This window comes from Loxodonta africana, chromosome 10 (genome assembly GCF_030014295.1).
Source record: "Loxodonta africana isolate mLoxAfr1 chromosome 10, mLoxAfr1.hap2, whole genome shotgun sequence".
Taxonomy (NCBI): Eukaryota; Metazoa; Chordata; class Mammalia; order Proboscidea; family Elephantidae; genus Loxodonta; species Loxodonta africana.
The window spans coordinates 30,972,513-31,215,090 of record NC_087351.1 but is presented as its reverse complement, the minus strand read 5'-3'; the positions used below and the strand labels follow the sequence as shown (position 1 = coordinate 31,215,090).

Here is a 242,578-nt window from a genome sequence, read left to right as displayed (position 1 = left end):
ACCTTCCTTACCCCCCATTCAACATAGATAATGCCATTTAACTAATTAAACTAGACTTGTCCTCTCTTTAGGTGCCAGCTCCCATTATGGTAAGAGCTGTCAGTGAGGCTTTTATTGATGGACATTTCCTTGGCCAGGTCAGCACTAAGCCTGACTCCCCTTTCCCTTCTTTTCATAGCTCTACTTTATTTTCTCTGCTGCTTTCCTTTCATTCTTTTTCCTCGCTTGTCCTCCTGCTTTTTCTTCTTTTCATTGCTTTTATTACTATTTCTTTTCTCTCTTTGCCCTTGATTTATTCTTCTTAGAGCTTTTCATTTCTTCTGTCTTGCAACCTACCCTAGCCCCACCATTTCTCAGTCAATTACTCTTTATTAGGTCATCTTTTTAGAAGGTATATTAATCTACTGGAATGAGTATGTAAATGCAGCTTGCAAAACGCTTACTTTATGTGAAATAAACACAGTCCACTTCAACCTGGATTAATAAAAGCATCACTATTATAAGAAGCAAGAGACAGCTTCTTCACTCATTCAGTCAATTTTTGAGGATTTGCTTTGCTTCAGAGACCAGGTGTTCATTGGGTATAAAGGTAAATAAGACACACTTCTGTCCCTTGGGGAACTCAGTGTAGAAGGAGAGAAAATATATTTTTTAAATGATGATAGGATCTCAAAACACACTAAACTAGTTTTACTTTCAGTTAGACTCAACTTTGACTTGGTTTTACATTTTTTTGTCTTTTCTAACCTTTAGCTTAATAATAGTAGATTGACTAATCCTAGTGAAATTTTGCTGCCAATCAAATAGTAAACAGTATGGACAAGAAGAAGGAAAAAAAAGGTACAGCAAAAGAAGTGTAGTATTTGGTCAGTAGTATTCGGAAACCCTGATGGTGTGGTGGTTAAGTGCTACAGCTGCTAACCAAGAAGTCAACAGTTCAAATCTGCCAGGTGCTCCCTGGAAACTCTATGGGGCAGTTCTACTCTGACTGAGTTGGAATCGACTTGACGGCAGCGGGTTTGGGTGGGCATTTCTGTAATCCAGTGCTTTGTAGCATACCATCCCGAAATTTAGTATCTTAAACAATAATTATGTATTTGCTTATGATTCCATGAGCTGTCTGGACAGGGCTCAGCTAGGTTGCCTTGTCTCCATTCCATGTGAGGGCTGGGCTCACTCAGGCAGCTGCAATTTGGGTTAGAAGATTAAAGATGGCCTCACTCACTTCTGGACCCTCAGCTGGGATGCTGGAACCTCTCTCTTTTGCTGTGTCAACCTCCAGCATCCCTTAAGCGGTCTATCTATCAGGACTAATTAGGTCTATCTAACTGGACTCCCGGGAAGAGTTAGGGCTACAAGAGGGAAAAGCGGAAGCTGAAATGCCTCTTCAGGCCCAGGCTCTGGAGCTCAGGGAATATCACTTCTGCCAGTTTGTTGGCCAAGGCTAGTCACAATGCCATTTCAGATTCAAAAGGAGAGGAACTAAGCTTTAACTCCTGATGGGAAGCATGGCAAAGTCTCACTGCATAAGGAATGGGAGGCATCATGTGGCTAGCTTTGGAAACAATCTACCGCAACATATATGAGAAAAAGGTAAGAAGAGCAATGCATGTAGTACTTATATGGTCACAACCAAGCTTCCACTCTGACTAGAAGAGGTCTGGGTGAGGTTCCCTCCTTTCTCTCAACATTGCACGGGATTGTAAGTGGGTGGGCTACCGGTGAGCACACAAACACCTGGCTTTCTTTAGAGTGGAAAACTGATCATAAGGAGTCTATAAAGAGTCCCTCTGTAAGCAGATAATGCTAAGTGACCCTCCTAGGCTCCTAAAATTTGCCTAATTTACTGTGGTAATACCCACTGCTGTGAGTAGATTCTGACTCATAGTGACCCTATAGGACAGAGTAGAACTGCCCCATAGGGTTTCCAAGACTATAAGTGTTTACGGAAGCAAACTGCTACATCTTTCTCCAAGGAGCAGCTGGTGGGTTTGTACCCTGACCTTTCGGTTAGCAGTGTGCCACTGGGGTAATAATTTACTCAATGAGTGTGTAAACAAAGACTTCTGGTAGCTGCCCTTGATTTGGTTGACCTCAATTTGGAGTACCTGTCCTACTTCTTTGGCTTCTTTTGCAGGTAAGAGGAGACAATTTAGGCCTTAGGTATCCCAAATTCTACAAGAAATTGAGTCTCTCCCAGGAAAAATCCTCCCTTTCCTAGACAAAAAGTGCTTATAATGTTTGGGAGTTAACTTCTGGAATCCTGTTTTTAAAGTGAATCAACCCCCTTCATCTTCTGTGAGGCCATATCCAGTTCTCTTTCCCCCAAGACTAAACCTAACCGCTATATATTTTCTATATATTTCATTTCACATGTGTTAACAGCCTTGAAAGAAAGTGATCTAACAAGTAAGGAATTCAGTTTTGTGAACAATTAACAGTTAGGATTACCTCACTTTAGTAATAATACGTGTCTAACATAGGAGGCACAAAAAATATGCAAGGATACACCCAATGAAAGAACAAAAGCAAAAAGAGGTCTTTGTCAACTTTCCTGTAGACAATTACCAGCCCCAAGTCATTAAAGGAAGCAAAACCCCTGGGTAGAGCGGTCGGCTTGAGTAATCTTGCATGATCTCACAACAGCCAACTCTCACAAGAGTATTTCGCTTTCAGGATTAACTAAACCTGAGGATTAAATGTCCAGAGATGTTTATAGGAGCCCATATTTACTTCTGTGACCTCTACCTCACTGCTCAGACACAAAGTTATGCACCTCAAAAGACAGTTCCCTACTAAGTAAATTCAGAAAAGGAGATGGAAATATTTTGATCACTACTTAATCTGTACATTACCTAGCACATAGCAGTCATTCAATAAATACTTGCCATATAAATGGATAGGACTTCACATTCCAGTACACACACATCTTCTCAATAGCCCTCCTTCATATTCACCTCTTCCTTTCCATTGCTACCCATAGCCAGCCTTTGAGTAAGTTGAAGGTCTTATAATCAAGCAATTAGTCCTAAAGGCTACTAACCATTTTCCCTGTGTCTTAGTTACCTAGTGCTACCATAACAGAAATACCACAAGTGGGTAGCTTTAAAGAACAGACATTTATTTTTTCATAGTTCTGGAGGCCTAAAGTGCAAATCAGCTCTTGGCCATGTTGATTTTTTTTGTGAGCCTCTCTCCTAGTTTCTAGCGTCTGCGAGCATTCCTTGACATTCCTTGATGTTCCTTGGCATCTATCTTCCCCGTGTGTGTTTCTTTGTCTACTCTGCTCTTTTTATAATTCAGAAATGATTAGATTTAGGACCTACCCTACTCTGGTATGATCTCATTAACGTAATAAAAGAAAACCTTATTTCCAAGCAGGATCACATCCATAGGTACAGCCAAGCAGGGCTTCAATATATATTTTAGGGGACACAATTCAGTCCATAACACTCTATCTCCAAACTCTCTGTCCTCCCTGCCTCAATCCATCAAGAACACAAGATTATTTTAAAGCACTCCTTATTGACAAACTCTAAATATTCCCTATTGTATTCTGAATAAACTGCAGGGTTTTCTGCAATCTGGCCTCCAATTTGGAAACCTGCATTTCCTCTTAATATTCCTATATATAAATCTCAATGTTCTACTGAACTAATCTGAATTAGCAGAACACACATCATGTTTTCTAACACTAGTCTAGACTTCTGTTTTTATCATGTCTTTGGCTTGGAATTCTCTCCTATTGTCAGTTCAAATCTGAACCTTGATGCCACCTTCTTTCTAATGATTTCCCCAGTAATCTGAGCTTTGAGTCCTCCCTTTTCTTTGCGATCACTTTTCTCTTGTAGAGCCTTTGCTCATGCTGCCTATGCTGAGTCTTAACTCCCTTACTAAACCAGAAAGTCTTTGAAAACAGGAGCGATGCTTTTCAAACTATTTTTCAGACACAATGTTTGGCATCATGTAGGCATTTTACAAATATTTCAATTCAGAAGACGCCCCCCTTTTTTTTTAATTGCATTTAAGTTTACTAGCAAACGGAGGAAACCCTGGTGGCATAGTGGTTAAGAGCTAAGGCTGCTAACCAAAGGGCCGGCAGTTCGAATCTGCCAAGTGCTCCTTGGAAACTCTATGGGGCAGTTCTACTCTGTCCTATAGGGTCGCTATAAGTCGGAAACGACTCGACGGCACTGGGTTTGGTTTTTGGTTTTTTGGATGCAAACAGAAAAGCACATACCAAAATGTCCAATTCAATTAATTTTCACAAACTGAACACACTCATGCAACCACCAGGTCCCAGAATAAGAAACAAGTAATCAGAAACTCAGAATCTCCCCTAAACCCAGAACCCAGTTGCCATCTAGTCAATTCAGACTCACGGTGACCCCATGTGTGTCAGAGTAGAACTGAGCTCCATAGGGTTTTCAGTGGCTGATTTTTCGAAGTAGATGGCCAAGCCTTTCTTCCAGGATGCCTCTGGGTGTATGTGAACCTCAAACCTTTCAGTTAGCCACCAATCCTATTACACATGATACAGATATGGTATAAATGAGAAGAGTGAGAATATGTATTTGTAGTCCCCTCATAACATCTCTGCTCCGCAAGCCCTTCCCCTCCAATCCCAAAAAGCGCGAATACAGGGATAGCGAGAGAGATGGAGGACAAGAGGGAGAGGTATTACTTTATAAATGAATGTATGCAGACAAAAACCTACACTTTGAGTGGAAAAGGCATGTTAGTACTAAACTGTTAAAAGGCTAGTGATTCTTCATTTTAAAACTCTGTATTGCACGTGCAATTCTAATAGTGCTGTCATCAACATAGGTCAACTCGCAGAACTTATCTAAAATTCAACATGGATGCATGCACGTCTATAAGCAACATGGTCGCTCTGCCAGCCACCAAGATGGCAGCCGCGGCTTCACCTTACCCGGAAGCCTGAGAAAGCGCCCACAAAGAATATATATACACTGTATCTGCCACTCTGCCAACACCTAAGGTGGCTTTAATTTCAACTTCAAAGCGAGCGCGAAACCGGAAGTGGCTTTTTCTTCTTGCACAGCTCCGGGAATCCCTTTCCGGTTAGCCTTAGGGTGTCCGCGTTGGAATAGAATATTTCCTGAAAAGAGGGCTGGGAGGTGCTTGTCCACCGCGCCTGATTCGAGACGCGTCCGCGCTGGGAGACTAGGATGTCGGACACGTGGAGCTCTATCCAGGCCCACAAAAAGCAGCTGGACTCGCTGAGGGAGAGGTTGCAGCGGAGGCGGAAGCAGGACTCGGGGCACTTGGGTGAGGCGCGGGGCTGTCGGGGCCGATGCCCCGCCGGGGAGGGCGGGAGGGACCCCTAAAGAAGAAGACAGCTCCCAGATCGGCGCCCTTCCCCAAGCCGCCATTTCTTTCGCGCCTAGTCCATTGACAAGTCCCTCCCCTCAGGCTCACAGACTCTTCGCCCTCCTGCAAGTAGTTCACGGTCGCTCCCTATCCCGAGTCTTGGTTCCTTCAGCTCCCTTCTCCCGGACGCCCGAGCCCCACCCTCTGCCATCCGGTCGACTTCTCATCTGCGATAACTTCGCCTTTGGGATACCTCTCAGGCCCCTACCCCGCGAATCGTGACCAGCAAGCCCCGTTTCCTGGTGTTTCCTTGGCATTTTGTTCTTCCCGCTGTAGTCGTCACTTCTTTGCGACTCGACACTGCTAGCAAGGAACTTTATATCTACAGTGCCCAGTTCATGGCCCGCGCCAAGTTGGCACTCGGTGTTGCTAAATAAGCCGGAGCCCTGGAGGCACGGTGGTTAAGCGCTGGGCTGCTAACCGAAAGATAAGCTGTTCGAACCCACCGCAGGAAAAAGATGTGGCAGTTTGCTTTCTGTGAAGATTACTGAGAAAACCAAACCCTTTGCCAGTGAGTCAATTTGGAGTCATAGCGACCCTTTATGGCAGAGTAGAACTGCCCCATCGGGTTTCCAAGGCTGTAATCCTTACAAAAGCAGACTGCTTGATCTTAGTTCCGCAGAGAGGCTGGTGGATTTGAACCTCCAGCCTTTTGGTTGGCGGATGAGTGCTTTGACCACTGCGCAGCCAGTGCTCTTTTCTGTAAAGATTACAGCCTATGAAACCCTCTGGGGCAGTTCTACTCTGTCCTACAGGGTAGCTATGAGTCGAAACCAGCTCCATGGCAGCGGGTTGTTTTTTGGTTGCTGAATGAGTGGGAGATCTGGCACTGTCTTAGTCATTTCCGTAGTCGATTGTGACTCTTAGCGACCCTATAGGACAGAGTAGGACTCCTCCATGGCGTTTCCAAGAAGCCGCTGGTGGATTCAAACTACCGACCTTTTGGTTAGCATCTTTAGCTCTTAAACACTAGGCCACCAGGGCTTCAGTTATTTACATCCCAGACAAGAACCTGAAAGCATTTGTTTTTGGTTTTTAAACTTTCTACCCTCTAGTTGTCCCCTGTGTCACAGTCATAAACCTGGAAGGGACATCAAAAGATTATCAAGTTTCACCCTATCTCCCACCCCTGCACAAGCACTGAACTATTTAAGGTAAATCATTTATGAAGATGTACTAACATAGTGAATCCATTCTATCTCTGGTGTTTTGTTCCAGTGTTTATTAGTATGCGGGAATCTGTCTAAATCTCGCCTAGAGGCATGTTAGGTCCATGTGCTCATATTCTGGCGCCTGGAACTGAAAGATCCTCTGGCAGGATTCTCATAAGTAATAACATCAAGAAAGTACAGTGTGCACCAGTCTAGTTAGACAAAAACAAGACGTTTTTCCTGCATTCAAGGAGTTTAAATTTTAGTTGCGGATAAAGGATGGATGCTTATAAAAAGTCAGAAATATAATATATGTAAAGCACCAAGTGAATGAATGAGTACAGCCAAGGGAGAAGTAACAAGACCTGGTTTAGTCAGTGAAGGACATGGTGGGGGAGTTGGCACTTGAATTTCCAGCTTTGAAGGCTATATAGGACTTAGGTAATTAAAGAGAAGGTAAGAGGGAGGGGCGAGGAGAGGCAGGAGTGCAAGTCCTATGATCAGAGGATAAATAGTAGGTAGGCATTGGAGTAGGTACTGATTTACCCAAGAGCAAGAATTTTTTTCTTGATCTGTAAACTTCAACTCCTTTGACTTGTTGTAGGCCCAGTTTTCTATTTTTTTCTTATTCTTTCATTCCCGTCTTTGTTTTGTTTGTTTGTTTGTTTGGTGTGGTAAATATATAGGTAACAACGCATTTGCCATTTCAACAGTCTTCACATGTATAGTTGACTGACGTTAAATATGTTCATCATGTTGTTTGACCATTACCATTCCCGAGTTTTTCCATTACCCTTAATAGAAGCTCAGTGCTGTCTTAGAACTTTTTATTTTACGCACTTCAATTTTATATGGAAAATATGACTCTTACATCTCTTTTACAGGCAGCCCCCAGGTTACGAACGAGCTCTGCTCCTAAATCTGTATTGAAGTCGAGTTTGTACGAAAGTCAGAACAGTTAGGTATGGTTGGTATCTAATGTCAGTTAGTCAAATGTTTGTCTTAGCATATAGTATATAGTGTACCTTTCAACGCATAAAAACATTAAAGAAACACTTCCATATACATGGAAACCCTGGTGGCGTGGTGGTTAAGAGTTCATCTCCTAACCAAAAGGTCAGCAGTTCAAATCCACGAGGTGCTCCTTGGAAACCTTGTGGGGCAGTTCTGCTCTGTCCGGTAGGGTCGCTATGGTCGGAATCGACTCCGTGACAATGGATTTGTTTTTTTGGTTTTCCATTTACATTAAAACATCTTTAACATGATAATGCAGTAGTAATGATAATGTTTTGATGCATATCGAAAAGTAGCGCCCATTTGTTATTACGAACCATTGTATGTAACTCAAATTTTTAATATAATAGTCTTTACAGGTGTTGGTTTATAACTACAGATTGTACTTAAGTAGGACATTTGTCACCTGGGGACTGCCTGAATAGACAAATGACTCAGTTACTGCTTTTTTTTTTAAAGTATGGCAATTCTTTTACGGTTCTGGGGGCTGGAGGTCTGAAATGAAGGTGTCAGCAGAGTTGCTCTCCCTCTGGAGGCATCAGGAGAGGATCCTTCCCTGCCTCTTCCAGCTTCTGGTGGCTATTGGCATTCCTTGGCTTCCTTGGCTTGTGGCTGCTGAACTCCAGTCTTCATATCACCTTCTCCTTTGTTTCTGTTTCTCTTTTTATAATTTATTTTGTTGTTGTTGAACATACACCAATTCAACACTTCCCACATATACAATTGAGTGACATTGATTACATTCTTCAAGTTCTGCAACCATTCTTACTCCTTTTCTGAGCTGTTCCTCCTCCATTAAACTCACTGCCTTCTAAGGTTCCTGTCTAACCTTTTGAGTTGCTGTTGTCAGTTTGATCCCATGTGGATAGATCTTAAACAAGCACAATGCTCAAGGCAGATATTCTTTTCTAGTTAAACTATTGTTTGGTTTTAAGAGGATTTTAGGGGATAGTTTTGATTTAAGGTTTAAAGATTATCTCAGGGCAATAGTTTCAGGAGCTTATCCAACCTCCATGGCTCCAGAAAATCAGGATTCCATGAGAAGTTGGAATTCTGTTCTACATTTTCCACTTTTCATCAGGATCTTCTATGACTTTTTTTTTTTAATTTGTATTGTGCTTTAAGTGAAAGTTTACAAATCAAGTCAGTCTCTTATACAAAAATTTATATACACCTTCCTATATAATCCTAGTTGCTCTCGCCTTAATAATGAGACAGCCCACTCCTTCCCTCCACATTCTCTTTTTGTATCCATTTAGCCAGCTTCTGACCCCCTCTGCTGTCTCATCTCCCCTCTAGACAGGAGCAGCCCACACAGTCTCATGTGTCTACTTGATTCAAGAAGCTCACTCTTCACCAGTATCATTTTCTATCCCATAGTCCAGTCCAATCCCTGTCTTAAGAGTTGGCTTTGGGAATGGTTCCTGACTTGGGCTAACAGAAGGTCTGGGGTCCTCCCAGTCTCGGACCATTAAGTCTAGTCTTTTTGTGAGAACTTGAGGTCTGCATCCCACTGCTCTCATGCTCCCTCAGGGGTTCTCTGTCTTCTATAGACTATTTGACCGAAATGTTAAGTAGTGATAGTTGGGCACCATCCAGTTCTTCTGGTCTCATGGCAAAGGAGGGCAATTGCATCTTTATTTACCATAGACTCCTCTGTTACTGAACTTAAGTATCCCATCAACTCTTTAAAAATTAGCATTCATTAAGGATATGATTAATGCTACATATATATGTGTTCCTGAAAAAACTTGCTTTCTTCAAAAGTATGCATTAAAAATAACAGGGCTTATGGAAATAAATACTTTTAGAGGAAGCCTTCTCCAAAACCTATGTAATTTTGTTACTAGAGCCCTTACAATAACAATTCTAATAAAAATACTAGCATAGTTAAATCTCCACTGTTGTTTCTACCTGTTATGGATTGAGTTGTGTTCCCCAAAAATATGCATTGTAAATCCCCCCGTTCTGTGGTTATAATCCCATTTGGAAATGGGGTTTTCTTTGTTATGTTAATGGGACAGTATTAGTGTAGAGTGTGTTTTGAGTCAATCTCTTGAGATATAAATCAAGAGGAGGAGATTAAGCAAAGAAGCAAACAAGCAGAGATGGGGGAAGACCAATGCCATGCCACCAAGGAGCCAAGGAATAGAAACTGAAGAGACAAGGACTTTCCTCCAGAGCCAATAGAGAAAGGCTTCCCCTAGAGCCAGTGCCCTGATTTTAGACTTGTAGTCTCCTAAACTATGAGAAATTAAATTTCTGTTCATTAAAGCCACCCACTGATGGTATTTCTGTTGTATGGCAGCACGAGATAACTAAGACACTACCTGTAATGGAAGTCATTCCATCCTTACAGCCTGTACCCTGGGCTCCTACTTCATGTTTCCATCAGTCAGTTTTGTGTGTGTGTATTTGTTTGCTTGTTTGTTTAACTAAGGAAAATGTCTTTGCAGTTTCTTCAGCCGGACTTGTAACTTCCCAGATAGCTCAATCAGCGGAAAAGAAGAAAGGCTAACTTTTCCATTCTTTGATAACTAGAAACTCACCAATTACTACATTTGGACTCTGTAGATTATTGAGTTTTTAATGTATTTATTTCAGTTAGAGGTAATATAGTCTTGTTCTGTTACCTCCCCATAGTCTCCACATGGAGAGCCCATCATTCTTCTAGTCCCCTGAGTCTCTTTTGGAGCCCTGGTGGTACAGTGGTTAAGATCTCAGCTGCTAACCAAAAGGGCGGCAGTTGGAATCCACCAGCTGCTCTTTGGAAACCCTATGGGGCAGTTCTACTGTGTCCTACAGGGTTGCTATGAGTTGGAATCAAATCTCTTTTGCATTGTATTAGAATGTGATGGCCTTGAGTAAGTGCATATCTTCTAGGAATATTTCTTTAATTTTAGTATGGAATAATTTGTTTTTCCCTTTTGCAATGGCAATTGGAAAAATGGACCTAAAGATCCCAAGTTGTCATTTGCTTCAACAAAGTAATCTCAATTCTTTAAAAAAAAAAAAAACCATGATATCAATGCATCATTGACTACTTTTTGTACAGCTTTGTCTTTCTGTTACTTTTGTGACAAGCCATCCTGTCCATAGTTTCCGGTTATAATTATTCCTCCTGCATTTATTTGTATTTGTCCATTTCTAAATTCATACTGTTTAGAGAGATGATTCTAATTGCTCTTGATCATTTAAGTTCCATTTCACTTTTCCATGGTATTAATCACACTTTGGAATTAGCCAGTCTTTGTGCCATATGCAAACCTGACCACTGTAGTCTCAGTACTCTCATCCAGATTAGATTGGATTAGAAACAGAGTGATTAGAACCATTGGATTAGAAGGAGAGTGTCCACATAGTTACCAGCATTGTAGAGACATTCAGTAAATGTGTTGAATTAATAAATGAATAAATACTTTCTGAAGGAGTTGGAGCTTAATCATTTTCTGGACAGTAACCCATTTTAAGAATGATAAAATGTTAAGAGCTTTTTCTTCCCAGATGTATAAGTGTGTTTAGTAATGTTGATGAGACTGTATTCTCCCTTGAATGTAAATATTCTTCTTCAAATGTAAATATCTGTTGCCAGGCACATTCACCTAATAATATGGTTAAGACTCCTATAAAATTATTTTTGAGGTTGTCACATAGATTGTCTTCTGATCTAGAGCTTTGATACCATAATTTAGTATTGTGGGAACTGGTATAGATGAAACATACAAATTAAACTAGCCTATGATGGTTTTCTTCAGTTATTTTGATTATTGCAAATAATTCTTTGAGCTTTGGGATTCTTAGGAAAACATTGTGAAACACTATTAGTTTATCAATCAAGATGTTGTGTAAGATGTAACTAAAGTCTTGATTTAAAAAAGAAGTTTATTCAGTTCTTTGCTCACAGGAAATAAAAAATTTCCTGCCACATCTTAGTCTTTGCAACATTACTGAGATCTGATACTTAATTATTTACTGCAGAACTCAATGTTAAAAGACAAGAGTATAAAATGAACTGAAATGTATCCATATCAAAGTATTATGGGCAAAGAATGTTTGGGAAACCTTTGTTAGCTTGGCATTTCATCAGCTGCTAAATGAAAGGTTGGTGGTTCGAACCCACCCAGCAGCTCTGCAGAAGGATCTGGTGATCTGCTCTTGTAAAGATTACAGCCTAGAAAACCTTATTGCGCAGTTCTACCCTGTCACATGGGGTTGCTGTGAGTCAGAATCAACGCAACTGCATCTAACAATAACATCTTTTTTTAAGTTCAACTTTTTGAAATGAGGATTATTATTTCAATAAAACTTGATTTCATTTTGATTGAAACAAAGTAGATTTGACCAGGGTTAAAAAAAATAGCACATGGTAAAATGGAGCCATGGTGGCGCAGTCGTTAAGCCCTCTGCTGCTAACTAAAAGGTCATTGGTTTGAGCCTTCTGGCCGCTCCATGGGAGAAAGATGCAGTGGTCTGCTTCTGTAAAGATTTAAAGCCTTGGAAACTCTATGGGGCAGTTCTTACTCTATCCTGTAGAGTCTTTGTGAGTAAGAATTGATTCAGTGGCAACAGGTTTAGCACATGGTAAATATGTTGACTGCTCCAATATATTTCCTCAGTGAGATTTAAAATATACATATAATCGTTGACATATTTTAGAAGTCAGCAGATTAGTTTACCTTCCATGGAGAATTTAACCAACGAATAAACTCAAGTGTTATTTTATTACCTTGCTAAACCCAACACGTACAATTTTTCATTAGATTAGAAGCAGAGTGTTGACATAGTTGCCAGCCTAGTAGAGACACTCAGTAAATGTTTTGAATTAATAAATTAATACTTTCTGAAGGAGTTGGAGCCCAGTGATTCTTAATCATTTTCTAGACAGTAACCCATTTTAAGAATGAAAAAATGTTAGTCTTTTTTCCAAATGTGTATGTACAGGCAAAAATTTGCATGTGACTTCAGGAAATTTGCCGAGCAGCTGAAAGCCCATCCAGGGAAAAACAGTTGCATTAACCGGCTGTTAAATTTTGTCCACAATGTTAAACATGAGCTTCCTCCCCCCTCTCCCAGTAACCTTAAAAGAGGTATTTTCAGCTCCAGTATCCTGAATGTCATGAAAAGAAAACGCCCAGAAGGTGTTACCAACAGAAGGATTCATAATTAGAATTATATCACCAGGTATTTTTTAAAAGAGCAGTACTAAAACAAGCAATTAGTCAAATTACCAAAGAGAAAAAAAATGTCAGCAGCCAGCTTTAGGGACCGAAAGTGAATGTTAAGGTGTTTTTTTTGTTGCTGTCGTTTTGTGTTTTGGAGCCCTGGTGGCGTAGTGGTTGAGAATTTGGTCACAGTTGGAAGCCACCAGCCACTCCTTGGAAACCCTGTGGGGCAGTTCTACTCTGTCGCTTAGGATCGCTTAGGAGTTGGAATCAACTCAACAGCAGTGGGTTTGGTTTTTTAATAGACTTCTTGTTTATGTTAAGAAAGGATACATTACTCAAAGACTATCTAAATTTAGTTATTAACTGGAAAAAGTGAAAACTATTTAAGAATTGTTTATATAATTACATTCTTGGTAGTATCAGTAGGTTAAAGCTTAAGAAGTGCATTTTCAGTGTTTTGCACTATGATGGGAGCAAAATCAATACTTTTTCTCAGATAATGTGTGATAAAGTCTGGATAAAAAATGTGTAAGTCTATTTTAGATAACAAATAACATTTTTGTGAAAAGTTGGGTAATCTGTTCACTTCATAGGAAAGAAAATGAAAGCATTAACATCTAATTTATAATTGTTTTTATTTTAAATCTGAAAATAGCAGATGTAACAGTGGCAGGGTAGATTGCTTTTTTTCTTTGAACTTTTAGATTCTGGGACTCATTTAAAATAAACCTAATAACGGACAATGTTTGTCAGAGAAATAATGTGGTACCACTGCATTTTTTAAGCACAGTCGGAATTGACTCGACGGCACCTGGTTTTTGGTTTGTGTTTAAGAACCATTATTTGTGGCAGTAATGGAACACAACGTGGCAGTGATTAGCTGTCTTCCCACACAAAATTTGGTTAGGTTACATTAACGAGAACATTCCTGAAGCATTGATTGGAAATTTGAAATCATGGAAAATGTTCAGTCATTTGACATTTATTTTGATCAGTGACGCTTTTCAGATTATTTTCATCTAAGTCACATCGACAAGAAAGAAGTAAAATATTTTATGCAAAATCAAGATGTAACAGGGATTGGCTCTATGGGGCTTAGGCCTTTGTTAACAAAATAAAACTCATGCTAACGGGAAACTTTGCCCAATGCAAAGTTTGAACATAAATTACAGGGGGAACTGGATAATTTATGACTTAAAATATTATTAAAAATTTCAAAATTTGTCTAAAAAGGGAAAGGACCCATCTGCTGAGTGTTGATTTAAAACATATCCATATCTTCCTTTAGCCCCCGTTTCTATTATCAGAATCTTTAGTTCCGTAGCTTGTATGATCTGTTACTACCTTTGGCATATTTTATGAGTTAAAAGGGTCAATTTATAATGTATAACACTTAAATTTGTGGGTATAATGTCTGAAATGCACATTTTAAGCACATCATGTTTTTTCCTACCTTAATAATGAAATTTAACATTGATTGTGCTCAGGTTGCCTAATGAAAGGAGTTTTCGAATACTTCAAAAAATTTTAAAACTTGACTGATAAAGTTCAGTATATAAATTGTAATATTTTACTTATACAAGGGTATTTTTAGATCAAACTTATTAAACTTGTAGAATCTCTGAATTGCAAAAGATTTCAGTAGTGACCAATTCCAATCAATGAAGGCATTTTGTCTATAGTCTTCCAAGTTAGCTAAATAGTAATTGTCACTTATATTTCTTACATCTTTTTAGCTTAGGTCATTTATTCTCAAAGTCTTTGTAATCCAGTCCTTCAAAATGCTTCCATGTATACATCACTTCTAAGCAAGATGAAGAAATTGAGGAATCATTTTCCTAATGTTGTGTGCCTTCAAGCCGATTCTGACTCAGCGACCCTATAGGACGGAGTAGAACTGCCCCATAGGGTTTCCTAGGCTGTAATCTTTTCGGGAGCAGATTGCCAGGTCTTTTCTCCCATGGAATCTCTTATTTTCATAAAATAAAGCTATTTCAGCAAGGTGTTTGGGGTATTTTTGCTCCATTTTCCTTAGAACTTCTGAGTCAAATTTTACTAAATACTGTAGAGTAGAAATTTCTTAGTAATCAAAATATTTTTAAATGTAAAGTAATGGCCCACTATATATTGTTTAGTTTAACAGAATTCCAAGTTCTGGCAGTTTATCTTAATATTTCATCTATATTTTAACTAAGTACTCACAGATACTAGGCTTTCCCAAAGGCAATATCCTAATTTGAGTTTCTTGAAATCCTTTTAAGGCTATGATGGCTATCCAGCTTGTGAAGTAATAGATAAGAAAAATAAACAGCCAGGAAACATAATTCAGTGATGGGAGCTTCAGCAAAGTATTACAGGATTTTTATGACTGTTAAAGATCACATTGTTCGGCCTCCCCCAGCACTATCATTTTGTGTACCCCCTGAAGTCCAGTGGTCTTGAATCATTAGAATTTGTAAACTTCATACCTGAAAAAGGTAATCTGATCTCATCTTAGGTTGTTGCAAATATTTCCGGTTTTTATTAAAATGCAGTTTGATTATTATATCAGTTGTCATTTAGAGTAACTGAAGGGATGTAGGAGCATTTAAATCTACCATGTTACTAATTTGTTTCCTTTGGAGCACAGCAAAGACAAGAAATTAGGAAAGTATCTCTTACCCAGTAGACAAAGGATGGGCAGTTCCCAGAATATCCAGGATTATCTTGGCAAAGCAGTGAATGCTTGAGTGTGATTGAGGAAAGGTGATCTAGTGCTAAAGTTGGTCAGAGAATTTCTTGCATGAAACTATGTGCTGAGAATGCTGGAAAATTTGACTCCTGAGGAATGTATAGACTGGCATTTGTTGCCTTTTTTCATTTTCCGTTGTCCCCTTCACTCCTAGATCTACGGAATCCAGAGGCAGCACTGTCCCCAACCTTCCGTAGTGATAGTCCAGTGCCTACTGTACCCACCTCTGGTGGCCCTAAGCCCAGCACAGCTTCAGCAGCTCCTGAACTAGCTACAGACCCTGAGTTAGAGAAGAAGTTGCTACATCACCTCTCTGATCTGGCCCTCACATTACCTACTGATGCTGTGTCCATCCGTCTCGCCATCTCCACGGTAATGACCTTATACACAGGGTTGGGGTCTACCACTTCAGTTCATGGTGTCTTACTGCCATCCCTTTCTTCCCCAGCCAGATGCCCCTGCCACTCAGGATGGGGTGGAAAGCCTTCTACAGAAGTTTGCAGCTCAAGAGTTGATTGAGGTAAAGCGAGGCCTCCTGCAAGATGATGCACATCCCACTCTTGTGACCTATGCTGACCATTCCAAGCTCTCTGCCATGATGGGTGCTGTGGCAGAAAAGAAGGGCCCTGGGGAGGTAGCAGGGACCATTTCAGGACAGAAGCGTCGTGCAGAACAGGACTCAACCACAGTAGCTGCCTTTGCCAGTTGTTTGGCCTCTGGTCTAGCCTCTTCAGCATCAGAACCAACCAAGGAACCAGCCAAGAAATCAAGGAAACATGCTGCCTCAGATGTTGACCTAGAGATAGAAAGCCTTCTGAACCAACAGTCCACTAAGGAACAACAGAGCAAGAAGGTAGGTGTCAGAATGGAAATATTTTCTTGCATATGCTCTGAATTATAGCTTCAAGAGGGATTTACCCCTAGGGAAAGAGCAGTTCTTAGACTTGAGGGTTTAAAGCAATGGGTGGAATGATTTGCCCCATACCCCTACCCACCCCCCCTCCCCACCAACCCTGGAACATTTGGCAATGTCTAGAGACATTTTTGGTTATCACAACTCGGGATGGCTAGTGGCATTTAGTAGATAGAGGCCAGGGATGCTGCTAAACACCCTACGGTGCACAAGACAGCCCCCCGCAAAATAATTTTCCAGCCCGAAATGTCAGTAATGCTAAAATTGAGAAGTCCAGGTATAGAGAATCTTTGCCATTGAATCTGTTCAGAAGAATCCTTAGATCAAGACAAGAGGAACTCAAATATAGAAATACAGGAAGATGAATACTAGAAGATAGTCATGGACTGGTAATTTATGGAAACTGATGATTCAACAATGTGATTTGACAGTATAGTTATTCTGAGTATAGACATTGGACCAGCATGTGTTCTTATCCATCTGCTACTTCTAGCTGTGACTTTGAGTAATCTCTCTTGAGCTTTAGTCTTCTCATTTGTAAAATGAGGATAAACAGAATACCCTTCTTTATAGAACTGTTGCAGGCTCAGTTAAACAGTAAAATGTTTAGCACCTATGCTCAGCACCCAATAAGTGATTTTTATGGGAAGGAATGCTTTCCTGGAAAGGGGAGGTTAATGCTTAGCAGTAGAAACCAGGCCCCTTGTAGTATTTTAATTGTGTCCCAGATGTGGAGGGGCTGAACCCCTGACAAAATCTTTTCTCATAGGGCACCAGTTTTCCCATGAGTTCATTCACCCCTCATAGGACATTAATGTCAAGTGTAATGTGCAGAGGTGGTTTTAAGAACTAGTTGATCTACAAACACTTTTAAGTCCAAGGCTGCTTTTGTTACAGGTCAGTCAGGAGATCCTAGAGCTATTAAATACTACGACAGCCAAGGAACAGTCCATTGTTGAAAAGTTTCGCTCTCGAGGTCGGGCTCAAGTGCAAGAATTCTGTGACTATGGAACCAAGGAAGAGTGCATGAAAGCCAGCGATGCTGACCGGCCCTGTCGCAAGCTGCACTTCAGGTCTCTTGGGAGGGAAAGAGGTGGAATCGGTCTCCTAGAAGCAGTTGTTCCTCTTCAGCACACTCCTTCCAGAGTCTTTTGGAGTTCTTTCTCTGTGATTAGTTTTTGGTTTGTCTAAGCACTCCAGACTTGGAGGTATACTCCAGAAGTGGTGTTATGTGGGAGGGAACAGAGGCTGCCTCCCCAGTAAATGTAGGATTTTTCAATGTCCCACCAGAATGTCCCTTCCTCTTGCCGTAGCAAAGCATCACTGTCTGAGCCCCAGTGAAATTTAAAGTTCTCTGGAAGGAGTATAATCTTAGGAGAAATAGATCCAGGCTCTTGGATCACAGTATTTTACTCCGCTTTAACTAGCAAGTTCTTCCTGTTAACTGCTTTCTTTGCTGTCTCAAGATAAGGAAGCTAAGTCTTTGCTTAGGAATTACGGTCTTCTTTAATGTGAATTATGAATTTCTATGTCACCTGCCTCCCTTATCTTAAAATTCTTGGAGGAAGCTCTAACAGAACATTAGGAGGGAGAGGGGAGAAGACAACAGGAAATTTTGAAACAATTTGGAATTTGAACTGTATGGCATAATTCTGGAACGCTATTTTGCTTCTGATTCTTTTTATTTCCCCAGACGAATCATCAATAAACACACTGATGAGTCTTTAGGTGACTGCTCTTTCCTTAACACGTGTTTCCACATGGATACTTGCAAGTATGTTCACTATGAAATTGACGCCTGCATGGATTCCGAGGCTCCCGGCAGCAAAGACCATACACCGAGCCAGGAACTTGCACTTACACAGAGTGTTGGAGGTGACTCCAGTGCAGATCGGCTCTTCCCACCTCAGGTACCTGTCTGCTCAGAAAACTCACCTCAGTTTATGGACTTATGTCCGAGTAGTACAGCCGTATGTGTAGGAAAGCAGGACGTAATTCAACAATCTGTCTTGCTGATGGGAATGGAGTGGGATAGGTATGAGGGAGTAGGAAGACCAGTGGAAAAAAGGGTCTGGGGCCGTGAATCTGAGAGTGAAGAAAGGGAAGATGACCAAATACCACCTCATGCAGTGGATCTGTTGTGATATCCGCTACCTGGACGTCAGTATCTTGGGCAAGTTTGCAGTTGTGATGGCTGACCCACCCTGGGATATTCACATGGAGCTGCCCTATGGGACCCTGACAGATGATGAGATGCGCAGGCTCAACATACCAGTACTGCAGGATGATGGCTTTCTCTTCCTCTGGGTCACAGGCAGGTAATACAGTTCAAAGATACTTAGTTATGGGGAGACATAGTACAGAGTAAGTACTGGGTGGGCAATAAATCCTGGGTTTTCCTAGCCTTGCTATTAGATGACTGATTCAGCCTTTTTTTCTACTGAGACCTAACGTATTTATAGCACAAATAATGCCTTGAACTATATTTAGCTCTATATTTATTCCTCAAGAAAGGTAAGGTCATTGAGAATAGGCACACTTTTATTTTTCCATTGTTAGATCTACCCTGTTTCCCTAATGGTATCTTGCATGTAAAAATTCATTTACCATCTACTGAAAAAATGTTTCTAATATTTACATTTATCAGATATTTTGGAGGGGAGAAAAAATGAGTATGAAAGTAGCTATTAACCCTTATTTCTTTCTAGGGCTATGGAGTTGGGCAGAGAATGTCTGAACCTCTGGGGGTAAGCAGTAATCATTTTGATGCTTTCTTTTAGAGAAATACATGCTGCTGTAGTTAATGTATGTGTTCCCTTCTCCCAGAGCATTGTTCCCTGTGATTCCTCGTAGATGATACTGCCCCTGAACTGTCAAGCCAAGTTAAAGCTCTAGTTCTCTTTCTTATGCCCCACAGTTATGAACGGGTAGATGAAATTATCTGGGTGAAGACAAATCAACTGCAACGCATCATTCGGACAGGCCGTACAGGTCACTGGTTGAACCATGGGAAAGAACACTGCTTGGTGAGCAGCAGTGGGGCCCAATTCAATAGGTGGAGCATAAAAAGGAACTGCTTGCTTTCTTATTGAGAAAAAGTTCAGAAGCTGGGGTTTCATACAGTAATCTGTTCTCTGTGGTGAGCAGGTTGGTGTCAAAGGAAATCCTCAAGGCTTCAACCAGGGTCTGGACTGTGATGTGATCGTGGCTGAGGTATGTTTCCCCAGGCACCGAAACCTTCTACATTTTATTGTATCAGTTACCCAAGTCAGGTGTATTCTTTATACTGAGTTCTCTCATTGATCATAAATGGGAAGGGCTAGAATTGCAATGTTGGGTAACTTAAAAGTAGCTAGAGCCTTTATTTCTTAGGTTCGTTCCACCAGTCATAAACCAGATGAAATCTATGGCATGATCGAGAGACTGTCCCCTGGCACTCGCAAGATTGAGTTATTTGGACGACCACACAATGTGCAGCCCAACTGGTAAGGTGATTAGAGAACAGGTTAGCCTCAATTAGTAGAGCTACACCTCCCGTGGCACTAGTCCACAGATGGGCTTTGGAGGATTTATAAACTATCTAAACTTGTGTTTAAGCTGTTTTACAGTTTGCTAGCATTCAGTGGAAACTCAAAAGATTGTAGTACTCTCTAAGGTCATCAATCTCCTAGAACCTAAGTCCTCAGTCATTTCTGTGGGATGTACTGCATGACTCACTAATCTGCCCCCTGGTGGTTACTAAGAATCTGTTTGGTCTGTCAACAACTGCAACACCTTTAATAGAGCTTAAAAGACATGCTGCTAGCATTTTACTTGTCCAAAAATAGTCAGTGGCAGGAGCACCTTTGTGAAGTAGTCCTGGCTAATCATCAGTTCTTAACCCCTAGGTAATACAGATCGAGCCTGTTGTAACACGAGACTCTGCCCAATTCCTAACCAATCATGCTATCACATACTATTCTAATGTTAAGGTCTTTTTAAAAGAGTAGCATGAATATTTGATGAGATAATGGGCAGTCTTAACAAAAGATATACATCTAACAATATTAAGCCCTTTATTTCTAGAATTTCTGGTTTCCCCTTTTCTCCCCCTTGTTTCAGGATCACCCTTGGGAACCAACTAGATGGGATCCACCTCCTAGACCCAGATGTAGTTGCCCGATTCAAGCAAAGGTATCCAGATGGTATCATCTCTAAACCTAAGAATTTATAGAAGCACTTTCTTTCAGAGATGAGCATCCACAGCCATGGCCCTGCAGGCTACACCTGAAGAGTAATATCAGTGTACAATAGCTGTTTTCCTTATTTAAATAAAAGTTTGTATTGTAGTTGGGATTTCAGGGTTAAATCCTGACTCTGTCACTTCATAGTGTGTGATCTTGTACAATTCATCTCTCAGTATGACTCCTTAGACGTAAAATGGGAATATTACCAGCCTCAACCTTGGGTTGTTTTGAGGGTCCAAATTAAATGAATTAAATTAATGCATGTAAAGCATTAACATGTTAATTATTATAAAATAGGACTGTATGGAACCAAAGTGAGTAGCAGTTACTACTGTGTGAACATGGTCGTTAAGAAGGAGCTTTTCCAGGATAGCATTTCTCACGGTAAAGTTTCAGCTTCACTTAGGTTATCACTCTTAGGACTATAATGCTCAAAGTGTTTCCTTATTTTGTTACAACTATGTGACTTTGTTAGTCTATTAATTTTTAGCTGATTTTCCAGAAAAATTAAATAAGCACATCTTCTCAGATTAAATAAGTACTTAGGGTATGTAGAGAATTAGCCTATATATTATGTAAGTGAAAACACCTCTGGCCTGTCTTTAAAAGATATTTCATCAAATACAAGTGAACACAACTTCTTTAGACTTTGGTGAAACCTCTTATATTAATTTAAGGATGTAGGTTCTGCCTGTTACACACATAAGTTGTGAAAACTCCAATAAGGAAGACTACAGAAACAATATTATTTGTAAAAGGAAATAAATAAGAAAACTTCTAGGTAATATTATTTCCCCTACTGCCCAGTGTGCCTGTTACATTGAAAACCTTTGTTTTCAAAGTAATGTGTAGATGTGATAGTAACAGTTCCTGTTTTAACACTGGAATACAACTTTTCATTCCCTTTAAAATGGATGCGCATAGTGTTGTTTTTTCCTAGGCTCAAAGCTGGGTACTCTCCCATCATTCTAATAATCTTTTAGGCAAGTCCTATGACAATTATACCAACAAATTTCCTCAAACAACACCCACCACCCTATCACCCATATTTTCTGCTTGTCCCTACTCTTTTCACCCTTTCCTCTGCTATTACCACTGGTATTTCTGCTTATACTTGAAAATAAAAAGTAATTCCAGATTTTACAGCAAACTCAAGGACCCTGCTCCGTAGTCTGGCTCCTGTTGAAGGGAGAGAAAGGGGGAGAAGCAGGAAGGACCATCATGGGTTGAGATCAGGCACCACCAGAAGCCCAGCATGTATTTTAAAAACAGGCTCTTGGACACATTCCCAGAAGAGAAGTCTTCACTGGCTTGGAGAACAAGAAGGACTATTTCACAAATACCACTGTGTTTGAATTTCTAGAGGCTACCCAGGCCAAGAATACATCCCTAGGAGAGAAAAAGATACACAAACTTAGACTTCCAACCTAGATACATTCTTTTTAACTGTCTTAAACAATTAGGTTCCTAGATAATCTCTGGCAGCATCAAGTGAAATGGTATTATCCAATAGGAATACAGGAGAATGGGCCTAAAAGTCAGAAGTAGAGGCAATAAACAGAGTCCTGTGCTAATCTACTGGAAAGGATTTGCGATAGGAAATAGCAATGCCCTCTTTCATGGATACAGGTAAATCCCAGGAAAAAGTTAAGAGCAAAATCTTCAGAACTAAACACCCTCCCCACATCCACCATATTTAACACCCTATTGAGCTACCTGGTTTGTTGTCTGTAGGCAACCTCCCATATGTTACAAAATATTACCAATATACCATTTACCCACTTCTCTCCAAACTCTTAATTCCCTCAGTGGTCTGATAGGTACTAAGGAGATAAGCTAGCACTCAGAAACGCAAACAGCTTAATGTGTCATTCTCTGTATTTTTAAAAAACATAGAGGTAATGTGATAACTGAAAGGAGTGAACTGTTAATTACATCATCTCTGGCTATATGGCAACTATAAGGTCTTTTTAAGCAGGATGAACTTTTCCAGTAGCCCCTCCAATCAGAATATATAGACAGCAACCTACTCTATTTAATATAAGGGAACACTGATTATATGCTCAAGGTTACCATGCTTCTCAACAGTTAATTTAGCAATACCTAGCTTATAAGAAAGAAAACTGTAAACTCACCTGCAGTGTTTCACCACACACTCATTGCTGCAGTACTCATTGTCCCAGTCCTTACTCACAACAGGAGGGTTCTCACACCCTGACCTCACACATCGAGGCTGGGGGGAGAGCGGCACAGGAGACGCACTCACCAATTCAACATCCATCTGAGAAGGAGACTCGACCTATGGGAGAAAGAGAATATCAAATATAGACTAGGCTGCTACTTGTCTGACTAGCCGGCTAGTCAAATTTGCCCTCAGAATCAATGCAGTAACAAGTGTTAAAATCCCTCACATACCTCAGTGAAATTCTTGGTCTCTCCCTCTAGAACCTAACTTTAGAACTTTGCCAAGTATACTGACGTGAAAAGTCTTCCTATTGGGGAGGCTAGACACAAGCTAGGTCTCTTTTTAATCTTACCCATCACTGACTATTCCACACTTGAATTATACTCCTTTGAAATACCAAATCAAAAGTAGAATGTGGGCAGAAGTTGAATCACCTCAACTAAGCAAGATGGGAAAGGCCAAGAAGAAAAAATGCGATACTGTTAGAAAAAGGGACAGAACTCACAGATTCATAAAGTTTCCTCCTGGTTGGGTTTTTTTTTCTTTTAAATGATTGCTTCATTAATCAGAGCCAGACTCTCAAAAAGTCCCGTATTTTAAGATGACTACTGGTCATGTACCAGTTAAACTAGGGTAGCTGCCGTCTGTTTATATCTCTTTTGAAAGATTTAATGATATGTGCCAACTGTATTTTCTGGGCCATTTCCCCCTCACTGAAAACATCAAGCAAAGCACTCAAGACCTAGAAGAATGGAAGGATTCATACTGCCAAAACTTTGGGGTGGAGAGACACCTCTGAAAAGAAACTGTGTAGGCTGTATCCTCTAGTCAAACTACTGTTGCCTCTGCTTAGTGAAGGAGTGGTCTGTGAAAGCAGGCCCCCTTGTTTCTCATTAGGGCATTTTGGGTGGGACAAGTCATTACTTTGGGAAACTGTCCTCTATACTGCAGGATGTTTCATATTCCCAATGCGCCAGGGATTAAATGCTAGTAGCAATCCTCACTTTTACTGGGTCAGCCAAAATTGCTCTTAAACACTTCTACCGGTCTAAAGGAAAGATCTGAGAACAGAAGCTCACCTCAGGGACTACATCTGTGATCATCTCACAGATTGTCTCAGGAGAGGTTGCCTCCACTGTATGGGCCTCAGGGCTACTGTTCATAGGCCGCTCAGGACTACTTTCAACAGCTGGTGGAACTAAGGTAGTTTGCACTTTCAGAGTGGGCCGAGGCACAATCTTGATCTGCAGAGGAGGTGGCTGTTGCTGTAAATTGAATCGTACTTTCTGAGGTGGAGGCTGTTGCATGGCCTGGAGTGGGGGAGGCTGCTGCAGAATGGTCACTTGCTGCTGAGTAGGGGGCTGAGGCATCTGTTGTAATGGAGGGGGCTGTAGTCGGGGTGGAGGCAGTTGCATAGAAGCAGCAGCTGCTGCTGCTGCCTGCAACACTGACCGAGTGACAATCTGGGCTTGCTGACTGGGCTGGATAGTAGCCGTACTGGTTTGGCCAAGCTGGAGCCCCCGGGAGGTCACCACTGTAGCTGGGATAACAGTAACCATCCCTCCTTGAGACATGGTAATAGAAGAGGGCAACATCTGTTTGGTTATAATCAACTTGGTGATATTGGGCTGGCCCCCGGCCCCTGAAGATGCCTGGTTTGCAACATACGATGAAAGGGTGGAGTTGACAACAATGGAAGGGGACAGCGCAGGTGGCTCTGTTGGAGCTGGTGCTGGAGATGCTGGGTCAACGGTAGCCATAGGAGGTGGAGAAGGAGTCTGTGCTGGTGGCACCGGATCCAATTCTACTGTTTCCACAGTGGCCTGAAAGAGAAAAAAAAAGTCATTAGGAGATTTACCAACTGTCTACTCCAGGACATACTCTAGTCACCTCCTAAGAAAAGATATAATACAGGTTTAAAAAAGAAAATAAAGAACACCCATAGGTGCTTCCCTGGTGAAAGTAAACACTGGAAACTAAAACTCAGACTGGCAAGGTTTTACACACTGGAAATTACAGAAAAGCTATTAAGACATTTTTAAGCTTTCAGTACTATATTGTATGAATAAGCTTCACAGAGTTTGGGTGGTATTTATTTCTTAAAAAAAAAAAAACCAGCTCAAAGAATTTCTTTCTGGTTTAAGTATCCGCCTACAGTAGTATCCACTACAGTTACCTCCTTACCTGACACTCCTGGTTGTCTTTATAAGCGGCCAGAGCCTTCAGATACTCTTTCTTGGCAGCTTCAGTTTTCCGCTTATAAACCTGCAGGGAGTACAGACAGTTTAAAGAAGATCTCCACACTCCTAGAAAAGACTGATAATTCTGTATTATTCATCAATAAATGACGATTCACCTCAGGCTAATCACTGACAACTCCTAGTGAATACACTTCTGAAAGATAACAATTACGACAGCCTCCATGGCAGACTCACTCAAATGAGCATTCCTCTGAAAGCCAACCAATCAGCGAGAGTCTTGCCAGAATAACTATGCTACTAAACTTCTAACCACTTCTAACATCAACCCATGTCCACCTCTGTAAACAAAACCCTGACCCAAAAACTACATATAAGATCAGCAGTTTGCTTAGCCTAAGGACCATGCCTCACCAGTATAGTCTCCTTTAAAGAATGTGATAAATTGTTTGCAAAGATGGTCAGAACAATCCCTCCCATCCCGCATGCCCCTCCCTCCCATCGAGAACCAAAGTCTTATTTCCCCTTCCTTTGAGTCTGGGCTAGCTCTGTCACTTGTGACCATTAGAATGTGGCTGAGGTGACACTGAGACTTAAGAGGCCTTGAGGCATCTGTTTTGCTTTCTTAGAATGCTGCTCTAAGTCTGCCATATTGTAAAGAAGCTAGTCTATCCAATTTGGAGGATGAGAGGCCATGAGAAGAACCAAGGCATCCCAGCCAACAGGCAGCACCAACCGACAAACATGGGAATAAGGTCATCTTGGCCAGCCATACCGTCATTTGACTACAACCAAAGGAATGAACCCAGGCAAGATGAGCAGAAAAATGACCCAACCAACTCATAGAATCATAAGAAATAACAAATTGCCATTAGTTTTAAGCCATTACATTGGGGTGGTTTGTTGAGCTGCAATACACAACTTACACAATAATACATTCAGCTTTTTGTTTCAGATATTAAGTAGTGGATTCTGACACAAGAAACTCAGAGTCTAGGGTAATGACAATGATAGCCATCTTCTACTTCAACTGTATATTTATATAGTATCACAATTTCATTTATTTTCTTAACCCAGATTAAACTTTTTTAAATAATTTTATTTTGTTATTGTTGAGAAAATATACCCAGCAAAACCAATTCAACAGTTTCTACATGTACCACTTAGTGACATTACATTCTTTGAATTATGTAACCATTCTCACTCTCCTTTTCTGAGTTGTTCCTCCCTCATTAACATAAATTTACTGCCCCCCTAGGTTTCTATCTAATCTTTCAAGCTGCTGTTGTCAATTTGATTCCATATAGATAGTTCTTCAAAGAGCATAATTCTCAAGGCAGACATTTTTTACAAGTTAAGGAAAACTACTGTTTGGTTTTTAAGAAGACTTGAGAAGATATTTTTGGTTTAAGGTTTAAAGATTATCTCAGGGCAACAGTTTAAGGGGTTCATCTAACCTTCATGGCTCCAGGAAGTCTGGAGTCCATGAGAATCTGAAATTCTGTTCTGCATTTCCCCCTTTTGATCAAGATTCTTCTATGGAATCTTTGAACAAAATGTTCAGTAATGGTAGCCAGGTACCATCCAGTTCTTCTGGTCTCCTGGCAAAGGAGGCAGTTGTTCGTGGAGGCAATTAGCCACACATTTCATATCCTTCTATTCCTGTCTTCTTCCTCTGCTGTTCAGGTGAATACAGACCAATTGTTGTGCTTTGGATGGCCACTTACAAGCTTTTAAGATCCCAGGCACTATACATCAAACGAGGAGGTAGAACAGAGGTACTAAACATGTTATTAGGCCAATTAACTGGGATGTCCCATGAAACCACGGCCCTACCTGATTAAACTTTCTTAAGGGAGATTAACCATGGTTTTCAAGTTTACATTAGGCCAGTGAGGAAATCCTAAATTAACTTCTAAATCCAAACTAAGTAATGGACTTTAGGGTTAGCCACCTTAGCATGCAACTTACCAAGGAACAGCCTAATTTTAAAGATGTGAAAAATGAGGCTTAGAAAAGTTAAAGAACTAAAAACTAAGCAGTTGAAAATAGATCAGGAATTATAAGACACAATTAGTAGAAAGCACATGGGGCTTGGAATTAAAAAACCTGAGCTTGTCTCAGCCCTACCATTTAAGTTATATGGCCTTAACTATCAGTATACTGACAAAGCCCATTTCCACCTTCAGTAAAAATGGTAGTTATTTTATAAGATTTTTGAAAGGATTCAGTGTTTTTATAATTATTAGTACTTTTTAAGTGGGTTTTTTGGTTTCACTGTATGGCTGCAACTTGTAAGATATACAGCTGACATTATAAGGGCATGTAAGACAACTATAGGAAAACCTCTTGAGTTCTTATCTCCTTAATCAAAAACTTCTAGAATATTTACTATCCACTAGTTCCTCATTATTTGCTCACCTGTTTCTGCTCTTCTCCAAGACTGTCCCACATAGAGGCCACAATTTTTGAAACCTCTCCAAAAGTGGCATTGGGATTCTGTCCCTTGATGGCAGCCTGTGTATCACGAAAAAATAAAGCATATGCTGAAACTGGTTTTTGAGGTTCATTAGGATCTTTCTTCCTTCTCTTCTTTGGGGCCTTCTGCTTTTTCCCTGCTTCCACCACAACTGTCTTCTGGCTCGGAAGTTGCTGTGGGGGAAAACAAAAGAGAATTATAAGAAGGAAGAAGGGAAGTACTATGTCCAGAGAACTGTAAGAAAAGGACTTTTATCTGAGGGGGAAGTTATCTAGCCCCATGAATGAAATTTTCAGAAATGCTAAAAATAGAGCCAACAGGATTAAAAGACATTAGTAAAGTATGTGAGAACCCGTAAGAACAGGATTAGGAAGAGCATTATGAACTGGAAGTGAAAAGGCAGGACCCCATACCCAGAAACAGCAGAGGAAAAGGCAGGGCAGGAATAAGGAACAGTGATTAGGTTCTGTATGCCAAGAGTTTTAACCCAGAGTATCATGGCAGAATTGATTTTGGCAGGGAATGCCTCACCCTCCGGAAATCCTCAACACCATCCTCATGAAGTGAACTAGTAGGTGAAGGGGTGGTTGAAAGACGATCCTCAGGTGACTGGGCAGGTGGCAGGATGGTGCCACCCCCTAAGCTCAAACCAAGTTGAGAACTCAGTTCTGACTGATCAATGGTGGTCAACTGGCTATGGCCCATCAAGCCAGATGTCATGTCCGTCATTGGTACATCAATTGTAACAGGTGGGTTGGCACTATACTGAGTTCCTATAGAATGGTCCAAGTCCTGAGAGAAGCAGAAGGACTAATTAAACACTAAATATAAAAATCACCACACTTTCCCCCTGAATTCAGGACAGTTTATAAATCCCCTGCTTACCCAGATTATATCATTGTTTAAACCCTACAAAACATAACTTGTCTACACATAAAACAGATTAAGCTTTTTAGGAAAATACAGAAATTAGTAAATTCACTTCTTTGCACTCAGAGGCCTACTCCAGAGTAACTGAAAAATCAGAGGAGTCTTAATATTGGACAAGTTACCTTAAAGAACAAATTACTCAGTAATCTAGAGGCAGTGACCACACCCAGGGTAAAGAAAAACTTCCCCTCAGAGCCCTCCCAAAATAATGGCTTTTAAAGTTGCAATACACAGGCAACCAGAGTAAATAAGGCCAATGTTAGAAGTGTTTGGCATCAAATAGAGCAGAGATATGCTACTAAGATGTGCTGGAAGCCTGACACACTGACTTAAACACATACTGATTCACAATTAATACTACATTTGGCTGATAATTTTTTAATAAATCTCTCAAAATGTCAGCTATCACACTCATATCTGCATACTAGAATGTTAAGGCCATAAAAAAAGGGAAAGAAAAACAAAACTAACTAGGCAGTGTACTGACTGAGCCCCAGTTTCCACCTTCAGTAAAGAGGGGAAAGTGGTAGCTTTTTTCCCTCTACAAAAAACATAATCATTTTCACTTCAGGGTTAAATTTGAACATTTTACCATTTTAAATATTTTTCAAGTAAGATTGACCCATGTGGTAAATCTCATTTATTCAGAGGAAATTAAGTCTCTGTTGGTTAGCCTTTAGTCCCAATAATGGAAACAAGTAAGATCCAAGTATAGCAGGGAATACAGAATTACTTTTTTCTCTCCTAACATCGTGCCTATGAGCTTGGGTAAGCCTATAATGCTTTGCCCCTTACCATGCTCAAGCCCCCACTCAGGAGCCCCCCGCCCTGCTCCATCAAGCCATGGGTCATGCCAACAGGCATGTCCAATGTCTGGACCCCATATTGGGCTGAAAAGCTGCCATCCTGTGAGGAGGAAGGGTCTGCCAGGTCATCAAAGTGGCCAACCACATCTGAGACAGCCAGTGAGGGATCAGAATCCAAGGAGATAGGTGGAATTTCAAATTCCTCATCACCCAAGCTTGGTGTATGGAATGTCTGTAGGGGGAAAAAAGGAGAAAAGAATTAGACAGTGGGAAAAGGAACTGCATACTGCTAAGTGAAGAACACAGCTGGGTACTAGAGATTCTCAGTGTACCTCTTTTCAGCTGGGATCCTACTTTGGTTATCAATTTCTTAGGACTTACTTAATTTTACAAAGAAACCTTTTCTTCCTCGTACCCTTCATCATATGCCACATACAAGGCTGCCAACATCAATCACAAATTTCAATTATTTTATCTCTTTTCTACCTTCTCATCTTTGTTGTCCTAAACTATTATGCCTATTGTTCTCATGAATAATTCTTTCAGCACTATTAGTAAGGACCCAACCTATATAACCTCTAGCTATCATGCTTGAAATCTCTCTGAAGATTCTAATAAACAGCAGTTATTTCACAATTATTACACCTGCAGTGTTACACCATGAAAATTACTGTCAACCAGCCAATTATACTTTAAAGACTATTGTTTTAGGTTTCTTTGAAGATCTGTCACTGGAACCTTACACCCCTCTAAAATATTTGCACGTAGTGCCAAGTTTCCTACCTCTCCTCCATTTTAGAAATCATAATGTTACCCACAAATAAAAGATTCTCATTTGTACAAGATTTTCAAAAAACTCCAGTAATGCCAAAGATAAGAATAATAGTGAGAGAAAAGCCTTCATAAAAGCTACAGCGAAGAGAGAAACTGGTTCTTCAACAGTTCCAGAACACATTCCTTGTCTTGCTCTGACCAAGCCTTTCTGCAAGGGAGGAGGAAAAAGATTACTCCAGCTGGCTAAAGACCCAAATCTCTCCTCTGAGTCCAACCAGACCAATAATATATTCTTTCTATTCTGAATGGAATCATCATTTACGCAGCTAACAGATTCAATGCCTGATCTAAAATATACTAACTGCTACAGTTCCCTTTTTGACCCTACAATGCAGGCATCTGCAACAATAGAGCATTATTTTAAAAAAAAAAAAATCAAGATACTTAGGTGTCAGAGAGATCTGAGTTCAAGTCCCAGCTCTGCCACATATCATGTGACCTTGGTTTTCCTCATCTATAAAATGGGAACTGTAATTGTAATACCCTCATGATTATGAGGATAAAAGAGATTTAGTGCACCAAAGCTATCACAGTGCCTGATACACATAGCTGCTTAATAAACCATTATTAACCACTGTGGTTAATGATAATACTAATACCCTAATTATTATTATTAACCTGCCACCTGCCCCAACCAATTATCACAGATAATTGGAATCAACCTATCATAAAAAAAAAAAAAAATTTTTTTTTTTTTTTACAACACAGTAAATATTAACTGATTCAGATCAAATTCAATACGCATCCCCATTTTTTTTCCTGAGTAACCAATTCATTCTTTAAGGGTTCCTCAAGGTATCTCTTGACCCAGAAAAGGTCCCACTAACATCATGGCTTTTGTTTTAATGAAGATATTATTAAACAAAGTTATTTCCAGCCAGTAGAAACTAGGGAGAAAAATACATGCCTGTGAAATGCCCAATCTCTCTAAATCACATTGGCAAACAGAAAAAAAGCTTCCTAGAAGATTTAAAAAAAAAAAAAAAAGGCATACACCTTAACTTCTACATTTTCCTCCCAAGGTCCTTACTATCTTACACGGTACTATGAAAATTCGATACCTGTCTGGGATATAAGTTGAGAATACATACAGAGCATAGGAATGGGCAGTTCTTGATGGCAAAGACTAAAACTGTCCCCCAAAACAGGTAACTTCAGGCTTATGACTGAAAGCTGAGTTCAGGTTCACGTGAGCATTTTTCAGGGAAGAGGGTACAAAGACTTTTGCCAAATCCTCAAGCAAACAAACAAGAATTACAGGAACAGACAAACAAATCAAGGGACACATTTATTATACTAGATTGATAACTGTATAATAGGGGCTTTCTATTTTTTAAAAAATGGATTGCTTTAGCAAAGCAAAAGATGCCTATCCTTCTTTGCTTACCACAACAAATAAAAAAGCAATTCTGCTGAGATATGAAAAATGGTACTGTTTGTTAATGAGAGCTAAAAAAAAAAAAATAGAAATTCATATCTAAAACAAGAGATCACTGTTCTAGAGAGGATGACCACCCCTCATAAACCATCTGGAGTGCTCACGTGGAATACAGGAAAAACCAGACATGCAGAGATTCTACTCTATCAGTTCAATAAGGTATTCCTTCTATGCACCTTCTCTACCATCTCCTGGGATGTGGCAACAGCTTTGTTATTCAGTATCTGTGATTTTTTGGATTTTGTTTGTTTTTTCTTCTAAGTATGAATAGAAAAGAACAGCAATTAAGAATACAGAAAACTAAACTATATGCTATAATAAACACAGTCACTCTAAATTTCTTTTACCACTAAATTATCTGTAAGATTATGGGTAAAATCCAATAATGAATACCTTTATCCTAGTGGATCTATTATGTGACTAGATCATAGTCTAAACTGTTAAATATAAAGCAAAGCTAAAACTATAGCAAATAGTAAAGTGGTTTTGGCACAGAGGAAACCCTGGTGGCGTAGTGGTTAAGTGCTATGGCTGCTAACCAAAAGGTTGGCAGTTCAAATCCACCAGGTTTTCCTTAGAAACTCTATGGGGCAGTTCTATCCTGTCCTATACACACAGTCGCTATGAGTTGGAATCAACAGCAACAGGTTTGGCTTTTTTTTTTTTGTGACACAGAGGACGTAAACAGGAATATGATGCAGAGACCTTCTCACTCAGGTTCCCTTTCCTTCTCTATTAAATTCCTGGGCCTTTTTGTCTTTGGCGGGGGGGGGGGGGCAGTTTGGGACTTACAGTTTATAAGCAAAAATGCTTAGATATTGAGAGAATCAAAAAGTAAAAAATACCACTTCCCTCCATTTCCCCATTCCCCAATACTCAAATACACAGTACAGTATCTCTTTAAACAGTTTCTTATGTAGACTACTCACTGTAGAAAAATTCATTTCAATCTAACACGTATTTATTGAACGGTACACTGGTACTATGGGTCATTAAAAAAAAGATGTCCTTAAAAAATGCAATATGGTAGTGAAAATTTTACCTATAAAGCCTGAAATCATTAAGTGATTCTAATATGATAAGTATGGCCCTGGGTGCTGCAAACAGTTAACATGCTCAGCTGCTAGCTGAAAGGTTGGAGGTTCAAGTCCACCTAGATAGAGGTGCTGTGGAAAAAAGGCCTGGCAATCTAATTTCAAAACATCAGCCACACTGAAAACCCTAGGGAACACAGTTCTACTCTGACATACAAGGGGTTGCCGTAAGAATCTACTCAACAGCAACTGGTTTTGTTGGAATTTTTTAGTGTTATAAGTACTTGTCCTAATCAAAGACAGGCGTCTTCATGTCTTATTTTCCCAAAGTGCTCAAAGCACAATATCATTATACAAAAGCCAATCTGAATGAGAGACACAGAAAGATTAAATTCCCTCCAGATCACAGAGATTTCTATGCCAAGAAATGCTATAACAAATGCTAAGCCTTCCTCTCTGGACACCTACTATTTTAAAATTATTATTATTATTCCTTATTTTGTTGGGATATAACTTACATTAAGTACACACATTTTAAGTGTATAGCTCAATGAATTTCTATATTTGTAAACACCTGAGTAACCACCACCCAGATCAAAGATAGAAAACCTTTCCATCACCCTTGTTGGTGGAATAGGTGCCCTCATGTCCCTTCCTGGTCAATACGTATTCCTCCTCACAGCACGTACCACTATTCTGATTTTTACCTCCCTAGTTTAGTTTTGCCCATAGAATTCTTCAATGTTGCAACTCCAGGCTTGAATTTTTTTCTTCAGTCCTTTCAGCTTGAGAAATACCAAGTGTGTTCTTTCCATTTTGGTTTTCTAACTCCAGGTCTCTGCACATTTCGTTATATTACTTTACCACGTCTTCTTCAGCCACCCTTTGAAATCTTCTGCTCAGCTCTTTGACTTCATCATTTCTTACATTTGCTTTAGCTACTCCACATTCAAGAGCACTGACGGAATACCAAGTGTGAGATGTTTAAACAAATGGATGCAATGCTGGAAGCACTCACTCGTCTACATCAAGGAATTTGGAAGACAGCTATCTGGCCAACCAACCAGAAGAGATTCATGTTCCATTCCAAAGAAAGGTGATTCAACAGAATGCAGAAATTTTCAAATATCATTAATATCACATGCAAGTAAAATTTTGATGAAGGTAATTCAAAAATGGCTGCAGCCGTACAACAGGGAACTGCCAGAAATTCAAGCCAGATTCAGAAGAGGAATGAGGGATATCATTGTTGATATCAGATGGATCTTGGCTGAAAGCAGAGAATATCAGATGTTTACCTGTGTTTTACTGATTACGCAAAGGCATTTGACTGTGTAGATCTTAACAAATTACAGATAACATTACAGAGGATGGGAATTCCAAAACACTTAATTGTGCTCATGCAGAACCTGTACATAGACCAAGAAACAGTCTTGTTCAAACAGAATGAGTGGATACTGCATTGTTTAAAATCAGGGAAGGTGTGTGTCAGGGCTATATCCTTTCACTATACTTACTCAATCGATATGCTGAGCAAATAATCCGAGAAGCTGGACTATATGAAGAACATGGCAAGAGGATCAGACAAAGGCTCATTAACAACCCCTGTTATGCAGATGACACAACCTTGTTTGCTGAAAGCAAAGAGAACTTGAAGAACTTACTGATGAAGATCAAAGACTACAGCCTTCAGTATAGATTACACCTCAACATAAAGAAAACAAAAACACTCACAACTGGACCATTAAATAACTTCATAATAGATGGAGAAAATATTGAAGTTATCGACTTCATTCTACTTAGATCCACCATCAAAGCCCATGAGAACAGCAATCAAGAAATCAAACGACATATTGCATTGGGTAAATCCGCTGCAAAAGACCTCTTTAAAGTTAAAAAGCAAAGATGTCACTTTGAGGACTAAGGTGTGCCCAACCCAAGCCATGATATTTTCAATTGTCTTATATGCAAAAGCTGGACAATGAATAAGGAAGACTGAAGTAGAATTGATGCTTTTGAATTATGGTGCTGGCAAAAAATATTAAATATACCATGGACCGCCAGAACAAACAAATTTATCTTGGAAGAAGTACAGCCAGAATGCTCATTAGACGCGAGGATGGTGAGGCTTCGTTTCACGTACTTTGGACATGTTAGCAGGAGGGACTAGTCCCTGGAGAAGGACATCATGCTTTGTAGAGGATCAGCAAAAAAGAGGAAGACCCTCAACGAACGGGAGTGACACAGTGGCGGCAACAATTGGTTCAAACATAGCAACCACTGTGAGGGCAGTGCAGGACCAGGTAGTGTTTCATTCTGTTGTACACAGGGTCGATGTATCAGAACTGACTCAATAGCACCTAATGAAAACAGTTTAATTTTTGCCTATCCTTACCTTCACAAAAAAAATGAACTCATACAGTATATACTCTTGTATCTGCCTTCTTTCAGTCAAAAATATATTTTTGAGATCATCCAAGTTATTGTAGTATTTATTAGTAGTTCATTCTTTCTTTATTGTTATGTAGTATTCCTTTCACAAATGTGCCACAGTTTACTTATCCGTTCTTCAGTTGATATCTGGGTTGGTTCCAATGTTTAGCTATTATGAGTAAAGTTGCTGTGAACATTCTTACATATGTTTAGTGAACATATGCACTCATTTCTCTTGAGTATGTATCAACGAGTGGAACTGATGGGTCACAGTGTAGGCATAAGCTTATCTTTAGTATATGCTGCCAGTCTTCCTAAGTGGTTGAATCAATTTATACTCTCAGCAGCAACGAATGAGGTTATCTACATCCTTGCAAACTCTTGGGAATTGTCAGTCTTTTTAATTTTAACCGTCTAGCAGGTTTTTTTTAGCAGGTAGGCAATAGTTTCTAATTAGGATTTTAATTTGCATTTCCCTGATGAGTGATGCTGACACTTTTTTATATGCCTAATAGCAACATGGATATCATCTTTTGTGAAGTACCTGCTCAAATTTTTTGCCTATTTCTAAATTCAGTTCTTTTACTCTGCAGAATTACTTGATGTACTCTGAATATTAATCAGATATATATGTATTGTAAATATCTTCTCCCAGTCTATGGAGTTCCTATTTACTTTCTTAATGATGTCTTTTAACAAAAAAAATTCCTTATTTCAATGAAGTCCAATTTCTCTGTGTTTTCTTTTATGGTTAATGCCCTTTGTAGATGTCTATCCTTTTCTTATCAGAAAACTCTAAAAAAAATTTTTTAAAAATTACCTTTGCTTATCTCTAAACTATATTTGGGGTGGCTCACAGTAAGATCAGATACAACAAAAGCCACAAACCCATTAAAAGTTAGCAATGACAGAAGTCCTAGGCTACAGGAAGCTACTGAACTTGAGTCTAAAATTTAGTTATGAGTTTCTTGACAAAAATGTTCTGTTTTTTTCTTAAAGTCATCAAAAAAGATCAGCCTTAAACCTGAAGAGTTTCTTGAAGTTATAAAAAGGCGCCACTTCTTATGTAGTTACAAGTTCATAAAAGGGGCAAAGGATTAAGAATCATGGGTAAATTTGAAAGCTACTTATATTTAGTTTTGAAATGTACTTTCACGTGGATGAGGCTAATGTGAAATTTATAACATTCCAAAAACTGAAATTCAATGGTGGAGTAATAAATGATAATACCAATAAAGAAGTTAAAAAAAAAAAAAAAGACTAGCAACTGCTCCTTGTCAACCTTATTCTCATCCATGAGAATTTCAGGATTTATTATAGGATAAGCCCGTTCAACAGCAATTGAGAATCCTTGGTACAAAAACAGATGCAAACTGTTCACCCTACTCATGGAAAAAATAATAAATACTCAAAAGACAGTAGGAAGATCAAGACTTCACACTTTCTCAAAGACTGAAAAATGTATTTTGTATGTTCCACCTTTCTGTTTTGCCTTGTCTAAACAAGTGATACAAATCTGTATTCTGACAATATTCCACAAATACTAAAGGACCTTACCATAACAATTACTTCTACTTCACAACATCATAAACTATTATTATAGCCACGTGATAGCTAGGGAAACTGTGACATACAAAGAGGAAGCAACCTGCCGAAACTCTGAGTCACTGGCAAGCAAGAAGACATGTTCTACTCAACTCTCTTCATGTTCTCTGGCAACTATTTCTTTTCCTCTTGTCATTAGCAAAACATGCTGGCACCATGTATGTAAACATACCTACTAATTTTTTAACTTTTTACATTTCCTGAGTAGGAAATGTAAATGAAAAAAGATCCCTTAAACAGTGTTCCTTTCAAGAATGAGCACATATCCACACTTAACCCCTGCTAGGTAAGCTCCTCCCCTCATCCCAATTTCTTTAGCTAAAAATTTTCAAGCCCAACAAAATGAGACAGTTCCTCGCAGTCTTCCAATCCAGAATCAATCTTCTCCTTAAACAGATAATCTCTTTCCAACGTCCTGCTTTTCTAATGACAGCAGTTGCCCGGACCCACCCCACACAGTCCTCACAGGCTCCAGAAGCAGCTGCCACTTTTCTCTAAACACCAATCGCGGCCCCGGTTCCCAGCCCCCGGCCCCCGGCTTCCGCGCTCCCCGCCCCACCAACCTACCCCCACCCCCGCCCGCTGCCTCAGGCCCTCCCCCCGCAGCGTCGGCAGCTCTTGCTCACCTCGGCCCCTGACAGGAAGGGGTGCGAGGGCCCTGTGATCGTCAGGTAATTGTCATTTCCTCCGGGAAACTGGAAACCAAAAGAAAGCCGCGGGGATAAGTTAGCGGGAGCAGGGAGGAGCTTGGAGCGACGGATTCTGACCCCGACCTTCTGACAACACTCCCCAAACCCGGCTGTCTCTCTCCTCCCCCGTTAGCCGCCTCTCCGCCCGGCTTCTCGCCTCTGCTTCAACCCCGTCGGCCGCGTTCTCTCGCCAGCCTTCTTAGCGCTCGGGTTCCTACCTCCATCTTCACACAACAGCTACCACCGCCTTACTCCCCTCATTGCTCCCACCGCCCCTACTGGACTCGGAACTTACGTCACTTCCGTAAGGATGTGCGTCACTCTTTGCGGCAGCCAGTCAGGCCTAGCAAGGCCGAGCGGACGGAGAGGCTAACGCTCGCCCCCTGGAGCTAGGTGGAGTAATGGCATGTGGAGGTCCTAGAGGCGTCTTTGGAGGCGGCGTTGGAGTGTTTCCGCCGCTCCGGATCGAGAGAGGTTTTCTGAAGAGAACAGGAATCAGGCCACTTTTGGAAAACTGAAAGTGATTTAATATGGCTGGAGCATGGAGTTCGAAGCGTGGCAAGAAGTAAAGCTAGAGAAAAAATTAGGTACCAAGTTTTAAAACACCGGAAGGCCCGTTGCTGTCGAGTCGATTCCGACTCAGCGACCCTATAGGACAGAGTAGGACTGCCCATAGCGTTTCAAGGAGCGGGATCGTGGATTCGAACTGCCGACCTTTATGCTTAGCGCTTAACCACTCTGCCAGCAAGGCTCACCTGAAGGAAATGTTGAGCAAATGACAAGTTTTAAAACCGAGAAGTGTAGTGATCAATCAAGTTTTCCCCAGAGTCCGACAGAGGACATGTTTCTTTCAGAATTCTGTTCTCTGTACCAAGAGAATACGACAGCTGGATAGAAAATATGACAGTTGGATAGAAAATCTATACAAATTGTAGAGTCTTTGAGTGCATAACTAGAGGAAACTGCATAAAGGGAGACAAAAGCTTTATTTTCAATTCTAACCTGTTGAAATTCTATTCCTACTCTAGGGGGAAAAAAGATTTAGTAACTTTTTTTCAGTAGCTACCACTCGATACTTCATAAAGCAATCTAGAATAGTACGAAGTGATTCTTGTATCTTCCTTAACTGCAGCACCTTAGAGTTGAGATATTTTGGATATCTCTGCGTACCTATGTGAGACACTGAACAAGTGTATATCAACCCTTTAGCATAAGCCGTATTAGTGCACTTTCTTGCAAATCAGAATTCCTCATGCTATGTGCAAAGTACTGTATGAAGATAGAAAGTAGGACAAGTTGTCTGACTGTGGCCAAGAATTTTTCATGTAACTGACCTTCAGTTTTTAATTCTTGAGACAAGGTGAATGCCAGGTAAACCAAAAGACTTATTCAGACACACAATTTCCATACTCCTATTTTTTATTCAAGAGACTACTTTCCAATGAACTATGGGAGTTATTAAACATCCGAACTATATCACTCTTGACAACCTAATTCTCAGATAGGCTTCTTTCTCAAACAAAAAGTTCTAGAGGTGCAAAATATATAGTTTCATGTAGGAGGACTAGAGAGTAACTCTAAAAACACATCAAGAAATATTTTCAAAATTTTTAGGTATTTTTTTGAAAAAGTTACAAAATTAACCAATGGAACAGAATTGAGAACCCAGATGTAAATCCATCCATCCATGGACAGCTGATCTTTAACAAAAGGCCAAAGTTCAGGAAATGGAGAAAAGATAGTCTCTTTAACAAATGGTATTGGCAAAACTGGATGTCCATTTGTAAAAAAAAAAAAAAACATGAAGCAGGACCCATACCTCACACCATACAAAAACTCACTCAAAATGGATCAAAGAGTCAATTGGCAAAATAATTCTATTATGAAAACATTCTGCATCCCACTTTGAAATGTGGCTTCTGGGATCTTAAAAGCTAACAAGCGGCCATCTAAGATGCATCAATTGGTCTCAACCCACCTGGAGTAAAGGAGAATGAAGAACACCAAGGTCACACGACAACTAAGAGCCCGAGAGACAGAAAGGGCCACATGAACCAGAGACCTACATTATGCTGAGACCGGAAGAACCAGTTGGTGCCCGGCCACAATCGATGACTGCCCTGACAGGGAGCACAATAAAGAACCCCTGAGGGAGCAGGAGATCAGTGGGATGCAGACCCCAAATTCTCATAAAAAGACCATACTTAATGGTCTGGATGTGACTAGAGGAATCCCGGCGGTCATGGTCCCCAAACCTTCTGTTGGCACAGGACGGGAACCATCCCCGAAGACAATTCATCAGACATGAAAGGGACTGGACAGTGGGTGGGAGAGAGATGCTGATGAAGAGTGAGCTAATTATATCAGGTGGACAGTTGGGACTGTGTTGGCATCTCCTGTCTGGAGGGGGGATGGGAGGATAGAGAGAGTTGGAGGCTGCCAAAGTTTTCACGAAAGGAGAGACTGGAAGGGCTGACTCATTAGGGGAAGAGCAAGTGGGAGTAAGGAGTAAGATGTATATTAACTTATATGTGACAGACTGACTTGATTTGTAAATGTTCACTTGAAGCTCAATAAAAGTTAATTAAAAAAAAAATGGATCAAAGATCTAAATATAAAACCTAAAACTATAAAGATCACGGAAGAAAAAATAGGGACACTAGGGGCCCTAATGTATGGCATTAATAGAATACCAAACATAACTAAAAATGCACAAGCAACAGAAGATGTGCTAGATAAATGGGACCTCCTAAAAATGAAACACTTATGCTTATCAAAAGACTTCTCCAAAAGAGTAAAAAGAGAACCTACAGATCAGGGAAGAAATTTTGGCTATGACATATCCAACAAGAGTCTAATCTCTAAAATTTATTTTAAAAAACTTCAACACCTTAACATCAAAAGACAAACCAATTAAAAAATGGGCAAAGGATATGAACAGATACTTCACCGAAGAACACATTCAGATGGCTAACAAACACATGAAAAAATGCTCTCCATCATTAGCCATTAGAGAGATGCAAATCAAAACTACAGCGAGATACCATCCCACCTCAACATTACCAGCACTAATCAAAAAAACAAAATAACAAATGTTGGAGAGGTTGTAGGAAGATTGGAAGTCTTATACACTGCTGGTGGGAATGTAAAATGGTACAACCACCATGCAAAATGATATGGCACTTCCTTAAAAAGCTAGAAATAAATTAAAAGTTCCAGAGGTGCAAAAATATATATTGTTTCATGTAGGAGGACTACAGAGTGACTCCAAGAAGACATCAAAATTTTTAGATATTTTATGAAAAACTTAACAAAATTAACCAATGGAACAGAATTGACAACCCAGATGTAAATCCATCCACCTATGGACAGCTGATCTTTAACAAAAGGCCAAAGTTCATTAAACGGAGAAAAGATAGCCTCTTTAACAAATGGTGCTGGCAAAACTGGATGTCCATTTGTAAAAAAAAAAAAATTAAACAGGACCCATACATCACACCACAGAAAAACTGACCGGCAATCCCACGCTTAGGTATACACCCTAAAGAAATAACAGTCGTGACACAAATAGACATATGCACGCTTATATTCATTACAATATTATTCATAGTAGCAAAAAGATGGAAACAACCTAAGTGCCCATCAACAGATGAATGAATTAACAAACTGAGGTACATCCATGCAGTAGAATACTATGCAACAATAAAGAATAATGACAAATCTGTGAAACATCTCACAACATAAATTAATTTGGAGGACATTATGCTGAGTGAGGCAACCCTGCTGGTGTAGTGGTTAAGAGCTACGGCTATTGGGCAAGGGGTCGGCAGTTCGAATCCACCAGGCAGCCTTGGAAACCCTGTGGGGCGGTCCTACTCTGTCCTATAGGGTTGCTGTCAGTCAGAATCCACCCAATGGCAAAAGGTTTGTTTTTTGGTTTTTATGCTCAGTGAAATAAGTCAATCACAAAAGGACAAATGTTGTATGAGATCACTATTATAAAGAAACAAGAAAGGTTTACACATGGGAAAAAAAATTCTCTGGTGGTTACCAGGAATGGGTGGGAAAGGGAGGGAAAATTACCAAAGAGATGGAAGACATGTCTTAATATTTGTGAAGGGAAAGGCAATACACAATATGGGGGAAGTCAGCAAAACATGACCAAGGCGTGGGAGGACACTGAGAGGAACAAAGGCAACAACAGTGATTACTGTAGCATAGAAAATCCTGTTACAATAGCTTTAACAAACACTAATTTACAAATGGATACATAGGTAGATAGGTATGACAAGAGGTGTGGGAGGGCATAAGGGAACACATCCACCTGCAGAGATAGGTTTGGTGGTGGATATTTCTACATACATAACTGTAGATGCTGCTTATGTAGACAGTAGAGCACACAAGGGCCACAGTCAGGGCAACTTCTTAGACATAACCAAACACCTCATGGGATGAAGCTCCTGGGTTCGAAGGCAAAGGATCTTAGACTTAGGGGACATCTACATCAACTGGCACAACATAGTTAATAAAGACAAAGTTCTACATCCTACTTTGGTGCATAGCATCTGGGGTCTTAAAAGCTTGTGAGTGGCCATTTGACATACAGCTATTGGTCTCTTAATATCTGGAGCAAAGGAGAGTGACTAACCGAAGACTCAAGGGAGTAATTAAGCCAAAGGACTAATAGACCACATTAACCACAGACTACACGACCCTGAGATCAGAAGAACTAGATGGTGCCCAGCTACCATTTACCTACCACTCTACTGGTATCACAACAGAGGGTTCCACACAGAGCAGGAGAAAAATTGTAGAACAAAAAATCAAACTCACAAAATAAGACTAGACTTACTGGTCTGTCAGACACTGGAAGAATCCCTGAGACTATGGCCCTAAGTTACCCTTCTGAACCAGAACTGAAGACAATCATGGAGACCACCTTTCAGCCAAACCACAGACAGGCCCAAAGAATAAACAATAACACTTGAGAGGAATGTGTTCCCTAGAACAATCTATTATATTAGATTAAAAAGGCAACGTTTGCCCAAAAGCAAAGATGAGGAGGCATGAAGCAACAGCAATTCAAGAAGAAAGGAAACAAGAACCTAGGAGGGAAATGGGGAGAGTGCTGACACATTATGGAGAATTAAATCAATGTCATGCAACACTTGACATTGCACAATAAAAAATTGAAAAAAAAAGTTACAAAATTAAATACTGCCTAATAAAATTTCGTTCTGTTGTACATAGGGGCCCTATGAACCGACTCAACAGCACCTAACAACAATAACATTGATAGAAACTTATTCACCTTTACTTGACGTTTTAATTTATCTTATTCCCATGTCTGCTTTTTAGTTGCAATCCCGAGGTCATTATCACTTAGAAGCCCCCCCCCCCATTTTTTTTAAAGAAAAATGAAGAAACTTCAGGGAACACAAATTATTTGGAGCAAACAGGCAACACTGCCGAGCTTATTAGCACTGAGTGCACATTAAGGAAAAGCACCTCACTCAACGCGGCTGTTGTTAACGAGAACCACATTCTTTCTCTTGGTCTTCACTGACAGGTGTAGAGTTTGGGGTCCTACGGACAGCACTGATGAAAAACAAACCAAACTGCAAATCTGGGAAACGGTGAGAGAGGACAAAGTAATTGAGGCCCTCACTAAGAACTGAACAGAACAGTGAAGGGTGAGGCAGGGGAAAGGGCCGGGCTATGAGGGCGGGGCTAATTGTGGAGCTGAGAGCGGCAAAGTGCAAAATCAAGGAGATAGAGAACCTTTCGTTTTCATCTCTTACAGTTAAAATTAAGAATGCTGTATCTTCTGACTTTTATTTTAAAATACGGAATTAATATATGAGTTTCTTCCCGTACAAATAAAATTTAAAAAATAGAAGTTTATGGAGTAAAAAGTGAATGTCTCCTTCCCACGCATAAACCCCTTTCTGTCTCCCAGTCTTGGCTACTTGCTCTACCGGAGGAAATCGTTTTTAAGGATTCAGTGCACATGTGTTCAGACTTTTTCTCTGCATTTAAATGTACAGAAATGTATGGTAGTGGTTTTGTTTTAGTTTTTACATGTATAGAAACATGGCAAAATAGACCCCTAGCGGTGTGACTTAGATTTTTTTTTTTTTTTTAATTAACAATCTCTGTGTTTTGGAGATCTTTCCGTATCAATACATAGAGATCTACCTCATTCCTTTGACCACCGCCTAGTGTTATGGACCGTCTACACCATAATTTATTTAACCATCCTCCCATTGATGGACATTTGGGTTGTTTCCAATTTTTCAGCATTACAAAACTTTATTGACTGTTCTCGTCTTTATGAAAACGTTTGAGAATTTCTGTGGAATTGTCTGCCCTCAGATGAAAATCTTGGGTCAAATGTTATGCATACTATAAAACCTGATAAGCATCCAAATCTGTTACCCTCAAGTCGATTCCGACTCACAGCGACCTATAGAACAGAGTAGAACTGCCCCACAGGGTTTCCAAAGAGTGGCTGGCGGATTTGAACTGCTGGCTTTTTGGTTAGCAGCTGAGCGCTGAACTGCACCACCACGGCTCCTTGACAAGCATTAAAAAAAAAAAAAAAAAAGCATAGTACTGCTAAAATTTAGCCTGGCTCAGTGTAGTTTTGCTTCATCCAGATAAATTGATTTCATGTGCACTATCTCATTGGATTTTGTACTTTTTTTTTTTTTTACCCCTAAGGAAAATAATACTCTAGTCTCACTCTCTTTTATTTTACTTTATTTTTTTTTCCGTTCAGAAGGGTGTTTAGGACCATAGTCTTGGGAGTTATTCCTGTCTCTGTCAGACCAGTAAGTCTGGTCTTTTTTGTCAACTTAATTTTTTTTTTTTTTTTAACAATTTTTCTGCCTCTCAGTCCAAGCCCCTCTGTTGTGATTCCAGTCAGAGTGGTCATTCATGGTAGCCAGGCACTTCACCCTTTTAGCTAAGAGGAACTAGGGAATAGTTCCTGATAGCCAAAATCTCTTCCTGTTTTTGTTTACTTCTTATGATTTGATTTAATTTCTTCTCGGAACAGAAGACATTGTGCTTACAAACAATGCTCAAGGGATAGCTCCTCTTTCTCTTTTCTCCCTTTCCCCTTCTTCTCCCACCTTACCACCAACACATATTTCTCAAAAGCAGTCATTTGTTGCTCTAGGGCCAGAAGTCTTTTTTGCAGAGTCCTTTCCTGGTGGTTTTTCAAGGTTGTTACCACTTTTGCACTCACTGATTAATCACTCACTCTTAACTGGGCTAATAGTCTCCTAGATTTGTTGATTGTATTTCCAATCATTTTAATAAACTTTTGCCCTTCCATTTAGATTTTTCTTCTCACCATATTGAGGTGTCCTAGTTATAGCAACACAAATCACTTCATGTCTCTAATAGTGCTACCAATAGCTGGATACCTCTAAAACTTCCAAATTTGCCCCATTTAGCCTTTTTTTATGTCCGTTGCTAGAGTTAAGTTCATATATTTTTTAGACAGCTGCCAATTTTTCCCTTCTCCTCCCATAATTTGGGCACAGGGGCTCTTTGTCACTACTAACCTTTTTGCTCAACCCAAGGAGATATTCAACCCTCCTTTTATTATTCCCTCATTTTTATATTTCCCACTTAAGGAGATTTGCCCCCTAAAGAGGCCACAGGACAAATTCTGAGTTGGTGAGAAAGAGTGAAGCCTGTAGGTGTCAAAACTGGTGTAAGCTAAATTTTTCCTCTTTACCGTAAACCTCTGCTATTTCCAAAAATGGATTTTCTTTTCAATTGCACTTTAGAAGAAAGTTTACAGAATAAATTAATTTCTAATTAAACAATTAATACACACATTGTTTTGTGACATTGGCTGCCAACCCTGCAACGTATCAATAATCTCCCCTTCTTGGCCTTGGGTCGTTCATTTCCATTTGTCCAGTTTCCTGTCCCCTCCTGCCTTCTTGTCCTTGCCCCTGGGCTGGTGTGCCCATTTAGTTTGGTATACATGGTTGAGCTATGTGTATTATTTTTTTTTTTATGAGCCTGTATAATCTTTGGCTGAAGGGTGAACATCAGGAGTGACTTCAGTACTGAGTTAAAAGGGAGTCTGAGGGCCATACTCTCAGGGCAAAAATGAATGTTTTGATTCCAGAAGAAAAACCCAGTGGGTGCCAGTGAGTGGTATGGTCAGTCGTGAGAGTGTTTAAGTGCTGGATTGCTGGATTTTTCTTTTTTTCCTTGAGTTGTAATATGAGACATGGTTGGATCATGAAGTACGAAAATTGAGAGCCACTGCTCTGCTGACAGGATCCTTGAGAACCACATGACAGTCACTTGTGGTCCAACTGGCCTTCTTGGCTTTTGCTTTCTGACTGCTTCCCATAAAAAGATTTGTGTTCAAACTTTTCTTTTCCCCTTTAATATTTGTTTGTTTTGATCTTTTTGAATCATAAAAAAGATCAGGTTTCAGAATAGTGTGGTTTTCTATTTATTTTGAAATCGTTAAGAGATTCATACCTATAATTTGCCTGCCACTCTCTGGGTAAAGCTGATCATTTCTCCCTTGTTGTCAGCCATGATGTCTTGCCCGTTCTTTACCCACCTTGGCTCCCCACTTTGTCGATCCATTTCTTCACTTAGTCCCAAAGCCATTCTATATGAAAATGTTTAGGGATTTCCATGATGGGTATTTTTAAAGAGGTCAAATTATCAAAAGTTGTTTCTTATTGTCATTGCTGTCCTAATTATTGGTAAGGATTTAGAGAGTCATATTACTTTTCATCTTTCTTCATTCAATATATATGGTTGCTTAAACAACTGTGCCAGTGAAGAGGCATTATACTGTCACTAAGATAAAATATTGATCAAATAATCCCAAATTCATTTGTGTTTTACTTTGGAAAGCATTTTGATTCTCAGGAAATGGGTGTATCTGACTTTGTAGGAATTCATTCTTCAGACTGTAACTTGAAACTGTAATATCATGCTTCCACTTGGGAGAAATAGGAAAGCTATCAATTTTCTTTATCAAACCTCCCTGGGGTTGGACGAGGATACCTCAAACTGATACAGACCAGTCCAAGTTGAACCACCTACTCTTTCTAGCTCACTGGCTCATAAACTTTCATTCATGAACTGGACTCAGCTAAACAGTGGAGAGATTTGATTTTAAAAGGCATTTTCTAGTTTCCCACTGGAGGCATTTTCAGCTGATAAAGTTAATTGCTGCCATGTGATTCAACTATTACTTGGACATCCCAGCATCCTTCAAACTTACCCTTTCAGTTCCTGATAAGCCCCAGAGATAGAAGAGTGGGGAGGCCAGGGGTAGGGATTGGAAAGAGCTTGCAAAGATAGCAGAAGAGGAGAAAAAGTCAGAAAGAGATAAAAGCATAGCATAGCAGGACTCAAATCATGTAAGATATAAAACCATTAGGGAATAAATATAAAATTTTAAGAGAACTCTTGAAGGAAAAAGGAATTCTTTTTTTTAAATCTTCAAGGACTGTGGTTATTATTGACAAAGGACTTTAGAATTATTTTTATTTTGGGATTCTGATGTTCTAACAGGTATGTAATCCACAAGACCGTTTGTTTGATTGTTGCAGAAAGAGACCCATGTGCTGTTAGAAAAATAACCTTGGAGCTAGTGCATTGGAACTCTCTTCCCACCCACAAACCCTGATTTAAATTGTATGACATGATGGCTAAGAAAACAAACTTTTGTGCTAGGACTTCCTAAAATCCTAAATTTAAATTATGGCTCTGATGTTTGTAGGCTTTGTTATGGATTCAATTGTGTCCCCCCCCCCCAAAAAAATGTGTGTCAATTTGGCTAGTCCATGATTTCCAGTGTTGTGTGATTGTCCACCATTCTGTCATCTGATGTGATTTTCCTACTTGTTGTAAATCCTACCTCTATGATGTTAATGAGGTGGGATTAGTGGCAGTTATGTTAACGAGGCAGGACTCAATCTACAAGATTAGGTTTTGTCTTAAGTCAATCTCTTTTGAGATATAAAAGAGAGAAGCAAGCAGAGAGACATGGGACCTCATACCACCAAGAAACAAGAGCCAGGAGAATAACGTGTCCTTTGGACCCAGGGTCCCTGCACTGAGAAGCTCCTCGACCAGAGAAGACTGATGACAAGGACCTTCTAGAGCCAACAGAGTGAGAAAGCCTTCCCCTGGAGCTAGCACCCTGAATTCAGACTTCTAGCCTACCAGACTGTGAGAAAATAAATTTCTCTTTGTTAAAGCCATCCACTTGTGGTATTTCTGTTATAACAATGCTAGATGACTAAAACAGGCTTTATGATTTTTGGCCAGTTACTGAACTTGCCTCTTTGAGCTTCATTTTCCCCATTGTGTAGGAATAATAGTACCTGCCCCATGGCTGCTAAGAAAATTAAATAATATATGTAATTGTCTCTTATAGTTCCTGACACATCATGTATGCCAAAAAATAATATTATCGAAGCATTGTTATTATCATCACTATTATTATTACACTATGAGAAAGTTATTTATCTTCCCATGTTCACATCTTAGTCTTCCATCTATAAAATATAAACAATAGTCTTCCTTCCCAACCTTTATGTAGGGACATGAGGATAAATGGTTTCAAGAATGTGAAAACTTTCCTAACAGGATAGAGTAGATGCACAGATTATTGATACTGTTATTTAAAAGACACTGTTGCTTTCCCTGAAGAAAAAAACTATCCCATCAAGAATACAAAAGGATTGCTCTGCTATAAATAAAATTTAATACCTTGGCCCCTGTTAGAGGTGAGATTAGAGTGTGAAAAGTTATATTTTTTAAGAAAACTCCATCCTGCCCCTGGGCTTCTTTCCTTGTTTCTTATTCCTATTTGTTATGATAGGATCCCAGCAAGGGACATCCAGATTTTATTAGTGGAACACTAATGGTGAATTACTAGCATATGCCCAGTTTAAATGCTTTATATCTGACTAATTTTCTGTATCAGCCTGTTGGCATGAAACTTCTAAGGTAATTTTCCTTTTTATAGATAAGGGAACATGAACAGAAAGATTAATATGATGTGTTTAACATCATGTTTGGGATTGAAAAGTTCAACATACCCAAGTTTCTAGTTCTATTTCCAGTTGTTGTCTCCTAGGGGATACTGGGAAATATATGAGAATGCCATTGATTGTCACACTGACTGTGGGGTGCTACTGGCATTGAGTGACTAGAAACCAGAGATGCTAAACTTCACACTTTGATGGACAATCTCACAGGAAGAAGTGGCCCACCAAAAATATCAATAATGCTTCTGTTGAAAAACATTGATTTCCCATCTGGGCCTTTCCCTGGGCAACCATGTTTCCTTTCCCTACTTTAAGTTCTTTTTTAAGTTGTTAGTGTTAGGATGGCATGTGATCAAGTCAATTCTCTGGGAATAACCTCATTATGTTGGGAATGTTTGTTACCACGTTGGTGGGAAAGGCTAGACAAGAGTCCTCCTGTCCTATCACCCATTCCTACTATAGAGGAACAGCTGGAGCACTGCTGGTGTACCACTTTACAAGGTGAGTCAGATCTGTGGGTGGGAGGGAGACTCTTCCCTATGTTCTCTAATTCTTTCTTATTCTACCTACTGATTCTGTTGAGAATGTTAACTAGGAATGGCATCTCTGCTATTTTTCTTTATACACTTAAATTTCCCTCCTTTTCTCATACATTTGAAGCTGTGTTGGCCTTTTGAAATGGGCCTCTGATCCACTCTTTTGCTGTAGGCGTGAAACCTTCAACCTCCCTACCTCATGGTTAGAGGATGCCTAGCAGTACTCCAGCTCCAACAAGGTTATCATGCTGTTTGGGAATAAGAGGTAAAATTTTATTTGTATGAATATAGGTGCCAGGGGTCATTTAGGTACTCTATGGATACCAAATCTCTTGGTCCCCAAACTTTCTTAGTTTATAGTGTGCTCTTAGTATCTCAATAATTTTTTCTTGGCACCCATTGGCTAAAAGAAATACCTAACAATTTTGTTATTAAGTAGTTAGGTCTCAGTAACAAGAAGAGTTTTTGTCCTATCAATTTTGCAACTGTTTGAAAAATGAAAAACATGAAAGAAAAATTAATATTTTTATTTCATTGTTGAATAATCACAATTACTTACTAGTGAGCTGTGTGTGTCTATGGGGCACTGTGATCATTAAGGTTGTATGTCAACTTGGCTGGGTCATGATTCTCAGGGTTTGGCATTTATGGTGTAGTTTGGTAGCTGTAGAGTGGTATTACCTCTATGATGAGATCTGATACAATGTGATCATTGTAAGGGAGTTTCTTTGAGGGTGTATCCTGCATTCAATATAGGTGGACTTCCTGGCAAGGCTCGTGGGCTTTTGCTTGCTGTGGATCCTGCAGCTGGCTCCTGTTTATCTGACACCCAGTTCCTGGGATTTGAGCTAGCAGCTTACTTGCTGATCTTGGGATTTGTCAGTCTCCACAGACTGTGAGCCATAGGCCTGTTGTCTGACCTGCCAATCTTGGGTCTGCCAGCCCCTGTGGCTGTGTGAGTCAGGGGAATCCTCCAGCCTGACCCATAGACTTGGGACTTTCCAGCCTCTACAACCTCTTGAGCCATTTCCTTGACACAAATCGCTCTCTCTGTGTGTGTATATGTACTTATACAGATAGATAGATGCTTCACTGGTTTGCTTCTCTAGAGAACCCAGCCTAAGACAGGCACTGCCCAGCTCCTCAAACCAATCAAGATTTGGTATTCTGATAGCTGGGGCCTGCCTAACCTCTTATAAGCCTTTCTCTCTGTAATAGTAGTAAGATATTATTCTCAACCATGCAGCAGCTGTCCTGAATCTGAAGAATATTTTCAGGAGGCTACAGGAATCAGTAAACCTGTACAAGAGAATGTCTATGTTTGTTTCTATCACATTCATAACTGGTTAACTGGCGATTGAAACCATTATGGGATTCACTTAGAACTAGAGTTTCCTCTTTCATTTGAATCTGTTTTTTAGTTTTCTCCCCAATTAATCTTACAATGACCTAAAGTCCTACAGAGATGTGAAGTGAGAAGAAGGAGAGGCCTTTGTTCAACAGCAAGGACGTTGGACAAAACAGCTGGCAATGTTGAAGAGATACTCTTTGGAAAGAAGTGAGGAAAGGTCTTCAGAGATTACAGCATTATCTTTGCCCTTTTATTCAGAATTCCCTTCTAATACATGAGTAAGGAAAGGATCTTCTGGGGTCCTAGTGACCAGATATCTGCTGTTAAGGGACTAGCTCCATTTCCTTTAACCCTGATTCCTAAGTTTTACTTTTGCTTTGAGTACCATTAATTGGCAAGTGAGGATTTGACACCTCTGTTAATTGTTAAGCAGCTTAGTTGGAGGGTCTAATGGGTTCTTCTGTAGCGTTCCTAGGCCTGGTGTTGACTATATCTTCATCAGTAACTAATGATCAAGACAGCATGTTTGTTTCATCTGCAGGGAATGTCAATCTAGGAACCCTAGGGTCAGCACCAGAATACCATATGATTCCTTTTTTAAAAATACTATCAAGGGCTTTTATAGGGACATTTGAGGGGCTTTCTGTCTTTTTACCCCCTTCTCTTCCTTATTCACTTCAGACATTCAAATATGAATAGTGTTTGTATTCTCTTTTCCTCGTTTCTCTACAGAAACTTGAGCCTGAAAATATGACCTATGCTTCCTTTAGGCCTTCATTAACACAGCCAAAGAAGTATATAGGGAGATCCAGCAAGGTTTATTTGATGTCCACAGTGAGGTAAGAAATAAAAATGAGGCAGTTAATTTCTGTGTTCTCAACAAAGCTGAAAGTTCCCTAGAGTGTAAATATTCCCTATCTAACATCATATTATTTGAAGCTATGGCAATTCAAACTTTTTTTTTTTTTTAATGTAGGTACACAGAAGCTTGTAGACGCTTTCTGGTTTTTCTCAAGTCTGAGACTCAGAATGCTTAAAGAGATATTAATTGGTAATCTAAAAGTCTTATACAATATTGGGGGGGTTCTTCTTTAGTTTCTTGCTTTTCTAGAGCATGGGCATGGTGTAATTCTTAATTGCTCAGCAGGGCCATTTCTATAAAGCAAATTCTGGGTCAAAACTAAAAAGAACCACATGTGACTATGCTGCTTCTACTCTTTTGCCTCCTCCTGCTCTTACCTAAAAACAAAAAAACCGTTGCCGTGGAGTCAGTTCCAACTCAGAGTGACCTTATAGGACAGAGGAGAACTGCCCCGTAGCGCTTCCAAGGAGTGCCTGGTGGATTCGAACTGCCAACCTTTTGGTTAGGAGCCATGGCACTTAACCACTACGCCACCAGGATTTCCAATTCTTACCTAATCACTCCCTAATTCTGCACATAGCTATGGAACTTAATTATAACAGTGTATCTTAAAAAGCCACTTCTAACATGGACGAACCCTGAAAACATTATGCTAAGTTAAATAAGTCAATCATAAAAGGACAAATATGGCATAATCCCACTTATACGAAATATCTAGAATAGGCAAGTATATAGAGATGAAAGTGTATTAGTAGTTTCCAGGGGCAGTTGACAGAGAGGGGGAAAGGAAGACACGATGCTTAGGAGACACTGAGCTTCTGCTAAATGTCATGGACAAATTCGAGAATGGTGATGGATGAACAACGTGATGAACCTATTTTTTTAAAATAATTTTTATTGTACTTTAAGTGAAAGTTTACACATCAAGTCAGTCTCTCACACAAAAACCCATATACACCTTGCTACACACTCCCAGTTACTCTCCCCCTAATGAGACAGCCCACTTTCTCCCTCCACTCTCTCTTTCTGTGTCCTTTTAGCCAGCTTCTAACTGCCTCTACCCTCTCATCTCCCCTCCAGGCAGGAGATGCCAACACAGTCTCAAGTGTCCATCTGATCCAAGAAGCTCACTCCTTACCAGCATCCCTCTCCAACCCATTGTCCAGTCCAATCTATGTCTGAAGAGTTGGCTTCAGGAATGGTTCCTGTCCTGGGCCAACAGAAGGTCTGGGGGCCTTGACCACTGGGGTCCTTCCAGTCTCAGTCAGACCATTAAGTCTGGTCTTATGAGAATTTGGGGTCTGCACCCCACTGCTCTCCTGCTCCCTCAGGGGTTCTCTGTTGTGTTCTCTGCCAGGGCAGTCATCAGTTGTAGTTGGCCACAATCTAGTTCTTCTGATCTCAGGATGATGTAGTCTCTGGTTCATGTGGCACTTTCTGTCTCTTGGGCTCGTAATCGCCTTGTGTCCTTGGTGTTCTTCATTCTCCTTTGATCCAGGTGGGTTGAGACCCATTGATGCATCTTAGATAGCTGCTTGCTGGCGTTTAAAACCCCAGATGCCACTCTTCAAAGGGGGATGCAGAATGTTTTCTTAATAGATTTTATTATGCCAGTTGACTTAGATGTCCCCTGAAACCATGGTCCCCAGACCCCTGCCCCTGCTACGCTGGCCTTCGAAGCATTCAGTTTATTCAGAAAATTTCTCGTGCTGAACATATTTAATGTCACTGAAATGCATATATGAAGATTGCTGAAATTGCAAATGTTTAGTTACATACATATTTACTACAATTAAAAAAGTAAACAAACAAGAAAGCCACTCCTAGTCAACCATGAAACTTATATGATAGCCAATCATTTTGTCCTTAGGATCACAGAGTATTGTTCCACACCCTTCTGATTAGGGTACACGGTTACCTGCTAAGTTCATGTCTGCTTTTAGAAAATGTAATTAATTATTACTCCTTTTATCCTCATCTTTTCTCCCATTCACTTTAGCGCTGAGGTGGAACTATTGCCTCTTTTCTCTCATTGGTAAAGGGTGTCAAGATTGGACCCCAGCAGCCTCATTCGGCATCAGTGGGACCCTGCGCCTCTCAGCAGAACGCTCTAGCATGAGAATACAACTCTGACTATTTCTAAACATCTGGCCTAAACTCTTTTTTTCTTCCTGCAACAGCTTCAGATCAACAGGCTTAAAGGAAGAGGTCTTGCTTGCTTTGGCTGAGAGAATACTCTCTGTAAGGTGTGATGTTTTGCCTTTTCCCTTAAGGACCAGAGAAGGATTTGGGCCCTTAAAACTGACCTATAATTCTTCAGGGATGTAAGCATTCCCTATAGCTTAGGGCTTTTCTCGTCCCCCTATTTTAATTTCTAAAACGTTAAGATCAAAGCTGATAGTCACTGTAGTCCACAAATAAATTATTTTATAAGCATACCCATTCTGCTCCCCAACAAGAATTAGTAACAAGGGTCAAGGATATTCTGCTTCATCGCTTGAGAATACTGGGATCTAGTGAGCTGTGGGTGTTAGATCCCCTGCCTAGAAATTTCATTGATTTTTTAACTTACTTGCCTTTGGGGGTCCAATTGCCACTTCCTGAGGGATCTTCCAGAAGGCAGTTCCTTCTACCTGAACTGCTGAAAGATGCTCAGTACTTTTCTAGACCATCCCATTTCTAGTTTCTGTCCCTTAGAGTGACTAAAAAACTTTTGAGAGCAGTGAGATGGTCCTGGACCTATGACCACTTATCATTAACTAAAAAAAAATATTCTTTCACTGCTTGTTTTGTTTCAGGGACCAGACCTAACATCGTAGCGTCTTTCACCAAACAGACTGCTACTATTGCATCATACTCACTTCTTACTAGACAATTTAAACCTCCTAATCCAACCGAACTAATCTGCTTACTGGACATGATATATTTACTCCCACTTCCATGCCCTGGCTCGCACCCTACTTTCTGCTAAAATTATACCCAAAGTCTAAAACTTTTTCCTTCAGGAAGACTTCTGTGACTGACTTAGGGACTTCTAAGCAATTATTGAGATGGTATCCCTTTTAGGCTCCACCTTTCTTATACTGTTTATATTTATTTGTATTAATGTTGTTTTACAAATATGTTTTACAGTTGTTTTATGTATAGGATCTGTCTCCCCATGTAGTTCGTAAGCTCCTGTCATTCCTTCAATTTTGTAAAATCTCCACGCCCACCACCATTCCTTCACAGAGCCCACTGCTACATTCATTACATGATCATTGAATTTGACTGACTGACTTAAAGAGTTAGAACAGGTTTATTTTAGACTTCAGAGGAAACAAAAGGCCTTAGAGTCATCCCTTTGATAACTTTGTTTCAATCTCTTCTATCTGCTTACCCTCGGTCCCATATTGCTCTTTTCCTTCTCTCTTCCACTCTTCCTAGGACCTCTGCCTCCATTCCATGCAGCATACAGTAAGGCTGCCTGTTTTCAAGCTGTCAGCATAAGTGGATACTTACCAACCATTCTCCTTTTCAAAAGCATATAATACTATCCTAGCAAAATTTGCTTTTGCTTCATTCCGCACAAGGCCTTCTAGGTCACTTGCTATATCTTCTTGCCTTGATTTCCCACTCTGTTCCACAACACTGAGGTCTCATGAATTTTTCTAACATTTTTGTTGTTGATGAATTGTATCATTACTAAGTGTGTGTATGCATGTATCCAAGCTGCTCATATGTACATGTCATTTCTTATTGTATCCCAAACATAAGTAAATAATCTCCTCCTAGGGAATTTTATCAAAGTTATTGATAAAGCTTCCTTCTAACTCCCATATTCAGTTTTATTATCCAAGCCAACTTATAACCTCTGTACTTGGGTATTTCACCAATTGTAAGGGAAACACGAGAAACAGAAGCAATTTCACGGCCTGTGCTGATCATTGCTGATGTTAAGTGAAGTGACCTTGAAGAAATATCGTAGAAGGTGGATCTCCCACCCCATGTGAAGAATGGTAATTATGAGATAATCTGAGTATTGATTTTTGAAGGCCAGCACCATTGGAAATCAAACTAACCCCCCCAAAACCAAACCCACTGCCATTGAGTCCTTTCTGACTCATAGCGACCCCATAGGGTTTCCAAGGCTGTAAATCTCTATGGAAGCAGACTGCCACATCTTGATCCCGCAAGCGACTGGTGATTTCAAATTGTTGACCTTTCAGTTAGCAGTCAATCACTTTAACCATTGAGCCACCAGGAGATCATACCAGTTATAGGAAAAGATCATTGCAAGTAGCTGAAATTATTGGACCAGGCACATTCCCTATCTATAATACCTGTAACTAGTTCTCTGATGATGGGTCCATTTTGTACCAAATAACATTAGAAGGATAATAGACTCTCATTCTAGAGACTACTAATAAATAAGATCATATCTATATATTCATTGCAAACACATTGCTATGGTAAATCCTAACACCAAACTCAAATTTGGTATAACGACAGCAGTAGCCAGGGGAGAATTTGGCCAACAAACTTTGTTCAATATACAGGAGAACTTATTTGGTCAACTCTTATCACCTCTCTGATAAAAGATTGAGTCATATGACTCTAAGGTTTCTAAGCTCCTACCACGTATGACCATGAGACTGTGTTATTCTTTGAGAGAATTCTTTTAGTGACCTGGAGGGACTCCTTTTGCTCACCAAAAAAAAAAAAAATCAAACCCATTGCCATGGAGTGATTTCGACTCATAGCGACCCTATAGGATAGAGTAGTAGAACTGCCCCATAGAACTTCCAAGGACCGCCTGGTGGATTTGAGCTGCCGGCCTCTCGATAGCAGCCATAGCACTTAACTGCCGTACCACCAGGGTTTCCCCTTCACTTACAGGCTTAAAATAAATAAATAAATAAAGACTTTTTGTAGTGAGTTGTAATAAGATTTAGACTGAGAAATACTGGAAAACCAGTGTCACTCAGTGCAAGAAAATTTCACTAACAATGAAATCATTTCCTCTCCGATTTAAAAGCAGCCAGTAGAAAATTACCTCCTCCAGCCAGTGCTTCTATGGCCGGGCTGCCCCCTATGGTTACTCCATACTTTGGACTCAGAATGGAGGTTAGGGCTTTAGTTCCCCCTCCCCCCTTCTCCTTACATATAAGTTTCTCCTTTAAGGCTTCTAGTGCAAGAAAATTTCACTAACAATGAAATCATTTCCTCTCTGATTTAAAAGCGGCCAGTAAAAAATTACCTCCTCCAGCCAATGCTTCTGTGGCCGGGCTGCCCCCTATGGTTACTCCATACTTTGGACTCAGAATGGAGGTTAGGGCTTTAGGTCCCCCCCACTTCTCCTTACACATAGTTTCCCGTTTAAGGCTTCTAGTGCAAGAAAATTTCACTAACAATGAAATCATTTCCTCTCCGATTTAAGAGCTAAAAAAAACTACCGCCGTCGAGTCGATAGCAGCCAGTAGAAAATTACTTCCTCCAACCAATGTTTCTACGGCTGAGCTGCCCCCTAAAGGACCGTCTTGTCCCTACACAGAGTTTTTCGTGTAAGGCTTCTGTCTTTTCCATTGTATGCATGCACAAGTAGTTGTGGTTCATTGATGAATTTGAGGCCATTTTTCTTTTTTTTTTTAATTGAAAATTTTTCCAGCTCTTTATTTCCAACTGATTCACAACCCTCTGTGCTGTCAAAGTCCGAACACTGGAACTGTCAAGTCAGAACACTGGAAATTTTGCAAGAGCAGCATAAGATTTAGAAGCATCTAGAATAGATTTTTTTTTTTTTTTTTTTTTTAGAATAGATACATAACCTATGTTGGTTATGTGCTGATGCTCTGAGGAGTGAGGTGTCTATAAAGGATTATTCCAGGAACTGGGAGCACCCAGTCTCATCCGAAGAATTGGTTTTTGCTTTCAATGGTAAAATTGCTTCACTTGTGCAGTTAAGTGGGAGGGTGATACGGTTGCTTCTAACCATACTCGGCATTACAGAGTCTCTCCCCTATAATGATTGAGGTTACATCCTGATTATATAAAGGTGAGAATGTTGGGGCTGGTCCCGAGTAGTCGGGTAAAACGTGGAAAATGACTTCATATTGCTCAAACACTCCTTCCCTCTCCCCGCCCCCAAGGCACCAGCCTGAGCCAAGATGGCTTCCTAGACACAGGTAACTAAATGTTTTAGTTTAGAGCGCCCCCAACGGCCGGGGTCTAAAAAAAAAAAAAAAAAAGATGCCGAAAGGCCTGAGCGCCTGTGAACTGAGCCATCAGAGACGAGCTGCCGCCAGATTTTTATTTTCAATCAGGCATATCTGTGGTTGCCTACGTACCCTTCCCAGCCTTTTAGGACCTCCCACTCACAGGAGACTTCCTGGATGGCGCTCACACTACCATGCTGGAAGAGGCCGGGCTTCAGCCTTGCCATTGGTGGGTGGGAGGGCAGGTGGGCGGAGCCGAGGGAGAATGGACTACTAGCAAGCTCGGTTGAGACGAGAGCTGGCCATGCTCCGCCGGAAAGCGCCTTGTTCTCCGAAAGGGTGAGTTGAAACGGGGCTGGAAAAGAAGCACCAGGACTTGTTCAGGTAGGCTTCCCGCTCACATGGACTTCTCAGTGCTGCTCCACGAGTCCTAGCAAAAGCTAAAGCTCTTAGAATTAATTTCATTAACTCATTATCCTCCTTCCGCTCCCGCCCCCCGCCTGTCCCCCACTTGTGAGGAATCAGGTGCTGGGTGATGCTCTGGACTGAACCATTCTTCTTTGTGAGAGGCCAGGGGAAGAGGGTGCCTGCGGGCCCGCGGGGCCCGAGTCCGGCCAACCCGTGAGGGGCCTGCCCGGGCCGCTGTTGCTTTTTTAAGGCTTGTCATTGCATTACTGGGCGTGGTATAGATTTGAGGCAGCTCCTTGTTCTCCTTTCTTCTTCAGGGGAGGGTAAACTCCCCGACTCTGTTTGGTTACTCCATACTTTGGACTCAGAAGTGGGAGGTTAGGTTTCTTTTTCTCCCCCACCCGCCCCTTTTTTTTAAATAATAGAGGTGGGTAAGAAAGCATAGGGTGAGCGTGCGCAGGTTGCTGTACATTCTTAGGTACAATTTCTGTGGGTCTTCTGGGAGAAAAGGGCAAGCTGTTGGAGTGTGTTTAGACATGGTGGGAGGAGAGGAGCGCAAGCCTTGCATCTCCTTTGACATATACGCAGAGTTCAGTGGGTTTATGTTGCATTATGTAAACTCTCCCCAGGCAGAAGACCCCTCTTCTTGCCTCGGGGCAAATGCAGTTTATTTACCTGTCTGTAGTGTCGCAGGGAATTTCTCCGCCCAGTGCAGCGGCTGTGCAAATGCAGCAGCCTCTGCCTTTTTTGGAGCAGGCCTGAAGTGATTAAGGTCTTCGAAGAAGACGTACACACACACGTATATTTAGTGATCCAGTCTCATTTCAGTGATTGGGCACGGTGAGCCAGCCAGTAGTCAAAGACTTGGAATTCAATGTCTTTTTTTAAAGAGCAGATATAGGGGAGCACACCAAGTACACAGACAGAGGAGTTGCATGATCAGTGTCTGCTGCAGGCCTCCATCACACCAGCATGGGCGGATCGTTTAATCTCCTTGTTGCTCTGAGCCTGTGAACTCAGTCAGAGACTCACTGACTGTTTGGGTTATCCTTAGCAGCAACTGAGGTCCTATCTGGTGCAAGGCACTTTAGATACTAGAAGGTGAGTTTGTGTTTTGGGTAATGTCCTCTGCTAGTTGTTTAAATGATGACTTCTACTTATGCATTTCTTCTGCCTTGGTCACCAGCTAGATTTCAGAATAAATTGCAGTCAGCCTCGAAGGGCCTGAGTATGGGAAGCTCCCCATTCCTAATATTTTGGAATGATCCCACCCCTTGAGAGGGGAAAAAGTTATGATAAGAAAAACGATAGTTGCCATTTAAGAAGATCTATGTTGCAAGAGTGGCATGTCATGATGAAGAACAGTGGCCAAAAAGAGATAGGCACAGGCTTGGAGGAAGGTTTAAAACTGAAATAGCAAAGGAGTAATGGATTGGGATAAGGCATTTGATGGAGCAATATATGGGTACTTGTACAGTTCACACCTTCTCCATGCTTTAATCTAACCTGTGCATATGGTCTTTTGATTTTATCACTTCTCAAATTAACAAAATCCATTTAAATACTAGATAGAAAATGAATCTGCAGAGCTGATCGTGAATTACCAGGAAACACAGATCTTGTGTTTCCCAGGACAGCCTTCTCTGCAGCATTGCTGGGTGATGGGGTGGAGAAATCTTGGCATTATCGTAACCACCACTGCAGAGCTTTAGTTGAAATAGGAAAAAATTGACATTTTATGTGAAGGGTTGAATTTCTGAGAGGTAATGTAGGATGGTGAGGGGGAGCATTCTTTAAAATAAGCCACTGTACACATCTCCCACCATTTAATATTAATTTGAGAGTCCCAAGAACTGTGCTTGTTTGAAAGAATGAGGTTTGATATTCTCATCTGCAAGAGGATTGTAACATTTTCAGAGGTGAACGCTAAGTGCTTTGGAGATACTGTTTGTCCACAGGCCTGGAAGAGTTACGCTATCTTCTAAGCTTACATTGAGCCTAATTAATACTTAGGGGATTAACAGAAGACACATTTTTCTGGACCCTCAACCTCCACCTCTAGAAGTCATTTCACTTGTGGACTTGCATTTGAGTAAGATTTGAGTAAGTCCTTAATCTGCAGGTCACTGCTGTAACTGACCTAGTATTTACTATTTTACCTTTAACATTTGATTCATTGACAGACTATCATGTTTCATATCTTACTCAGTTTAATTTCTTATATTTCCTCTTTAATTTTTTATTCTTTTTCCCAACAAAGTTGGTGGTCCTCCTTTCACTCTACTGTTAAATGTTCCTGTTCACTTTGCTTTTTGCTTTAATTCACTGACATTGCACTTCTTTGCCTCTGTTTTGCTGAGGCCTTTCAGAGAATGTAAAGAGACCCTAATTTCCAAGATGTTTTTCTTTGATACCGAGTATTTGCATTTCTATATGAGCAAGCTGTTGTATGAGCCACTTTCTTTTGCTTAAAAGCTTACTTACCATTAACTGAACACTAAGTTTTTTCCTGAATAACCTTTTTTCTCTCTTAATCTCTAACTTTTGTTTTGTGTGCTATAATTTAATTCTTTTTTTGTGTTTTCTAACTATTTCGTATTGCCTTTAAACTTTCCATTATATTTTTATTGACAAAATAAGTTTACCTCTTTGTAGTTATGGAATATTTTAGATTTAAATTACAAAGTATGTTAGTCCCTGAGATTTCTCATTAGATTGTTTTGTAAGTAACTTACTTCTTTAGTCCTTTTATTGCCCATTACTTTCTGTCCTTCGCTATAGGCTCTTGGTTAATGCCTGATGAAACAAAATGGTCAACTTTAAAAGATCTTAGTTCTTGTTTTCAGATTACATCAGGAGACTTTAAAAAATAACACGATTTCTACCCATTAATGTATGTTACATAAAACCAAAAATACCCATTGCCATCGAGTTGATTCTGACTCATAGCAACTCTATAAGACAGAGTAGAACTGCCCCATAGAGTTTCCAAGGAGCGCCTGGTGGATTTGAACTGCCGACCTTTTGGTTAGCAGTTGTAGCACTTAACCACTATGCCACCAGGGTTTCCGTATGTTTCATGATAATCAAAAATCCAGGAGGCATAGATAGAACTCAGCCTGGCATAGATAGTTGGTTTACACTCATCTTCAACACGGTGGGGTCCAGGAGTATATTCAAAGCAGCGGAGCAGAGGAGGGAACCTAGACAACGTTCTAGCTTCTTCAAATTCAGGCTGTCCTGTATGTTCTCAGTAGTTTGTTTGAAAAGAGTTCCCAGACCAGTAGATTCATTCATGTTCACGTAAAAGTACAAAAAAGATTTCAAAGGTAAACTAAGGATTTAAAAATAATTATTTACTGTTATTCATAATTATTAGGAAAGGATTGACTGTCACTCTGAGGAGTAAGCTTTTCTTTGAAATGGTGATTGAATAAATGAAACATTCCCGATTCATTTCCTCCAAACATTTCCAGAGATATTTATTGTACGTGGCTTCATTTCAGTCGGCATTTTCAGACTTTATTTCCTTTTTAGAAGATAATGAAATGACATGCTACTGAAGTTAGTAGGTGATAATTTCCAGTACTGTGTTTCTTTTCTCCCCTGTATGTCAACACTTTAAATGTGATAGTCCTAATTCTTTCGGTAATATCCCGGTATTCCAGTAATTCGTAATTCCATAATAACACCTATTTGTTTTGAGAGTCTGTAATTCTCCTGTATGTCAGTAACTTTCTGAGACAAACCAAAAAAAAAAAAAAAAAAAACCCATTGCTGTTGAGTTGATTCCGACTCATAGCGACCTCATAGGGTTTCCAGGTAGAACTGCCCTATAGGCTATCCAGGGAGCGGCTGGTGGATTCAAACTGCTGACCTTTTGGTTAGCAACTGAGCTCTTAACTGCTGCACCACCTGGGCTCCTTTCTGAGACAGAATATATTAAGTGAATTATTAATTTCATTTCAGAGGAAGGATATTCAAGAGCTGTAAAGTCTGTCAGGTTTCGCAAATTGTGTCTAGTTGTCGCTATAAAAAGCTTTGGTCTCTCCTGTTTGCTTTCTTTTCTTTTGTCTTTGGGGATTATTCCTCTGGAATATGAGTATCTAGAGGTGCATTGTCCCATTAGCAATATGGGAAGTTTTTTAGGTTGGTTCCAGAAGTAACCAGTGATTTCTGTAGGTTGGCTGCCTATTTAGAACCCAAATTATAATAGAATTTTGTGTACAGGTTGTGATTTTATCAGATTTTATGCATTTACCTAAGTAAACTTTGTGAAGGGGAAGATTTTCTGGGTTTTTTAATGGGGTTACCAAGTTGCATGAAGGAGCCCTGGTGGCGCAGTGGTTTAGAACTCAGCTGCTAACCAAAAGTTCTGCAGTTTGAATCCACCAGCCGCTCCTTGGAAACGTATGGGGCAGTTTTGCTCTGTCCTAACAACAAAAAAAAAAACAAACCCAGTGCCATCGAGTCGATTCCGACTCATAGTGACCTTATAGGACAGAGTAGAACTCTGCCCCATAGAGTTTCCAAGGAGCGCCTGGCGGATTCGAACTGCTGACCCTTTGGTTAGCAGTCATAGCACTTAACCACTGTGCCAGTCCTATAGGGGTGTTATGAGTTGGAATCCACTGGACGGCAACGGAGTTTTTGGTTTAAGTTGCATGAACACTGAACTTTCACTCAGTGTTTTATTCTTCACTGTTTCTACTCAGTACTCAGTCATTCTTCTTTTTTGGGGGGAGTGAGGCACATTTTGGAAACCCTGGTGGTGTAGTGTAGTGGCTAAGAGTTTGGCCGCTAACCAAAAGGTCGGCAGTTCGAATCCACCAAGTGCTCCTTAGAAACCATATCAAAAAAAAAAACAAAAGCCAAACCCTTAGCCGTCCAGTTGATTCCAACTCTGTATGTAGAACAGAGTAGAACTGTCCCATAGGGTTTCCATGGCTGTAATCTTTAGGGAAGCAGGTTGCCACATCTTTCTCCCAAGGAGCGGCTGGTGGGTTCGAACCACTAACCTTTCGATTAGCAGCTGAGCGCTTAACCACTGCGCCACCAGGGTTCCAGATTACATATCAAGACCCTGTAAAAAGTAGAGCTTTTGCCTGTTTTTCGGTATGCATTGTGTTGGGGACCTTTTTCATGAGGTTTTAAATACATAACTTGCATTCACTTCTGTCTTGGAAGTCATGGGCATCAAAAGCTGGATCTGGGCATGTGAACTACCCAGACACAGCCTAGTCATTTGGAGAACTATGTTACCACAAGCAGATATTGTAAATAGAGTACTTGGGAAACACACTGCCATCATTCCTACAACCATAAAAGTGATTAGTTGAATTATCTGGGATGTTGCCCTAGACACCAGTGCTGGTTGAAGTCTGTGTTCCATGGCTGTGAGGTTAAAGGGTTGTGCTGCTTTCTCAGTGTGGTAGTACCAGAGCCCTTTCATCCTCCCCAGCAGTCTTGCTATTCTAATTGTGAAACTTATACATCTATTTGAACATCCCACTATTCTGCTTAGCAGATCAGCTCTGCCAACACTGAGGAGTAAGCTTTTCTTTGCAATGGTAATGTTGAAATGAGCTATGAGGATAAGTAAGAATTAAATAAATTTTGTTTTGAGACAAGCCTTTAATGGTACTGTTTTAAAGTATTGGACAGGTAATCAGGAGCACCTTTTTATTTGCCTACTTCATGCCAAGCATTGTACATTATCTTTTAATCTTCAGAATAAACCCGAAATGTGTGCAATGTTAGATTCATTTTACAGAAGAGAAGAAAGGCTTAGCGGGGCTAGGTAACTTAACCAGGAGCTGGACGCTGGTCTGTCTCACTTCAAAGCCCCGTTCACTCTCCAGCATTCCTCCATCTAAAAAGTTCAGTGTTGAACCCTGGGAGAACAAGACTGGACAGTACTGACTTTGACCAAAACACTGGACAGGTAGGCGTTTGGTAGTCTCTGTATTTAGCAGCTGTAGAACCTTGAGAATGTAAAATTTCTCTTTGTCTTTGTATCTTTGTCTGTTAAAAGGAAAAAAAAAAAAGAACATTAGTTTGTTTCTTTTATTTAACTTAGTTATTTTGAAGATAAGATTATGTGAAATACTTTGAGCACTACAGAGGAAAATTACTTGGTCAGTCTTGCAAATAACTCCATTTTTTTTGGCCAATACAAGTTAAATTAACCCACTAAGTTTTCATCAGTCCTTGTTAATAGGGTCAATTTTTGTGCCTGTAGGCATGGTTCTTATGAGTGCTTTATACTGTCTCTCCTCTCTCTCCTCTGCTTTTTTTTTTTTTTTAACATAAGTGTTGCAATAAACATAGCCTCTAATTGAACTAAGTAAATATTTATATTTTATGGTTAGGGTGAACTAATGTATGTGTATTTGGCCCAGTTAAAACAGTACAGGCAAGGGCTGTGCGGGGAGCATAAAGAGGACTAGGACGCTGCTGCCTAAAATATGTGTATTGCTACTCAAGCTGGATGCTCAAAAGTGGTGCAATACCAGGTGATACCGCTTGGGGATACAAGTTAGATATTCCTCATCTGGGGCCCAGAATATTACTTTTCACTTTGGTGACCATGAGCCAGTGAAGACAAACTTCTCCAGATTCAGTCTAACTTGACCTAAAGCCAATGATCCTTAAAGATTAGGTTCTTATTTTCTGTCGTCACAGTTAAGCCAAAACACCAGGGTCTGATTGGAAAAAAAATCTACAGTGAGGCTGACTTACAAATGAGTCTGTGCTGGATTTTTGAATCATAAAGGTGTAACATAATCCACTCATTTCTTGCTACAGATTTAGATTGGTCACCAGTGAGGCTTTGTGGTCCCAAGCCTAAAGGGGATAACTAACGTTTTATTACTTCCAAAACAATATTTTACGTGTATTGCATACTGCCCACTTCTGTAGTATGTAAAGGCTGTGTCTGCTGGAGGTCCTAAAAAGTGAAGATACTTAGGATTTTATGATGCGTTTGAGTGTTTCTGGTTAGAAAATGCAGCCTCTATAGGCTGACTGAGGGAAGCCCTTTTTCCTTTGCTTAGAAACTTCCCCATTACCCTACCGCAGACCCACCACTGCACTAGAAATGCATGTTTTTTCCACAAAAGTACATTAAATGTCCATTACCTCCTGAGAAGGAAAGGCAATGCTGTAGAGAACAAGACACACATTGCCCTTGCCCTTGAGAAATTTACATTTTAATGGGGGGTGGGAAATGGACATCAAACAATTATGTAACCAGTTACCCCATCTCTACTACAGTGGAGAAGTACTGGATATTATGAAAATGTATAATAGGAGCAAGTAACCTGGAGTGCAATATAGTAGGATGATAGTGATAGCGGAAAGACTCCTCGTAGTCTAGTGGTTAAGCGCTTGTCTACTAACTGAAAGGTCTGTGGTTGGAACCAGCCCAGTGGTGGGAGAAAAGACCGGGCGATCTGCTCCCGTAAAGATTACAGCCTAGGAAACCTAATGGGGCAGTTGTACTCTGTCATACAGGGTTGTTTGGCACGATGACACACAACAACGATAATGAAGCCACACTGTTGTTAGCTGCCGTTGAGTTGGCCCCCAACTCAAGGCGACCACATGTGTTACAGAGTAGAATTGCTCCATAGAGTTTTCTTGGCTGTAATCTTTATGGAAGAAGTTTGCCAAGCCTTTCTTCCATAGAGCCGTTCGGTAGGTTTAAATAACCAACCCCGAGGGTAGCACCTGATCGCAAACCACTTGTGCCACACAGGCTCCTGAAGCCACACTACCTAAATTCACATCTGGTACCACTCTTGGCTGGTTGTGGAATCTCGGGGAAGTTTCTCATCTCTGTGTACCTCAGTTTCCTCGTCTGTAAAATAATAAGGATGGTTGCCTTAGGCTTGTTAAGAAGATTAAATATGTTAATACACTTGCATTGCTTCTAGGAGCACCTGACATGTAGTCTATGTTCAATAAATTTAACTGTTTACCAGTCTAGGAGGCCAGGCAAAGCTTTTCTTTGAAATGGTTATGTTGAAATGAGCTAAGAAGGATAAGTAAGAATTAAACAGGCAGAATCATGAGAAATCACTTCGAAGGTACTTGCAATAGTCCAAGAGAGTGAGAATGTAAATTGAGCCAGAATGGCAATTGAGGCAGAAGTGGGTGGATTTGAGGAGTATTTAAGAGGTAAAGATAGGATTTAAAAATACTGGATATGGGTGGTAAGAAAAAAGGTTTCTGGTCTCTGCAGCCATGGTTAAATAGGAAATGCTGGAGCATGATTACACAGCTTCTTTGTGCATGTACACAAGTGGTGGTAGGGAACTGGAAAGACTACCAAAAAGAGCTATTGAGCAAGCAGGTAGATGGTGGATATACAGGTCTTGAGTCCAGAAGTGACGTTTTGCCCAAACATATAAATGAGAGGTGTAAGCATATAGTTTGTTGAAGAAATAAATGAGTAATATTTGAGGTCATGAATGTGAATAAGACATCATTGAAAATAAAATATAGAAGGAGAAGGAAAGAAGGCCTAGGACCAGATCTTGGTGAACTTCAGCAATTAAAGGTTGGTAGAGGAAAAGAATAGCAAAAGGGAGGTGGCCAGAGTTAGTAGGAAAAGCAGAAAAATGTGGTGTCCTTGGAAGCCATGGGGAAAGTGTTTAAAGATGGAGTGGTTTTTCTGAACTCTTCATAATCCTTCCTTGGATTCCTGGGAGTCTTAATTTAGGTCTCATACCACTCAAATTTGGGTACTAGTAACTTAGTACATCTATAGTAAGTAGGTTTAGGTTGACTGAAGCCAGTTAATTGAACATGATCGTCAAACTCCAGAATCAAGAATGTTGTTATTCCTTTTCACCTTAAATTGGGTTCAGTGTAGAGAGAGCTAGAGTGCATACTCAAGATCATAGGTTTTAGCCTACTGAAATTAATTCTTTTGCACATTAATCTGGGTGGTGATCCCCTCTAAGGCTGATTGGTTAGCATCCTCCTAGGTAGACAGTGACATTGACGCCAAAAAAAAAAAAAAAAAAATCCAGTTATCTATCCAGCAACATTTGTTGAGCACTTCCTAGGATATAGCCCTTATGATAGGGTCGCTATGAGTCAGAATCGACTCGACGGCCCTGGGGTTGGGCCAAGTACTATCCTAGGTACTTCATTAATCTTCATTAATGGCCTTTAGCTGGGTATTATCATAGCTTTTATGCAGAAGAATGAACTGGACTTGGAAAGGTTAATTCCTCAAGGTTATGTAAATATTAATTGGTGGAACAGAGATTTGAACCCAGATCCCTCTGACTTCAAAGTTCATTCATTATACCTCCATGTACAAATATAACTAAAATACGAAGCAGAAGATGCTATGAAAACTCCTGTGGGACAAATTACTTCTGGTTTGACAATGAAAATTAGGAATCAGAAATGCTTTTAATTCCTAATTCTGGTGGACACTTTAAAGTTCTTATGTTACTGGACCTTTTTCCTTTGTTCAGTACAATCGTTCACTTCTTCCCCTTGCACATCTCTCCTCTCTGCATCTGACATTGCATTCTCCTACTTCTCTGGCTGTCCCTTCTCTGCCTGCTTAGTAAACTCAAAACCAAACCTGTTGCTGTTGAATCGATTTTGACTCATAGCAACCCTGTGAGACAGAGTAGAACTGCCCTATAAGGGTTTTCAAGGAGCAGCTGGTGGATTCAAACTGCCAACCTTTTGATTAGCAGCTGACTTCCTAACCACTGTGCCACGATAGGCATATTATTTTGGTTCTTAAATCCTGATGTTTTCCAGAGTTCCTCCTTCGCTTTTCTCAGTCTACACCAAAAATCTCATAACAGTTTTGAATCCAAAAGTAGGTCTGCAGCTAAGTGTTTTGTCCAGTCCGTATAGTGTTTAAAAATATTTCAATTTAGTTGTCTACAATTAAAATCCTCAAAGTTTTACATAAATCTTTATTTTTTACTTTTGAAAAAATCTGAAGTTCTTGCTCTACCCTGTTTCCATGCAGCACCACTTAATTAGAGCTGAATAGCAGCTCTTCTTTTTGGAATGGACATGGGTTCCCCAGTTCTTCACAGACCCCAATATTCTATATTGTCTTCCCAACAGTACTTGTGCAGTTTTTCTTATACTTGCCCTGCTCTTCACACACCCTGAGTAACCTCCATTCTTCCAGCTACCACTTAAACCCAAAACCCATAGCTCTCATGTCGATTTTGACTCATAGCAACCCTATAGGTCAGAGCAGAACTGCCCCACAGGGTTTTCAAGGAGTGGCTGGTGGATTCAAACTGCTGACCTTTTGGTTAGCAGCCATAGCTCTTAACCACTGTGCCACCAGGGCTTCAACTACCACTTAAAAAACAAAAACCCATAGATGCTAATAACTAAATTTAGACTTTTAGACTCATACAACGAATTCTCTGTTGAATGTTGTAACATACTGAAGGCAACTCATATTCAACTTGGCTGAATTCATCATTCCCTCTACTGATTTTTATCCCCTAGGTATTTCACTGCTTTGTCCCTTCCCATCATTACCTTTTGAACTGTATTGCTCTAGCAATATAGTTGCCCTGAGCATCTTGTTGGGGGAGCCCTGATGGCACAATGGTTAAGCATTTGGCTGCTAACCAAAAGGTTGGCCGTTCAAATCCACCAGCTACTTCTTGGAAACCCTATGGAGCAGTTTTGCTCCGTGCTATAGGGTTGCTATGAGTTGGAATTGACTCAACAGCAACTTTTTTTTTTTTTTTTCTTCTTTAAAGGCATCTTGTTAGGGTTCTTAGTTGGAAACAACAGAAATTATATGACTAACTTAGGCAGAAAGGGAATGTATTGAAGGATATTGGGTGGCTTACAAAATCAACATGAACGCTAGAGAACCTGGTTTAGAAAATGGTCTGAAACCAAGGAGGCTAGGCCACAGAGAGCACAGGCAGCATCATACCACAGAAAAACTCTGTTTAGAATGCTGCTGTTTAACTCTAGAGTCTGCCACTGTTGACTGTTGTCTGCCTGGTTGGTCCTGGGTCTTTGCATCACCCTTCCAGAACAGAGTCAAAGTCCTCCAGCAAGAGTGTCCACTTAAACTAGCCTAGGCCATGTGTCTACTTCCTATCTGCTAGAGAAAGGGAGGGGGAGCTCCCTCTGGCTCTATTCAGGGAGGTGAGACCCAGCTTCCCATTGAAGATGCTTATGTTAGTCCCTCAATATAGGAAGGGGACTTTTGGTTGCTGAGCAGATGAAAAAAACAAAACAAATATCTGTAATACAGCTCTCCTGGATTACTACAGCAGCCTCTTAACTTCTGCAGCCTCTGTTTGCTTACCCCTAAATCTATATCCAGTAGCCAGAGTTCACTAACTAAAATGTAATTCTCACCATGTCATTCCATGTTTCAGTGGTTCCACATTGCCCATGAGAAGAAGCTTTGTTGTGACATTGAAGATCCTCCACGATTTGGCCTTTACCTGTCCCTTCAACCTCATTTCCCTCCAGTTTCTTCTTTGTAATTTACACTTTACTCAGACTGAACTGCAGAACTGCTTAGTTTCCTCTATATGCCTTATGCTGTTTCTCTGTGCTTTTACTGTCTTTCCTCTTATTGACCCTGCTGCCTGGAATACCCTTTACTTTTAGCCTACCCTCCCTTCCAACCTGATTAACTTCTCATCATTTAAGAAGCTACTTCCTTGATACCTTTTCCTCCTAAGTTATTAAGTACCTTTCCACTGAGTTCTTGTAGTACCCCCCTGCTGATTTCATTGCATATTCACATTGTATTATAATTGTTTCCTTTTGTCACTGTTGTCATAGGCCTTACTGGTCACCTTCCCCCACATATGCACACAAATACTTACCTACTGTGAGATCTTTGAGGGAGAGATTATATCTTAGTCACATTTGAATCCTTGATACTAGCATATTACTTGGTATAGCATGTGTACAATAAATGTTGAGATAATGAATGAAGAGGCATTGAATGTAGAATAAGTAGGATTTTGATGATAAGACAAAGATATGAAGTAAAAAATGCATGTAATTTGAAGGCAACAGCATTAGCTAGGCCCAGATTGAACACAGTATATGGCAAAAGTAAGTTGTCATTTTTGGCTGGTATGTAAGCGTATATGTAGAAGAATAGTGAGAAATAAGATTGGAAAGGCAAGATGTGGCCTTGATTATTAAAAAAAAGGAAACTGGACTTTATAGCTTAAGTAACAGGAAACCTTTGAAAGTTTTTAAGCAGGAGACTGATATGGCCATACTGTGTTTTAGGAGGATTGGCCTGATAGCAGGATGGATTACTTGGGGGAGAGATTAGTTATGAGGAGGCTTCTTTCTCTTGGACAAGCAACTCATGAATAAGGGAGGTAGCAGCAAAAATAGAAGAGAGGAATCAGATGTATGCATCCTGACTTTGCCACTTAATTTTGTAGTTGAATCACTTAGCTCTCTAGCCTCAGTGTTCTCTGTACTACAAGAGGATTGGCTTGATATGATTGCCAGAGTTTGCCAGCTCCAATATCCTGTGTCTGTGATATATTGCAGGAGAGTCAGTGGGACTTGGCAAATCATTGGATGGTGGCTACAGAAGGTTTCAGAGACCTATCTTTCAAGCTTTGAGCCTGAGTGAATGGGAAAGCAGTAATGCCTTTTACAGGAGTAGGCAATTAGTTGTACCTAGCAACAGTGGAAAGAGCCCTGGTGGAGCAGTGGTTAAGTGCTCGGCTGCTAACCAAAAGGTCAGTGGTTCAAACCCACCAGGCAGTGCGTGGGAGAAAGATGTGGCAGTCTGCTTCCCTAAAGATTACAGCCTTGGAAACCCTATGGGGCAGTTCTGCTCTGTCCTGTAGGGTCAGTATGAGTTGGAATTGATTCAATGGCAATGAAACTAGGTTCTTTAGAAACAGGAGGCCTAAGGTGTTCCTTGGAAACTCTATGGGGCAGTTCTACTCTGTCCTGTAGGATAGCTGTGAGTCAGAATTGACTTGATGGCAATGGATTAATGGGAAGGCCTAGTTGATCATCTTCGTAGTTTTTGTCCCAGAGAACAGAAGATAGGATTCCAGTGTTGAGGGTGGTTATTTTCAGGGAAACTAGTGGTCGGGAGGTAAGCAACTGTTTCTTAATAACTGTTTGCTTTGAGAGATTTAAGCTTGTATACTATCATTCTGAGGCTGACTAGTTTCATTGGGAATTAGAATGGTCTCAAGTGGCATTGTCAAGTGAACACTGGCCAATATGTCAAACGGGCTAAGTTTCATGAGAAGCGAGGTCGGGGTGGGAGACCAGGCTTGGGGATGAGGAGTGGGTGTGTGCGGGGAGGGGGCGGTGGAGGCAGAAATTGTTAGGGGGCACCCAGAAAGGATTGCCTCTTGGAGAGCCATACTGCCAAAGGGTTGGAGGATCAAGAATTCAAGCCAGCATTATTATGGGTTGAGTGATTAAGCACTCGGCTGCTAACCAAAAAGGTCAGTGGTTGGAACTAAGTAGCTGCTCCGCTGGAGAAAGATATGCAGTCAGCTCCCATGAGGATTACAGCCTTGGAAACACTATGGGGTTGTTCTACTCTGTCCAGCAGGGTCGCTACGAGTCGGAATTGACTGGACAGCAGTGGGTTTTTTTACTATGAATTGTGGCAGACAGAGTCCTTTATCTTTGAAGAGTAAAAGGCTTGGTATTGCAGCAACTGGGCTGACTCCCATGATAAAAGGAAGATTTGGCCCCTTTAATTGGGCAGTAGGGTAAGGTATAGTCGCTACTGGAGAGGGGTTGACAGGGCTGCTGGAAGGCAGGGAATCCACAGGGAGGCGGAGCTGGTCTAGTGCGGAACCCTCCCACCTGAGTTTACGCTCTTTGGTGTGCAGAATACAGTGTAGGTGGTAGGGAATTTAATACCCAAGACTGGTTTTCCTCAGCATGAGACCGTTCCTCTGGCCAGGCCCCCTTCTTTCAAGCAAGCTGCAGGCTTCGCCTTGGCCCTGGAAACCGGATAGGCCTCTCCGTGCGCTCTCAACCTAACCACTGCTGGGGGGGGGGGAGGGAGCGCTTTTTCTAGTCCCGCCCTGTGCGCTGTCTTGCGTCTTTGCGCCTTTGTTGAGTGGCAATGGACTTTAGCCAATGGGGATGCGGGGCGGGCGGGAGCAGCAAGTTAGGTTGCGCAGGAGGAGGGGGAACTGGTGCTGGAGAGACAGCGAAAGGGGCGAACCGGCCCCCCACGGCCGCTGCAGGTAAAGCCGCTTCTCTTCCCCATTGGGGTGAGGCACGGTTCCTTTACCCCTATCAGCCCTTGTCGGGCCTCTCAGCCTGCAGCTTCCGCTCTAACATTGCTCTCACCCTGGGCATCCACCCCCCAACCCCCCCCCGCATCTTCCCTCCTTGGCCATCCCCACCCTGGAGGGCACCCCCGCTGGATCCCTCCTTCAAGTGCATGTACCTCATCTCCATTTTTGGGGCGCCAGTTGCCAGAAATCTTCCGCCTCTGTCGTATGGGCCTTACTGGCACCAACCCCGGCTGTTTGAGCAGGTAATGTTCCCGGGTTCCCCTCCACCACCAGCCGCATTTTCCTCTCCATCAGCCCCTCACTTCCTTACCTCGCCCCTGCCCTTCCCCCATATGAGTACATAATTTTTGTAATTTCTCCTTTACCCTGTGAACATATGTACATGCTTTTAGTTTTCATAGTTGTCTATTTTGCTTTTCCTGTTTATTCAGAAGTGCTTACTTTACCAGCCATGTTTATCCTAAAGTGTGCATCCTGATTGTGTTTTCACCCTCAGTAATTGGGAAAACAAAAACAGAGTGGCCACACGTTTGGCAGTGAGAATGGAGATAGAGAAAATAACCAGGAGCTCGGTATTCTTGAGAAAATCTCCTGAGTGTCTCTAACTTAAAAGCTCCATTTCTTACAGTCTGTGTCCTTTCACCCTGATCCCTTGGTGGCCCTAAATTGTAATTACATTTACCTTCGATGTTTATCTCTCTTTTCTTTACAAGATTTTAGGCCCTTTGAATCCCACAAATGTCTCCATGGTGTAATTTTTAAATGCTTCCCTTTTAAAATTATGTTGGTGATTTTTATTTTAGACTTTCTGATTATCTTCAAGGGAGTTATTTAAATTAAGTTGTATCTATCTATCTTGCATTTTAGTAGCATGTGTTTATATCTGCAGCTGGTCTCCTTGAAAGGATACAGTTTCCACCTCCAAAATTTATACTTTGAAGTGAAATAATTTATTCTTTTCTCAGTCTATGAGCAGTGAGAGGTTAAGTGGGCATGGGTGTTACTTTCTAAAAGTGAATATTACAAAAGAGGGTTAGTATTCAGAAACATGGCATTCAGTGTTCATTATCTTCTAAGAGGATGGGCGATACAGAGATATCCGTAAATGGAGAATGGATGTCTGTAGTTCAGTTTATATGATTTTATCTGTTCGACAACTGGACTGATGTATTGCAGTAGAACTCATTCATCATAAACAATAAACCATGACAAACTCCTCTTTGAGAGACTGTGAGAATCCGCAGCCACAGAGATATATCAATATCACACCCACCAAGCCAGGCATGCCCCTGCCCCCCCAGTGTTATTTTATACAGATCCTCACTGGTTAAGAAGGTATTGTCAAATTTTACTGAATATGAATAGCCTAAACAATGAAATGGGTTTTTTTTTTTTCCATTTGACGAACGTAAAATTATGATACCGAATACACTTTTTTCTTTCCAGACTACACATTTATCTCCATCTTTAATTTGCATAAGCCCTTCTAAAGGGACAGACTTTCCGTCCCTTAGTTGAGAATCACTGCTTTGTTGAAAAGTATGGAGAGAATGAGATGGAAAAGTACAGAGTAGCATTTCAAAAATGCCTTTTTGGTGGGAAAGAGTGAGGAGAAATGTAAAATAAAGACAGGAGAGTTGGGACTCTAGATCTCCCCAAAAAACCAGAATATCAGTTTATACTTAACTTTGAGGGGCTCACTTTCTATAGGATTAGCAGTAGTTTCTCCTTTAATAAGGAGATGGGATGAAGCATGATTATTGCCTTATATAAAAGATTTCTCTAGAGGTAGCTGGCTTGTTATTTGGTGATTATAGATAGGTGGTTTTGAGAATTTAACCTTAACTGATTAGTTTATTAAATTTCTCTCCCACTCTCACCCCTCAAGATTGTTGTTATTAGTCTGGTCATTAGTTTGGAGGTGTGAAAAGTAACTACGTAGATACAGCTACTAAAATCTTATCTTTCCTTTTGAACATGTGTGTTTCTCTTATGGACAGTGGTAGGCCAAGACTGGCTTTTTATTCCCAATATGGTAAAATTCTGGTAGGACATCTTCATTTACGCAGATGGTTCTCCTAGTAATATCTGAATGCTTCATATATTTGAAACCTGCTTAACATCCATTAATTTTTACTACTAGAGTTTGAACCATGGAAGAAAATTAATGAGATAGATGAGATTGATAAAATAGGCCAGATGTGTATACAGCCAGGATGAACCACAAGTAGAAATAGAGGAGGGGTGAAGAAAGCTAGAGGTATGTTGGGGGAAGGTTTAATCTTAGGCAAATCAGTGACAGCTTAAAGATGGGAGCTAAAAAGAAGTCGGAGACTAGGATAAAAAGTATGGATGAGATGAATTGGGTCAGTAGGGGTGAGTTGATGGGATGGACTTGAGAAGTAATGATACTTGGTTGTTATTGTTAGGTGCCATCGAGTCTGTTTTGACTCATCGTGACCCTATAGGACAGAGCAGAACTGCCCTATAGGGTTTCCAAGGAGCGGCTGGTGGATTTGAACCGCAGACCTCTTTGATTAGCAGCCAAGCTCTTAACCACTACGTCACCATGGCTTAATGATACTTGGTAGTGTGGCATTAAATCAGTGGAGAGGTTTTTTAATTATTGGGCCTAGACTAATCCAGGAGAAGCAGAGGTTCGGCCCAAAAATTGGGAAAGGGGAGGTAAATGGTAATGCACCACTGTTTTTTAAAAGCTTATATTTGAGTCATAGGGGATAAGGAAATATTTCAGAAACTGTTAGCTTTGTTTCTTCCATTAAAAAGCTGAGATAGCTCTCTGAGGTTGGGCCATTGTAGATGGAAGGATGAGCCTTAGAAAGAATACATAAATGACATGAAATGGTGGAAAGGACAAAATAACCCGTGGAAGAAATGGCAGGTTAAAAACTATTATTGGCGTAAACTTCTAGTTAATGGGAACTGTTGCTGTGGTTTTTGTATGACACCTAGCTGTTAGATATTTAGTGTAATTTCTCTGACCATGAACAAGAGATGAAAGGTAATAGATGGTAAAGTAGGGCATAACTAGAAAAAACTGATGGAAATGTTGACTTGAGGCAATTTATAAAATTATTGATAGGTTTTCATGAAATTAAGATAGACCCATAACTTTTCTGATTGCCAGTTTGGGTAACTTTGAGGTAGATTTTAGGTAAGAGAGACTGGAATGAGCTGGCGGGAAAGTTTAACCAGGAGTGGGAAGTGAAATGGACCCTGGATGAGCTGTGCAGGGTGTATGATTCGCACAGCAGGGAAGATCTAGTTTAGCATGGGTGGACGTGTGATGTGTACTTCGTAACTTTGATTGATGTGCCAACTACTGATAGATCTGTTTCTTCATGTCAGAGTTTATGGAATATTAATCTACATCATATTGTTTCATAAGAATAACTGAGGTGAATTGGGAAAGGGAAAAAAAATAGTTTGGGGGTTATGTGGAAAAGTCTCCTTTAGTCAGGTCTATACTGTATCGCTGACAAACGTCTTATCTGATGTCTTCCAGGAGTTAGGACAAATGGTCTTATCAAGCAGAGCCTTCCTGGATTGTCAAACATTGTTATTATACATAAAGAACAGATACTACTTTTTCATTTATATTAGTTATGTGGTGATGTACTTACAATTTCTTGTTTTAGATAATTTTCTTTTTTCAGTGTCTTCATGAACTTAAAATTACAGATATGGATTTAGTAAATATACTTTCAGTCATTTGTAGTTCAGTTTTTAAAGATAGGAAGCTTTCTCCTGTCTCATCTTAGAGTGAAAAAATACCATTTAGTTTTGTGAGGACTGAATGGTTCAGTCCAGATACTGCAGGCAAATACATTAATTCATTAAGTATTTTCTGAGTTGCTACTGTGTTTGTGATACCCTACTGGTTCCTCAGGGATCCATAGACAAATAAGACATGGTCCCCATCATCCAGGAGCTTTCTATCTCTTAGGGAAAGAGCAGCTGAGCCATCATGCAGGGTTGTGCAGGGTGTGCATTGCACACATCCAGGATCATCAATTTATATATTTAGTATGACAATTTTCCAGCAGATGGCAGAAAAGCATCGTGAGGAGCAGGCAGCTTTTTATAATTTGCACAAAGGAACCATTTGGGCCTTCAGGGGACATGGACAAGAGACTCATCATTTTGGTAAAATATTAAATATAAGTGCCTTAAGTAAGGTGGAAACAATGCTGTGGGTACTCAAAGGAGGTGGAGGGATCAAATCACCACAAACTGCTTATATGTTAAGGGGGCAGAGGATGAGGGCCGACTTTATGGAGTAGAAGGAGGCGTGTGAGGGTGGGTAAGATTTCAGCTGGGAGGCATGTTGGGAGTGGTAAGGATGTCTCAGTCGAAGCTACAGCATAGCAGGCAAAGTCACAGAGGTAGGAATCATGTTCAGGGAACCATGTATTCTCTATTGGACTGGAATGTAGGGCATAGTGAGGTGGTGAGAGATACAGGAAATGGTGAGAGACAAAGTTGGGAATATAAATTGGAACCAGAATGGAGAAAGCCTTGAACCCCTTGCAGAGGAAGTGTTTTACCATCACTATGAGAAAGATCTTTTGAAATGCTAGGTATAGATTAATTGATATGTTAATTAGACTAAAGTTTGGGGAAAACTCCCTGGTAGAATTGTACTATAAGCTTGGTGAGCTTGTACTATGAGCTTGGTTAAAGGTTGTTATTTTTGCCAGTAAGAAGCAAAGATATCCAGAATACAAAGAAAATTTATAAAATAGAATGTATCCAGAAACCTTCATCTGTATGCACTGAAATGCTGGTGGTATATTTTTAAGTTCTGCCAATTTAGGACTAAAAATAGAAGATGAACGATTGTTAAATTTTCTTATCTCTACCTGAAAATGATAATTGTAAAAGGAAATGGACAGAGATAGCTGACTGAATACTACTGACAAAAAAGGAACTTAAAAGTGTGTAGGTGTAAGAGCCCAAAAAGGGGGTTGGTTTGATTTGTTTCTTTTTTCCATCTTTAGTTTTAATTTTGAAGCAGAAATGTGGGTGTTCTTTCTGCTGTGTCTCTATCCTCAAATTTCTTCACATTTCCCTCTTCTCTCATTTTATTATTTTCATGATATTATGGGTAGTTCCTAAGAAAGAGAAATTTTCTCTGAGGTCACCAACTTTGCTTATCTTTCATTTGTATTCCCACAACAGGTATTCCACCATCTTCCTCTGAAGACCTAGCCATCTTGCTCCATGAAGGTCAGGACAATCTGACATGCACTTGTTTCTTGCCTCTTTACCTGAAGAGTAGTCTTCTTCCATTGTGTACATTTTTTTCTTAATAGGGGAGGGGAGGGGAGAGCCAATACCCCCCCTCCCCTTCCCTCCCTAGGCTTTGGGGAATAACTTCCATTACTTTACCAAGATGGCAGACCCCATCATGGATCTGTTTGATGACCCAAATTTATTTGGCCTGGACTCTCTGACTGATGACAGCTTCAACCAGGTCACACAAGACCCCATTGTGGAAGCCCTTGGACTGCCAAGCTCTCTGGACCCCTTGGATCAAATGAACCAGGATGGTGGAGGTGGTGATGTGGGGAATTCATCAACAAGTGACCTGGTCCCCCCACCAGAGGAAACAGCCCCTACAGAAATTCCCAAAGAATCAGCAGTTCCAGCTCCAGAATCTTTAACCTTGCATGATTATACCACTCAGCCCGCCAGCCAGGAGCAGCCAGCCCAACCTATCTTACAGACAACGATGCCAACATCGGGACTTTTGCAGGTCTCCAAGAGCCAGGAGATCCTGAGCCAAGGGAATCCTTTCATGGGTGTCTCTGCCACAGCTGTCTCCAGTAGTACTGGAGGGCAGCCACCTCAGTCAGCCCCTAAGATTGTTATCCTTAAGGCCCCACCAAGCTCCTCAGTTACTGGTGCTCATGTGGCACAAATTCAGGCCCAAGGTATCACCAGCACAGCTCAGCCCCTGGTGGCTGGCACAGCCAATGGTGGAAAAGTCACTTTTACCAAAGTGCTAACCGGCACCCCCCTTCGACCAGGTGTTTCCATTGTCTCTGGTAATACAGTGTTGGCCGCCAAGGTCCCTGGGAACCAGGCTACTGTTCAGCGCATTGTCCAGCCCAGCCGACCAGTAAAACAGCTGGTCCTACAGCCAGTTAAGGGTTCAGCTCCTGCTGGAAACCCTGGGGCCACAGGGCCCCCACTGAAGCCTGCAGTTACACTGACCTCTACACCTACCCAGGTGACTTGAGTGAAAGGGGGAGGTAAATTTTGGTTTAGTAGAGGGCCAGGCAACTATGTGAGAGAGAGCATATGAGAGCCATCTCTGGGAAAGCCTAATTAAATTCCATGCTTGTTTTTTATCTAAGCGTTGATAGCCACATGCTTATTACTTGCTAGGTTAAGGCAGTTAGCGTTGGCGTACTTTTGAGCTCTTACTACCTGTTTACACTGTGCCTAGCTGGTGCTGAGCAAGACAGTCCCTGTCCTCACAGAGCTCACAGTCTGCCGAGGAAGACCAGACATTACACAGAAATTCACAATAATGTGTGATATGAAGTTTTATGATATGAGAAATACAGGATACTATGGAAATAAAGGATCATTGTTGAAAAATATGTTTATGTTGTAAGACTTATGAAAGCTATGTTTATCTTCCTCTGTTCTTATTGCTAAGACTTTCCTTCTCCTACTCTGTTCATCTTGTAAGAAAGTACATGTTCTAGCCTCTAAATAAAGAGCTTAAGAGTTTGGGGTTGGGAGGGGAGCATTAAGATAAATAGGACTAGTGGGAAGAAGCAACGAAGAGGCAGGGTTCAGTGTGGCATAAGGAATTTTGTTCTCATAGATTTCTAAACATGAAGGGGCTGCCTTAGAAAATAGTTTTCCCATCAGGAGTTTTTCAAAAATAGTCTTGATTACCACGGGGCAGAGGTAGAAAAGATTCTATCAGGATCAGAAAGGAGGATGAATAAGATGAATTGTATTGTGTCTTCTGATCCTCAATTCACCTTTTACAATTCTAGGACGAGGAAAACTGGTATAAATATTTAAGGGGATACTGTTCCTTCTAATGTTGTACCTCTCTTGCGATTTCTTTTCTTCACTGTAGGGTGAATCGAAACGCATCACCCTGGTCCTCCAGCAACCACAGTCGGGAGGTCCCCAAGGACACCGGCACGTCGTACTAGGAAGTTTACCAGGCAAGATAGTGTTACAGGGCAACCAGCTGGCAGCCCTGACTCAAGCCAAGAATGCCCAGGGACAGCCTGCCAAAGTAGTAACTATCCAGCTGCAGGTGCAGCAGCCACAGCAAAAAATTCAGATCGTGCCGCAGCCTCCATCATCTCAGCCACAGCCCCAGCAGCCACCCTCAACCCAGCCAGTGACTCTCTCATCTGTGCAGCAGGCTCAGATAATGGGACCAGGACAAAGTCCAGGACAAAGACTTTCAGTACCTCTCAAGGTGGTGCTGCAGCCACAGGTGAGCCTTGCATGGTTAGGAAGAAAAGGAAGGAAAACAAACCTCTTATACCTTGTCACTGCCCTCAAGCAAACACTTAACAGATGTGAGGCCAGTCAAGATTTATACCTCTGATCTGAGAAGCAGACTTTTCTTTTAATTAATTTTTGTTGTGCTTTAAGTAAAAGTTTACAAATAAGTCTGTCATACAAAAATTTATGCACACATTGCTGTACACTCCTAATTGCTCTCCCCCTAATGAGACAGTACACACCTTCCCTCCACTCTCTTCCTGTCCATTCAGGCAGCTTCTGGCTCCCTCTGCCCTCTCATCTCCCCTCCAGACAGGAGATGCCAACACAGTCTCATGTGACTACCTGATCCAAGAAGCCCATTCTTCACCAGTGACATTTTTCATCCCATATTCCAGTCCAATCCCTGTCTGAAAAGTTTGCCCTGGGAATGGTTCCTGTCCTGGGCTAACAGAAAGTCTGGGGACCATGACCTCCGGGGCCCTTCTAGTCCCAGTCTGACCATTAAGTCTGGTCTTTTTATGAGAATTTGGGGTCTGCCTCCCACTGCTCTCCTGCTCCCTCAGGGGTTCTCTGTCAGGGCATTCATCGGTTGTGGCAGGGCACCATCTAGTTCTTCTGGTCTCAGGCTGATGTAGTCTCTGGTTTATGTGGTCCTGTCTGTCTCTTAGGCTCATAGTTACCTTGTGTCTTTGGTGTTCTTTATTCTTCCTTGCTCCAGGTGGGTTGAGACCAATTGATGCATCTTAGATGGCCACTTGCTAGTGTATTAAGACCCCAGATGCCACTCTCCAAAGTGTGATGCAGAATGTTTTCTTAATAGATTTTATTATGCCAGTTGACTTAGATGTCCCCTGAAACCATGGTCCCCAAACCCCCACTCCTGCTTCGCTGGCCTTTGAAGCATTCAGTTTATTCAGGAAATTTCTTTGCTTTTCGTTTAGTCCAGTTGTGTAGACCTTTTCTGTATTGTGTGTTGTCTTTCTTTTCACCTAAAATAAAACTTATCTACTATCTAATTACTGAAAACCCCCTCCCTCCCTCCACCCCACCCCCCATAACCATTAAAGAATATTTTCTTCTCTGTTTAAACTGTTTCTCCAGTTCTTATAATAGTGGTCTTATACAGTATTTGTCCATTTGCAACTGACTAATTTCACTCAGCATAATATCTTCCAGATTTCTCCATGTTATGAAATGTTTCATGGATTGAGCAGCAGAATTTTATTCCTTTCATCCTTGTGTTACTTTTATGGTAAAAAGATTAGATTGTTGGATTTGGAGACAGGTGATTTATATAGTGTTTGTCTTTGAACTGTTTCATTTATAATCTTTTTCTAATATTCTTGTGAAATGAAAAGGATTTGAAATATCCTTTGATTTGAAGGATAAGAAAATAGCCTCAAAGAGGTGAGGTGATTATCACTCTGCCCACCCTGCAGAGAGATAAAGGTAGGTCAAGAGTGGAATTTGAATTATTATTATTATTTTTTACTTTTAGCCCAGAGACCAATATTGACGCTAGTAATTGTAATTTTTCTAGAATACTGGAGATAAATATTGATATTAGGAGCATAGCTAAAGGATATTAAAGTTCGATTTAGCATAATTTTTGCCTTTGCTTACCCTCTTCCCACCAAAAAAAAAAAAAAATAGAAATAATTTTTTAAATTTGTCTAAGTTCAGTAAGACTTAATCTGAGCCTGGTTCTTGAGAAACTAGAGAACCAAAGTTTCTGAAGAACCAAAACTACCTGCTTTAGAGCTGAATTGCATTTAGGCTGTTTAGCTACAAGGATGTTGAGATTTTGTTGTCTTTATTTCTGTAGGCCGGCTCTTCCCAAGGTGCCTCTTCAGGGCTCTCCGTAGTTAAAGTTCTAAGTGCCAGTGAAGTGGCAGCATTGTCATCACCAGCAAGCTCTGCTCCTCATACTGGGGCCAAGACAGGAATGGAGGAAAACCGCAGGCTGGAGCACCAGAAGAAGCAAGAGAAAGCAAATCGGATTGTAGCAGAGGCCATTGCTAGGGCCCGTGCCCGGGGTGAGCAGAATATACCTCGTGTCCTGAATGAGGATGAATTGCCCAGTGTTCGGCCGGAGGAGGAAGGTGAAAAGAAACGCAGGAAGAAGGGCAGTGGGGAGAGGCTCAAGGAGGAAAAGCCAAAGAAGAACAAAACTTCTGGTACCTCCAAAACTAAGGGCAAAAGTAAGCTGAAGTGAGTACCCCTTGCTATTTTAACGGGACATTTGAGGGCAGTGCACTCATTTTTAAACAGTGTTTAAAGGAATTACCTGTATTTAGCAGCTATGTAGTTCAAGGTGATCTATCATAGAAGATAATAAGGCTTTCTTTTCTCTGTCCTAATGCTTACATGACTTGTTAAACAGAAATTTGCGAATTAGCACATTTTAAAAGGGAAACAGTAAGGCACAGGAAAGATAGCCAGTCACTGTGTTGGAGGTTACATTTAAAAGCTGGGGCTCTCTTTTTTCTTCCTGATTTAGTATCACTGTAGTGTGAAAGAAATTTCACACTGCCCCTAACCACTCACACCAGTAAAAGAGTGCTGCTGGGCACAGCTGCTCTGTTCTTGCATCTCATCTGAATTGGAGTAGATTTCAGCAACCTCTGTCAACCTCAAACAGTGTTGATAGAATCATGACTTGCTGCATATTCTTGTCAGTTGAGTGTCCTTTCTTTCCCTTCCATAACTTGTAGCTTTGCTCCTTTCTCCCTAGCTTCTGCTTCCTGGGATTCATATTTAGGCTTTGTGGCATAATAATAATGCTTTATTTTTGTACAGGATTTTGCAGCTTTTAAAAAACAAGTTTCGTATTAATTATTTGATTCTCAACATCTGTCAGGACAGGTATTATGAATAATGTTTCAAATAAGGAAATCAGTGCCCAGCTAGTGACAGAACTGAGATGAGAAATGAAACCTCCTAATTCTTAGTCCAGTATTTATTCTGCTATATTACGCTCCCTTCCTTCGAGTATTTGTGAACGCAGTGGTAGCTAGGATTTGTCAAAGCCAGTATAAGGGTGAGCCAGCAATTTACAAACCCCATTATCTTCTTTTTTCAGACATTCTACTGAATAGCCAAGTCCCAAAGACTGAATATTTTATATGTGATGGTTTGGATTACTTATGTTTTCTTACCCCTAAGTTTTCTTTGTCCTCACTGAAAATGAGTTTGGTTTTTCCTTTTTAGCACCATTACTCCTGTGGTGGGTAAGAAGAGAAAGCGTAATACCTCATCTGATAATTCAGATGTGGAAGTCATGCCTGCACAATCGCCCCGGGAAGATGAAGAAAGTAGCATTCAGGTAAAAGGATCCCTGAAGAACTTAAGAAAGTCATGTTCAACTATAGCGGGCAAACCAGGAATAGAGACTGTAAGTCTGTGCACGTTTCTATAGTTGTAAACCAGAGATAGGACTAAAAGGTAAAAAGACCTGGCCAACATCTTTTAAATTTTTGTCTTTTAGGCAAAAAGCATATTACTATAAAAATAACAATATTTATTTTCCGAAATCCCAGTGCTTCAGAAACTGAACAAACATCAAACAAACGTGTCATTGCTGTTATGGTTATGTCTGTACCCTTTCTCCACTTCAGGGTTCTGGCTCTGTGAACTGGGGTGTTTAGACACAAAGTTTTTTCTACCTTGTGAAGATGTGAGATATTGGAAGAGAACAAAAGAATACAGACCAGAAGAATTTTAGTCCCCTATCTCTGATTTGTCGCCTTACGGTACCATTTTTGACTGAACTTTCAAACATAGAAAGATCCTGGTATTAAGATTCAGGAGACCCATGGTACTGCTTAAGTAGCTCTGTGGGCCTGGCAAATTCACTTAACTTTGCTGGGCCTGAACTCCTCATCTGTAAGTGGGAGTTTGGATTAAATGAACCTTAAGTGTCTCTCTGGAGCCCTGATGGCGTAGCGGTTAAGAGCCATGGCTGCTAACCAAAAGGTTTCCAGTTTGAATCTACCGGCCACTCCTTGGAAACCGTATGAGACAGTTCTCCATCCTTTAGGGTGGCTATGAGTCGGAATCAACTTGACAGCAGTGGGTTTTGTTTGCTTGTTTTTCAGTGTCTCTCTACTTATTCATGTTTACAGATGCCTCCCCTCTTTCTTCATATACATTCAATACACTGACAAAATAATACTTGGGTTATTCTTGGGGAAATTAACATGGAAGAATAGTTAAGAAGTTTTTGAAAAGCAAAATGAGGCAAAAATCAGACTTAAAAAAGAGTATGTTATGAATCAATAATTACTAAAAGTTTAGAACTGAAGAAGAAATATCAGATTAGTAAAAAAGAATAGCATCTAGAAATACACTAGTCATGATTAAAATTCTATCTCAGATCAGTGGAGAGAAGGGGGATTATCCAATAAATTATGTTAGGACAACTGGCAATCTCATTAACGAAAATGAAAAACTGGATTTCTTGCCTCACTTCTTAAACAGAAACAAATTTCAGTTTAATTGAAGGGCTAAATGTAAAAAATGAAATTATAAACTTTCTGTAAAACATGGATAAATTCTTTTATAATCATCAAGTGAATGGATCTTTCTAAGGAGGATATTAAAATTCAAAACGATAAAGGGAAAGAGATGGATAGAATTGACTATAAAAATTATACATTCAATGGTGTAACAAAAAGATTTCATAAACAGCATAATGGTTAAGAGCATAAACTCTGGAGCCAGTTGACAGGGTTCTGTCTTACCTCTGCCACTCACTGGCATTGTCACTTTGGGCAAGTTACTTAACCCCTTAGCGACTCAGTTTTCTCATCTCTAACATGCAGATAATCTACCAAATAGGGCTGTTATGAGGTTTAAATGTAAACATTTGTGAAGCACATATAACAGTGCTTAGCTCATGGTAAGAGTGCATAGTAAGAGTTATATATATCTTAAATAAATAAAATAGAGCTAAACAAACTATTTGCTAAAGAAAAAACAAACTGAAGGCAATTTTTAGAATATAAGAAATATATAGAGATGGGTAAAATTTCATTGCCAGTGTTGACAATGAAGTTAAGGCCCCTCACACATATTTGGTGAGTGTTAATTGGGACGGTCTTTTTGACAAGTCAGTGTTTCAATATCGAGCAAATTTCTGTGCTAATGCTTTTTGACCCAGTGATTCTGCACCAAGGAAATTGCCTTATGGATACATTCTAAAAGTATGAAGTGATGTATTGCAACAATGTTTGCAGTAGCAAAAACTGCAAAATAACTTAAATGTCCATTGGTGGAGAAATGATTAAATTAATCGTGAAAGTCCATGCAGTGAAATACTACATGGCGATTAAAAACAATGAAGTAGATTGGAGTGTGACGATATGGAAAGTTCTCCCTATTAAAAGAAAAAAGTAAGATACAGAATAGTGTATATATCTCTTTATAGCTCTTAAAGTGTGTGTGTGGTATGTGTTTATGCATCAGTTTTTTGTTTTCATGTTTCTGAAAGGATACATGAGGAATTGTTAAGAATGTGTACCTTAGAGGAAAGAAGTTGAAGGATGGGTGGGTGGGTCATGATAATTGTACTTTGAATTTTTATCCTTTGGAACTGTGTGAAACTTTTGAAAACCCTTTTACCATTTACCATTTTATTTTTTAGTAAAAAAAAAATTACAACAGTGCAAAAAAATTGCAAAAGTCTCCCATCCTAGACCCCAACCTCACACACCTCTAATTCTCTTCCCCAGAAGTAATGTCTGTTGCCATTTTTTTGTGTATCCTTCCAGAAATATTCGTTACATGTATGAGCCCTCTGTTTCTACTTTCACTAAACATTAGCATTGTATACCTACTCTTCTGTGCTGTGGTGTTTTTCGTCCCTGATGATACATCTTAGTGATTGTTCTTTACCAGAAAAAGGCATATTCTAGCCTACTCTTTTCTCCCTTCTTTTTTATTGTGAAAATTTTCAAACGTAGACAAAAGTAGAGATTATTTAATGAAGTCCCATGTTCTCCTTACTCCACTCTAATATTTGCCAACAAATAGCCATTCATCCCTCATTCCACTCCAGTCCTTCATCCCTCTGGATTATTTTAAAGTAAATCAAAACAATTTTTTTAGTGTTTCTTAAATTTTTAAAATATATTTTATAACAATACTATATGCTGGATGTAATAAAACTCAAATAATACAGAAATACATAAAGTAAAAGGTAGGAAATCTCTCCTAATCCCTCTCTAGAAGAAATTATCAGTAGTTTATGTATCCTCCCAGACTTAAATGAGATAAAATATACTGGTTGTCTTAGTCATCTAGTGCTGCTGTAACAAATGGCTTTAACAAAGAGAAGTTTATTCTCTCACAGTCCAGTGGGTTAGAAGTCTGAATTCAGGCACCAGCTCTAGGGGAAGGCTTTTTCTCTCTCTTGGCTCTGGAGGAAGGCCCTTGTCATCAGTCTCCCCTCGGTCTGGGAGCATCTCAGCACAGGAACTTCAGGTCCAAAGGATGTGCTCTGCTCCCGGCACTGCTTTCTTGATGGTATGAGGTTCGTATAACTGCCGTTAATCCATCTTATTACATCATAGTGGTAGGATTTATAACATATAGGGAAATCACCTCAGGAAGATAAAATGGTAGACAATCATATAAGGGAATCATGACCTAGCTAAGATGACCAGTATTTTTAGGGACACAATTCAATCTATGACACTGGTGAAATATACACAGATCTTATTTGTATAATTTGATGAGATTTGACTGTTGTATACATCCATGTAACCACCATCCCATTCAAGATACAGAACATTTCCTTTACCCCAGGAAGTTCTCTTCTACCCTCTTCCAGTCAGTCAACCCCCTCACCACATAGGCAACCACTGTTCTGATTTCTGTAACCATAGGTTAACTTTGCCTGTTCTTAAACTTCAGGTAAATGGAATCATACAGTATGTACTCTTCAGTCGCACTTTTTTCAGCCTAATGGTTTTAAGATTCATGCATGTTGAATGTATTAGTCATTCTTTTTTTTCTTGAGTAATAGTTTATTTTATGGATATACAATAATTTGTTCTCCTGTTAATGAACATTTGAGTTGTTTCCAGTTTGGGGTTATTATGAACAAGGTCACTTTGAACATCCTTAGTACAGATCTTTTGTGGACCTATGTTTTCATTTCTTATGGCTAAAGTCCCAGGAGTACAATTGATAGATTTTAGGGTCTCTGGAGAAGGACATCACGCTTGATAAGGTAGAGGGTTATTGAAAAAGAGGAATACCTGCAATGAGATGGATTGACACAGTGGCTGCAACAAAGAACTTAGACATAGCAACAATTGTGAGGATAGCTCAGGATTGGGCAGTATTTCATTCTGTTGCACATAGGGTCCCTGTGAGTAGGAACTGACTTAGTGGCACCTAACAACAGCAAGATGGTGGTTATGTTTTGAACTTTGTAAGAATCTGCCAGTTCTCCAAAGTGAATGTATCATTTTACGCTCCTACCAGTAACATATAGGGTTGCTATGAGTCAGAATCGGCTTGACAGCACTGGGTGTTTTTCATTTTTTACCAGTAACGTGAGAGTTCCAGTTGTTCCCCATCTTCCCCAACATTTACTGGTGTCAGTCTACCCCATTCTGTTTAAATAGTTCTATAATATTTCATTGTTAGGCTAACCATAATTTGTTTAATCAATCCCCTATTGATGGGCATGCAGATTTTCTTTAGTCTTCTACCACAGCAGTGCTATAGGGATTTGTGCACATGTGCAAGCTTACTTACAGGATAATGTTTTTGAAGTGGAATTGCTGGGTCATTAAAGGGTAGTATCAAATTTTCCTCTGTGGAAGTTGTGCTCATATGTACTCTCACCAACAATATATGAATTCATCTTTCAAAAATTTGACTAGTTGTAATTATTTTATTATGAGTAAGTGTGAGCAACTTTTTACATTTAAAAGATATTTGTGTTTTTTTTTTTTTTTTTGTGGACTGTATTCATGTCATTTGCCCATGTTTCTGTTGGAGTCTTAATCTTAGTTTCTTAATTATTCAAAAGAACTCTTCACAGTTAGGAAATGTATTGTGACTTTTTCTCTCAGTTTAGTTTTTTTCTTACCTTTGCCTATGATGGATTTTATTATGCATTTAAATTTTTTTACATAGTCAAATTGGTCAGTCAGTTTTAAGGTTTCTGGGATTTTACATCTTGCTTAGAAAGACCTTCCCTCATCCAGGATTATAAAAAATTCTTCCATATTTTCTTCTAGAAATTTTATGGTGACTTTTTCTTACATTTAAATCTTTGATCCTTTAAAAAAAATTTTTTTTCTTTTTTATTCCCTGGATGGGTAGCTAGTTGTTTCCAATCCCACTTATAGAATAGTCCACCTTTTCCTCACTGATTAGAGGTGCTATTTTTATCATGTTCTAAATCCACATAAGTATTTTAGCCTATATTTGGACACTATTTCATTGACCTGTATATTTCTTAGTGAGGTACCAAGCTGTGTTAATTTGTATAGCTTTAAATTGTTCTTCATATCTGGTAAGGCCCAGTGTACTTTTTTCAGATTTTTCCTGATTATTCTTAGATGTTTATTTCTCTGTTTGAATTTTAGAATCAGCGTATCTTTTTTTTAAAAAAAAAAAATGTTGTTTTATCAAATCTATGTAATTAGAGAGAATCAAGTCTTACTATTCCAGAACAGTGTGTTTTACCATTTATTCATCTTTGTGTCTTCCTGTAGTGTTGCAAAGTGGTGGTTCAGTGGTAGATTTCTCACCTTCCATGCAGGAGGCCTGGGTTTGCTTCCTAGCCAATGCTCCTTGTGTGCAGCCACCATCCATCTGTGAGTGGAGGCCTGTGTGTTGCTTTGATACTGAACAGATTTCAGCAGAGCTTCCAGACTAAGAGAGACTAGGAAAAAAGGACTGGCCATCTACTTCCAAAAATCCGCCAGTGAAAACCCTATGGATCAAAACGGTCAGATAGTGGGGAATACCTCAGGACCAGGCAGCATTTGGTCCCTTGTCCATAAGGTTGTCATGAATTGAGGGCTGACTCGATGACAACCAACCACATAGTATTTTAAGTAGATTTTAGATATTTCTTATTAAATTTAATCCCTTAGATAATTGTTTCTTCATAAATTGTATCTTTCATTATATTTTCTGGCTGACTGGATAGGAATGGTATCGATTTTCAAAAATTAATTTTATACCAAACAATTTTACCCTATTTCAATAGTTCCTTTAATAACACTCATTGGATTCTTTTGGGTTTTCCATGGATACAGTTATGATTGAAAAATAATTTTAGCTCTCCTGCCTTCCCAGTTTTTATGATGAGCTGCAAGAGTTACTTAGTTAAAAAATGTTTTACTCAACCACTTAAAAGAATCAGGTGGCTCTCTAATATCCTGATATGGAAAACTTCCTATGAGAAATAGTGTTAATTAAAAAAAAGTAAGCTGCAAAACAATACATATAGTACGTGTCCATTTATTAAAACAAAACACTGTAGAACTAAAAAAAATAAATAAACACAAAAACAAAATTAGAAACAAAGTATCCTTGCACCTTTGCACTTGAGGTTTTCTCCTGATGGTCAGTGTGTTGCACTCTGCAGGCTGAGAACCCTGTTTCAATTTCCCAGAGCTTTGTGCCTCTAGTTCAGTTTTCTGTCAGGTACATTCCTCACCTTTGATAAAGCACTTAAGCAAATTAGTATGTGTTCAGTAGTAGAGTAACTTACTTGGTTTGGCAAATATGTTTAATAAGCTCGTTGTTTGATTTTTTTTTTTTTCCCATGGGACTTTTGGAGTAAAATCTAAGTATTTGACTATAGGCAAATAGTTTTAATAATAGAGATATATATAGTAATAATGTGCCTGAATTTTTGCATAATTTTTTATATATAATTAATGCATTCTTATTAGAAAAATTTGGAAGTATAGAGAAGACAAAGTGCCCATATTAGTTCTGTAACCCATTATTAAGATTTTGATATAGTTCCTTCCAGGATTTTTTCCTGTGTGTGCATGCGTGTATGTGGCTTTGCCTGTGTGCTTTTTCTTTTTACATCATTAAGACCATGTCCCATGTTTCTGAGTACTTCTCTTAAAGAATAGAAAGCATTTTCCTAATTTTATTCAAAATGCTGTGAATTTTTAAAATTATGTGTTTTACTATTTCTGAGCCATAATTTAATTCTTCTGTTGTTATTTATTTAGCTAGATTCTAGTTTTGCCTCTATTATAAATAACGTTGGCATTAACCCCATTGTGGGTCAATCTTTGTAGAGGTAATATTACTAAATCAAAGGTGGTGAACGTTTTTTAAAGGTTGTCATTTCGTTTAGACACATCATTGTATAAGATATAGGGCTCAGCAGTTCTTTGCAAGATGGGGAGAAAATAAACGATTTGCTTGGAAACGCTGACCAAGTTTTCTCTTTGGGAGACCTAAGCAGTTATTTTAACCTTTTTTTGCCCCTACAGAAGAGACGCTCCAATCGCCAAGTAAAGCGAAAAAAATATACAGAGGATCTGGATATAAAGATCACAGATGATGAAGAAGAAGAAGAGGTGGATGTAACTGGTCCAATAAAACCTGAGCCTATCCTCCCAGAACCAGTGCAGGAACCGGATGGCGAGACTCTGCCTTCCATGCAGTTCTTTGTAGTAAGTGGGGATGTAAGCAGTTGGAGAGGTTTGTCCTGATGCTCACAATCATCTGTTGATTGACTGTATCTTTTCCTGTAGGAGAATCCCAGTGAAGAAGATGCAGCCATTGTAGACAAAGTGCTTTCTATGAGGGTTGTGAAGAAGGAGGTGAGGCCTCTATCTTTGATATATATTAGCCTATAATGCTACATTTCGAGGCCTTATTTAATGAGTACCTTTGGATGTTAGGATTTATTGCTAGGGTGTCACTATAAGAGATGGTGAAGGAAAGTTAGCTAGAAAATAGAAACATTCATATTGCCTCTTCTCTCATCATCTATCTGTTTAGACTGGATAAAGGTTTATTTTCACTATCAGATCCCCTAGTACTAAACTACCAGATGAGTTCTTTAACTCCTCAGGAAATAATATCTTCAGGGAATACTAGATATGAAATTCAGCCTTGTGTGATTAAAATTGAAGGTTCTTTTTTTGACAAATAAGGGATTAGTGACTGTGATTTGTTTCTTTCTTCTCAGCTTCCTTCAGGACAGTATACTGAAGCAGAAGAATTCTTTGTCAAGTACAAGAACTAGTATGTGATCTGTGCAAAAAGCTTTTCACCCCAGACTCCATTGGGTGGGAAGGTGTCCCTTTTTTATTTAATATCTTAGCCCAAACTGCTGTTTTTAGTGGGGAAATTGGCTGTTCAGGAATTGACATGACTTATACGATTACCCTGCAGGAAGGTGGGGTGAGTGTGGTTCCTGATGAAATCCTTTGTGAACTCTGTTCCTTACTCTAGCTTTAAGACTTTCCTATTCGTAGTGTAGTCTTTGGACCAGCACAAACAGCATCATTTGTATGCTTGTTAGAGATTGAACTCTTAATTAGGCCCACCCCAGACCAGGTAATCTGTGTGCAAATTAAAATTTAAGAAGCACTGGCGGCTGGACTAAGCACTGTCTGCTTCTGGCTAATCCCAAAATCTCAAACACTAGCCTGCCATTTCCCCCTTTCTCACTTCATAACTGGCTATTTCCATCCCCTTCAGCTCCTACCTACACTGTGAATGGGCTACTATCTCCCAGCTAGAGAAGGATAAGAGGATCCATCAAAAACTAAAGCGCTTCAAAACCAAAATGGCTCAGATGAGACACTTCTTCCATGAGGTAATTAGGAATAGGTATTACCTATTATTTCTTTCGTAGAAGCAAAAATCACTGAGATTGTCAGCTTTGATTCTTCAAAACACATAGTTTATTTTTATATGTGGGTACAAGGCTTTGATTTTGATCATTGGACTTCACTTATTTATTTGTCCCATGCTTTTCCCAGGTTTAAATGTGGTTCTTTTATAAATTACAGGGCATTTTGAAATTGACTTGCTCAATATGCATGAATTATTTTCAAAACGGATGATGAACCAACCTCTAGTTGAATTGAGGCATTCGCCTCCCTCCATTGTCGATCTTTAGCTGTTGATGGTGTCCAGAGACATAAATAACCATGTCAATAAGTGAATGTTTATTTTCTCAAAATTTCTAATCCATTATCACTAGAAATAGTGATAATGAAGTTTAATTTCCCATATCCAATGTTACCCGTTGCTGTTGAGTCGATTCTGACTCATAGTGACCCACAACTACCCCATAGGGTTTCCAAGGCTGTAATCTTTAGAAAGCAGACTGCCATGTCTTTCTTCCACAGAGTGACTAGTAGGTTCAAACAGCTGACCTTTCAGTTAACTGAGAGCTTAACCACTGTGACTGGTGCTCCTATATCCAGTGTTAACTACTGGTTAAACAATGAGCATGTGTAAGGGTCTCTTGAGCCTTATTTTAGTTTCTCATTTTACTTTGAAGGTTTTGTGCACATATCACTTTGGCAAACTCTGGGATTGCTCATCTTTGTTCTATATATCATATAAAGTATTTTGTCTAAGTTATCTAATGCCGCTATAAGAGAAATACCACAAGTGGATGGCTTTAACAAACAAATTTATTTTCTCACAGTTTAGTAGGCTAGAAGTCCAAATTCAGGACGCCGGCTTGTGAGGAAGGCTTTCTGTCTCTTTTGGCTCTGGAGGAAGGTCCTTGTCTCTTCAGCTTCTGCTTCCTGGTTCCTTGGAGATCTCCATGTGTCTTGGCACCCATCTTACCCCATCTCTCTTCTCTGCTTGCTTCTTTAATCTCTTTTATATCTCAAACGGGATTGACTCAAGATGCACCCTACACTAATCCTGCCTCATTAACATTACAAAGACAACCCATTCTCAAATGAGATTGTAACCACAGACATAGAGGTTACGATTTACAACAAATATTTTGGGGGGGATACAATTCAATCTATAACATTCTACCCTTTGGCCCCCAAAATTTGTGTCTTTCCCCACGTGCAAAACACATTTACCCTATCACATCATCCCAGAAGTCTTAAATCAACTCCAAGTCCAAAATCTTCTGAATCATCTAAATTCAAGTACGGGTGAGACTTCAGGTGTATTCCATCCTTGGGCGAAATTCCTCTTCACCTGTGAACCTCTGAAATCTAGACTACAAGTTATCTGTTTCCAGAGTACAGTGGTGGAACAGGCACAACAGTAGACATTTCCATTACAAATGGGAGAAATTGGAGTGAAAGAAGGGATAAGGGGCACCAAGCAATTCCAAAACCCAGCAGAACAATTTACATTAGCTCTCGAAGCTTGAAAGTAATCCTCCATCCTTTGGAACCACCTGGGCAACGGCTCTGCCCTCTAGACTCTGGGTATTGGCCATGCCCTCTGGATTCCAAGTAAAGACCCCTCAGCCCTGGGCTTCAGCTCCACCTTCCAGGCCCACTGTGGTAGCAACTCTGCCCCCTTGGCTTTAGGTAGCTCCATTCTCCTAGTCCATCTGCCCCAGCAGGTCCCTGTTCTGCCCCTTGGGCACAGCAGTCCTGCCCCTTCAGCTTTGGGCAGCAGTACCATCCCCCTGGCACTGGTGAATGGCAGCCCCACACTCCAAAACTGAGTTGGTGAAGATCTGTGTCTTTGAAACCTGGGAGGCCATGGTCTCACCCTTTGAAACCCAGCAGGCAGTGGTTCCACCCTTTAAAATCAAGGCAGCCCTTCTTCACATGCTCTTTCCAACAGTTCTGCTGATCTCAGAGCTGCTCCAGGGATGGTTTTTTTTCTTTTCTTAGAAGACAATAGCTGCAGCCCTTTTGGCTTGTTTTCAGCCTGTAGAATTCCAAGAGGCAGACAGCGTTCTTTCGTTCTTTCTCTGCTTCCTTCAGTCTAAGCTGGTGGGTTTTCTGCTGTGGTAGTTGGTTAGATCCATCAGTCACAGGCTTAATCTCTTTAACAAAAGCCCATGCAGCCATGTCCTTGGTGAACATTATAGGACACAAGTCCTTGGTTTCTACAACAGAATTTTTAAATTTTTAAGTTTTGTTTTCAATTCACACAGTTCATTTTTAAGTACCTCTCACATTTTACTATAAAAACTAGTAAGGAGAAATCACATGGCCCCTTTAAGATCTTGCTTAGAAATCTCCTCAGCCAGATATCCAAGTTCATCACTTACAAGTTCTACCTTCCACCACACATATGAACATAATTGAGACAAGTTCTTACGCTACAGTATAAAAAAGCATTGCCCTTCCTCCATTGTCCAGTTACGTACATGTTCATCATTTTCTTGTAAAGCCTCACCAGAAGCACATTTCTAGCGGTGCTGTATATATTCTCTAAGATGATACTTTCTCCGTAGCTCACCTCACTTCCTTCTGAGCTCTGAGTGGAAATGCCTTTGACATCCATACTACCAACATTCTTTTCAGGGCAGTCTAGGATCTTACTATTGTTGTTGTTAAGTGTTGTCAAGTTGGTTCTGACTGAGTGACAACAGAACGAAACACTGCCCCGCCCTACGACATCCTCACAATCATTGGCTATGTTTGAGCTTATTGTTGCAGCCACTGTGTCAGTCCCTCTCATTGAGAGTCTTCTTTTTTGATGACCCTCTGCTTTACCAAGCATGATGTCCTTCTTCAGGGACTGATCCCCCCTGATAACATGCCCAAAGGACAGAAGACGAAGTCTTGCCATTCTTGCTTCTAAGGAACATTCCAGCCGTACTTCTTCCAAGACAGATTCCTTCATTCTTCTGGCAGTCCATGGTGTATTCAGTAGTCTTCTGCCAACACCATTAATTAAAAGGCATGAATTCTTCTTTGTTCTTCCTTACTCATTGTCCAGCTTTTGCATGCATATGAGGTGATTGAAAATACCATGGCTTGGGTCAGGCGTACCTTAGTCCTTAAAGTGACATCTTGGCTTTTTTAACACTTGAAAGAGATCTTTTGTAGCAGATTTGCCCAATGCAATACATCATTTCATTTCTTGACTGCTGCTTCCATGGGTGTTGATTGTAGATCTAAGTAAAATGAAACCCTTGACAACTTCAATATTTTCTTCATTTATCATGATGTTGCTTATTGGTCCAGTTGTAGGATTTTTGTTTTCTTTACGTTGAGGCGTAATCCGTACTGAAGGCTGTAGTCTTTGATCTTCATCAGTAAGTTCTTCAAGCCCTCTTCATTTTCAGCAAGCAAGGTTTTGTCATCTGCATATTATAGGTTGTTAATGAGTCTTCCTCCAACCCTGTTGCCACATTCTCCTTCATATAGCCCAGATTCTGGGATTATTTGCTTAGCATACATATTGAATAAGTATGGTGAAAGGATGCAACCCTGACGCGTACTTTTTCTGACCGTAAACCATTCATCATCTCTTTGGCCTATATACAGGTTTGAGAATGAACGATTAAGTGTTCTGGGATTCCTGTTCTTCACAATGTTATCCATAACTTGTTATGATCCGCACAGTTGAATGCCTTTGCATAGTCAGTAAAACAAAGGTAAACATCTTTCTGGTATTCTCTGCTTTCAGCCAAGATCCATCTGACATCAACAGTGATATCCTTCATTCCACATCCTCTCCTGAATTTGGCTTGAGTTTCTGGCAGTTCCTCATTGATGTATTGCTGCAATCATTTTTGAATTATCTTCAGCAATATTAGGCACTTTAAAATTCTCCCAGCCCCTACCCCTTACCTGATTCCAAAACCATTTCTACATTGTACGTATTTGTTAAAGCAACATCTAACTGTCAGTAACAAATTCTATCTTAGTTATCTAGTGCTATAACAGAAATACCATAAGTGGATGGCTTGAACAAATGGAAATTAATTTTCTCACAGTTTAGGAGGCTAGAAGTCCAAATTCAGAGCCCCAGCTCAAGGAGACAGTTTTCTCTCTCTGTCACCTCTGAAGGAAGTTCCTTGTCCCTTCAGCTTCTGCTTCCTGGTTCCTTGGAGATCTCCATGTGTCTTGATATCCATCTTACCCCATCTCTCTTCTTTGCTTGCTTGTTTAATCTCTTTTATATCTCAAAAGAGATTGACTCAAGACACACCCTACACTAATCCTATCTTATTAACGTTACAAAGACAACCCATTCCGAAACGGGATTATAACCGAAGGTGTAGAGGTTAGGATTTACAACACGTATTTTTGGTGTACACTATTCAATCCATAACAACTTTGAGGAGAAGGATTATTTTTTAAAGTTTATTAGAGCTGAAGGAGAAAAAGTAACAGTGAGAAAAGGACTAATTTGAAGTTTTAGCAAATAACAGTTCTGGCTAAATACACCTTATAAAGTTAACCTATGCCACCAGATTTGCCAGTAAATGAATTATTTTCCACCTGGAGAGGGCAAGTAGGACCATGTAGGTTTTCTAGTTTCTTTTTATATGAGAATAATAATTGGTTTGCATTTTTTGTTCATGTTGTTTTAAAGTCTAATTTTGGAAATGTACAATGAAACTAATTCCATCCCACCTGCGATTACATGTATAATTTCTGGCCATCAAGCTGAGCTCTACTAACTAACTCATATGCCAATTAAATCTGCCTTTACAGGTAGGCCATTTAACCAAGTCAGTCAGTCATTTATTCATCATTTATCCTGTGCTAAGTATTGTGGTAAACAGAACAGACCTGGTCACTTCTCATGTAGTTCATTGTCTAATTGAGAAGAAACAGATATTTTAAAAATTAAAATTGTTGTAAGTGTTGACAAGGAAAAAGAACAAGATGACAAAAAAGAAAATCAGAAATACCTACTTTATGTTGGATGGTTAGGAAAGGCTTCTCTGACAAGTATCATTTCTCCTGAGAACTGAATTATGAATAAGAGTTAGCAAGGCCAAGAACACAAGTAAATAATATTTACTTGTTCATGGCATGGAGAGTACCATATGTGAAGGCCCTGACAGGATGTGGAACTGAAAGAAAGCAGTGCAACTGATGTATAACATGATAGAGAATAGTCCAAGATGAGGCGGAAAATTAGGTAAGCAGACCCTCAGGCCCTTTAAACAGTTTGGTTTTTCCTATAAATGCAAAGGGAAGCCATTAAACTATTTAAAACAGGCCAGAGACGTATTCCAATTTTTATATTTAAAAGATCATCTAGATTTTGGAGAATGGATTAGAGAAGAGCAAGCATACAAATAGAGTGACCAGTAAGGAGGCAGTTGGAGTTTTCTAGATGAGAGATTATTGTGGCTTAAACTAGGGTGGTTTTAGTGGATCGAGAGAATGGATGGATTTAGAATTTATTTTGATGTAGGATAGATGGCTTGGGTTGACAGCTTGGGTAGAAGGGTTTCTGGTCTTAGCAGATGGGTAGAGGTGGGATCATTTATTGAATTGTGGAAGATTTTGGAAGCAACTGATTTGAGGGAAATCAAGAATTTGGTTTGGGTCATGTTAAGTTTAAAATTCCTTAACAAATGTGTGGTAAGCACGGTAAGTTTTTAAATCTGTATTGTTCAGACTGGAATTTATTAGTATGTAAATAGTTATTAAAGCCTTAAGAATGAATAAAGTCACCTGGGGAGAAAGGATAAAAAGAGAGTGGGTGTGAGCCTTGGACAAAGCCTTGAGGAATTCCCCCCAATTCAGAGTTCAGGTGGAGGAAAAGGAGTTGGCGAAAGACACAGAGAAGAAGTATATACCAGTGTAGTAGGACAGAGATTAGGAAAAAGAAATATTACAGAAACCCAGAGAAAGGAATGTTTTAAGGAGGAAGAGTTTTTTTCCAAGGTTCCTTTGAGGTGTCTTTGGAGCCTTGGGTCCTTTATCTAGAGTTGCCACCCAAAGCTGGATACCATTGACTTAGAAGAAAAAGAGCCAGTGGTGGTGATTGAGAAGAATTGGCCAAAACTAAAAACGAACTGTAAAAGGAGTGTGAGAGGACCAAGAGAATATGGCGTCTCAGAAAGCCAAGGGAAGGGAGTGCTTTAAGGAGGGAGTGATGAATTGTTGAATGTTATTTAGAGGTAGAGTAAGATGAGTACAGAAATGTGTTCATTGTGTTCAGCAATTTAGAGATCATTAGTGACCTTGAGAATAGTAGTTTTAGTTGTGTGATGGAAATGTACAGATTGGAATGGAAGGCAGATTGGAATGAATGGATGAGTGAAAGGGAGTTGATGAAATGGAAATAGCTTGTGTTTGAAACTCTTGGGAAAGTTTGGATGTGAAGCAGAGCAGAGAGTTACAGAGGGATGCAGATGTGTAATAGTAGAGCATATTTGTGTGCTTATGGGACTGGTCCAGTAGAAAAGGATTCCTCAGAAGGTGACAAGAGTTGGAATCCAGAGCACATGTGGAGAGAATGCTCTCTGTTAGGGTGAAGAGACACTTTCTCTTTGGTAACAGGTAAGAAGATGGGTGCAAACCCAGGTAAGTTTGTAGGATTTGATGTTAGGAAAATGGGAACTCCGGATAACTTCTGTTTTCATAATAAATTGTGAAGTTGGGTCATCAGCTAAAGGTGGGATGGCGGGCAGGTATACTGGACAGTGATCTTTTGGACTAATTGTTTGGTTTCTTGACTCATTTAGGATGAGGAGCCCTTTAATCCAGACTATGTAGAAGTGGATAGGATATTGGACGAGTCTCACAGTATTGACAAGGACAACGGGGAGGTGAGTTGGGACGTTGGAAGAATAGGAGGGAATTCTGCTGGTCTGCTTGTCCATACTTTATTTTTCAGGTATGGCTGAAAAATCTCTGGAACCGAAAAGATATTTTTGAACTTTTCTGAGGGATCCGTAGAATGATATTGGGAAGGAAAGGGAATAGGGTGAGAGGCTAAAAGGAAAGATTCCCATAAAGTCAGACATCATGGAGCTATATACGTACTGAAAACTTACTTGGTTTCGTTTTCTCCCAGTTTTATATGGGAGACCCTTGGTATTCAGTTGAAGGTGGGCAGGGGAAAGGGAAACTTCACAAATCTCTAAATATATTTATGAGTAAATCATTTGTACAGGCTCCTAGCATTCTCCACATCTTGCTGAGAATTGGGTATTTCCTGAACTCGTCAGTTAAATGTCTTTTCAGTTGTCATTAAAGCAGATGTGCTGCTTTTGAATCTGTACTTTTAACAGATTTTGAGGCCTCACTCCCGCAGATTCAAATTCAGTAGGCCTAAGGTGAGATCCAAAGTTCTGTATTTTTAAGTTGATCTCCAGGGAGTTCTCCTGAACAGCTTGACTGGGGAGCAGGTTTTTGTATACGGTAAAACACTTGCTGATACAGTTTCACAATTCACTTTCTAAATTTTTCTAAACAGAGCACTGTCACAGGTCTAAACCACCAGTGAATGCAACATTTTCTCTTTTAAATTTACTTCAAACTTATATTTAGGTTATGAGCCACCATTCTTAAAACTTTTTACTTCAAGTAGTAGTTGTTGGTTAACTTTTACAGACAGGGCCATATTTTATATAGAGTTTCTATCACTTCTGAAAGTTCCTTCTTACACAGTGGACCAGTAGAGAACAACAGAACCTTGTTAAGATGGCAGTGCTGCATGGTGAGCTGAGCTCCCACGCATCATCCTGACAGGACCTGAAGTCAAATTCTTCCCTCTATAAAGTTACAAAGTTTTCTCTATTTTATAAACCTTCAAGGTCACTTGGAATCTTAGATGTCCAGAGCCTACTATAATTCAGTGTATCTTCAAATCCTAGCAAGCGTGCCTCAGACAACATATGTGCTGTTTTTTTGTGTGTGTTTGTAGTGGATGTTACTGTTTGTTTTTCATTTGTGGGAGGCAAGTGGAGAATGAGCTGGCTGTTAGGCATGTTACTGTTAAATTCTCATCACGTTCAGGCTCTCAGCCTTGACAGTCTTATTTTCTCTACCACCATAGTCATCCTTTCAAAATCAGTTGGCTTTTGGTTAGGGCCTTTGGGGATATGCTCTGCAACTGGTGTGACAGATGAAGATGTTTTAGTACCCTGATACTGTAATTTGTGCTCCCAATATCGGATAATAATATTCTATGTACCCATTTTCCACCTTTGCAAAACAAATTTAATTTATCGTCCTTTTAAAATTACATAATAGTGGAAATAAAATAAGTACTAAGGTCCTTGGAAAAGTACGTTATGATGCTGGTAATGTGTGACCTGGACAAATGGCTTTACTTAGAGAGTGACCTGAGGCACTGCAATACAGAAAAACATAAAACAGCAGCTGTATTAATTGTAGGGATATCTTGATCTGTGACTTCTGGAGACACTTCTTTTTTCAAACTTCTTGCCAGCTGTTTTAAGGGGAATTCTGTAAATTAATAATTAAAAATTCCTTTTGATTATGCTAAGCCCAGTCTAATCCTGCTTTATATGAGCCAAAAATGGAAATGCAGAGACGGTTTTGAATGGTGAGACTGGGGTCACTGCCCCTTCCCTTGCAGTAGAAGGCCTACATAAAGCATAGTGCTGCATTTGGAGCTTCAGCATTTGCCTTTCTTTTTCACTTTTGTTACTCTCTTCAGTGATACTTCTTGTAGTTAATCTCCTAGCTCCCTCCCTGGGGCTCACGAGGAAACCCTTTACCACCATCTAGTTGCTCTTGAAGCAGCATCTACACTCTGAGCTCCAGAAGGCCAGAAGCCCAGTGATGCCAGCTGTGTTATACTCCTACGGCCTTAGCCAAATTGAACACTCAACACAATATAGGAAGAGAATTTTTTTTTTTTTTTTTACATTTGCTTATTTGATGAGCATAATGCTTGAGTGCTCAGTGTTCTAGAAGCTACTGGATAGAAATTTCTCTTTTAGAACAGATTTTACAAACAAGTTGCTGGGGAGAATGATCGAAGCCACAGATAGTGGTGCGTCAGCAGGTGAGCCTATGGGTATGTGTGTTCAGCCTGACTTTTTCAGCGACTTTGAAGCATTAACAGTTACAATCTGATTCTGTAGTCAAATTCTTACCCTTTAACCACAGTAGAGAATGTACAATCAGTTTATTAATGCTTTGGCTTCTTCTCTCCTAGCCTGTAATTTACTACCTAGTGAAATGGTGCTCTTTGCCCTATGAGGATAGTACATGGGAGCTGAAAGAAGATGTTGATGAGGGCAAGATTCGAGAATTTAAACGGATCCAGTCAAGGCACCCAGAACTCAAAAGGGTGGTAAGTAACATTTGCATTTAGAGAATATAAGTCATTTTTTCCTCATAGAGGTTTTGTTTTTTAATTTTTTATTATGGAAGTTTTCAAACATACAAAAGTTGAAAAGGTAGTATAATATACACAGTGTATCAATCATGAAATCAACTCGACGGCAGCGAGTTAATCACTCACCCACCTTTCATAATTATCAGTACATAGCCAATCTTGTTTCATGTATTTCTCTAGCCACTCGTTCCCCTTTTTCCCAAGTTATTGTAAAGCAAACTCCAGACTCCTTTATTTCATCTGTGAATACTGTAGTGCCTATCTCAACGCAGTGGTTAAGAGCTTGGCTGCTAAACAGAAGGTCAGCAGTTTGAATCTACTAGCTGCTCCTTGGAGACCCTATGGGGCAGTTCTGCTCCCTTCCTATAGGGTTGCTATGAGTTTGGAATTGACTTGATGGCAATGGGTTTGGTTTGGTTTTGGTTATCTCTAAAAGATAATACCATTATTCCACCTGAGAAAATATTAAAAATTTCTTAATGTCATCAACTATCCAGTCTGTGTATACATTCTTTGATTGTCTTCTAATTTTGAAAACATTCCTTGGATCGGGATTTAAATAAGGTCCATGTATTATTATTGGTTAATATGTTTCAAGTCCCTCTGAATTATAGTTCCTCTTCCATCTTTCTGTCTTCCTCCTTTGCAATTTTCCCTTGAAGAAACCAGGTGATTTAGTCTGTGGCATTTTCCACAGTCTGGATTTTACTGATTTATAAAAGGTACTTTGTACTTTTTAACATGTTTTCTTTTCTTTGTATTTCCAATTTACTGTTAGATCTATCTAGTACAGCACTTTCTGATAAAACTTTTTAGCCCTGTGCTGTTCAGTGCAGTAGTTACTAGCCACATGGTTCTTTAAATTTAAATTAATAGTTCCTTAGTCACACTGGCTTCATTTCAAATGCTCAGTAACTACCTGTAGCTAGTGGGGGGCATAAAACATGTCTGTCATTGTAGAAAGTTTTATTAGCCCTTTTCTAGAGGCTTCATCAGATAGAGGAGAAGGGATGGTAAATCTGCTTCATAGGTGGTGGTGTGTTCTTCCATTAGTTGTCTTTTGTAATGTTATCAGACCTTTAGGGGTCATTGCCTAGATCCATTCGTAAGGATTTTAGACTGATGATATTCTAGTTTTATCATTTCTTTACTTATTAGCTAGATTCTACTATAAAAGAAACTCCTTTTCATCTACTACTTGATTACTCTGAGATACAGATTATATAGGAGCGAATAAATGCTTTATTCTTTTCCTTTATTTGCCAGTTTTCAAAATAATGAAGTAGTTCCCTAGCATTCTTTAGAAGTAACCAATGGATTTTTTTTTTTTTTGTATCATTATGAACTTAGGAGTATAAATACATTTGATATAGTTTAATCCACGCAATAATGTTTTTGAATTTACTTCCACTACTTGAATTACCTAGTAAGTCTTGCCTAATTTTGCTCGTGTCTCCACCCTGTTTATTCAGATTTCTTATTTTTTAGAATCGTCCACAGGCAAGTGCTTGGAAGAAGTTGGAGCTGTCACATGAGTATAAAAACAGAAACCAGTTACGGGAGTATCAGTTGGAAGGGGTCAACTGGTTGCTCTTTAATTGGTATAACAGGTGAGGAAAAAAGTGGATCCATAAGGTATAGCTCAGTCTGGGGATTTTTTCAAGGTGGTATCTTTTAGCATGCCTTTCTTTCTCCACAATGAATCTGCAGGCAGAACTGCATCCTGGCTGATGAGATGGGATTGGGCAAAACTATTCAGTCCATTGCCTTCTTACAGGAGGTATATAATGTGGGCATCCATGGCCCCTTCCTGGTCATTGCCCCATTGTCCACAATTACTAACTGGGAACGTGAATTCAATACATGGACAGAGATGAACACTATTGTGTACCATGGCAGTCTGGCCAGCCGGCAGATGATTCAGCAGTATGAAATGTACTGCAAAGATTCACGGGTGAGTTGCACATTTTAGGGATGCTAGGGAAAGTGGGCCAAGGTACCTGGGATTTTACAGCCTACATAGGAGTAAAAGCTGTCTGTGATTTAAGACATTTTTGTGCGGCAGTGTACAGGCTTTTGATTTTCTTGTTTTCACCCAGTGGACGTTTTGATTCAGTGGAAATTCTGACTTTGTTTGTGAATATATACATTTTAGATAGAATTTTAGCATCATTGGTGAGTTTTCATCAAGAAAGTAAATTCCTTTAGCCATTTTTAATTCCTTGATCAAGTCTCTCTGTATGGTGATGTTAAACCTTTTCTTTTCTCTTCTTTTTTAGTGTGCTGAAAACTTTCACCAAGATCAGTTCCTATCCCTGTAAATTTGAAAACAAAAATTAGAATAATCTTTTTACCAAGACTGAATTTTATGAATTATTTTTCTACCATTAGTTTTCTTTTAAAGTTTTTATTTCTACTAAGCCATGTGTTCTCAGATCAGATTTTGTGGCTCTCACATTTGTTAATTAATTTGCTTATATCAGTTTTGAGATAGCAACTAATAGTATGATGTACTTTATTGGCTATATTTCTTTTTCTCTTGTATGTTTCAACTATGCCCAACACCTGTAGACTTGAATGTTAACTAACAAAAGATCTAGGGCAGAGATACATGAGCTGGTTATACAGTAAGGTCAAAAATGCATAGCTTCATCCCGTGAGGTCTGTCACTCTTAAGAAGTTGAATGTGTTGAAGAAGCAATGTATCTTACACTTGGTGATTTGGCACTGTCAGGAAGATGGGTGGTGGGGGTGGGATGCAGTTTATATTTTCTACTAAACCTGCACCTACCTGAATATAGAAAAGAGAATGGATAATTGGGAAGAGCCCCTCCTTTAGGTACGTGTTCGGGCTTTTCTGACTTTACTGCCTTCATGCATAGGGGCGCCTCATCCCTGGCGCATACAAATTTGATGCCCTGATCACCACTTTTGAGATGATTTTGTCAGACTGCCCTGAGCTTCGTGAAATTGAGTGGCGTTGTGTCATCATTGATGAGGCCCATCGACTTAAGAACCGTAATTGCAAGCTGCTTGATAGTCTCAAGCACATGGACCTGGTGAGTTCTCCACACTGACTTGTGGGCAGAAACCTGGAATTCAAATAACCTGAATTATCTGTTGAATTAAAATAACTCAAATTTAGCAAAGAAGGAAAAAGAATCAGAATCTTTTGGGTGGTGGGTATGGCCTGTGGGAATGGTAACCTGAAAGTCATGTACCTTTTAGAATTGGAAAGGAATTGTAATTTAGTGGTTCTTAACCAGGCGGAGAGGTGGGGCTATTAGTGACCTAAGCCTGCATAGGAAACCCTAGTGGTGTAGTGGTTAAGTGCTATGGCTGCTAGCCAAAGGGTCGGCAGTTCGAATCTGCCAGGTGCTCCTTGGAAACTCCATGGGGCAGTTCTACTCTGTCCTATTGGGTTGCTATGAGTTGGAATCGACTCAATGGCACTGGGTTTGGTTTTTAATGCTGCATAACAGAATACCCCAGAACTTAGTGACTTAAAACAATAACCATTATTTTTCATAATTCTCTAGCTAAGCAACTTAGACTGGGCTCTGCTGAGTCGTGTTTCTGATGGCCTTGCTTGGGATCATTAATGACTGCAGCTGGCAGTTGGTGCTGGTTACTGGCTGGTGCACCTGGATTATCTTCTACATGGTTTCTCAACCTCTAGTGGGCCAAACTGGGTTTCTTTCCATGGTAGTCTTGGGCAGTGCTCCCAGAGGGCAAAGGCAGAAGCTGCAAGGCCTCTTGAGGAATAGGCTATGAAACTCACAAAGTATCACTTCTGCTACATTCTCTTTGTCAGAGCAAGTCACAAGGCAAGGCCAGATTCAAGGGGTGAACCTTGATAGGAGGAGCTACAAACAATTAATGGCCATATTTAATCCAGCACAGGTACATTCCCTAGAGGGGGACATATTAGGCTCTCTATGGGGAGTTGAGTGTGGAGAGGCATATATAATTGAAAATAAAAACATAATCTGAATTACTGCTTACTTATTTGCTTATAATCATTAATGTCTAAGCTATTTCAATGTTTAAAATAACACCAAAGGATGTTTTAAAAATATTTTATTCTTCTCAAAAGAGGAAGCAAGTGAAAGATAAGACAGTAATTAGGTCCATTCCCATTATTTTACAGATAAAGAAATTAAAGCTAAAGATTATATACTTGATGGGGAAAAAAAGCAGAAATCCTTTTGTGTTTTACCATTCTTTTATTTTCTCCGTTTCTAGGAGCATAAAGTGCTACTCACAGGAACTCCATTGCAAAATACTGTGGAGGAGCTGTTTAGCTTGCTTCATTTCCTGGAACCTTCACAGTTTCCCTCAGAATCAGAGTTCCTCAAGGACTTTGGGGATCTGAAGACAGAGGAACAGGTAGGCAGTATATCTGGGGAGGTACTAACCCAGGACAAAAAAGGTAGAAGTTTATACCAGCAGACATCTACTGCCATATGCGTCGAGAGCTTTTTTGACCTCCCTTATACCTTGTGTCCACACCATCTGTGGCACATCCAAAATCTACATTTCTTAGATACTAGAAAATTCTATTTCTCCATGTTTCTACATAATGTGAGAATGTTGGTTCCCATGTTATCGATGTCGTCATCTCTCTGTTGAACACAGGTTCAAAAGCTACAGGCCATTCTCAAGCCAATGATGCTGAGAAGACTCAAAGAGGACGTTGAAAAAAACCTGGCACCCAAACAAGAAACTATTATTGAAGTAGAACTAACAAACATCCAGAAGAAATACTACCGGGCTATTTTGGAAAAGAATTTCTCCTTCCTTTCCAAAGGGGCAGGTCATACCAACATGCCTAATCTACTCAACACAATGATGGAGTTGCGCAAATGCTGCAACCACCCGTATCTCATCAATGGTGAGAGAATTCCTGAATTTTTTAAGTATCTGTGTTTACTTCCTGATGATATTCCTCAGGGATAATGGATGTGCCGACTGATCCAGCCTAATTCAGGGGTGGGTTCTCCTTTTGGAAAAATTCTTATGTGGAATATCTTTCTTTGGTTCTTTCTACTCCTGTGGTTCTGCATAATCTCCAAAATTAAATAGGCATTGCTACTTAGAATTTTATGAACAAGAACTGAGGCAATTTTGTTCCCTAGAAAAATGTCCTCGCTGATAATCCATTTTGCCATTTCTTTTGAGTGCAGGTAGGGTAGTGATAGTGGTTTGCATGTTCCTTCCTATTTCTTGTCTACATTTTTACATATTTTTTACCCAATGATAATCTTAGCCTATCTTACTGGGCACATTTTGGATAACACAAGTGAAAATGATTTAGGATGTCTTGGTGCTGAAATTATGTGTATAAGAAGTATTGATCTCAAGTCAGAGTGTTACATTTTCCATTGCTTCCTTATCTCATTTAAGTTACAGCCTTAGTGTGTTTCTCTGGGTCTCAACATCAGGCTTGCTTTTTCTCTTGCCAGGTGCAGAAGAAAAAATCTTAACAGAATTTCGGGAAGCTTGCCATATTATACCTCATGACTTCCACCTGCAGGCCATGGTTCGTTCAGCTGGCAAATTGGTCCTTATTGACAAGTTACTTCCAAAGCTTAAAGCTGGTGGCCATAAGGTTCTGATCTTCTCCCAGATGGTACGCTGCCTGGATATCCTAGAGGATTATCTAATCCAGAGGAGGTGAGAAAAGAGTCATCTGTAGACTTAACGGTTAACTATATCCTCATTAAGATGTAAGGAGTTGGAGGGCCTGATTGAGTTTAGTTGAAGTTGAGTATAGCCTAGAACTGGAATAAGAGAGGTATTTTAGAATTCTTCTGCTCAACATTCTGATAAGAGTCTTGGCTAGCTAGGGATATGGGGGTACTAATATTGACCTTAGTCTGCTGTTACTGATCTCTTCCTTTTCTTAGCCACTTGAACTTTTCTTCTGTGATTCCCATACAGGTACTTATATGAGCGTATTGATGGGCGAGTTAGAGGCAACCTTCGACAGGCTGCTATTGATCGCTTCAGCAAGCCTGACTCAGACCGCTTTGTCTTCCTGCTATGCACCCGGGCTGGGGGACTTGGTATTAATCTCACAGCTGCTGATACATGCATCATCTTTGATTCGGATTGGAATCCTCAAAATGACCTGCAGGTAAAGGAAATCATTGTCTTAAGGACTACCTAACCTGGAAGGTACAGAACTTTTTCGATAGAATCAGGACATCTTAGAAAGACCTGTCTTTCAGAGACTATGGAATTATTTACTTAATGAAGGCTGGCAATCTAGATCAGGGGCTAGCAAACTTTTTCAATAAGGGACCAGATAGTAAATATTTTAGGCTTTGTAGGCCATGCAAGTTCTGTTGCAACTACTCACCTCTGTTCTTGGCACAGCAGCAGCTACAGACAGGACATAAACAAATGGATGTGGCCACTCAGCATAGTGTGCTGGCCCCAGGTCAGCATGATGGGACAATAATTTCATCTTGAATGAATTTTTTTCTTTTAATTTTGAGTTGATCTCCTGATTGCCTTACAGATTGAAAGAATCATGAATTTGTGTCCTTTTTTTTTTCCCCCTTAATTTTATATTCTCTCACTTTCCCCTTCCCTTCCATTTTTTTTTTTTTTTTAACCAGGCCCAGGCACGGTGTCATCGAATTGGGCAGAGCAAAGCTGTAAAAGTGTACCGTCTCATCACTCGTAATTCCTATGAGAGAGAGATGTTTGATAAGGCTAGCCTAAAGTTGGGATTGGATAAGGCTGTGCTTCAATCCATGAGTGGTCGGGATGGCAACATTACTGGAGTGAGTCCTCTTAGTCTGCAGAGCCTTTGTGGAATCTGAATACCTTGTTTATATTCTCAATTATTATTTCTTAAAATATTATGGTGTGGTTAGATATTCTCTTCGTATTCTTGTCATCTCTCTATTGTTTTATTCAGATCCAGCAATTCTCCAAGAAGGAGATTGAAGATCTCTTAAGAAAAGGAGCCTATGCGGCCATAATGGAGGAAGATGATGAAGGTTCCAAGTTTTGTGAAGAGGACATTGATCAGATCTTGTTAAGACGAACTACAACCATCACCATTGAGTCTGAAGGAAAAGGTTCTACCTTTGCTAAGGTATATTCTGTCTGTGCCAGAGGCTAGAAAAGCAGAGGTAGAGACAGGAATTCCTAGGATTAAAGTATGTTTTAAAATGTAGTTGTTGATTTCCCATTGTTTTACGAAGTATTAAGGTCAGTTTCACTCTGTGCCTTTGTTCCTCAATAGGCAAGCTTTGTTGCTTCTGAAAATAGGACAGATATTTCTCTGGATGACCCCAACTTTTGGCAGAAGTGGGCCAAAAAGGCTGACCTAGACATGGATCTACTCAATAGCAAGGTGAGCTTACCCTTCTTTCAGGAAGGAAGTGTCACAGAAGACAAACTGTTTCCAGGAGTCTTTATAGCTGCTCTGATTCTTCTGAAGCTAACCTTGGTTTATGCTGGTGTAGCAACTAATATATACCACTTAATTTTGCTTTTTGAGTCCTTGTAGATTATTTTGCATGACAGTGTAGGTTTTAACTGTCAGTTTAGGTTCTTTTTTTTTTTTTAATTCGTTGTTGAGAGTATATACAACATAACATACACTAGTGCAACCATTTTCTACATGTACAATTCAGTGACATTGATTACATTCTTTGAGTTGTGCAACTATTCTCACCTTTCTTTTCTGAGTTGTTCCTATCCCATCTAATCCTTTGAGTTGGTGGTGTCACTTTGTCCCATATAGATAGTTCTTAAAAGAGCATACTACCCAAGGCAGACATTTTTTATTAGTTTAGCTAAACTGTTGTTTGGTTTTAAGAAGACTTCAGGGGATATTTTTGGTTTAAGTTTTAAAGATTATTTCAGGGCAACAGTTGGAGGGGTTCATCCACCCTCCATGGCTCCAGAAATTCTAGAGTCCATGAGAATTTGAAACTCTGTTCTACATTTCCCCCCATTTGGTTCAGAATTTTCTGTAGAATCACGGATCAAAAATGTTGAGTGATAGTAGCTGGGCACCATCCAGTCCTTTTGGTCTCATGGCAAAGGAGACAGTTGTTCATGGAGGCAATTCCTTATCCTCCTATTCCTGATTCTCCTTCTTCCTCTCTTGCTCCAGGCAAATAGAGACCAATTTTCCTGCCTTGGATGGCTGCTTGCTCAGTTTTGGTTTTAATGTAAGGTGCAAGTTAGGTTTTAAGTCCTAAATAATCTCTTTAGTTATCTAAATATATCACATTCAAGGTTATTTCAATCCGTGGTTGTCTTAAGTTCTGGCCCACGAGGATATCATGAAAAGAGTTCCTTTTCTGTTCTCTGCCTAGAATAACTTGGTGATTGACACACCTAGAGTACGAAAACAGACCCGTCACTTCAGCACTCTGAAAGATGATGACCTGGTGGAATTCTCTGATTTGGAAAGTGAGGATGATGAGCGGCCTCGCTCCCGCCGACATGACCGTCATCACGCTTATGGGCGCACTGACTGCTTTCGGGTGGAAAAGCACCTTCTGGTATATGGGTAAGAACCTAATGTACGATCAGAGGTAGTGCGTCTCCCTCCTGATAGATACCCTGGGTGCCTTTCAGTTTGGAGGCTACGACCAAAGGGGGTACTGTGTCAAACTTTGGCCCTGGAGAGTGTTTTTTTCGGTTACCCTGTACTTCCAAGATCTGTTTATCCCCTACCTTTTGGGAAGTGTGATCCTGGGGGGCAGGAGGACATCATCGAATTAGAGCCCCCAGGAAAATATTAATGTAATTCCCTGTCTTTTTCTCTAGCTGGGGACGGTGGCGAGATATCTTGTCCCATGGACGCTTCAAGCGACGTATGACGGAGCGAGACGTGGAGACCATTTGCCGTGCTATCCTTGTGTACTGCCTTCTACACTATCGTGGGGATGAAAATATCAAAGGCTTTATTTGGGACTTGATTAGCCCTGCTGAAAATGGCAAGACGAAAGAATTGCAGAATCATTCAGGTAGTTATCAACTCATTACTTTTCATTTCTCTGTGGGTTATGTAATCCTTTTCAGGCCAAGAGTTTTTCTCAATCCAAGTCTTTAATGTTGCCCCTTCCCCAGGTCTGTCTATCCCTGTGCCCCGTGGACGCAAAGGGAAAAAAGTAAAGTCACAAAGCACTTTTGATATCCATAAGGCAGACTGGATTCGGAAATATAACCCTGACACTCTGTTCCAAGATGAGAGTTATAAGAAGCACTTGAAACATCAGTGTAATAAGTAAGGATGGAGTTTAGCACAGACTAAAGAAAGCATTTTCCACCTCAGACTTTCTGCATTGTTATTGAGCCAGCTCTTCCTCCCTCCCAGGGTGCTGTTGCGAGTACGAATGCTCTACTACCTAAGGCAGGAGGTTATTGGAGACCAGGCAGAGAAGGTGTTAGGGGGCGCCATTGCCAGGTAAAGTTATGGTATATTTTTCTTTATTCCATCCCTTATTCAAGGAATGATTGGTTTGCTTGTTTCATTTTCTGCTATCTTTGTGATACCTGATAATTAAAATCTATTTATCAAGTCTTTAATATTGTATCTTATATCAGTTGAAGGAAATAGAAAAGCTACTTGAGCTTTTAAAGCAGTGAATAAAGGAAGATACCTGTAATAATATTTCCAAAGATTATTTTTTTTAATTTCCTGTATTGCCATGCTGACTCTGCCCTCGTCTGCCTTCAGTGAGATTGACATATGGTTCCCAGTAGTGGATCAGCTGGAGGTTCCAACAACATGGTGGGACAGTGAGGCTGACAAGTCCCTGCTCATTGGAGTTTTTAAGCATGGTAAGTATCTTCTAGCCTCTTCCTTCACTAGTGAAGACTTATGTCCACAGATGGAACATTTAGCAAAATGTTCGTAACCAGGAACTGAGTCCTCTGATTGATCTTTATTATGTTTGAGTGTGAAACTAAATCTTAAATCTCCAGAGCAGAGCCGTTAGTTCCTATGAACACATGTTCAGGAAAGACCAGATAGAGAGTTACACCCAAGGCAGGGAACCTCCCATCTGCTCGCTAATCGCTGTTACCGGTCTGTCTGTAATGGGGTCTAAGTTAAGATTCCATAAATCAGAGGAAGTAAGATACGCCTACTCTTTTTAATAATAGCCACATTTACTTTGTATGACTTTCCTGTGGCTTGCTGAAAGTTTCCTACTTACCTAAATGTCCCATTTGTCTGAAATTTTCAGCCCTTACTCTGACGTAGGTGTGGACAACAGTGTTTGCGTGAAATGAAAATAGAACATTAAAAGGGAGATACTCCCTTTGCAGTTTTGCCTGATAACACATCCCAGGTACTAAAAGCATGAGTGCTAACTTCCAGACCAGTGAATCAGAACATCTTTTTTCTTTTATTATACTTAGGATACATGTTTTTGAAAAGTTTAACAGGATGAGAAAAAGCATTTGTTGTCTTTGATTTACCTGTGAGAGAGAGAGGAAGGTTTAGAAGGGTCCAAACATCCTAAAATATGTTCATTCATTCAGCATTCATCAACATTCAACATTCAGTGAGTGCCTATTTGCTTGCAACTCCAAGCTTCTTATCCTTCATCTGAAGATTTGTGACCTGGCCCTAAACTATTTGACTTTTTAGTTTTCCCATCTGTGAAATAAGAATGATAACAGATTACTAGTTAAATGGCTGTGTAAATCTTTCACTATGACATACAGACTTTTAGATTAAATTCCTTTCAGTCACTAATATAAAACTCTTTGTGACTCTTAATTCCTATTAAAATCTTAAATATAGTAATGTAACCGAACAGTAATATAACATTTGAAGTATATTTTGCATTATGGGTGAAGTAGCCTACATAATCTCATTATTCTAGCAGCATACAAAATAAGCATAAACTCAGCTAGGCAAAGTGAATCTCTGATTTTATTCAACTGTGGCCCTTTTTCTTCTAGGCTATGAGAAATACAATACCATGAGGGCAGACCCAGCTTTATGCTTCCTGGAAAAGGCTGGCCGACCAGATGACAAAGCCATTGCAGCAGAGCATCGAGTGTTGGATAATTTCTCTGACATAGTAGAAGGGTAAGCATTGGTTTTAGATCCTTTAAAGCTCTGAGTTTACCCTATGAAGGCTATTAGTTGTTTGTGCTAAAAGATAGCATAACTCTAGCCTTAACAGAACTCACTGGGATTCTTAATGGTGGTTATTATTTATCATGAATGATAAATCCTTAATATAGAGTGGAACCAAAGAAAGGACTCCAAAAACTGGCTTAAACCACACAATACCATAAGCTGCATCTGAGGGTGAAAGTTAATATTACTCCCAAATGGCTGGTTTGGTGTTGTACTCAATTTGTTTTATAGAGCTCTCTACAGGCACATTAGCTAAGGGGATAACTGATAACTCTTCAAAGATAACAAACAGCCAGGCAGCTCTCCCATGCGGCTTATATGTGGTAGAGCCTCAGGGAATTTTAGCCTTGGTTTATCCTCTCCCAGTGGTGCCTGATACATAAGACATTTACTCTGCCTGGATACATGTCCCGATGATGAGTTGCCATGCTAATACTGAGCCACCAGGTAGGGCAGTGTTGCCCTGGTTTGGGTGCCAGTGAGTTTAACAAAACTTCTCATGTGGAGACCTGAGGGGCATGTGAAATAGTTTTCTAATTTATAAATACCCACTCCTTCACGATTAAGAGATTTCTCTTTGATGATCACAACCTCAATTTGTTTAGTGTAGGACCCACTTATGTCCCTCAAAGGAAATTGAGTCTTTTATTCATTGCAAATCATTTATCATGTCACCCTTCTGTGTGATGGATCAAACTAGTAAACACAAACACACAAGAATGTTTGAATGAACTGTTCAAATGAGATAATGATAGTGGTGGTGGGTAGGGACAAAAGGTTAAACCAAAAAAAGAGCTATCAAGAGAAAGGAAGTGTTTCATTTCAATTTCAAACAATTTAGAGTGGCACTTAGTCACTTTCTTGCAGTGTTTTGTTTTGTTGGATGCTGTACCTGAGAGACCCAGAACCTGTCACCTGGGCTGGCATTCCTGTGAGCATGAAAGAAAAGGCACGTCCCATGCTGGAGAGCTTGCTTGGCATGGTCTTCATCATAGGTTTCTCTTAGTAATATAAGATGTATCATTAACATTTTTTTGTGCTCCTGGATAATTTTAGGGTTGACTTTGATAAGGATTGTGAAGATCCTGAATATAAACCACTCCAGGGTCCCCCCAAAGACCAAGATGATGAGGTAAGGAATTCTCATTGGAGTCCAACTTTTCCCTACTAATAAATAGTTAAGTCTAATCCCATTCCCTGAATCCTGAAGTATATTGATCAGTTCATTCATTCATGATTCATATATAATGCCAAATGGAAAATAACACCATTTGAGAATATGAAGTATTAATTCAAAGGATTGTAGCGCCAGCCAGGGGAGATCAGAAATGGTTTTGTGAAGGAGGTAGGACCTAAGCTGGACCTTGAAAGATAGTATTTGACTCCTAAATTCCTCAGTCCCACTATCTTCGAGCAATTAATAAGAACTCACATTTCAGGATCTACTTCTTGTTCTACTTTTATTTAGTTGCTTCCAAGTTGTTGTGAGGGTTCCTTTCACTGGAAATTTTTCTTGATCCCCTGGTGCTATAGAAGGACACACACAAAAAAGTGATTTGATTGCCAACTTCCCCCTTTATCCTCCCTACTCCATCCTGTGGGGTGGATCTCCTTCTCTAGGGTGATCCTTTGATGATGATGGATGAGGAGATCTCAGTGATTGATGGAGATGAAGGTAAAGTTCTAGGTCAACTAGTATAATTTTGTGTGGGGTGGTGGGGTTGGGGAATTATTAACTGAATTCTCTCTTACCCTGTGATTTCTAAGAGCTTTGCCTTTGGGTGGGTTGAAATTACTAGTATTAACTCTACTACCCTTTCCATACTTCCTTTTCATTTTACTTTGCTTCCTGTAGCCCAGGTGACCCAACAGCCAGGCCATCTATTCTGGCCTCCAGGCTCTGCCCTGACAGCTAGGCTTCGGCGACTAGTAACAGCCTATCAGCGCAGCTATAAGAGGGAGCAGATGAAGATAGAGGCTGCAGAACGTGGGGACCGGCGGCGGCGGCGTTGTGAGGCAGCCTTTAAGCTAAAAGAAATTGCACGACGGGAGAAACAGCAACGGTATGATATGGCTGGGAGTTTTGGGTTGAGCTGTAAGCTTGTCTTCAAGTATGAGCCCTATATTTAAAAGCATTTTAGGAAGGATTTATTTAGAATTCTCTACAGAGAGACCTTCCTTTCTGCCTTGAATTGTTGTCCTCTAGGACTCAAAACTTCACTTACGTGTATAACTATAACTCCCAGGTAGGAGAATAGGTCTCCTATGTAGTCGTTCTCATTAAATTATTTGTCTGCGTCATTCCTCCCATCAGCTTGCTCATTCTTACATGTTATAATAGTATCTCTTACTACTTCTTTTGCTGTCTTCTGGACCTTTTTTTTTTTTGCCTCTGCATTCAACATTGGCCGTCTTTGGGTCATGCGTATTTGAAGCTACTCTAAGAAGTAACCAGTTTTCCTGAGGTCTCCTGATCACTGTTTCCATGTTCCTTTTTCCTTTGTAGATGGACAAGGCGTGAACAAACTGATTTCTATCGAGTTGTTTCAACCTTTGGTGTGGAGTATGACCCTGACACTATGCAGTTTCATTGGGATCGCTTCCGCACTTTTGCCCGACTGGACAAAAAAACAGACGAAAGCCTTACCAAGTACTTCCATGGCTTCGTGGCCATGTGCCGCCAGGTGTGCCGTCTTCCCCCTGCAGCTGGTGATGGTGAGTGAGACTTGGAGATTCTAGGGTGACTGAGAGTGGATGGCAACAGAACCAACTCTTGGTTCATTTTTCCTTCCACCCTATCTCTTGCAGAACCCCCAGACCCTAATCTGTTCATTGAGCCCATCACTGAAGAGAGGGCCTCGCGGACTCTCTACCGTATTGAATTGCTTCGGCGCTTACGGGAACAAGTTTTGTGCCATCCTCTTTTGGAAGACAGGCTGTCATTATGTCAGCCTCCAGGTCCTGAGTTGCCCAAATGGTGGGAGCCTATTCGGCATGATGGAGAACTTCTACGAGGGGCAGCCCGCCATGGGGTGAGCCAAACAGACTGCAACATTATGCAGGACCCAGACTTCTCTTTTCTGGCTGCCCGTATGAATTATATGCAGAACTATCAGGCAGGAGCACCAGCTCCATCCCTATCACGCTGCTCTACTCCACTGCTACACCAGCAGTATACCTCGCGCACTGCCTCACCACTGCCCCTGCGCCTAGAGGCTCCTGTTGAAAAGCCACCTGAGGAGACAGCTGCCCAGGTCCCCAGTCTGGAGAGTCTAACCTTAAAGCTAGAGCATGAGGTAGTGGGCAGGAGCCGACCAACCCCACAAGACTATGAGATGCGAGTAACCTCCTCTGATACTGCACCTCTGGTTTCTCGGAGTGTTCCACCAGTCAAACTGGAGGACGAGGACGATTCAGACTCTGAGCTGGACTTGAGCAAGCTGTCACCGTCATCCTCTTCTTCCTCATCCTCATCCAGCTCCAGCTCCAGCACTGATGAGAGTGAGGACGAGAAGGAAGAGAAGCTAAGTGAGTGCATGTGACAGTAGTTGGCCCTCTTACCTATTTTCCACCTCTCTGCTCTTTCCTTTTTTTTCTAATGCATCCTCTGACAGAGACTCAGATTTTGATTTAATAGAATGTCAAAAGAGTTACGTTAGTTTGGGGCCCTTCATTTATGGCCCACATAATGCCATTCCTATATAACTTTCTTCTTCCATCTTTGCTCACACATTCTATGTGATCTCCAGCTGCTGACCCATCCCGCTCAAAGCTCTATGATGAAGAGAGTCTCCTGTCCCTCACTATGTCCCAAGATGGATTCCCAAATGAAGATGGAGAACAAATGACCCCGGAGCTTCTGATGCTTCAGGAAAGACAAAGAGCCTCTGAGTGGCCCAAGGTAACAGCCTCATTCCTGGACATGTCAAGTTCAGAAATACAATGTAACATTATATATAGGGAACAAAGAACAGAGGTTCCAGTTTTCTTTATTAATTGCATTTAGTGCTACATGCTTTTTCATAGAAGTCCTCAAGGCTGACATAAGTGATCTGATAGATTGGATTACCTCCATCCTTCTGCCTTTTGATTTTTACCCACACTAGTAATGACAGCACTATTGTTTGCACAGGATCACAGACAGGTTCTCAGGCCCTAAAACCAGTATTGATTTGTTTTTCCCCATCAGGATCGTGTCTTGATAAACCGTATTGACCTCGTCTGCCAGGCTGTACTCTCAGGGAAGTGGCCTTCTAGCCGTCGGAGCCAGGAAATGGTAACAGGAGGAATTCTGGGGCCAGGCAACCACTTGCTAGACAGTCCCTCATTGACCCCCGGAGAATATGGTGACTCTCCAGTCCCCACGCCACGAAGCAGCAGTGCAGCTTCCATGGCAGAGGAGGAAGCATCTGCGGTCAGTGCAGCAGCAGCCCAGTTCACCAAACTTCGCCGAGGCATGGATGAGAAGGAGTTTACAGTTCAGATCAAAGATGTAAGCCCAGCATTTAGGCACTGGGAAGGGAGGAAGGAGGCTGTAATTCTCGCTAATAGTTTCACTAACAGGATACTGAACTCATTTGATTAGCTAAATTTGCCATACTCGTTGCTGTCAAGTCAACGCTGGCTCACGGCAACTCCACACGTCAGGGTAGAACTGTGAAGAGGAGGGGAAAAAAACGGTTATAGAGTCACAAAGATTAGGAAAAGTTGTTCAAGTAAGGGAAGAGTTCTTAACTTGTATAACATGAGAACTCGATTAAAATAAGTCATATTTTTGAAGAAAATTTAATTGACAAAAGGATTCTTTTTGGTTGACTCATTTCTAGTTCTAAAGCTGGTTTTTAAAAGCTAAATAAAATTGTGAGAAGGCTGTTAAAACAATACTTAAGCATTGTGGGCCTTATTAAAAATAAAAGGAATCATTCCTGCCTGAATTATATCAGTGTTATTTTTTTGCTTTGAACCATATTAATTGGCCATTGAGTACTTAAACAAGAAAAGTTCTTAAATTAGTATATGACAGCACTATCGGGATTTTGCCCCTGTGATGAGTTGCCATGCTAGTACTGAGACACCAGGTTAGGGGGGTTTACCCTGCATTGGGTATTGGTTGCAATGCCAGTACTGAGACACCAGGTAGGGGGTTTTACCCTGCATTGGGTGTTACTGAGGTAAATTCTACTTCTTTTAAATCTACCTGAGGGCCAGTAGGTTCACAAACGAAATCTTTCTAAGGAAAAAAGTATATAAGTTTAATCATATTTCCAACTTCTACCCTTTAGTCAGATGGCTTTTCTTTTCACCATCATTGATCCAAGGGGGTGACCCTTAGCCCAGGTCCCCCAAGATTTACTCTGTACTTTAAAAACCTGTGCTATATGATGTCTCGGGTGTGTGGCGTGTCTTCCTAGGAGGAAGGATTGAAGTTAACATTCCAGAAGCACAAGCTGATGGCTAATGGAGTAATGGGAGATGGACATCCACTGTTCCACAAGAAGAAGGGGAACAGAAAGAAGCTTGTGGAGGTGAGTGGTGGTGAAGCTTTTTAACACGATGATTAGATAAGATCTTTTTATTCCCAGTAATTGATGAAGGCAGTTGGGATTGAGGGACTGGAAGATATTTTAGTTATCTTATGGCTACCAATGGCTCCACTCCCTCTCTCTTCCTGCCCCAAAGAAGAGTATATGCTCATGGGGGTGGATTCTGGGTTTGCAGCTGGAGGTGGAGTGCATGGAAGAGCCTAATCACCTTGATGTGGACCTGGAGACCCGGATCCCTGTCATCAATAAGGTGGATGGTACTTTGCTGGTGGGTGAGGATGCCCCTCGCCGGGCTGAACTGGAGATGTGGTTACAGGGTCATCCAGAGTTTGCTGTCGATCCCCGATTTCTAGCGGTGAGTGGCAGTTCCATCCAGCAGCATTTAAAGTCATTCTCTTGGTATTTAAGCTGTTCGAGAGGGAGAAAGCATGCCATGTTATGTCATTGTTTCTGCATCTGCAAGATAAGGGTAATACCCAATCTTCCTACCTTACAGAGTTGTTGTGAGGATCAAAATAAAATGTTAAAAGCACTTTAACTAAAAGCTATGTAAATGTTTACTATTAAACTATTGTATGCATAAATCACCTCAATTTTTTTTTTTTTTGAAAGATCCACTTGATAGGCTTTTCCACTAGGACTCATCCTTTATAACAAACATTTATTATCAAAACTAAAGACACAAGTAACTTAATAATTACTTTAAAGAAGACTTTTATACCTCTGGGATAACTGATGCTCTTCTATTGCAGTATATGGAGGATCGCAGAAAACAGAAGTGGCAGAGGTGTAAAAAAAATAATAAAGCAGAAATGAACTGTTTGGGAGTGGAACCAGTACAGACAGCTAACTCTAGGAATGGAAAAAAGGTGAGAGAGACTAGAACATCGCTGCTCTCTTCCCTCACTAGGTATATTACAAGGCTTTGCAACATAGGTTGTGGCTAGGAAATTTTTAATACTATTTATCTTTTCTTCAATGTAAGTTTCTGAGAGCAGTAGTCTTCAGTTTACAAATAAGGAAACCCGGTATTTTATTGGTGTTTTTGCAGCCGAGCGGTTTCTTCATCTCGAGAAGAACAAAAAATTCTCAAAACTAACTCTAATAATACATTTATTTTAATCTTATTAAAATGTAAGCATTAGTAGGCTATATTGGGAAGAATCTTTAGGGCGTTATCCTGCTCGTCTACTGATTAAGGGATTTGGGGCAACTCCTTTACCCTCTCAATTTCTACATTTTTCAGAATTGGTTTCTTAAAATTTTGTGATTCTGTTTATTTTAGGAATGACCGGAGGGCCTAACAGTGAAATCATTCATGGGATTTCCCAACATATAAGAGGTTGAGAATCACTGATAACATACCATTAATTAAAATTTTTTTAAAAAGACATATTTTACAATTTATGACAATTTTGGTCATTATTCCATTATTTTCAAATGTATTTATGTTTTTATCATGGTTGTAGACTATTTTTTGGATTAGTACCCATAGTTTCTTCTTCTTTCTCACAAGATAGAATTACAGAAGTTTCTCTCGGCTATTATTTTCCTTACTGTGTACAATAGTTGCATTTTTAAAGCATATATAAATGATTTGGTTTTGCTAAGCAGTCATTTAAAATGAATTAGCACTTGCATATACTTATCATTCCCCATTTGATCTTTTATATCTTTTTTTTGTTTTTAACCACATGGTGTACCTTTTAACAAACTAAGTTCTTCTTGCATTTCATAAATTACAAGAATATTATTTCATAATGCTATGTTTATTTGTAAGGTGAATTTATGATGTTTATTGTTTTTATATTGGTGAAAGTGGGTTTCATATAGTGTTACGACATAATAATTTTTAGGTTTTCTCTTAACCTCCACGGAACCAAGAATGTAATAAGCAGAGTGGTTGATACGGGAAATGCTGATGGCTAGGTGGCTGGTACCATCTCTGTCTTGAATTTAACTAACATAGGACAATTTAGCTAACATAGAACAGCCTGTAAAAAAAGCTTTTCCACAGGTACTATCTGATTTTACCTTGATAACGTGGGTCTCAACACTAAGAACAATCATAGGAAATTATGACTGATACAGAATTCTTCGTGCAGAATTGACAGTGAATCTAGCACTGCGTTATTACTTGGACCTATTTTTTATAGGAGTGTAGGTGCTATTATAGTCATTTAAAAAGTCCACACATACCATACTGAGATGTTTGTTTTCCATGTCAAAAAGGTATATTCCCATGAAAGTGCTAGGCTTAAACTGAGACAGAGTCCAGAGACACAGTTACCAGTTGTCTGAGTTTAATGGGAGTTTACCTAGTGTTGCACTTAGGCCAATAGCAAAACATAGGCACTAAAAATAGTAAGTTCCATCTTCAATGAATTTAACCAGAACATCTAGAAGAAGCAATTTAAAATTAAGCAAATATTTGTTTTTAATCTGAAAAATAAACTTATTTTGTATTAAATTCAGTGAGAAGCTACCGACAATCATTTTGGTGTTCTAGATACCCAGAAGTCTTAATCTGACCTGTTTTATCACATTCTGATGTGATAATATAGTATAGGACTGTGATTTCAGTATAGTTCGCTGCACTTCACATGGTAAGATCAAGTGATCCTTAGTGTACAGTAAAGTATACACCTAAATGAATTTTTTTCTGTGCATGTACTGATCCATTCACGGTCTTACCCAAACCCCTTATTAACAAAGGTAAGCATTTGTGAGATCGTTGGCTGAAGTAAGGGTTACAATATAGTCATGGAAAACAGCAAAAACTCCTGGTTCGTGTGAGTATTGCTATCAAATCCTTGATCTCACTCAGTTCATCATCGGAATGCTTCAAACAGCTAAATCCTCCTCCCCCATTACCACCATGACACCTAGTCTGACTAGTTTTGGCCCTCCTATTCAGTGAAAAGTATTTCCAATCCAGAACTGTTGACCTTTTTTTTTTTTTTTTTCTTCTTCCTTTTGCTCTCTTCCTCTGTTCCCTTCTCCCAGGGTCACCACGCTGAAACTGTGTTCAACCGCGTTTTGCCAGGGCATATTGCACCAGAGAGCAGCAAGAAGCGGTCCCGTAGGATGCGACCAGACCTTTCCAAGATGATGGCCCTGATGCAGGGTGGAGGCACTGGGTCCTTATCTCTGCATAACACCTTCCAACACAGTAGTAGTGGCCTGCAGTCTCTGTCATCTCTGGGTCACAGCAGTGCTACTTCTGCATCTTTGCCTTTTATGCCGTTTGTGATGGGCGATGCAGCATCATCCCCTCATGTAGACTCCAGCACCATGCTTCATCACCACCACCACCTCCCTCACCCCCACCATCACCACCATCATCATCCAGGCCTGAGAGCCACTGGTTACCCTTCTTCACCAGCGACTACCACATCTGGCACTGCCTTGCGGTTGCCACCACTGCAACCTGCAGAGGACGATGAGGATGAGGATGAGGAAGATGATGATTTATCTCAGGGCTATGATAGCTCAGAAAGGGACTTCTCACTCATTGATGATCCTATGATGCCAGCCAACTCAGACTCCAGTGAAGATGCTGATGATTGAAGCCCCAGTGTTGCCCCCATTGCTTGGGTGGCTGCTGTGTTTTCATTTACTCTGGCCCTTGGACTATGGAAAAGTGGGAGGGGCAGGGGAGATGTGGGGAGACCCAGGACTCCAGGAGGTGGAAAAAAAAAAAAACTTGTACCTGATTGCTCCCAAATCTGAGAGGATTGGGTGGGCAGGGGAACTCCTAAAATAATACAAGACCACTTCCTCATTTTTGGGGAAGGACAGGAGGCTAGAGCAGCTGGTGCGCTCACCCCTCCCTAGACACCTCCATTAACCACAGACTATGTAGCGCTGGCCCTAGCCTTTGGCAGAGCCTGTTCCTGGCCGAACTGTGGATACAGCTGGAGGGTCAGGAACTGTTACCTTCCTTCCCCTTGGCATTAATAAATTTAAGTTAATCCTTTTCCACTCTTCCCTTCTATATTTGCTCAAACGCATATAAATATTAATTTTAAGAATCGATGTTCATGGTGGGTGATTTCAATACCACTTTCCTAAAATCCTAATACTGTTCATAGTAGTTACTTTGGTTAGGGCAGACAAGTCAATCTGTACTACAAATGTAAGATGTCGAGCTTGCTAAAGGCAAAGGAATGATTAAATTGTTAAAGCTTAAATTGTAGGCAAAAATGTCTCAGATTCAAACTCCAAGTTCTTACAAGAGACTCTCGAAGAGGAATTATTTCGTCAAAAACCACGAATATTTTGTTTGGAATTAACTGAAATGATGGTGCTTTTTGGGAAGCCTTAAGAACTCTGTTATTTTGCATGAACTGCGGCAATGGAACTGGCTGACTGGAACGACACTCAGGACTTGGGGTGGGGAGAAGGGTTGGAGAAGGATCGGATAAAAGTTTGTGGAGCCCCTCAGGCGTTTGTTTCCCAAGACCCTCTTACCATCCCACTGCCTAGATGAACCCGGACACTATTTTCCTCTTAACGGCAAAATCCTCTGCCCATAGCTTGGGAAGTAGTATCTCGGGAAAGCAGGCTCCGCCTCCCTGGTTTGAGCGCTGCGTACCCGCGCGGAGCCGCTGGCCCAGCGTCCAGGTACCGAGTGTCCTTCCAACCCCGGAGCAGCAGAAGCTCTTGCTTCCCCACCATTTTTTGGAGGGGAGCGCACCCAGTTGCGCCGTAGTCTTTCCACTCCACATGCCGCTTTTTCCGCTTCCTTCTCTGGCCCATGGGGTGGGGCCATTACGCCCGCGCGCGGCACCCCGAGTGGGGCGGGGCTGGAGCGTCAGGCCTCCCGCCTCCGCAAACCCCAGTGGCCGCTTCCGCGGCGAAAAGTCGGCGCTCCTGAAAACCGCGGCGGGGCAGAGAGTAAGGGCGGGGCATAGCTTCACGTGATGACGTCGACTTGCGCGCGGCTGTGGCGAAGTTGACAAAACCCCGCGAAAATCTGGACTTTTTTTGCGTTGCGTATTTTGTTGATTTCATTCCTCTTTTTTCTTTCTTTTTTTCCTTTCCCCCCAACCTTCGGCGGGACACTTTTTAAAAAAAAGGGGGGGGGGGAGAAGGCTGTGGGGACCCGGAAGCGGAAAGGGTGTTTTTGAGGTCGGTACTTCCGGGTCACTGGGGGAGTGCGGGATTCCGGGGCCGAGAGCGGGTGTTGGAGCCGGGACCTCGCGTGATTCTCGGAACCCGAGGAGGAGCGACGTCTGGGGCTATGGCTGTTACTCTGGACAAAGACGCTTATTACCGGCGAGTGAAGAGACTGTACAGCAATTGGCGGGTGAGGAAGATCCCGAAATTTTCCCTAGGGAGCCCCCCTCCACCATCCCATAATAACCCTGTTTCTCGGCGCCCTTTTTTCTCTTTGCATCGGGAATCCCCGGGTTCAGTGTCGTGCCCTTTTCGTTGCTCCTGAATCATGCATCGCAGGCGCCCATGAGTGCTGCCCGGTAACAGGGACTCCCCCGCAATCGCCCTGCCCTGCGGCCACCACCATCTTCCCCGCGTGCAGGCCCCCGTCATGCATAACAGCTACCTCTCGCAGCTCTTCCCGCCCTAGAAGAGGCATCATCATTCCCTCCCACTCCGTTGTCACGTCTTGCTGCCCCCTCCTGCAGTGTTCACACACACCCACGCACTCGCGCTGCCCTTCCAGAACCACAATATTCCGCCCCAGGTCCCGCCAGAATTACAGTCATCTTCTTAAAGAAGGGGTAGAATGGCAAGGAGGATGTGAATTGGGCTGTTGGTGTTTATCGTTTGCTGGGCTGTTGCTGGAGTTAAAAAAAGAAATACTGCTCACGCGCAACCACCTCTTGTTCTAGGCCCTGCCGTGGGTAATACAGAACTAATGCTGAAAACCTCCAGGCATTAGTAATACAAAAAAACGATGTGATGCCTAAAACCTCTTTGGTAGAGTGTCCGTGCACATGTTCACAAAAAGAGCTGTTTCAGTTCCCAGACTTTTAAAGATCGGGCCATTTTACTGCTTCAAAACGTCCACATTTAAAATTTCTGTTTGTGATAATAATTGATCAACAAACGTTGGATTGTATTCTGTGGTGCAGTCTGTGAGCCATCTAGCTTAACTCTGGCCTCTGTGAACCCTGTCAGCCAGGGAGGAAGTAACTAATAAAGACTTTTTTTTCAAACCTGAAAAAACGACCCGACAAAAATGATCAGTTCTGATTTCAGCATTGTGAATTACTTTTCAAATTAATCTTATGTTGAAAGCCAAGTTATTAAAATTGTATCATTTACCTGCCACTCATATTCATCTTTTGAGGTTCGGTGTTCTTAATTAGATAATTGGAAATAAAATGGATTCTCTGTTGCATTTTATGAAAGTAAAAATAAGAGCTCTAAGGTAGACAAATGCTGGGCACTTTATTTAAATTTTTATTGGGTAATATCTGCCACATGTTTTTACAGCTTGCTGTCACATATTTATACTTGAATGTGATCCGTGTTACAAAGGTCTTTTAAAAGCCAGGTGTTTTCTAAATATTAGTAAACGTTAGTGTGCTGTTAAAGTCAGAAGTCTTCTCCATTTATACCAAACCAAAAAAACCCAATCCACCCATGGTAACCCTATAGGACAGAGTAGAACTGCCCCATAGAGTTTCCAAGGCTGTAAGTCTTTACAGAAGCAGACTGCCACATCTTTCTCCTCCGAAGTGGCTGATGGGTTCAAGCACGCAGACCTTTTGGTTAGCAGCCGAGTGCTTTAATCACTGTGTTACCAGGGCCCCTCCTCCACCCATAGTCCCCAGAATTACACGCTTTTAATACAGACATTGTTTCTAGTCCCAGGCATTCAGAATTTAATCAACTTATTCTTCATCCTCTCTAAACCATTCATGAAAATTAATATTAATTTAGAGCTCAGAGTTCCCCTAAGCGATAGGTAAATTCAAAGCATGAAACTAGCCTGTGTAGAAAAAACAGGCCTGCAGACAGATCGGTAGACTTATGAAATGACAGTGTTTAAATCCGTTGGGGGGAAACAAGTGACTGGCTTGCCCTCTCCTCCTAACACCCGTTGTTTGTTTGTTTCTCAAAAATCGTTAAAAATTTTATGGCCCTCTTACTTAACTTAATGACATCATGAGGAGGGGGGGCATTAGATATTGATAAATCATGAGTCAAGCCTATGTAAAAATTGCTAATTAGCAGAATTTGTGGCTACTTACTTTTAAAGTCTTTGCATAGACTTTCTACTTTTTTTTTTATAGCTGTACATTTCAGTAAATAATTCTGCAACCCACCTGTAGAATTTCTTTCCAGATTACAGTACTTTTATTCTGATCTGCTTCAGCAGGGATCATAGTTTTCTGGGGATAAACTTGGTCACTTATCCTCTTAGCAGTAGCAGAATGACAATGGAACATATAGGTGCATTCTAAACCTTCTTTTCATTTACATCTTTTTAGTTCTGAATGAGAAACCACCACAATTCGCAATTCAATCTGTTGTGATTTATGGCAGCCTCATGTGTGTCAGAGTAGAACTGTGCCCCAGAGGATTTTCAGTGGCTGATTTTTCTGCAGAACATCTCCAGGCCTTTCTTCCGGTGCACCTCCGGGTGGACTCAAACCTCCAAGTTTTCCGTTAACAGCCAAGCGGTTAAACGTTTACACCACCAGGGACTCCAGTAAGAAAACTAAGATTGAAATATGATAATATCTTGAAGTTAGTTGTGTAAATCCCAATCCTTGTCCTGACCACTCACCTCTCCAAAGGAATCTGTTAGGACTCTAAAGGTTAACTGGTTTGGACTCCACATACACTTTTAGTTTTGGATATTCTTTAGCATAAGTCCTTCAAAACTGTGAGATTGATCGTGGCATCTTTCAACTCTTTCTTCACATACATAGAGTTGGAGAGAGAACTGATACACTATCAGCTCCCCCCCTTTTTTTTTTTGAGTAGGAACTAACGTGACTTCTAATCTCACTTATCTGCAAGTTGAGCTTGTGTTCGATATAAATTGTGAGGCTAATTTGATAAAACGTTATTTCTTAATTACAGTTTTTCATAATTTAGGCCCTAAAAATGATTGTTGTATCACACACTTAGCTGTTTGAATAGAAAGTTATAAAAACTTTAAGCTTAGATGTGATGGTGTCATTTTAGAGGTGAGAACATGAGCTCGGTCAAAAATCAAACAGGAGACCTCTGTAGTGACTAGAACTTCTCAGACGTTTGAGTTTGGTCCATTCCTGCCCCCTATTTAAGTTAGCTACTGAGAGCAAAAAGGGTTTGCAGTATTTGTCATTTCTGCGTTGAAAAACCGTGAGGGTTAGTGGTGGGTCATAGGAATGGGCTGTGAGCTTCTACTCTGCCCTCTTATACTCACTGAGTCCTCCTTCAGGGCTTGCCAGGCTTTTCGTGATTATGGCTTTTTTTTTTTGATCGTGAAAATATACACACCAAAACATTCACCAGCACAGCTTCCACATTTACAGTTCAGTGACATTGATTGCATTTTTCATATCATGACACCATTAATGCTATCTTTTTCCAAAACATTTCACTACCATTTACATAAATGCAGTGCTTCACTCCTGAACAAACCGCTCCCCTTCCCTCTCCCTCCCTACCCCTGGTAACCATTAATAGTCTTTGGTTTCTATATATTTGCTTATTTCATATAAGTGAGGAGATACTGAATTTGTCTTTTTGCAACTGACTTATTTTGCTCAGCATAATGTTTTCAAGGTTCATCCATGTTGTGGCATGCATCAGAACTTCATTTTTCTTTATGGTTGCATAATACTTCATCGTACGGATAAACCAGTTTATTTATCCATTCATCTGTTGATAAACATTTTAGTTGTTTCTGCTTTCTGGCTGTTGTGAAAAGTGCTACAGTGAACATTGGTGTACGGGTTTCTGTTTGTGTTTTTGTCTTCACTTCTTCTGGGTATATACCTAGTATTGGAATTGCTGGGTCATATGGTAATTCTGTGTTCAGCTTTTTGAGGAATTGCCAAATGGTTTTCCACAATAAATTAGTACTGCTCACTGAGGGAAACAAAAGAGGGTACCTACCATCTCAGGGTTCTAGCTGCTCCAAGGACTGAAGGATACAGTATCCAAGCACTCTATAACTTATTTGAGACCTAATAGGACATCCTGCTATTGATGAACCTTGGTATCAGTTCTCTGCCTTTTATTCCAGAAAAATTCTATAAAATGTCAGAATAGCAGCTATTTTGGAAAAGAATGTTGATCTGATGCATTCATTCACGCATAACCCAACTATCCAGACTGGGGTGGTGGGTGGCCACAACCCCAGGAAGAAAGCTTTTGTCAGTGGAGAAAACCAATTAGCTATAGTGCCAGTACTTCTCTTGAGCGCTACTTTCTGGCTCTTTGCCAAGTTTATGGTGGCTTAGTTTTTGTTGAGTTACTCTCCAAGACTAGGCAGCTATCTTCTGTGGCTCAGAGAGGCTTTTTTAAATGTAGGCAATTCACATACTACTTTGAGCAAAGGGTGGGTTACTTCCACGCGTTACAGTTCTTTATTGCTCTGGAGTGGAAAAGAAAACTTTAATGCTCTGGCCTCATGGGTAGAAAGTTGAAAGTAAATGCCTGGACGGCCTGAGATTTGTTGGTTCTGGCTTACTCAACTTTTGTAGGTTCCTCTAGCTGTCTACGTTTTGTATTTTTGTCTCCATTACCAGGTGTAATGCCTGGCATGTAGTGTTGTCAGTGAGTGGTGATAACTTGATTATTGAGAATATCCTACATCTTTTTCTTGGTTTGAAGAGATTTATGTCAGGCTAAAATTATGGTACTCATAAGTCCTGCTTTTTTCAGAACTGTTCATTTATTGTCCCTGTGTAATTATTAATGTCACACCCTTTTTTCAGAATTGTCTCTGTGGATGGTAAATTATATGGGTACCCTAACTATAACAACCCATGCGTGTCTGTTAGTTTGTCATACCACGGGGGCTTGCATGTTGCTGTGATGCTGGAAGCTATGCCACCAGCATTCAGATACCAGCAGGGTCACCCATGGAGGACAGGTTTCAGCTGAGCTTCCAGACTAAGACAGACTAGGAAGAAGGACCTGGCAGTCTACTTCTGAAAAGCATTACCCAGTGAAAACCTTATGAATCGCAGCGAAACAGTGTTTGATACAGTGCTGGAAGATGAGCCTCCCAGGTTGGAAGGCACTCAAAAGATGACTGGGAAAGAGCTACCTCCTCAAAGTAGAGCCGACCTTAATGACATGGATGGAGTAAAGCTTTCGGGACCTTCATTTGCTGATGTGCCATGACTCAAGATGAGAAGAAACGGCTGAAAACATCCATTAATAATTGGAACCTGGAATGTACGGAGTATGAATCTAGGAAAATTGGAAATCGTCAGAAATGAAATGGAATGCATAAACATCGGTATTCTAGGCATTAGTGAACTGAAATGGACTGGTATTGGCCATTTTGAATCGGACAATCATGTACTCTACTCTGCTGGGAGTGACAGCTTGAAGAGAAATGGTGTTGCATTTATCGTCAGAGAGAACATTTCAGGATGTATCCTGAAGTACAGTGCTGTCAGTGATAGGATAATATCCATACGCCTACAAGGAAGACCAGTTAATACGACTATTATTCAAATATACGCATCAACCACTAGGGCCAAAGATGAAGAAATAGAAGATTTCTATCAGCTGTTGCAGTCTGAAGTTGATCGAACATGCAATCAAGATGTATTGATAATTACTGGTGATTTTAATGTGAAAGTTGGAAACAAAGAAGAAAGATCAGTAGTTGGAAAATATGGCCTTGGTGATAGAAAAAATGCCAGAGGTCGAATGATAGAATTTTGCAAGACCAACGACTTCTTCATTGCAAATACCTTTTTTCACCAGCATGAACAGCGACTGTACACATGGACCTCGCCAGATGGAGCACACGGAAATCAAATTGACTACCTCTTTGGAAAGAGACAATGGAAAAGCTCAATATCATCAGTCAGAACAAGGCCAGGGGCCGACTGTGGAACAGACCATCAATTGCTCATATGCAAGTTCAAGCTGAAACTGAAGAAAATCAGAACAAGTCCATGAGAGCCAAAATATGACCATGAGTATATCCCACCTGAAATTAGAGACCATCTGAAGAATAGATTTAACACATTGAACACTGGTGACTGAAGACCAGACAAGTTGTGGAATGACATCAAGGACATCATACATGAGGAAAGCAAGAGGTCATTGAAAAGACAGGAAAGAAAGAAAAGACCAAGATGGATGTCAGAGGAAACTCTGAAACTTGGTCTCGAACATTGAGCAGCTAAAGCAAAAGGAAGAATTGATGAAGTAAAAGCACTGAACAGAAGATTTCAAAGGGCCTCTCGAGAAGACAAAGTAAAGTATTATAATGACATGTGCAAAGAGCTGGAAATGGAAAACCAAAAGGGAAGAACATGCTCAGTGTTTCTCAAGCTGAAAGAACTGAAGAAAAAATTCAAGCCTTGAGTTGCAATAGCAAGGGATTCTATTGGGAAAATATTAAATGACACAGGAAGCATCAAAAGAAGATGGAAGGAATACACAGAGTCATTATACCAAAAAGAGTTAGTCGATGCTCAACCATTTCAAGAGGTGGCATGTGATCAGGAACCGATGGTACTGAAGGAAGAAGTCCAAGCTGCTCTGAAGGCATTGGCGAAAAACAAGGCTCCAGGAATTGACGGACTATCAACTGAGTTGTTTCAACAAACGGATGCAGCGCTGGAAGTGTTCACTCATCTATGCCAAGAAATATGGAAGACAGCTTCCTGCCGAACTGACTGGAAGAGATCCATATTTATACCTATTCCCAAGAAAGGTGATGCAACCAAATGTGGAAATTACAGAACAATATCATTAATATCACACGCAAGGAAAATTTTGCTGAAGATCATTCAAAAACGGCTGCAGCAGTATGTGGACCGGGAACTGCCAGAAATTAAGGCCGGTTTCAGAAGAGGACGTGGAACCAGGGATATCATTGCTGATGTCAGATGGATCCTGGCTGAAAGCAGAGAATACCAGAAGGATGTTTACCTGTGTTTTATTGACTATGCAAGGGCATTCAGCTGTGTGGATCATAACAAATTACGGATAACATTGCGAAGAATGGGAATTCCAGAACACTTAATTGTGCCCATGAGGAACCTTTAACGTAGATCAAGAGGCAGTTGTTTGGACAGAAGAAGGGGATACTGATTGGTTTAAAGTCAGGAAAGGTGTGCATCAGGGTTGTATTCTTTCACCATACCTATTCAATCTGTATGCTGAGGAAATAATATGAGAAGCTGGACTATATGAAGACAAACGGGGCATCAGGATTGGAGGAATACTCATTAACAACCTGCGTTATGCAGATGATACAACCTTGATTGCTGAAAATGAAGAAGACTTGAAGCACTTACTAATGAAGATCAAAGACCACAGCCTTCAGTATGGATTACACCTCAACATGAAGAAAACAAAAATCCTCACAACTGGACCAATGAGTAACATCATGATAAACGGAGAAAAGATTGAAGTTGTCAAGGATTTCATTTTACTTGGATCCACAATCAACAGCCATGGAAGCAGCAGTCAAGAAATCAAAAGACGCATTGCATTGGGTAAATCTGCTGCAAAGGACCTCTTTAAAGTGCTGAAGAGCAAAGATGTCACCTTGAAGACTAAGGTGCGCCTGACCTAAGCCATGGTATTTTCAATCGCATCATATGCATATGAAAGCTGGACAATGAATAAGGAAGACTGAAGAATTGATGCCTTTGAATTGTGATGTTGGCGAAGAATTATACCATGGACTGCCAGAAGAATGCATAAATGTGTCTTAGTACAACCAGGAACGCTCCTTAGAAGCAAGGATGGCGAGACTGCGTCTTACATACTTTGGACATGTTGTCTGGAGGGATCAGTCCCTGGAGAAGGACATCATGCTTGGCAGAGTACAGGGTCAGCGGAAAAGAGGAAGACTCTCCATGAAGTGCGTTGATACGGTGGCTGCAACAATGGGCTCAAGCATAACAATGATTGTAAGGATGGCGCAGGACCGGGCAGAGTTTTGTTCTGTTGTGCGTAGGGTCGCTATGAGTCGGAGCTGACTCGACGGAACCTAACAACAACAACCATAACAAGAGTTTTGAAAAATTTTTTGTTTTAATGTAGTTCCTGTTCAGTTCAAAGGAACGTGGTCCTCTGTTGCAATAATTTCTCCAACTTCTATCATCCAAGCCCTTGCATCTGTATTATTATTAATTTAATTTTTGTTTATTTTTCATTTCAAAAAAATTTTTTTTAATCAAGTAATATACATAGTTGTTTAAAAAACAAATAGTTCTGAAAGGCTTAAAACAAAAAAGAGTCACCAGAGTTAAGTACTTTCAGTTCTTCTAGCTGTTCCTTTTGTGTTTCTAAGTATCTGTATATTGGTTTTCTTTGTCAGTTTTACGTATTGTCTGTTGTCTTGTTATGGTAGATTAGGATTTAAATTTAATTTCTTATAGACATACCTCACTCTATTGCATTTTGCTTTATTGCACTTTGAAGATACTGCACTTTTCACAAATTGAAGATTTGTTGCACTGTATTGGTTTTCTTTGTCAGTTTTACGTATTGTCTGTCGTCTTGTTATGGTAGATTAGAGTTTAAATTTAATTTTCTGATAGACATGTACGTTACTCTATTGCATTTTGCTTTATTGCGCTTTGAAGATACTGCACTTTTCACAAATTGAAGATTTGTGGGAACCCTGCGTCGAGCAACAGCACCATTTTTCCAGCAGCATGTTCTCACTTCTGATCTCTCACGTTTTGGTAATTCTCACAATATTTCAAACTTTTCCATTATTATTTGTTATGGTGATCTGTGATCTTTTATACTATTACTGTAATCGCTTTGAGATGCCAGAAACCATACCCATATAGGACAAACTTAATCGATAAATTATTGTGTGTGTGCTGACTGCTCCACTAACCCGCTGTTCCCCATCTCTCTTCTGGGGCCGCCGTATTCGCTGAAACACAACATTATTGAAATTAGGGCAGTTAATGACCCTAAAATGGCCTCAAAGTGTTCAAGTGAAAGAAAAAGCCTCACATCTGTCACTTTGAATTAAAAGCTAGGAATGATTAACCTTAGTGAGGAAGGCATTGTTGAAAGCTAGGCCTCTTGCACCAAACAGCCAAGTTGTGAATGCAAAGGAAAAGTTCTTGAAGGAAATTAAAAGTACTACTCCACTGAACACACGAACGATAAGAAAGTGGAACAGCCTTATTGTTGATTTGAAGAAAGTTTCAGTGGTCTGGGTAGAAAATCAAGCCAGCCACAACATTCTGTTAAGCCAAAGCCTAATACAGAGCAAGGCCCTAACTCTTAGTTCTTTGAAAGCTGAGCGAGGTGAGGAAGCTGCAGAACGAAGTGTGAAGCTAGCAGTGGTTGGTTCACGCGGTTCAAGGAAAGAAGCCATCTCCGTAACACAGACGTGCAGGGTGAAGCGGCAAGTGCTGGTGCAGAAGCCGCGGCAGGTCATCCAGAGGGTCGAGCTGAGGTTGTCAGCGCCGAGTAGCCTTGTACTAGAAGAGGATGCCGTCTAGGACTTCCACAGCTGGAGAGGAGGAGCCAATGTCTGGTGCTAGAGCTTCAAAGGGCAGGCTGGCCCTCTCGTTAGGGGCTAATGCAGCTGATTGACTTGAAACCAGTGTTCATTTACCGTTCCAAAGATCCCAGGGCCTTTCAGAAGTATGCCACATCTGTTCTGCCTGAGTTCTATAAATTGAACAACAAAGCCTGGATGAAAGCACATGGGTTTACACCATGGTTTACTGAATATTTTAAGCCCACTTTTGAGACATTTCTCAGAAAAAAAAGATTCCTTTCAAAATATCACTGCTTCTTGACAGTGCACCTGGTCACCCAAGAGCTCTGAAGTAGATGTACGAGGAGGTGAATGTTGGTTTCAGGCCTGCTAACACAACATCCATTCAGCAGCCGGTGGATCAAGGAGTAATTTCAGCTTTCAAGTTTTATTATTTAAGAAATACATTTTGTAAGGCTGTAGCTACCGTGGTGCCTTAGTGGGGGAGTGGTTAAGAGCTCGGCTGCTAACCGAAAGTTTGACAGTTCAAATCCACCAGCTGCCCCTTGGAAGCCCTATGGAACAGTTCCATTCTGGCCTGTGAGGTTGCTATGAGTCGGAATCGACCTGACGGCAGTGGGTTTCGTTTGGTTTATAGCTGCCATAGATAGTGATTTTTCTCATGGATCTGGGCAAAGTAAATTGAAAACTTTCTAGAAAGGATTTACCATTCTAGATGCCATTAAGAACATTTGTGACTCGTGGGAGGAGGTAAAAAATATCGATGTTAACAGAAGTTCGGAAGAAGTTGATTCCAGCCCTCATGGATGACTTTGAGGGGTTCAAGACTTCAGTGGAGGAAGCAACTGAGGATGTGGTAGAAATAGCAAGAGAACTAGGATTTGAAGTGGAGCCAGAAGGTGTGACTGAATTGCTGCAATCTGTTTTACATGGATGAGCATGAGGTAGAATCTACTCCTGGTGAAGATGCCATGCACGTTGTTGAAATGACAATAAAGGATTTAGAATATTACGCCAGCTTAGGGTTTGAGAGGATTGACTCCAGCTTTGAAAGAAGTTCTGCTGTGGGTAGAATGCTATCAAACAGTAAAGCATGCTACAGAGAAATCTTTGTTAAAGGAAGAGTCAATTGATGCAACAAACTTCATTTTTCTCTTAAGAAATTGCCACAGCCACGCGCTGATCAGCCAGTGGCTATCAATGTGGAGGGAAGACCCTCCACCAGCAAAATGATTATGACTTGTTGAAGGCTCAGATGATGGTTAGCATTTTTAGCAATAAAGTATTTTTTAATTAAGGTTTGTACGTTGTTTTCTTAGACATAATGGTATTGCGCACTTAATAGACTACAAAACCAGACCCATTGCTGTTGAGTCGTTTCTGACTCGTAGCAACCCTTTAGGACAGAGTAGAACTGCCCAATAGGGTTTCCAAAGAATGGTTGGTGAATTCAAACTGCCGACCTTTTGGCTAGCAGCTGAGCTCTTAACCACTGAGCCACCAGGGCTCCACTTAATAGACCACTGTCTAGTGTAAACATAACTTTATGTGCACTGGGAAAACCAGAAAATTTGTGTGACTGGCTTCATGGTGGTATTTGCTTTATCGTGGTAGTCTGGAACCAAACCTGCGCTATCTCTGAGTATGGCTGTACCATCACATCCATACCATATTCTCCTCCCCCACCTCCTGAAACTTTAAAAAAATTTCTCCTAGTATATTATTATTAAAAAATCTCAAACATACAGAAAAGTTGAAAAAATTTGAAAGTAAACATCAATATACCCATCACCTAAAAAAAAAAAAATTAACGTTTTATTTTACTTCGTTTATTACACACCCATCCTTCCAGATAAGTTTTTTCACAATTTTTAGTAAAGTTAGTAGTTAGTGTTCATGTTGTTACGCTCATGTAAATATTTTCACTGCTGGGTAAAGTAACAGTATAATTACCTTTCCTTTTCTCTACAGTTTTAATGATTGCTTCAGTTTTTCTCCTTGTTTATCTATCTACCCTTAATTTTTTCCAGCCAGTCTGTTGTAATCTTATCGATCTTTTCTTCTAAAATTCTCACACCCACAGCTATTTTATTAATTCTATGTTTGTTTTTCTCGCCCTCCGAACGTTGCGTTATCCTGCTGTATCTGTACAGGTTGCTTTCCGATGTTGAGGTCTCCTGTATCCTAGAATCCATGTCTTTTTGTTCAGTTGTTTCCTTGGTTTACTAAATGGCTGCTTAAGAAAGGATGCATAGAATATAAATTTTTTTCAAAGTTAATATTTTTATTGTAGGTTATAGGCATATGTATATGCTTTTTAAAAATTTATATTGTGCTTTAAGTGAAAGTTTACAAACCAAGTCAGTCTCTCATAAAAAAATTTATATAAACTTTGCTATATACTCCTAGTTGCTCTTTCCTTAATGAGACAGCATACACCTTCTCTCCACTCTCTATTTTCGTGTCCTTTTGGCCAGCTTCTGCGCCCCTCTGCCCTCTCATCTCCCTCCAGACAGGAGCTGGCCACATAGTCTTCATGTGTCTACTTGATCCAAGAAGCTTACTCTTCACCAGTATCATTTTCTATCCCATAGTCCAGTCCAATCCCTGTCTGAAGAGTTGGCTTTGGGAATGGTTCTTGTCTTGGGCTAAAGGAAGGTCTGGGGACCATAACCTCCAGGCTCCTTCCAGTCTCAGTCAGACCCTTAAGTCTCGTTTTTTTATGAGAAGTTGAGGTCTATATCCTACTGCTCTCCTGCTCCCTCAGGGGTTCTCTGTTTTGTTTGCTGTCAGGACAGTCAGGGGTTGTAGCCAGTCACCATTTAGCTCCTCTGGTCTCAGGCTGATACAGTCTGTGGTTTATGTGGCCCTTTCTGTCTCTTGGGCTCATAATTACCTTGTATCTTTGGTATTCTTCATTCGCCTTTGCTGTAGGTGGATTGAGACCAATTGATGAATCTTAAATGGCCATGTGCTAGTGTTTAAGACCCCAGACACCACTCTCCAAAGTGGGATGCAGAATGTTTTCTTAATAGATTTTATTATGCCAGTTGACTTAGATGTACCCTGCAACCATGGTCCCCAAACCCCCCACCCCTGCTACATTGGCCTTCAAAGCATTCAGTTTATTCAGGAAACTTCTTTGCTTTTGGTTTAGTCCAGTTGTGCTGACCTCTCCTGTGTTGTATGTCGTCTTTCCCTTCACCTAAAATAGTTCTTGTCTACTATCTAATTAGTGAATACCCCTGTCCCTCACTCCCTCCATCCCCACTATCATAACCATCCAAGAATATTTTCTTCTCTGTTTAAACAATTTCTTGAGTTCTCATAATAGTGGTCTCATACAATATTTTTTCTTTTGCAGCTAAGTAATTTCACTCAGCGTAATGCCTTCCAGATGCTCCGTGTTATGAAATGTTTCACGGATTCATCATTGTAGAATATAAATTTCTCAATCCCCTGTGTGTCTTTAAAAGTTGTTTTACCCTAACTTTGTTAATAACTTAGTTCAGTGGGGCCAAAATTCTAAGTTGAAAATTTTCTGCTCAAAATTTTGAAGCCATTGTTTGTCTTCAAGCTTTCACTATTACTTTTGAGAAGGCCGATGCAATTGTGTTTCCTGTTCCAATATCTAGGCCTGTTTTTCTGTCTCTGCAAACTTACAGGATCTTTTTGTTCGTTTTGAAATTTCACAGTGATGTGCCTTGGCATGAGTCTTTTCTCTTGTACTGATTTGGGAACTGGGGTGCCCTTTTAGTCTCGAGACTTTACATTCTTCAGTTCTAAGAAAGTTTTCTTATGTTTTTTAATAAAAGTCTTCACTTCATTTTCTCAGTGATCTTTTGTTTTTCTTCTGAAATTTCTATTCAGCAGGGTTCAGCCTCTTGCATTAAATGTGTTGTTTATCTTTCAACTTTATCTCCCACATCTCTGTCTTCTACTTCCAGAGAGTTTCTTTACTTTTCCACCTTTCATTTAAATTTTTCTTTACTTCAGCTATTATTTTTAATTTCTAAGATCTTCTGTTCTTGTTTCATGGATGTACTATATTTAGTTCTCTCTTAGTAGGAGATGTTTCTATTTATTTATTTTTTCCCCCTGCCCTCTTTGTTGTCCATTTCCTCTGGGCTTGTTTGCTTTCTCTCACGTATCGGAGACTTCTCAAAAACCAAAATAAGGCTTGGCTAGCTGTTCATATTAAGAATAAGGCAGTAAAAAAACTGACTGGAAGTGCTACATGAATGGGGCCTCTCAACTGGTAGGTGTCGCTGTCAAGTGAACAGGCTGGCTTAGTCCATGGAGGACCCCAAATGTCAGGATCTGGAAGTGTGTTCTCTGAAGTCAGTCAAGATGGTCTAAGAGTAACCCTCTAATTTTTGTCTTTGGAACATCTCTTCCGAATTATTGTCATTCACAATGCAGACTGTAATTCTTCAATATGTAACTCTTGCCTTCTGCTGGACCTAGTATCTGAATCGAGACTTTCTGAGCCTATTTCTCCAGAGAATAAATCAAGTCTTTTGCAGAAGAGTTAGAAGTTATTTCAGGGATTCTCAGGACTGGAGTTCATGTCTAGAGCTGACTAGTCCATCTGTTTTAGCCCTGAACTCTCCTACATATACACATACTCCATTCCCCTTCCCAATACATGGTGCCTCTCCACTTCAGAGCCCATCGAGAGTGTACAAAGTATACAAACTTCTCATCAACATCCTCTCAGTCAGAGTGCTTGTTAAGCACTTCAGATGTAACTACCGCAGCTCTGCTCATTTACACTCTCCATCTTTTCAGCTTCCAGAAAACTGCTGAACTGTTTAAACTTAAAAGACTTTCAGAAAAGATACTTTAAATCACTATAAATAGAAAATTGTGTCACTTCCCCAAAATAAAAAGTATCTGTTTAAAAAAAAAAAGGTAATATGAGCACAACTATGATATTGTAGCAGGTGACTTCGTTATTGTAGCAGGTGTTAAGGAGTAGCATGGAAAAGATACATTCTTGATGTAATCAAGAGATTTAAAAAAGTATCAAAAAGACTGTTAACTTTCTTGCTTTGTGATAGAATTGTTTAAAGCCACATCTGGGTACCACCTAAAATCATGTGTGTGGGTTGTGTACTTTCAGAAAGTCTCTTCTGTATTTTATTTCGATTATGTAATCAACAACTAATCTTTAACATTAAGTATCAATAGTGGTATGGTCTACACTACATTTTTAATAGCCATTCCAGCCTTTAAGATAATAGTGGCAAACACTTACATAGTAGTTAGTGTGAGCTAGGCAGCATTTTAAGCACTTTTATACTTATTAACTCACTCCTCACAGCAGCATTTACCGATGAGGCTGAGGAGACTGGAGCACAGAGAGGTTAGGTCAGAATAAGTGGTGGAATCAAAGATTCACACCCAGGTAGTCCGGCTCCAGAGGCCGAGCCCTCGACCACTAGGCACGTCGTCTCTCTGACTCCAGAAGACAAGGTCATCAGCTTCATTCCTACTGCTTGCCAGTGGTGAAAGAGAGATTTCCAGTGAATTTAAGAAATCACCAGTACTAACATCCCACCTGAAAAGTTGCCAAGTGAGCCGAAGTCTCTTTACACATAAAAATCAGAAACTTTCCCCAAAACTTCATTTTCATCTCTCCTTAGTGTAAGGACTGCCTGTGTGTTTGCATGGAAGTTTTGAGTGTGCCAGGCCTTGATGGGGGGTTTTGAACATGATGCATACTGCACCTAGATTTTTATTATGAGGATTACAAATAATAAATGCAAGGCACATGATGGAAAGTGGTTGCTGTTGCTACTGTCATCTGAAACACCTGTTTCAGCAACACCAAGGTGTCAGATGGACTGGACAGACTTGAAGGTGGTAGAATTTGGCCAAACAGGCAATGTTTGGTGGTTATTGAGGGTTGGGCAAACCAGGGGTCGTTGCTACATGATGGCTCAACTAGAAAAGGGAGCAGCAGCTCAAGTCTGAGTCCTGAAGATCAGCCTGAGCAGAAGAGAGCAGCAGGAATATGGGGTAATTTAAGTGTACTGACTTCAGTCCCAGCTGCCTTTGATAGGCTGCCTGGCACTGGGAGGGCTGTGGGAGTGGTCCTGGTGCAAGCGATGCTGGCCCAGCTAGCTCTTTTTATTCATCTTTAAACCAACTCCTTCCCTTCCATGCTGGTTTATTTCTAAACAAATCCCAGATGTAATTTAGTCTGAAAATATTTCAGTATTATGCATTATAATGTTGCTTGTTAACTTAGCATATATGTTTACAGACAGGTTATTAAGAAAGTCTCCAACAAAATCAGAAGCTTGTTTTCAGATATAATCTTTATCTTTCTTGTAAGGTGTATAAAAACAAAATGGCATCCTAGATTTTGTTGTCAAAACAGTATTTAGGTTTTATTGTAATCCTTTTCATTGAATCACATTTTAGAAAATTTTATTTAAATTCATTACCTTTAGATCTCTTCAACTCTGCTGCTACTACATTTATTTCTTCTGGGGTGAGAGCCTACCTATTTTTATAAAGAAAGAATCAACAGTATTCTATGAAATGGTCAAAGTAAGCAGTTCCTAAGAGAAATGACAATTTATCCTCTCACCTTTTTGATCAGCAGTGGAAAACTGGGTATTTTTATGAATTTAAATCCTCAAGATTTGTTGGGTTTACTTCCCATATCTTCATAAAAAGACATGTGGATCTTTTTTTTTCTCTGCTCCCATTTTCATTGGCCACCACACGTCTGTCAATGCGTCATACTGTGGTGGCTTGCATGTTGCTGTGATGCTGGAAGCTATGCCACGGGTATTTTAAATACTAGCAGGGCCACCCATGGAGGACAGGTTTCAGCAGAGCTTCCAAACTAAGACAGACTAGGAAAAAGGACCTAGTGGTCTACTTCTGAAAAAAAATGGCCAGTGGAAACTTTATGAATGGCAGCAGAACATTTTCTGCTCTAGTGCTGGAAGACGAGCCCCTCAGGTTGGAAGGCACTCAAAATATGACTGGGGAAGAGCTGCCTCCTCTAAGTAGTGTTGACCTTAATGATGTAGATAGGTTCACGTTTTTGGGACCTTCATTTGCTGATGTGGCAAGACTCGAAATGAGAAGAAACGTCTGTAAAACTCCGTTAATTGGAATGTGAAATGTATGAAGTATGAGTCTAGGAAAATTGAAAATCATCAGAAATGAAATGAAATGGAACATGTAAAAATTGATGTTCTAGGCATCAATGAACCAAAATGGACTGGTATTGGCCATTTTGAATCAGAAAATCTTATGGTCTGGTATGCCAGGAATGAGTAATTGAAGATGAATGGCATCTCATTCATTGTCAGAAAGAACATTTCAAGATCTGTCCTGAAGTATAACAGTGTCAGTGATAAGATAATATCCATACACCTACAAGGAAGATCAGTTAACACAACTGTTATTCAAATTTACACACCAATCACTAATACCAAAGATGAAGATTGAAAATTCTTATCAACTTCTGCAATCTGAAATTGAGCAAATGTGCAGTCGCTATGCACTGATAATTACTGGTAGTTGTAATGCAAAAGTTGGAAACAAGAAGGATCTGTAGTTGGAAAATATGTCCCTGGTGATAGAAATGACTCTGGTGATCGCATGGTAGAATTTTGCAAGACCAATGACTTTATTTGTTGCAGATACATTTTTTTCAACAACATAAACAGCAGCTATATACATGTGGACCTCACTGATTGGTGAACATAGGAATCAAATTGACTACATCTGTGGAAAGAGACAATAGAGAAGTTCAATGTCATCAGTCAGAACAAGACCAGGGCCCCAGATGCTGAACAGACTCATATGAAAGTTCAAGTTGAAGCTGAAGAAAATTAAAACAAGTTCACGAAAAACAAAATAGACACTTGAGTATATCCCACCTGAATTTGGAGACTCTCAAGGATAGATTTGATACATTGAACACTAATGACTGAAGACCAGGCGAGTTGTGCAAGGACATCATACGTGAAGAAAGCAAAAGGTCATTAAAAAGATAGGAAAGAAAGAAAAGACCAAAATGGATATCAGAAGAGACTTTGAAGCTTGCTATTGAATGTAAAGAAGCTAAAACTAACGGAAGAAATGATGAAGTAAAAAGAGCTGATCAGAAGATTTCAAAGGGGGCTCGAGAAGACAAAGTAAAATATTTTAATGACATGTGCAAAGGCCTGGAGTTAGAAAGCCAAAATGGAAAAACACACTGTGCACGTTGAAAGAACTGAAGAAAAAATTCAAGCCTCAAGTTGCAATTTTGAAAGATTCCATGGGCAAAATAGAGAACCTTGCAGAAAGCATCAAAAGAAGGTGGAAGGAATACAGACACTACCAAAAAGAATGCTACTTCAGGAGGTAGCATATGATCGAGAACTGATGGTACTGATGGAAGAAGTCCGAGTTGCACTGAAGTCATTGGTGAAAAACAAGGCTCCAGGAATTGACAGAATACCAGTCAAGATGTTTCAACAAACTGATGCAACACTGGGAACACTCACTCATCTAAGCCAAGAAATTTGGAAGACAGCTACCTGGTCAGCCAACAAGAAGAAGTCCATATTTGTGTCCATTCCAAAGAAAGGTGATCAACAGAATGCAGAATTTAGCAAACAATATCATGAATATCACATGCAAGTGAAATTTTGCTGAAGATAATTCAAAAACAGCTGCAGCAGTACATCGATAGAAATTGCTGAAAAATTCAAGCCAGATTCAAAAGAGGACATGGAATGATGTCAGGCGGATCTGGGCTGAAAGCAGAGAATACCAGAAAGATGTTTACCTGCATTTTATTGACTATGCAGAGACATTCAGCTGTGTGTATCGTAACAAATTATGGATAACATTATGAAGAATGGGAATTCTGGAACACTTAATTGTGCTCATGAGGAACCTGTACCTAGACCAAGAGGCAGTCGCTGGAACAGAACAAGGGGATACTGCATGGTTTAAAATCAGGAAGCGTGTCAGGGTTTGTATCCTTTCACCATGCTTACTCAATCTGTATGCTGAGCAAATAATTGTGGAATCCAGAATTTCATGGTAGCCGGATGAACCCCTAAAACTATTGGCCCTGAGAGAATCTTTAAACCTTTAACCAAAAATATCGCCTGAAGTCTTCGTAAATCCAAACAATAGTTTCGCTTAACTAGTAAAAAATGCCTGCCTTGAGTGTTGTGCTTTTCTAAGAAGTAGCTATGTGGGATCAAATTGGTAACAAAAATTTGAAAGATTAGATAAGAAACTTAGGGGGTAGTGAGTTTCTGTTAATGGGAGAGGAACATTTTGGAAAAGGAAGATGAGAATGGCTACACAACTTGAAGAATGTAACGAATGTCACTGAATTGTACATGTAGAAAGTATTGAATTGGTGTATGTTCTGCTGTGCATATTCTCAACAACAACAACAAAAAAGTAGCCAGTGGTTGGAGAACCCACACTTCTGTTTTCAAAACCTGCTACAATCTGCAGTAATCAAAACAGTGTGATATTGGCACTAGGATAGACTTACAGATCAGTGGAATCGAACTTTGAGTCCAGAAATAAACCCTCACATTTACGGTCAATTGATTTTCAGCCAGGGCACCAAGACATTTCAGTGGGGGAAGAGTAGTCTCTTCAACAGGCGGTACTGGGACAACTGGATATTCACACGTGAAAGAGTGAAGTTAAGCCAGTACCTCACGCCATACGCAAAAATTTACTCGAACCATGGATCTAAATGTAACAGCTAAAACTATAAAACTTTTGTTGAAGAGAATAAAAGAGTAAACCTTTGTGACCTTGGGTTGGGCAAAGCCTTCTTAGATATGTCACAAAAAGAACAAGAAAGTAGGTAAATTGGACTTAATCAAAATTGAAAACACTTGTGCTTCAAACGACACCAAAAAGACAGTGAAGACAGCCCTACAGAATGGGAGAAAATATTTATAAATTGTATCTGAAGAGAGACTTGTATCCAAAGCATACCTAGAATATAAAAAAGAAATCTTACAACTCAATAATAAAGTGAGCAAAGGATCTGAAAAGGTATTTCTCCAAAAAAGTTATGGAGATGATCAGTAAGCTTGTGAAAAGATGATCAACCTCATTAGTGATCAAGGAAATGCGAATTAAAACCACAATGAGATACTACTTCACACTCACTGTTGTTAGCTGCCATCTCAGGGTTACCCTGTGCACAACATAATGGAACACCTCAGGACACTGCATGGACCTCTGTCATCTGCTGGATGAATTTTGAAAAATAGATTGCCAGGCCTTTCTTCCTAGTCCGTCTTACTCTGGAAGCCCCAGTGAAATCTCTTCATCATAGCCCCACACAAGCCTCCACTGACAGACAGGTTGTGGCTGTGCATGAGGTGCATTCGACTGGAATTGACCCTGAGTCTCTCACGTGAAAGGTGAGAATTCTACCAGTGAGCCACCAGGCTGTATGTAATCAAAAAAATTGGTAGTAACAAGTGTTGACAAGGATGTAGAGAAACTGAACTCCTTATACATTGCTCTTGGGAAAACCATCTGGCAGTTCCTCAGGTTAAGCACAGTTACATATGACCCAGTTAAAAAAAAAAAAAACACCATTGCCGTTGAGTCGACTCTGACTCATAGCGGCCCTATACGACAGAGTAGAACTGCCACATAGAGGTTCCAAGGAGTGCCTGGTGGATTCGAACTGCTGACCTTTTTGTTACCAGCCGTAGCTCTTAACCACTATGCCACCAGGGTTTCCAGTATGACCCAGCAATTCCACCAAGATATACCTTCACATAAAAACTTATACATGAATGTTCATAGCAGCATTACTTATAATAGCTAAAAAGTGGAAATAGCCCAATTGTCTATCAACTGATGAAAGGATAAATAAAATGCTATATATATACAACGGAATATTATTCAGCAATAAAAAGGAAGTACTGATATGTACTGCAGCATAGATAAACGTTGAAAACATTATTCTGAGTGAAAAAAGCCAAACACAAAAGACCACATGTTGTATGATTCCATTTATATCAAGTGTCCAGGATAGGCAAATCCATAGAGACAGTAGATTAACGATAGTCTAGGGCTGGGGGAAGGTGGAGAGAGATTGGAAATGAATGCAAACGGGCACAAGGTTTCCTTTTAGAGTGATGAAAATGCTCTAAAATTGGATTGTGTTGATATGTTGAATAATTCTGAATATGCAAAAAGAAACCTACTGAATTACATACTTTGAGTGAATTGAACGATATGTGATCTATATCTCAATAAAGCTGTTTTAAAAATAGTAACTAAGAGCTATGAGGTTGCCAAGCTAACATATACCTTATACTTAGAATTATTAGGGGAAAATTACTGCAAAATAGGAATACTACTTTGCTAGTGGGAAAAGAAAGTGACCAAATTACCTTTTCTTTCTTTTTCAGAAAGGAGAAGATGAGTATGCCAATGTTGATGCCATTGTTGTATCAGTGGGTGTTGATGAAGAAATTGTTTATGCCAAATCAACTGCCTTACAGGTGAGAGATTTACAGCAGTTTTTAGCCCTGGGGGTCATTGGACTACCTATTACACTGGCCAATACAGTAGCTACTAGTCACGTTAAAAATTCATCAGGTCTACCAGCCATGTTTCAGGTTCTTAATGACCACGTGTAACTACTGACTACCATATTGAATCAAGCAGATATGAAACATTTCCATCATCATCACAGAAAGTTCAAATGGACAGTGCTGATTTCATACATAAGGAAAAAAGAAGAAAATTATCAATTAGGATGGATTTAACTGCATATACCAGAAAATCCTAAATAACAGTGGCTTAAACAAAATATTTTTCTCTTATATATTCTTCAGGGATCCAGGCCTCATTCAGGTCTACTCTACCATTCGTAGACTATAGCCCTCGTGTTCTTAGTACAAAACAGTTGCTAGAGCTCCAGCCATCCTATCTGTATTCTGAGCGGAAGGATAAAGGGATGAAAATGGAAGACCACCTTTTTTTTTTTTTCACTGATAAATGAGTGGTAATTTCAGTTTTTAAGCCTTTTTTTTTAATTGCACTTCAAGTGAAAGTTTACAATTCAAGTCAGTTTCTCATACAAAAATTTATATACACATTGTTATGTGACCCTAGTTGCTCTCCCTATAATGCAACAACACACTCCTCTCCACCCTGTATTTCCTATGTCCATTAAACCAGATCCTGTCCCCTCTGCCTTCTCATCGTACTTCCGGACAGGAGCTGCCCACACAGTCTCTTGTGTCCACTTGAGCTAAGAAACACACTCCACACCAGTATCATTTTATGTCTTGTAGTCCAGTCTAATCTTTGAAGAGTTGGCTTGGGGAATGGTTTTAGTTTGGGGCTAACAGAGAGTCCAGGGGTCATGACCTCTGGGGTCTCTCAAGTCTCAGTCAGACCATTAAGTCTGGTCTTTTTACTAGGATTTGAGGTCTGCATCCCACTTTTCTCCTGCTCCATCAGGGATTCTTTGTTGTGTTCCTGTCAGGGTAGTCATCAGTGATACCTGGACATCATCTAGTTGGAAGACCTCATTTTAAGACTTGCTTGAGGGCCCACACAAATCTTCCACTTATATCTTATTGCCAAAATTTAGTCTCATAGCTGTACTTAACTGCAAGGAAGGTTGAGAAACTGTTTTTGCTGGGCAGTGTGCAAGCTAAAAATCACAGGTCTATCTTGAGAGAGAAGGGAGAGAATAATTGGAAGGTAACTAGCAGTCTTTGGGGAAGTAGAACGCACAGTTGTCTGAGGTATTACTCTAGCTCTTGTTTTATATATTTCTGCCCATTAACTAATAATACAGTTCACATTGATATAAATAAACACAAATTATCCAAATCATTTAATGGTTTTTATTATTAAATATTTTACACCTGTAAAAGTAGATAGAATAACATAATGAACCCCCCATGTACCCATCATCCAGTTCCAATAAATTATCAACTCCTGGTCAATCTCATTTCATTAAACTCACACCCAGGTATCCCCATCCCGAATTATTTTGAAGCAAATCCCAGATATTGAATTTTATCTATAGATATTTCAATATGAGTCTGTTAAATTTTTTATGTGTTAAATACTACTGTTACTCTATTTCTTCCTACAGACGTGGCTCTTTGGTTATGAACTAACTGATACCATCATGGTCTTCTGTGATGACAAAATCATCTTTATGGCCAGCAAGAAAAAAGTGGAGTTCTTAAAACAGATTGCCAACACTAAGGGCAATGAGAATGCTAACGGAGCCCCTGCCATCACACTGCTGATACGAGAAAAGGTCAGGACCATCAAAGAATATGACATAAATGTGAAAGAATGTTTAAAAGTAATAAACAGAAATGCCTTATAGGAATTTCAGAGAACGCAAGGGGAAGGTTTTAGCAGACTGTGGTTGTAATTACAAAGTTGTCACGCCATCGTTGGGAAGGAGAGAGCTCAATAACTCTTACCAGTTCTGTGGCAGAACAAAGAGACCATGGAATTCTGGTGAACACTAACTCTCTCTGTCTATTCTCAGGGACACTGACAGTTTGTTTCTTTTTCATCAGAGTGCCTTAAGAAAATTTAGTCATACCTCAGTTCTAGTTTTTATCAGATGTGATATTTTTTGTCCTACTGCCTACCTTACCCAAGGATTTTGTCTCAGAATATTGTTCACCTAGTATTTGAGTTTCTTGACTGTTCCTAAGAAAACAATAGTCTTGTTAACATCGATGACACTTTGACTTAAGTATATGGAGATGTCCAAAGGAATTTGCGTAACTTTTGGTATGTTACAGTCTGTCCTAGAAAAGTGGGTGGGGGTGGGAGGAGGTATTCTTTCTGCAATTTAGAATATTCCTCTCCCTGCTTGTTACTAGTTGATCATAGATGTCTAAGTCTGAACTAATTCAAAAACTGCTTTTTTTTTCTTTTGGCACTTAATAGAATGAAAGTAACAAGAGCAGCTTTGACAAAATGATTGAAGCCATTAAAGAAAGCAAGAATGGAAAGAAGATTGGAGTGTTCAGCAAAGACAAATTCCCTGGAGAGTTCATGAAGAGCTGGAATGACTGCCTCAACAAAGAGGGCTTTGACAAAGTAAGAAAACTCCTGAAAACAAGCAAGTTGGGAGTTGAGAAGACAAAACTATGACAGGGTCCCATAACAGAAAGTGTAGGGAATTTGTTTTGAGAAGACAGTTGTGTTGGTTTCTATTTTCTTTCTTTTTTTTTAATCCTCTTTGGCTGAGCAGTAAGGCACTTCTGCTTTTCATTCGGGACTGGGGCATTCAGGAGATAGTTCAGCTACTTCCAAGGGAACCTGGGGAAAATCTTGTCCAGAAAAAATTTTTTTTTCTTCCTTTTTCCTCACATTTCTGCCTATCTTCCTTCAGCCTTTAGACAGACCTCAGAGGGAGACATTTACATTTTACACGGTGCGTGAGCTTATGGCCTCTTAGACCACACAGAAAGAAATACCAAAGACCTGTGCCATAGGTTTATTCAAGAGAACAGATATTTCACAAACCACTGATGAATAGTTTGCTGAATAACCAACTATTGCTGCAATATTCAAATGGGAAGAAGTGGATATCTTTAGTAATTCTCTGTTAGCATCTTAGAAACTCTTTCTTTTCCCTTTCATTGCAGATAGACATCAGTGCAGTTGTGGCATACACCATCGCTGTGAAGGAGGATGGAGAGCTCACCCTAATGAAGAAGGCAGCCAGCATCACTTCTGAGGTCTTCAACAAATTCTTCAAGGAAAGAGTCATGGAAATTGTTGATGCAGATGAGGTAAAATGGGAGGGAGATGCCTTTTTACTATTTTAATGAAGCAGAAAGAAGTCCCTACCGCATGATTTTTTTTGGTACTTTTTCTTCCTTTGAAATTAAGCCTTTGGTACCTAATTTGGTGTTGGGTAATTGTGCTGTATCTCTTTCAAAATAACTAAACCCTTACTATGGTTTCTTGAGGTTACCCAGCATTTGACTTGAGAAATCTTGGAATGCTTGTGAATCCCACCACTGTTCTCTAAATTTGCTTTGCATGTATGCCAAAATACTCTCTGGCCCATGAGCCATGCTGTTAGGCTTTTCTGTAATCCTGATTGATATCAGAATAGGTGTTGCCTTCCAATGATATTGCCCCAAAACTCAACACCCCTCTTTGTCACCCTCTAATAAGTGTGGTTTTATTTCTGCGTGCTCTTACAGAAAGTTAGACACAGCAAACTGGCTGAGTCTGTGGAAAAGGCCATTGAAGAGAAGAAATACTTAGCAGGGGCAGACCCTTCTACTGTGGAAATGTGTTATCCTCCTATCATCCAGAGTGGTGGCAACTATAATCTCAAGTTCAGTGTGGTGAGGTAAGCATGAGAACTTCAAATCTGACCACAACCAGAGCATTTCTATCTTTAGAGTTTATTTTGTCCTTGACTCAGTCTAGTCATTTTCTTTTTCTTATTGTAAAAGTAATTCATGATCCGTATAGAGAATTTACAAAAGTAGGAGAGAGAATAATCAGTTGTCTGCCTTTTATGTTTTCCTGTTTTTTTTTCCTATGCATACTAATATTTTATATTACATAGTTACTGGTTTCTTACTTTAACATTTGAATGTATTTTTCCAAAGTATTACAAACACTGGAAAAATGCAAGATGTGACAAAAAAAAGCCATTAAAATGATACTAGGTATACCATAATATAATTCCCCCTTGAATTTTTTAAAATACTGTGAAGAATGCTGCTCCTCCCGGTCATCCTGATGGGACTGATTATAACCCACAATTCCTAGTGGGCTGGTGGATAAATGACTCCTTGCTGCTGTGCTATTAGACTGTTAAGACTGCAGTTCAGTGTATCATTTGCCTCTTTGGAATGTAACAACTTTTCACTGGATTTTTATCTTAAGTTTTGGTACCCAGTTTTTACTCCAGAACTTTAATAAGCCAGTTTTTTTACTTAAAATTTTCTTTTAGGTCATTATTGCACTTCAGCTTTGGGATATAGCAGGGAAAGATAATCATTACACATGCCGTGTGCCAATGATACTAAGGACCTCACTAGTTTTGGTAATGATATGTTTTTTTCCTTTGGTCTCTAGTGACAAGAATCACATGCATTTTGGGGCCATCACTTGTGCCATGGGTATCCGCTTCAAATCTTACTGCTCCAACCTTGTTCGTACCTTGATGGTTGACCCTTCTCAGGAAGTTCAAGAGAATTACAACTTTTTGCTCCAGCTTCAAGAGGAGCTGCTAAAGGAATTAAGACATGGTGAGGTGCCTTAGAAAAGGAGGTTTGGAGATAATCTAACAAAAATGTCATTAGTGTTTATGTGAGTTTATACCCCTGAGGCTGTCATATTATAAATATAATTAGATTTTACTAACCTTGCATCATCCTAATATTTAGTTCCTAATCCTTTCTTTCAGGCATGAGTGGTCGTGGTGATTTACACTGGTGCTTACCAAACCTCTCTTTCGTGTTAGGCCTCTGTGTCTAAATCTTTATAAAATACGTTGTGTTACTCTTCTTTAGTTTAGAAAGTTTTGAGAGCTTGTATCTTTATCAGCAGGGCATGTAATAGTAATCCTACTGTTAATGAATACCAAGGACATCAAGAATCTTCGTATGAGAACAGAACTGGTAGCAACTTTGCTAAGCAAGCAAGTAAATACCTTAAAGGAAAATAGAGTGCCTAAATTCTCTTTTACGTTGAGATTCTGCACACCCAACTGACTAAATGGGACTTTTAGTTTGCCACCTTAAAACTGCTTTATAAGCCCACTCATGTTGCCTAGAGCTTCCAGACACCATTCCTCCATGATATCGCCAGGTCAGTCTTGAGAAATTCTATTGGAAATCATAATATGGACTCCCTCTGCGGTCACCATATCTAGACAACTCTAGCTTGAAATAGCCATTCACAGCCTAGATCTTGAAAAACTAAGGCCAGAGTCCTTAACAGTTAACATTTAATAGCCCTGTTTTTCAAAATGTATAATAAGGTTAATGTGGTATTATTTATTCAGCACTGAAAGAATTATTTCACTGCACTGAGACCAACATATTCCACAATCCCCTTGGGTCAGTGATTCTCAAGTAGTATAAATAAGAATGACTGGGTAAGTTATTTTTAAAAATGCAAATTTCTGGGCCCTGCCACTCCTAAGACTCTATATTCCTTAGTTCACACTTTGAGAAACACTGCTTTAGTGGGAAAAAATTTGATTTTAAGAAATGATTTTTTTTTTTTCTTCTGAAGGATACTTTAATGTCCCCTTTCTGTCTATCATTAGGTGTGAAGATATGTGATGTGTATAATGCTGTCATGGATTTGGTTAAAAAGCAGAAGCCGGAGCTGCTGAACAAAATTACCAAAAACCTGGGGTAAGATGCTCTGATGTGCATTGTCACACTGAGTCAATATACATGACTAGCAGTGCGCAGGAGACGTATTCTTAGATCAGATCAGTTGATTGAAGCAACATTTACAGACTATCAGACTTACTGTATGCCAGACACATAGTGTTTTTAGAGAAAGTGAGAAAGATTTGTTGCAGTGTTTAAACACTATTGCTAACCAAAAGGTTGGCAGTCTGAACTTACCCAGAGGGCCTCATAAGAAAGGCCTGGTGATCTGCTTCTGAAAAGTCACAGCCTTGAAACCCTGTGAAGCAGTTCTACTCTGCACACATGGGGTCTCCGTGAATCGGAGTCAATTCAATGGCAGTGACTTTGGTTTTTTTAAGTGCCAGCTAAGTTGTTCAGAGGAAAACTCCTAACATGATTTCATGGTAGAAGATTAAAATTTAAGTGTGGATAAGTAGCTGAAACAAAGAGGGCTTGATAAAGTAAATGTTAGGAAAGGTAATGAAATTATTTTTCAACATAGGATTATACAACACATAAAGAGCCTAAAGGCTGTCCTTGAGCCCTATTTCTTACCTGAATTATCAGCAAGGATAAATCACTTCAATGTATTTTTGCCTGCCTCATCTTGAAAACTGACAGAATACATTATACTTGACCCGTGTTAGAGATCTTTTAGCCTATTGCTGAAGTTTCTCTTTATTCCTTTTCAGGTTTGGGATGGGAATTGAATTCCGTGAAGGCTCTCTAGTAATCAATAGTAAAAATCAGTATAAATTGAAGAAAGGTGAGTGTGTGTGTACAATGGGAATTTTTTTTTTTCTTTTTTTTTTTTTATTTTCCTTAGCTTCATCTCCTTCTTGGTGTAAAATCTTGCATCTTATCCATCCTTTCACAGCCACAAGCTGATCCATGTTTTGCTGTTTTAGGGATGGTTTTCAGCATCAATTTGGGATTCTCAGACCTGACCAACAAGGATGGGAAGAAACCAGAAGAGAAAACCTATGCCCTGTTCATTGGTGACACAGTACTTGTGGATGAGGTGCATACTGACTCTTAAACCTATGAGTGTTCATGAGCTGACTTTTGAGGCACATTTTAGACTTTGGTTTTTTTCTTGTCTTTGTTACATGTTAGTTAAGGGTAGAGATCCACGTAACAGACGGACCAAATAGAGATCATTAGTCCAGGTACAGGGAAGATTTGAACCAAGCTGTATATCATGTTATGGCTTGAACCTTGATAATGATTTTAATAATGGAGCTGGTTTCTTTTTTTTATAACAGCTTTATTGAAATGTAATTCACATATCATACAGTTCACCCATTTAAATTGTACAACTCATTGATTTTCAGTATATTCACAGGGTTGTGTGACATCACCAGTCTTATTTTTAGAACATTTTCATCACTCCAGAAAGACACCTCATACCCATTCACAGTCACTCCCCATTTTTTCCTCAGATCCCCCAGCCCTAGACAGCCACTAGCCTACTTTCTGGATTTGCCTATTCTGGAAACTTCGTATAAATGAAATCATACAATATGTGGTTTTTGTAACTGGTTTCTTTCACTTAGCATGAACTAATTTTTAATAATAACTAGTAATCAGAAACATTTCAGTGTTTTTATTATAATCTAAACATTTTGATGAATTATTGAATCCTTATTACAACTCTATGAAGTAGATATTCTTATTCTCACCATTGTACAGATTAAAACCAAACCCATTGCTGTTGAGTTGATTTCGAGTCACAGTGATCCTAAAGGACAGAGTAGAACAGCCCCATAGGGCTTCCAAGGAGCAGCTGGTAGATTCAAACTGCCGACCTTTCAGTTAGCAGCCAAGCTCTTAACCACTACACCACCAGGTTCCAATGAGACTGAGAAGATAAAAACTGTGTTTGTTTATTGTGAAAGATTTTAGTGTCCAGAAGGTTCAAAACATTGTCCAGCTATATACCAGGCTAGAAAGTGTGAAAGTGCTTTTATTCCAAAGTTCTTACAGTTGTATGACTTCTCCCTTTATTCTAGGATGGCCCAGCCACTGTTCTCACTTCTGTGAAGAAGAAAGTGAAGAATGTGGGAATTTTTCTAAAGGTGAGAGAGCCTAGGAAAAAGACAAATGATGTAGGAAGTTAGATACAGTGAAGAGGTTAAATAATGTTGGCTAAAAAATTTAAACTTGCTTTTCTGATTACAACTTTTTCCCATAGAATGAGGATGAGGAAGAAGAGGAGGAGGAGAAAGATGAGGCTGAGGACCTTTTGGGAAGAGGTTCTCGGGCAGCATTACTTACAGAAAGAACACGAGTAAGTTCACTGTTATATATTACATTGATCTCAAGTCTGTCATACGATTCACACGTTCTGATAACTTTGGTTTTCCCTTCACTAGAATGAGATGACTGCTGAAGAGAAGCGAAGAGCACATCAAAAAGAACTGGCTGCTCAGCTCAATGAGGAAGCGAAAAGGCGATTGACTGAACAGAAGGGAGAGCAGCAAATCCAGAAGTGAGAGTTTGTTTGCACTGAGCAATGAAATTGCCTTTGGATTATGGGCGATTGCTGATGTTTCTCAGTGGCGTTTTTTTGTTGTTGCTTTGTTTGTTTTTTATTCTTTTCTTCTTATTCCCACTCCAGAGCTCGCAAATCTAATGTATCCTATAAAAACCCATCACTGATGCCTAAGGAACCACATATCCGGGAAATGAAGATCTATATTGATAAGAAATATGAGACTGTAATAATGCCTGTATTTGGCATTGCAACACCTTTTCACATTGCTACAATCAAGGTACATTCATTCAATCAGGTCTTATCAAACTATTCCATAAACTATTAATTGTGCTTCCCCACAGATAATCGTTTTGCCTGAATCTTCTCTTCAGGGCTTCTAGCCAGTTCTGTCCAGTTCAGTCATGGCTTAGGAAGCATCAGTGGCACAGACCCAAATGTTTTCAGTTATGGTGAACTGGAAAGAACCAGAACGGGAAAAATTACGGGTCATAGAAACTTAATCTCCCTCTTAGAGAACAAGGGCAGCGTATGCATCGCAAAGCATCCAAATCCCTTGCTGTAGAATTTTGAGTACAGTGCTGCTCCACTCAAAAGATGGCAGTGCCCCACTCAAAGATGGTGGCCAACCAGGCCACTCTGACTGTGTGTCACTCTCCTATAGGCCTGCCAGTAATCCAGTCTCACACATCAGCCTCCTGAAAGAACTCATTACACCTCTTCCAGGTCTCCCGTTCCAGGGCTTCAACTTATAATTTTTACCATTCTGGGTACTGTGTAGAATCTGCCAAATTATGGAACTTCAGGTCCATCCCTATTTTGCTTTATAGACTATGCCTGAGCCAGTTTAAAGGGGTTCAAAGCCCTACATCTCTCCCACATTCTGCCCCTTCTGATTCTGCCCTTCTCATTTTACTGCCTTCTCTCTCTCACCCTTATCTCCTACCATTATTCTCCCTTCCAGTTCTCATTTCCTAGAAAGCTAAATATTCTAGTCTAGAAGCATTATTTGCTTGTCTTTCCTTGAACTTTAAGCATTATTTAAGCTGTAGCTGTATACTTAGCACAAGGTACTTGGAGAACTCAGTCATTCTTTTGAGGAACAGTCATAGGACACAATGAGTTAAAGTATAGTTTGTTAGATTTACATTAAGTTTTTACATGCTAGACTCTTGTGAGGAATTGACTTTTCACAATAGCAAAAAGATGGAAACAGTGTAAGTATCCATCAACAAATGAATGCATGAACAGACTATGGTACATCTAACAAAAATGATGATTCCGCAAAACATCTCACGACATGGATGAATCTGGAGGGCATTATGCTGAGTGAAATAAGTCAATCACAAAAGGAGAAATACTGTATAAGACTACTGTTATAAAAACACATGAAAATGTTGCCACACAGAAAGAATCTTTGATGGTTACCAAGGAGGGGATGGGTGAGGAGGGAGAAACACTTAACTAGATAGTAGGTAAGTGGTAACTTTGGTGAAGGGTAAGACACAGTACACAGTATAGGGGAAGTCAGCACATCTTGACCAGGGCAAAGTCATTAAAGCTTCACAGATACATCTGGACACCCTGAGGGATCGAGTTACTGGGCTGAGGGCTGGGGACCATGGTCTCTGGGGATATCCAGCTCAATTGGCATAACATAGTTTATAAAGAAAATGTTCTGCATCCAACTGGTAAGTAGCATCTGGGGACTTAAAAGCCTGTGGGCGGCCACCTAAAATACATCTACTGGTCTCATCCCCACTGGGACAAAGGAGAATGAAGAAAACCAGACTCATGGGAAAGATTAGTCAGAGGACTAATGGACCGCAACTACCAGAACCTCCACCAGACTGAGCCCAGAACAACTAGATGGTACCCAGCTACCACCACTGACTGCTCTGACAGAGATTACAGTAGAAGGTCCCACACAGAGCTGGAGAAAAATACAGAACAAAATTCTAATTCACACACACACAAAAAAGACCAGGTTTACTAGTCTGACAGTCTGGAGAAACCCTGAGAGTGCGTCTCCCCCAACCCCCGGACACCCTTTTAACTCAGTACTGAAGTCACTCCTGAAGTTCACCCTTTAGCCAAAGATGAGACGCATCTGTAGGGGGCCAAGAATAACACATTGTTGGACCTATAGACCTGCTTCATAGTTCACAGAACATGCTTCATAGTTGTCATGTATAGAAGACTAAGGAGCACGCCAGCCCAGAAGCAAAGAAGAGAAGTCAGGAAGGGTCAGGAGAACTAAACAAATGGAAACAGGGAACCCACGGTAGAGATTGGGAGATTGTTGGCACGTCCTAGTCGGCAACCAACGTCACAGAACAATTTGTGTTATTAGCTGTTTGATGAGAAACTAATTTGCTCTGTAAAGTTTAACGCACAATTAAAAAAAAAAAAAAAAACTCCTAACTTTTAACATCACTAACGACAAATCTTTATCTAGGGAAGAAACTTGTTTGACTGCTGAAGCATTTTTTTATACTTTTTCTTTTTTTTTTTTTTAACAGAATATAAGTATGTCCGTGGAAGGAGACTATACTTACTTGCGTATCAACTTCTATTGTCCAGGCAGTGCTCTGGGCAGGAATGAGGGCAACATCTTTCCTAACCCAGAAGCCACTTTCGTCAAGGAAATGTGAGTCCCCAGGAAAACAACCATGCCTGAATCCCTGCTGGCCACAGGGGCGCCCTCAGAAGCATGTGTTCTCCATACTGTATCCTCCCCATCTAGTGAACAGGCAAAGCTTCCCTCAGTGGCACTTTTTTAGGATCACCTTGTTGGCTGTGAACTATATTGAGCAATGGAACCTAATTGCGAAACCTCATGAAAATTTTTTATACCTACTACACGTATTTTGTCATAGAATCCTCAGAATGTTTGCTACATTGGATCCTGTTTCCTTCATGGTGTTGAATGGGATTACTTGGGGATGTTGGACAAGATTTTAATGGATTAGCCATTTAAAATAGTCTCCATTTAAGAAAGGAGAAAGGGAAATTTTTTTTGCTTTCTAGGCATTCTCTCACAACTTAGTGATAACCTTTTTCTCTTAAGAGGGAGTAAGCTATTTTGAAATACAAGAACAGGTGCTAGTTCCCTGGCCTGGTGAGGAAAATTCTATAACGTCTCCTCTTTTTATAGTACATACAGAGCTTCAAATATGAAGGCACCTGGAGAACAGACAGTGCCAGCCTTGAACCTTCAGAATGCTTTTCGAATTATAAAAGAAGTACAGAAACGTTATAAGACTCGGGAAGCAGAGGAAAAAGAGAAGGAGGTGAGCCTTTGTGTGAAAGGACGTGTGTGGTTTTGGGGGGACATGTAAAGGCTACATGAGGAGTCACGATAACGGTATTTCCCCTCAGGGCATTGTGAAACAAGACTCACTGGTGATCAACCTCAACCGGAGTAATCCCAAACTAAAAGATCTGTACATTCGCCCAAACATTGCCCAGAAGAGAATGCAAGGCTCGCTGGAGGCCCATGTCAATGGTATGGATGATTTCTCATGTGCCTGAGTTTCATCATGGCCACATTTGCGTGAATAAAAAATCAGATAACATAGCAGGGCAGGAAAATGCTGTGGGGACCTTCCTCACTTTGTTCTGTGGCCAAAAGGAAAGGAAGCTCTATGCAGGTTTTGTCTTTTCCTCTCACCCTGTTCACATCAGCTGGGAAGAATGCAGTGCTCTTTGCCTGACCTAATGATGCTGCTAGACACTTGGCTTCATTTCTCTTCTTCCAGGATTTCGCTTCACATCTGTTCGAGGAGACAAGGTGGATATTCTGTACAATAACATCAAGCATGCTTTGTTCCAGCCCTGTGATGGAGAAATGATTATTGTCTTGCACTTTCACCTTAAGGTATACCTTTCTGCTGACTAGCTGTGTGATCCTGGGCACAAACTGAACTTCGTTAGCCTCTTTTCTGTAAAACAGTGATGAAGAAGATTACGTGTCCTATAAGATTATAAGAATTGAATAAATAGTATTTATGAAGTCCACAGTGCCTAGCATGTAGGTGGTGCTTATAGGCAGGGCTAAAGGCATGTAGGGCCTTTGGAAGCCCTGGTGGCATAGTGGTTAAGAGCTATGGCTGCTAGCCCAAAGTTCGGCAGTTCACATCCTCCAGGCACTCCTTGGAAACTATGGGGTGGTTCTGCCCTGTCCCGTAGGGTCACTATGAGTCGGAATTAGCTCAGCAGCAACGGGTTTGGTTTTTTGGTTTGGGGCCTTAAGCACTGATAATTTGTGGTGCCCCCTCCTCTGCTTACTCATGCATTTGAACAGGGTATGTGACTTAGACGTGTGTGTGTGTCTTAGTCTTAGTGTGTGTCTTATTTGTGTCTTAGCTATCCATGATGTAACTTCTTTTTAAATGCGACTATAATATTAGCAATTGGATACAAAGTGGCAGGTGCCATTTTAGCAGAGTGAGATGAACTGGATTATAAAATTTTTAGTGTATGTGGGGTACTAAGATTTTTACTAAATACCACATTTTCTGCAGAGAGAATATTCCACATGTTCTACAACAAAGAAAGTGAGTCAGTGAACTTAGTTATTTCAGCAGTCAATATAAAATTCTGTTCATCTCCACAGCGAAAAATTGACTTTCACTAGTTTAGCTTTAAATGGCTCATACTTCAGATTGGACGCTTGTTTCATAATAGATACTGTAATTGTAAATGAACAAATGAAAAGATGTCATAAGAGAACATTTAACGTGTCCTGTCAGCTTGGCATCTATGGGTCTTTGCTTTGGACAACTGGTGCCTTTATTTTGTTGATGCCCTGTCCGTTCCTGCTTATGTTTGTTCCTTTGGTGTGACACATACTGACCACCAAAATATACAAACTCTTCTCTGGATTCCTGTTTATGAAATAGAAAATTGTTCCTTGAGACACAATTTGTTACCAGCATAATACTCAAAGTCCATTCTAAGAAATAGGGGTACTTTTTAAAACTTTCACCATACTGATAAACCATCTGATTAATTATTTTTACCTACATGCCGTGGGAGGCCCAGACTTGGATCACAGCCAATTCCAACATAGGTATTTTCGTGTTTGTTTCTTGGATTTTGCGTCTTTGTAGCTTCAGTCCTCTGACTTCTTCCTTCTTCCTTCTGCGTTATGCCCTCAGAACGCCATCATGTTTGGGAAGAAGCGGCACACAGATGTGCAGTTCTACACAGAAGTGGGCGAGATCACCACAGACCTGGGGAAACATCAGCATATGCATGACCGTGACGACCTCTATGCTGAGCAGGCCAGTGAAATTCAGTATTTTTATTTACAGGGCAATTAGGTGGGGTGAGGTCTGAATCTGAGGTGAGGAAGTGTTATGTTTTGTAAACAAGCCCTGAACCTTTCTGTGCAGAACAACTCAAGTATCCACTGAGGTGGCATCGTGCAGTGGCTTATGGCTTAGACTTAGGTTCAGGCTCAGCTCTCCAGTTGATGTTATTGTGGCCTGTGATACATTGCATATTAGTGTCATGGTTATAAGCATTGAAGACTACAAAACAGTTCAGGCTTTTTTAGGGGAAGTACTGTTAAAAAGTAAAGAGATGGCAAATAGTTATTTTGTTTTGTTTTGTTTTCTTCAACAGATGGAACGAGAAATGAGGCACAAACTGAAAACAGCCTTTAAAAACTTCATTGAGAAAGTAGAGGCTCTAACTAAGGAGGAATTGGAATTTGAAGTGCCTTTTAGGGACTTGGGGTAACATATCTCATCTTTTTGACTTGAAGTTCGATCAGTCTGCCTTTTAGAAAAACCAGTTATTCTTCCTTTAATGTTTATTTAGCCTTTTTCCTTTGAGATGTTCACGCCCTCTTGAAAATTTATAAGGGTTAGGTGAGTGGCTAAAACTGAGAGGCTTTCTCTGGAAATGAGTGTGCTGGAGGCATGTTTGGCGTGGGGAAGAGAACGGATTGTATCTCTTGTGGCGCTTTCTCTGGTGATAAACCCAGCCTTATGTGAGTTCCTAATCTCACTCTCTTTCAGATTTAATGGTGCTCCCTATAGGAGCACCTGCCTCCTTCAGCCGACTAGTAGTGCGCTGGTAAATGCTACAGAATGGGTGAGTATTTCTTTTCTCCTTTTGATAAGAAAATTGTTAGAGAAAAGAAAGCAGGAAGGTAGATGTTCTGAAAATAAGATCCTAATCATTTTTCCTGGTTTTCATTTTTGATATTTACTTGTCTTAAAATTAAAACTCATTGAACAGATGAGTCCCAAAATAATTTCTTTAAGTAGGTTTTCTTTTAATAATTTCTTCTCATAGATGCCTTAGATTTGTTCTCCTTGAGGGAAGAATTTGGTTTTTTGTAGGTCTTTTCATTGGAGTTTTTTATTATGTTCTACTGGCTGCAGTCTTTCCAAAAAAATAGTTCTGTTGTCCTGTGTAGTGATTTTTTTCCTGAAAGTACTTGAAAATGCTAGTGCTGTGGGGGAAATATTTATATGATAATGATCTAGTTCCTCCCTGACAGCCACCTTTTGTGGTGACATTGGATGAAGTGGAGCTGATCCACTTTGAGAGGGTCCAGTTTCACCTGAAGAACTTTGATATGGTAATAGTCTACAAGGACTACAGCAAGAAAGTGACAATGATCAATGCTATTCCTGTAGCCTCCCTTGACCCCATCAAGGAATGGTTAAAGTAAGTAAGCCTGCCAGCAGTCTTCCATTCACCCCCAGGAACCCTGTTATTACAGAACTTGTCTCTGCTGCCTTCCTCCAAGTGTGAATGTGTTGTACATAGAATCTCTTGGTGTGCCTAAGGTAAGATTGCCCTCAGGTTGAGCTGTAGACCAGGACTTGAAATTTCAGGTATCTATTAGATATGTGGTTGTTGACTTTTTCTGAGTACCCAGCAATACTACACAATAAAAATCAAAATTTAACCTTTTTCTGACTCTACTTGATATATGTGTAAAGATCTGAAAGTAGGTATAGAATATCTTAACGTTTCTTAGGCTTTGACATCCATTGCTCACACTTCATCTAGAAGAATTTCTCCTAGAAGTGCCAGAACCCCAGTAAACAGGGAATGTCACCCTCTAGAGAAAATGTGAGGTTTGGATAGCCATAAGTACAGTTGCCTAGCCCCCCCGTTCCAGTAACTGGAAACTGGGAGGTGCTATAAATCTCTTGAGAAATTGATTGAGAGTTAAGAAATAAACTGTGAGAAAAATTGAGATTTATGGTCTCCATAAGGATTTTCCTATGAAATACATGTATAAAGGTATATGGCTTTTTAAAATCAGCATTATCAAGGTACAATTTACATGTAATAAAGTTCACCAATTTAAATATATGATTTGATTAGTTTTAACAAATGTGTACAGTCTTGTATCCAGCAGCACAATCAGGATATAGAACATTTTCGTCATTCCAAAAAGTTCCTTTGTGCCCCTTTAAAGTTAGGCTTCTCCCCTCACTTGGTTTCTGTCACTGTACATTTTGCTTCTTCTGAAATTTTCCAGAAATAATCAGAATGTAATCTTTCTTCTTTCACTTAGTATAATGTTTCTGAAATTTACACAAGTTGTGTGTTTCAGTACTATATTCCGTTTTATTACTGAGTAGTATTTCCTTAAGGAGCCCTGGTGGCACAAGTGTTCAGTGCTCAGCTGCTAACCGAAAGGTTGGCAATTCGAACCCACCCAGCAACTATGCAGGAGAAAGACTGGCAGTCTGCTTCTGTAAAGATTGCAGCCGAGAGAACCCTATGGGGCAGTTCTCCTCTGTCACATAGGTCTCTGTGAGTCGGAAATTAACTCTCGGTGGCACCTGACAACAATAGTATTCCATTGTGTGACTGTACCACACACCACATTTTGTTTATCCATTTACCAATTAGTAGACATCTGTTTCTATTAATTGATGTTTTTCCTGCTTCTTTGTAAGCCTGGTAATTTGTGATTGATTGCCAGACATTGCGACTCCACATTGTTGGGTCTGAATTTTCTTATATTATTTAATTTTGGGGTTTTATTGTAGCATACAGTTAAGTTACTTGGATTCCATTTGATCTTTCAAGCTTTGTTAGTGCAGATTTAGAACAGCCTTTAGTTTAGGGCTACTCTGGCCTGACTGCTGAGGCAGTACTCTCTGAGGACTCTGCCTGATGCCCCATGTATTGTGAGGTCTTCCCATTCTACCTGGTGGGAACAGGGGTGATTTCCTGTTCTGTGTGAGATCTGGGGATTGTCTGGCCTACGGCTCTCCCGTGTTGGTTTGCCAGTAGTTTCTTCTCATGTGGATGTAGATCAACCCTCAGCAAAAGACATGAAGGGACCCCTCGGGAAATCTCCAGGGCTTCCTCCTTCTGTAACTCTTCTCCAGGACTCTGCCTCACATGTTCTGGCTATCTCAGCCACCCTGAACCTTTCTTTCTTACCTCTGAGTGACCACCAGGTTCTGGTTGGTTCCCCCTCCTGCACAGCAGCCTGAGAACTGCCTCCAGACGGAAAACTGGGGCAACTATAAAATAAGACCTTATTTCCCTTCTCTCAAGGATTATAGTCTTGTGCTGCCTTTTAGCCAGTGTGTGAAAACTGTCGTTGCGTATTTTGCCTGGTTTTTCTAGTTGTTCAAGGTGGAAGGGTAACTCTAGTCCTTGTTACTCCATCATGGCTGGAGGCAGAAGTTTCCGTATGTATGATAGTGGGTAAATGGGATTATGGAAATCCCGGGGGCGTAGTAGTTAAGTGCTACAGCTGTGAACCAAAAGGTTGGCAGTTAGAATCCACCAGATGCTCCTTGGAAACTATGAGGCAGTTGTGCTCTGCCCTGTAGGGTTGCTATGAGTCAGAATCGAGTCGATGGCCACGGGTTTTTTTATTTTTATGGGATTGTGGAGCCCTGGTGGCACAATGCTTAAGAGCTACAACTGCTAACCAAAGGTTGGCAGTTCGAATGTACCAGCCACCCCTTGGAAACTCTATTGGGCAGTTCTACTCTGTCCTGTAGGGTTGCTATGAGTTGGAATTGACTTGATAACGGGTTTGGTTTGGTATGTAGAATTATGCAGTTGGTTTTCAGGCAGATTTTATGCTGAAATTTTATTATTGTTACCCTTACTATTGTCATTTTCTTTGTTCTTTTCTCTTACCCACCTACTGTAATTGATTCAGCTCTCAATAGAAGTGGGTAGCAGAAAGTCAGATGAAAATCGTTTGAGTACCTTCTAAATACAGGGCACTTCAGGTGCTAAAAATAAATTTAGTCTCTACTTTCAGATAGACCTTGGCTCAAATAAAGAAAACATAGGAAAGCAGTGGAAGGTTGAAGAGGGAGAGCTAGGTCCAGTGACAGTTGTCCCTCTTCCTTAGTTTCGGTAGTATGAATGATCAGAGCTGGGAGAAAAATGGCAGAAGTGGTCACGAGTTGAGACTGCTTACTAAAAAAGTGGAATCAGTGAGAGAGGGAAAAACATGGCTGAGTAGGAGGGAAGGCTAGTGAAGAAAAGGGAAATTGGTACTTAAGGAAGGAAGTGGAAGTAGGGGGAAGCACGAGCTCGGAGTTGGTTGAGAGAATACCTTTGCTTCAGCTGGAATGCTCTTCTGTCATGAGGGCTAGTGCTCTGGAAGAGAAATATTAGTCATTTGAGGATACTCTAATGGCACAGTGCAAAGAATACCTGCTACCATATACTTAGGGAAAGGTTATCTGCTTTTCAGGGATGCAAGATGACATTGAACACTTTAAGAAAACATCGATGCTTGGTTTTGACTTTGTGGTGTCATTTCTCTCAGTTCCTGTGACCTAAAGTACACAGAAGGCGTACAGTCCCTCAACTGGACTAAAATCATGAAGACCATTGTTGATGACCCTGAGGGCTTCTTCGAGCAAGGTGGCTGGTCTTTCCTAGAGCCTGAGGGTGAGGTGCGTGAGTGCGGGGTTTCTGTTCTGGTACACAGTGTTGGCCACTATCATTTGGGCAGTTAGGAAAAAGCCATATAACCAGCATGTGAGGATCAAAATGCATTATGGTTTCTCCAAATAAGTTTTACAGAAAAAAGATTGATTGGACATTGGTCCCCACTGACAAGATTTCTTTGAGATTATAAAAACTGGCCTCTGCACGAGTTCCTCAGCATTTGGAAAAAATTCTTCAGGGCAGTTCGGCAAAAATTGTTTTCTAAAAAATGGTCCTCCCACCTCCGCATAATGCATTATTATCAATTGTCTATTTCTGTGGTTAATGACCCTTGATAAGGAAGAATGAACTGAGTCTTTCAGAAAAATGAATTAGGAAGATAACAGCAGGGAGGGTGCTCCTTTTAAGTTTCAGTGCGTAGATCTCCGTCTTCACTTTGCACCTTACCAGTAACTTTAGATACATCCTTTTATATCCTGGTCACCCAAGTCTTTTCCATGTGAAACTGAAATAATGCTGCTGTACTCAGTGGGTTGAATTAATCCTTTAAATTAGTAAAGTAAATGTACAAAACAAAATCAGTAACAGCATTATGCTGTCTCTAACCCACCAGGGGAGTGATGCTGAGGAAGGGGACTCAGAGTCTGAAATTGAAGATGAGACTTTTAACCCTTCAGAAGATGACTATGAAGAGGAAGAGGAGGATAGTGATGAAGACTATTCATCTGAAGCAGAGGAATCAGGTTAATCTTTTTAAGAAAAAGTTTGTCATAGCTTCCTAATCTAATACCACTTCTGCAAACTACTTTTTTTTTTAGAAGGAAAGAATTCTGTCATTCCTTTCCATTCTTGTCTAATTGTAATACTTCATCCATTTATTTCAGACTATTCCAAGGAGTCATTGGGCAGCGAAGAAGAGAGTGGAAAGGACTGGGATGAACTAGAAGAAGAAGCCCGAAAAGGTAATTTTGTTGTTTTGGGGAGGGGGAACGTCATTTTTTTATTTTATTTTGACTAGGTACAGATTTCTAGCACATTTTAGTATTTTGGGATATTGATAGCCTAATAAGAGTTAAAGGCATTCTGGTGGCACAGTAGTTAAGTGCTCAGTTGCTAAACAAAAGGTTGGCGGTTGAAACCCACCAGTAGGTCCGAGGGAGAAAAGATCTGGCAGTCTGCTCCCATAAAAATGATAGCCCAGGAAACCCGGTGAGGCAGTTCTACTCTGTCCTATAAGGTCGCCATGAGTCAGAATCAACTCAAGGGCACACAACAACGTTAAGAATTAACAAAAGAACACTACAAAATTGATTTGGACAATAGCCAAAAGGTATGAAAACAACCAAAATGTCCATCAGCAGATGAATGGATAAACCAAATGTGTGTAGCCATACAAGGGAATATTATGCAGCCGTAAAGAGAATGAGATTCTGGTGCATGCCACAACAGATGGATGAACCTTGAAAACATGCTGAGCGAAATAAGAAGTTAGTTTTATGATCTCACTTATATGAAGTAAGCAAATATGTTGGAGCCCTGGTGGCGCAGTGGTTAAGAGCTATAGCTGCTAACCAAAGGGGTGGCAGTTCAAACTCACTAGCCGCTCCTTGGAAACCCTATGCGGCAGTTCTACTCTGTTGTCTAGCGTCGTCTCTGAGTTGGTATCAGTTCAACAACAATGGGTTTGTTTCTTGATAGAAGGGGTGGGAGGGAGCGGGAAAGGGAGAGTTTTTGTTTGGGGTGGCATTGAGGTTATGTTAATGGTGGTAGAATATTTTGGAAAAGGATTGCAAGAATGGTGGCACAACTTGTCCTTGGATTGTTAATGTGGAAGTTGTACTGGCAAATATTTTGGTATGTATATTTTCACCATAATTTTAAAAACCTTAAATTTGGAACCACAGTTAAAACTTCATAGATGAAAGGGGGAAAGATGAAGTCTGAAATTTGTCTAAATAGAAATTTTTGGCTAACTGGAAGCTTTCTTCATCTGCTTAAGCCCCCAGGTTGCTCTAGGCAAGGTAGCCATGTGTCATATATGGCTCCAGAATTAGGCAATTCAGTTTCCAAAACTAAGTCCCATATTTGTCTAACTTTCTGGGTCTCTTCCAGGTTAGAAATATCTTCATAGTGCTAGTTTAGTTTCTCTGAAACCAAAACCCAAATGTAAATTATAGATGAAAAAGAAATATTTATTACCTACTGTGTCCCAAGCACTGTGATAGGGGTTTTGCAGAGGTTATATTGTTGTTGTTAGGTGCTGTTGAGTCTGTTCCAACTCATAGCAACCCTGTGTACAACAGAACGAAACACCGCCCGGTCCTGCGCCATTCTTACAATTGTTATACCTGAGCCCATTGTTGCAGCCACTGTGTCAGCCCTTCTTGAGGGTCTTCGTCTTTTTCGCTGGCTCTCTACTTTACCAAGCATGGTGTTCTTCTGCAGGAACTGATCCATCCTGGTAACATGTCCAAAGTATGTGAGACATAGTCTCCCCATCCTTGCTTCTAAGGGGCATTCTGGTTGTTCTTCCAAGACAGATTTGTTTGTTCTTTTGGCAGTCCATGGTATATTCAATATTCTTTGCCAGCACCACAATTGAAAGACATCAGTTCTTCTTCAGTCTTCCTTATTCATTGTCCAGCTTTCGCATGCATATGATGCGATTGAAAACACCATGGCTTGGGTTACGCACACCTTAGTCTTCAATGTGACATCTTTGCTTTTCAACACTTTAAAGAGATCTTTTGTGGCAGATTTGCCTAATGCAATGAGTCTTTTGATTTCTTGACTGCTGCTTCCATGGGTGTTGATTATGGAACCAAGTAAAATGAAATCCTTGACAACTTGAGTCTTTCCTCCGTTTATCCTGATGTTGCTTATTGCTCCAGTTATGAGGATTTTTGTTTTCTTTATGTTGAGGTGTAATCCATACTGAAGGCTCTGGTCTTCATCTTCATTAGTAAGTGCTTCAAGTCCTCTTCACTTTCAGCAAGCAAGGTTTTGTCATCTGCATAACGCAGGTTGTTAATGAGTCTTTCTCCAATCCTGATGCCCCGTTCTTCGTATAATCCAGCTTCTCGGATTATTTGCTCAGCGTACAGATTGAATTAAAAAAACCTGTTGCCATCCAGTCAATTCCGACTCATAGTGACCCTATAGGACAGAGTAGAATTGCCCCATAGAGTTGCCTGGTGGATTCGAACTGTACAGATTGAATAGGTATGGTGAAAAGATATAAACCTGCTGTACACCTTTCCTAACTTTAAACCACACAGTATCCCCTGTTCTTTCTAAACAACTACCTCTTTGGTCTATGTACAGGTTCCCCATGAGCATAATTAAGTGTTCTGGAATTGCCATCTTGGCAGTGTTTATCCATAATGCATTATGATCCACACAGTCGAATGCCTTTGCATAGTCAATAAAACACAGGTAAACATCCTTCTGGTATTCTCTGCTTTCGGCCAGGATCCATCTGACATCAGCAATGATATCCCTGGTTCCATGTCCTCTTCTGAATCTGGCTTGAATTTCTGGCAGTTCCCTGTCAATTTAATCCTAAAATAAATCTCCATTTTATAAATGAATAAACCAAGGCTCAGAAAGGTTAAGTACTCGCTCAAGGCCACATAGCTAGTAAGTGCTTAAGTAGTGATTAAAACTCAGATCTGATTCCAGAGTAAATTCTGTGCACCATTTCATGCTGTCCCGTCCTGTTAGATTTATAGCTAACTAATAACGCCTCTTTCTCTTCTATTTAGCGGACCGCGAAAGTCGTTATGAGGAAGAGGAAGAACAGAGTCGAAGTATGAGCCGGAAGAGGAAGGCATCTGTGCACAGTTCAGGCCGAGGCTCTAACCGTGGTTCCAGACACAGCTCTGCACCACCCAAGAAAAAGAGGAAGTAACTTCTGAACTTTGGCCCTGAGCTCCATTCTTCCTCCAGCCAACCCCTCGAAATTTTACATGACATAGAAACTGTATTTTTCCTTTTGTTTTCTTTTGAAGTTTGGCCATTTGTGTTTATGGGTTTAGGGGGCCATTTGTGTGGACCAATCTACTCGGGGAATTCCAGGCCCACCAGGACACGTGCCAATGGCCCCATCCAGATGGCAAGGGAGGAGGTGTTCTTGAAGAAGGGCGGAGGCTTCCGCTGTTAATAAATATTGTTTCATTCCTCTCTCTTCCTGTCACCTTCTGCCAGGACATCAGTGGCTTCCGACATCTTATTCTTTGGTGTCTTGAAGCTGTGTTTCCAAGACATTGGTACAAGGTGACCCTTAACTACCTGTACCATGGTTCTTGACCAGCAGATTTGATCCTTCATCTTACCTTACTGCTATGACCTTCCTCACCACTCTTTAAGTTCCATCTTTGCAGTACTCAAGAAAAGGCTCTTGGAATTTGCTAATGGTTGTGATAATCCAAACAACTTGAGCTAGTGAGGCAGATTGGGCTGGTGCCTCCATCAGAGTTTGCCTGCTTACTTGCCTCATGCCGATTTTGAGGTACTTCTGCTGGCTTAGAAGACATAAGAAGCAGTGACACTTCCGGGCCCAGTTTCATCCTCTACAAATTCACACATGACAGTGGTAGAAGACAAAATCACCACTGTCTTCTTTCTTTTCTGACATGTTATCTGAGGAAGAATGGTTGTGCCTCCTACTGCTTCTAGTGAAATCTAGAGGTGGCTCAAAGGAGCATCATTTAGATCTGGAAGGGGCAAGTCATGCCTTGGGCCTAGAATAACCTGATGAGACGAGAGAAGAGGAAGGGAGGCCAGGCCACATCTACAACAAAGCCTCTCGTCACTGCTGCTCCTTATTTTTACTTGTCTTGCATTGTCCTATATTTATCACAGTTTCTGTTGAACAGCTTTTTTAAGTATTTGGGGAGTTTATCTTGCCATCTTCCCCCTCCTGGTTCTCTGTACCCACCTGTCCACTGCAGTTCCTTCTGTGTTCTGTGACTAAGAGAAGAGGGGGGTCTTGGATTTTGTTTATTTGTTTGTTTTTTCTCCTTAGCAGTAGGACTTGATATTTTCGATTTTGGAAGAACTAAAAGATAAATAAACTGTGGGTTTTTTTTTGTTGTCGTTGTTTTGTTCTTGTAAATTTACCTTTTGTGACAGTTCTTTTATAATTCTTGAAAGCAAGCCTGCTTCTCACCTGATAAGGTGCCAAGGCCTTACAAAAATGCCTTTTCAAGTTAGTATCACAAAGATAACTTTCTTCATTCTATGCTTTCATTCTTAAGAGAGATACCAGACATCACAGCAGACCAAATTCATGGTATAGCAAGTTACTTTATGAGACTTTTTACTATTGTTCCCTCAGATTTTAGAATGGAATAGCACTTGTTATATCACAAAAACAAATCTTCAGTCATCTCCTTGTAAATAGCATGGAGGGCAGCAGCGGCTTGTAGGGAAATCTTCAGCCTTCCTATTGGAGTGACCTGGTCTTCGGGGCTAACAACTGTTGGGAAAGAAGAAAAAGAAAACACACTTGAATACCTGGCATTTGTCATGTTAGGTGCCGGAGATACTAAATGAACTAAGTTACTACACCACTTTCTAGGGAATTCTAGTCTAGTGGAGGAGAAAGGAAAATTAAAAGTGATTACAATATAGTATGCCAGCAGCTATGATAAATGAAAGCTGAAGGTGCTTTGCGGACACACAGAAGCAGCACCTAACCCAGAATGGAGGAATTAGAAAAGACTTCCTGGAGACCATTCCCAAGGTAAGTCTTAAAAACTTAAAAATTTCTAAGTATGTACCAAAACATGAAAACATGCTGGTTTGGAAAATTACAAGGAGTGGCAGAAATGAAACTGGAGATACACAGGGCCCAGATCATGAAGGGCCTTGTGTGTCTTTGTAAAGTATTTAGCTTTAACTAAAGGTATTAAAAGTGACTTTTTATTTGGGTTCTAGAAGGATTATTATTTACAGAGTAATGTGGAAGGGGGGCACAAGAAGACCAAGGTTGTTACGAGGCTGTTATAGTAATTTAGGAAAGAAACGAAAAGGGTCTAAAGTGTAACGGTGTAGAGGTGGGGACAGATTCAAAATATTTAAGAGATGAAATTAGTGGAATTTTGTGATCATCAGGAGTAAGGAAAAGCTTGGAATTGATCATCCTGGCTTAGGTAACAAGGTAGATGGTGGACAGTGGCGTTCACTAAGAGGAAGTAAGGCACAAATTTCTAGTTGGGGGAGCTTTGAGGTACGAATGGAGCATACAAACAGACATCTATTGGTTTGCTGTAAGCCTAGTTTTATCAAAAATCAGGTAAAAAACTTAGATTTGAGATAATTCCTAAGTTATAATTAAAACCTTGGGGTGGATGCAATCACCTAGGAAGAGAGTATGTGGAGAAAAAAAGGATTGAGCCAAAGAAATGCAACATTTAAAGGAATAAACCCAGAAAGAAGAACCTGTAAAAGAAACGGAAGGATCACCCAGGGAGTGATTTGGGAAGTCAGAATGTCCTGAAAATGGTATTAAAAAAGGACAGCAATGATACCAAGGTTTAGAAAGGTACCGTAAGATGAGTAATAAAAACCAATTGAATTTGACAAGATGGCAGGAGATTTCAGGCAGAGTGCTTGGGATGGAACTGTGATCTTAAGAGGCGCAGAAATAGTACTGTGGATTGATCGTTCAGCAAAGCTATCAAGGAGCTGAGTTTATAAGTGATGAGAGAAAAGGCAGATGCAGGACTAGCAAGGAGAGTTTTGTTTTTACAGTTAAACCAACATGTTTAAAGCCTGTGTGGGAAGAGGCCATAATTAGGAAATTACTGTTCTTCTTTTAGTGATTAAAAATTCAAAATAAAAATTGTGAAGCATTCATTGGCTTAGTGATTCTGACTGTGATCACTAGAAAAGACATAAGGAAATTTTCCTTAAGTACAAAAGGCATGGAGGCCTGGAAGCATGGCATGTGTGGGGAATAGGCAGAAGGAGTACAAATTGGGAGTGAGAGCTATAGAAGACTAACTGCTAATACAGAGCTGGCACTTAGCACCTGCCAGGCACTGTCCTAAGCACTTTAAGTATGTTAACTCTTAAGTCCTCACAACAACCCTATGAGGTAGGTACTGCTGTTATCCCCATTTTATATATGAGGAAACAGGCACAGAGAGGTTAAATAGCTTGCCCAAGAGCACAACTTGAATGGCACTAGAGGAATATAATGAATCTTGTCTTCAAGATCAACTTTGCAGTGTTAATTAGGTACTGAAGGTAGAACAAGAAAAAAAGTCATTATTAGGATGGTTTCCCTGAAGACAAATGGAACAATCATGTATTACTCACTGTCTAGCTCTTCCTGTAGAATGTCTCTTCCTGATTCCAGGATCTGCCACAGTTCAAGATATGCATATCCTACTTCTTGACATTCTTTGTTTTCATCATCCATAGGCTCACTTACCACTGTAAACTTCAAACTAATGAGAAAAAAAAAAAAAAGTTCATTTAACTCAGCACTACTGATACCCTTTGGCTTTAAAAATATAATAAGGATAAAAGCAATCATAAATGATACGGTGTCTTTCCTTTGCCTCCATTTTATGAGACGACAGTGGTAGAAAAGTGAGGAATCAGTATGCTTTGAAGGAACAACAGGCCTTGAGAAGAGGGAACGAAGACTCTTGAGGTAGTGCAATTGATCAAGTTGTCTCAATAGAACCCCTAGTGTGATCGTTTATGACTTTGATGAAAGATTTCCTATGGATAGTGGAGACTTGCACAAAAACCAAGATTATGGAAGAAATTAGAGGAAGAGGTTTTAAATTTTTAAATAAAAGTTGGGTGCCAGTCCTGTTTTCTTACAGGAAACGGAAGGAATGCAGAATTGCAAACTGAGTATAAAAACTACTCTTTAGAGTTGTTTTGAGTCTTGAAAGGTGGTGCTGCCAAGTGTACGGCACAGTGCCTCACAAGCAGTGAGCAGTCAGTAAAAATCATTATGACCTTCACTTGTTAGGTGCCGTTGAGTCAGTTCCGACTCATAGCAACGCTATGTAAAACAATGAAGCACTGCCCGGTCCTGCACCATCCTCACAATCATTGTTATGCCTGAGCCCACTGTTACAGCCACTGTCAATCCATCTCCTTCAGGGTCTTCTTTTTTGCTGACCCACAACGTTACCAAGCATGATGCCCTTCTCCAGGGACTGGTCCCTCCTGATAACATGTCCAAAGTATGTGAGACAGAGTCTTGCCTTGACTTAGCCTAGCAAAGAATGATATTGAGTCCAGAAACTGGTACAATCTATAATAATCCTATTAATTTTTTTTTTTTTTAGGTTTTAAAAAATGTTTATTGTTTCTCAAGCCAAACAGTGGCCAGCTACAACCTGTGGGCAAAATATGGCCTGCTGCCCTTTTTTTTTTTTTTTTTTTGGTTTCTCTTGTTAATTATGGTGAAAGTATATATAAACAAAACTTTTGCCAACTTCAAAGGTTTTACATTAATTTTTTTAATTAAGATAACATTCCCAAATGGTCAGCAATTACTTTAAAACAAAGATGAGAACGTATGGGGCAGGGAAACTAGATTAATGGAAACTGAACCAAACCAAAACCAAACCCCTTGCCATTGAGTCCATTCTGACTGATAGCGACCCTATAGGACAGAGTAGAACTAACTGCCCTATAGGGTTTCCAAGGAGCGACTGGTGAATGCAAACTGCTGACCTCTTGGTTACTAGCAGCTGAGCTCTTAACCACCGCACCACCAGGCCTCTGGAAATGGAATACCAGATGGAAATAATAATAAATGAATAAATAATTCCTCACACTGTGAAGAATGTAACCAATGTCACTGAACAACTTGTATAGAAATTGTTGAATGGGAACCTAAACTGCTGTGTCAACCTTCACCAAAAAACATTTTTTAAAATTATTTTAAAATTTTTTGAGATAAAAATTTACCATTTTAACCATATTAAAGTGTACAATTGAATGTTTTCAGTATAGTCACAGTGCTGTGAAACCATTCCCCACTCTGTAATTCCAGAACGTTTTCATAACCTCAAAAAGAAACTCCATATCCATCAGTGTTTCCTCATTCTCCTCACCTCTCCCCACCCACCAGCCCCTGGCAACACTGACCTACCTTCTGCCTCTAGGGATTTGCCTGTTCTGGACATTTCACATGGCTATTAATTGTTCTTATAGGCAAATATTAGAGAATGGCTAATAGAGAGTGCTAAGGGAGCAGGAGTAGGACTGAAAACTCAGACTCTTAAGAGCAAGGTCAAACACGGTTAAGCTGAAAAGAAGGAATTACTGAAAATGATTGACGCTGAGCCCACTACACAATCATGCATTTGTTATTAGGTTTCTGTATCATTACTGAGAGCTTTGACAACGAAGAGGGATAATGCTGTCCTCTACCCCAAATTTTCTCAAGAAAGGGCAGGTAATGAGCATGACTACATGCCAGGCAGTCTCTTCAACAAACAGTGCTGGCGTAACTGGATATCCACCTGCAAAATAAATGAAACAAGACCCATGCCTCACACCATGCACAAAAACTAACTCAAAATGGATCAAAGACCTAAATATAAAATCTAAAATGATAAAGATCATGGAAAAAAAAATAGGGACAACACTAGGAGCCCTAATACATGGCATAAACAGTATACAAAACATGAACATTGTACAAACACCAGAAGAGAAACTAGATAACTGGGAGCTCCTAAAAGTCAAACACCTATGCTCATCCAAAGACGTCACCAAAAGACTAAAAAGATTACCTACAGATTGGGAAAAAGTTTTTAGCTCTGACATTTCTGATCAGCGTCTGACCTCTAAGATCTACGTGATATTGCAAAAACTCAACAACAAAAAGGCAAATAACCCAATTAAAAAATGGGCAAAGGATATGAACAGGCACTTTACCAAAGAAGACATTCAGGCTGCTAACAAATACATGAGGAAATGCTCACCATCATCAGCTATTAGAGAAATGCAAATCAGAACTACAATGAGATTTCATTTCACTCCAATGAGGCTGGCATTAATCCAAAACGCAAAATAGTAAATGTTGAAGAGGTTGTGGAGAGACTGGTACACTAACACACTGCTGGTGGGAATGTAAGATGGTAAAACCACTTTGGAAATCAATTTAGCGCTTCCTTAAAAAGCTAGAAATAGAACTACCAAACGACCCAGGAATTCCACTCCTTGGAATATAAAAAAATAAAAAATATATATATATATTTTTTGGAATATACCCTAGAGAAATAACAGCCTTCACACGAACAGATATATGCACACTCATGTTCATTGCAGCACTGTTTACAATTGCAAGAAATGAAAGCAACCAAGGTGCCCATCAACGGATGAATGGATAAATAAATTGTGGTATATTCACACAATGGAATAATATGCAACAGTTAAGAACAATGATGAATTTGTGAAACATTTCATAACATGGAGGAATCTGGAAGGCGTTATGCTGAGTGAAATTAGTCAGCTTCAAAAGGACAAATATTGTATGAGACCACTCTTATAAGAACTCCGGATAAAGTTTAAATACAGAAGAAAATATTCTTTGATGGTTATGAGGGTGGGGAGAGAGGGAGAGGGATAAGCACGAACTAGAGAGTAGACAGAAATTTTTCTAGGTGAAGGGAAGGGCAACACATACCACAGGGATAGTCAGTACAACTGGACTAAGCCAAAAGCAAAGAAATTTCCTCAATACAACCAAAAGCTTTGAAGGCCAGAGTAGCAGGGACGGGAGTCTGGGGACCATGGTTTCAGGGGACATCTAGGTCAATTGGCATAACAAAATGTATTAAGAAAACATTCTGCATCTCACTTTGGTGAGAGGCATCTGGGGTCTTAAACTAGTAGCAAGTGGCCATCTAAGATGCATAAATTGGCCTTAACCCACCTGGAGCAAAGAAGAATGAAGAATACTGAAGACACAAGGTAAATATGAGCCCAAGAGACAGAAAGGGCCACATAAACCAGAGAGTCCATCAGCCTGAGACCCGAAGAACTAGATGGTGCCTGGCTACACCAATCACTGCCTTGACATGGAACACAACAGAGAATCCCTGATGGAGCAGGAGAATAGTGGGATGCAGATCTTAAACTCTCTTCTCATAAAAAGACCAGGCTTAATGGTCTGACAGACCAGAGGGACCCTGACGGTCATGGTCCCCAGACCCTTTGGAAGTCCAAAATTGGAACCATTCCCAAAAACAACTGTACAGGCAGATATTGGCCTGGACTATAAGGTAGATAATGATGCTGGTGAGGAGTGAACTTCGTGGCTCAAGTAGACACATGAGACTATATGGGCAACTCCTGTCTGGTGGCGAGATGAGAAGGAAGAGAGGGACAGGAGCTGGTTGAATGGAAACAGGGAATATAGGGTGAAGAGGAGGAATATGCTGTCTCATTAAGGGGAGGGCAGCTGGGAGAGCACAATGGGGTGTGTATGGCTTTTTGTATGAGAGACTGACTTAATTTGTAAACTTTCACCTAAAGCACAACAAATAAATTTTTAAAAAATCAGCCCCCATTTCTTACCCACATGCATACAGAGGAGTGAGATTTAGTTAAACAAACTTTAACAAATACAAGATGCCCTTATTTGTCTTGTTTAGCTAAATGCCCAGTTAAATTTGAATTTTTTAGTGTAAGTATGTCCCCTGTATTTTATCTGGAAACTCTAAAAGGAAACCTTCTCAGATTACAGGTATAATAAAGACAATTGACTTTCCTAAAATTTTAAAGCAGACCTAGAATTTACTTCAGCTATTACAAAGTCAGAATATTCCTATAAATAAAATACTTAAAAATCTAAATATAAAATTAATATTATGAAGACATAATATTTGGGAAGCTAGCAACAGCACTGTGTGTGAGAAACAAATCAAATTAGATTTGATTAGATCAAAACATTTTGCCCATTCCCTATTGGGCACTGTTTGTATTCAATTAAACCTCTGCCACAAAAAAAGTCCCCATGGGGGCTGGCATGGATGAGAACTGAACTAAACCTATGAAATTATGTAATTGATCAAGTAGTCACAAACATAAATTAGACAGAAGACTGGAAATTCACTAAGGGTAAGTTATTTGAAAGAAGTTATCAAAATATTCAGCATCGGCACGAAACCAAACTCAAACTACAGTTCCTGTCTAAACATCCCTTTCTTCCAAAGTGGAAAAGCAGATACTTACTGTCCTTGGTCAGGATCTTCTCCATTCAACATGGTGAACAGAAATTGCCTTCGACCTTTTTGCTCCAATGGGTCCAGGTCTATCACTGCGTTAAGGAAAAGAAAAAAAAAAAAAGTCATGTGCAGTTTCTGTTACTGCACTAAGACCCTCATAAGCAGTAACAACAGTGATATAAAGCAGAAGCTGGCAGACTAGGGCCCTTGGGCTGGCCCCCCAGTCTTTATAAATAAAGTTTTATTAGAGCACAGCCATGTCCATTTTTTTACATATTGTGTATGGCTGCTTTCCAGTTATGCCAGCAGAGTTGAGTGGTTGTGACAGACTGTATGGGCCACAAAGCTTAAAATATGTACTATTTGGCCTTTTAAGAAAAAGTTTGTAGACCCTTATAAACTGTATGTAAAGCTATTATGCTATATGCCAAAATAAATGTGCTCTCACCATTCCACGGCTAGAAGGATTCTAAGGAATTCAATATTTTATCCCTTATCGGTCCAGTTATGCAGATTTTTGTTTTATGTTGAGGTATAATCCACGCTGAAGGCTGTAGTCTGATCTTCAACAGTACCATGTTTTTCACAAATAACCCACCCACATAAATAACATGCCCCTGCATATAACGCATATAGCATGCCTAGGAAAATATTTCGCGAGGTGGAAGTCCAGTTGGCAAAAATATATAACACCTGTTATTCGTGTAAAAATACGGTAAGTGCCTCAAGTCCTCTTCACTTTCAGCAAGCAAGGTTGTGTCATCTGCATATCAAAGGTTGTTAATAAGTCTTCTTCCAATCCTAATGCCAAATTCTTCTTCATATAGTCCAGCTTCTCAGATTATTTGCTCAGTATACAGATTGAATAAGTGTAGTGAAAGAATATAACCCTGACACACACCTTTCCTGGTTTTAAACAAGGCAGTATCCCCCTGTTCTGTTTGAACGACTGCTTCTTGGTCTATGTACTGGTTCTGCATAAGCACAATTAAGGGTTCTGGAATTCCCATTCTCCTCAATGTTATCCTTAATTTGTTATAATCCACACAGTCTAATGCCTTTACATAGTTGATAAAACACAGGTTAAAAAAAAAAAAATCTTTCTGGTGTTCTCTGCTTTCAGCCAACATCCATCTGACACCAGCAATGATATCTCTCATTCCACCTCCTCTTCTGAATCTGGCTTGAATTTCTGGGAGGTCCCTGTCAATGTACTGCTGCAACAGTTTTGGAATTATCTTCAGCAAAGTTTTCTTGCCTGTGATATTCATGATATTGTTCAATAATTTCTGCATTCCGTTGGATCACCTTTCTTTGGAATAGGCACAAATGTGGATCTCCTCCCAACAGTTGGCCAGGCAGCTGTCTTCCAAATTTCTTCTCAAAGATGAACAAGCGCTTCCAGCATTGCATCTGTTTGTTGAAACATCTCAATTGGTATTCCATCAATTCCTGGAGCCTTGTTTTTCGCCAATGGCTTCAGTGCAGCGGGGACTTCTTCCTTTAGTACCATCAGTTCTTGATCATATGCTACCTCCTGAAATGGTTGAACATTGACCAATTCTTTTTGGTACAGTGACTGTATTCCTTCCATCTTCTTTTGATGCTTCTTGCATCATTCAGTATTTTGCCCATGGAATCCTTGAATACTGAAACTTGAGAGTTGATTTTTTTCTTGAATTCTTTCAGCTTGATAAATACAAGCATGTTCTTTCTTTCCTTTTAGTTTTCTAACTCCAGGTCTTTGCACATTTCATTATAATACTTAATTTGTCTTCTTGAACCACCCTTTCTGTTCAGCTCTTGTACTTCGTTATTTCTTCCAGTCATATTAGCTACTTGCTCTATGTTTAAGAGTAAGTTTCAGAGTCTCTTCTGACATCCATTTTGGTCTTTTCTTTCTTTCCTGTCTTTTTAATGACCTTCTGCTTTCTTAATGTATGATGTCCTTGATGCCAACCCACAACTCGCCTGGTCTTTGGTCATTAGTGTTCAGTTCGTGAAATCTATTCTTGAGATGGTCTCTACATTCAGGTGGGATATACTCAAGAGCATATTTTGGCCCTCGTGGACTTGTTTTAATTTTCTTCTTCAATTTGAACTTGAATATGAGCAATTGATGGTCTGTTCCACAATAGGGCCCTTGGCCTCGTTCTCACTGATGATATTGAGCCTCTCCATCATCTCTTTCCACAGACGTAGTCGATTTGATTCCTGTGTATTCCATCTGGTGAGGTCCATGTGTATAGTCACCATTTATGTTATTGAAAAAATTTTTTCTAATGAATAGGTCGTTGGTCTTGCAAAATTCTATCATGCAATCTCCTGCATCATTTCTATCACCAAGGCCATATTTTCCAACTACCAATCCTTCCTCTTTGTTTCCAACTTCCACATTTCAATCATGAGTAATTATCAGTGCAACTCGAGAGCATGTTTGATCAATTTCAGATAGCAGAAGTTGGTAAAAATCTTCAATTTTTTCATCTTTGGCAGTAGTGGTTGGTACATAGATTTGATAACTGGTCTTCCTTGTAGGCGTATGGATATTTTCCTATCACTGACAGTGTTGTACTTCAGGATAGATCTTGAAAAGTTCTTTTTGACAAGGAATGTAATGTCATTCCTCTTCATTTTATCATTCCCAGCATAGTAGACCATAGATTGCCCATACCAGTCCATTTCAGCTCATCCATGCCTAAGTCATTGATTTTTATGTGTTCCATTTCATTTTTGACATCTTCTAATTTTTCTAGTTTCGCACTCCGTACATTCATGTTTCAATTATTAATTGATGTTTGCAGCTGTTTCTTCTCACTTTGAGTCGTGTCACATCAGCAAATCAAGGTCCTGAAAGCTTACTCCATCCACATCATTAAGGTAGACTCTACTTTGAGGAGGCAGCTCTTCCCCCATCGTATTTTGAGTGCCCTCTAACCTGGGGAGCTCACCTTCTGGCACTATTATCAGACAATGTTCCGCTGCTATTCATAAGGTTTTCACTGGCTGATTTTTTCAGAAGTAGGCTGCCAGGTCATTCTTCCTAGTCTGCCTTAGTCTGGAAGATCAGATGAAACCTGTCCACCATGGGTGACCCTGCTGGTATTTGAAACACCAGTGGCATAGCTTCCAGCATCACAGCAATATGCGAGACACTACAGTACAACAAACTGAGAGATGAGGGAGGGATGATCCATTACAATAAGGAAATTAATGAATACAGAGCATCTAACAGGATCCAGGAGACAGGAAAGCCAGTACAGAAGAGAATTAAATCAAATTTTGGGGATAGCAGCAGTGGGATAAAAGCTAAACAATGGGCTAGAGGGGTACAAAAGGATGGAGAGAGTTTCTCCAGAAAAAAATTATTTAATAGGTTTGATTACTTGAGGGTGTTAACCAACCAACCCAACCCATTGCCATCGAGTCAATTCCGACTTATACCAACCCTATAGGACAGGGTAGAACTGCCCCATAGAGTTTCCAAGGAGTGCCTGGTAGATTCAAACCGCCAACCTTTTGGTTAGCAGCTGTAGCACTTAACCACTACACCACCAGGGTTTCCAAAGGATGTGAAAAGAATTATCAATAGGTATAATTAAAATAAAACAAATGAAAAATTGAGGCAAACAAAATAGTAAACCAGAAAAAATATATAGTTAAGGTCATACTACTTGGCTCTGCAAGAATTAATATTTACATATTTGTAATAATATAAACAATTAAAATTGGTTTAAACAAAAAGGATGATCAAACTATATAGGAGGGAAGGGTCATGGGTGTGGTGAGAGAGATCTAAATTTATGTACCAAGATAGGAAGCCAGTGGACCATGTCTAATATTGGGACATTAGGAAATCATAATGGAAACGTTATTTAGAAACATGGAGGTAAATATCAGAGATAGCTGAAAAAGTTAAAAGTGGTTGTGGTGGACTGCAGCTTGGTTTGTGGAGAAGGGTGGAGTAAAGGACTGATGACTTTTAATTAAAATCTTTTTAGCCTACTTGATTTTTTTTAAACCACATGCATATATGATATTTGATAAGTAAAATGATCGAATCAACCCCATAAGAAGTCCAGTGGTAGTTCTGCTCTGTCATTCTAAGCATTTGTCAGCCTCCTCTCCCCAAAACCACACACAGTGCCTCACCCTTGCTAAAGTGGAAGTGAATCTCTTCTCCTGCCCTCGGCTTCCTCAGGGATATTGGAGTCTCTGTCTCTGACAGGGGTATATCATAGAATTTATACTCCACGTACACCTGTTTTATGTTCTCATCAGACATCACTTCGGCCTCTGGGTAGAAGGCCAGGGAGATAATTTCAATGCACATCTTCTCTGAATCCTGATAAGAAAAATATTTATTTTCTAAAGGTTAGCGATGCTCTAAGCATTGTACTCCATCTAATGACACATTACTCTCTAGAAATCAGTCATAGGCACCCTCCATCCAACATACCACTCCTTGAGAATCAATTATAGGTAAAACTGGCACTAAGAGGCAACTTGACTGAACTGCCACAGTTCATCTGGGGGAAATTTGTGAAGAGAACCCAGTTGTTCTATTTCCCAGTCCAGTGAATCATTCCAGCCCAGCCTTTCCCAGCCATCTCCATATACAAAACAGTCGAGAAAATTTCCAAACAGGTATTTTTTCTTAAGCTTTCTCAATGAAAACCAAGCCAGCATTTCCCCAAAATTAGGACTTAAGAAACCTACACATTGATAATGAAGAGGTAGTAGCTGCTTTGGCCACTACAGCAAGTAACTGCTTCCTGGGCCCACCTAAGTACAAGCTATCAGAGTACCCTGCCCTCCGCAGCAACACCAGTACTTCCATTTCCACTTCAGGGTAGCTGCCGCAGCACTACTCACTGTCTTAATTGTCTCTGTGTCCACTTTGGCATTAGGGATACCAGATGGAGGCTGGCATCTCTCTAGCTTCAAGAAGTCACATAAGCCCAACATAAGTCCCCTCCTTCCATAGTGGGGCAGCAAGTCGTGTCAGTAGTAATGAGTCAACCCAGGATGACCCCTACCAGCCATAGTTTCCCCTTCTATGTCTAAGTTTCCGCCTGGCTGCTTCTTTCCTCTAAGTTGCCAGGCCAATCCCCGCTACTTCTCTTAAGGCCCGCCCTTCGCTCCCAATCTTTTCTTCCCTGAGGAAGCAAGTGGACTCTTTGCCTAGAATAGCAGGTATGATTTCTCAAAGTATAGTCCTGGGGTCAATTGTATCAGAATCATCTGGGGGTACGTTTTAAAAGGAAGATGATACTACTTGGAGTTTCCCTCTCAACAGCCCCCACAAAACCCTTCCACAATACCCACTGTACACACTGTTAACTCTCTACAGTGTTTTCCAAAATGTGGGTTTTGACACTTTGATGAATCAGTTCAGTGGGCTTCACTAACATTTTCTAAAAATAAAAGAACAGAGCAGAATGGAATAGAAAACATGACAGTGCATGGCAAGTGGTAAGGGTAAGCATTGCTTCTTTTCAATTTGAAAATTTTACTGTTTTAATTATTCACAGATCATTTTAGCTAATACATTTAAAAGGAAGGCCATTTTACCAGCATAGCAGGGGCAGGGGTTTGGGGACCATGGTTTCAGGGGACAGCTAAGTCAATCGGCATAATAAAATCTATTAAGAAAACATTCTGCATCCCACTTTGGAGAGCAGCGTCTGGGGTCTTAAACGCTAGCAAGCGGCCATCTAAGATGCCTCAATTGGTCTCAACCCACCTGGACTAAAGTAGAATGAAGAACACCAAGAACACAAGGTAATTACGAGCCCAAGAGACAGAAAGGGCCACATAAACTAGAGACTACACCAGCCTGAGACCAGGAGACCTAGATGGTGCCCGGCTACAACCGATGACTGCCCTGACAGGGAACACAACACAGAACCCCTGAGGGAGCAGGAGAGCAGTGGGATGCAGACCCCAAATTCTCATAAGACCAGACTTAATGGTCTGACTGCGACTGGAGGGACCCCAGTGGTCATGGCCTCCAGACCTTCTGTTACCCCAGGACAGGAACCATCCCCGAAGCCAACTCTTCAGACATGGATTGGACTGGACAATGGTTGGAGAGGGATGCTGGTGAGGAGTGAGCTTCTTGGATCAGGTGGACACTTGAGACTAGGTTGGCATCTCCTGCCTGGAGGGGAGATGAGAGGGTAGAGGGGGTTAGAAGCTGGTGAAATGGACACAAAAAGAGAGAGTGGAGGGAGAGAGCAGGCTGTCTCATTAGGGGGAGAGTAATTGGGAGTGTGTAGCCAGGTGTATATGGGTTTTTGTGTGAGAGACTGACTTGATTTGTAAACTTTCATTTAAAGCACAATAAAAATTATTTAAAAAAAAAAAAAAGAGAGAGAGAGTGGAGGAAAGGAGCCAGTTGTCTCATTAAGGGGAGAGCAATTAGGGGTCTATATACCAAGGTCTATATAAATTTTTGTATGAGAGACTGACTTGATTTGTGAACTTTCACTTAAAGCACAATAAAAATTTAAAAAAAATTAAAGGAAGGCCATTTTACCTGACTTTTTAAAAAATAATTTTTATTGTGCTTTAAGTGAAAGTTTACAAATCAAGTCAGTCTTTCACACAAAAACCCATATACACCTTGCTACATACTCCCAATTACTCTCCCCCTCATGAGACAGCCCTCTCCCTCCTCCACTCTCTCTTTTCATGTCCATTTCATCAGCTTCTAACCCCCTCTACCTTCTCATCTCCCCTCCAGGCAGGAGATGCCAACATAGTCTCAAGTGTCCACCTCATCCAAGTAGCTCACTCCTCATCTGCATCCCTCTCCAACCCATTGTCCAGTCCAATCCATGTCTGAAGAGTTGGCTTCAGGAATGGTTCCTGTCCTGGGCCAACAGAAGGTCTGGGGGCTGTGACCACCGGGGTCCTTCTAGTCTCATTTAGACCATTAAGTCTGGTCTTTTTTGAGAATTTGGGGTCTGCATCCCACTGCTCTCCTGCTCCCTCAGGGGTTCTCTGTTGTGTTCCCTGTCAGGGCAGTCATCGGTTGTGACCGGGCACCATCTAGTTCTTCTGGTCTCAGGATGATGCAGTTTACCTGACTTTTTAAGGTTATATATGTGACTGTCTATATATAATATTAATGACTTACTGATACTATATACAGTAAAACCTGTGGAACCAGAACCTGTGTAAGGCAGAAAATTGTCAGGAAAGGAAAACTCAAATATTTTCAACTAAAAGGAGAGAGAGAAAAGTGATAAGACTACACTCTGTCAAAGGAGGAAAACTTTCAAGACCTGGAAAAACAAGGCAGTCCCATCAAGTTCTATCTAGTTCTCTCAGATTTCACTTATCTTTTTTGGGGGGGTTGGGGGGTTTGATAAAGTCTGTTTTATTTACTTATTTTTTTTAATAATATTTTATTGTGATTTCAATCAAAGTTTACATAGCAAATTAGGTTCCCATTTAACAATCACTACCCAAATCATTCAGAGACATATATTCCAAAATTCAAAACAATATTCTTATTTTTTAAAATAATATTCTTAATTTTTTTAAAGAAAAATGTATTCCTATCTGACTTGTGGAACTCTGGTGGTGTAGTGATTAAGAGCTACGGCTGCTAGCCAAAGGTCGGCAGTTCGAATCTACCAGCCACTCCTTGGAAACACTATGGGGCAGTTCTACTCTGTCCTATACGGTCGCCATGAGTTGAAATCAGTGCAATGGCAACGGGTTTCCTTTTGATTTAGATCTTACTTGTGTGATTTTTGGAAATTTTAAACTAGCTAATAATCCTGGGCCAAATATCTGAAATCCATAATTATGCAGACTACATCAATTTTATTCTGAGAACACAGGTTAATTAGCAGGATCCATGCTTGATAAATAAGATTCAAATTTGAGCCAGGTGCACATGGAGGCTTTATTCAGTCCCTGTCTATAGGGTCGCTATGAGTTGGCATTGACTTGAGGGCAACAGGTAGGACAGAGTAGAACTGCCCCATATGGTTTCCAAGGAGAGGTTGGTGAATTAGAACTGCCGACCTTTTGGACAGCAGCCAAGCTCTGAACCACCGTGCCACCAGGGCTCCTATGACATCTTGCTTAGGAGCCTTTAATGAGGATAACATTTTTAATGTAATCTGACTGACTTGTTACAGTTCAAAATTTTGCTGATCAGCTGGCAGCTTTTTTGGTTGACTTGAAAAGTTGCATCATTTAGAAACTGTGACTGGAGTTCTACCTCTGTCAGTGACTAGTGCTATAATCTTGGACACATCATTTAATCTTCTTCACCTTTATGATGATATTGAAGGGGTTGCCTAACTCTAACATCCCATTATAACAGTGGTTCTAAACTGCCTTCTAAATATGTGCCAAGATATCAATTACATAATGTCTGAAAAAAAGGTAAGACAGACAAAATTTCAGAAGATAGACTTAAATATTTGCCATATTACATGTTAAGTCTACTGACTCTGAGTTGTTTCTCCCCACTCTAATATTCTTCATTTTCCTGTAAGCCCTCAGTACAAGTTCTGACTTCCAAGAAAGATTTTTCTGACCTCTACAAAGGCAACAAACCTTAGAATTTATATCACATAATCTAGCCACTTCATTTTGAGTCATCTTGTATTATTCTCTATTGTTTCTAATGAGATTCATAATCCTTAAATTCAATTTTAATCTTTCATTCAGTCCCTCATCTGACAAACATTTTTGAGCACATTCTAGTGTCTCAAGAAAAGTGATTATGTTTTCTACCTCATCTGTAACCCCAACAACTACTGTTGAAAATTATTGGATATATTCATACATACCTATATCTATATCTACAGCTCTCTGTCTACCTACCTATTTATCCATCCATTCTCGATTAGTTCCAAAAGGGACTTGAGATTGAAATTTTCATAAACAATTGTAATTACAGGTTTTATAGCTTTCAATGTTGGGTCAAAAACTGTAGAAACTGAAGATCTCTTTGTGGCCTCCCATGTAGAGTCCTTTCCTCTCTTTCAGCCTCCACCTCCCAGCGTTAACCTGCTCTTCCCAGGTGGCTATAAAGGGCCATAATTCAGCACTGGAATCTTGAATCACACAATACAATGAAGGGTGTGGGAACAAGAGGAGGTTGGCAGGGGACCCAAATAGGCAGAGAGAAGAGTTGAAGCAAGTCCTCATTGACACCAAATGAAGAAAATGATCCTTTTACCCTACTGTATCAATAGACTTCCATTCACACTCAACGTAAATTTAACTAAATAACTTGAATTTCCCAGCAAGCTCATTAAAATGGGATTTGAACTCCACATAGGTTGGTTATTAAGCACATTAACTGTCATTGCTTACAATACACTACTTACTGCCTTAAGATATTTTTGAGATATGGGTATCACTATGATGTCATCACTATCGGTAGTCTGTGTTTCACTGACTTCAGAAGCTTCTTCATAGGATTCTTGACCTGGTAGAAAAGAATCTGGAGTTATATAACTATTTCAGAGCACCCTGTCCAACCCAAGAAAAGACCCAGTACCCACATGGCCAACCCATTGTCTGATTACTACTTCTGAGTATCTAGATTTTGGCTACATTTACTCAGAATCAAGCCCTCTTTTTCAAAGATTCGATTATTTGGAAGTTTGCCAAATACACACATTTCATTTCGGAAAAGAAAGGAAGAAGTGGGGGAGAAGGAAGGGAGGAGGGAAGGAAGAAAAGAGAGTAAGAGAATGAAAGAAAGAAAAGAGAGGTAGGAAGGAAGGGAAGGAAAGGAAAGGAAGATTGTTCTTTTGTACGGGCTGGAGAAAATAGCCAAGCCAAGGAAAAGCAGTAAAACCAGGGTATGGCAGACTGTACTTCCCAAAGATGGCCTCAAGCAGTATCTGCCATCTCACATGCTCTTCTTAGTGTGACCTTGAAACTCCTCCCATTGAGTGGTAGGGTCTATGTCCCCTCCCCTTAAACTGAAGTGGATCTTTGAGATTGCCTCAACCAAAAGACTATGGTGGGAAGTGATGGTAAATGCCATCACTAGAATGTAAAAATGCCATGCACCTTTGCCTTTTCTTTTAGGACTCTCTTCCTGCAACCCAGCCACCAACCTGTGAGGAGGTCCAAGCAACCTACAGAAGGCCCCGGCTGAACTCCCAGCTGACAACCAGGACCGATTTGCTAGCTGTTAGAGTGGGCCATCTTGAAAATGGATCCACCAGCTCCAGTTGAGCTCTCCCAGTAAAAGCTTCCACTGGGCGTTGTTCCTCAGGTGCCCCATTGAGGACCACTGGGAAGAGTCACCTTGTTCATAAGGGTCTTGCTTGGCTGAGTGGAGCCCTGGAACTTCCGTTTTATTATATGGGAGCAGATGTGGTGTCAACTGAAGACCAGCCATCCAGGGCCCCAAAACTGTAACTATTGTAAAGAACTATAGATTTTTTTCATGTTTGTTGGTACATAGTATTTCATTATGTGAATAAACTACAATTTCTTTATCTAGTTTATTGTTGATGGTGATCTCATGTGTGCCAGAGTAGAACTGTGCTCCACAGGGTTTTCAATGCATTATGTTTCTGAAGTAGATTGCCAGGCTTTTCTTCCAAGAAGTCTCTGGGTGGACTCAAACATCCAATCTTTCAGTGAGCAGCTGAGTGTGTGAGTCAGAATCAACTCAATGGCAACTGGTAAGAAACTGTTGATGGGCTTCTGTGTTGCTTACACTATTTTTGCTCTAAATAACAAGTATCATGGTACATATAAGCACACATTTCTGGACTAAATTCCACTTGGTCAAGGTACACAGTCTGTTTTACAGCTTTATATTTTGCTGGACTTAGTTTGCTAATATTATTTGTTAAGGATATTGCACCTATATTTATGATGGATATTGGTCTGCAGTTGTTTTTTTAATTGTCTTTAGTTTGCTTTGGTATTAAGGTAATACTAACTTTATAATAGGAGCCCTGGTGGTGCAGTGGTTAAGCTCTCAGCTGCTGAGAGGTTGGCAGTTTGAACCCACCAGCCATTCCACAGAAGAAAGATGCAGCAGCCTGCTTCCAGCCATGGAAATCCTATAGGGTAGTTCTATTCTGTCCTGTAGAGTCACTATGAGTCAGAATTCGACTTGAGGGCAAACGACTAACTTTATAATAGGAGCCCTGGTGGCACGGTGGTTAAGGACTTGGCTGCTAGCTAAAAGGTCAGCAGTTCAAACCCACCAGCTGCTCCATGAGAGAAAGATGTGGCAGCTTGCTTCCGTAAAGCCTTACAATTCCTATGGGGGCAGCTCCACTCTGCCCTACAGGGCTGCTACGAGTCAGAATCCACCTGACGGCGCACAACGGCTTTATAATTGGATGAGTTGGGAAGTTTTCCCTCCTCTTCTATTTTCTGAAAAAGGTTTTGAAGGATTGGCATTATTTCCTATAAATATTTGATAGAATTCACCAATAAAGTCGTCTGAGCCTGGCTTTTTGTTGTGAGATTTTTTATTTGTTGTCTTTACTTCTAATAGGTCAATACTAATCTTTCTTTTAAGATAGAAGCTTAGATTATTGACTTTAGCTCTTCATTGTTGTATTTTCATTTTAATTCAGCTCAAGATGTTTTCAAATTATCCTTGGAATTTCTTTTTTGATTCATAGATTATTTTGAAGTGTGTTGTTTAATTTTCAAATATTTGCTATTATCTGTTTTAGTTTCCTATGGCTGCTATCGCTTTGAGTTGGAACCAACTCGATGGCACATAACAACAACATGGCTGTCATAAATTATCACAAACCTGGTGGCTTAAAACAATAGAAATTTATTCTTTCACAGCTCTGGCGGCCAAAAGTCTGAAATCAAAGTGTCAGCAGTGCTGTGCTCCCTCGGAAGGCTCTAGGCTAGGACAATCCATTCCTTGCCTATTTCAACTTGTGGTGGCTCCAGGCATTCCATGGCTTGTGGCCTCATCACACCAGTCTTTGTCTCCATGGTCACATTGCTTCCTTCTCTTTTGTGTGTGTGTCCCCTCTGTGTGTCTAAGAACATTTGTCATCAGATTTAGGACCCACTTGGATAATCCGGGATGATTTGCCATCTCAAGACCCTTACCTACATCCTGCAAAGACCCTTTTTACAAATAATGTCACATTCACAGGTCCTAGAGATTTGGGCATGGATGTATCTTTTTGGGGGCCACCATTCCACCCACTGCATTGCCTATTTAATCCTGAATAATATTTTAAACGCTAAAAGCTATTTTTTTTGTCTTATGCAGTCATTTGAATTTATCCACATTCTTTTCGCTTCATTCCTTGTTGCATCTTTGGGTTTTCTTCTCGGATCATTTTTTTCTGCCTAAAGAACAATCTTTACGATTTTTAAATATATGGAAGGAAACTCTCCATTTTGGCTTGTCTAAAAATGTCTACTCTGCTTTCATTCTGGAAAGATATTTTTTCTAGGTAGAAAATTCTTGCTGATGGTTAGTTATTTTCTTTCAGCACACTGAAGATATCTTTCCACTGGTTTGAGGCTACAATTATAGCTCTTGACAAGTCAGTTCCCCATCTTACTGATGGGCCTTTTCTTTTTTTTAAATGGATGCTTATAATATTTTTTCTTTTATTTCCTGCATTTTTACTCCTGATATGTCTGATTTGGATTTATTCTTATCCTGCTGCTTAAGTTTGATTTCATTGAATTTTAATGTTGTTTATTAGTTCTGAGAAAGTCGAAGTCATTATCACTTTAAATATTATCTCTGTCCCTTCTCTCTTCTCTCCTATATTTAATTAAATGTGGCTTAGACCTTCTCATTGTATCCTTTATGCCTATTTTCCTCTTTTTTTTTTTTTTTGTATTTTCCATCTTGTTGTTTCTCCTTGCTTCATTCTGGGTATTTTCCTCAATTCTCCTTTCAGTTGTGTTTAATCTCCTTTTAACTCATCTCTTTCTTTCTGATAAATGCCTATATTTAGCATTTCTATAATTTCTATTGCAGTCATTACTGTAATATTTGATTCATGAAAAAATAAGTGAATGTCAAAATTATTAGCTAATTAAAATTTGATGAGAAACAAGATATTGATACAGTCTCGAAGTATCTTCTCATAGAGAACTTAAAAATTATAAGGGAAAAATGCTAACATTACAGTGGAAGAACCTGACAGATGCTTCTTAACTAAGTGATGAAAGTTAACACCACCAATAATGGGACAAACTGACATCATATACCTCCTAATGTGATGCAGTGAGAAGGACGTAACATTATTTCCATGGTAGCCCTGTGAAAAATTCATAACCCGAATCTAGTTATGAAAAAACAGCAGACCAATCCAAATTAAGAGACATTCTATAGAATAACTGGCCTATACTCTTCGTGTCAATATGATATGAGTGACAAAGAAGAGCTGACAAATTATTCCAGATTAAAAGAGACTAAAGAGACATGACTAAATGCAATGCATATTCCTGAACCAGATAAGGAAAAAACATAAACAAATAAAAAAACACTTGCCATAATGGGCATCATTGGGACAATCAGCAAATTCTGAATACGAGCTGAACGTGAGATAATAATGTATCTATGTTAAATTTTGCAAATTTGATAGCTGTACTGTGGTTACATAATAGAATTTCCTTTTAATTAGGACAATAAATACTGAAACATATAGGAGTAAGGGGACAGAAAAAAATAAATAAAATGATAAGGCAAAAACTTAAAATTTGGTGAATTTGGGTAAAGGATATACGGAAATTTTTTGTCCTATTTTTGCAACACTTATGTTAAGTTTTCTTTTTTTATCACATGTAAGTTTGCAATTCTTTTAAAATAAAACATATTTTTTAACTTACGATATCAATTTCCATAACATCCTGTCCTTGCTGAAATTTTAAAGCTCAACTTTTATCTCCATGAACCTAGTAAGCACAGTTGTTGTATAGTTTGTGTCTGATAACTTCAATATCTGGAGTCCTAGAGGGAATCAGGTCAGCCCTTGTCCCTGTATCTTTGCAAGCATCCCCAAAGTAGAGTTCTGCCTTGAAGAGCAAAAGAGGCTCAGAATGGTGCTGCCTTTAGGATCGAAGAGCAGAGAATGGGCAATTCACCAGGGTTCCTACCCTGGGCAGACACCAGATGCAGACTGTTATTGCCCCAACAGTCCACCACAAACATGGTTCTACTTCTCCACTGCCTTCTCCAGACTGGCAATGTCCCAGAGCTAAAGCTCCAGTCATCTCCCTGATGTAGGCTAGGTAATTCCTCCTTCTCCTGTTGGCTCTTTGATGCTTTTAAGAAAGCATTAAGAAGATTATTTTTAATGTAGTTAGCCTTGTCATCAGTGGAGTGCTGGTTTGAATGTCCTAGTCCACCATTACTATAACCTGGAATTATGTCTACTTTTCATTCTAACACAAAACGTTTACCTTAATATAAGAAAAATTTAGATTAACATCACAAATGAGCCAATCACACCCCTCCTCCTATTTCTTTGTAACCATAATTCACAAGACCTTGGAGCAAGTTAATATTTTATGTAACTAAACTAGCTAGTAAGCTAGATATAAATGTAGAGAAAGTTACTTTCTTTGAGAATTCCAGGCTTGGTTAGCCTAACCATCACACTTGACAATATAAAACTGAGCCTAGGATCTTCTTAAGTATTAATTTTCCATGAAAAGTTTAATACTGCAAGATGAAGGGAGGAAGTAAATAATTGGCTTGATAAAATAATTCAATGATTAAATAGGAGAATGAGATTTCAAAAAAGATAGTACCATTTACAGGATGTTTCCTCTGTTTCAATGCTGAGCAGGCTGATGTCATAGTCTCTTCCTTTTGCTGATTTGTTTTTAAATCATCATCTATAGAGACTTTAAGCCCTGAGAATTTCCACTCAGTGTAGTTCATCTGCTTCAAAATAAGACAACATTACTATTACTGGTAATATCTTGGTTTTCTTTCTTTCCCTCTCCCCTTTTTTCTTTTTTAATATTAGTTATTCATAATACTTGTTTTTAAATAAATAAAAGGTTAATACATGATGAAATTAGAAAATAATTTTAAAAAACAGATGTTAAGTGATGGGGGGTGGGGGTTAGGTACAGAAAAGGTAGTATCCAGTATAAGGTAAGTACACAATAAATACTTGTTCTTCAATTTCTTCCACTTAAAGTGGAAGTGACTAGTTAGGACAGTGGTACTGAAGTTCTCAGCATAAACTGGAGAACCCATAATCTGCTGACTTACACGAAATGGAAATGAACAGTCTAGGGTTTCTTAAACTACTTGTGGTTGTGAAAACATGTGCTAACCACAACTAGCCACGACTATTGTTTATCTCGTCTGCTTCTGCATCTATCTTGAGAATAATACATTCAGGAATATGCAACCCATATTTTATTTCTTCAGGGTTTCTATAGTTTTACCTGTAGTACATTTTCACTAAAGATGCTACGACTAAGGTACTCCATTCTGTTCTTTCCTTGGATGCCTGCTCTTTTGCCATGTTTTCTTCTTGTGTAGCTCTCAATCTGGTGTTGCTTTTCCTTTATCTCTCCCACCTGAGGAGGTCTTCTCTTTACATGATCCTGGCCAGCTTCAGTGGGAATCTCAACAGATGCCATCTGGTCCTAAGCAAAAGGATCAGAGACAGCTTGACAAGATGATGGTTTAACAACCTTGATACTCCAGAAAGAAATTTGTGAACTAGCATTAGACATCATTCCTCTCCTCCCGTAGAGTAGACAGAAACCATCTCTCTACTCCCCACGATAAAACCCAGGGTTTTGCTCCACCAATAGCCTCATGGCATGATGAGGGATGCAGATTAAGTTCACAGCACACATCACATTCAGAGAAGGAATTTCTTTCACTACGATTTTAATACTCTTTCCCTCAAATTCACTGTATATGCTACCTGGGGAGGAAAGGAAGCCATTTCCTCTTCATATATGGTCTCTAAACTGTCCTTGATGGCACTCTCCTCAGTATGAGCTTCTGGTTTCAGGAAGTTTTCTGGGGGCAGGTAGTGAGACTTCCATTCCAGTTTCATCTGAATAGATCCATTGGGTTTCCCCTCAGGGTCAGTGAGGTTAAAATCACCTGAGAGACACACGGACATTAATAAGATCTCATCACATAAAATAGGCAAACCAGCGTTTATTTGCACCTCACTTATTCCCCCAATTTTGAATTTCATCATGTTTTGTTAGTAACTGATTGTTGTCATCGTTGGGTGCCATCGAGTTGATTCCAACTCACAGGGAGCCCATGTGACAGAGTAGAACTGCCCCATAGGGTTTTCTTGCCTGTAATCTTTACAGAAGCAGATCTCCAGGTCTTTCTCCTGCAGAGCTTCTGGCTGGGTTCGAACTGCCATCTTTTTGGTTAGCAGCCAAGTGCTTAACCTTTGCACCCCCAGGGCTCCTTAGCAATTAACATCAATCAAAAAATCATGATGCTAATACACTCAGAGGTAACATAACAGTTACTTAGAATCTTTACAGGGGAAGGTGAGTATTTCCAGGTTTCAGGAAGAGATAGTCAAAAGATGTATGGAGAGGAATACAGCTTGCTTGTTATCAGTCACCCCACCAATAAATAAGACTGCATTACTATTACTATTACAAAATGCTTACTATGCCTTAGTCATACCAAGAAAACCATCATCTACACTCAAGTAGTTCTTATTTCTAAAATATCAAAATCCAAGAAAACTTAAGCAAATGTCAACTTGCCAAATGTCAGACTTCCAAATTGTAACAGATGGTTCACCCTGCCTCTCCTCTTTTGCAAAGAAGTTGTGGGCAGAAGCGTCATCCCTTTTTTTAGCAGTTATGGTATTGGGAGGAGGGAGGCCTCACGCAATTCTTAAATATCCAGAAGCTTGTTAAATATGGTTGGTACCGGCCGTACCCATACACACTTCCTGGGAAGAGCATGGGCACTCCTGCCTCACCCTCCTGGGGCTGCAGCCAGGGGGCCGACCCCTCCTAAGTGCACCTGGAAAGTTTAGGTGTGAAACTAGGGCAGGCAGTATTAAAACATTCCAAGAAATTTGCCTTTGTCATGAGCTGACATGGAAGTTTCTCTAACTTGTATCTGAAGTTTAAAAGAATCCAGAGAACACAATAAGGGGGAGTGTTAAAGTCACAGCTTATGCTCAGATATTTAGTCATGTACTAAAAAGCAATAGGCCTTAAGTAAAGACAAATACAGAAAAGAATTAGAGAGTTTTAAGAAGTTTGTTCAGAGACAGAGGGTGTGAAATTCAGGTTGGTGGTTCTACTAATTTAAGAATCTTGTTTTTGTTACTGAAAAGAAGCAGAAGCCACTGTTACCATATGAGCAGCAAGGCTCTAAGTTTTCTGCTCAGTTGCTCTTGATAATATTCTAAAATCATTTCAGCAGGATTTAAGATAGACTGTTCCAAGCAAGTATCAGAGAAAGGTAGACTTAGGACAGGGAAACAACACTGGGCAGACAGCACAGGGATATATCTTGAATTCCCACCTTTAATAGATTTGTTTTGTGCAAGAGGCAGCAAGGGCACTTGGGCTTGGCCAAGGTATGAGCCCGGCTCTGAGTCTTCATCATCAAACACATACACAAGTAGGGCTTCCCGCCTCAGATACTGATTCAGGTCAGAGGTCACAAGCACTGGGAATCGAGCCTGGTCTTTAAAGTAGGGATGGTTACTGGCTGGAATGATGGCAGTGTCATGGTCAGCAAAGGTGAAGAAGCGGTACATGGCATACGGACTGGGTTGGGTGCCCAGCCGTTGACTTCGGAGGCCATAGCACCTGATGATCTCCACCCACAGCTCATTCTGATGCTTCCAAGCCTTTGATCTGGACTGGAAAGACGTTGGTCTTGGGTTGAGGGAAAGGGGTAGCCTGAGGGAGTTGTTGTAGGTGGAGCTCAGCACTCTTGGTGAAGAAGAGCTACAACCTAGAGGAGTGCTGTATGCTGACTAGGGTCACAGAGAAACTTAATGACCCTCACCTGCCTGGAAGCTGGCTCTGGCAGATAGCTACCTGAGAGAGATGCTAGTGCTCATGCCTTAGTCTTAGAGAATGGAACAGAGAAGCTTTCTTTCTTTTCCACAGCAAGGAGAGGTAGCTAGCTCCAAGGACATAATTTCATTTCAAACTTAAGAAAGGATCTGGACTAGTTGTGGCACGACAGTTATTCTCTTTCAACAAATACTTATTGAGAGTGGAAGACTGAGCTGTTCTGATGAGCTGCATGGTTGACACTCTTTTGAGATGCATAGGTACAACCTTTTTCTCACCTCATCCTCCTGGCCCTCCCAGGCTCCAAGCACATTAGCTGACAGATAAGTCTGGGCTTTCTTTTGCTTACTGCATGCCTGTAGGCTCGATCTTATGGGGAAGCGAAGCCTCATCCAGTACTCTAGCACTCCAAAGTCCTCTCCACCAGCTCCTGGGTAGCAGAAAGTATTAAAGGCATGGAGGATATAGATGGCATGGCAAGGATCAAGAATAAAGGCAGAGGCTGAACTACAGACTTTAGGAAATTCTGCTTTAGTCCTGGAAGCTGCTGAAGGCAAACACCACTTACCAGTAAGAGTGGTAGAGCCACGGACCCTCTCCACAGTGTCCAGCACCCTGTCAAAGCAAATCCATCCAGCTGCAAGGGTGTGGTACTCACTGGCCATAGCCTGGTGAAGGTCAAGCCGGGCTGAAGCCCCTTGAAGGTAGTGCAAGAAAAGGGAGTCTGTCTCCACCACGTACTGAGAGGTGAAATCATAGAGGGGCTGTGGCCCCACAGCTAATGGGGTACAGTGAGTTTCAAAATCATAGAAGGAATAGGTGCAAAAAGTGGTAGGTTGGGTATCACCAGCCTGAGCCAGGGCAGCAGATGTCAGGAAGGCCTGGTGAAGGTGCAGTTCAAAAAGATTTTCACTTTGATGCAGCAGAGAAATGTCCACTTTATCCTCATTGCTATTGGCTGGTAGTGTTTCCAGACATAATGACAACTGTCGGGTGCCATAAGCCACATCCTTGAGCTGTTCTAGAGGGGAAAGAAAACTGCCTATCCATGAAAGGGTAGAGTGCTCTTCCCTAGTGTAATGGAGGGTAGATAGAAAGAAGCTAAAAAACATGGTGAAATCCTAAATTGTGATTATTTGAAGAAACCATGTGATTCAAAAGGAAAAGCAACAGAATAACAACAGGGAGATTTGAATTCTGATAACTCAATAATCCGATGTTTGCTTTAGAGAGAAGGTACAAAATGAGTGATCAGAAAGTAAATGCTAAGCTCAGGGAAACACCAGAAGCACAATTTCACCGCATAGATGACATTGTTTGGCTTTACAGCAAGATCCCATTAATTGGTAATTCCCTTAGAGAAGCACCAGAAAGAGAAAACATGAATATTTCCAATAAATAGAATAAGTCTGGGATATTGGCTATGGAGAGAATAGCAAGCTAGAGCTACGGTGTCTATTACATTGAGCCCCACCAAGAAATGCTTCCCCTTCTGCAGCCAGAGCAGAAGTCTTCCTTCTGTTAATACTTTCGTTTCATAGTAAGAAGCCAAAAAATCCACATTAAGTCAAAGAATCATGGAGTAAGAAGGAGGGGAGGAGACTTACTAGAAAGAGGTTGAAAATATTGGCAATGGGATGAAAAGATATATAGATCATCTACCAAGTCTGGGCATTACCTTCCATGTCCAACCAATCAGAAACGTTGACATATAGCCTGCTTAAAAATGTGCAGCATTAGAGTTGCCACAATGTTGATAATGAAGGTCCTATTCTTAGAGTCAAAACAGTAAAATAAAAATATTCTAGATACATGAGAACGTCTTCATATCCAAAATGATCAAATACAGAGATTAACTAATGGTTTCTTAATTGATAAGATTAATACAACTAAAGAAAACATATTTAAACTTTTGTATTACATGACACAGGGTTAATAACTTAGTACATAAAGAACTTCTACAAATCAATAAGATACTATTAAGAAATAGACAAAGGACAGGCACAGGTAATTCTCAAAAGAAATAACACAAATAACTAATAAATATATAAAAAACTCTTTAGCTTTACCAGTAACCAAAGAAATATAGGTTAAAACCAATGAAGCTTCAGAAGCAGATAAGGGCATGTATTCTGTACTGTCCCAGAAGAAAGACCCTGAATCTGAATGACATGAGAATTTCAATCCAAGGAGGTGCTTCCTTTGCTATATAGCCTTTTATCATATTCATCCTGGCACAGAGGAACCATGCTCTGGAATGATCCACCTGTCCTTACTCTAGTTCACTAAAAAACCTGCTTACTGATTCTGCTTTCCAGAGAGAATGCCCTGAATAGTGGTTTCAAGTAGTCTCATGACAGCACTGGAAAAGCCACTATTATAAAATAATAAACGAACATTTGGAATTAAATATTTGTCTCTGGTGAATTTGGTTAATGTTAGTCATGTCTCTCACTGCTGGTATAATAACATTGTGAAGTTTTTTGATGTACTAGGCTGAGACCAGACCCTGGTCAGCAATGACTGTACTAAAAAAAAATCATGACCTTACTAAGTATAGGAAACGCCACGGTATGAAATCTGCATAAACATCCAGCCACTCTCCCCTGTCACTGTCAACATCCTTAAACCGCAACAAGTTTTAGAAATTTTACAAAAGAATCACAGAAAAGGATGATGGAAGATGACTGATGAAGCTGTATTATCTACAAAAACTGCTTTATAGATCTGAGTTAAGGAAACAATCTCAACAGAGTATAGTTATATCACTCAAGGGCTGACAGTGAGGCTCATTCTCAAAACAGAATTAACTCACTGAAGCAATTGCTGATCCCTAGTGAAACTCTCCGTAGAAATCAGAGAAACACATTGACGTGACGGAAGAAGAGAAGTTGCTAAAACTGCGGGTTAAAACAACAAAGATGGTAGGACCGAGAAGAACGAGAGGAATAAGTCACATGCCAAGTTCTAAGCGGTAGTCCTTAAATGGGTACACAAAGAGAAATACATGTGTTAGCTGTGTGAAAGGTCCTAAGACGAGGATAACAATGTACTAAGACTTGCCAGATGTTGGAAGGCCGTGGCTTCTTAAAATACCTTCCAGCTGCTTGATACGATCTTTCTTGAGGTCTAGCAGTTGATTCAACCTCTCCAGTTTCTCTTGGTTATCTTTCTTTTCATTATCAGCTTTTGTTATCAACGCCTCCAGCTCCTCCTGAAACAAAATAATGTCTGAGATTTTCTATCTCAGGGACCCAGATCTAAAGAGCCCAGATGAAAAGTAGTACTTGCTGGGTAAAGGAGACTCTGCTATCACTTTAGCAGGGCAGATTCATCTACTAGAAAACCTTGGGTTCCTTACTGACCCCTCCAGGACCAGTTGTGCTATTAGTGCCATAGGGTACTATGGGACTGACAAAAAGTGACCCCAGAAGCTCCACACCTGTCATTTTCATTAGCTGGCCCCTTCATTGGCTTCTATTGCCAAGGTGCCATGGGTTTGGGGGAGTCCTCAAGTTCTTCAAAGAACAGCACCTTCTGTGTTTGTGTTTGTACAGGACAGCATATCACCTTGCACTAACCCTGGAAATGAACCCTTGCTTCGTTCTCAGTCTTATAAGTGGCTCCCATGTGCCCATTTATCCATCCCTTTCCTATACCATTTTTTCTTGTACCTTATAACACTCGCTGATTTTGCGCTGCAGAAGAAGCATGTCTCTAGTCTTGTCTAGCTCCAATGTGGTCTCTGCATGCGATGCTTGCAATTCACTTAACATCTGGGACAGCTTCTGTTCTTCTTGGTTTCTTGATTCATAGGGCTATAGGGGGAAAAGCATTAGTAAAAGGGAGTATAAATATGATAGGTACAGTAATAACTGTTCCGCATAAAGAAGTTGTTAGTAGTAGATAAGATGCCAGCAGCAGAATTTACTCCAAAACATAAACGAGGACTTGTATTACTTCACAAGTGCTCTCTTCCCTAGTTCTTCGTGTTCAGTAGCAGCATTGAAGGAAGGGCATATAGGCTCTAATTGGCTGTTGGCTCTTCAGCAGATCTCATTTCAAGTCCTCATCTGAAAAAAGATTCTAAATTATATGAGCTGTAAAGGGTGGGAAAAAAGTATGGCGCTCATGAAGATATCTCTATTCTCAGCCTTCTCAGATCCCTCCAAATATTGTCCTCAATCCAGTCAAAATATTATTCAGTTATTTTTCTAATCCCTTCACCTTTTCCAGGAATATTTGCCAGAGTTCTCTCTATGGAGTGGCCTTGTTTGTTTAAAGAGGCTCTTACCTCTATCTGAGGAGCCTCTTGGAACAGAGCTGGGTGAGTGGCTGGTTCTGATCGCCCTCCAGGAGATTGGGAAATTGTGTTTTCCTTTTGGAGGCTCTCTACTTCCTGTTGATGCTTCAGAAGCAAGTTGGTGACTTCAAGCTTCAGATCCTGGTTTTGGGCTGGGGAAAAAAATAATCCAGTAACCAGAGTTGAATCAAATGTGAATTAAATTTTCCCACTAATGCTTCCTTCATTTTATAAATTTGCCCTTAGAGAAGCAATTTTCTCTTATTTCTACAAAGGAGTTCTAGCCTATTGGTTCAATAAAATGAGTTGACTCTTGCACTACAAACTTAGAGTGGAGGGGAGAACAACAGAGCCACTTGGCTAACTGGGATAGTCCAACTCTTGACAGCACCATCCATACGAGCATTTTACCAACTCTGTTCCCATTCCATTCTGACTTCTAGGGTCCTGGTTCTTTATAGCACCTGTCTCCACACCTACTCTGACCTGGAGAGAGGGTGGTCATTTCAGTGTGTGTGTGTGTGTGTGCGTGTGTGTGTGTGCGCGTGCACGTGTGTGTGTGTTTCACAGAAAGAAGATAATCTGTTTTTAGTGTGTGGGAACCCATGTATTAGAGAAGGGGTTAGATTAGATTACTGCTAAGGTCCTTACAAGATTTCACTTGTACTTCATACATACCACAGGGTTCTTAGTGTGTACTTCTAAGATTTATCCTCTTATGTTTCCTGCCTCTGTTTTTCTTGGATGTCATTTTCCTTTTCCCTCACCCTCCTATTTGAATATACTAGAATATGATGTAATATAAATTTGATAAAACTAAATATCAAGATCCAGGCAGGCTAAAAGAATTCAGATGAAGGTCTTTTCTTAGACTATTTTAAAATCTCCAGAATAACTGTCTCCTGTGATTCCAGAGTTAAGTTGGGGAAGGGGGGATGGTAGTGGTAACCAAGAATAGTAATTAATTTGCATCTCATTTTCAGATATCCAGTGCTCAGAAAAGACAGCTCCCAGTCACCTCTACACTGATTGAGAATGATAAAAGGCAGAGGAATTAATTTTCAGTACTTTCAATAAATAATATAAACATTTAAAAACATAATAAATTAAAAATTGGCATTCCCTAAAATGGAAAGAAATTACACAGGGAAAAGCATACACATTAGGTAGGTGACACGTTTTCCTCACAGTACATATGATCTCATTTCCAGTGTTCTTATTCTAGTTACCTATGACCCATAGGGTTAAGAATAGGATCAAGTGTGGAGAGTAGGGAAATGGTGGCCCAAGTTCCCATCCTCCACAAAGAGAATGCCACATTTGAGAGAACTCTTCAAGGCCCAACCTACCTTTCTCTCTGTTCAACTGAAGTAAGATTTTTCTCTTCTCTTCCAGCTCAGCGTTCAGCTGATCCTGCAACTGAGAGACTTTATCCTGTAGCTGTTCTCCTATGAGCTCACTGCCCCAGTGAGGGAGAGCACTGCTGTCCAACATGCTGAAAATGGGAAGTGAACAAGGAGGCAGGGGAGAGCTGTCAGATGGACACGCGAAGGTATGTGATACGATGTCTTTATTATACAGTTTCAGCATCTCCTGGGCCTAGTTCATCACTCATTCCCCTACATGTTTTTTTTCTGCCCCTGCTTTATCTGTAACTGTCATTTACCAACTGCCTTGGAACTTTTGGGTCCTATTGACAGGTTGCTCAATATTCTGTTTAGGTCTCAAGTATTCCACTGAACAAATATCCCAAGTCATATCTATTTCCAAAGGAACGTGTCCTGCATGATAGCTTTCTTTAGGCAGGGAACTGTGTACCAAGACATTCTCAGGTCTGCAAGATCGGAAATAATGGACAAAATATTCCTCTTTGCTTTATTCCTCTGTTTGCCTTCACCAATGGCTACTTTAGAGAATACTTGCCTTTGAACTAGATTAAATTAGACCAGAGGGCAGGACTAGACTTTTCAATAACTGTACCCTGCACCTCAAGGTCCCTAGGTGATGCAAACAGTTTGCATTCCACTTTGGTCCCAACCCACCCAGAAGTATCATGGAACAAAAGGCCTGGCTTTCTGCTTCTATTAAGATTACAACCAAAAAAAAAAAAAAAAACCCATGGAGCAGTTCTACTCTGTAACACATGGGGTCACCAGGAGTCAGAATCAACCTGATGGCAAATAACAACAACAGCAACTCTGCACCCCACAGAATTTAGCTGACAGGGCACACTCATTTTGAGTATAAAACATACACAGCTAATTCTTGATTATTTACACAAATGAAGAGGTATTGATTTATTTCTGTTTCTGTCTTTTTCTTATTTATCATTTTAATAAATGTGGTTTGAGAACAACTTGCTTAGACTAGTATTAAGATTGCTTGACACTTCCTGACTATACATCACATGATGACCCCAGAAGACGATGTTCTGAGTGATATAGGGAACAGGACAATAGTAATGTTTGTCGCAGGGGGTTCTCCAAGTAGATATACCCCCACATCACTTTGTTTCACTGAGTTGAAGAGCATCATTTGTTCCCATGATACTCTCACATAACTTCCCCCATCTGCCCCCTAAAACTGACATTAACTGTATCAGAAGGCACTTTTAATTTTTAAACCTTTCAGATGTTTTTAATTACAAAAGACATACATGAATATATGCTCCTTGTAAAAAATTGAAATAATATAGAGGTATATAAAATAAAAGTGAAGATGCCCTTCTGCCATCCCCCAAACCCTTCATATCTCCAGAATTAACCTCAGGAACAATTCGTGGGTCCACATATAACAATATAAATTAGATCAGCATTAACATATTCTTCTGCAACTTGCTTTTTTTCTTTAATAATAAATATATCTTAGACATGTAGATGTATTTCATTTTTAACAGCTGCATAGAATTTCATTGTAGGGATGCAACATGATTTAATCAAACCCCTATCAATGGGAATTTGGGTGGTTTCCTTTTTTTTTTTTTTAACAAACAATGGGTTGTTAACGTTCTTATACAGATATCTTTGCATATACATAGGAGGATTTCTTTAGTATTGATTTAAAAAATGGACTTGCTAGTTTTTTTTAGTACAAAAGACATGCATACTTAACATTCTGGGAGATATTGTCAAATTGTAAAAAGACTATACCAACTTATATTATCACTAATAATATTGAATACTGTTTTCCCCATACCCTTATCAATACTAAATATTATTTTTTAAAAATCAAAAGGCATTTTTCTATGTCTTTTTTTTTTAATTTTTTGTCTTCTGTAGCAAATAATGCCCTAAGAATCAAACTTGATACTCACTTTTCTAAGAGTTTGTTATAACTGTCATTCAGCAATTTTCGTTCTTTTTCCAGATCTTCGACTCTCTCCTGAAACTAAGAACGACGGTAGAGTGCCTGAGATAACTTTAAAATCAATTGCCCTGCACAGGTTCTTCCCTTTCCTGCAGCAATGAGGGGGTAGGGCAGGAGCTTTTTATGTTCATCTCCCATGTCTGTGCTGGGGAGAGTGAGGAACCATTCAACTACAGAGAACTGAACCAACTGAATGTTGGGTGGAAACTTTTGGTGGAATTAATGAAGATGCTCTGATGCAAGTTTTCACGGTGCCTGGATTTCTACTGTTAGGGAAGAAATGGTACATTTTGAAAGAGCAAAGGCTTTGGAAGGTAGACCTAACTATGAAACCCAGCTTTCCCTCTAATGGTGTCATCTGGACAAGATTATTTAACCACTTGGAGCCTCATTTTTCTCAGTTGTAAAAACGAAATACCTATATTGCACTCTTGCCAAGATATACATCTTAACATCTCTCAGCTGGAATTTTAATTTATAACTGATGGAATCGTTTAATTATTATGGTAATTACCTCCTTCAGAGTCACCTGCAGGATGGCTACATCTTCCAGCTGGGTCTTCAAGCTCACAGCCTTTTTGCTCTCCTCCTTCAGCTCTGCCCTGAGCTCATTTACTTGACCAAGGAGGGCATCATGGGCTACACTCAGGATTCCCTGATTCTAAGACAAATGGAAGGACATTCTAGAAATGGTTATATCACTCAGCAAAGGGTGGTCTCAAGATACCAGTAACCCTAGGATTCTTTAGATGTCACAACCAACAACTTTGGTTAATATTCCATTGTCTTTGCACTGTAAATTGACTTTGCTTTTCATGCTAGCATTTCTCTGGAAGTATAGTTTCCCTAGTTAGTGGTGATTTTCCACCCTGGGCAATTATAATTCACTATTGGAGCCCGATTTTTCCAAGGTTCAAATTAAGCCCTAGTTCTATTTTTTTTTTTTTTCTAAGTTAGATGCCACCTTTAAAAGCTGTCTTAACTTTCTAAGCTATTGGTGCTTTTTATGATGATATATTCCTCCCTTTGCACCTGGGAAAATGATGTGTGATCAGATGATTCTAGAAGTTAAGTGACTGTATTTCTGGTGGACTGCATTGTCTCTCTGGTGGGCTGTATTATTTCTCTAGTGAGGAACAGCTGTGGCTGGCTATTCTAGGAACTTGGATTTGTTGTTGCTTTGCTGTTGATAGTTGCCATCGAGTCAGCTCCAACTCATGGCAACCTTAGACATAACAGAACAAGATGTTGCCTGGTCCTGCACCATCTTCATGATGTTTGAGTCCATTGTTGCAGCTGTTGTGTCAACCTATCACATTGAGGGTTTCTTTCATCTTCACTGGCCATCTGTTACCATCACACATTTGTCAGTTGGTTGTACTGTGGTGGCTTGTGAGTTACTGTGATGCTGGAAGCTATGCCACCCATATTTCAAACACCAGCAGGTTCACCCATAGTGGACAGGTTTTAGTGGAGGTTCCAGACTAAAATAGACTAGGAAGAAAGGCCTGGCAATCTACATCTGAAATTATCCAATGAAAATCCTATAGATCACAACAAACCTCTGCCTTAGTGACCCTTAATCACGGACATTCTCTCAGCCCCACCTCTGCAACTGCAACCCAATTACAGGGCTGAATAGGGCCAAATATTTAATAACTCCAGAGAAGATCTGTTGCAACTTTGTTCTATCCCACCACTTCACACATGCTAGAAGAATACTCTTGGGAATTTTTAAGCAAATCTACAGTTCTCCAAGGCAATGGGCTGAAAAATACTATTCCAAATATTTCTCAACTCAGATCTCATATTCAATTTTTATGGAAATAGTACAATGAGTATCTCCTGATAATAACAGTATCATTTGTCTTAATAGAAAGCATATGACATAATAACTTTGATTTAGTTGGCTAAATTCTGGTGGTATGTCACTTGGAGATGACTATGAATATATTTGGGTTTGATTGCTCTAATTACTAACAAACAGAGATTCAAGGATTTGTTATGTACCTTCTGGAGCATGGTTTCATATGCCTGGAAAAGATAAATAAATATTATTCTGCTGATTTATCCATTTGATATTTATGCTTGAGTTTATTTATCTCTATAACATAAATGCTTAAATATGTATTTTAAAAACATTATAAATACTTTCCATAAATCAAGTTAATTTGTGTGTACTTGTTTTACTAATTACTACCAGTACCCTACCCTAGTTGGCCAGATAGTCTGCGAATGTAATACATTACATCATCCCTGTAAAAAATGATGAACAGTCCATTATTCACATTTGTATTGCACTTAATGGATTATATAAGAAAAAGTTTTGTCTCAAACGAAATGCTGTTACTCAGCATGTTTCAGAAAGGACTCTCTGCAGTTTTAGAAAGAGAAACAAATAATCATCCTAACGACAGCAGCTGCCATTTGTTGAGCAGTTACTGTGTGTTACATTATATGTTACTATGTGCTTCATTATGTTACCTTACCATCGTCATAATTGCTTCACATAAATTATCTTATTTAATCCTTATAGCAAATCTGAGAGGTAGGTATTATTATCTAAACTTAAGCAGCTCAGAGAGCTAAGTCACTTGCTGAGGATAGCTACCAAGAAGCAAAGGAAGACAGAGGTGCAATTAAGGTATGGCGGGTATGGCGTGTGCCCTGGGCACCACTTGAGGAGGGGGCAGTAATGAGCAGTTTCTACTGGCCATCACAGCTTCCATCGCCAGCTGTGAGAGATCATTCAGCAATTTAAAACTAATTGCCAAAGGTGCTATTTCCGTAGACAGGACCCTGGACGTAGAACATTAACTCAACCTGTATGACTCCAAAGCCTGTGCTATTGACCACCATATTTTACTGCTAAGGGAATGCAAATTCGCTTCAGTATATGTGTAAGAAAGCACAACTAGAGAGGTAAATTGCTAAAGAAACACAAAATGTGTATCCTACATTAAAAAAAAAAAAACTGTGGGTGATTATCCACCATCTTAGATTGTCTCTACTACTGTTTCCTGCCATTAACACTAAAAAAAAAAACAAAAAAAAACATTAACACAGATAAGTAAATTCCAATTTGAGTGGCTTTCTTACTTTCTTCCTGTAATGCAATTGAGACATAAATTTTTAACAAAAAATCTAATTCCACAAAAATAGCCATTTACTAATACAACTTTAAATTACGTTCCTTCCCATATTTCCATGTTTTTTCAGTGTTACCAAAATTAACCAAATTAAAAGAATATAAGCATATGCACAGTTCTCTACAAGACACAGGCTTGGAGACTGGCCTTGTAAAGATGCCTTTAACCCTTATCAGAACAGATACATTGGGGGCAGTGCTAAATGTAGCCAGATCCAGTATCAGTGAATGGCGCCACCATCATCTAATCACCCAAGCTAGGAACCCAGGAGTCATTTTTCATTTCTCATTTTCCCTCACTCACTCCCCTGGGGTGACCAAGTTTGTGTTTCTACTTCCTGGATATCTCTCAATATGGTCCCTTTCTCACCAGGTCCCTGTCACAGCCTTAGTTGGGGCCCTGGTGTTCTCTCCCTCGGGTCACTGCAGTAATCCTCTTCCTGATGTCTCTGCTTCCAGTCTTGACTCAGCCAACCTATCATTTATTCTCCTGCCAGAATGACCTTTCCTTGTGGTTTTGTAATATTTTGAAATTTGAAAATTTCAGAAAAATACAAATAATACGGTCATCTCTAACCTACTGGGAGTTCCTGGGTGGTATAAACAGTTAACAAGCTTGGCTGCTAACCAAAAGGTTGGAGGTTCCAGTCCACCCAAGGTGCCTTCAGGGAAAGTTCTGGTGGTCTGCTTATGAACTATCAGCTACTGAACACCCTGCGGAGCACAGTTCCATTCTGACACCCATGGGGTCACCACGAATCCGAACCACTGGATGGCAACTGGTACTTGTATTTATTTACAAGCTGTCCTCTTACTTTTGTAAGTTCCTTGAAGGCAGAAGCCATTTTAGGTATCTTTGTAATCTTTCAATCCCAGTGTTTTGCACAGTTCCTGACACTCAATATTTATTCAGGGGAAAAAGGAAAAAGAAGAAGAAAAATGGTGCTAACTTATAGCATAGACATTTGATGCTCTATCTCACTATCCTGATGCGGGTTTCTACTGTGTTGGTAACAACGAAAGAACAAGAGCCTGGGTACCAGATAAACCCGGACTCAAATCCTGCTCTGCCCTTGACTATTTTTATGGCTTGAGAAAATTACTTAACTTCTTTGAGGCTCAGTTCCCACATCCGTTACATGTATTTACCTTGAGGTTTGTTGTCAGGCTTAAATGAGATCAGGAATGTAAAAAATCTAGGACAGAGTCCAGCAAAAGAAAGTGCTCAGTAAATGCTAATTTCCTTCCCTTCCCCTGTTTTGCTCTTGGCTTCTCAATTTCATTATATTCTAATTGTGGTCCTTGGCTGGGACCTTAATCCTGACGAGCATTAACTCCACTTAATTCCACTTTGTGGGCAGGGCTTGAGCCTTCTTCCTAACAGAGAAATCACAGGAAATAATAGGAAAGAACAGGCTCTGAATTGCAAGGCTTGGATTTGAATATTACCTAAAAGTTGTGTGACCTTGGACAAGTAATTTAGTATCTCTGGATTATGGTTTCCCATATGTAAAATGGAACAAGAAACACTAATCTCTTAACTAGCTGGGGTTCTTTCCCCCCTCCAAGAAAGCACAGCTGATGGCAACTCACCTCTTGAACTTCTGCGAGCTGTGTTTTTGTCGCTAACAATGAGGCATTCTTTTCATGTAAGAGCTTCTTAAGTCGAATCAGCTCTACATTCTCCCTAATGGAAGCTCTGTAGAAAGAAGTTGCTAAAATACTCTGTGAAAGTACAGAGGTAAGCCCTTTTCCCCTCCACTCTGCACCAATAAGGAGACGTCCCTCTTGCCTTCCCCTCTCCCCAACAACACACCAGAACTAGGAAGTGCGTGTACACTCTGGTAAACAATCTCCTCTCTCCCATTTCCTACCACACCAGCTGAGATTTGATAGATCATCAAACTGAGACTCTGTTCTGAGAAAACATAATAGCTATTTTTCAATTACAATGCTCACAGTTTCCCATAAACCTTGCTAAGTTTGGTTGGGTCTGAGCCTTGCTTCCTTAGAGAAACCTGGGAGGCATGGGTAGAGATGGAGGACACAAAGGAGGATTATAAGTTTTGAACATAGGAAATCATTTTTTCTTTATCATTTGAAAGGTATCAGGGATGATTTGGGCTCCTTGCACTCTATCTCAGTGATTCCCAGTCCTACCTGCTCATTAGAATCACCTGAAGATACCTTTAAAATTACATCACTTGGCCTGGGGATGGAAAAACACTTAAAAGGCAATAGATAAGCAGTAACTTTGGCGAAGGCTAAGACAGTACACAATGCTGGGGAGGCCAGCACAGCCTGTACAAGGCAAGACCATGGTGGCTCCATAGATACATCTGAACTCCCTGAGGGACTGGATTGCTGGGCTGAGGGTTGTGCGGACCATGGTCTTAGGGAACATCTGGCTCAACTGGCATAACGGGGCTTATAAAGAAAATGTTCTACATTCTACTTTGGTGAGTAGCATCTGGGGTCTTAAAAGCTTGTGAGCAGCCATCTAGGATACTCTGCTAGTCTCACCCCTTTGGGAGCAAGGAAGAACGAAGAAAACTCAAGACACAAGGGAAAGATCAGTCCAAAAGACTAATGGACCACATCTACCATGGCCTCCACCAGACTGAATCCAGTACAACGAGATGGTGCCCGGCTGCCACCACTGACTGCTCTGACTGACAGGGATCACAACAGAGGGTCCTGGACAGAGCTGGAGAAAAATGTAGAACAAAATTCTAACTCAGACAGAAAGGCCAGACTTGCTGGCCTGGCAGAGACTGGAGAAACCCTGAGAGTATGGCCCCCAGACACACTTTCAGCTCAGTAATGAGGCCACTCCTGAGGTTCATCGTTCAGCCAAAAATTGAACAGACCCCTGGAACAAAACAAAACTAAAGGGGTGCACCAGCCCTGGGGCAAGGAATGGAAGGCAGGAGGGAACAGGAAAGCTGGTAATAGGGGGCTCAGGGTTGAGAAGGGAGAGTGTTGACATGTTGTGGAGTTGTTAACCAATGTCATACAACAATGTGTGTACTAATTGTTTGATGAGAAGCTAGGTTGTTCTATAAACCTTCATCTAAAGTTCAATTAAAAAAAAAATTACATCACCTGGATTCCACCCCCAAATAATTAAAAGGGAATTGTTGTGGTGGGGTCCAGACATCTGTGGTTCTAAAATTTCTCCAGTGACTGACTGATGCACATTGAGGACTGAGAACCCCTATTTGGTGATGCAGATGAAATAGTTTACCTTGTGTGGAGTGAATCAGCATATCTTCTATTACATATAAGCATCCCCTTTAAATTAACCAATTTCTTAGCCCACTAGAGACTCCAGGTTTACTCCTCAGATCAAACTTAATCCCAAACATTCTCTTTTTCGCTGAGATAGAGAAAAGTGCAAATGAGAACCTCTCACTCCCTCAGTTCATTGTGGTTTGAGGCATGGGATGCCACACTCTTACCGAAGCTCCGTGGCCTTCTGAGCACACTCCAATGAGCTTCTCTGTTGAAAATCTTCATCTCTGGACCACATTTTCTCAGGAGACTTGGGTGGCTCTTCCACTTGCATGGTACTGCTGGTCATAATGTGTGCACTGCTAGGTATGCATGCATAGGCCAATGAGTTTAGTTGTAATCATGGCTTTGTTGAAAGAAATCGTACTGATAGAAACATTAAACATAAAAAGAGAAGTAGAAACTGCTGTGTTATGGGGATTTAGAATTGGGCTGTCACAGATATAAAAGGAAGTTAGAGGAGGAGTTAGTAATCTTGGTACGCGTGGGGGGTAATCTTATGAAATGTGGATTCCAAGTGTCAAACAGAAGTATAAATGAATTATGATCCAGAGGATAAAAATATAAAGAAAAATAGAATGAAATGCCTTCAAATAAGGTAAGGGGCTTTATTTTTCTTTCCTCTGAGGCCAGAGAGAAACTTGTTTTCCATTTTTAAGGGATGAAGTTGAATTTGATCAAGGACTGAACTTCATCTTCTCTGATGATGCTAGAAGGACTCTAAAGTGCCAACACTCACTTGTTTCCTAAATGACGTGTTTCCAATTAAAGTTGCAGGAGTAAAAGTGCACACAGGACAAATGAAAAGAACTCACGGTTTGCTGGGTTCACTGGATATTTCAGCTCCGGTTTTTTCATTTGTCACATGCTCCTTGAATGTAGGAGGGGCTGTGTAGCTCAGCCTCTCTCTTGGTCCTGAAATTTAGGCAGAAGATGGAGACTCTGGCAACAGAACCCTCCAGAACACTAAGTGCTAGCACTGGAACCCCAGATGCTGGAACTAGGGAGTCCTGAGGCCTAGGTAATACTTTTATGACAACTGATCCCGGAGGAGAGGTTCTCTGTCTTTAGTCTTGCATAGAACTGCAACTACAGGTTTAATAAATCTGAGGAATTACAGACTCAAATCAGTGAGTATAAATGGGAAGAAGCCAAGAAAGGTGCAAGCTTGTTCAGGGCAGGGACTGTGTCTAGCCCTAATGCATTTTTATCTCTAGTTCCTGGTACATAATAGGTGCTCAATAACTCTGACCTGTTAAACTGAACTGGAATTTAGGCTCATTTAATTTTTCTACTTTTAGCTGTTTTTGCAAAGGTTTGGTTGGCTGGAGTAAGGGACTTGAAAGTATAGGAGAATATTAACAAAACAAATGAGTATTTATTAGTAAATTAAATGTATTTACATTAAATGCTATGTGTAGATTTCCTTCATCCTCCCTCAATTTAGGTCCATGAGAATGAGGTGTCTTTACCCTGGATATTCAGCATAGGGTTTCAGAGCACCCAGAGAATGACAGACCTCAGACTCTTGTAACTCTTAGTGATTTACTACCTGGTTTTTCTAGGCCTGGACTTCGTGGATGGGTTTTGGGAATCTTTGAACCCATGAGATTGTATGCAAAGTTTTATACATTTGTATGTGCAGTTTTTCTTGGGAGAGGGGCCTTAGCTTTGACAAGGTTTCAAGGCAGTTCATGCCCGGCAAAGGTTAAGAACCCCACCTTTAGAGGCATTAATGTTCTAGAAATCCTGGCTATCCCAGATGTGCAGTGGGAGAACCCGACTTGAGATCACTCCCCTCAGGTCTGCCCAGAAAACCCTTGCCCTCGAGTCTTTTCCGACTCATAGTGACCCTACAGGACAGAGCAGAACTGCCCCATAGGATTTCCAAGGAGCAGCTGGTGGATTTGAATTGCTGACCTTCTGGTTAGCAGCCGAACTCTTAACCACTATGCCACCAGGGTTTCCCCTCACGTCTGAGCAGGAATAAATGTTATCTCTCTGTTTTTCTGACCCACTGCAAAGTCGACCAGCAAAGTCCCTGTTCTCTTTGTCCGGTTCTCCTCCCCTCAGAGGTGCTCCAGGGTGAATTGAGAATTTTGAAAATGATACCCCCCTCTGAAAAAAAGGGCTGTTGGGAGGTAAGATGGAGGAACTGGAAACAAAAGAACCATATGGGGAGCCGGAAAGGGGGAGGGGGTGTCGTGGCGGGGGCGGGGAGATAAAGCAGAGAGGAAAATGCCATCTGCAAATCAATCCTTCCCGGTGGTTAAGCCCTGAGGGCATGGCTCCGGGCCTCACCTCTCTTGGGTTGCTCTGGCACCAGCGCTCCAGCGGTGTGGAGCTGTCTGTGCGCCACGTGGGCGCGCCTGGGAGAAGACCTGCTGTTGCGCTGGACCTGCCGCTGCGGCCCGGGCGCCGCGGGGCGTTGGTGCATCGCCGGGCGCTGCCGCCACGCCCCGTTCCGCCGCCGCCTTGCCGGCTCTGGGAGCTGCGCCGCCGCCGCCGCCTGGGCCCGCAGGTCACCACCACCCACGGCGCTCAGCCTGAGCAAGGCAGTCCTCATCCAATGGGCAAAAATAAAGGAAATGGCACGTGGCTTCTCCTTCTGTGATAGTTATTATTTCTAGTTTATTTAGTGGCAGTTGTTCATGAGTTGACCTGCGATATGAATTGACCTACTGTGGCCCATGATTTACTCTTAAAAGATTAATGTTCTCATTCCAATACACTGTAACTCCTTGAGGGCAGCGACATTGGGGTGTTCTTCTTTGTCCCTTCTATTGCAGTGATCACAACTCATCTCAGTAAAAAAAGTATACATTTCTGTGTATACTTGTTTTTAAGTAATATACATTTACTTCGGTACTAATAAATTATGGATATTATGAAATAAATAAAAATACTCATTTTTGAAGGGGGAGATAAATACAAGTAGAAATTTCAATATTTACATCTCCCATCCCAGTAACTGTCTTGCACGCCCTTGTGTATGTACTCAATTTTAAATATTACTCCTCTGTCCACCTAACCACGTTGCCATCGAGTCCACTCCGACTCGCAGTGACTCTGTAGGACAGAGTGCAGCTGCCCTATAGTGGTCTCCAAGGAGCAGCTGGTGGATTCAAACTGCCGACCTTTTGGTTAGCAGCCTAAGCTCTTAACCATTGCGCCACCAGGGCTCCTACACCTCTATGGCACCTAGTATACTCAGAGCTTTGCCTGTAGTGGATGCTGAGTCACTCTTTGTTGTCTTGACCTAGACCAAAAAACCCACAACCATCAGTGGATTCCGACTCATAGCCACGCTTCAGGACAGAGTAGAACTACCCTATAGGGTTTCCAAGGCTGAAAATCTTTAGGGAAGCAGACTGCCACATCTTTCTCCCTTGGCGCAGCTGGTGGTGGTTTACCAACCGCTGACCTTACAGGTGGCAGCCCCAAGCTATAACCACTGCCCCACCGAGGCACCATACCATGACCTAAAGTCATGCTTTTTATCTTTACAATTAGTTTCCGAGGTCCTACTGCCTGCTGTTCTGACATTTATTGACTGTGTGACCTTGACCATATCACTTCAACCTTTCTGTGCTGCAATTTCCTCATTTATAAATGAAAATTATACTAATAATGTCTGCCTTTTTAGGGTTGTGCAGATTAAATACCTGAACATATGCAAAGTGCTTACAACAAAGATGGTGCATTGATGGGACACAGTGATTGACCCTGCGCCTCACCCCTCTTGGGTTTCTGGTGTGCAGCTCTTTGCCCCCATGTGGGCGCAAGGCTAAGCACCACTGGAGCAGGGGAATAGACTCTCCTTTAGCCATTTAACATCCAGAATTTCAAGTACTTATGGTTATCCACCAAGAAGCAGTTTTTTAGTCTCACGCACCCTTCTGACGTTACCAGATCCTTGAGTTCTCCACAATACAAAATAATCACCAACTCTGAAGTACCTTGGTCTCCAGTAGAAGCTTGCAATCTTATAAATTCTAAATGAACCACTCGGAAGGAACAACTAATAAACCCAACTTGTTCAACTACAAGTTTGTTTCAGGTGGCCACTGACACCAACATCTTCAAAATGTGTTTTAGAGCTCCCATTCTCCCCATCTGAGTTTCCTCTCTCCTGCCTCCCCTAGCACCACTTCCAGCTCTCCTCATTCCTCACTCTCTCCACACCCTTCCCCCTCCCTGAAGACTTTTGGTTCCCACTCCCAGAGATTCAGCTTCAGTAGGACTGTGGTGGAGTCAGGAATTATCATTCTAACAAACCCATCAGGTGATTCTGATGCAGGTGGCCTTCTGCAAGCCAATATCCTTAGGTCACTCAAAAAAAAACCCAGTGCCATCGAGTCGATTCTGACTCATAGTGACCATATGTCTAGTTTAGGTCACTAGACATAGTATATTTCTGTGTTAAGAGCCTTCAGCTTTGCTGTGACCTTGGGCAAATTACTTAACTTTCCTGTGCCTCCTTTTCATCTTAATAATACCTCCTTTATAGTGAGTTAACAGTTTTTATAATATTAAATTAGTTAATACATGTTAAGCACTTAAAACATGCTTGCACATAGAAAAAGATCAATATGAGTTTTGTTTTGTAAATAAAGGTCAAGGACACCTAACAACGACAACTCCTACTTGCCTCAACACCCTTTTGTCCATTCCTCCTCTGACTTCCCCTCTCTGTGACCAGGGCAGGAATCCAGTGAAAGAAGGGATTCAGCCTGATTGCCCAGTCTCCTGTGGGCTGAAATACCACTACCCAGGTTCTTGATGATGCTTTGTGATATATGTTTGACAGGAAAACAGAATAAAGCACTATTGCTTCAAAAACTGTTTTGGGAACCAAACATCCTTGAAATTTGATTACTTCTCTGGCATAGATATCTCAGCAAAATGTATTCCTTTTTATTTAGTGTGCTGTAGGCCTGGTATAGGCACAGATTTCAAGGACTTAAGAAGAACTTGAGGTACCTTTTGATCTCATCCTGTTGCTTCCAAGAAAAAGCCTTCACCATCATGTGCTCATCACGAAGTCGAAGGAAACTGTCCTCCAATTCCTCCCTGCTCATCTTGCTGAGGGATGGTTGAGTTTTTATATTCTTACCTATAGTCCCAGGACAGGGCAAAAGGGGATTATTTTTACATGTAACTTTTTAACCCATCAGGTCTCTTATCGTATCTTGTCCAAAGGGCATAGATCTATCTTGAGTAGAGTATCTAAGAGAAAATTCAGGAAGTATATGAAAATAGGTGCTAATGGAACTCTGGAGGCTCCTTTTCATATCATTGCAGCCTGATGTATGACTCAGCTTCCTGTCTAGAAACTACACTCTCTTGGTGAAACTTTACAATTGGACTTTTAGTCTATTTAATTTTTCTTTTTAACCTATTCTATTTTTAACCCTGACAAATTGTTTTGATTCTCCTGGAATCCAGATTTCTGGGTTCACGGAAGTGGGGTACCCACCCAGATCATCCGCCCTAAGGCATCCTTTTGAACCTTGTAAGAACTGGTTCCCTGGAGTCACTTTCAGGTTAAACAATAGTTAAGTAAGCAGTTTAGCAGAGAGTGTTTTGCCTTAGGTGTTGGATTCTTTTGGAAAATTATCTGTGTGGAGCCAGCCTCCAAAAGCGGGAACTCCAGGCTAGAGGCTGTGTTTTAGAATGCACGGCATGTCCTTGGTGATTCTGTTTCTGTAACCTGTGGACCCTGAAAGCCTCCTAGTGCTCTGATGTTCTCTTCCGAGAAATTAACTTCACAGTGACCTATATAACTCACTTTCACTGTCCCCTCTTCAGAGTTCCTTCCCGATACTTGGGTTGACGCTGCTCAATTAGAATCGTATCTACTCATAATAAATATAATCTGTTACACTAATTTTTAGGGTTTCTCTAAGCATTTGGAAACCCTGGTGGCATAGTGGTTAAGAGCTACAGCTGCTAACCGAAAGGTCGGCAGTTTGAATTTACCAGGTGCTCCTCGGAAACCCTATGGGGCAGTTCTACTCTGTCCTATAGGGTCTCTATGAGTCAGAATTGACCCAACGGCAATGGGGTTGGTTTGCTAAACATTTAGGTTTTTGACACTTCTTATTAGAGAATTTGGATTAACACAAGGATTTTACCAAAATTGTTTTCAAATCTCCTGTAAGGGCAAGCATAGAAACCTTTTTTGCTTACCAAGACTCATCTTATTATTGTTTTTTAATTACTGTAATAAAATATATATAAAACAGAAAGCTCCATTTTAATTTTTTCCTTTTAAAATATATTTTACTGTGGTAAAAAATATATATAACAAAGTTTGCCACTGTAACCATTTTTAAGTGTACATTTTAGTGACATTAACTACAATTACCATGTTGTTACCAACAGCAGTATGTCTAAAACTTTTACATCACCCCAAACAGAAACTCAGTACTCCGTAAGCAGTAACTCACGATTGCCCCCTATGCCGAGTCTCTAGTAACCACTAATAAACAACTTTTATCTCTATGTGTTTGCCTAATCTATTTGTTTCATATAAGTGGTATTAAAATAAAATCAATGTTAAGCCAATAATAAAAACTGATTGAAAGTTGTTTAATATACAATTTGCAAATTGGGGCAACATTTCAGACTAGAGAGTCAAAAATGTTCCAAAGAAGAAAGACTTTTCACAGATTCCTATACACTAGCTTATCGGTAGTAAAGTTCACAGAATACCTCGTGGACATGCAGGATTCCATACAACATTTTCTTAAAGAACAATTCAAATAATTATCAATTAGCCTTCAAACATAGCTTCTATTCTGACCTTTGGAACTACAGTTATCAAAACTGCCTGAATAATTCTTTAAAAGAACATAATGCTCAAGGCAAGCATTCTTCACTAAGTTAGACTATTACCTTACTTAAAGATGACTTTCAGGAGACCAGTTTGCTCAAGGTTTAAGATTCAAAGATTACCTCAGTGCAGTAGTTTTGGGTGGGTCATCTTAACCTCCATGGCTCCAGAAAGTCTATATTCCAGGAGAACCGAAAATTCCATCCATAGTGGGAAAATACAATATTTGTCCTTTTGCGTCTGATTTATTTCACTGAGAATAATGTTTTCAAGGTTCATCAATATCATAGTATATAAGCTTTTATTCTTCTTTATGGTTAAATAATATTCCATTGTATGTATGCTTGTGTGTATATATATATATTATATTTTGTTTATCCATTCATCTGTTGATAAACACTTTTGGCTATTATAATATGATTTCTACCTTTTGGTTATTGTGCATAATGCTGCAATGAACATTAGTATAAAAGTGTCTGAGTTATTGCTTTCAAGTTTTTGGATATATACCTAGGAGTGGAATTGCTGGGTCATGTGGTAATTCTATTTTTAACTTTTTGAGGAAATGCCAAACTGTTCTGCAAAGCAGCTGTACCATTTTACAACCAGCAAAGCATGAAGGTTCCGATTTCTCCACATCCTCACTTGTTAGTTTCCAGTTTTTTTTTTTTTAATAAGAGCCATCTTAACTGGACAGAACAACAAAACTAGTGGGTGTGAAGTGTAGCTCTTTGTGATTTTGATTTTCATTTCCCTAATGACTAGTGAGAAACACCTGGTAGTGCAATTGGTTAAGTGCTCGGCTGCTAACCAAAAGGCTGGCAGTTCCAACCCACGAGCCACTCCTCCAGAGGAAAGACCTGGCAATTTGCTCTAGTAAACACTACAGCCTAGGAAACCCTGTGAAGCAGCTCTACTCTACCCTACAAGATCATTATGAGCTAGAACCAACTCGATAGCATACAACAACAATGACTAACGATGCTGAGAATCTTTTCATGTGCCCATTGACCATTTGTGTATCTCTTTTGGACAACTATCCATTCAAATCCATTGCTCATTTTTAAATTCGGTTGTGTGTCTTTTTGTTGTTGAGTTGTCAGAGTTCTTTATATATTTTGGGTATTGAATCCTTATCAAGTATAGGGTTTCTGTTTAAATTTTTTCCTAAGTAAATGATTTTCTTAGGTGCTATTTTAAATGGAATTGTCAGTCTACCTAAAGATTTCCATCTTGCTGATCTTTTTAAAGAACCCATTTTGGTTTTGTTGATTTCCTCTATCATTCTTCTACTCTCTATTTCATTTATTTCTGCTCTAATTTTTATTATTTCCATCCTTATGCTTGTTTTGGGGTTAGATTATCCTTTTCTAGTTTCTTAAGGTGGAAAGTTAGGTTATTGATTTGACATCTTTTTTATTAATAATTTATTTTATTATTTTTTATTGTTGAAAATATACACAGCAGGCCAAAAAACCTGTTGCTGTTGAGTTGATTCCAATTCATAGCAACCCTACAGGACAAAGTAGAACTGCCCCATAGAGTTTCTAAGGAGCAACTGGTGGATTCAAACTGCCAATCTTTTGGTTAGCAGCTGAGCTCTTAACCACTGTACCACTAGGGCTCCATACACAGCAGAACATACACCATTTCAAAAATTTCTGCATGTACTATTCAGTGACATTGATTACACTCAAATAGTACAACCATTCTCTCCCTCCTTTTCCAAATCGTTCCTCCCTGTTGACATAAATTCATTGCCCCCTAAGCCTCCTATCTAACATTTCAAGTTGGTGGGTATTGTCAGTTTGATCCCGTTTAGATAGTTCTTTAAAAGATCATAATGCTCAGGGCAGACATTCTTTATTAATTAAGCTAAACTACTGAATTATGGTGTTGGGGAAGAATGTTGACTATACCAAGGACTGCTAGAAGAACAAACAAATCTGCCTTGGAAGAAGTAAAGCCAGAATGCTCCTTCGAAGTGAGGTTGGCAGGAGTTTGTCTCATGTACTTTGGACATGTTATCTGGAGGGATCTAGCAGTCCCTAGAGAAGGACATCATTCTTGGTAAAATAGAGGGTCAGCAAAATAGAGGAAGACCCTCAATGAGATGGACTGATACTTAGCTGCAACAATGGGCTCAAACATAGCAACAATTGTGAGGATGGTGCAGGACTGGGCAGTGTTTCATTCTGTTGTTCACAGGGTCACTGTGAGTTAGAACTGACTCAACAGCACCTAATAATAATGGCTTGGTTTAAAGAAGCCTTCAGGGTATATCTCTGGTTTAAGATTATTTCAGAGCAATAGTTTCAGTGGTTCATATAGCCTCAATGGTTCCTGAAAGTCTGGATTTCATAAGAATTTGAAAATCTGTTCAAATACCCCTTTTGATCAAAGATTCTATAGAAGAATCTTTGATCAAAACATTTAGTAATGGTAGCCAGGCACCATCTAGTTTTCTGGTCTCATCAGCAAAGGAGGTAGTTGTTCATGGAGGCAACTAGCCATACATTCCTTTTCCTCCTCCTTATCTTGACTCTCCTTCTTCCTCTGTTGCTCCAATAGAATAGAGACCAGTTATTGTGCCTTGGATAGCCTCTTGCAAGCTTTTAAGACCCCAGATACTATGCAATGAACCAGGAGGAGACCAGAAACACTAAACACAATATTAGACCAGTTAACTGAGATTCCCCATGAAATCTTTTTCTTTTTGAATAATAATTTACAGCTATAATATTCCTTGTGATCTGTGCTTTAGCTGCATTCCATAATATTTGGCATTTTTTATTTGTATAACATATTTAATAATAAAATATTAAAAAAAAAAAAAAACCAGGAGCCACATGGCAAGACCTATGTGAACTGGGAGGTAAAAAAAGCCACCTATGTTTACAGTACATTTAATTGTCGCTATCAAATGGGTCTTTGTATTTCAATAAGTGAAAGACCTACTATATTAACAATGCTCTTCAGCACTGTACCATTGGAGATTTTGTGCTTCTCAAAGCTTCACCTGTTCCACACACAAAGCACATAAAACACAAACTGGCTAAGATCATTTTCAAAGTTCAAAAAGCCCTTGCAGTGTAGTGTATTACTTAATATGATCCTTTTAACCATTGTCTTTGTAACTGTCACCAAATGACTGGGTTGGGATATGCAAATGAGGTGCTTATGGCCCACCAAAGGGACTGGATAGCTTGCTGATAATGTAAATGAGGTGCATGGCACCCTTGTTGGGGTCTAACCCGTTTCTGTCAAGTTGATTCCAACTCATAGCGATCCTATAGGACAGAATAGAACTGCCCCATAGAGTTTCCAAGGGGTGCCTGGTAGATTTGAATTGCTGACCTTCTGGTTAACAGGTGTAGCTCCTAACCACTACACCACCAGGATTTCCCCTTGTGGGGGTGGGACCGTGCAAATAAGTTGTATGGAACCCTAATGAAGGAATTGGTCAGTTTTGCTATGCTGCTAGGCTTAAAGAGAGACAGGGAGAGAGAGAGAGAAACAAGCTGTAACACAGCAAGAGAAGGCAGCACTAGACCACAGCAATCTGGAGACCAGAGCAAGAAGGTGGGGCTTGCCAACCCATGAAGCTAAGAGTTGTAACACTTCCCTGAGAAGGCCCCAGCAGGGTACTGAGGCAGAGGGCGAGAAGAAGCTATCCTGATCAAGAAACTGCGTCCTGAGTTGTTGTTCCTGTTGCTTCCAAGTTGATCCTGATCCCAAGTTGTATCCTGCTACTTTCCTGTTAAACCACTTAACTATAAGTAGGGTTCATGAGTTCTGTAAAGCTTTGCAGCAAATTACCCAACCCAAAGACCAGAAGGGAGACTGCTGAGGGGAGAGGGAACAGATGATGTTAGAGATGGTCAGGTGGTGTAGCAGTTTGGAAAAGTTGGACATTTGGGACATCTTAAACCTCCACCTCATAGGAGCCAGCTTTGTGCTGATCCTTATAAAAGAAATTATTCATTTACTCATACTCCTAGGGACAGAAAAACCTTGTGCAGAAGCTACCTACCTGGAGAGGAAACCATCCACCTAACCAAAAATCTAAAGGAACCCAATATTTCTTCAGCACAGTAAAAGAGGTTTGGAAGAAGGTGCCAAGAGAAAGATATATATGTTTACTTTGTGGAAAATGAAGCTTTCTAGGTTTCATCACAAACTATGTGCAATTTCCCTTTTAGTATACATTAAATTGCTAGAAGTAAATGAATTAAAGAGTTTGTTGCAAATGGAGATTTTCATAAAGGTTTATGATCATGTTTCAAATTTCTTTCTCAATGATCATACTTTTCTATTACACTAAGTGTGCCTAGCAATCAGCTACATCATTTTGTAAGCTCATTGTTTTGGAAGTTGTATCTTTTAAAAAAAATTCATATATATATATGTATAAATATGGAAACCCTGGTGGCATAGCAGTTAAGCTATGGCTGCTAACCAACAGGTCACCAGTTCGAATTCACCAGGCACTCCTTGGAAACCCTATGGGGCAGTTCTGCTTTGTCCTATAGGGTCTCTATGAGTTGGAATCAACTTGAAAGCAGTGTGTTTGGTTTGGTTTCGGTTTTATATAATATAATAAATAATACATACATACAAACACATACACACACACATATATATAAAACGAACCCATTGATGGGTTTGGTTTGGTTTGTGTTTTATATTATATATCTATCTATATATAAAACAAACCCGTTGCCGTTGAGTTGATTCCAACTCATAGCGACCCTATAGGACAGAGTAGAACTGCCCCATAGGGCTTCCAAGGAGTGGCTCCATAGAGCTTCCAAGGAGTGGCTGGTGGATTCGATCTGCGGACCTTTTGTTTAGCAGCCCAGTGCTTAACAACTGCACCACCAAGGCTCCATATGAGAGAGACTATGACAAGGCAAATGAGATAAGTGTTAATGATTGTGGAATCTGAGTGAAAGATATATGGGAATTCAGTGTATTATTCTTGCAATTTTTCTGTAAGTTTGAAATTATTTCAAAATAAAAACAACTAAAAAACCATCAAAAAGTATCTTAAGAAAATAAATGCAAAAAGGAAAGTGACATTACTTATTCCTTTCCTTCTGGGGACAAAATAACTAGAAGATGTTATAACATTTGAGGATAAATAAACCCTAGGGGCAATTACAGCTACCTGACTAGCTGAACCAACACCAGTTGATTCATGTGAGATAGGGCAAAAGAGGTTTCCAGAAGGAAAACCAAGCACCTGGCCTAAGGCCTGTAAGTTTTACTTGGCTTAAAACCCATTGCCGTTGAGTTGTTTCTGACTCATAGTGACCCTATAGGACAGAGTAGAACTGCCCATAGGGTTTCCAAGGAACGTGTGGGGTATCCAATCTGCTGATATTTGATTAGCAGCTGCAGCTCTTAACCGCTATGCCACCTGGGTTTCATCACTTGGCTTAGAAAAGTGAAATCATTTGTATGCAGGGACTGTGTTGGGGAAGGGAGATGGTGGTAACTGGCGGAAAGAAGGGGCGGGGATGACTTGTCTGAATCAGGAATTGCTGGGGTCATGCCGGGATCTTCTTGAGGCTGGATGGATTGCATAGATGGAGATCAAAGCATTTTTAGATAATACAAAACTCTCTCTTTTGAGAAGACTGTATCATTCATTAACTGAGAAAACAGTCTTTCAGTATCATTTTAAAAAATTTTTTATTGTGCTTTAGGTAGAAGTTTGCAACTCAAGTTAACTTCTTATTGAAAAATTTACATGCATATTGCTTTGTGACATTGGTTGCAACTCTACAATGTGACAGCATACGTTACCATATCATTTATATCAGACAAGAATATTAATGGAAAAGTATTGTGTGGAAAGTCTTAGTCCCATTAGGGAGATAGTCAAGAGATAGCTTACTTGCACCACCTCAAAATTTCTCCATCATAGGCATTGATTTTGAGCTGTGATGGGTATACATGCTATTACTTCTCTATTTTGATCTTTCATTCCTAATTCTGACATAAAGGGGTCCTTCAAAGTTAAGTAGCAGGGAAGCATTTTACCTAGAGGGACTAAAGGGAATCCGTTTTATTAAATTGTGCTTAAAGCAAAACTAAGAAGCTGCCAAGAAAACTCTATTGCTCCATGCATGTGGTCTCTTCAAAAACTAACTTGTCACAGTGACAAAATACGTTAAAAAAAGATAACTCACCAATAAAAAAGACAAATAATCCAGATAAAATATGGACAAAGATCTGAATAAGTATTTCTCCAAAGAAAATATACAAATGGACAATGCTGTGTGCCATTGAGTCAACTACGACTAATAGTGACCCTACAGGACAGAGTAGAACTGCCCCACAGGGTTTCCTAGGCTGTAATCTTTGTAGGAGCAGATAACCAGGTCTTTTTTCCCACAGAGCAGGTGGTGGGTTCAAACCACTGACCTTGCAGTCAGCAGATGAGCACTTAACTGTTGTGCCACCAGGACTTCTTCAGATGGCCAATAAGCACATAGAAAGATGTTCAATACGATTAGTCAATAAAACCAAAAACCAAACCCACTGCTGTCGAGTCGATTCCAACTCATAGTGAGTCTATAGGAGTAGAACTGCCCCATAGAGTTTCCAAGGAGCACCTGGTGGTTTCAAGTTGCTGACTTCTTGGTTAACAGTCGTGCCACTTAACCACTACGCCACCAGGGTTTTCTGATTAGTCAGTAGAGAAATGCAAATCAAAAATGTAACAGGAAAAGGAAACAAAAGCACATAGAGATCACAGACTGTAACAGCAAGTGTTGGCAAGGATACAGAGCAATTGGAACCTTCATACATCGCTGGTAGAAATGTAAAAGCATACAAACACTTTGGAAAACTGTTTGGCAGTACCTCAAAATGTTAAACCTGGAATTATCATATGACCCAGAAATTCTACTCTTAGTTATACAAAATGAAAGCAGGGCCACACAAAAATTTGTACGTGAATGTTCATATCAACATAATTCATAATAGCCAAAAAGTAGAAACACTCCAAATGTCCATGAGCTGATGAATGGATAAACAAAATGTGGTATATCCACACAATGAATTATTATTTGGCAATAAAAAGGAATAAAGTACTGGTATATACTACTACATGAACAAACCTTGGAAACATAATGCTAAATGGAATAAGCCAGTCAAAAAAGTTCACATATTCTATGATTCTGGTCATATGAAATGTCCAGAACAAGCAAATTTATAGTGACAGAAAGTAGATTAGTGACTGCCAGGGGTGGGGATGGGGAGATGGGACATGACTACTACAGGTTTTCTTTTTGGGGTGATAAAAATGTTCTAAAATTAAGTCATGGTAACTAATGTGTGACTCTATGAATATACTAAAAACTACTGAGTTGTATGCTTTCGAAGTGAGTTTTATGGTATGTAAATTATATCTCAATATAGCTGCTTTATATATATCTCTTATTTATTATTATTATATATATTATTACTCTTTAAACTATATTTTTTCCTCATTTATATGTGATATAAGAATTTAAGAGTAAAATGTTGAGAAGATTGAAAAAAGAGCTGAAAGCAAAGCAACCACCACAATGACAGAGAGAGAGAGCTGTAATTCTATAACGTATTCTTCCTCAGGCGCTGAACTTACCTTTCCAGGCTGGCATCGTCAGAGGTATGGAGTCTGTGTCTCTAACTGGTTGGTCTCCTGACGTATTGTCCACCAGAAGATGTGACATCATACCAGCTCCCAAGCTGGAAAAGATCCCAGAGGACGCTGAATTAGAGAAGTCCAGCTAATTACATGCGTCTTCAGGCTGTACTTAAGTTATACTTCAGTTGTAGATGGAAATTCTCAGCTTTCATGATGGTATATGACATGTCATAGTCACTTTTATGGTGGTGTGGACCGCTCTGTACTAAAGAGTAAGACCAAATATTCAGTAATAATGAGTATTTATTCAAAATGAAAATCAGATTTTTTTTTTTTACTATAGAATTGATATATATAATTTTGTATCAATTTTGAAGTGTCTGCTTAGCCTGGAAGTCAATGACCATCCCCTTTCTCAGGGAATGGGCCTCTACTCCCCTTTTAGTTTATATTTGGTGATCCTGCCTCCCAGTCAGTGATGACTGGACCATGGCAAACAACTGACCCAAGCTGAGCCAATCAGATTCCCAGGGAGTTAGAAATGGGACTGAGAAGGTTAAGTTAGCCTCTGTGGATGGCTAGAACTACAACACGTAAACTTGGGAACTGTGGGATGGCCATATTTTGCCCTGTGGCCTGAGAAACCAGGAAATCCTATCTGTAAAGTTGCCTCACACCTTGGTAAATGCTCTTTTCCTGAATGATAGTATCCAGTCCCCTGGCTTTAAATACTATATGTTGTTATATGCTGTTGATTTCAAAATTTGTATCTCCAGCCCTGACATTCAGATTTGTATACCTTTCTGTCTTTCAACATTTCCACTTGCATGGCTACTAAATATCTCAAACTCATTTGTCCCAAACAGGAATTTAAATTTCTCTCTCAAACCTGATCCTTTCCCAGTTTTTCCCTATCCCTATAAATGACCCCACCATCTCCCAGTCCCTAAAGCCTTGATTACTTAGTCCCTTTCCCTCATCCATTCTTTAGCAAGTCCTCCACATTCTACCTACAAAATGTATCACCTTGTCTCCACTACCCCTGTAATTCAAGCCTCCTGTGTCTCTCACCTCAACTACCACAATGTGTTCTTAATATTCTCTCCACTTTCTTACTACCACTCCCAAATAAATTTTCCCTGAAGTATTTGGAGTGATCTTTGTAAAACAACCTACCCATAGCATTTCCTGCTTAAATGTTTCTAATGGCTTTCCACTACATTTAGAATAAAATCTAAACTCCTTACCAGGTCCACAAAGCCTTGCAGGATCTGACTCCCTTCCTACTTCTCCCATCACATTTTGTACTTCTGCTCTTCTAGCTCACACCTCTCAACACTGACCTACTCTCTGCTCCTCCAACTACCAACCTCTTTCTTGCCTCGAGGTCTTTGTACATTGCTGGAATAGTCTTTCCCTTGCTCTTTACAAAGCTGGCTCCTGCTCATCCTTCAGGTTTCTCAGCATCTTGTCATCTGCCAAGAGACATTTCCCTGACCTTTATAACTAAAGCATCTTGTCATCTGCCAAGAGACCGTTCCCTGACCTTCATAACTGTTATACTCTATCATGTCACCCTGTTTATTTCCCTCATAACACTTAACCATACTCAGAAACTACCATCATTTATTTACCCTTGTTTATTTTTTGCTCATTCTCACTAGAACATAAGGACTTGGAAGGCAGAAAATTTGGTTTCTCTTATTCACCTGTATATGGCCCTCACTTGAGTGGCTCCTGGAACATAGTAAACCAAAAAGCCATTGCGGTGAAGTTGATTCCAACGCATAGCAATCTTGTAAGACAGTGTAGAAGTGCCTCATAGGGTTTCCAAGGAGCAGCTGGTGGATTCAAACTACTGACCTTTTGTTAGCATTTGAGCTCTTAACTACTATGCCACCAGGGCTCCAGCACATAGTAGGCACTCAATAAATACGTTTTGCATAAATGAATGCAGGGACAAATCAAGAGAAAGAATGACACTGAGAGGCTGAGACGAGTCAACAGCCCTGAAAGCTTTTTGTGCTTGATTCCAGTCTTTTCCAAACCCTGGCTCTGGTCTTTCCCTTAGGTTCTGTGGAAGATTCCTGTGTCCTGCATAACGAAAGCTTCCTTTTTGCTGAAGCTAGCTTGAATTGACAACTGAAGAAACTTGTTGACATGCTTGTTGTGAACAAAGGGAGAAACATAAAGGAGAAAGTAAAAAGCATGATGGAGAAATTCTATCCCCTGGAGAGAACATTGTTTTATTCACCCACTTTCCAGACAATTTAACATGAATTGGGTCATTCAGATTCTGCTCTGTATTGTTTCTTTTTTAAAAAAAATCACAATAAATAAAGAGCATATTTCCAATGACATTATATTAAATGAATCTATACAGATTTCATAGCATGTTCATTTTAAGGAAGCTGAACTCACCCAAAAGTTGACGTACTTTCAAATGTTAGGTAATAGTCCTAGGGTTAGAACAGAATGGAAGAAACCAAGAAAACCACTGTGTTTTAATGAAAATCTCACATTTACAGTAGCTTTTTCAGATTTACTAAGTCATTTTGTCTCTCCAGCTTCCTACTATAAAGAAGTAGTAGTATGAAGGGAAAGGAGAGGTGACTGCATCATGGACCTGGTCCTCTGGACCCAAAGCCATTTGCAAAAAGAGAGCTGTAATAGAAAAAGAGATGTTGTCGTTCTTTAATATCTGGGCACAGAGAAGATTGTTCTGGCTTATGACCACTCCAAAATATACCATCAAAGCTATATAGCACTATGGAGCAACTGAAAAGTACCACCAAAACTAAAGACAAAATTACTCTCTAAGAATGAAATGGAGTTTATCAAAATGTCAACGAAGAAAACCCAGGAGAGACTGTCAGTAAAAGAATGGTTAAGAAACATCCAAATACAATCAATCAAGTGGCCAGATTTAATCTATCGGAAAAAAAAAGATTGGAAAGTAGATGTAAGAAGGGTTTATCAATTGCTTTGTACTCAACAGGGATGAAAGACTAAAAGGATTGCCTTGCAGTGTGATATTCAAAACTATAGTGTACAGCAGCAAGAGTTGGTATATGCAGGTGAAGAATAAAAAAAAAGCCTGTTAGAAATGATATATGCATAAAAGCAGGTTGATGGTACCAGTAATGAAATTATACAGCCAATACCCCTTACTTTGATTTTATACTCACCTCTGATTAAATTTAGAGAGAATGAACTATAAATAATGACTATGATCAATGGCCTAGGAATAAGAAAAATATGAATTCACATCTTTTCCTTTGCTGTGTGATCATGGGCAGGTTACTTAAACACTCTCTTTCTTAGTTTCCCTGTCTGCAAAAATATGGAGGAAATATTCACCTCATATGGTTATGATAGGAAACCCTGGTGGCATAGTGGTTAACAGCTATGGCTGCTGACCAAAAGGTCAGTAGTTGGAATCTACCAGGCACTCCTTGGAAACCTTATGGGGAGGCTCTACTCTGTTCTATAGGGTCGCTACGAGTCGGAATCCACTCAACGGCAACGGGTTTGGTTTGTTTTTTTATGGTTGCGATGAGGATGAATTGAAATAATGCCTACAAAAAATATAGCACAATGCTTGGCACTTAGTACTTGCTCTGTGTTAGCTAAATGATAACTGTTTTTTGTTTGTTTTGACCGAACAAATCTCTGGCCAACTGATAATTCTAAACTGTATTTATCAGTACAAATTTATGACTTATATATGCATGATTTTCTTATGCATTGGCTAATATGAGTTCATTTTTCCTTTATAGTGTTTATCCCATGATGTTTCTTTTTAGTACTGTATAAGTTCTCTTGAGAATATCTTTGTATATAAAACAGTACTGATGTACATGCAGATGTACAATAATTTTTTGGTGGATGTGGTATTATAACATTGGATTGTGGCAGAAATTGTTTTTTAGAATTGCTTTTAATAATTTTGTAAAGATTTGTATGAATTTTTCCCCCAAGAACACGGTGAAGTAAGAGCCATATGATGTTACTGATTTGAATATCACTGTTGTAAAGAAGACATTGTTCTCATGGAATCCAGACTTTCTGGAGCCATGGAGGCTGGATTACCTCCTGAAACTATTGCTCTAAGATAATCCTTAAGCCTGAAACCAAAAGTATCCCCTGAAGTCTCCTTAAAACCAAACCACAGTTTAGCTTAACTAGTAATGAATTTTTTTTTTAGTAATGAATGTCCGCCTTGAGCATCACGCTCTTTTAAAATCTATCTAAATGGAATCAAATTCACAACAGCAACTCCAATGGATAGGAACCTTACGGTTTATGTTAATGAGGAAGGAACAACCAGTGAAGGAGTGTAAGAATGATTGCACAACTCAATGTAATCAATGTCACTGAATTGTACATATAGAAACTTGAATTGGTGTATGTTTTTGCTGTGTATACATTCTCAACAATGACAAAAATAAAATTAAAAAATCATTAAAAAAAAAGAAGACGTTGTAAAATTCTAAAGGGTAGAAAACGGGTCAAGGGAGTATCAGTAGATCTTAGGAAATAATGCTGAAAAAATATTCCCATCTTTTAAAAATTCATGGGTTAAGTGGGCCTGTGTGACAAAATACAGAAAGGGAGTTTTAACTATTTCAAAATTAACATAGATTGGAAATTCAGGTTTTCTCACTCTATAAGGGATTATCTTTAACAGGCCTAGTAAATAGTCAAGTCCCTACAAGGAGTGGCTATAGTTGGGCTTCTCCAAGCTGAATGAAGGAAGGGACAAATTGTGAATAGGAGCCTTGAGGAAAATTGTTTTATAGTGAGTGAGACTAACTTGGGAGGACTCGATCTTATGTAAGAAGATAGAAGCAACTGGGATGACAGAATTGAGAAAGAAACCTGGAGCAGAGATAAAGAAAACCTGTGGAGAAAAGAGCAGACTCTGTAACTATAGCACCAGTTGTGTGAAAGCTGGGAACAGATGATAAGAACTCCAGATATTTGGATTGAACTTAATTTGGTAAATATTACTGTGTACCCATTACATGCAGTTGCTACAAGTAGAAGGAAATAGAGTCCTTGCTCTGGGGAAGTGAATGTTTAAGATAGGAACTAAGAAAAGTATACTCTTAACTATAAGTGTATTATTAAATATAAAATAAAATTATTTAAAATATTAGAATTAAAAAATATCAAAATATCAAAAGCCAATTAAAGAAGAACAAAGTGAAATGGGAATGTAAAAGAACAGTTAGATTCAGATTTACTTGAAGGATCAAGAAAAGCTTCACAGATGAAGGGTTGTTGGAGACTAGGAAGGATTTCGGCAGGTGGAGATAGAGTGTTTCATACAACGAGGACGGTATGAGTAGAATCAGGGATGGGCAAAGATCAAGGTGACCTTGGAGAGTAGCAGGTAGGCATGAAGAGTTTGAGAGGGAAAGTTTTTGAAAAGAACCATATTTTAGAAGATCTTGACTATAAAGGAATTTTATCCATTTCCATAGACAATAGTCAGCAATTATACATATTTGAGTACAAGAGCAATTGAGTTAGAGTTGTGGATGAGTTTTAAGAATAGGAATCTGGTATTAGTGAGTCAGAGAGATTGCAGGAGAGGAGTGGTGTTAGGAGGATATTGCTGTAGTTCAGAGACGAGGGCTTGAACTAGGAAGGATGGAAGCATGGGGATGGGAGAGTAGGATGGAGCAAGAATCAAAAGACTTGACAACTGGTTGGTTGGATGTAGGACGGAGTTAAGAGCGTAAGGGGATCAAAGGCGGCTCGGCAATTTTTGTGCCTGGATGCCTGGGAGACTGGTGGTAGAGTGTGAAATGAATAAACTTATTTCACTTGTCTCAGAAATCACCCCAGGGAAAGAAATGGAAAACTATAAATATATATTAGATATAAACTTACAGTTCTTGCTTCCTCCAGAGAATTCTCGCTAATTCTTTTCTCGGACTGTTCTGGTGCCCTTTAATGCTCTAGGTTTCAATCCTCTTGTCTTCCTGTTCTCCAGCTAATCCAGTTCTGTTTAGCTCATAAGATTTTAACTCTTTGTAGATCAGAGTGCAAAGGCTGATCTACTTTTTGCTCCTTGCATGTTGCAGTTGGTAAACGAGCAGCTAAAACATTCCTCAACGTATCAACTTCTCAAATAAAACTAAAACTGAGAGTACATTTATTTGATTTGAGGTTGATAGACATTTATTATTGTTGGGAGAATGTTCCTTAAATCTCTTCCTGAAGGACAACAGTAGGAGACTTTCTGGGGCTCTGAGATCTCTCTGAAGCAAACAAACTCTGCTCCATTGGTGGGATTGACGTGCTTGCTCACTCCACATTTGCGAGAACCCTCTCCAGTAAAAGAATGTATAACTGTCATTTCACCCTGACCAGTTTCCAAATCAAACATTAGTATGTAATTATGAACGAGACTTGATATTTGACAATGAGAAATTCTTAAAAATTCTGTATGGCTGGTCACCGTATTCATATTATATATTTAGTGGAATTTGGTCTCAATTGTTATATGAAATCCTCTCTTTATGCATTACGTATGTGCATTGGGAAAGCCCCCATTCTGATTATTGCCATGAAATGCATGGATTCCCAGGAGTACCCTTTATGACTTCCTCTATCTCCCATGAAATAAAAAGAAAATAAAGTAAAAAGTGGGGGACCAAGTAGGAAGTATAGAGAATATCTAGGACATCTCCTAATGAAGACAGAAAATTCACTATAATATTTTCCCAGGTCTATAAAACGGGCTTTTTCTGCACCTAAGATTGCTCCTTGGCCAAGCCATCTCCAAACGAACCTTGGGTCTTCTCTCCTTTTTTAGATGCTCTAGCCAGAGACAGTACCAGGCAAAACTTTTTCAGTAGGCCAAGTTTGTGTTTGGTGATCTTGCTCTTTCTTTTCTGAACCTCTGATTTTTGTTCTTTTTATTATCTTCAAGTTAATTTCTTCTCTTACCCCTCTCAGGCACCCGCTTACCTCGTGCTTTTTCCACTGACATCCTTCTTATATCTTATAGTGGACTCAGACCGTTTTTTTCTAAAGCTAGCCTTAATGTACTTCTAAATGTAGAATATAATGCCTTGTTCCGTGTTAAAGGGATTTCAGTCAGTAAGGAGGACTTGGAGATATTATTTATAATAACATTTTTCTGATTACGAAGGTAATATGTCTTCATGGTAGATATGTACAGAAAAGCAAAAAGAAGAAAATGAAATGTATTTGTAATGCTACCACCAGAGGTAACTCCTGTTATTGTTTTGGTGTGTATTCTATTTGATAGACATATCATATTTTAACCAATTCTGTGTTGTTGCTGTTGAATCGATTTCAACTCATAGTGAGTGACCCTATAGGACAGAGTAGAACTGCCCCATAGGGTTTCCTAGGCTATAATCTTTATGGGAGCAGATTGCCAGGTTTTTCTCCAGTGGGGCTGCTGGTGGGTTTGAACCACCAACCATTAGGTTAGTAGCTGAGCACTTAACCATTGTGCCACCACGGCTCCTTACCAATTCCCTACTGGTGGGCATTTAGATGGTTTTTTAATTTTTTGCCATTATAACTAATATTTTCTTAAAAATTCTCATCGATAAATCCTTTCTCACACCCACAGTTATTTTTTAAGATGAATTAATAGAAGTAGAATTACCAATCCACCAGACTGAGGCCAGCGCAACTAGATGGTGCTTGGCTACCACCATTGACTGCTCTGACAGGGATCATGATAGAGCTGGAGATAAACGTAGAACAAAATTGTAACTCACACAAAAAAAGACCTGACTTACTGGTCTGACAGAGACCGGAGAACCCCGAAAGTATGGTCCCTAGACACCCTTTTAACTCAGTATTGAAGTCACTCCTGAGGCTCACCATTCAGCCAAAGATTAGACAGGCCCATAAAACAAAATGAGACTAAAGAGGCATGCCAGCCTAGCGGCAAGGACAAGAAGGCAGGAGGGGACAGGCAAGCTGATAACAGGGAACCCAAGGTCGAGAAATGAGAGTGTTGACACGTCCTGGGGTTGGCAACCAATGTCACAAAACAATATGTATATCAATTGTTTAACGAGAATCTAATTTGCTCTGCAAAGTATCTGAAGCACAGTAAAAAAAAAAAATTCGGTCACAGTAAAAGAAAAAAAGTAAAAGAAGTGGAACTGCAGAGTCAAAGAGGATTCCCATCTTTAAGGTCTTTGATACTTATTGCCATATTGTCCGACTAACCTTCAAAAAGGGCGTACCAGATCAGTAGTACCCATTTTTTCTCATCTTGACTAACACCGGGAGCATCTATTTTTTTAAATATCTATTTTATCAGTGAAAAATATTAATTCGCTGTCACTTAAATTTGCATTTCTTTGATTACTATTTTTCTTGAACTTTAAAAATATAATCATTTATTTCTTTTAAGAGGATATTACATTTTTATATGTTACCTATTTTGGTTGTTATAGGTCTATTATAAGTGTATTTTGTAACAGATTTAAGAAAGTATTTTTTAACATCATGGGAAAGAAGGGAAAAGAACGTAGTTTTGTGTACTAAACCTGTGCTGTAGCCACTAACCAGATATGGCTATTGAGCACTTGAAATGTGGCTAGTATGACTAAGGAACTGAATTTTAAATTTTATTCCCTTGATTTTGCACCTTTAAAAACAATTCTGTTGAGATATGTTTTACCTATACCCAATTCAAGTGTATAAATTGAAAGCTTTTTAGTCATTTTACTGAGGTATTTCTTTTTTTTTTTATCCACTAATCACCACAAACCAGTTTGGGACATTTTATTTCCATACTTAAAATTTAAATTTACAAATAGATATTTGATTCAGTTATTGGAAATCTCATACTGACACAAGCATAATAAGGCTTTCTTTTGCCTTCCAGGACTCAGATGGAAGGGAAGGGACTTTAATGACCTCTGCTCCATTCTCTGTGTGTCTGCCAGTTTAAATGCATGCCAAGCGTGTGATTTACCTTTCTCTGTGATATTATTGTCTTCAGTTCAGCATTTCTTCACATTCCCTGAAACTTACCATTCTCAGACCTTACCATGCTATGTTGCCACCTTTCAAAAAGGAATGGCACTCAGGGTTCTTTGGACAATGAGGAAGTGAGCAGAGGAGTGTGCTCTGAGGTTTTAGGTATCTGAAGATAAACTGGGATGACAAGAAGGCAGTATACCGGGGGTGGAGCTATGGAATAAGCAGTTAACAAAAGAGTCATTCTATTGAAAATGTTCCTCAGCTGCTGAGAAGTCTCCAAAATTGTGTTAAAAAATATCCCCTGAATAAATTTTACAATGATCGTTCATATGAAAGATAATTATTATGTGACATATAATTGTATAATGTCATAATTTAAAGAATCTGGACCAGGTGATTCGTATGGTGTTTTAGTTTTACTTGTTTGCTGAGACAGACAGTCTCTATCCTAATAGTAAAGTCAGTACTAATAACGAAATGTAAGGCTTTCAACTGAAAAACTCTTTCTAAGCTGTATGGTGATTAGCTTAATGAAAAATTACTAGGGGATGAAATCTCGTGCTTCGGAGCCAGAAGGAGAACAGATGGCAAATATGTTAAAGAAGGCTTAACCTACAAGGAATCAGATTTAGGTCATTGTGGGATGAAAATGGAGAAGAGGAGCAAGGAAAAAAAAGGAGAAGTTGGAGAAAAATCTTTAACTAACTCATTGCCATTGAATCCAATCCACTCATAGCAACCCTATAGTACAGAGCAGAACTGCTCCACAGGGTTTCCAAGGAGCAGTTCACGGATTCGAACTGCCGATCTTCTTGGTTAGCAGCCAAGCTCTTAACCACTGCACCACCAGGCCTCCAAATGTTTAGCAGGAAAGGAAAAAGGAAATAGAGGAAATAAGAGAAATAGGAAGTTTTTTTCCCTTACTTTTTCAAAAAACTCTCCATTCTTCCCTCCCACATCCCCTGGCAGCCATTAGTCTTCTTTTATCTCCATGGATTTACTTATTCTAGATATTTCATCTAAGTCAGATCATATACTATTTGTCTTTTTGCGTCTGGCTTATTTCACTTAACATAATTAAAAAATTTTTTTTATTGTGCATTGGGTCAATGTTTACAGAGCAAATTAATTTCTCGTTCTATAATTTGTACATAAAGTGTTCCATGACATCGGCTTTATTCCCCACAACATGCCAGCACTCCCTCCGTTTCTGTCCTAGGTTCTCGGTTTTCTTTTCTCCTGAATTGCTACCGCTTCCTGCCTTCTCATCTTTGCTTTTGGACAAATGTTGCCCTTTTGATCTCGTATAATTGATTGTTCCAAGCAGCACGTTACTCTCGGGTGTTACTGTTTACTTTATGTACCTGTCTATGGTTTGGATGAAGAGTAGTCAGAAGAATGTCTTAGGACATAGCCTCGGTGGTTTGGTTCTTCCAGTCTGTCAGACTGTCTGGTCTTTTTTGTGAATTTGATTTTTTGTTCTGCAATTTTTCTCCCATGCTGCCCAGAACCCTGTGATGTGATCCCAGCCAGAGCAGTGGTAGCCGGGCACCACCTAGTTCTTCTGTTCTTGGGATCATATGGGCTGTGGTTTGTGTGGTCCATTAATCCTTTGCAGCAATTGCTCCCTTGGTTCTTTGGTTTTCTCAGTTATCCTTTGCCCTGGATGGTAAGAGATTGATAATTGTATCTTAGATGGCCACTTGCAAGTTTTTATTGCTTAACATGTTTTTAAGGTTCGTCCATGTGTTGGCATGCATCAGAACTTCATATGTCTTTATAGCTGAAAAATACTTCATGGATATACACCACATTTTGTTTATCCATTCACGTGTTGATGGACACTTGGATTGTTTCCATCTTCGTCTTTTGGCTACAGTAAGCTATGCTGCAATGGAAGTTGGTGTCCATGTGTCTGAGTCACTGCTTTCAGTCCTTTTGAGTATATAACTAGGAATGGTATTCCTGGGTCAAATGGTATTTCTGTGTTTAACTTTTTGGAAACTGTCAAACTGTTTTCCGTGGAAGCTGCACCATTTTACATTCCCACCAAAAATGTAGGAAGCTCCAATTTCTCCACATCCTCATCAACACGTTATTCTCAATTTTTACTTTAGGGTTTTTTTTTTTTTTTTTACATTTTTAAAAATAACATACATCCTACTACGCATGAAGTGAAGTGATATCTCATTGTGGTTTTGATTTGCCTTTCCCTAATGATTAACCTTGCTGAACATCTTTTCATGTGCTTTTTGGCCACTTGTATATTTTCTTTAGAGGAATGTTTATTCTCGTCCTTTGCTCATTTTTTAATTGGGTTGTTAGTCATTTTGTTGTTCAGTTTTAAGAGCTCTTTGTATATTCTAGCAGTCCCTGGGTGCCACACTGGTTAAGTCCATGGCCACTAACTGAAACATTGGCAGTTCAAATCTATTCAGAGGCACCTCGAAAGAAAGGCCTGGCGATCTACTTCTGAAAGATCACAGCCATTGAAAGCCCTGTGGAGCACAGTTCTACTCTGACATGTGGGATTGTCATGAGTCAGAAGCAACTTGACCCAACTGGTTTGGGTTTTTTTTTTTTTTGTATATTAAATCCTTATCTAATATTTGGTTTCCAAGTATTTCCCCCCGTTCTGTAGGTTGTCTTTTAACTTTCTGATAATGTCCCTTGATGAACATTAGTTTTTATTTTGATGAAGCCCAGTTTATTCATTTTGTCTCTTGTTGCTTGTGCTTTTAGTGTTATAACTAAAAATCCATCGCCTAAAGAAAGGTTCTGGAACTTTACCCATATGTTTTCTTCTAAGAGTTTTATAGTTTTAACTTTTTTTTTAGGCCATTGATCTATTTTGTATTTATTGTGTGTGCGAGTGTGAGGTATGGATCATCTTAATTCTTTTGCATGTGGAAATTGTGTGTCCCAGCACTATTTGTTGAAGAGACTATTCTTTCATCATTGAATGAACTTGGCACTCCTATCAAAAATCAGTTCGCCCTAAATGTATAAGTTTATTTCTCGATTTTTAATTCTATTCCATTGGTCTATATGTCTATCCTTATACCAGTACCACACTGTTTTAACTACTATAGCTTTGTAATATGTTTTGAAATCGAGAAGTGTGAGTCCTCCTACTTTGTTCTTTGTTTTTAAGATTGTTTTGGCTATTTGTGGCCCCCTGCAATTCCATATGAATTTGAGGATAGGCTTTTCCATTTCTGTAAAAAAGGCTGTTGGAATTTTAATAGGAACCACGTATAACTATAGGCCACTTCAGGTAGAATTGACATCTTAACAAAATTAAGTCTTCCAATCCATGAACATGGAATGTCTTTCCATTTGTTTAGATCTCTTTTAGTTTCTTTTAGCACTGTTTTACAGTTTTCAGTGTAAAGACTTTCACCTGCTGGGTTAAATTTATTCTTAGATATTTTATTCTTTTAGATGCTATTGTAAAGGAATGGTTTTCTTAATTTCCTTTTCAGATTGTTCCTTACTGGTATATAGAAACACAACTGATTTCTGTGTATTCATCTTTGCCTTAGTTATCTAGTACTGCTATAACAGAAATACCACAAGTGGGTGGCTTTAACAAACAGAAATTTATTTTCTCACAGTTTAGGATGCTAGAAGTAAGAATTTCGGGCACTGGTTCTAGAAGAAAGCTTTCTCTGTCTGCTCTGGAGGAAGGTCCTTGTCTGTTTCAACATCTGTTCCTTGGTTTCTTGGTGATCTTCTTCTGGTGTCATGGATTGAATTGTGTCCCCCAAAAATTTGTGTTGTCAATTTGGCTAGGCCATGATTCCTAGTATTGTGTGATTGTCCACCATTTTGTCATGTGATGTGATTTTCCTATGTGTTGTAAATCCTACTTCTATGATGTTAACGAGGTGGGATAGGTGGCAGTTGTGTGAGTGAGGCAGGACTCAATCTACAAGATTGGATTGTATCTTCAAGCAATCTCTTTTGGGATATAAAAGAGAGAAGTGAGCACACAGACAGAGGGACCTCATACCACCAAGAAAGTGGTACTGGGAGCAGAGTGCATCCTCTGGACCTGCAGTTCCTGTGCAGAGAAGCTCCTAGTCCCGGGCAAGATTGATGAGAAGGACCTTCCTTCCTCCAGAGTTGACAGAGAAAGCCTTCCCCTGGAGCTGACACCCTGAATTTGGACTTCTAGCCTACTAAACTGTGAGAGAATAAACTTCTCTTTGTTAATGCCATCCACTTGTGGTGTTTCTGTTACAGCAGCACTGGATGACTAAGACATGTGGCATGGCATCTATCTTCCCCACATCTGTTTGCTTTTCTGTCCTCATCTCCTTTTTTTATATCTCAAAGCTGATTGGTTTAAAACACACCCCACACTGATATGGCCTATAAACATAAAAAAGAAAATCCTTTCCCAATGGCATTATAACCATAGGTATATATTTTGGGGGAACATAATTCAATCCATAACAATCTTATACCCTGCAACTTTGCAAAATTAGTTTATTAGCACTAGTATCTTTCTCGTGAATTCATTGTTAGTACCTTTCTTGTGAATTCATTCATTGCTGTTGAGTTGGTTAGGACTCGTAGTGACCCTATGTACAACAGGAGGAAACACTATCTGGTCCTGCGCCATCCTCACAATTGTTGTTATGCTTGAGCCGACTTTTATAGCCACTGTGTCAATCCATCTCATTGAGGGTCTTTCTCTTTTTCACCCACCCTCTACTTTACCAAGCATGATGTCCTTCTCCTGATAACATGTCCAAAGCATGTAAGACGCAGTCTCGCCATCCTTGCTTCTAGGGAGCATTCTGGTTGTATTTCTTCCAAGACATATTTGTTTGTTCTTTTGGCAGTCCATGGTATATTCAATATTCTTTACCAACACCACAATTCAAAGGCATCAATTCTTCTTCAGTCTTCCTTATTCATTGTCCAGCTTTCCCAAATATATGAGGCAATGGAAAATACTATGGCATGGGTCAGGCGCACCTTAGTCTTCAAGGTGACATCTTTGCTTTCAACACTTTAAAGAGGTCCTTTGCAGAAGATTTGCCCAATTCAATGCCTCTTTTGATTTCTTGGCTGCTGCTTTCATGGTGTTTATCGTGGATCCAAGTAAAATAAAATTCTTGACAACTTCAATCTTTTCTCTGTTTATCATAATATTGCTTACTGGTCCAGTTGTGAGAATTTTTGCTTTCTTTATGTGGAGGTGTAATCCATACTGAAGGCTGTGGTCTTTGATCTTCATCAGTAAGTGCTTCAAGTCCTCTTCACTTTCAGCAAGCAAGGTTGTGTCATCTGCATAACGCGGGTTGTTAATGAGTCTTCCTCCAATCCTGATGTCCTGTTCTTCCTCATATAGTCCAGCTTCTCAGATTATTTACTCAGCATACAGATTGAATAGTTACGGTGAAAGGATACAATCCTGATGCACACCTTTCCTGACTTTAAACCATGCGGTATCCCTTTGTTCTGTCCGAACAACTGCCTCTCAATCTATGTACAAGTTCCTCATGAGCACAATTAAGTGTTCTGGAATTCCCATTCTTCTCAATGTGGTTCATAATTTGTTAAGATCCACACAGTCGAATGCCTTTGCATAAAAAAAACAATACAGCTAAACATCTTTCTAGTATTCTCTGCTTTCAGCAAGGATCCATCTGACATCAGCAATGATATCCCTGGTTCCACATCCTCTTCTGAATCCTGCCTGAATTTCTGGAAGTTCCCTGTCGATATACTGCTGCAGCCACTTTTGAATGATCTTCAGCAAAATTTTGCTTTCATGTGTATTAATGATATTGTTCAATAATTTCCACATTAGGTTAGATCACCTTTCTTGGGAACAGGCATAACTCTTCCAGTCATTTGGCCAGGGAGCTATCTTCCAAATTTCTTGGCATAGACGAGTGAGCACTTCTAGGGCTGCATCCATTTGTTGAAACATCTCAATTGGTATTCCATCAATTCCTGGAAGCTTGTTTTTCGCCAATGCTTTGTGTGGCTTGGATTTCTTCCTTCAGTACCACCGGTTCCTGATCATATGCTACCTCTTGAAATGGGTGAACAACAACCAATTCTTTTTGGCATAGTTTCTGTGTACTCTGTGAATTCATTGAGATTTTGTAAATACTGCATGGTGTCATGACATCTATGAATAGAGATAGATTTACTTTTTTTTTTTTTATTTGGATGCCTTTTATTTCTTTTTCTTGCCTTATTGCTCTGGGTAGGACTTCGAATGTTGAAATGTCGAATAGTAGTAGTAAAAGTGGGCACCCTTGTCTTATTCCTGATCTAAGAGTGAAACATTTCAGTCCTTTGTCGTGGAGTATGATGTTAGCTGTGGGTTTTTCACAAACGCCCTTCATCATGTTGAGGAATTTCCCTTCTATGCCTAGGTTGCTGCGTATGTTTATCATGAAACGGTATTGGATTTCGTCAAATGCCTTTTCTGCAGCAGTTGAGATAAGCATGTGGTGTACCCCCCTCAATCACCCTCCTTTGCTTCAGTTTACCTGCCAGTGCCTCAGGCCATAGCTGCCAAACCTCTGCCCTGAGCTACCTCCAAGAAGGACAAAAACAGAAAAAACAGAGGCAAACACCATACATATTAAAAGAGTGTGCTCTACTCAGTCCTGAACCAGGGGCCAAGATCCCAAGCTGGAAATTTGGCTGCTGTTTCTAGCTGGCTGCCAAGCAGGGGTGGGGGTGGTTCTCAAGCCAGTGTCAGAAAAATTCTTAGTGTCTTCCTACCATTCTGCAAGCCTTCGCCCAGTTTCCATGAAACTTTGTTTACCAGAGTTCTGACAAGGCTAGTACTATCATTTTCTGCTTGTTTTGAAAATTTTTCTGCGGGAGCATGGAAGTGTGGAGCTTGTTACTCTGCCACCTTGGTCAGGAAGTCTTCTTAATAAAGTCATTTACTTTCAAAATATCTCCTTAAAGAATATAGGGGACTATATTATACAGGTCCCTGGTGGCGTAGTGGTTAAGTGCTACGGCTGCTAAGCAAGAGGGTGGCAGTTTGAATCCGCCAGGTGCTCCTTGGAAACTCTATTGGGCAGTTCTACTCTGTCCTATAGGGTCGCTATGAGTCGGAATTGGCTTGACGGCAGTGGATTTGGTTTTTTTTTTTTTGGTTTTATGGCATCTTGTACTTTTTAGTAGCACTTAACACAATTTATAAACAATTGAGTGATTACTCATTTAATATTTGACTCTGTTCTGAAGGGTAGGGGCCACGAACATTTTGTTTACTTTTCTGTTCTTGTGGCCTGGCATAGCACTTGGCATGATGCTTATTATATAAACCAAAAAGCCAAATCGATTTCGACTCCTGGCGACCCTATATGTATCCAAGTAGAACCACACTCCACAGGGTTTTCAATAGCTGTGACCTTTCAGACTAGGAGCTGTGGTGGTACAGTGTTTAAGGGCTCAGCTGCCAATGAAAAGGCAGCTCCACTGTAGAAAGATGTGGCAGTCTGCTTCTGTAAAGATTACAGCCTTTGAAACTGTTTGGAGCAGCTCTACCCTGTCCTATAGGGTCACTATGAGTCAGAATCGACTCTAAGACAACAGGTTTTTGTGACTTTCCAGAAGTAGATCACAAGGCCTTTCCTGAAATGCCTCTGGGTGGGTTCATAGCATTCATCTAATAAATATGTTAAATGAGTGAATTAATAGGTAGAACTTTTCTACCTTGGCATACAATATATTAATAATAGTGTAATAGTTACATGCACACACTCTAGAATCAGACCACCTTGTGTCAGAACACTGGCTCCATCACAAACTAGGCAAATTACATAAACTCTCTGTGTTTTATTTTCCTCATTTTAAAAATAGGGATAATAATGTACAAATGAGCTAATTCATGTAAAACACTTAAAAAAGTGCTTGACATACGGTATCTGCTCAATATAGATATTATTATTAATATAAGAGTGATCAGTAATACTTAAAATCAAGTACTGGTTGATCTGAAAACCACTAATAGATGTCATGGTCCAGAATTTCCTTCACCTCTCTCTTTTTAAGCTTTGTGGAGAAAGACATTTTGCTTGTTTGTCTATTTATTTTAATATGGCCAATTTATTTTTTGGTTGTGGTAAAATATACATTTCCTCTTAAACTCAGGGTTTTGCTTGTTAAGAAAAAGAGATGGAAGCTGATATTGTCAGAGGCTCTTATGCCTTTCTGAAGTATATTGTTGTTGTTGGGTGCTGTTGAGTCGATTTCAACTCATAGTAACCTCATGTGGCAGAGTACAACCGACCCATAAGGTTTTCTAGGCTGTAATCTTTATGGGAGCAGATCTTTAATCTTTATGGGAGCAGATCACCAGGTCTTTCTTCCATGGCACTGTGGGGTAAGTTCGAACTGCCAACCAGGTGCTTAACCATAGCACAACCAGGGCTCCTTCTCTGAGGTTAGGGATGTCAATGATCGGTACTGACATGTCGATATAGTAACTTTATGTTACTACGTGTCAACTCTAGTAACATATAATCAATTTTAACATTCTCTCACACATAAAGAAAACCAAACCAGTTGCCATCGAGTAGATTCTGACTCATGGCAACCCCATGTGTTATAGGGCAGAACTGGTCCATAGAGTTTTCTTGGCTGTAATCTTTATGGAAACAGATCACCAGGCCTTACTTCCATGGCACTGTGGGGTGTGTTTGAACCACCAACCTTTAGGTTAGCAGTCAAGCACAAACTGTTTGGGTTACACAGGGGCCTTTAACATTTACAGGTACATCTACATAGGTCCTGTACAGATCACTATCTCCTAAGCCATCAATTGGTGGAAATAGTACTTCTGGGAAGGAGTTTACATTTCCATTCAAGAGACATTGAGATGTAATACTGAAAAAGCAGAAACAACCTTAATACCCATAACTAAGGGATTGGCTTTAAAAAGTTATGTTGTACCTATAGATTGCAATACAATGCTATTGTTAATAAAGGTGAAGTTGATCTTTACATAATGATATGGGCAAATATTTACTATATATCAATAATTTGATAAATAAATTAAAGAATAGTAGGAATATAATGATACCATTTAGGTAAAAAATAAGTCCGTATTACATTTATATTTTTAAAAAATATGTAAAGACATACACCAAATAGTTAGGAGTAGATGTTTCTGGAGGAAGAGGATCACATAAAAGCTTTCACTTTTTCTGTACTGTTTTACAATAATCACATATTATCATTAAAAAAGCAAATAGGATATTTCCATTTTGAAAACGTTAAAATAATGAAGAAAAAAAATTGGAAGCCTTGAGGTGTATATCTAACCAAAGTGACCAATAATTTTATTAGCAGTGTGTAAAATCTTATTTGGGGAATTTGGACTCTAGGAGACAGATCAGCAGTAAACTCTTTACTGGCCTCTATATTCCAAATTGCCTCACTATGATTTTACACACTGCCAAAGGCTTTTAGAATAAAAAGAGAAATGAGTATATTGAAATGCTATATCAGATAGCTGGTCAAACAATCTGTGATGTTAAGGTTATGTGTCAACTTGCCTGGGCTGTGATTCTCAGTGGTTTGGCAGTTATGTAATGATGCAGTTCTGCAGTTATGTAATGATGTAGTTATCCTCCATTTTGTGATATAATGTAATCACCTCCATGATGTGATCTGATGTGATCGGCCAATCAGTTGTAAAGAGAGTTCCCTTGGGGGTGTGGCCTGCATCCAATATAAATGGATGTTCTGGCAAAGCTCTTTGCTTGCTCTGGATCCTGCATCCAGCTCATCGTCATCTGACCTCTGATTCTTGGGACATGAACTGGTGGCCTACCATATTGCCTGCCAGTCTTGGGATTCATCGGCCCCTGCAGGTATGTGATTCAGGAGAAGCCTCCAGCCTGATGCCTCATCCACTGATTTGGGATGTGCCAGCCTCTACGCTTGCGTGAACCGTTTCCTTGAGATAAATCTCTTTCTGTTTCTATACATACATTTGTGCTTCACTGGTTCTGCATCTCTAGAGAACCCAGCCTGAGATACAATCAATCTGTTAAATATTAAGATTCATACACACACGCCAAGGACAAAATTTGTTGTTGTTGTTAGGTGCTGTTGAGTCAGTTCCGACTCATAGCAACCCTACGCACAACAGAATGAAAACACTGCCGGGTCCTGCACCATCCTCACAATTGTTGCTATGCTTGAGCCCACTATCGCAGCCACTGTGTCAATCCATTTTGTTCAGGGTTTTCCTCTTTTTTGCTGACTCTCTACTTTACCAAGCATGATGTCCTTTTCCAGGGACTGACGCCTCCTGATAACATAGTCAACAAGAGTGTGAGACATAGTCTCACCATCCTTGCTTCTAAGACAGATTTGTTCGTTCTTTTGGCAGTCCACAGTACATTCAATATTCTTTGCCAACACCACAATTCAAAGGTGTCAATTGTTTGTAGGGACTATAAATAGAATTACAGAATAAAACGGTATGACCTTGTTGTAGGGAAACCCTGGTGGCATAGTGGTTAAGTGCTATGGCTGTGAACCAAGGGGTTGTCGGTTTGAATCCACCAGGCACTCCTTGGAAACTCTATGGGGCAGTTCCTAGGGTCCTACAGGGTCGCTACTATGAGTCAGAATCGACTCGATGGCAATGGGTACGGTACGTATGGTACCTTGTTACAGAGAAGCATTGGTGGTTCAGTGATAGAAATCTCACCTTTCACAAGGGAGACCTGGGTTGATTCCTGGGCCTTGAACTTCATGCGCAGTTGCCACCCATCTGTCTGTGGTGGGTTATGTGTTGGTATGACACTGAACAGGTTTTAGCAGAGCTTTCGGACTATCCGGCAACACTTCATTCTGCTGTGCTTGGGGTCACCTTGAGGAGGGGGCCAACTTGATGGTGGTTAACAACAACAATCTTGTATTAGGGCAAATAATGACTACGAAAAGCGTTTGAGAAGAGGTGTAGAGCTTGAAGACCAAGAATGTTATATTGTTTTGTGACATACCTGGTGTTTAGGTCAGTGCCTGGAGTATGTAAACATTTAAACTATTGGTTAATTAAATAACCAATTGAACTAATCATCATACATCTTATAAAAATAATTAATTGGGACTTGGGTTTTAAAGGATGGTTGAACTATGGGGAAGGAGAACAATAGCTTGGGAAATTGGAGTGAGGAAAGCAGGGCCTGCCTAGGCCAGGGTTCTTATAGAGGGGATAAAATTGATTGGTAATGAGGGGCGGCGGCACCACGGGTCCAACAGAATTCTCGCCTTCCATGTGGGAGGCTGGTGTTCCACTCTGGGCCGAAGCGCTTCATGCACAGCCGCCGCCCATCTGTCAGTGGAGGCTTGCATGGTGCTACGATGCTGAGCAGGTTTCACCAGAGCTTCCAGGTTCAGTCAGACTAGGAAGAAAGGCCTGCTGAACTACTTCTGAAAATCAGCCAGTGGAAATCCTATGGATCACAATAGTCTGATCTGTATCAAGGAGGGGCCGGTCAGGGAAGAGCTCAGAATGAAACAATATAAATTTAGGATTGGAATGTAGAGCTATTACAGGATTCTGGTGTGGGAGTCACATAATAAAAATGATCCTTTCAGATGATCACCATGGCAGCAGTTCCATGGCAGCAGTTTGCAGAATCAGTATGGGAGGCAGACTAAATATGGGACCCAAAGGTAAGGGTCTTGAAAGTGGTGTGTAATACCTTCAACATGTTTTCATGTAGAATATGGGTGCCTGTAGAAGATAGCTTGCAAACAGTCAGATTATTGTTAGCTGCCAACAAGATAGTCTGCAATTCACAGTGACCCCATGTACGACAGAACAAAATGCTGCCTGGTCCTGTGCCATCCCCACGACTGACTGCAGATGGAACTGTTGTGATCCATAGGGTTTTCATTGGCTGACTTTTCAGGGGTAGATCTCCAGGCCTTTCCTCCTAGTCTGTGCTAGTCTGTCAGCTCTGCTGAAACCTGTTCAGCATCATAGCAACACACAAGCCTCCATGGACAGATAGGTGGTGGTTGCACATGGTATGCATTGGCTGGGAGTTGAACCTAGGTTTCCTGCATGAAAGGGGAGAATTCTACCACTGAATCACCAATGCCCTCAAATAGTCAGAAAGGCCTCCAAACTACAATAAAGAAATATAAAGAGTGTCGGGTAAAATAAGACAGCTCTGTGAAATTTTAATTAAGTTCTTTTTCTGAGTTCATCAGAGACTACCTCCTCACTCTTCAGTGGAAGATGCTTATGACATTGTTGGACAATGGAAGATATAGAAGAACAGAGGCAATGATGATTGTCCTGGAATGCGATAGGTGACTAGGTAGGCTCAGGGTGTGTAGGATGATGGATATTGAGGACAATATCCAGCTAATGACTCAGGTAAAAGGTAAATTAGGCATTTCATAGCCGTTGATGCTTTTCCTTTCTTCTTCTTGACTAATGGCTTGGAACTGGTAGTGGGGAGAGGGAATATGTATTATTCTGGTAATACATCTAAGCCACTTGAAGCTTTCTTTGAACAAAATTATTTCTTGAAGTAGAACCAAAAGTTCAGTTTTGTTTTGTCTTCTCTTTAGACCAAGATAAGGACTTACTGCTTCTCTGTTGCCTTACCTCTTTTCTCTCCTTCCACTGCTGAAGTCTGGAACTATTCTGGAGTATAGAATAGAAAAGTATACACAGCCACCCAGCAGGAGCATTTAACTTTAGAAGCTTTTAACTGTGAGGGTGTTTAGAGTCAGCACAAGCGATCAAGGCAATTCCCTGCTCTCTACCTTACTTGCCTAGGTTTAAGAGCACCAAAAACCAAAGTCATGAATATTTGTCATCATATTTGGCAGTTAACATTCTGCCTTGTACTGTGCTATTTTTGCACTTGTTTTCTCATTCCCAGTAAATTCTAAGTTACTCGATGGAAGGACTGGCTATTAATTCTTCTTGTATCTG

The 242,578-nt window shown here is 40.1% G+C and overlaps 5 protein-coding genes, 2 long non-coding RNA genes and 3 other non-coding genes across 19 annotated transcripts; 7 read left to right on the top strand and 3 right to left on the bottom strand.

Moving 5' to 3' along the window:
- Positions 1 to 5,025: 5,025 nt before the first annotated feature.
- METTL3 (methyltransferase 3, N6-adenosine-methyltransferase complex catalytic subunit) lies at positions 5,026 to 30,725 on the top strand. The gene is made up of 11 exons (XM_003421597.4): positions 5,026 to 5,292; positions 15,610 to 15,827; positions 15,904 to 16,308; positions 17,266 to 17,441; positions 18,062 to 18,278; positions 18,499 to 18,686; positions 19,077 to 19,115; positions 19,286 to 19,394; positions 19,516 to 19,581; positions 19,741 to 19,853; positions 20,470 to 30,725. Exons 1-11 carry the CDS (start codon positions 5,193 to 5,195, stop codon positions 20,579 to 20,581), a joined length of 1,743 nt encoding a protein of 580 aa, XP_003421645.1. The 5' UTR covers positions 5,026 to 5,192; the 3' UTR covers positions 20,582 to 30,725.
- TOX4 (TOX high mobility group box family member 4) lies at positions 21,821 to 37,532 on the bottom strand. Its single transcript, XM_003421604.4, has 9 exons — positions 37,444 to 37,532; positions 37,163 to 37,231; positions 29,182 to 29,424; positions 27,988 to 28,248; positions 27,399 to 27,629; positions 24,964 to 25,044; positions 23,859 to 24,602; positions 22,730 to 22,893; positions 21,821 to 21,983 (listed from the first exon to the last, which is right to left on the bottom strand). The coding sequence occupies exons 1-9, from the start codon at positions 37,447 to 37,449 to the stop codon at positions 21,923 to 21,925; spliced, it is 1,860 nt and encodes a 619-aa protein (XP_003421652.1). The 5' UTR covers positions 37,450 to 37,532; the 3' UTR covers positions 21,821 to 21,922.
- LOC135232597 (uncharacterized) lies at positions 30,728 to 36,207 on the top strand. The gene is made up of 2 exons (XR_010323135.1): positions 30,728 to 31,623; positions 33,437 to 36,207. It is a non-coding gene; the product is annotated as an uncharacterized LOC135232597 (long non-coding RNA).
- A 19,942-nt stretch (positions 37,533 to 57,474) lies between the features above and the next one.
- CHD8 (chromodomain helicase DNA binding protein 8) lies at positions 57,475 to 121,040 on the top strand. 10 transcript variants are annotated; one of them, XM_023540627.2, is made up of 39 exons: positions 57,511 to 57,606; positions 75,989 to 76,088; positions 77,124 to 78,177; positions 79,048 to 79,419; positions 81,259 to 81,644; positions 82,644 to 82,758; positions 89,921 to 90,103; positions 90,185 to 90,253; positions 90,625 to 90,680; positions 91,140 to 91,257; positions 98,047 to 98,130; positions 100,494 to 100,631; positions 102,165 to 102,286; positions 102,387 to 102,630; positions 103,559 to 103,735; positions 104,922 to 105,065; positions 105,315 to 105,570; positions 106,142 to 106,352; positions 106,620 to 106,815; positions 107,303 to 107,470; positions 107,608 to 107,787; positions 107,938 to 108,048; positions 109,022 to 109,218; positions 109,479 to 109,678; positions 109,758 to 109,938; positions 110,029 to 110,118; positions 110,392 to 110,495; positions 111,627 to 111,756; positions 112,867 to 112,942; positions 113,431 to 113,485; positions 113,666 to 113,873; positions 114,317 to 114,525; positions 114,619 to 115,338; positions 115,560 to 115,711; positions 116,000 to 116,302; positions 117,222 to 117,335; positions 117,529 to 117,708; positions 118,106 to 118,222; positions 120,360 to 121,040. In XM_023540627.2, exons 3-39 carry the CDS (start codon positions 77,338 to 77,340, stop codon positions 120,921 to 120,923), a joined length of 7,770 nt encoding a protein of 2,589 aa, XP_023396395.1. In that variant the 5' UTR covers positions 57,511 to 57,606; positions 75,989 to 76,088; positions 77,124 to 77,337; the 3' UTR covers positions 120,924 to 121,040. The 10 variants fall into 10 exon arrangements, with proteins under 10 accessions (XP_023396396.1, XP_010599285.1, XP_003421657.1 ...); XM_023540630.2 differs by having other exon boundaries at positions 57,512 to 57,606; positions 77,124 to 77,171; XM_023540628.2 differs by lacking the exon at positions 75,989 to 76,088 and having other exon boundaries at positions 57,475 to 57,561.
- LOC111748405 (small nucleolar RNA U6-53/MBII-28) lies at positions 112,219 to 112,328 on the top strand. Its single transcript, XR_002784150.1, has one exon. It is a non-coding gene; the product is annotated as a small nucleolar RNA U6-53/MBII-28 (small nucleolar RNA).
- LOC135232596 (uncharacterized) lies at positions 114,154 to 122,503 on the bottom strand. The gene is made up of 2 exons (XR_010323134.1): positions 121,827 to 122,503; positions 114,154 to 117,761 (listed from the first exon to the last, which is right to left on the bottom strand). It is a non-coding gene; the product is annotated as an uncharacterized LOC135232596 (long non-coding RNA).
- LOC111748407 (small nucleolar RNA U6-53/MBII-28) lies at positions 116,850 to 116,897 on the top strand. Its single transcript, XR_002784152.1, has one exon. It is a non-coding gene; the product is annotated as a small nucleolar RNA U6-53/MBII-28 (small nucleolar RNA).
- Positions 116,920 to 117,011, top strand: LOC111748406 (small nucleolar RNA U6-53/MBII-28). The gene has a single exon (XR_002784151.1). It is a non-coding gene; the product is annotated as a small nucleolar RNA U6-53/MBII-28 (small nucleolar RNA).
- SUPT16H (SPT16 homolog, facilitates chromatin remodeling subunit) lies at positions 122,497 to 166,907 on the top strand. Its single transcript, XM_003421614.4, has 26 exons — positions 122,497 to 122,664; positions 143,430 to 143,522; positions 145,136 to 145,306; positions 145,957 to 146,109; positions 146,661 to 146,807; positions 147,228 to 147,379; positions 148,117 to 148,289; positions 149,315 to 149,405; positions 150,101 to 150,174; positions 150,317 to 150,429; positions 151,421 to 151,486; positions 151,603 to 151,698; positions 151,784 to 151,899; positions 152,029 to 152,182; positions 154,425 to 154,552; positions 155,060 to 155,195; positions 155,284 to 155,410; positions 155,664 to 155,782; positions 157,065 to 157,190; positions 157,534 to 157,646; positions 157,932 to 158,007; positions 158,420 to 158,589; positions 161,690 to 161,819; positions 162,428 to 162,557; positions 162,699 to 162,776; positions 165,579 to 166,907. The coding sequence occupies exons 1-26, from the start codon at positions 122,599 to 122,601 to the stop codon at positions 165,722 to 165,724; spliced, it is 3,144 nt and encodes a 1,047-aa protein (XP_003421662.1). The 5' UTR covers positions 122,497 to 122,598; the 3' UTR covers positions 165,725 to 166,907.
- Positions 166,890 to 220,702, bottom strand: RPGRIP1 (RPGR interacting protein 1). Its single transcript, XM_064292273.1, is given in 24 exon segments — positions 166,890 to 167,293; positions 169,141 to 169,271; positions 174,034 to 174,118; positions 178,179 to 178,371; positions 183,389 to 183,489; positions 188,787 to 188,922; positions 189,438 to 189,641; positions 189,929 to 190,113; positions 191,524 to 191,866; positions 192,305 to 193,047; positions 195,090 to 195,240; positions 195,701 to 195,844; positions 196,321 to 196,481; positions 197,679 to 197,824; positions 199,643 to 199,716; positions 200,210 to 200,356; positions 201,706 to 201,729; positions 204,437 to 204,542; positions 206,305 to 206,447; positions 206,449 to 206,522; positions 206,954 to 207,052; positions 208,439 to 208,698; positions 211,112 to 211,253; positions 220,615 to 220,702. Coding segments are annotated over 24 exon segments (3,993 nt in total). The 3' UTR covers positions 166,890 to 167,180.
- Between the last annotated feature and the right edge of the window lie 21,876 nt (positions 220,703 to 242,578).

Excerpts from the sequence above, each read along its gene's own strand:
- METTL3 (XM_003421597.4), top strand. The coding sequence starts at position 5,193 with ATGTCGGACACGTGGAGCTCTATCCAGGCCCACAAAAAGCAGCTGGAC. Across the intron at positions 17,442-18,061 it reads TGTCGCAAGCTGCACTTCAG|ACGAATCATCAATAAACACA; the intron begins GTCTCTTGGGAG and ends TTATTTCCCCAG. Across the intron at positions 19,116-19,285 it reads GAATGTCTGAACCTCTGGGG|TTATGAACGGGTAGATGAAA; the intron begins GTAAGCAGTAAT and ends TATGCCCCACAG.
- TOX4 (XM_003421604.4), bottom strand. Across the intron at positions 28,249-29,181 it reads TGAGTGGGGGCTTGAGCATG|GACTTGGACCATTCTATAGG; the intron begins GTAAGGGGCAAA and ends TGCTTCTCTCAG. Across the intron at positions 27,630-27,987 it reads GTGTTGAGGATTTCCGGAGG|CAACTTCCGAGCCAGAAGAC; the intron begins GTGAGGCATTCC and ends TTTCCCCCACAG.
- CHD8 (XM_023540628.2), top strand. The coding sequence starts at position 77,338 with ATGGCAGACCCCATCATGGATCTGTTTGATGACCCAAATTTATTTGGC. Across the intron at positions 90,254-90,624 it reads TGAGGGTTGTGAAGAAGGAG|CTTCCTTCAGGACAGTATAC; the intron begins GTGAGGCCTCTA and ends CTTTCTTCTCAG. Across the intron at positions 91,258-98,046 it reads TGAGACACTTCTTCCATGAG|GATGAGGAGCCCTTTAATCC; the intron begins GTAATTAGGAAT and ends TGACTCATTTAG.
- SUPT16H (XM_003421614.4), top strand. The coding sequence starts at position 122,599 with ATGGCTGTTACTCTGGACAAAGACGCTTATTACCGGCGAGTGAAGAGA. Across the intron at positions 146,808-147,227 it reads AAATTGTTGATGCAGATGAG|AAAGTTAGACACAGCAAACT; the intron begins GTAAAATGGGAG and ends GTGCTCTTACAG. Across the intron at positions 151,487-151,602 it reads ATGTGGGAATTTTTCTAAAG|AATGAGGATGAGGAAGAAGA; the intron begins GTGAGAGAGCCT and ends TTTTTCCCATAG.